The 277,296-nt window shown below is 47.9% G+C and overlaps 17 protein-coding genes, 1 non-coding gene and 5 pseudogenes across 30 annotated transcripts; 13 read left to right on the top strand and 10 right to left on the bottom strand.

The window, feature by feature from the left end:
• The first annotated feature begins 3,913 nt into the window (after window positions 1-3,913).
• SLC25A43 (solute carrier family 25 member 43) lies at window positions 3,914-18,712 on the top strand. The gene is made up of 5 exons (XM_065729716.1): window positions 3,914-4,185; window positions 4,691-4,932; window positions 5,877-6,049; window positions 16,730-16,864; window positions 17,905-18,712. The coding sequence occupies exons 1-5, from the start codon at window positions 3,914-3,916 to the stop codon at window positions 18,106-18,108; spliced, it is 1,026 nt and encodes a 341-aa protein (XP_065585788.1). The 3' UTR covers window positions 18,109-18,712.
• A 1,418-nt stretch (window positions 18,713-20,130) lies between these two features.
• On the top strand, window positions 20,131-22,038 carry LOC136044402 (ADP/ATP translocase 2-like; annotated as a pseudogene).
• Window positions 22,039-27,388: 5,350 nt separating this feature from the next.
• Window positions 27,389-29,908, bottom strand: STEEP1 (STING1 ER exit protein 1). Its single transcript, XM_065729722.1, has 7 exons — window positions 29,785-29,908; window positions 29,578-29,695; window positions 29,449-29,490; window positions 29,051-29,189; window positions 28,475-28,564; window positions 28,267-28,359; window positions 27,389-27,531 (listed from the first exon to the last, which is right to left on the bottom strand). Exons 1-7 carry the CDS (start codon window positions 29,906-29,908, stop codon window positions 27,469-27,471), a joined length of 669 nt encoding a protein of 222 aa, XP_065585794.1. The 3' UTR covers window positions 27,389-27,468.
• A 6,301-nt stretch (window positions 29,909-36,209) lies between these two features.
• On the top strand, window positions 36,210-37,958 carry LOC136044403 (ADP/ATP translocase 2-like; annotated as a pseudogene).
• A 12,749-nt stretch (window positions 37,959-50,707) lies between these two features.
• Window positions 50,708-52,420, top strand: LOC136044467 (ADP/ATP translocase 2-like; annotated as a pseudogene).
• Window positions 52,421-64,306: 11,886 nt separating this feature from the next.
• LOC136044384 (ADP/ATP translocase 2-like) lies at window positions 64,307-66,067 on the top strand (annotated as a pseudogene).
• Window positions 66,068-67,916: 1,849 nt separating this feature from the next.
• Window positions 67,917-69,863, top strand: LOC136044383 (ADP/ATP translocase 2-like; annotated as a pseudogene).
• Window positions 69,864-70,923: 1,060 nt separating this feature from the next.
• Window positions 70,924-77,643, top strand: UBE2A (ubiquitin conjugating enzyme E2 A). Its single transcript, XM_065729723.1, has 6 exons — window positions 70,924-71,177; window positions 71,429-71,509; window positions 71,593-71,618; window positions 75,977-76,066; window positions 77,026-77,114; window positions 77,476-77,643. Exons 1-6 carry the CDS (start codon window positions 71,134-71,136, stop codon window positions 77,602-77,604), a joined length of 459 nt encoding a protein of 152 aa, XP_065585795.1. The 5' UTR covers window positions 70,924-71,133; the 3' UTR covers window positions 77,605-77,643.
• Window positions 77,644-80,939: 3,296 nt separating this feature from the next.
• On the bottom strand, window positions 80,940-89,257 carry NKRF (NFKB repressing factor). Its single transcript, XM_065729682.1, has 3 exons — window positions 89,019-89,257; window positions 86,006-86,127; window positions 80,940-83,849 (listed from the first exon to the last, which is right to left on the bottom strand). The coding sequence occupies exons 1-3, from the start codon at window positions 89,210-89,212 to the stop codon at window positions 81,859-81,861; spliced, it is 2,307 nt and encodes a 768-aa protein (XP_065585754.1). The 5' UTR covers window positions 89,213-89,257; the 3' UTR covers window positions 80,940-81,858.
• A 498-nt stretch (window positions 89,258-89,755) lies between these two features.
• Window positions 89,756-114,305, bottom strand: SEPTIN6 (septin 6). 5 transcript variants are annotated; one of them, XM_065729714.1, is made up of 11 exons: window positions 114,244-114,305; window positions 111,005-111,119; window positions 104,508-104,703; window positions 103,323-103,509; window positions 102,938-103,099; window positions 98,750-98,846; window positions 98,304-98,472; window positions 97,716-97,848; window positions 96,895-97,085; window positions 95,065-95,108; window positions 92,005-92,739 (listed from the first exon to the last, which is right to left on the bottom strand). In XM_065729714.1, the coding sequence occupies exons 1-10, from the start codon at window positions 114,268-114,270 to the stop codon at window positions 95,105-95,107; spliced, it is 1,281 nt and encodes a 426-aa protein (XP_065585786.1). In that variant the 5' UTR covers window positions 114,271-114,305; the 3' UTR covers window positions 92,005-92,739; window positions 95,065-95,104. The 5 variants fall into 5 exon arrangements, with proteins under 5 accessions (XP_065585784.1, XP_065585781.1, XP_065585782.1 ...); XM_065729712.1 differs by lacking the exons at window positions 92,005-92,739; window positions 95,065-95,108 and adding an exon at window positions 89,756-90,256; XM_065729709.1 differs by lacking the exon at window positions 95,065-95,108 and having other exon boundaries at window positions 91,500-92,097.
• Window positions 114,306-117,337: 3,032 nt separating this feature from the next.
• SOWAHD (sosondowah ankyrin repeat domain family member D) lies at window positions 117,338-118,144 on the top strand. The gene has a single exon (XM_065729829.1). It carries the CDS (start codon window positions 117,338-117,340, stop codon window positions 118,142-118,144), a length of 807 nt encoding a protein of 268 aa, XP_065585901.1.
• A 1,144-nt stretch (window positions 118,145-119,288) lies between these two features.
• LOC136044397 (large ribosomal subunit protein eL39) lies at window positions 119,289-173,062 on the bottom strand. 4 transcript variants are annotated; one of them, XM_065729705.1, is made up of 10 exons: window positions 129,046-129,222; window positions 128,628-128,734; window positions 128,453-128,559; window positions 126,984-127,082; window positions 126,577-126,687; window positions 125,922-125,965; window positions 125,075-125,263; window positions 124,443-124,594; window positions 123,448-123,760; window positions 122,196-122,638 (listed from the first exon to the last, which is right to left on the bottom strand). In XM_065729705.1, the coding sequence occupies exons 1-10, from the start codon at window positions 129,211-129,213 to the stop codon at window positions 122,492-122,494; spliced, it is 1,437 nt and encodes a 478-aa protein (XP_065585777.1). In that variant the 5' UTR covers window positions 129,214-129,222; the 3' UTR covers window positions 122,196-122,491. The 4 variants fall into 4 exon arrangements, with proteins under 4 accessions (XP_065585778.1, XP_065585780.1, XP_065585779.1 ...); XM_065729706.1 differs by lacking the exons at window positions 122,196-122,638; window positions 123,448-123,760; window positions 124,443-124,594 and adding exons at window positions 119,289-119,615; window positions 121,187-121,290; XM_065729708.1 differs by lacking the exons at window positions 122,196-122,638; window positions 123,448-123,760; window positions 124,443-124,594; ... (5 more) ...; window positions 128,628-128,734; window positions 129,046-129,222 and adding exons at window positions 119,289-119,615; window positions 121,187-121,290; window positions 121,475-121,494; window positions 173,059-173,062.
• Window positions 120,066-120,195, bottom strand: LOC136044513 (small nucleolar RNA SNORA69). Its single transcript, XR_010621826.1, has one exon. It is a non-coding gene; the product is annotated as a small nucleolar RNA SNORA69 (small nucleolar RNA).
• NDUFA1 (NADH:ubiquinone oxidoreductase subunit A1) lies at window positions 129,422-130,088 on the top strand. Its single transcript, XM_065729794.1, has 3 exons — window positions 129,422-129,544; window positions 129,651-129,740; window positions 129,993-130,088. The coding sequence occupies exons 1-3, from the start codon at window positions 129,443-129,445 to the stop codon at window positions 130,011-130,013; spliced, it is 213 nt and encodes a 70-aa protein (XP_065585866.1). The 5' UTR covers window positions 129,422-129,442; the 3' UTR covers window positions 130,014-130,088.
• On the top strand, window positions 131,985-133,817 carry AKAP14 (A-kinase anchoring protein 14). Its single transcript, XM_065729828.1, has 5 exons — window positions 131,985-132,096; window positions 132,180-132,271; window positions 132,423-132,602; window positions 133,357-133,409; window positions 133,694-133,817. Exons 1-5 carry the CDS (start codon window positions 131,985-131,987, stop codon window positions 133,779-133,781), a joined length of 525 nt encoding a protein of 174 aa, XP_065585900.1. The 3' UTR covers window positions 133,782-133,817.
• NKAP (NFKB activating protein) lies at window positions 135,913-139,705 on the bottom strand. The gene is made up of 9 exons (XM_065729681.1): window positions 139,443-139,705; window positions 139,071-139,151; window positions 138,618-138,691; window positions 138,309-138,428; window positions 138,148-138,193; window positions 137,806-137,921; window positions 137,588-137,663; window positions 136,957-137,106; window positions 135,913-136,299 (listed from the first exon to the last, which is right to left on the bottom strand). The coding sequence occupies exons 1-9, from the start codon at window positions 139,682-139,684 to the stop codon at window positions 136,125-136,127; spliced, it is 1,080 nt and encodes a 359-aa protein (XP_065585753.1). The 5' UTR covers window positions 139,685-139,705; the 3' UTR covers window positions 135,913-136,124.
• ZBTB33 (zinc finger and BTB domain containing 33) lies at window positions 139,866-146,035 on the top strand. Of its 2 annotated transcripts, none has more exons than XM_065729679.1 (2): window positions 139,866-139,903; window positions 143,917-146,035. In XM_065729679.1, the coding sequence occupies exons 1-2, from the start codon at window positions 139,876-139,878 to the stop codon at window positions 145,953-145,955; spliced, it is 2,067 nt and encodes a 688-aa protein (XP_065585751.1). In that variant the 5' UTR covers window positions 139,866-139,875; the 3' UTR covers window positions 145,956-146,035. The 2 variants fall into 2 exon arrangements, with proteins under 2 accessions (XP_065585751.1, XP_065585752.1); XM_065729680.1 differs by lacking the exon at window positions 139,866-139,903 and adding an exon at window positions 143,038-143,092.
• On the bottom strand, window positions 152,576-173,048 carry TMEM255A (transmembrane protein 255A). Of its 3 annotated transcripts, none has more exons than XM_065729717.1 (9): window positions 172,969-173,048; window positions 170,438-170,580; window positions 165,748-165,810; window positions 161,954-162,043; window positions 160,088-160,150; window positions 159,048-159,136; window positions 156,736-156,898; window positions 155,996-156,139; window positions 152,576-152,865 (listed from the first exon to the last, which is right to left on the bottom strand). In XM_065729717.1, the coding sequence occupies exons 1-9, from the start codon at window positions 173,024-173,026 to the stop codon at window positions 152,707-152,709; spliced, it is 972 nt and encodes a 323-aa protein (XP_065585789.1). In that variant the 5' UTR covers window positions 173,027-173,048; the 3' UTR covers window positions 152,576-152,706. The 3 variants fall into 3 exon arrangements, with proteins under 3 accessions (XP_065585789.1, XP_065585790.1, XP_065585791.1); XM_065729718.1 differs by having other exon boundaries at window positions 156,736-156,895; XM_065729719.1 differs by lacking the exon at window positions 161,954-162,043.
• Window positions 173,063-174,341: 1,279 nt separating the features above from the next.
• Window positions 174,342-180,338, top strand: ATP1B4 (ATPase Na+/K+ transporting family member beta 4). Of its 2 annotated transcripts, none has more exons than XM_065729677.1 (9): window positions 174,342-174,465; window positions 174,593-174,645; window positions 176,016-176,178; window positions 177,312-177,440; window positions 177,816-177,920; window positions 178,229-178,425; window positions 179,008-179,064; window positions 179,458-179,553; window positions 180,082-180,338. In XM_065729677.1, the coding sequence occupies exons 1-9, from the start codon at window positions 174,462-174,464 to the stop codon at window positions 180,241-180,243; spliced, it is 966 nt and encodes a 321-aa protein (XP_065585749.1). In that variant the 5' UTR covers window positions 174,342-174,461; the 3' UTR covers window positions 180,244-180,338. The 2 variants fall into 2 exon arrangements, with proteins under 2 accessions (XP_065585749.1, XP_065585750.1); XM_065729678.1 differs by having other exon boundaries at window positions 174,422-174,482.
• Window positions 180,339-186,588: 6,250 nt separating this feature from the next.
• Window positions 186,589-199,017, bottom strand: LAMP2 (lysosomal associated membrane protein 2). The gene is made up of 9 exons (XM_065729674.1): window positions 198,897-199,017; window positions 195,355-195,473; window positions 194,645-194,858; window positions 193,937-194,098; window positions 192,972-193,186; window positions 191,572-191,691; window positions 191,239-191,308; window positions 190,270-190,437; window positions 186,589-189,008 (listed from the first exon to the last, which is right to left on the bottom strand). The coding sequence occupies exons 1-9, from the start codon at window positions 199,015-199,017 to the stop codon at window positions 188,869-188,871; spliced, it is 1,329 nt and encodes a 442-aa protein (XP_065585746.1). The 3' UTR covers window positions 186,589-188,868.
• Window positions 199,018-204,652: 5,635 nt separating this feature from the next.
• On the bottom strand, window positions 204,653-226,811 carry CUL4B (cullin 4B). Of its 2 annotated transcripts, XM_065729675.1 has the most exons (21): window positions 226,739-226,811; window positions 225,529-226,038; window positions 222,811-222,926; window positions 219,195-219,298; window positions 217,727-217,796; window positions 217,185-217,258; window positions 216,043-216,205; window positions 215,858-215,947; window positions 215,491-215,573; window positions 214,388-214,455; window positions 213,585-213,703; window positions 212,864-213,056; window positions 211,751-211,855; window positions 211,388-211,498; window positions 210,562-210,647; window positions 209,695-209,802; window positions 209,425-209,538; window positions 208,682-208,787; window positions 208,435-208,607; window positions 207,727-207,879; window positions 204,653-206,854 (listed from the first exon to the last, which is right to left on the bottom strand). In XM_065729675.1, the coding sequence occupies exons 1-21, from the start codon at window positions 226,749-226,751 to the stop codon at window positions 206,759-206,761; spliced, it is 2,655 nt and encodes an 884-aa protein (XP_065585747.1). In that variant the 5' UTR covers window positions 226,752-226,811; the 3' UTR covers window positions 204,653-206,758. The 2 variants fall into 2 exon arrangements, with proteins under 2 accessions (XP_065585747.1, XP_065585748.1); XM_065729676.1 differs by lacking the exons at window positions 204,653-206,854; window positions 207,727-207,879; window positions 208,682-208,787; window positions 226,739-226,811 and having other exon boundaries at window positions 208,498-208,607; window positions 225,529-226,240.
• A 1,001-nt stretch (window positions 226,812-227,812) lies between these two features.
• On the top strand, window positions 227,813-233,603 carry MCTS1 (MCTS1 re-initiation and release factor). The gene is made up of 6 exons (XM_065729673.1): window positions 227,813-227,973; window positions 228,537-228,689; window positions 229,323-229,420; window positions 230,507-230,640; window positions 231,575-231,642; window positions 233,379-233,603. Exons 1-6 carry the CDS (start codon window positions 227,963-227,965, stop codon window positions 233,458-233,460), a joined length of 546 nt encoding a protein of 181 aa, XP_065585745.1. The 5' UTR covers window positions 227,813-227,962; the 3' UTR covers window positions 233,461-233,603.
• A 2,237-nt stretch (window positions 233,604-235,840) lies between these two features.
• C1GALT1C1 (C1GALT1 specific chaperone 1) lies at window positions 235,841-237,235 on the bottom strand. Its single transcript, XM_065729671.1, has one exon. It carries the CDS (start codon window positions 237,220-237,222, stop codon window positions 236,266-236,268), a length of 957 nt encoding a protein of 318 aa, XP_065585743.1. The 5' UTR covers window positions 237,223-237,235; the 3' UTR covers window positions 235,841-236,265.
• Between the last annotated feature and the right edge of the window lie 40,061 nt (window positions 237,236-277,296).

Here is a 277,296-nt window from a genome sequence, read left to right as displayed (position 1 = left end):
CAAGGCACACCCAGCCCGGCCTTGGGCACCTCCAGCAGTGGGCACACACGGCTCTGGGCAGAGCTGCCAGGGCCTCACTGCGCTCCGAGTAAAGAATTTCCTCCTTACCTCTAACCTAAAATGCCCGTCTTTTAGTTTAAACTCATTCCCCGTTGTCCTACCACTATCAGACCACGTAGACAGCTACCCAGAACTGAGCAGCACCTTCTGTGGCACAGAAGCTTACGGAGATGCAGCTGAAGTACCCCCACGACACCAAGAAGTTGGATGTGTGGAGCCTGGGGGTCGTCCTTTTTGCCATGGTGACCAGCGACTTGCCCTCCCACTACTGCCTCTGCAACGTGGTCCAGCAGCAGAAGATGGGGGTCCTGCACCTGAGGGGTGTCCCTGCTGCCCGAGCCCTGCCAGGCCCTCATCGCCCAGCTGCTGCAGTTCTTACCGTCCTCCCGGCCCAGCATGGAGCTGGTGGCCGGCAGCAGTTGGCTGAAGGGGGATATCTGAGGGGGAGTCCTCCCCAGAGACTGTGGAGGGACTGTCACATTTTGGTGCAATAAATGCTGTTGAAAAGCTCTCAAGCAGTTTGAGGAGCAGGATGTGGATGGGATTAAACTTCAAGTCCTGGTGAGACTTGGTCAAGAACTTGGTCAAACCCCTTTGCAAAGGAGATGAACAAAGCACAGGTTAGGCTTCAGGCTCTGGTAACCATTTTGAGTGAGGGGTTAGAGCACACCACAGGGCTGCTTGCAGCAGAGCTGGCTGTCTGAACACACAGGGGGACCAGGTCCAAGTTCTCCCACTGATCCAGCCTTGGTTGGCACCAGCCAGTGCTGAGCTTCACGTCACACAGGAATAGTAACCAAAAAAAAAAAAAACCACCAAAGAAAACCTCAGCAGCATCTTTACAGGCAACCCAACAGCACTGCCAGGCCAAAAGTTTTGGTGCAGCTTCAGATCCATGCTGATGCCAAGAAACCCAACAAAGTAACGTGACACACCAATGCAGTATGTCAAGCAGGTATTCCCTTTAGTACAGCGCTGGGTGCATGGGGGATCTATCCACCAAACATGCACACGAAAAATGAATACAAATTTAAAGGTATAGCACATGTATATTCATCACATTCCAAACTCTGGTTATCGAGGGGATTAAACCTAAGGGTCAGTTTTGCTGTACATTTTCAAACCTTGGAGGGGGAGAGCTCCTCACCATTCCTGTGGGTGTTTTGTTTAAGAGAGACATCTGTTTGGTTATCTTGTTGGGTAAACAGGATGTCCATCCTGCTTTCTTATCCACAAGCTTATTAGTTTGATTTATGCCCACCCAACACATCTGGCCCAACAGATAAATTAAGAGGGAGTAGCACCTTTGTATCTGGATGATTTGCAGTTGCCTTTACTGTAGAGAAGCTGTTCTCATGATTCACCCCATTGTCCTACCACTATCAGACCACGTAGGCATTACATTCTCTCTTCTGCTCATAAGCTTCCTTCATGTATTGGAAGACTGCACATACATCTCCCCAGAGCCCTCTCTTCTCCAGGCAGAACACGCCCAGCTCCCTCAGCCTGCCTTCATAGCAGAGGTGCTGCAGCCCTCTGAGCATCTTCATGGCCTCCTCTGGGCATGTTCCAACAGCCCCACATCCTTCTTGTGCTGTACTCCAGATGAGACCTCACAAGGGGGGCAATCCCCTCCCTGCTCACTGCCAGCCCTCTGCTGATGCAGCCCAGGACACTGTTGGCCTTCCGGGCTGTGAGCACACACTGCAGGCTCATGCCCAGCTTTACAGCCACCAGGACCCCCAGGTCCTTGTCTGCAGGGCTGCTCTCAAGGAGTTCTCTCCTCCCACTGTGTACACATATCTGGGATTTCACCGAAACAAGTTCAGCACCTCGCACTGATCTTTGTTGAACGCAGTTAGTTTTGGGACCTCATTTCAAGCCTGCCCAGGTCCCCCTGGATGGCCTCCATCTGTTCCCTGTGCTGCGTCACCGGCGACCGATAGCGGCGTAGCACAGCACTGCTCCCGACGCGGGCCCACACTGACACGGCCGCGCTGTACTTCCGGCACGGAACCGGAAAGGAATCCGAAAGGAAACCGGAAGAGGAGGTGGAAAAGGAACTGAAAGGAGAAACCGGAAAAGGATATGGACAGGGCCGGGCGTGCCCGGCAGCGCTGGGCGCCCTGACTCAAACCGCAGGGAGATGGGTGGGAAAGCAGCAGGAGGGGCTGCAGGCACACAGCCTCCTTGCACCAGAGCTGCTGGCACGGGGCTGTCAGGGCTCTTCCTGACCGGTGCTGCAACACTCCACGGACAGATGTCGCCTCAAAAGAAGACTCTGAAGAAGCTGATCCATCGGCAAGAAGCGTCCCTACCTAGCAAACACTGGCATTTGTGAGATGGCTGGGATAAATGGTAAAGGAGCATGGGGGAGCAGGGAAACACTGACCCCACGAGCTGCCATGGGGGCAGCCATGTCATGGGGTGTGGGAGCCCTCTTGTCTGTTAAATGTAGTTTGGTAGTTTGGATCCTTTATTCAGAGCTGGGAGAGAGCCTTCTGCTTTTCTATTGTCTTACGCATTCTTATGCCCAGTTCTTATGAATGCCTGAGAGAAAACGAGACGGATTTGGAAGGACATGGAGTGGGAATTCAAATGCCTTTCGGGCCATCAAATGTTGTTGAATTTATTACCAAGCCAGAGCCACAGTCTGATCGAAGGTCAGAAAGCACCAGTCTCAGCATGCCTGGGTAATATCAGACAGTGGCATGGGCAGCCCCCGTGCTTTAGCAGCTGCCCACATTGTCTTTTGTCTGACATGCCACAGCTCCCCATGTAACCTGAGGGCAATGTTCTCAGACGGTGAATCCCCAGTCCATCGGACTCGAGACAGGGTGTCAGCTGCATCGTTTCCTGGTGACTGAAGAGGTTGGTGGCCAAAAACATGGTACACACCTATGGTCCCGTGTTTCACCACTTCCCATATGTCTAACCATGCATCTCTGCCCCAGACCGGTCAGGTGTGAATAGTTCATTTACTGAAGTTTGAGAAGATAAAGAGGATAGAGAGGGGTATTTTGACGTCTGCCAGTTGCATCCCAACCTAATCACAGAGTGAGACGATTCAGCCTTGTGTGGAGGCCTGGCTTCATTATTTGTGTTTCTTTTGCTGAAGGTCTTTTGTCAAAACAGAATATCCTTACGACACGCTTTCTAGGCTATGGAGCTACATCTGTAATCACATAATACAACAACTGTATTTCTAAAAATATGCTACTAAAATAGATGGCATATCTACTTTTTCAAATCTATTTCTACAAACACATTGCAAAATGTATTGCAGCCTACTTCTTCAAGCCAGTTCCCCACTTTTCAGTAAGCTTGCGAATTCTTTTGCGAAATCTCACATTGCTATAATGTGAGATTGGTATAATGCTATAATGTGAGATTGGTATAATGACTTCTGGTGACGCCCGAACCGTCCGGATTGATCTCTTCATACCAATAGAAACAGTTTGCAATTGTTAACATGGGAATTATCGCCAGTAAAGCTAATACCGGATGGATTAATATGCCCAATACTTTTGATACCGTCAGAGAACACCTACAAAGACGTCCCACCAGCGACGTGCCGTCTCTGCCTCAATTTGCACTGACATTTTGTTCGAGTACTGTTTCCTCCAGAGATTCGTGAACGGTTTTCTTACGCGTTCCGATGTATTCTTTAAACGATCCCGTCTGACTCAAACTCTGAACCCACTGCCACCATCTACACACACCCGTACCCCCCCATTGGCTCAGCCGCGCCCGGTCAGCTCCGCCCGGCCAAGCCGGACCGGGGCGGGCACATCCCGCGGCTCCGCCCCCACGGAGGCCGCGCCGCTCCGGTCCGCAGAGCCCCGCGGGGGCCATGGCCACCTGGCGGCGGGACGGGCGGCTGAGCGGCCCGCAGCGGCTGTGCTGTGCGGGGCTGGCGGGCGCGCTGAGCCTCAGCCTGACGGCGCCGCTGGAGCTGCTGACGGTGCTGGCGCAGGTGGGCACCTGGCACTGCGGGCGGGGGCCGCTCGGCGCCGGGCGCAGCCTGTGCCGCACCGAGGGCGTGCGGGCCCTATGGAAGGGGAACCTGACCGCCTGCCTGCGGCTCTGCCCCTACAGCGCGCTGCAGCTCGCCGCCTCCCGCCGGTAAGAGGGGAGGAGGGAGCGGGGCCGGGCGCCGCTGCTGGAGCCGTGCGGGTTCCGGCCGCACGCGAAGCGGCGTCAGCTGAGCAAGCCGCGGCTTGTATGTTGTTGTCAGTTGTTCTGCTCCGGGCGGACGAAAACTCCTTCTGTTTAGTCTGCTGTGTGGTTCAGTGCAGGAAAAGAACAGTAGGTTTCTGTACTTCCAGCCAGGGTTCTCCTCTCAGCTCCTCTTGCTGCCTCCGTGGTGCTTCCCCCCGGGTTCAGGCGCTCGGTGTGCCCCGCGGTAGAGTCAGCTGAAATTTTCCGTCCCTGTGCTCTGATCAGCTTACATGGTGTTAGAGAATGCAGGCAGGTCTTGGATGAGGTGCATATCGGAGTTTCGACCCCTGCTACCGGAGGAGCTTGTGAGCAGAGCTCAGGATTGTGATCAATGATTTTAATTATATCAAGAACGATCTACTTTCTTACGGTGATTTTCCTTTCTGTCTCTTTTATGCACTTACTCTAGTCTCGTTATACTTTTCACGGATGAGCTGGGCCATATTTCCCACTGGAGAGCCATCATAGCAGGAAGTCTGGCTGGCATGGTTGCAACCGTTGTGACTTACCCTACTGACGTAATTAAAACCCGGCTTATAGTGCAGAACCGACTGGAGCCGTCTTATGAAGGGATTCTTCATGCTTTTTACAAAATTTATCATCAAGAGGGACTACTTGCACTTTACCGTGGAGTTTCACCGGCTATATTAGGTAAAATAATCGTGGGGGAAAACGTCCCAGTTGCACCTTGTCTACTGTAGCCATATCGCTCGATGCTCATTTGATTTCAAAACCAATGGCAGTGGTGTTCAGTAGAAGGTATGGGGGATTGCATACACAGGCATACATAGCACAACAGTACTGGTCACCGCTGCTGCTTTATTGCTCCAAATTATGACCCAAAGCATTGCACTTATGTATGATTAAGCATTCATCAAAATACTTTCCTTTTGTAGGTGACGTAGTTGTGCTCGGGTGCAGAATTTCCCTTGTTTAACTCCCTAAAAAAATGTATGAGTGATCCGTCTGTGATCCGTGCCAGGGTGTGTCTCCCTGGCTGCTCAGTGAGACCAGTATGAGCAGTAGCGTGTAATGGTTGTGAAGATTAGCAATAGTCTCACTATACATGGAACAGCTATTTAGTTATTTCCTCTCAGTAGCTTTTTAAAATGCCATTGTACTTTGTCTACATTTTCACAGTGTAATGCTTATAAAAAAATAAATTGTAGTAATGTGATAATAAAGTGTGTAATAATGTGGAATTGCACTATGAAATTTAGGAGAGCACAGAGCAAGCAGGAGAGGACAGAAGCGTTCCCCATCTGCTCGATGGAGGAGGCAGCTCTGTGTACCTGTACAGGTGCTAGGGTTGGGTTGGGCTGCAGAAGGAGCTTGTTGCAACAGAGCTGACCCATTGTGAGACTTACCAATTTGAATATGCAAGTGTGTGCATCTGTCACCGTGCCCACGTGCTAAACTGCGAGGGTTTGATGGCAAACCAGTGGCTAAAGTTAAAAGTTTCTCTGAATACTGATGTAATGTGAGCGATGTGAGAGGTAACAACACTTCGTGCTGTCTGCCTAGGGTACATAATGAGAGCTGTTCTCCTAACGCACAGTGTGCTGGTATAAACCTCCGTGTGGTTTGCTTTCTAGGTGCCATCCCATTTTCTGCAGGCTCATTCTTTGTTTACATCAATCTGGACAAAATCTGGAGAGAACCCATGGTTCGTTTTACTCCTCTTCAGAACTTCATAAATGGCTGTGTAGCAGCTGGAGTAGCGCAGACGCTTTCTTTCCCCTTTGAGACTGTCAAGAGGAAGATGCAGGTACAAAGCGCTGGTGTTGCTGTACTTTGTTACAGGAGCCTGTTTGGGGAGCTTGGGACAAGGGGAGCCATCACTGCCTGGTTTCTGTTGTCACGTAGGCTACAGATGCTCTGGTTTAGATGGGTTGTGGTTTTGTCTTGTTTTTTTAAAGATCTGAAAATTCATTGTTTTAAGACCGTTGTTACACTTTGAACGTAGGTTCAAATATGCCATGAGATTTATGTGTCCTCTCAGGATCTGTCATTAGCTTTATTACTTCTTCATAGAATTGTCAAATTCTCACCTTTCAGAACTGGCAAATCTTCAGACAAATACAGACATTCCAATTTGTTTGGTGTTAGCTAGCATGAATGAGGCCCATGTTGTTTCTGGTGTTGGCGTGTCCACTGTTTATGCCTGACATACATACTGGTGATCACAGGAAGCTTGCTCAGCACGTATTAAATCTGAAGGCTTGGAACCATCCTTGCTTTTCTTTCTGAGTCCTGTAGTTAATGGATGACTTCACAGTTGCTCCCATTATCTTGCTGCTTCTTTTTCCTGAAAGTTTGGTCATAATGGTTGAAAACCAAAGCAAAGAGAAAACCTCATGCCCCACAGCTTCTGTCTCATTGCCATAGTTTATTTCATGTTCTCATCTTGGTCATCTTTTCCTTAGAGTTTCACCAGTAGAGTGACAGTGAGTAGCTGTCATTGGTGACTCTTTGGCTATGGCATACAAATTTCTTCTTTCAGCGCAGTAGGTGGGTGGACTGTAAACTTACAGGAAGCTTTTGTGATCTTATCCAAAACAATGACACTTTGTGTGGCAGCATGATAGAGTCTTCCTTCCCCCGTCCCCTGGTGGGTAAGTCACAAGCTAGCAAAAGGTCAGGGAGGCTGTGAATTCCCCTTTTCTGCTCTGGGGTTCCCTTTTTCAGACAGGGCTCAGATCCAGTGTCACAGAAACATTCAGTCCCCTCTCCACACTGTGTAAAAAAAGACTTGAGCAGAAGAGTCTTTTTTAAGATCAGCTCGTGTAGCTGATGTGTGCAGAAGGTACACTTTAAGCTGAACCTTTTCATCAGGTGTCTCTTAAAACATCTCAGGTAAGAAGGAGGTTCTGGGCATGAAAACTGGTATCCTCAGACTCACAGCAATATCGTTGTCCGAAGAATGAAGAAAACATGGAATATGCTGTTTTCCTTTTAATCTTTTTCTATTGATGTATCAGTTACTTAAACGTTCAGTCATTCAGTTTTCATAATCAATTCAAAAGTAACTTCCAGGAGTGGACAGCGTGATGTTGTGTCCAGCTTTGTCTCAACGGGCAAGGGGCACATCTTGTTGCCACTAGGCTGTGCTCTTTTGCCAATGGGATGCCTGACATTTCCACAGTAAGGAATTGGATTAACTTCCTAAATACGTGTGAAAGAGATATTTTTAAAATGTGTCTGAAGAAAAGAATTGCTCAGTGACAGAGAGGTTTTTTTTTCCTCATAGATATGTTGCAACAACTGAATATGATTTCCCAACACCTGTCCCTCTACTTATTCTGACAGCATGGGAGAAGGCAGAGGTGTTTTCAGAAGCAGCTGTCTAGGTGTGACACCCCATAACTCATCGTGTACTGGAAGTGACATAAGTCACACAGGCCTGTCTGGAAATGGGATCTTTCGAAAATCACTCCCAAGCTGCTACTAAGCACAGTGTGGAACTTGTGTAAGGTGATCCAAGAAGTGTTTTTCATGGTTAGCATCAGAGTGTTGCTCAACCTTGCAAGAGTCAGCTCTTCAGTGTGCATGCTTGCTGAAGGGTGATGGGCAGAAGACAGGAAAGATCAGGACAGCACCAGAATGGATATCATGCAAAAGGGCGTAGGAGAGGAGAGAACACAACAGGAAAAAACAGAGCTTTGAGGCATCTCGGAACACATACCTCTTGAGTTCTTGTTCAGCCATTTTATTCTGCTCAGCTCCCATTCAGTGACCACGTTTTCAAGCTGATAAAAAGAGGGGTGTCCCAGAGCCTTTAGCCACCTTTGGACCTCATCTGAGTGTCCTGCTTGGTTCTGAAGCCACAAAAACTAGTTTTGTGCTTGGAGAGGAGCTCTGCATGTTGTAGAGGTCAGTATCAGATGAAGGCAGTATATAGCCAAAGCAAGTAGCTGAGTATATAGCCAAAGACAACTTCCAGTGAACCCACTGGTGATGGAGTGGCAGTCTCAGGAGCTTCAGAAACTAGGCTGTCTTCTCTGATACTGGCGCTGAGCACCATCCTGAGCCCAGAACCTGCAGTTCAGGTCTTTATCTGACATGGTAGGCGGTCTTGGAAGAGTCATCTCCATCTCTCTCCCAATCTCGAAAAGCGTGAATTGTTTGCACAGACTACAAAATAAATTCTGCTACGGGAGGAAGCATAAGTACTGTTTCTCATCTCAGCTGTAATCTTTTTGTTTCATCCTTTCTCATTTTGCTCATCTGACTCCTACAGACTTGACATCAGCAGCTTCTGTCGTTGGTGTCTGTGGAACAGGATCTGCCTGTCAGTGAGCAGTTCTTCCTCTTCGCTTTGCTGATGATTTATGATGTCAGATTTTCTCTGTAACCATGGTTTCTTCCTTCTGTGCTGCTGGAATTATCTTTATCATGTTTATTATTATTTTTTTCAAAGATGCTGTGTTTGCTAACTTGAATGACTTTTTAAAATGAGACATTATATAATGTGATCTGACTGAACGTGAGTGCTCTTTGTTGTGACTGTCCTAATTTTATTCCTTTGTCTTCCTTCTTCTGCTTTGCTCCTGGTTGGCATGGTAGAGAATTAAGAGGTACTGTACGCATGTTTCAGCATGGACATACAGCTTTTGTTGTGCATCTGTAGAAGGGGAGTATGGAAGGAGAGGGTTGTTCAGAGGGACGTTCTGCATTAAATGCTTTCCTGACTCACTTATGCTTTCTCAGCTTCTCATGATCTATATATCCTTCTGACTGTTTGCTATTCTTGCCTTTCCTTTCTCATCTCACAGTGTCTAAGTGCTATTCAGTTTTACTTAAGTGCATACAAGAAAACTTCTAAGACAGGAAATAGCTGCCTATATAGGAGCCTGCATCTGAGGGAAGAATTGGCAATATTCTTCTACTTCCTCACATCATCTTTTTGTCTGTGATGACCTTCTGGAGTGCATAGTACACTGAGCTCTGGTATTTCAGCCAAGAAGGTTGGATTTAGAGCTCTTTACATGCCATGCAGAATATTATTAATAGACTGGCACCAGCCCTAGGCTATGTGCAGAGCTGATATCTATAAACATGCTAGAGGGCAGTGCAAACCTAATACTCAAGTTTGGCATTTCCTTTTCTGCATGGCCTCAGTTTTAGGCTCAGCTGCCCCTGGCTGCCACTTCTCAGTTTTCACTCCACTTTGACATATGACTTGGGAGGTATGGGGAGACAAAATGCACAAGGATGACCCTAAAGCCTCACAGATCATCAGCTGAACTAGTACCTCTCACCTGCTTACGTGTACAAACTTAGCACACATCACAGAAGTTCTGTCCAGTGCTCATATTTTGCTGGTATCGTTAGTGTTAATCTCTTTAACTAGAAGCTGCCTGAACTCTGTTTTGCCAGTAGATGTTACTCAGGGACAGCCATCAAACTCTTGTAAAATACAATAAACTTATTTATACTTTACCACAGGATTCAGCACATTTTTGGTGTTGACTGCATAGCATCCTTAAGTTTTGAGAGCATCTCTCAGGGTAAGGCATTGTTCAGTATGTCTGATCCTCGTGTTTTGAAATCCAGGCTATGAATTCCCTCTGCTGCTGTAAACAAACAGGCTGGTTGTTCTTGGTTAGCATAGAGTGCTGCCATGCATCACCCTTGAATTGGCCTCTGTTCAGTGACAGAAGTGAATCAGTCAGACCTCAGCTGCCTATAAATCTGCAGTGTGGGAAGAGGGGTTGTCAATGACTTGGGGTTTTTTTGGTCCTTTGGAACACAGGATGCTCTGCAAGTGTAAAATTTGTTGTAAATGATGTAAATGCTTTGAGTTCCTCATAACCTAAAGAATCAGTGCTGGCATGGCAGCTTCAGGAAGCTCTCAAGCTACAGTGTCCCCACTGTGTGCGAGATCTGCGGTGCTTTCAGCTGGGAATGTGTTCTTGGAGCTATGACCCAGTTTAAAAATAAAAAGTGCCTTTTGGGTCATGTGGTTCACATGACATCTCAGAAGCACATGTGCTCTGAGACTTTGTGCAGGGTGACCCTGTAGCACTGAACTGCACAGGAACCTGAGTATTGAAAATTGTTCAGTGATAAATCCATTTGACCATCAAGTGGAGCAAATTCCATAGCTTGTGAGGCAGCAAGGAGCAGTGTTACCACTTTTAGTTATGATTTCCTGTTGAAGTAAGGCTTACATGGTTCCTAGCTGTCTGTCCAGTGACTTTTGATCCTGCTGTCTGTTTCCAACTCAACAGAGGTTTCAGTGATATTAATTTCCTTCAAATTGTGTGAAAGCGAGTGCACAGATAGAAAGGAAATTACAAAGTTATTCTCCGAGGGGGAAGTGGCGATGTGAGTTCCTGCCTTTCTTACTTCTCCCCATGATCTCATGCTCCCCTTTCCCTTGCTGCCAGGGTTCAGGACCAAGTATTCTTGGTGTTAATTCAATGTAGGACCTGCCTGGTTCCTCTATTAACCAATGGTAAACAGAAATCAGATTCTGGTTTTGCTAAAATCCCTTCCTTTGTCCCCTTCTCCCCCCCGTGCCTAATTGCTTTCAGCTTCCAGCATTTTTGTTATTTTGGTGTTGCAACAGAGGTATTCCCTAGTGCAGTCTCTGAGGGTATTGCAGGGTCAGTGCCCGGCTGCTTTGGGAAGTGCTGGTTGGAATACGCAGCGAGAGTGCCTGAGAGCAGCTGTGTGAGAGCAGTGTGGGCCTTGCATTCTGTGACAGCTTCAGGTTGCTTTTGTACATCTGAACAAACCTCCAACGCGTTTCTCCTCAATCCCCAGGCTTCCCTAGTAGAGAAACAAAGGGCCTGGCTGCCTGTGAAGCTGAAACGCCGAGCAGTGCCAGTGGAAAAACAGGATAAGGGAGGGGAAATGGTAAATAAGGTTCAGAAGTAGAACTGTGCTGATGTAACATCCAGGTCTGCCTTGGGCCAGCCTGTGCTACTGCTGCAGGTCTTTAACCCTGTTCATCTGGGGAGCTGTGCTGTGCTGTGCTGTGCTAAGTATGTAGTACTTACTCCAAGCTGGATTACAGCAGCAGCTTAGCAGTGCAGCACAGCGATCTTTCAGAAAGAAGCAAGGAAAGCACTCTGTACCCAACTGCTTGTGGCAGGAAGGCTATGGCTACTATGGCCCTATCACTTTCAGCAGGGAGATGGCCATGTCTCCAGAGCAATAGTCACCACTGTTATCCCCTCACGAGTGCCATGTATTGGTTTTCAGCATGTCTGTGCTTGGAATGATGCAGGAACTATAACTTTGTGGATATTCCTCTTTTATATCTGATTTGTTCTGATGCAGTGTTGTTCTGTACCTCATCCATGTAATGGCCAGTGAGAACATGTCCACAGTAAAGCCCCAGTCCTTTAGAAGTATTATTTTCTCCTGCATTCCTGCAGAGGCAGTGGGAGAACTTGAGTTGCTTTTCACTGTATGCTGTATAGGAGCAAACTAGCCTGTCTGCAGGTTTATGCCATTTATAAAATCACTGCTCATATACATGAAAATTTTGCTCCTATTTGTAAGGCTTGAGCTGAATCATCACCACGCATATGAAGTGACCCCAAAGCCTTCATGCAATGAGTTTGCACTACCACCTTGAGGAAAAAGAGCTCTGTATTCCTTATCTAATATTTCTTTGTAGTGTAGGTGTTAAAAGCAGGGGAAGCTCACATCCAGTAGCAAGGAAGGGATTCTGCAACAGAGCACAGAGCCTCAGGATACAGCGGGCTTGGCAGTGGTGTGTTAAAGCTGGGGGAAACTCTTTTGAGCAAACAGTAAACTGTTTTGCAGCCTCAGTGCCAATAATTTCAGCAAGGCAAAGAGATTTGGCCCCGGTTCAGGTTGCAGAGGAAAGGGTAACGTGTTCCTAGAGTGCAGGAAGCAGTCGGTCACCTGCCTTGCTGTGATGTGCTGGGAATGATTCCCTCCTCCTAGCTGCTCATTGTTAACCTTACTGCATACCTGTGGACCTTCACTGGGCTTTATGCTCCCATGCAGGGGTAAATCAGCATTACTAGACCAACAGCACAGAAAAGACTGTCACTCCCAGGTAAGGCTATCTTTCAGGAAGGCAGATCGGTTTGCCTGGGACTTTACATTTTTTCCCCAGTATTAATACTTGTTCACATCTCAGTTCTCTCTTATTTGTTTCTGATTAGCATTCGGTCTTCACTTGAGTGAAGTTTATTTTGACTGTAGTAGCATTAGCCTGAATGAAAACAGCAATATTTGTCCTTCGGTTTCCTTTGATCTGCAATTACACTTTCCTCTTGCAGCTGTCCTCATTAACCAAGGCTGCAAACACAAAGACTTCATACTTCAGCTTCCAGGTTAAGAGCGTGAACTTGTCTGCTGTGTTGTAAAATGCTCTCCTGTTTTTTTGTTCTTTTTTGGCAATGGATCAAAACTGTAGGGCTCCAGATCTGTTGAAAGTGTATAAATAACCAACATTTTTACTGTATGCCATCAGAATAGCATACCTCCTGTGGTAGCTGTAGGATGCAATAGTACTGCTATAGCATGCTATTAGTACTGCACAGTCAAAAGGGGGAAAAAAGACAGAGCTTTGTACCAATTAAGTCTTTAGAAACAGAAAGGAGAGGGGGAAAAGTATGTTAAATAAAAGAGAAGTTAAAAGTGATTATTTGGAAATACTTGTAAATTCAGATAGTGGCAAACCAAATAGTGCTGAACCATGCATGGGGATGCTATATCTGCAAAGGGAGGGGGGGACCGTGGGGTTCTGCTTTGTCCCTCTCTTGCTGCTGTGAGCCTTGGAAAGGTGTAAATGGATGCAGTTTGGGTGGCACAGGTCTCAGTGTAGCTGTGGCAGACTACATCTGCACTTCAGTGCCAAGAGGAATAGGAAGCAGGGGGCCGAGGGGGCTCGTGGAGGTAGGAATCTTGAGAAGAGTGTGAGGTTAGTTCCTAGTGTGGGTGTTGCTTTGGCACCGAGCTCGTGCTGCTGACAGTGGGAGAGATGAGGTCTGAGAAGCCTGTAGGTAATCATTAACTTTAACCAGTTTTGTCACAGGGCTTCCCCCTTATTTCAATGGTTGGTTTATATGAAACATGTCACCCCGAGCGTGGGTCAGAGGGTCTCTTTGTGCACACCTCCAGCTCGTGGGCTGTCAGAGCAGAGCAGACTGCTATCTTTGGCATGGATTGCAGTGACTCCTTAGACTTGGAGGCCTCTGGATACTGAGAGACCATGTTTTTGGGAGTAGATGGACCCAGTCGTGCATTTGATGTGCTTTGGTCACTGGTACAAGCCAGCACAGGGAGCTGTACGGTGTCACCCTCCTTCTGCAGTGCAGGACAGCCATAGCTGGAATGGAATGAACTCCTTAAAAGCGTTGGTAGCAAACAGCTCTCTGTTCAGCTGCCCACAGTGCCAAGTGGTATTGGAGGAGGGGAAGGAAGCTGCTTTGAGGTGCGTGCTTTGCAATGCCTTTGTCCCAGCACTGTTCTTTTTGGAATGGGATTTGTTTGATGTGTATGTGACAGTAGGTTTCTGAGAAAAGGTGGAGAAACTCGCCTGATCTGTTTGGTTACTTCCATTTTCCAGCCCTGGTGCCGTAGGGCAGTTGTGAGGATTGTGCTGTTGCAGACACACTGAGGTGCTGCAAACCACACAAAACCCACAGCCATCTTTTTTCATGAAAAACAGTGGCAAATAAAACATCTTCCTTTTTTTTTTTTTTTTTTGTCTTTTATTAATGTTTTCTGAGTTTATTTAGCTGTATTCCAGAATACCAAATCCTTAGCTACGCACTAATGTAACTTTTAGGTTTTTTGCAGTACATGACTGCAATTCTGTCCACAATTGCTGCTTACATACTGTGCCAAAGGTCTTAGAAGCACAGCTCCCATAGAGCAGGGAGCTGTAAAGCAAAGCACTTCCTCCCACAGGCTGAAAGCTTGAAAGTGGCTGTAACCAGAGCGAATGTTACTCTGAGCAGTGTTTAGTAAATCTCTTAAGAGGTCACTGTCCGTGGGCAAATGGGAAATCTGAGCTTTGATTTACCTGTTCCCTTTGAACTGCATTCTGGCTGTTTGCTGCAGCCCCTTACTGAACGCCTGCACTGGTGTTGTAGGCAGGACTGTTCTCAAAATCAGTAGGTATGTGCCTTTGTGATGTATATAGTAACTAAGGGGATTAAGTAAAACTCCTGCTGTTAATTCTGGCAGGTCATGCCCTGCCTACCACGGAGGGACATAAAAAGGAAGGAAGGTCCATGTTAGCAGCATTCCTGCTTTCCTGAAGCATTTCAGAAAGTTGTTTCCCTTCACTGCGTTGCTGCCTGTACCTTCCTTTACCATCAAAGCTTGTGGAAACTGGCCAATGGTGTGGAAAAAAGCAGGGTTTTGATTCCAGCTCTCCTATGACCACTGTCACATTATTAAGGATATCTCCATCATTGGGGCACTCCTCTGAGCATCCCTGGTGCTAGTGTTACCATTCTTAGTGGAACTGGTCTCTGAAATCTCAGTTGCAGCATTCAGCCTCTTCTACAGTACAGTCATGAGAGTCTTCATAGAGCAGTTTCTCAGTTCCTGTCTTTGTCTCTTTTAGCTCTTGCTTTTTAAACCCTTATTACCCCTTGAGTGAAAAAGCCGAGCAGACAGCTTCCTTATGGCAAGGGAGCAGAACTGGACACGTGCATGACCCATGGCTACCAGAGTAGCTCTGTTACCTTGATCTTTCTGTAAAGACAGGTAATACTGTAAAGTCCTGTCAGTTAAATCCCATCACATCTGCCTCTCTGAGCCATGAACCAGGAGGCTGTGGGAATTATTGGAACAACTGTAGCTCCGTGGAGTGGGAAAGGCCAGTGTAGGCACAAAGGGGATGAGTGATGAGAGCAGTCCAACTGCTCTTTCCCCCAGAAGTGTGCTCCCTCTCTTGCTAATCAGGTGTACGCTGCTGAAAGAAGTTCAGGGAGAAGCAGGTACTTCTGCCTCCTCCTGCTTCAAGTGTAAAAGACCACAGATTAATTCTCAGCCCTATGCATGTCTGGGATAAAAGAGTCAGGATAAAAGAACAAGGAGATCCAGAATCCAGCAGGTAAGGATGTAGTGAAAGCGTGTGGCCTGCTCTCTTAGTGCAGACAGCTGCTTTCCTAAAATCACCTGCCAGAGTCCTGCCAGAACTAACAGTATATCTTCACCTGTAACCTGCTGTCAGGAGCATTTTGCACGCATTTCAATCATGCATGGAAATATCAGGGGGGAGGGGAGGGGGAAGAAAATTCTAAAGAAGGCACATGCAGTTTGGGGGGAAGCTGGTTTTTTCTTGTTTGGATTTTTTAGTTTGTTTTGTTGTTGGGTTGGAGTGGGTTGTTTTGCTTCTGAAGTTTAGCTGCAGACTTGCCAGTAATGCAATGGGATACAACGACATTTAAATTTGATTAGTGCTTCTCTGGTATATCTGGAGCACGAGCCTTGATCTGTTTTCACTTTTACCATCTTAGTTGCCAAGTATTTGAAATGCTATAGCTCAGGCATGTAGAAAATGTCATCAGCACTTGTTGGTTAACGAGAGGCTTGTCATCACAGGCTTAGCAACTGTGAGAAGCTGTGGGTTAGTCTGACCAAGGAAGGAAGAAATGCTATCCACGTTTCAAATAAAAGAGAAGGTGTTTCAAATAAAAGAGAAGGTGATAATATTCACCAATTGATTAATGGTACTTGTCCTGTTCTTATCAAACTTCTGTCTGTGATGATTGGCTGTACGTATCAATCGTCAGGTTGTATCCTGGGGTCCCCTTGCACTGCTGACTGAGAGTTGTTACTTGACGCGGGTATGAGTGGGACCCTGAAGTGCCAGTGCTGAACAAACCCATGTCTTGCTGCATGTGCACAGATGGGTGAGGATGGGATTATTCGAGGTCAGGTTGTACTGTGTTAACGCACTGGGAGATTGATGAAGGATCTTGCTGTTAAAAAAGACACACTACACTTCCTCTGTGTGAACGAAGACGGTCTGTGCTGCAGTTGGAAGCGTAGCATCAGTCCAGCAGGATGTTCCCAAGCTGGCACTAACTGGTTTGGGCACGTAGCAAAGATAGCAGAGCACAGACACCAATTGCTCACCAGCGGGCTTGTACAGCCTGTGCTGAGATGTGGTGTTCTACCTCTGCTGTTGCTCCCCAGTGCGTAGTGCAGTTTGCTCTTCTCACTGCAGTGTAGACACGGCCTGAGCAGAGTCAAGGCAGTGTGGGTTCTGAAATGCCTCTCCCAGATGTGAGCAGTGACATGGTGTGAAGTCCTGGTGGTGATCACTGCTCGCTTTCATGCCTGTCAGGGAGTAAAATCCCTCTGTTCCATTTGTGAAGGCAAAATAGTTGATGCTTCCTGAAGAATACACATCAGTCTTTACTGGAGTGGATGTTTTTTTTCACGACACTGATTTTCCTGTGCTTGCTGTGAACCCCTGTGGACGTCCGTTGCCCAGGCACAGAGTGCGTGGCTCCCTCACTGCGGCGCAGTGGACGTGCATTTCACGGGCATGGCCGACTGTTTCCGGCAAACTGTGAAGAACAAAGGTGTGCTCGGGCTTTGGAGTGGCCTCACGCCCAGCCTGCTCAAGGTGAGCTTTTGTTTTCATCACTCAGCTAAGGCACGCTCTTGTACGACTGAAGTTATAAAGTGTGTGGCATCCCTCCATACTTATTAGCAGCTTACAGATGACAAAGGCAATCACAGCACAGGTATAACCTCAGGCAGGTTATGAGCCAGCTTTGGATCACGGGTTTGGTTGTATTTCTTTAGGTGTGAGTTCAGCTTCTGTATGTGACTTCTTTCAAGTTATTTGCATGCCTTTAGGAAAGGGAGAGTTGTTAACACACAAGCCTGAGTGTGGATGGGGGACGGTGAGTGATGCGCTTAAGGCAGCTAACCAAGCTCTGCTTTTCGTCTAAGCTCCAGTAATTTGACACAGTGTACCTAGCTATAACAAAAACAGCTCCACTGCCACAGAAATCAAAAGCTGTATTTTGCAATGAGCTAGTGTGTGCATGAATATCAGTTACTGCAGCCCTTAACAGAGTTGGAAGCATGAAACAAAACATGGTAGCTTAAATGTACGGTTAATGATTTAGTTGAGATAAATGTGTTTTACAGTGCTGCACTGAGGATTACCTAGCCAGAGTGCTGTGAGCAGCTGCTGAGTGGTGACTGAGCCACAGCATGACTGATGGTGGTGGCCTGGCTACGGCTGCCCTGTCTTGGCTGGTATAAAGGCATGCAGCACCAGGGCTGCTCGTTTTGCACAGGGAAAAAGAAAGTTTTTCAATCATTCTGCTTTATGCAGAATAAAGTCCATGTTTCCTATTAGGATTTGTTGAGGTTCCTTAGGATTTGCTTAAATATTTTACAAGTTATGATAACTTAGAGTCTAGCACACACCTTGTTCCTCAAGATGTTGCTAGAATTGCCTATGTACTAGTAACAAACTCCTCAGCGTGATGCAGGTGCCAGCCTAGTGTGAGGAGACTGATTTCACATCAATGAGCACAGTTCTGTTAGCAGATCACATCAAACCTGAAATTCTAGAAGTTTCCCTTTATAAAAACATCTAACAGTACTATCCCTGAGTATAACACACTTTGTTATTGTTTTTTTAATCAGATTGTCCCATACTTTGGTGTTATGTTTAGCACCTTTGAATTCTGCAAGCGGGTCTGTCTGTACAGAAATGGTTATATCGAATCTCCTCTGAGTTACAAGCTGACTCCTGGAGTGGATCAGAGTTTACTGCCACAAGAGCTGAGAGAATTAAAGCGCCTCCGAAGGGACAACTTTGAGACAAGGAAATCAGCTCTTGAAAACTGACATCAGAGTGTCCATTGGAGAAACCTTTTCTTCAGAAACTCGGCAAGAAAGGCATGCAGAACCACAGGTACCAGCATCTCAGCAGGTTGCATGGCTCTAGAACTGAGACTACAGGATGCAGGGGACGAATAGACCTGTTATCTCATCTGCTGAATGGACGATGCAAGCATTTCTACTGGAATGTCTTCTCTGGTAGTCACGTGTGGACGTGGCATTGTGCAGATGCAGAATTAGCCCCAGTTCGTTCATTCTCCAGAATCTACTCTTCAATTTTTGAGGCTTAAGAATAATAATTCTGTACAGGTCTTTGGCACTGCAATGAAAATATGCTGCTGCAATTGTGGTTTTGCTAACGGACTGTAATACACTGGAATGACCATCTTGTAAACTTCGGTGCTTACTGGGAATCTTTATCCCTTTCTCCTGTGTACGTGAGTTATTTCATGCTTAGAAAAAAAAATTTCCCGAAATTCTCTAACTGAAATATCTCCTGAAAAATGCAGTCCTTAAGTGTGTTAGCCCTTTCAGAGCCACGAGCCTTATGACGTTTTTCAGTGTTCTTAAAGCTCTATTTTTATACTAAACTCCTTCTCAGTCCCTGTGCACAGACCCCTGCGCTGCTTGGAGCAGAAGAGCACTGTGTGTACATCCTCTCACTTTCCCACTTGAACTTCTGCAGTCCGGCTCCCACTGCACTTCCTTAGGTTGGAAACTCAGCACCACCGCCAGTTCTTGCTGGTGCCACTGCAGTTGATAGGCCTCTCACCAGGACAGGGCCCTTTCAGGCAATATCACATCATTATTTGAGATAATTGTAAGACCTGATATGCATGTAACTCTTAACACTGATGTCCCCTACAGCGGAAGTCTTGTGGTACCTCCAGTACCTGCTTTCTCTGGCTGGTTTTCTTCTCAGAGAGAAGCACGGATGTCAAAGCAAAACTCAAGGTGGTAGGGAGCAGAACTTGAGGCCCATGCGACACGTGGAGGCTGTAGGTACTTGTGGCTCTCACTGATCTGCCTCCACAACGTGTTTCTCTGTGCCTCCCTATCTCTGCACGGTGTCACTAACAATACTGATGTTTATGTGATGTGTGTGGATAAGGAACCATGGCTTGTGAACGAGCTGGGGAAGAACTGATTTCTGAACAATGCTCTTACCTGTTCAAAGCATACTTATGTGTTTTTGTGTGTGTCTGTTTGTTTGTTGTTTTTTTTTTTAACTGATGTATTTCTAAATAGATGTTAAAGATTGAGTGATAGGTGCATATAAATGTTTGCTCACCTCTTCAAAACTCATGAATGTCAAGCGGGTCAAGAAGGTACCCCAAACTTGTTTATGGTATGCCACTGACACCTTTGTGTTACAGTTTACTCCTGAGGCCTACAAAGTGTTCATAGCCTTGTACCAGCCAAGCCTCTCCGTTGTGTAACTGCTTACGAGGAAGAGCCGGGGCACTGCAGGCTGGAGAGCCTGGGAAGATCGTGGGGCTGCGGGTGCGCATCCCCGGGTGGGGTGGGGCTCGGGCAGCCAATGGTTGGGGCTGTGGGGACTGAGTGTCGTGCAGCGGTTCTCTGGGAAATCCGTCCCGCAAATAACGAGACTATCTCACAGAGCACTCGGCCAACCTGCTTCCGCGCGGCACGGTAACGTGGATGTGGGAACCGGGACCGCGGTCACGGAGCAGCCCTGGGCTGAGCTGCGGGGCCGTGTCTGCCCGAGGCCCCGCGACACGCGGGGCAGAGCCCTCAGCCCGAGGACGGTACAGGCGGTCCCGCGGTCTCCGGGCCCGACTCCCTTCCCCCCTCCGCCGCTCAGTGGCCCTCGCGGAAGCCCCGCCCCCCGCGGCGGCCCCGCCCCCTCCCGCAGACAATGGGCGGGCGGAACGCGGCGACGCGTTGCCGTGGTGCTTCCCCGCCCGCGTTTCCGCCTCCGCCTCTATATAAGGCGGCCATTTCTGCCCTGCTGCCACAGGGCTTCCCTTCGTGTGGAGTCTGGGTTCTCGTTCGCCTCCTCCCGCCATGGGCGATGCTGCCGTGTCCTTCCTCAAGGATTTCCTCGCCGGGGGAGTGGCGGCCGCCATCTCCAAGACGGCCGTCGCCCCCATCGAGAGGGTGAAGCTGCTGCTGCAGGTGAGCGGCGGGACGGGGCCGGCGGGCGCCCCAAGGTCGCCGCAAGGAGAGGGGGGCGGCGGGGGCCGGGGGTGAGCGGAGCGGCGCTGAAGGCGCTGTGGGCCCCGCAGGTGCAGCACGCCAGCAAGCAGATCGCCGCCGACAAGCAGTACAAGGGCATCATCGACTGCGTGGTGCGCATCCCGCGCGAGCAGGGCGTCCTCTCCTTCTGGCGCGGCAACCTGGCCAACGTGATCCGCTACTTCCCCACCCAAGCGCTCAACTTCGCCTTCAAGGACAAGTACAAGCAGATCTTCCTGGGCGGCGTGGACAAGCGCACCCAGTTCTGGCGGTACTTCGCCGGGAACCTGGCGTCCGGCGGCGCGGCCGGCGCCACCTCGCTCTGCTTCGTGTACCCCCTCGACTTTGCCCGGACCCGCCTGGCAGCCGACGTGGGCAAAGCCGGGGCCGACCGCGAGTTCAGCGGCCTCGGTGACTGCCTGGTGAAAATCTTCCGCTCGGACGGCCTCAGGGGCCTGTACCAGGGCTTCAACGTGTCTGTGCAGGGCATCATCATCTACAGAGCCGCCTACTTCGGCATCTACGACACGGCGAAGGGTAGGTGGGCTGGCATGGCGCTTGCGGCCCGCAGACCGGCACCGTGTGTGCCGGCGGCTTGCACGCTGCTCTCACGCAGAACTTCTCTCCCGCAGGAATGCTCCCTGACCCGAAGAACACGCACATCGTGGTCAGCTGGATGATCGCTCAGACGGTCACCGCGGTCGCCGGTCTGGCCTCGTATCCCTTCGATACGGTTCGGCGCCGCATGATGATGCAGTCTGGCCGTAAAGGAAGTAAGTTGCTCTGCTCCCTCCGTCCCCGTGCTCGGAGCTGGTGGGTGTCCCTTGAGTCAGTGGCAGTGGGTCTGAGCTGCGGGCGGGAGCGTTCCAGCTTTCACCGAGGCCTTCAGATGCCTTCTGTGAACTGCAGGACACGAGGGGACTGCAGAAGCAGGTGTCAGGTGGGGGGCAAACAGATCAGCCTCCGTGGCGTCCCTGTAAGGGGAGTGTGCGAGTTGGGTTTGTTCAGTAGGTGGGAATGGCAGAGCTTGGCCAAGGATGTTGCAAACTCGTGTCTCTGGGCCAAGAAGGGATGTTCCTCGGTGCAGGCACAGCCTGGCTGACTGTGCAATAGCTTTTGGGTCTGGAAGCGGTGGTGTCTGGCAAATAGTAGCTGCTTTCTGCTCAGACTGGAACTTCCAGCGTCTCCTGGGGGTAATGCAGGCCTGGGCGATCTCATCCTCTAAGAATGGGGGAAAGTACATCAAGAAACGGATACTTGAGGTTGTAAAACTGCCGGACACGTTAGGTTGTTCCTGACCTGGGTTTTGAGAGTTGTGGGTGCTGGGATCCTAACTCTGTGTTCCCACAGCTGACATAATGTACAGCGGCACTATCGACTGCTGGCGGAAGATTGCCCGGGACGAGGGCTCCAAGGCCTTTTTCAAAGGTGCATGGTCGAATGTACTCCGAGGAATGGGTGGTGCTTTCGTCTTAGTTCTGTATGATGAAATTAAGAAGTACACATAAATTATTCTTGCTCTGAACTGGCATGTTGTAATGTGTTATCTGTGACCGTTCATGGACTTGTATGAAAGCTGTCTAGTTACTAACAGTAACGGATGATATTTATACAGGTTGGCATGGGGCAGGGACAACCTCCTGCCCCATCTTTATCAAATCATTCCCACTCTTGGGACTCAAACGTGGTTTCTATTTCAGTCACTCCTGTTTAAAGAGTACAAAGAAATAAAAATCTGACACCAACTTTCCTCGTCTCGTGGTTGTTCTCACAGTGTGAGGGGCCAGGGACCTCGGTACAATGGAAGACAAAGCCCTGCATGCCTCACTGACTGTGGGCTCCAGCACGTGAATGCAACGCAGCCTGCCAAGAAAGCTGGGTTAGTGTTCCCTCCCTGGTGGAGGTCAGCAGTGAGTGCTGGTAGTAACTGAGGCCCTGTGCCACCAGTCCTGCCACGGGGGCATTGTGCTCCTTGGGGCTGATGAGGGCTCTTTTTGAAAATATCAAGTGCTAGTATGTTTTCCTGCAAAGCACCAAGTGGACGAAATATGTGGGAGACCGGAGGAATGTCTAAGGAGTATCCACAGCAGCCTGGAAGAGCAGAGTTGAGATCACGTGCTCTGGCTTTGAAACTGAACTCCCTACTTGGGCAAGTTAAAACTCAGCCAGAGAAAATATGTGTGGGTAGTTGCTGCTCTTTCTGCAAAGCCCCTGGCTAGACTTGCACTTGTGCAGAGGTGTTGCTGCTGGGTTGAAGTGTAAGATGATGCCTGTGTACCTGCTGGGCCTGCCCAGCTGGGAGCCGGCTCTGCAGGCCCATCACCTGCTAAGCTTCTCCCAGTCTCAAATTGGGGAAATTCCTTCATGCTGATGGGGCAGTTTGAGGAAATCACAGGCAGACTCATGGATGTGAGTGGGTTGGACTTTGCCTAGCCTTCCTGGGGGACTGCAAGCTGCTGTTGGCTCTGTGTGGAGGCTGCACCAGGCTGACCACACTGCCTCTGCTCTTTGTTCCTTGGACCTGCTCAGAGCGGTTGATCCCAACCACCAAAACTGATGTCAGCTGCTGTCCGAAGCAGGTAAACATGCTTGCATGGCAAAGGGAGGTAGTTTTTGTTGGTGAAATAGAACTGGGGCTTCTGGGGACGAGTGCATCGCTCGCTAGCTGCTCCATTGGGTCAGTGTGAATGGGTTTGTGGTGCTTGAAGAGTGTGAGGATGGCAGCACTGGTTGGTGCAGGGCTCTGTGTGTGCTGCTTGAGCTGCAGGTCTGCAGCAGCCTCACCTGCTGCTTTCCAGCTGTCCTTGAGCTCCTGAAGTGGAAACAAAATGGGCTGGAGCTTCCCTGTGAACCGTGCCACCCTCAGCAGGCACTGCTGGGCCTCCCAAAATGGCCACTGGGCAGCCAGGCTGGGGAGCCTCTTGCTAATTATCCAAGGGTTTGCTGAGGTTATTGCTCCTTGCTGCTGAGCTCCCGTGCGTCTCCTGCAGCGCTTTCTTTCCTGGCAGCAGCACAGGCCCGGCCTCAGCCAGCAGTCCTGTGGGCAGGCAGGCGGGGAGCCAGGGCCTGCTTCTGCGGCCTATGGCGGCACACCACAGAAGGGCTCAGGGCTTCGTTCCGCCAGGGATTCTCTTTTTTAAACAACGTTTTCCTGTGAGAAGTATTGTTCTGCTCCCCCTTTGCTGGCGGCTGAACTCTTCTTGCAGGGCTGTTTGCCCTTCTGCTGGCAGCTCAGCAGCTGTAAATCCCAGCTTACGAGCTGTTGACGCAGGCAGGCTGCCCGCGGGTGGTGGTAAATATTTGCCCGCAGCTGGGGCAGGTGCAGAGGGCTGGCAGCAGCTCGGGGAATGGCCCGGCCTGGGCAGGGGGACGGGCACAGGAGCAGGGGAAGAAGTGGCTTTGGGCCACGCAGAGGACACCGATACCGTGACATCCACCCAAAGCCAGCGTGCTGTGGGCAGAAATGATGAGCAAGTCGGGCTTTGGCGTGCACAGCAACAGCCGGGCAATGGGTGAGAGTGGCAGGGCTGGCCTGGGCTATGGGATGGCTGCCAGTGCAGCCCAATGAGTCTCTTTCAGGTAACAGCAGCAGAAACCGAGGCTAGTTGGGCTTAGGCTGCTCTGCCAGGCTTTGTCATCCCCAGAAGAGTTAGTGTGCATTTATTAATATCCTTTGCAGCACTCCAGGGAGTCACAGCAAGCTGTGTACTGGCAGCTGTACAGCCCAAGGCTAACTTTTAAAGATGACCGGAGCCGTTGGCCTCCTTCAGGCTCTGAGTCCGAGCTCTGTGTGGTGCCCACCCCCATGGCTGCTGCAGCTTGCTCAGCTCGCCAGGGTGACTCTGCTACCTGCTGTGGGGCACACTGAAGGGCTCTGCCCATGGTTGGCATGTGCCTGGCATGCACTGCCCCAGCACGCCCACACTGGGCACCGCTGCTGCTCAAACCCAGCAGTGCGGGCACACACACACACACACACACACACACACACACACACCTTTATCCCAGCTGCTTGAACACTGCCCAGCACCGTGGTGTGTGGGGTGGTAGCAGGGGGACCCCACATCGCTCCCAGGTACAGCTGCAATTAACACCAGCAATTCTGCTTAGTGCTTACGAACTGTTTCACATGTTACGAGGAACAAGGCAGCATTACTTTGCACAGAATTATTGCAACATGGCAACTCAGACCACATTGCTCCTAAGGCTCTTGAAACTTGGACTGGACAAACCCATGAAGCATATTAATGTTAAGACTGGCCATGTGTGACATGACTTTTGGAACAGATTTCCTCCTCCACTTTGAATTCTCATGCTGTCTTGCTTTGTAATACCTCCACATCCAGACAAGTTCATAAAGGATAAACAACCACCACCGCGAAAACAACACTGTTACCCGCCTGTATTTACAGATATAAAACCTAAGGCTGGCTTTTATGTGAGCAGTGTCTGCCCTTGGTCTGATCCCAGCACTGTCACTTAACCAGTTATATCCAAGTCTAAGAAACTCAACATAGACTAACTAAAACTAGCTGTTCTGTGTTTTATTGTTTTCAGCTGAGGGCTTGAACTAGGAGCCCCTGCTTCCTGTTGCTGTTGTCAGATAACATCTTTTAGCTCATTTAGCTCTAGAAATGAAACTCCAACTTGATTTAAATCATTGACCTAGATCTAGTTAGACTCATTAAGAAATGCATGCTTAATAATGCACTGTGTCAGAGCCTCTGTTCTGTAGATGTTCCAGCCACGCGTTGCATAACTGCTATATTAAAAATATCTAAGTGATGGTGAGCTTGGCAGAATGCATATTCCTCTTTTCTGAGTCTGTAAGAGAGGCCTGAGATGCAGGAGGCATTGCTCTCAGCAAAGAAAGGCAACAAACAGACAGATGTACAAAGCTTGGCATTTTAAAAGCGAGACAGGAGGAGTGCTTTAGTTGTGCTGCTGACACTGCCTCAAGGCTCTAGATCTGCAGCTGGAACAGTCGATGACAGTTAATAGCTACTTCAGACAACCTGTGCTGAGCTGTGTGCTCACCAGCTTTTACTTATGCCTCATCAAATTGCACTTTCCCAGCCCTGCTGGCAGTTCCTGCACAGCTGCACTTTGGCTCAGGTCCTACACTGTCACTCCTAACTCTAAATCTAAACTTTACCAAACTGTTGGCTGACTCAAAACCCAAGACTTGGTTTTAAGTACAAACCATTGTACTTAACAGGTTCTCAAGAGAGGTTGGCTTCTTTTTTGCTGTTTTTTCCCTCCTGCTTACTGGGCTTTGGCAGTCCCACTCCCACTGGCCGTTCTCCACTCCCAAGCCTGCCTGAGTCACATCCCAGCCACGGGTCCAGGGAGAACCCAGGGTGTATGTGGCAGAGTTGGTACCCAAGCCAACAAACTCGAGCAGCCAGCTCCTGTGCTTCCAGAGGAAGGTGCACAAGTCACACTGGCTTTGAGCGGGTTTTTGTTCTCGGTGTCTCTTGAAGCAGGGCCACATCTTTTATGACAACTGCAGACGAGGAAGTCTGCATCCCCGAAGACTTCACACTATTCAAAACTGATTTTTAAATTTCAAAGCTAGATTCCATCTTTGGCTCCCACTTGGAAAAAAAAAAAAATCAGATTTATGAAGAGATTCAAATACAGGCGTTAGCCATAAAGTGAACCTAGTCCAAAGGAACAGGCAAGTGAATTCAGCAGCACTTCATATATGAATGAAGTCTTTTCTTCTGCCCTTTTTCTAGGTCCTGGGAAAAACATTTCCTTGCCTGAGGGAGACTAGGTTGAGGCTCTTTAGGGCTTGGGCAGCTCTAGGGTTCTGGGTAAAGCTGTACCCTCTCATCCCCTTCCCCAACTATTACACACCCTCTGCCTTATGATTGCTCTAGAAATAGGCTTCAGATTAGCTGGAGATCAGCAGTGAATAAGGTCAACACTGCTCAAACTAACTTGAATATGTGCTTACCCAGCCTGGCATTAAATCAGCACACAGGCCTCTGCCTTCCAGAGCTGACAAAGACATCCCCTACCCATGCTGCCTGCTCTGGGGGAGTTCTTTCCCACCCAAGAAAACAGGTAGGCATCCTTAATCTAAGCAGACCTAAGTTTTCCCATTTAAAGTTACCAAGTCAGATGGAAAACCTATAGTGATTATAAAGGATCTTTCCTAAGAACTGTGTGAAATGAAGCATTTTGTATATTGCATACATGTAATGTTGTCATACGCAGCAGAGTAAGAACAACCTAGGAAAAGTATTTTAGTTCAGATCCATTAAATGGCATTTAATCCCAAGTAACAGCAACATGGGCTAGGGAGTACTGTTATAACATCATGTAAGATCAAAAATATTATTTCCCAAACAAGTTATTTTATGCACCAATTCTTAACGTTGTCTTCATCCAAGTCTCTAAGTGTCAGTGTATACAAGAGTATTCCTCATGTTCTACAGCTCCAGCAACAGATGAGTTCAGAGATGCAAGGGAACTCTTCTTTAAATGACCAGCAGTCACATCAGTAGAACACATTTATACTCTGTAGAGGTGTAACACTGGCAGATTTTGTTTTCAGCAGTATAAAAGAGGGCTGGATTTCACATTCCTGTAGCTGGCAGTGTCATTCCATACAGCTGCAGTTCTCCAACGTTCAACAGTCGCTACAAATCAGAGCCATGGCCAAGCACACATTGGCTACCTGCAGCATCCTGCCTGCTGTTCACACCCCCACACCTACTGAGCTATTCCAGCCTGCATTGAAATGGTGCACCTCTAAGGAGGTCCAAATGAACAAAGCTTACTTTCACAATCACTTTACTATACAGCTGACCTGTCTCATACATTTATGGGTTTCTTAAACATTTCAAAACCATCAAAATGAAAAGATGGGCATCTAAAAGTATACTGAACTCACAAAGGCACCCAGAAAAGACTTTCTGAAAAGTAAATGCTGTGGCTGCTACAGCTTGCTGTTGTGGAGATATTCAGTTTCCACAAAGTTTCCAGTGCAATTTCAATTATTAAAATTCTTAGCAGAGCACCAACTACACAGAGCAGCAGTCATCCTCCAAGCTGGGTGCAGCACACTGCTCCTGAACATTGCCTCTGCTGACAGACCTGCAGTAGATTCTGGTAGTTTCCACTTGTCTCCAAAGGCACAGCAGATGTGGAGTGCTTTCATTTGAACTGGTTATCAATCAGCGTTCCTTTCATCTTGGCTTTCTTGGCTTCCAACTCAGCCTAAGAAAAACATGACGTAACGAAATGATATTGGAGAACATTTCCTTTCAGTGCCCTAGTGTGTTCTTCTCCAAACATCACAAGCTTCTCACACCTGAAGCAAGAGTAACTCAGTTCTTTACTGACTCCCTCCCCCTTGTACTGCCTTTAAAGTCATAAATAGCCCAAGGCTAACAGCACAGGTGACTATTTCACATTTTCTATCTTGAAGTGGAAGCTGTTCATTTTTCTCCTTCCATCTACTACTCTCCTGTCACAGCAGGTATTATCAGCAGAGATGCTCCTGCTGCTAATTCTTCAAGACACCTTTGTGCTGGCAGCTGAGCAGGTAGATCCTTCACTGCAGCGTTATCCTGCCCTGACACCTCATGTCCAGGACCTGCTATGTCAAGCAGGCTTGGCAGACCAGAATTAGAGATGCTCTGGCAGAGCCTCAGCGTGGTACCCCCCCTCGTGTTTTCTGTGCTCCTGTCCAACAGGCTGTGCAAGTCTCCCTGCAAGAGCTCTGCTGTCTGCTCTCCAGTTAGTTCTGCAGATGATTGTACAATTTTATTTTCAAGAGATCTAGAACATCTTTATTCAACCTGTGAAAAAAAAAGTCTTCCCAAAGCTACTCGTTACCCACGACCTTCCCAGGAACCCTCTACACCCACAGCTGGACCTGCAAATAGCTGCTGTGTGCAAAGTTCACAGTTCTCATGGATTTGTGATCATCACTGAAGACCAAACACTCACCAACTCCTGGAGCCTTCTTTTGCTCATTCCCTTGCGCTCTAGCTGCTTCTCAATCACTTTTGCATTCTGCGCATAGGAGTCTGCGATCTCCCTCTGAAACACACACCACATCAATTTGCAATAGCAAACCCTGAAGCATCAGCACCTCATCCAAACGGTGAGGTAACCAGCTCAGCCACGACTGCCACTAAGGGCAGACAAAACTCACTGCTTCGATCTCCTCTTCCTCTTCATCTATTGTGGAAACAGTAACAGAACTGAACTTGCCCATGTCTTTGGTCCGCTTGGTCATCATCACCTAGATAAGAAGCAAAACATTTTGTTCCACCTTGGGAAAAGTCCTGCCACTAGGGAATATTTTCCCCTCCAAGGCTTTTAAGGCTTCTCATGCAAGTTGTTAAGACTACTTGAAGTCAGCTAGCAGCAAAGAAATATCCCCAACAATTTCTGGGCTTAGAGACGTGATTATCAGAATTAAACTCACTGACATTTGTAGCCAGATTTTGAGAACTACCTTGCTTAGTGATATCTACTCTATTTACAAATGGAGGCTTTCGGGTGACTGAGCCTCAAAGTAAGTCAGAGTCCACATTACAAATTTCTTTTGCTTTCCTTGTGTTTGGAATCCCAGATGCAGCAACCTCCATAGGCAAAGAGATAGAAGACCCAGAATTGAGTTATTGTTTACAAGCCCATTTCTTTTTTTTCCTGCTTTAATATGTGATTTTACTCACACTGTGCTGAAAAGCAGAGACAGCCCTTTCACTTCTCCAGAGCAGATTACCTTTTTGGGAGGTTCTTGCTTCTGAGTGTATATGTTGGTTTTCCCAAAGCCCTGCCCAAACTTGACCACAGCACCATCGACAATGAACGTCACCGGAGCGTTCTTCTGTTGGTGCTGGTAGAAAAGCAGCAGTCCACACCTGCAAATAAAAGCACATCCTGCCGTGAGCAACCCCAGGCTCGGGGCTCCAGCAGTCAGCAGACTGAACTAACAATTACGAGTAGAAATCACTACCACTTCCTGTGCTTGCAAAAGGACAGAACAATGAGGGACGTTCTGTAATTAACAAAGGAAAGCAGACTCGTTCTGAGGGGGCAGAGCAAACCGAGGGGAGCGTTAAGAAAGGAAGCGAGCCGTGTGAGCCCCCTGGTCCCGCACGGCAGGCAGCGCGCACTCACTTGCCACACTTCTTCCGGAACTGCCGTTCTATGCCCTCGGGCCTGCGGAGAGAGACGGGAGCGATGGGGCACATCGGGGCCGCGCTGGGCTATCCCGGTCACCCCCAACCCCGGCCGCTCCGCGCCGACCTGCGCAGGAAGACGGTCTCCTCCTCCTCGGCGTTGCAGAACTTGTGCGCGTGTTTGGCGGCGTCGATCACCCGGGCGCGGTCCCGCGGCCGCATGGGCAGCTTCTCCAGCTGGCAGTCTGCGGGCACCAGGGGTCAGGCGGCCGGCACCCGTACCGGCACCCGTACCGGCACCGCCCCGCCCGCTGCCCCCAGCCGCCCCGCTCACCCAGCACCAGCACCATCTGCCCGCACAGGCAGTAGTAGACGTGCAGCGGTTTCTCGCCGTCATCGTACTCCTCGCGGTCGCGGGTGTCGGAGCACACTACGGAACGGGACACCACCTTCGGCATGGCGGCGGCGCGGGGCGGGCCGCGCTGACACCAGTGCGCAGGCGCGGTCCACGCGGGGCCGCAACGACTTCCGGCAGTTCGAGGCGGGGCGGGGCCGGCCTCCCCGCTGAGCCTGTCCGCAGCGCCTCCTGTTAAACGTGAGGGTAAAGCCGGGGGAAGCGCGGCTCACGCCGCACATCCGCCGGCACAGAGAGGAGCTGCTCGCGCTTGAGCGCTATTACAAACGCAGCGGGGGCCGTTCCCGTGTACAGACAGCACCGCCTCCCGCCCCTCCTCGCAGCCCGGTCCGCCGGCGCCACCGGAGGAGGAGAGCGCTCCGTCCTCCTTATGACGTCACGGGCCCCGCCCCCTCCCCCCCCCCGGGCCGCGGCTGTTGGTACGTGCCGGGATCGCCCGGCTGCAAGCGCAGGGATCGGTGCGGCCCGAGCCTTCACCCCGCCCCCGCCTCAGTGGTAGAGGCCGCGATCGCTCCCGTTCGCCGGCGCTGCCGCCTCGGTCGGAGTTCGCCGCCGTTCCCGGGCGTTCCGTCCTCCCTCCGGCGGTGTATGAGTGATTCGTAACCCCGACCCGCCATGTCCACTCCGGCCCGTAGGCGCCTCATGCGAGACTTCAAGAGGTACCGAGGCCGCCGGCGGAGGGCGGCGGGGGGTGGGGAGGGCGCGGGGCTCGGCCCCGCCGGGCGCGGAGGGGGCCGCGCAACATGGCGGCGGGGCAGGGCGCGCTCCGCCGATTGCGTAGCGCCGGGCCGCGCTGCCCGCCGCGGGTTACGCCGTTTGCGCAGCGGCGCCCGGGCTACGCCGAATGCGCAGAGGCGGGATGGGAGGGGGGGGAGAGATTGTGCTAGATAACGAAGTGCTGGATGGAGCCTGGAGATATGGTGCTGCTGGTGCCTGCTCTGTGCTCTCCCTTCAGTGAGAAGACTGGTGGTGGCACAGTTCAGAGGCAGTTGAGCTTAATGTAGTTAAAATTAAGAAGCCTTTTATTTATAGTACAGAGCTGTTATTTGGAGTTGTTTTACTCAGGCCCTCGTGGATCCAAGGTATGCTGGAGTTCTGTGACCCTTCTTTATCAGGGCAGTGTACTTCTGAATTCTTGTTTTTAAGTCTCTGTCCCCCCCTGGCAGTACTGTAAGACTTCAGGTTGTGAAAGTAGGCTGTGAAAAATGTCAGCTGTTGTAGCTGTAATAGTTTTAACACTGTGGGAATTGCTGTTCTTCATCCTTGTTCTGGTGAGTCCTTTCTCCAGTCTCAGCTTCTGAGGTTTCATAGCTTTGCCTGAACTGAAAGCACTAAGCTCAAACACATGTTTACTTGCTGTGCAGCATGCTGCTAACAATCCAGTGTTTCAGTGCTAAGAACCCAGGTCTCAGTGTAGCTGTGGCAGACTACATCTGCACTTCAGTGCCAAGAGGAATAGGAAGCAGGGGGCCGAGGGGGCTCGTGGAGGTAGGAATCTTGAGAAGAGTGTGAGGTTAGTTCCTAGTGTGGGTGTTGCTTTGGCACCGAGCTCGTGCTGCTGACAGCGGGAGAGATGAGGTCTGAGAAGCCTGTAGGTAATCATTAACTTTAACCAGTTTTGTCACAGGGCTTCCCCCTTATTTCAATGGTTGGTTTATATGAAACATGTCACCCCGAGCGTGGGTCAGAGGGTCTCTTTGTGCACACCTCCAGCTCGTGGGCTGTCAGAGCAGAGCAGACTGCTATCTTTGGCATGGATTGCAGTGACTCCTTAGACTTGGAGGCCTCTGGATACTGAGAGACCATGTTTTTGGGAGTAGATGGACCCAGTCGTGCATTTGATGTGCTTTGGTCACTGGTACAAGCCAGCACAGGGAGCTGTACGGTGTCACCCTCCTTCTGCAGTGCAGGACAGCCATAGCTGGAATGGAATGAACTCCTTAAAAGCGTTGGTAGCAAACAGCTCTCTGTTCAGCTGCCCACAGTGCCAAGTGGTATTGGAGGAGGGGAAGGAAGCTGCTTTGAGGTGCGTGCTTTGCAATGCCTTTGTCCCAGCACTGTTCTTTTTGGAATGGGATTTGTTTGATGTGTATGTGACAGTAGGTTTCTGAGAAAAGGTGGAGAAACTCGCCTGATCTGTTTGGTTACTTCCATTTTCCAGCCCTGGTGCCGTAGGGCAGTTGTGAGGATTGTGCTGTTGCAGACACACTGAGGTGCTGCAAACCACACAAAACCCACAGCCATCTTTTTTCATGAAAAACAGCGGCAAATAAAACATCTTCCTTTTTTTTTTTTTTTGTCTTTTATTAATGTTTTCTGAGTTTATTTAGCTGTATTCCAGAATACCAAATCCTTAGCTATGCACTGATATAATTTTTAGGTTTTCTTTTGCAGTACATGACTGCAATTCTGTCCAAAATTGCTGCTGAAAGAAGTTCAGGGAGAAGCAGATACTTCTGCCTCCTCCTGCTTCAAGTGTAAAAGACCACAGATTAATTCTCAGCCCTATGCATGTCTGGGATAAAAGAGTCAGGATAAAAGACCAAGGAGATCCAGAATCCAGCGGGTAAGGATGTAGTGAAAGCATGTGGCCTGCTCTCTTAGTGCAGACAGCTGCTTTCCTAAAATCACCTGCCAGAGTCCTGCCAGAACTAACAGTATATCTTCACCTGTAACCTGCTGTCAGGAGCATTTTGCACGCATTTCAATCATGCATGGAAATATCAGGAGGGAGGGGAGGGGGAAGAAAATTCTAAAGAAGGCACATGCAGTTTGGGGGGAAGCTGGTTTTTTCTTGTTTGGATTTTTTAGTTTGTTTTGTTGTTGGGTTGGAGTGGGTTGTTTTGCTTCTGAAGTTTAGCTGCAGACTTGCCAGTAATGCAATGGGATACAACGACATTTAAATTTGATTAGTGCTTCTCTGGTATATCTGGAGCACGAGCCTTGATCTGTTTTCACTTTTACCATCTTAGTTGCCAAGTATTTGAAATGCTATAGCTCAGGCATGTAGAAAATGTCATCAGCACTTGTTGGTTAACGAGAGGCTTGTCATCACAGGCTTAGCAACTGTGAGAAGCTGTGGGTTAGTCTGACCAAGGAAGGAAGAAATGCTATCCACGTTTCAAATAAAAGAGAAGGTGTTTCAAATAAAAGAGAAGGTGATAATATTCACCAATTGATTAATGGTACTTGTCCTGTTCTTATCAAACTTCTGTCTGTGATGATTGGCTGTACGTATCAATCGTCAGGTTGTATCCTGGGGTCCCCTTGCACTGCTGACTGAGAGTTGTTACTTGACGCGGGTATGAGTGGGACCCTGAAGTGCCAGTGCTGAACAAACCCATGTCTTGCTGCATGTGCACAGATGGGTGAGGATGGGATTATTCGAGGTCAGGTTGTACTGTGTTAACGCACTGGGAGATTGATGAAGGATCTTGCTGTTAAAAAAGACACACTACACTTCCTCTGTGTGAACGAAGACAGTCTGTGCTGCAGTTGGAAGCGTAGCATCAGTCCAGCAGGATGTTCCCAAGCTGGCACTAACTGGTTTGGGCACGTAGCAAAGATAGCAGAGCACAGACACCAATTGCTCACCAGCGGGCTTGTACAGCCTGTGCTGAGATGTGGTGTTCTACCTCTGCTGTTGCTCCCCAGTGCGTAGTGCAGTTTGCTCTTCTCACTGCAGTGTAGACACGGCCTGAGCAGAGTCAAGGCAGTGTGGGTTCTGAAATGCCTCTCCCAGATGTGAGCAGTGACATGGTGTGAAGTCCTGGTGGTGATCACTGCTCGCTTTCATGCCTGTCAGGGAGTAAAATCCCTCTGTTCCATTTGTGAAGGCAAAATAGTTGATGCTTCCTGAAGAATACACATCAGTCTTTACTGGAGTGGATGTTTTTTTTCACGACACTGATTTTCCTGTGCTTGCTGTGAACCCCTGTGGACGTCCGTTGCCCAGGCACAGAGTGCGTGGCTCCCTCACTGCGGCGCAGTGGACGTGCATTTCACGGGCATGGCCGACTGTTTCCGGCAAACTGTGAAGAACAAAGGTGTGCTCGGGCTTTGGAGCGGCCTCACACCCAGCCTGCTCAAGGTGAGCTTTGTTTTCATCACTCAGCTAAGGCACGCTCTTGTACGACTGAAGTCATAAAGTGTGTGGCATCCCTCCATACTTATTAGCAGCTTACAGATGACAGAGGCAATCACAGCACAGGTATAACCTCAGGCAGGTTATGAGCCAGCTTTGGATCACGGGTTTGGTTGTATTTCTTTAGGTGTGAGTTCAGCTTCTGTATGTGACTTCTTTCAAGTTATTTGCATGCCTTTAAGAAAGGGAGAGTTGTTAATACACAAGCCTGAGTGTGGATGGGGGACGGTGAGTGATGCGCCTATTAGGATTTGTTGAGGTTCCTTAGGACTTGCTTAAACATTTTACAAGTTATGATAACTTAGAGTCTAGCACACACCTTGTTCCTCAAGATGTTGCTAGAATTGCCTATGTACTAGTAACAAACTCCTCAGCGTGATGCAGGTGCCAGCCTAGTGTGAGGAGACTGATTTCACATCAATGAGCACAGTTCTGTTAGCAGATCACATCAAACCTGAAATTCTAGAAGTTTCCCTTTATAAAAACATCTAACAGTACTATCCCTGAGTATAACACACTTTGTTATTGTTTTTTTAATCAGATTGTCCCATACTTTGGTGTTATGTTTAGCACCTTTGAATTCTGCAAGCGGGTCTGTCTGTACAGAAATGGTTATATCGAATCTCCTCTGAGTTACAAGCTGACTCCTGGAGTGGATCAGAGTTTACTGCCACAAGAGCTGAGAGAATTAAAGCGCCTCCGAAGGGACAACTTTGAGACAAGGAAATCAGCTCTTGAAAACTGACATCAGAGTGTCCATTGGAGAAACCTTTTCTTCAGAAACTCGGCAAGAAAGGCATGCAGAACCACAGGTACCAGCATCTCAGCAGGTTGCATGGCTCTAGAACTGAGACTACAGGATGCAGGGGACGAATAGACCTGTTATCTCATCTGCTGAATGGACAATGCAAGCATTTCTACTGGAATGTCTTCTCTGGTAGTCACGTGTGGACGTGGCATTCTGCAGATGCAGAATTAGCCCCAGTTCGTTCATTCTCCAGAATCCACTCTTCAATTTTTGAGGCTTAAGAATAATAATTCTGTACAGGTCTTTGGCACTGCAATGAAAATATGCTGCTGCAATTGTGGTTTTGCTAACGGACTGTAATACACTGGAATGACCATCTTGTAAACTTCGGTGCTTACTGGGAATCTTTATCCCTTTCTCCTGTGTACGTGAGTTATTTCATGCTTAGAAAAAAAAATTTCCCGAAATTCTCTAACTGAAATATCTCCTGAAAAATGCAGTCCTTAAGTGTGTTAGCCCTTTCAGAGCCACGAGCCTTATGATGTTTTCAGTGTTCTTAAAGCTCTATTTTTATACTAAACTCCTTCTCAGTCCCTGTGCACAGACCCCTGCGCTGCTTGGAGCAGAAGAGCACTGTGTGTACATCAATGTTACACTGTGTGTACATCAACAAATAGATGTTAAAGATTGAGTGATAGGTGCATATAAATGTTTGCTCACCTCTTCAAAACTCATGAATGTCAAGCGGGTCAAGAAGGTACCCCAAACTTGTTTATGGTATGCCACTGACACCTTTGTGTTACAGTTTACTCCTGAGGCCTACAAAGTGTTCATAGCCTTGTACCAGCCAAGCCTCTCCGTTGTGTAACTGCTTACGAGGAAGAGCCGGGGCACTACAGGCTGGAGAGCCTGGGAAGATCGTGGGGCTGCGGGTGCGCATCCCCGGGTGGGGTGGGGCTCGGGCAGCCAATGGTTGGGGCTGCGGGGACTGAGTGTCGTGCAGTGGTTCTCTGGGAAATCCGTCCCGCAAATAACGAGACTATCTCACAGAGCACTCGGCCAACCTGCTTCCGCGCGGCACGGTAACGTGGATGTGGGAACCGGGACCGCAGTCACGGAGCAGCCCTGGGCTGAGCTGCGGGGCCGTGTCTGCCCGAGGCCCCGCGACACGCGGGGCAGAGCCCTCAGCCCGAGGACGGTACAGGCGGTCCCGCGGTCTCCCGGGCCCGACTCCCTTCCCCCTCCGCCGCTCAGTGGCCCTCGCGGAAGCCCCGCCCCCCGCGGCGGCCCCGCCCCCTCCCGCAGACAATGGGCAGGCGGAACGCAGCGATGCCGTGGTGCTTCCACGCCCGCGTTTCCGCCTCCGCCTCTATATAAGGCGGCCATTTCTGCCCTGCTGCCACAGGGCTTCCCTTCGTGTGGAGTCTGGGTTCTCGTTCGCCTCCTCCCGCCATGTGCGATGCGGCCGTGTCCTTCCTCAAGGATTTCCTCGCCGGGGGAGTGGTGGCCGCCATCTCCAAGACGGCCGTCGCCCCCATCGAGAGGGTGAAGCTGCTGCTGCAGGTGAGCGGCGGGACGGGGCCGGCGGGCGCCCCAAGGTCGCCGCAAGGAGAGGGGGGCGGCGGGGGCCGGGGGTGAGCGGAGCGGTGCTGAAGGCGCTGTGGGCCCCGCAGGTGCAGCACGCCAGCAAGCAGATCGCCGCCGACAAGCAGTACAAGGGCATCATCGACTGCGTGGTGCGCATCCCGCGCGAGCAGGGCGTCCTCTCCTTCTGGCGCGGCAACCTGGCCAACGTGATCCGCTACTTCCCCACCCAAGCGCTCAACTTCGCCTTCAAGGACAAGTACAAGCAGATCTTCCTGGGCGGCGTGGACAAGCGCACCCAGTTCTGGCGGTACTTCGCCGGGAACCTGGCGTCTGGCGGCGCGGCCGGCGCCACCTCGCTCTGCTTCGTGTACCCCCTCGACTTTGCCCGGACCCGCCTGGCAGCCGACGTGGGCAAAGCCGGGGCCGACCGCGAGTACAGCAGCCTTGGTGACTGCCTGGTGAAAATCTTCCGCTCGGACGGCCTCACGGGCCTGTACCAGGGCTTCAATGTGTCTGTGCAGGGCATCATCATCTACAGAGCCGCCTACTTAGGCATCTATGACATGGCGAAGGGTAGGTGGGCTGGCACGGCGCTTGCGGCCCGCAGACCGGCACCGTGTGTGCCGGCGGCTGGCACGCTGCTCTCACGCAGAACTTCTCTCCCGCAGGAATGCTCCCTGACCCGAAGAACACGCACATCGTGGTCAGCTGGATGATCGCTCAGACGGTCACCGCGGTCGCCGGTCTGGCCTCGTATCCCTTCAATACGGTTCGGCGCCGCATGATGATGCAGTCCGGCCGTAAAGGAAGTAAGTTGCTCTGCTCCCTCCGTCCCCGTGCTCGGAGCTGGTGGGTGTCCCTGAGTCAGTGGCAGTGGGTCTGAGCTGCGGGCGGGAGCGTTCCAGCTTTCACCGAGGCCTTCAGATGCCTTCAGTGAACTGCAGGACACGAGGGGACTGCAGAAGCAGGTGTCAGGTGGGGGGCAAACAGATCAGCCTCCGTGGCGTCCCTGTAAGGGGAGTGTGCGAGTTGGGTTTGTTCAGTAGGTGGGAATGGCAGAGCTTGGCCAAGGATGTTGCAAACTCGTGTCTCTGGGCCAAGAAGGGATGTTCCTCGGTGCAGGCACAGCCTGGCTGACTGTGCAATAGCTTTTGGGTCTGGAAGCGGTGGTGTCTGGCAAATAGTAGCTGCTTTCTGCTCAGACTGGAACTTCCAGCGTCTCCTGGGGGTAATGCAGGCCTGGGCGATCTCATCCTCTAAGAATGGGGGAAAGTACATCAAGAAACGGATACTTGAGGTTGTAAAACTGCCGGACACGTTAGGTTGTTCCTGACCTGGGTTTTGAGAGTTGTGGGTGCCGGGATCCTAACTCTGTGTTCCCACAGCTGACATAATGTACAGCGGCACTATCGACTGCTGGCGGAAGATTGCCCGGGACGAGGGCTCCAAGGCCTTTTTCAAAGGTGCATGGTCGAATGTACTCCGAGGAATGGGTGGTGCTTTCGTCTTAGTTCTGTATGATGAAATTAAGAAGTACACATAAATTATTCTTGCTCTGAACTGGCATGTTGTAATGTGTTATCTGTGACCGTTCATGGACTTGTATGAAAGCTGTCTAGTTCATAGGTTCATAGGTTCATAAGGTTGGAAAGGACCTACAAGATCATCTAGTCCAACCATCCTCCTATCACTATCCCTACCCAACTACTAAATCAAATCCCTTAGCACCTCATCTAAACGCTTCTTGAACAGTTACTTACAGTAACGGATGATATTTATACAGGTTGGCATGGGTGTCAACGGTTTGCGGGACAGTTCGACCCGGTACTGTGACAATTGAGGCAGGGGACCCATGGGCCCACACCCCGGGGAAGGGGAAGGGGGAAAAGGGAAAAAGGAGAAGGGAGATGGGCCCAGGAACAAAACAGCGGCAACGATCTGAGGAGGAAAGCTAATTTACTAAATAAGATATCAGAAAGGAAAATAACACAATATAATATAATTGGAATTGAGGCAAATGAATCAAATAAAATGAGCAAGAGAGAGAGTGTCCGATAAACTGAAGGCCTTACGCTAACGCTGAAGGCGGACGGCTGCAACAAACACCCACTGCTGAGCTCGGTCCTGAAGGGAAGAGAGAGTCCCGTGACTGCAGACAGTTTTTATCTTTCCCTCTGAGCGTAAACACGTAAGAATGCAAAGCATCGCAAAGTCCTCTGGGGAATGGAGTTCTTCTTCTCTTCTGAGACAGGCATACCTGGAACTATCGATGGTCCACGGAACTGGAACATTAACTCTTTAACTCTAAATGCACTACATGATATTATGATGTGGAATACCAGTACCAAAAATCATAAAACCATGACAATGGGGCAGGGACAACCTCCTGCCCCATCTTTATCAAATCATTCCCACTCTTGGGACTCAAACGTGGTTTCTATTTCAGTCACTCCTGTTTAAAGAGTACGAAGAAATAAAAATCTGACACCAACTTTCCTCGTCTCGTGGTTGTTCTCACAGTGTGAGGGGCCAGGGACCTCGGTACAATGGAAGACAAAGCCCTGCATGCCTCACTGACTGTGGGCTCCAGCACGTGAATGCAATGCAGCCTGCCAAGAAAGCTGGGTTAGTGTTCCCTCCCTGGTGGAGGTCAGCAGTGAGTGCTGGTAGTAACTGAGGCCCTGTGCCACCGGTCCTGCCACGGGGGCATTGTGCTCCTTGGGGCTGATGAGGGCTCTTTTTGAAAATATCGAGTGCTAGTATGTTTTCCTGCAAAGCACCAAGTGGACAAAATATGTGGGAGACCGGAGGAATGTCTAAGGAGTATCCACAGCAGCCTGGAAGAGCAGAGTTGAGATCACGTGCTCTGGCTGTCACGGTGTTATCCGTGACAGTGACCCAAGGGAAGCCGAGAAGGGAGAGAGGAGAGGAAAAGAAACTGCGTCAGTGGCCGCGAGGCCGCCCGAGCAGAGCCGCGCTCCGGGAGGGGGAGGGGGAAACAGCGGGAAGAGATGGGTCTACAAGAAAACAACGGCACGATCTGAGAAGGAACAGTAACTTTACTAAATCTAATAAAATTGAACAATTGAGAGAGAGATAAAAATTTCCAAACCAAAAGCTGTGAGCTTACGTTAAGGAGGAGCTGCAGGGGAAGCACACGTGCTGAACCTCCAGGGCTGCCCAGAGGAACGCGTGCCCAGGCAGAGCGCTGCCTGCATCCGGTGCGGAGCTCCGCCCCTCTGCTGCTCCCACAGCATTAACTCCTTCACTGCTGCGTGATGCTCAGATGTGGAATACCGGCATGAAAACCACAAAACCACAACACTGGCTTAGAAACTGAACTCCCTACTTGGGCAAGTTAAAACTCAGCCAGAGAAAATAAGTGTGGATAGTTGCTGACACCTTTGTGTTACAGTTTACTCCTGAGGCCTATAAAGTGTTCATAGCCTTGTACCAGCCAAGCCTCTCCGTTGTGTAACTGCTTACAAGGAAGAGCCGGGGCACTGCAGGCTGGAGAGCCTGGGAAGATCGTGGGGCTGCGGGTGCGCATCCCCGGGTGGGGTGGGGCTCGGGCAGCCAATGGTTGGGGCTGCGGGGACTGAGGGTCGTGCAGCGGTTCTCTGGGAAATCCGTCCCGCAAATAACGAGACTATCTCACAGAGCACTCGGCCAACCTGCTTCCGCGCGGCACGGTAACGTGGATGTGGGAACTGGGACCGCGGTCACGGAGCAGCTGTTGTCGTTTTGTGGTTTTGATGCCAGTATTCCACATCAGAGCATCACGCAGCAGTTAAGGAGTTAATGCTGTGGGAGCAGCAGAGGGGAGGGGCGGAGCTCTGCACCGGATGTGAGGTGGAGCGATGTCTGGGCGCATTCCTCTGGGCTGTTGTGGAGGTTCAGCAGGTGTGCTTCCCCTGCAGTTTCCTCCTTAACGTAAGCTCACAGCTTTTGGTTTGGAAATTTTTATCTCTCTCTCACTTGTTCAATTTTATTAGATTTAGTAAAGTTACCGTTCCTTCTCAGATCTTGCCGTTTTTTTCTTGTAGACCCATCTCTTCCCGCTGTTTCCGCCTCCCCCTCCCGGAGCGCGGCTCTGCTCGGGTGGCCGCGCGGCCACTGACGCAGTTTCTTTTTTCTCTCCCCTCTCCCTTCTCGGTTTCCCAGTTATTGGTTGAGAATGCGGGCAATGCAGTATTGGTACTCCATTGTAAATCTGGTGCTATGTGGACTAAGGTTTTTCATGTACCTTATAGCATGCTGGCGTTTTTTTAAGCTCCTCATGTTCAGCACCGGAGTAATGTATATATACAGCTACTTTAGTGTGCTGAGGGGGTTACATACCTCCTGCCTAAACACCCTGGCTAATGTAACAGATTATGCAGCATTTGGATTGGTTTCCAGTTACTCTTTTCAGGTCTTTACCTATATTCAGGATGTCAGCCTGGCAGTTGTGGCAGCTGTGTTATCTGTTTTTCTGAATGCACTCTTGGCAATAGTAATTTACATCATGTGGAGGAAGCTTTCCTCAAAACCAGAGAGTATTGAATGGCAGAGAAGGTGGAAAAAATTAGGAAAGAAATTAGAAGCGTGGGGACCCCCGGTGTTATGCAATTTTGATCTTGAGCACCTGTGGGATCCTGAGAAATTCAGTGAGTGTTTAGGTAAGGAGTCATGTGACTCAGGACGATCTGAGAAGGAATGTATTGTTTGGGGTCTGGCTTGTGCTTATCGAGCTATAATTGATATTCTGGAGAGAAATGGTTTCCAAATCAAGGTCCAAAGCAAAAATGAAAACCTCGAAGTTAGACCTGGCCAATCACAGGGAGCACCGGTATCAGTGTCGGTTGCCCCTGTGGAAGGCCAGAAATGGACACGGCCGTCTTCGTGCCTAGAACGGAAAGAAGAAGAAGCAGAGGAAAAAAAGGAAGATCCAGGCGAGGGGCCCTCCTCAGCACCACCACCACCACCACCTAGAAAGGCCACTAAGAAAAGTGAGAGACATGGAGAAGACAGTGATGATGATGGAGTCACTGTTACCACTACTCGTCGGCCCCTAAAGGTGACTGAAATACAAGGTTCAAGAAAGGAGTTTGTATGGCGCTCAGGTGAATCTATTGTCACCTGGTTGCTGCGGTGTTGGGACAGCGGTGCCAGCAGCGTGTCCCTAGATGGCAGCGAAGCCCGCCAACTGGCAAGCATTGCCCGAGACCCAGCTATCGACAGAGGAATTGGCAGATGTCTGAATGGAGTCGCTACCCTCTGGGAACGAGTACTAGTGGCTGTAAAGGATAGATACCCTTACAAAGATGATCTGGAGCCTAAGGTGGAAAGATGGAACACCGTGGAGAAAGGCATCCAATTTTTGAGAGAAACAGCCGTAGTAGAGATGCTGTATGATCCCAATTTCGTCCCTAACAATCCACACCAGGACCGTGATCCTGATAGAGTAAGGTGCACACCTGATGTATATCGCAAGCTCTCAAAAACAGCACCAGAGAGGTACGCAAGTACACTGGTAGCAATGTTCCATAGATTCGAGGGTCAAGACAGAAGACTCCCAGTTTATGAATTTACTATTACACTCCAAAACTTTGAACAACAGTTTCCACCATCACGTGCTTCCATTGCAGCTATAGTAGCAGAAGAAGTAGGTGAGATTAAGGAGACACAGAAAACTATACTGGAGGAACTGTCATTACTGATGAATAGGGATGAACCTGTGTCAGTATTGGAAACACCTGATGAAGACGAGCATGACCCAAAGAATCTGATGAAGCAATTTATCAAATTGTTGAAAGTCTTGGCCACCAAAGGCAACCGCCCCTCTGCACGAGCAAATGACAGCAGTAACATCATGTCACGTGTGGCCATGTGGAGCTTCTTACGAGAAAACGGAGAGGACATGAGGAAGTGGCATAAAAAACCCACTTCTGCACTGCGAGCACGGGTGAGAGAACTACAGCAGAGATCAGCCACCAATGAAATTGCTCCTGTCACTGCAGGTAACCAATAGAGGGGCCCTGCCCTCAGCCAGGGGAGGGAAAGGGATAATAGGGTGTATTGGACTGTGTGGATTAGATGGCCTGGCACATTAGAGCCACAAAGATATAAGGCACTGGTGGACACTGGTGCACAGTGCACTCTGATGCCCTCGAGTTATAAAGGGACAGAATTGATTCATATTTCTGGAGTGACTGGGGGTTCTCAGGAACTGTCTGTGTTGGAGGCAGAAATAAGCCTCACCGGTAAAACCTGGCAGAAGCATCCCATAGTGACTGGACAGGGGGCTCCATGCATACTCGGTATTGACTATCTCAGAAGGGGACATTTCAAGGATCCCAAGGGGTACCGATGGGCTTTTGGAATAGCTGCTGTAGATGCAGACAACATTCAGCAGCTGTCTGTTTTACCTGGCCTGTCAGAAGATCAGTCTGTTGTGGGGGTACTGAAAGTGAAAGAGCAGCAGGTACCTATCGCTACAAAAACGGTGCACAGACGGCAGTACCGCACCAACAGGGATTCCTTGCTCCCCATTCATAACTTGATCCGTCAGCTAGAGAGCCAGGGAGTGATCAGCAAGACTCACTCACCTTTTAACAGCCCCATATGGCCGGTGCGTAAAGCCAGTGGAGAATGGAGGCTGACAGTAGATTACCGTGGCCTGAATGAAGTCACACCCCCACTGAGTGCTGCTGTACCAGATATGTTGGAGCTGCAGTATGAACTGGAGTCAAAAGCAGCCAAGTGGTATGCCACTATTGACATTGCCAATGCATTCTTTTCTATTCCTTTGGCCACAGAGTGCAGACCACAGTTTGCTTTCACCTGGGGGGGCGTTCAGTACACCTGGAACCGTTTGCCCCAGGGGTGGAAACACAGCCCAACCATTTGCCATTGGCTGATTCAAACCACACTGGAACAGGGTGGGGCACCTGAGCACCTCCAGTACATTGATGACATTGTTGTGTGGGGTGATACAGCAGAGGAAGTTTTTAAAAAAGGAGAGCGAATAATCCAAATTCTTCTGGGTGCTGGTTTTGCTATTAAACGGAACAAAGTGAAGGGACCTGCCCAAGAAATTCAATTCCTGGGAGTAAAATGGCAAGATGGACGTCGTCACATTCCAGGAGATGTGATTGACAAAATCACCAGTATGTCACCACCCACTAGCAAGAAAGAGACACAGTCTTTTCTGGGTGTAGTAGGTTTTTGGAGGATGCACATCCCAAACTACAGCCTCATAGTAAGCCCCCTCTATCAAGTGACTCGGAAAAAGAATAATTTTGCATGGGGTCCTGAACAGCAGCAGGCCTTTGAGCAAATTAAGCAGGAGATAGCCCGTGCTGTGGCCCTGGGGCCAGTACGGTTGGGACAGGATGTGAAAAACATCCTCTACACTGCTGCTGGAGAGAAAGGTCCCACTTGGAGTCTGTGGCAAAGAGCCTCTGGGGAGACCCGAGGCCGACCCCTTGGATTTTGGAGCAGAGCGTACAGGGGTTCAGAGGAGTGCTACACTCCAACTGAGAAGGAGATTTTGGCAGCATACGAGGGGGTTCGGGCTGCCTCTGAAGTAATTGGTACTGAGACACAGCTCCTCCTGGCACCTTGACTGCCAGTGCTGAATTGGATGTTCAAAGGAAAGGTTCCCCCCACCCATCATGCTACCGATGCCACCTGGAGTAAGTGGATTGCACTGATTACACAGCGAGCTCGGATGGGGAACCTCAACCGTCCAGGAATCCTGGAGGTGATCATGGACTGGCCTGAAGGCAAGAAATTTGGAACATCCCCATCAGAGGAGATACCTCGTGCTAAAGAGGCCCCACCATATAACGAACTACCAGAGAATGAGAAGACGTACGCCCTCTTCACTGATGGATCGTGTCGTATCGTTGGGAAGCATCACAGATGGAAGGCTGCTGTGTGGAGCCCCACACGACGAGTTGCAGAGGCCACCGAAGGAGAAGGAGAGTCAAGCCAATTTGCGGAGGTAAAGGCTGTCCAGCTGGCCTTAGATGTGGCTGAACGGGAGAGGTGGCCCATGCTATATCTTTATACTGACTCTTGGATGGTGGCAAACGCTTTATGGGGGTGGTTGCAGCAGTGGGAACAGGACAACTGGCAACGGAAGGGTAAACCTTGGACTTCCGGAGGGCAGACTTTGACCTGTTCAGGACACTTGTTGCAAGGGTCTCTTGGGACTTGCTCCTGAGGGGTAAAGGGGTCCAGGAAGCCTGGATGCTCCTCAAGATGGAAATCTTAAAGGCACAGGAGCAGGCAGTCCCGGAGTCCCGTAAGTCGAGCCGGAGGAGAAAAAGACCAGTGTGGATGAACCGGGATCTTTTGTTGAGACTCCGAGAGAAAAAGAGAGTCTATGTCCTCTGGAAGATGGGTCAGGCTACTTGGGGTGACTACAGAGAACTGGCCAAGATCTGCAGGCAGAAAATTAGAAATGCTAAAGCCCAGCTTGAAATTAGGCTGGCTACTGCTGTAAAGGAGAACAGGAAACCCTTTTACAAATATATTAACAGCAGGAGAAAAACTAAGGAAAATTTCCCTCCTTTACTCAACAAGGCAGGCAATATAACCACAGATGATAAGGAAAAGGCTGAGGTTCTCAATGCCTTCTTCACATCTGTCTTCAATAGACAGAACAGTTGTCCACACGGTACTTGCCCTGACCTGGAAGTCCGGGACGGGGTGCATAATGCACCCCCTGTGATCCAAGCAGAGATGGTCAGAGATCTACTCCTCCATCTGAACTGCCACAAGTCCATGGGGCCAGATGGGATCCACCCAAGGGTGCTGAGGGAGCTAGCAGAGGTGATTGCCGAGCTACTTTCTGCCATCTATCAGCATTCCTGGTTATCTGGAGAGGTCCCACAAGATTGGAGGCTTGCCAATGTGACTCCCATCTACAAGGAAGGCCGTAAGGAAGACCCGGGGAACTACAGGCCTGTCAGCCTGACCTCGGTATCAGGGAAAGTTATGGAACAGATGATCTTGAGGGAGATCACACGACACGTGCATGGCAATAAAGGGATCAGACCCAGCCAGCACGGGTTCACCAGGGGCAGGTCGTGCTTGTCCAACCTCATCTCCTTCTATGACTGGGTGACCAGACAGGTAGATGAGGGAAAGGCTGTTGATGTAGTCTACCTGGACTTCAGCAAGGCCTTCGACACGGTCTCCCACAGTATTCTCCTAAGGAAACTGGCAGCCCGTGGTGTGGACAGGTTCACTCTTCTCTGGGTGGAGAACTGGCTGGAGGGCCGTGCCCAGAGGGTAGTGGTTAATGGAGTTAAGTCCAGCTGGCGTCCTGTTACGAGTGGTGTCCCCCAAGGGTCAGTTTTGGGGCCCATCTTGTTTAATATCTTTATTGATGACCTAGACGAGGGAATTGAGTGTACCCTCAGTAAGTTTGCAGATGACACAAAGTTGGGAGGATGTGTCAAACTGCCTGAGGGTAGGGAGGCCCTTCAGAGGGATTTGGATAGGCTGAACAGCTGGGCTGAGCTCAATGGGATGAGGTTCAATAAGACCAAGTGCCGGGTCCTGCACTTTGGCCACAATAACCCCATGCAATGCTATAGGCTTGGGGCAGAATGGCTTGAAGAATGTAGAGAGGAAAAGGACCTGGGGGTGTTGGTTGATGCTCGGCTCAACATGAGCCGGCAGTGTGCCCAGGTGGCCAAGAAGGCCAACGGCATCCTGGCCTGTATTAGAAATAGTGTAGCCAGCAGGAGCAGGGAGGTGATCATCCCCCTGTACTCAGCTCTGGTACGGCCGCACCTCGAGTACTGTGTTCAGTTTTGGGCCCCTCACTACAAGAAGGACATTGAGGCCCTGGAGCGTGTTCAGAGAAGGGCAACAAAACTGGTGAGGGGTCTGGAGTACAAGTCTTATGAGGAGCGGCTGAGGGAGCTGGCATTGTTTAGTCTGGAGAAGAGGAGGCTCAGAGGAGACCTTATGGCACTCTACCACTTCCTGAAGGGGGGTTGTGGTGAGGAGGGGGTGGGCCTCTTCTCCCTGATAAATAACGACAGGACGAGAGGGAATGGCCACAAGTTGCGCCGGGGAAGGTTTAGATTAGACCTGAGGAAGCATTTCTTTTCTGAAAGAGTGGTCAGGCACTGGGATGGCCTGCCTAGGGAGGTGGTTGAGGCACCATCCCTAGCGCTGTTCAAGAAGCGTTTAGATGAGGTGCTAAAGGATTTAATTTAGTAGTTGGGTAGAGATAGTGATAGGAGGATGGTTGGACTAGATGATCTTATAGGTCTTTTCCAACCTTATGAACTTATGAACTTATGAAACCTATTTTGGCTGCTGAACTGTGGAAAGACATTGCTGCCCGAACAAAAAGGTTGGGTGTAAAGGTGCGCCATGTAGATGCTCATGTGCCCAAGAATCGAGCTACTGAAGAGCAGAAAAATAACCATCAGGTAGATCGAGCTGCCAAAATTGAGGTGTCTCAGATCGATTTGGACTGGCAGAACAAAGGAGAGCTATTTTTAGCTCGGTGGGCCCATGAGACCTCAGGCCATCAAGGAAGGGATGCGACCTATAAGTGGGCTAGAGACCGAGGGGTGGACTTAACTATGGATGCCATTGCACAGGTTATCCATGACTGTGACACATGTGCCATAATTAAACAGGCCAAGAGGATGAAAACCCTCTGGCAGGAAGGGCGATGGGAAAAGTATAAATATGGGGAGGCGTGGCAGGTTGATTATATCACGTTGCCACGAACTCGCGATGGTAAGCGTTACGTGCTCACCATGGTGGAGGCGACCACTGGGTGGCTTGAGACATACGCAGTACCCCATGCTACCGCCCGAAACACCATCTTAGGGCTCGAGAAACAAGTCCTATGGCGACATGGCACTCCGGAGAGAATTGAGTCCGATAATGGGACTCATTTCAAAAATTCTCTTGTGGATATCAGGGCCAAAGAACACGGCATTGAATGGATCTACCATATCCCCTACCATGCACCAGCTGCTGGTAAGATCGAGCGCTACAACGGGTTGTTAAAAACCACGTTGAGAGCAATGGGTGGTGGGACATTCAAGCACTGGGAGAAGCATCTGGCAGAAGCCACCTGGCTGGTCAACACTAGGGGATCAGTCAACCGAGAAGGTCCTACACAGTCCAGCTCCTTACAGACCATAGAGGGAGATAAGGTCCCTGTGGTACATGTGAGGAGCATGTTGGGAAAAGCGGTGTGGGTCCTTCCAGCCTCTGGAAAGGGCAAACCCCTCCGTGGAACCGTTTTTGCGCAGGGACCTGGGTGCACCTGGTGGGTAATGGATAAAAATGGGGACGTCCAGTGTGTCCCACAAGGGAATTTGATATTGGGGGAATGCAGTCTGTAATTACATGTGGATGTATGTATATATATATATATATATGTTTCTATGGAACTTATGTTACTACTGTTTTGGTCATGCATAGATGTGTGTTAAGCATGATGTGATGATGTGGAATAAGGGGTGGAATATTGTGGTTTTGTGGTTTTGATGCCGGTATTCCACATCAAAGCATCACGCAGCAGTTAAGGAGTTAATGCTGTGGGAGCAGCAGAGGGGCGGAGCTCCGCACCTGATGCCAGGCGGTGCTCTGCCTGGGCACGCGTTCCTCTGGGCTGCCGTGGAGGTTCAGCACGTGTGCTTCCCCTGCAGTTTCCTCCTTAACGTAAGCTCACAGCTTTTGGTTTGGAAATTTTCTCTCTCTCTCTCTCAATTGTTCAATTTTATTAGATTTAGTAAAGTTACCGATCCTTCTCAGATCGTGCCGTTGTTTTCTTGTAGACCCATCTCTTCCCGCCGTTTCCCCTCCCCCTCCCGGAGCGCGGCTCTGCTCGGGCGGCCGCGCGGCCACTGACGCAGTTTCTTTTTCTCTCCCCTCTCCCTTCTCGGTTTCCCTTGGGTCACTGTCACGGATAACACCGTGACAGGGGCAAACAGATGGCGTCCCTGTAAGGGGAGTGTGCAAGTGGGAATGGCAGAGCTTGGCCAAGGATGTTGCAAACTCGTGTCTCTGGGCCAAGAAGGGATGTTCCTCGGTGCAGGCACAGCCTGGCTGACTGTGCAATAGCTTTTGGGTCTGGAAGCGGTGGTGTCTGGCAAATAGTAGCTGCTTTCTGCTCAGACTGGTCCTTCCAGTGTCTCCTGGGGGTAATGCAGGCCTGGGCGATCTCATCCTCTAAGAATGGGGGAAAGTACATCAAGAAACGGATACTTGAGGTTGTAAAACTGCCGGACACGTTAGGTTGTTCCTGACCTGGGTTTTGAGAGTTGTGGGTGCCGGGATCCTAACTCTGTGTTCCCACAGCTGACATAATGTACAGCGGCACTATCGACTGCTGGCGGAAGATTGCCCGGGACGAGGGCTCCAAGGCCTTTTTCAAAGGTGCATGGTCGAATGTACTCCGAGGAATGGGTGGTGCTTTCGTCTTAGTTCTGTATGATGAAATTAAGAAGTACACATAAATTATTCTTGCTCTGAACTGGCGTGTTGTAATGTGTTATCTGTGACCGTTCATGGACTTGTATGAAAGCTGTCTAGTTCATAGGTTCATAGGTTCATAAGGTTGGAAAGGACCTACAAGATCATCTAGTCCAACCATCCTCCTATCACTATCCCTACCCAACTACTAAATCAAATCCCTTAGCACCTCATCTAAACGCTTCTTGAACAGTTACTAACAGTAACGGATGATATTTATACAGGTTGGCATGGGGCAGGGACAACCTCCTGCCCCATCTTTATCAAATCATTCCCACTCTTGGGACTCAAACGTGGTTTCTATTTCAGTCACTCCTGTTTAAAGAGTACGAAGAAATAAAAATCTGACACCAACTTTCCTCGTCTCGTGGTTGTTCTCACAGTGTGAGGGGCCAGGGACCTCGGTACAATGGAAGACAAAGCCCTGCATGCCTCACTGACTGTGGGCTCCAGCACGTGAATGCAACGCAGCCTGCCAAGAAAGCTGGGTTAGTGTTCCCTCCCTGGTGGAGGTCAGCAGTGAGTGCTGGTAGTAACTGAGGCCCTGTGCCACCGGTCCTGCCACGGGGGCATTGTGCTCCTTGGGGCTGATGAGGGCTCTTTTTGAAAATATCGAGTGCTAGTATGTTTTCCTGCAAAGCACCAAGTGGACAAAATATGTGGGAGACCGGAGGAATGTCTAAGGAGTATCCACAGCAGCCTGGAAGAGCAGAGTTGAGATCACGTGCTCTGGCTGTCACGGTGTTATCCGTGACAGTGACCCAAGGGAAGCCGAGAAGGGAGAGAGGAGAGGAAAAGAAACTGCATCAGTGGCCGCGCGGCCGCCCGAGCAGAGCCGCTCTCCGGAAGTGGGAGGGGGAAACAGCGGGAAGAGATGGGTCTACAAGAAAACAACGGCACGATCTGAGAAGGAACAGTAACTTTACTAAATCTAATAAAATTGAACAATTGAGAGAGAGAAAAATTTCCAAACCAAAAGCTGTGAGCTTACGTTAAGGAGGAACTGCAGGGGAAGCACACGTGCTGAACCTCCATGGCAGCCCAGAGGAACGCGTGCCCAGGCAGAGCGCCGCCTGCATCCGGTGCGGAGCTCCGCCCCTCTGCTGCTCCCACACTGCTGCGTGATGCTCTGATGTGGAATACCGGCATGAAAACCACAAAACCACAACACTGGCTTAGAAACTGAACTCCCTACTTGGGCAAGTTAAAACTCAGCCAGAGAAAATAAGTGTGGTATGCCACTGACACCTTTGTGTTACAGTTTACTCCTGAGGCCTACAAAGTGTTCATAGCCTTGTACCAGCCAAGCCTCTCCGTTGTGTAACTGCTTACGAGGAAGAGCCGGGGCACTGCAGGCTGGAGAGCCTGGGAAGATCGTGGGGCTGCGGGTGCACATCCCCGGGTGGGGTGGGGCTCGGGCAGCCAATGGTTGGGGCTGCGGGGACTGAGGGTCGTGCAGCGGTTCTCTGGGAAATCCGTCCCGCAAATAACGAGACTATCTCACAGAGCACTCGGCCAACCTGCTTCCGTGCGGCACGGTAACGTGGATGTGGGAACCGGGACCGCGGTCACGGAGCAGCCCTGGGCTGAGCTGCGGGGCCGTGTCTGCCCGAGGCCCCGCGACACGCGGGGCAGAGCCCTCAGCCCGAGGACGGTACAGGCGGTCCCGCGGTCTCCGGGCCCGACTCCCTTCCCCGCGGCGGCCCCGCCCCCTCCCGCAGACAATGGGTGGGCGGAACACAGCGACGCGTTGCCGTGGTGCTTCCCCGCCCGTGTTTCCACCTCCGCCTCTATATTACGAGATCATTTCTGCCCTGCTGCCACAGGGCTTCCCTTCTTGTGGAGCCTGTCTTCTCATTCGCCTCCTCCCGCCATGGGCGATGCTGCCGTGTCCTTCCTCAAGGATTTCCTCGCCGGGGGAGTGGCGGCCGCCATCTCCAAGACGGCCGTCGCCCCCATCGAGAGGGTGAAGCTGCTGCTGCAGGTGAGCGGCGGGACGGGGCCGGCGGGCGCCCCAAGGTCGCCGCAAGGAGAGGGGGGCGGCGGGGGCCGGGGATGAGCGGAGCGGCGCTGAAGGCACTCTGGGCCCCGCAGGTGCAGCACGCCAGCAAGCAGATCGCCGCCGACAAGCAGTACAAGGGCATCATCGACTGCGTGGTGCGCATCCCGCGCGAGCAGGGCATCCTCTCCTTCTGGCGCGGCAACCTGGCCAACGTGATCCGCTACTTCCCCACCCAAGCGCTCAACTTCGCCTTCAAGGACAAGTACAAGCAGATCTTCCTGGGCGGCGTGGACAAGCGCACCCAGTTCTGGCGGTACTTCGCCGGGAACCTGGCGTCCGGCAGCGCGGCCGGCGCCACCTCGCTCTGCTTCGTGTACCCCCTCGACTTTGCCCGGACCCGCCTGGCAGCCGACGTGGGCAAAGCCGGGGCCAACCGCGAGTACAGCGGCCTTGGTGACTGCCTGGTGAAAATCTTCCGCTCGGACGGCCTCAGGGGCCTGTACCAGGGCTTCAACGTGTCTGTGCAGGGCATCATCATCTACAAAGCCGCCTACTTAGGCATCTATGACATGGCGAAGGGTAGGTGGGCTGGCACGGCGCTTGCGGCCCGCAGACCGGCACCGTGTGTGCCGGCGGCTTGCACGCTGCTCTCACGCAGAACTTCTCTCCCGCAGGAATGCTCCCTGACCCAAAGAACACGCACATCGTGGTCAGCTGGATGATCGCTCAGACGGTCACCGCGGTCGCCGGTCTGGCCTCGTATCCCTTCAATACGGTTCGGCGCCGCATGATGATGCAGTCTGGCCGTAAAGGAAGTAAGTTGCTCTGCTCCCTCCATCCCCGTGCTCGGAGCTGGTGGGTGTCCCTTGAGTCAGTGGCAGTGGGTCTGAGCTGTGGGCGGGAGCGTTCCAGCTTTCACCGAGGCCTTCAGATGCCTTCTGTGAACTGCAGGACACGAGGGGACTGCAGAAGCAGTTGTCAGGTGGGGGGCAAACAGATCAGCCTCCGTGGCGTCCCTGTAAGGGGAGTGTGCGAGTTGGGTTTGTTCAGTAGGTGGGAATGGCAGAGCTTGGCCAAGGATGTTGCAAACTCGTGTCTCTGGGCCAAGAAGGGATGTTCCTCGGTGCAGGCACAGCCTGGCTGACTGTGCAATAGCTTTTGGGTCTGGAAGCGGTGGTGTCTGGCAAATAGTAGCTGCTTTCTGCTCAGACTGGAACTTCCAGCGTCTCCTGGGGGTAATGCAGGCCTGGGCGATCTCATCCTCTAAGAATGGGGGAAAGTACATCAAGAAACGGATACTTGAGGTTGTAAAACTGCCGGACACGTTAGGTTGTTCCTGACCTGGGTTTTGAGAGTTGTGGGTGCTGGGATCCTAACTCTGTGTTCCCACAGCTGACATAATGTACAGCGGCACTATCGACTGCTGGCGGAAGATTGCCCGGGACGAGGGCTCCAAGGCCTTTTTCAAAGGTGCATGGTCGAATGTACTCCGAGGAATGGGTGGTGCTTTCGTCTTAGTTCTGTATGATGAAATTAAGAAGTACACATAAATTATTCTTGCTCTGAACTGGCGTGTTGTAATGTGTTATCTGTGACCGTTCATGGACTTGTATGAAAGCTGTCTAGTTCATAGGTTCATAGGTTCATAAGGTTGGAAAGGACCTACAAGATCATCTAGTCCAACCATCCTCCTATCACTATCCCTACCCAACTACTAAATCAAATCCCTTAGCACCTCATCTAAACGCTTCTTGAACAGTTACTTACAGTAACGGATGATATTTATACAGGTTGGCATGGGTGTCAACGGTTTGCGGGACAGTTCGACCCGGTACTGTGACAATTGAGGCAGGGGACCCATGGGCCCACACCCCGGGGAAGGGGAAGGGGGAAAAGGGAAAAAGGAGAAGGGAGATGGGCCCAGGAACAAAACAGCGGCAACGATCTGAGGAGGAAAGCTAATTTACTAAATAAGATATCAGAAAGGAAAATAACACAATATAATATAATTGGAATTGAGGCAAATGAATCAAATAAAATGAGCAAGAGAGAGAGTGTCCGATAAACTGAAGGCCTTACGCTAACGCTGAAGGCGGACGGCTGCAACAAACACCCACTGCTGAGCTCGGTCCTGAAGGGAAGAGAGAGTCCCGTGACTGCAGACAGTTTTTATCTTTCCCTCTGAGCGTAAACACGTAAGAACGCAAAGCATCGCAAAGTCCTCTGGGGAATGGAGTTCTTCTTCTCTTCTGAGACAGGCATACCTGGAACTATCGATGGTCCACGGAACTGGAACATTAACTCTTTAACTCTAAATGCACTACATGATATTATGATGTGGAATACCAGTACCAAAAATCATAAAACCATGACAATGGGGCAGGGACAACCTCCTGCCCCATCTTTATCAAATCATTCCCACTCTTGGGACTCAAACGTGGTTTCTATTTCAGTCACTCCTGTTTAAAGAGTACGAAGAAATAAAAATCTGACACCAACTTTCCTCGTCTCGTGGTTGTTCTCACAGTGTGAGGGGCCAGGGACCTCGGTACAATGGAAGACAAAGCCCTGCATGCCTCACTGACTGTGGGCTCCAGCACGTGAATGCAACGCAGCCTGCCAAGAAAGCTGGGTTAGTGTTCCCTCCCTGGTGGAGGTCAGCAGTGAGTGCTGGTAGTAACTGAGGCCCTGTGCCACCGGTCCTGCCACGGGGGCATTGTGCTCCTTGGGGCTGATGAGGGCTCTTTTTGAAAATATCGAGTGCTAGTATGTTTTCCTGCAAAGCACCAAGTGGACAAAATATGTGGGAGACCGGAGGAATGTCTCAGGAGTATCCACAGCAGCCTGGAAGAGCAGAGTTGAGATCACGTGCTCTGGCTGTCACGGTGTTATCCGTGACAGTGACCCAAGGGAAGCCGAGAAGGGAGAGAGGAGAGGAAAAGAAACTGCATCAGTGGCCGCGAGGCCGCCCGAGCAGAGCCGCGCTCCGGGAGGGGGAGGGGGAAACAGCGGGAAGAGATGGGTCTACAAGAAAACAACGGCACGATCTGAGAAGGAACGGTAACTTTACTAAATCTAATAAAATTGAACAATTGAGAGAGAGATAAAAATTTCCAAACCAAAAGCTGTGAGCTTACGTTAAGGAGGAGCTGCAGGGGAAGCACACGTGCTGAACCTCCACGGCTGCCCAGAGGAACGCGTGCCCAGGCAGAGCGCCGCCTGCATCCGGTGCAGAGCTCTGCCCCTCTGCTGCTCCCACAGCATTAACTCCTTCACTGCTGCGTGATGCTCTGATGTGGAATACCGGCATGAAAACCACAAAACCACAACACTGGCTTAGAAACTGAACTCCCTACTTGGGCAAGTTAAAACTCAGCCAGAGAAAATAAGTGTGGATAGTTGCTGACACCTTTGTGTTACAGTTTACTCCTGAGGCCTATAAAGTGTTCATAACCTTGTACCAGCCAAGCCTCTCCATTGTGTGACTGCTTACAAGGAAGAGCCGGGGCACTGCAGGCTGGAGAGCCTGGGAAGATCGTGGGGCTGCGGGTGCGCATCCCCGGGTGGGGTGGGGCTCGGGCAGCCAATGGTTGGGGCTGCGGGGACTGAGGGTCGTGCAGCGGTTCTCTGGGAAATCCGTCCAGCAAATAACGAGACTATCTCACAGAGCACTCGGCCAACCTGCTTTCGCGCGGCACGGTAACGTGGATGTGGGAACCGGGACCGTGGTCACGGAGCAGCTGTTGTCGTTTTGTGGTTTTGATGCCAGTATTCCACATCAGAGCATCATGCAGCAGTTAAGGAGTTAATGCTGTGGGAGCAGCAGAGGGGAGGGGCGGAGCTCTGCACCGGATGTGAGGTGGAGCGATGTCTGGGCGCATTCCTCTGGGCTGTTGTGGAGGTTCAGCACGTGTGCTTCCCCTGCAGTTTCCTCCTTAACGTAAGCTCACAGCTTTTGGTTTGGAAATTTTTATCTCTCTCTCAATTGTTCAATTTTATTAGATTTAGTAAAGTTACCGTTCCTTCTCAGATCTTGCCGTTTTTTTCTTGTAGACCCATCTCTTCCCGCTGTTTCTGCCTCCCCCTCCCGGAGCGCGGCTCTGCTCGGGTGGCCGCGCGGCCACTGACGCAGTTTCTTTTTTCTCTCCCCTCTCCCTTCTCGGTTTCCCAATTATTGGTGGAGAATGCGGGCAATGCAGTATTGGTACTCCATTGTAAATCTGGTGCTATGTGGACTAAGGTTTTTCATGTACCTTATAGCATGCTGGCGTTTTTTTAAGCTCCTCATGTTCAGCACCGGAGTAATGTATATATACAGCTACTTTAGTGTGCTGAGGGGGTTACATGCCTCCTGCCTAAACACCCTGGCTAATGTAACAGATTATGCAGCATTTGGATTGGTTTCCAGTTACTCTTTTCAGGTCTTTACCTATATTCAGGATGTCAGCCTGGCAGTTGTGGCAGCTGTGTTATCTGTTTTTCTGAATGCACTCTTGGCAATAGTAATTTACATCATGTGGAGGAAGCTTTCCTCAAAACCAGAGAGTATTGAATGGCAGAGAAGGTGGAAAAAATTAGGAAAGAAATTAGAAGCGTGGGGACCCCCGGTGTTATGCAATTTTGATCTTGAGCACCTGTGGGATCCTGAGAAATTCAGTGAGTGTTTAGGTAAGGAGTCATGTGACTCAGGACGATCTGAGAAGGAATGTATTGTTTGGGGTCTGGCTTGTGCTTATCGAGCTATAATTGATATTCTGGAGAGAAATGGTTTCCAAATCAAGGTCCAAAGCAAAAATGAAAACCTCGAAGTTAGACCTGGCCAATCACAGGGAGCACCGGTATCAGTGTCGGTTGCCCCTGTGGAAGGCCAGAAATGGACACGGCCGTCTTCGTGCCTAGAACGGAAAGAAGAAGAAGCAGAGGAAAAAAAGGAAGATCCAGGCGAGGGGCCCTCCTCAGCACCACCACCACCACCACCTAGAAAGGCCACTAAGAAAAGTGAGAGACATGGAGAAGACAGCGATGATGATGGAGTCACTGTTACCACTACTCGTCGGCCCCTAAAGGTGACTGAAATACAAGGTTCAAGAAAGGAGTTTGTATGGCGCTCAGGTGAATCTATTGTCACCTGGTTGCTGCGGTGTTGGGACAGCGGTGCCAGCAGCGTGTCCCTAGATGGCAGCGAAGCCCGCCAACTGGCAAGCATTGCCCGAGACCCAGCTATCGACAGAGGAATTGGCAGATGTCTGAATGGAGTCGCTACCCTCTGGGAACGAGTACTAGTGGCTGTAAAGGATAGATACCCTTACAAAGATGATCTGGAGCCTAAGGTGGAAAGATGGAACACCATGGAGAAAGGCATCCAATTTTTGAGAGAAACAGCCGTAGTAGAGATGCTGTATGATCCCAGTTTCGTCCCTAACAATCCACACCAGGACCGTGATCCTGATAGAGTAAGGTGCACACCTGATGTATATCGCAAGCTCTCAAAAACAGCACCAGAGAGGTACGCAAGTACACTGGTAGCAATGTTCCATAGATTCGAGGGTCAAGACAGAAGACTCCCAGTTTATGAATTTACTATTACACTCCAAAACTTTGAACAACAGTTTCCACCATCACGTGCTTCCATTGCAGCTATAGTAGCAGAAGAAGTAGGTGAGATTAAGGAGACACAGAAAACTATACTGGAGGAACTGTCATTACTGATGAATAGGGATGAACCTGTGTCAGTATTGGAAACACCTGATGAAGACGAGCATGACCCAAAGAATCTGATGAAGCAATTTATCAAATTGTTGAAAGTCTCGGCCACCAAAGGCAACCGCCCCTCTGCACGAGCAAATGACAGCAGTAACATCATGTCACGTGTGGCCATGTGGAGCTTCTTACGAGAAAACGGAGAGGACATGAGGAAGTGGCATAAAAAACCCACTTCTGCACTGCGAGCACGGGTGAGAGAACTACAGCAGAGATCAGCCACCAATGAAATTGCTCCTGTCACTGCAGGTAACCAATAGAGGGGCCCTGCCCTCAGCCAGGGGAGGGAAAGGGATAATAGGGTGTATTGGACTGTGTGGATTAGATGGCCTGGCACATTAGAGCCACAAAGATATAAGGCACTGGTGGACACTGGTGCACAGTGCACTCTGATGCCCTCGAGTTATAAAGGGACAGAATTGATTCATATTTCTGGAGTGACTGGGGGTTCTCAGGAACTGTCTGTGTTGGAGGCAGAAATAAGCCTCACCGGTAAAACCTGGCAGAAGCATCCCATAGTGACTGGACAGGGGGCTCCATGCATACTCGGTATTGACTATCTCAGAAGGGGACATTTCAAGGATCCCAAGGGGTACCGATGGGCTTTTGGAATAGCTGCTGTAGATGCAGACAACATTCAGCAGCTGTCTGTTTTACCTGGCCTGTCAGAAGATCAGTCTGTTGTGGGGGTACTGAAAGTGAAAGAGCAGCAGGTACCTATCGCTACAAAAACGGTGCACAGACGGCAGTACCGCACCAACAGGGATTCCTTGCTCCCCATTCATAACTTGATCCGTCAGCTAGAGAGCCAGGGAGTGATCAGCAAGACTCACTCACCTTTTAACAGCCCCATATGGCCGGTGCGTAAAGCCAGTGGAGAATGGAGGCTGACAGTAGATTACCGTGGCCTGAATGAAGTCACACCCCCACTGAGTGCTGCTGTGCCAGATATGTTGGAGCTGCAGTATGAACTGGAGTCAAAAGCAGCCAAGTGGTATGCCACTATTGACATTGCCAATGCATTCTTTTCTATTCCTTTGGCCACAGAGTGCAGACCACAGTTTGCTTTCACCTGGAGGGGCGTTCAGTACACCTGGAACCGTTTGCCCCAGGGGTGGAAACACAGCCCAACCATCTGCCATGGGCTGATTCAAACCACACTGGAACAGGGTGGGGCACCTGAGCACCTCCAGTACATTGATGACATCGTTGTGTGGGGTGATACAGCAGAGGAAGTTTTTAAAAAAGGAGAGCGAATAATCCAAATTCTTCTGGGTGCTGGTTTTGCTATTAAACGGAACAAAGTGAAGGGACCTGCCCAAGAAATTCAATTCCTGGGAGTAAAATGGCAAGATGGACGTCGTCACATTCCAGGAGATGTGATTGACAAAATCACCAGTATGTCACCACCCACTAGCAAGAAAGAGACACAGTCTTTTCTGGGTGTAGTAGGTTTTTGGAGGATGCACATCCCAAACTACAGCCTCATAGTAAGCCCCCTCTATCAAGTGACTCGGAAAAAGAATAATTTTGCATGGGGTCCTGAACAGCAGCAGGCCTTTGAGCAAATCAAGCAGGAGATAGCCCGTGCTGTGGCCCTGGGGCCAGTACGGTTGGGACAGAATGTGAAAAACATCCTCTACACTGCTGCTGGAGAGAAAGGTCCCACTTGGAGTCTGTGGCAAAGAGCCTCTGGGGAGACCCGAGGCCGACCCCTTGGATTTTGGAGCAGAGCGTACAGGGGTTCAGAGGAGTGCTACACTCCAACTGAGAAGGAGATTTTGGCAGCATACGAGGGGGTTCGGGCTGCCTCTGAAGTAATTGGTACTGAGACACAGCTCCTCCTGGCACCTCGACTGCCAGTGCTGAATTGGATGTTCAAAGGAAAGGTTCCCCCCACCCATCATGCTACCGATGCCACCTGGAGTAAGTGGATTGCACTGATTACACAGCGAGCTCGGATGGGGAACCTCAACCGTCCAGGAATCCTGGAGGTGATCATGGACTGGCCTGAAGGCAAGAAATTTGGAACATCCCCATCAGAGGAGATACCTCGTGCTAAAGAGGCCCCACCATATAACGAACTACCAGAGAATGAGAAGACGTACGCCCTCTTCACTGATGGATCGTGTCGTATCGTTGGGAAGCATCACAGATGGAAGGCTGCTGTGTGGAGCCCCACACGACGAGTTGCAGAGGCCACCGAAGGAGAAGGAGAGTCAAGCCAATTTGCGGAGGTAAAGGCTGTCCAGCTGGCCTTAGATGTGGCTGAACGGGAGAGGTGGCCCATGCTATATCTTTATACTGACTCTTGGATGGTGGCAAACGCTTTATGGGGGTGGTTGCAGCAGTGGGAACAGGACAACTGGCAACGGAAGGGTAAACCTTGGACTTCCGGAGGGCAGACTTTGACCTGTTCAGGACACTTGTTGCAAGGGTCTCTTGGGACTTGCTCCTGAGGGGTAAAGGGGTCCAGGAAGCCTGGATGCTCCTCAAGATGGAAATCTTAAAGGCACAGGAGCAGGCAGTCCCGGAGTCCCGTAAGTCGAGCCGGAGGAGAAAAAGACCAGTGTGGATGAACCGGGATCTTTTGTTGAGACTCCGAGAGAAAAAGAGAGTCTATGTCCTCTGGAAGATGGGTCAGGCTACTTGGGGTGACTACAGAGAACTGGCCAAGATCTGCAGGCAGAAAATTAGAAATGCTAAAGCCCAGCTTGAAATTAGGCTGGCTACTGCTGTAAAGGAGAACAGGAAACCCTTTTACAAATATATTAACAGCAGGAGAAAAACTAAGGAAAATTTCCCTCCTTTACTCAACAAGGCAGGCAATATAACCACAGATGATAAGGAAAAGGCTGAGGTTCTCAATGCCTTCTTCACATCTGTCTTCAATAGACAGAACAGTTGTCCACACGGTACTTGCCCTGACCTGGAAGTCCGGGACGGGGTGCATAATGCACCCCCTGTGATCCAAGCAGAGATGGTCAGAGATCTACTCCTCCATCTGAACTGCCACAAGTCCATGGGGCCAGATGGGATCCACCCAAGGGTGCTGAGGGAGCTAGCAGAGGTGATTGCCGAGCTACTTTCTGCCATCTATCAGCATTCCTGGTTATCTGGAGAGGTCCCACAAGATTGGAGGCTTGCCAATGTGACTCCCATCTACAAGGAAGGCCGTAAGGAAGACCCGGGGAACTACAGGCCTGTCAGCCTGACCTCGGTATCAGGGAAAGTTATGGAACAGATGATCTTGAGGGAGATCACACGACACGTGCATGGCAATAAAGGGATCAGACCCAGCCAGCACGGGTTCACCAGGGGCAGGTCGTGCTTGTCCAACCTCATCTCCTTCTATGACTGGGTGACCAGACAGGTAGATGAGGGAAAGGCTGTTGATGTAGTCTACCTGGACTTCAGCAAGGCCTTCGACACGGTCTCCCACAGTATTCTCCTAAGGAAACTGGCAGCCCGTGGTGTGGACAGGTTCACTCTTCTCTGGGTGGAGAACTGGCTGGAGGGCCGTGCCCAGAGGGTAGTGGTTAATGGAGTTAAGTCCAGCTGGCGTCCTGTTACGAGTGGTGTCCCCCAAGGGTCAGTTTTGGGGCCCATCTTGTTTAATATCTTTATTGATGACCTAGACGAGGGAATTGAGTGTACCCTCAGTAAGTTTGCAGATGACACAAAGTTGGGAGGATGTGTCAAACTGCCTGAGGGTAGGGAGGCCCTTCAGAGGGATTTGGATAGGCTGAACAGCTGGGCTGAGCTCAATGGGATGAGGTTCAATAAGACCAAGTGCCGGGTCCTGCACTTTGGCCACAATAACCCCATGCAATGCTATAGGCTTGGGGCAGAATGGCTTGAAGAATGTAGAGAGGAAAAGGACCTGGGGGTGTTGGTTGATGCTCGGCTCAACATGAGCCGGCAGTGTGCCCAGGTGGCCAAGAAGGCCAACGGCATCCTGGCCTGTATTAGAAATAGTGTAGCCAGCAGGAGCAGGGAGGTGATCATCCCCCTGTACTCAGCTCTGGTACGGCCGCACCTCGAGTACTGTGTTCAGTTTTGGGCCCCTCACTACAAGAAGGACATTGAGGCCCTGGAGCGTGTTCAGAGAAGGGCAACAAAACTGGTGAGGGGTCTGGAGTACAAGTCTTATGAGGAGCGGCTGAGGGAGCTGGCATTGTTTAGTCTGGAGAAGAGGAGGCTCAGAGGAGACCTTATGGCACTCTACCACTTCCTGAAGGGGGGTTGTGGTGAGGAGGGGGTGGGCCTCTTCTCCCTGATAAATAACGACAGGACGAGAGGGAATGGCCACAAGTTGCGCCGGGGAAGATTTAGATTAGACCTGAGGAAGCATTTCTTTTCTGAAAGAGTGGTCAGGCACTGGGATGGCCTGCCTAGGGAGGTGGTTGAGGCACCATCCCTAGCGCTGTTCAAGAAGCGTTTAGATGAGGTGCTAAAGGATTTAATTTAGTAGTTGGGTAGAGATAGTGATAGGAGGATGGTTGGACTAGATGATCTTATAGGTCTTTTCCAACCTTATGAACTTATGAACTTATGAAACCTATTTTGGCTGCTGAACTGTGGAAAGACATTGCTGCCCGAACAAAAAGGTTGGGTGTAAAGGTGCGCCATGTAGATGCTCATGTGCCCAAGAATCGAGCTACTGAAGAGCAGAAAAATAACCATCAGGTAGATCGAGCTGCCAAAATTGAGGTGTCTCAGATCGATTTGGACTGGCAGAACAAAGGAGAGCTATTTTTAGCTCGGTGGGCCCATGAGACCTCAGGCCATCAAGGAAGGGATGCGACCTATAAGTGGGCTAGAGACCGAGGGGTGGACTTAACTATGGATGCCATTGCACAGGTTATCCATGACTGTGACACATGTGCCATAATTAAACAGGCCAAGAGGATGAAAACCCTCTGGCAGGAAGGGCGATGGGAAAAGTATAAATATGGGGAGGCGTGGCAGGTTGATTATATCACGTTGCCACGAACTCGCGATGGTAAGCGTTACGTGCTCACCATGGTGGAGGCGACCACTGGGTGGCTTGAGACATACGCAGTACCCCATGCTACCGCCCGAAACACTATCTTAGGGCTCGAGAAACAAGTCCTATGGCGACATGGCACTCCGGAGAGAATTGAGTCCGATAATGGGACTCATTTCAAAAATTCTCTTGTGGATATCAGGGCCAAAGAACACGGCATTGAATGGATCTACCATATCCCCTACCATGCACCAGCTGCTGGTAAGATCGAGCGCTACAACGGGTTGTTAAAAACCACGTTGAGAGCAATGGGTGGTGGGACATTCAAGCACTGGGAGAAGCATCTGTCAGAAGCCACCTGGCTGGTCAACACTAGGGGATCAGTCAACCGAGAGGGTCCTACACAGTCCAGCTCCCTACAGACCATAGAGGGAGATAAGGTCCCTGTGGTACATGTGAGGAGCATGTTGGGAAAAGCGGTGTGGGTCCTTCCAGCCTCTGGAAAGGGCAAACCCCTCCGTGGAACCGTTTTTGCGCAGGGACCTGGGTGCACCTGGTGGGTAATGGATAAAAATGGGGACGTCCAGTGTGTCCCACAAGGGAATTTGATATTGGGGGAATGCAGTCTGTAATTACATGTGGATGTATGTATATATATATATATATATATGTTTCTATGGAACTTATGTTACTACTGTTTTGGTCATGCATAGATGTGTGTTAAGCATGATGTGATGATGTGGAATAATGGGGTGGAATATTGTGGTTTTGTGGTTTTGATGCCGGTATTCCACATCAAAGCATCACGCAGCAGTTAAGGAGTTAATGCTGTGGGAGCAGCAGAGGGGCGGAGCTCCGCACCGGATGCAGGCGGCGCTCTGCCTGGGCGCGTTGCTCTGGGCTGCCGTGGAGGTTCAGCACGTGTGCTTCCCCTGCAGTTTCCTCCTTAACGTAAGCTCACAGCTTTTGGTTTGGAAATTTTCTCTCTCTCTCTCTCAATTGTTCAATTTTATTAGATTTAGTAAAGTTACCGATCCTTCTCAGATCGTGCCGTTGTTTTCTTGTAGACCCATCTCTTCCCGCCGTTTCCCCTCCCCCTCCCGGAGGGCGGCTCTGCTCGGGCTGCCGCGCGGCCACTGACGCAGTTTCTTTTTCTCTCCCCTCTCCCTTCTCGGTTTCCCTTGGGTCACTGTCACGGATAACACCGTGACAGGGGCAAACAGATGGCGTCCCTGTAAGGGGAGTGTGCGAGTGGGAATGGCAGAGCTTGGCCAAGGATGTTGCAAACTCGTGTCTCTGGGCCAAGAAGGGATGTTCCTCGGTGCAGGCACAGCCTGGCTGACTGTGCAATAGCTTTTGGGTCTGGAAGCGGTGGTGTCTGGCAAATAGTAGCAGCTTTCTGCTCAGACTGGTCCTTCCAGTGTCTCCTGGGGGTAATGCAGGCCTGGGCGATCTCATCCTCTAAGAATGGGGGAAAGTACATCAAGAAACGGATACTTGAGGTTGTAAAACTGCCGGACACGTTAGGTTGTTCCTGACCTGGTTTTTGAGAGTTGTGGGTGCCGGGATCCTAACTCTGTGTTCCCACAGCTGACATAATGTACAGCGGCACTATCGACTGCTGGCGGAAGATTGCCCGGGACGAGGGCTCCAAGGCCTTTTTCAAAGGTGCATGGTCGAATGTACTCCGAGGAATGGGTGGTGCTTTCGTTTTAGTTCTGTATGATGAAATTAAGAAGTACACATAAATTATTCTAGCTCTGAACTGGCGTGTTGTAATGTGTTATCTGTGACCATTCATGGACTTGTATGAAAGCTCACACGTGCTGAACCTCCATGGCAGCCCAGAGCAACGCCTGGCATCCGGTGCAAAGCTCCGCCCCTCTTCTGCTCCCACAGCATTAACTCCTTCACTGCTGCGTGATGCTCTGATGTGGAATACCGGCATGAAGACCACAAAACCACAACACTGGCTTAGAAACTGAACTCCCTACTTGGGCAAGTTAAAACTCAGCCAGAGAAAATAAGTGTGGTATGCCACTGACACCTTTGTGTTACAGTTTACTCCTGAGGCCTACAAAGTGTTCATAGCCTTGTACCAGCCAAGCCTCTCCGTTGTGTAACTGCTTACGAGGAAGAGCCGGGGCACTGCAGGCTGGAGAGCCTGGGAAGATCGTGGGGCTGCGGGTGCGCATCCCCGGGTGGGGTGGGGCTCGGGCAGCCAATGGTTGGGGCTGCGGGGACTGAGTGTCGTGCAGTGCTTCTCTGGGAAATCCGTCCCGCAAATAACGAGACTATCTCACAGAGCACTCGGCCAACCTGCTTCCGCGCGGCACGGTAACGTGGATGTGGGAACCGGGACCGCGGTCACGGAGCAGCCCTGGGCTGAGCTGCGGGGCCGTGTCTGCCCGAGGCCCCGCGACACGCGGGGCAGAGCCCTCAGCCCGAGGACGGTACAGGCGGTCCCGCGGTCTCCGGGCCCGACTCCCTTCCCCCCTCCGCCGCTCAGTGGCCCTCGCGGAAGCCCCGCCCCCCGCGGCGGCCCCGCCCCCTCCCGCAGACAATGGGCGGGCGGAATGCGGCACCAACGGACGCGTTGCCGTGGTGCTTCCCCGCCCGCGTTTCCGCCTCCGCCTCTATATAACGAGGTCATTTCTGCCCTGCTGCCACAGGGCTTCACTTCGTGTCGAGCCTGGGTTCTCATTCGCCTCCTCCCGCCATGGGCGATGCGGCCGTGTCCTTCCTCAAGGATTTCCTCGCCGGGGGAGTGGCGGCCGCCATCTCCAAGACGGCCGTCGCCCCCATCGAGAGGGTGAAGCTGCTGCTGCAGGTGAGCGGCGGGACGGGGCCGGCGGGCGCCCCAAGGTCGCTGCAAGGAGAGGGGGGCGGCGGGGGCCGGGGGTGAGCGGAGCGGCGCTGAAGGCGCTCTGGGCCCCGCAGGTGCAGCACGCCAGCAAGCAGATCGCCGCCGACAAGCAGTACAAGGGCATCATCGACTGCGTGGTGCGCATCCCGCGCGAGCAGGGCGTCCTCTCCTTCTGGCGCGGCAACCTGGCCAACGTGATCCGCTACTTCCCCACCCAAGCGCTCAACTTCGCCTTCAAGGACAAGTACAAGCAGATCTTCCTGGGCGGCGTGGACAAGCGCACCCAGTTCTGGCGGTACTTCGCCGGGAACCTGGCGTCCGGCGGCGCGGCCGGCGCCACCTCGCTCTGCTTCGTGTACCCCCTCGACTTTGCCCGGACCCGCCTGGCAGCCGACGTGGGCAAAGCCGGGGCCGACCGCGAGTTCAGCGGCCTCGGTGACTGCCTGGTGAAAATCTTCCGCTCGGACGGCCTCAGGGGCCTGTACCAGGGCTTCAACGTGTCTGTGCAGGGCATCATCATCTACAGAGCCGCCTACTTCGGCATCTACGACACGGCGAAGGGTAGGTGGGCTGGCACGGCGCTTGCGGCCCGCAGACCGGCACCGTGTGTGCCGGCGGCTCGCGCGCTGCTCTCACGCAGAACTTCTCTCCCGCAGGAATGCTCCCTGACCCGAAGAACACGCACATCGTGGTCAGCTGGATGATCGCTCAGACGGTCACCGCGGTCGCCGGTCTGGCCTCGTATCCCTTCGATACGGTTCGGCGCCGCATGATGATGCAGTCCGGCCGTAAAGGAAGTAAGTTGCTCTGCTCCCTCCGTCCCCGTGCTCGGAGCTGGTGGGTGTCCCTGAGTCAGTGGCAGTGGGTCTGAGCTGCGGGCGGGAGCGTTCCAGCTTTCACCGAGGCCTTCAGATCCCTTCTGTGATCTGCAGGACACGAGGGGACTGCAGAAGCAGGTGTCAGGTGGGGGGCAAACAGATCAGCCTCCGTGGCGTCCCTGTAAGGGGAGTGTGCGAGTTGGGTTTGTTCAGTAGGTGGGAATGGCAGAGCTTGGCCAAGGATGTTGCAAACTCGTGTCTCTGGGCCAAGAAGGGATGTTCCTCGGTGCAGGCACAGCCTGGCTGACTGTGCAATAGCTTTTGGGTCTGGAAGCGGTGGTGTCTGGCAAATAGTAGCTGCTTTCTGCTCAGACTGGTCCTTCCAGTGTCTCCTGGGGGTAATGCAGGCCTGGGCGATCTCATCCTCTAAGAATGGGGGAAAGTACATCAAGAAACGGATACTTGAGGTTGTAAAACTGCCGGACACGTTAGGTTGTTCCTGACCTGGGTTTTGAGAGTTGTGGGTGCTGGGATCCTAACTCTGTGTTCCCACAGCTGACATAATGTACAGCGGCACTATCGACTGCTGGCGGAAGATTGCCCGGGACGAGGGCTCCAAGGCCTTTTTCAAAGGTGCATGGTCGAATGTACTCCGAGGAATGGGTGGTGCTTTCGTCTTAGTTCTGTATGATGAAATTAAGAAGTACACATAAATTATTCTTGCTCTGAACTGGCGTGTTGTAATGTGTTATCTGTGACCGTTCATGGACTTGTATGAAAGCTGTCTAGTTCATAGGTTCATAGGTTCATAAGGTTGGAAAGGACCTACAAGATCATCTAGTCCAACCATCCTCCTATCACTACCCCTACCCAACTACTAAATCAAATCCCTTAGCACCTCATCTAAACGCTTCTTGAACAGTTACTAACAGTAACGGATGATATTTATACAGGTTGGCATGGGGCAGGGACAACCTCCTGCCCCATCTTTATCAAATCATTCCCACTCTTGGGACTCAAACGTGGTTTCTATTTCAGTCACTCCTGTTTAAAGAGTACGAAGAAATAAAAATCTGACACCAACTTTCCTCGTCTCGTGGTTGTTCTCACAGTGTGAGGGGCCAGGGACCTCGGTACAATGGAAGACAAAGCCCTGCATGCCTCACTGACTGTGGGCTCCAGCACGTGAATGCAACGCAGCCTGCCAAGAAAGCTGGGTTAGTGTTCCCTCCCTGGTGGAGGTCAGCAGTGAGTGCTGGTAGTAACTGAGGCCCTGTGCCACCGGTCCTGCCATGGGGGCATTGTGCTCCTTGGGGCTGATGAGGGCTCTTTTTGAAAATATCGAGTGCTAGTATGTTTTCCTGCAAAGCACCAAGTGGACAAAATATGTGGGAGACCGGAGGAATGTCTCAGGAGTATCCACAGCAGCCTGGAAGAGCAGAGTTGAGATCACGTGCTCTGGCTGTCACGGTGTTATCCGTGACAGTGACCCAAGGGAAGCCGAGAAGGGAGAGAGGAGAGAAAAAGAAACTGCGTCAGTGGCCGCGCAGCCGCCCGAGCAGAGCCGCTCTCCGGAAGTGGGAGGGGGAAACAGCGGGAAGAGATGGGTCTACAAGAAAACAACGGCACGATCTGAGAAGGAACGGTAACTTTACTAAATCTAATAAAATTGAACAATTGAGAGAGAGAAAAATTTCCAAACCAAAAGCTGTGAGCTTACGTTAAGGAGGAGCTGCAGGGGAAGCACACGTGCTGAACCTCCACGGCAGCCCAGAGCAACGCCTGGCATCCGGTGCAAAGCTCCGCCCCTCTGCTGCTCCCACAGCATTAACTCCTTCACTGCTGCGTGATGCTCTGATGTGGAATACCGGCATGAAAACCACAAAACCACAACACTGGCTTAGAAACTGAACTCCCTACTTGGGCAAGTTAAAACTCAGCCAGAGAAAATAAGTGTGGTATGCCACTGACACCTTTGTGTTACAGTTTACTCCTGAGGCCTACAAAGTGTTCATAGCCTTGTACCAGCCAAGCCTCTCCGTTGTGTAACTGCTTACGAGGAAGAGCCGGGGCACTGCAGGCTGGAGAGCCTGGGAAGATCGTGGGGCTGCAGGTGCGCATCCCCGGGTGGGGTGGGGCTCGGGCAGCCCAGGGTTGGGGCTGTGGGGACTGAGTGTCGTGCAGTGGTTCTCTGGGAAATCCGTCCCGCAAATAACGAGACTATCTCACAGAGCACTCGGCCAACCTGCTTCCGCGCGGCACGGTAACGTGGATGTGGGAACCGGGACTGCGGTCACGGAGCAGCCCTGGGCTGAGCTGCGGGGCCGTGTCTGCCCAAGGCCCCGCGACACGCGGGGCAGAGCCCTCAGCCCGAGGACGGTACAGGCGGTCCCGCGGTCTCCGGGCCCGACTCCCTTCCCCCCTCCGCCGCTCAGTGGCCCTCGCAGAAGCCCCGCCCCGTGCGGCGGCCCCGCCCCCTCCCGCAGACAATGGGCGGGCGGAATGCGGCACCAACGGACGCGTTGCCGTGGTGCTTCCCCGCCCGCGTTTCCGCCTCCGCCTCTATATAACGAGGTCATTTCTGCCCTGCTGCCACAGGGCTTCACTTCGTGTCGAGCCTGGGTTCTCATTCGCCTCCTCCCGCCATGGGCGATGCGGCCGTGTCCTTCCTCAAGGATTTCCTCGCCGGGGGAGTGGCGGCCGCCATCTCCAAGACGGCCGTCGCCCCCATCGAGAGGGTGAAGCTGCTGCTGCAGGTGAGCGGCGGGACGGGGCCGGCGGGCGCCCCAAGGTCGCCGCAAGGAGAGGGGGGCGGCGGGGGCCGGGGGTGAGCGGAGCGGCGCTGAAGGCGCTCTGGGCCCCGCAGGTGCAGCACGCCAGCAAGCAGATCGCCGCCGACAAGCAGTACAAGGGCATCATCGACTGCGTGGTGCGCATCCCGCGCGAGCAGGGCGTCCTCTCCTTCTGGCGCGGCAACCTGGCCAACGTGATCCGCTACTTCCCCACCCAAGCGCTCAACTTCGCCTTCAAGGACAAGTACAAGCAGATCTTCCTGGGCGGCGTGGACAAGCGCACCCAGTTCTGGCGGTACTTCGCCGGGAACCTGGCGTCCGGCGGCGCGGCCGGCGCCACCTCGCTCTGCTTCGTGTACCCCCTCGACTTTGCCCGGACCCGCCTGGCAGCCGACGTGGGCAAAGCCGGGGCCGACCGCGAGTTCAGCGGCCTCGGTGACTGCCTGGTGAAAATCTTCCGCTCGGACGGCCTCAGGGGCCTGTACCAGGGCTTCAACGTGTCTGTGCAGGGCATCATCATCTACAGAGCCGCCTACTTCGGCATCTACGACACGGCGAAGGGTAGGTGGGCTGGCACGGCGCTTGCGGCCCGCAGACCGGCACCGTGTGTGCCGGCGGCTCGCGCGCTGCTCTCACGCAGAACTTCTCTCCCGCAGGAATGCTCCCTGACCCGAAGAACACGCACATCGTGGTCAGCTGGATGATCGCTCAGACGGTCACCGCGGTCGCCGGTCTGGCCTCGTATCCCTTCGATACGGTTCGGCGCCGCATGATGATGCAGTCTGGCCGTAAAGGAAGTAAGTTGCTCTGCTCCCTCCGTCCCCGTGCTCGGAGCTGGTGGGTGTCCCTGAGTCAGTGGCAGTGGGTCTGAGCTGCGGGCGGGAGCGTTCCAGCTTTCACCGAGGCCTTCAGATCCCTTCTGTGAACTGCAGGACACGAGGGGACTGCAGAAGCAGGTGTCAGGTGGGGGGCAAACAGATCAGCCTCCGTGGCGTCCCTGTAAGGGGAGTGTGCGAGTTGGGTTTGTTCAGTAGGTGGGAATGGCAGAGCTTGGCCAAGGATGTTGCAAACTCGTGTCTCTGGGCCAAGAAGGGATGTTCCTCGGTGCAGGCACAGCCTGGCTGACTGTGCAATAGCTTTTGGGTCTGGAAGCGGTGGTGTCTGGCAAATAGTAGCTGCTTTCTGCTCACACTGGAACTTGCAGTGTCTCCTGGGGGTAATGCAGGCCTGGGCGATCTCATCCTCTTAGAATGGGTGTATCTCATCCTCTAAGAATGGGGGAAAGTACATCAAGAAACGGATACTTGAGGTTGTAAAACTGCCGGACACGTTAGGTTGTTCCTGACCTGGGTTTTGAGAGTTGTGGGTGCTGGGATCCTAACTCTGTGTTCCCACAGCTGACATAATGTACAGCGGCACTATCGACTGCTGGCGGAAGATTGCCCGGGACGAGGGCTCCAAGGCCTTTTTCAAAGGTGCATGGTCGAATGTACTCCGAGGAATGGGTGGTGCTTTCGTCTTAGTTCTGTATGATGAAATTAAGAAGTACACATAAATTATTCTTGCTCTGAACTGGCATGTTGTAATGTGTTATCTGTGACCGTTCATGGACTTGTATGAAAGCTGTCTAGTTACTAACAGTAACGGATGATATTTATACAGGTTGGCATGGGGCAGGGACAACCTCCTGCCCCATCTTTATCAAATCATTCCCACTCTTGGGACTCAAACGTGGTTTCTATTTCAGTCACTCCTGTTTAAAGAGTACGAAGAAATAAAAATCTGACACCAACTTTCCTCGTCTCGTGGTTGTTCTCACAGTGTGAGGGGCCAGGGACCTCGGTACAATGGAAGACAAAGCCCTGCATGCCTCACTAACTGTGGGCTCCAGCACGTGAATGCAACGCAGCCTGCCAAGAAAGCTGGGTTAGTGTTCCCTCCATGGTGGAGGTCAGCAGTGAGTGCTGGTAGTAACTGAGGCCCTGTGCCACCGGTCCTGCCACGGGGGCATTGTGCTCCTTGGGGCTGATGACGGCTCTTTTTGAAAATATCAAGTGCTAGTATGTTTTCCTGCAAAGCACCAAGTGGACGAAATATGTGGGAGACCGGAGGAATGTCTCAGGAGTATCCACAGCAGCCTGGAAGAGCAGAGTTGAGATCACGTGCTCTGGCTTAGAAACTGAACTCCCTACTTAGGCGGCGTCGATCACCCGGGCGCGGTCCCGCGGCCGCATGGGCAGCTTCTCCAGCTGGCAGTCTGCGGGCACCAGGGGTCAGGCGGCCGGCACCCGTACCGGCACCCGTACCGGCACCCGTACCGGCACCGCCCCGCCCGCCGCCCCCAGCCGCCCCGCTCACCCAGCACCAGCACCATCTGCCCGCACAGGCAGTAGTAGACGTGCAGCGGTTTCTCGCCGTCATCGTACTCCTCGCGGTCGCGGGTGTCGGAGCACACTACGGAACGGGACACCACCTTCGGCATGGCGGCGGCGCGGGGCGGGCCGCGCTGACACCAGTGCGCAGGCGCGGTCCACGCGGGGCCGCAACGACTTCCGGCAGTTCGAGGCGGGGCGGGGCCGGCCTCCCCGCTGAGCCTGTCCGCAGCGCCTCCTGTTAAACGTGAGGGTAAAGCCGGGGGAAGCGCGGCTCACGCCGCACATCCGCCGGCACAGAGAGGAGCTGCTCGCGCTTGAGCGCTATTACAAACGCAGCGGGGGCCGTTCCCGTGTACAGACAGCACCGCCTCCCGCCCCTCCCCGCAGCCCGGTCCGCCGGCGCCACCGGGGGAGGAGAGCGCTCCGTCCTCCTGATGTCGTCACGGGCCCCTCCTCTCTCCCCCCCCCGGGCCGCGGCTGTTGGTACGTGCCGGGATCGCCCGGCTGCAAGCGCAGGGATCGGTGCGGCCCGAGCCTTCACCCCGCCCCCGCCTCAGTGGTAGAGGCCGCGATCGCTCCCGTTCGCCGGCGCTGCCGCCTCGGTCGGAGTTCGCCGCCGTTCCCGGGCGTTCCGTCCTCCCTCCGGCGGTGTATGAGTGATTCGTAACCCCGACCCGCCATGTCCACTCCGGCCCGTAGGCGCCTCATGCGAGACTTCAAGAGGTACCGAGGCCGCCGGCGGAGGGCGGCGGGGGGTGGGGAGGGCGCGGGGCTCGGCCCCGCCGGGCGCGGAGGGGGCCGCGCAACATGGCGGCGGGGCAGGGCGCGCTCCGCCGATTGCGTAGCGCCGGGCCGCGCTGCCCGCCGCGGGTTACGCCGTTTGCGCAGCGGCGCCCGGGCTACGCCGAATGCGCAGAGGCGGGATGGGAGGGGGGGGAGGTCGCCGCGCTCAGCCCGCACCGCTGTGCCCGCAGGCTGCAGGAGGACCCCCCGGCCGGGGTGAGCGGGGCCCCGTCCGAGAACAACATCATGGTGTGGAACGCCGTCATCTTCGGGTGAGTGCCGCGGGCCGGGAGGCGGGCGCGGGGCCGGCCGGGATGCCGCTGTAACGCTGTGCTTCTGCTTCTTCCCCACGCAGGCCCGAGGGGACCCCCTTCGAGGACGGTGAGTGTGGCTGCGGGGTGGGGGCTGGGCAGCGGGAGCGGGGGGTGACACGTGGGGGTCCCGGGTTTGAGGCGGAGCGCTCGGCTCGTGTTGTGGGGATGCTGCCGCACTGCATTGTTCCTTCCGACGTCTCAGTGCTTGGCGTCTCAGCTGCCAGCAGTGGTACCCGGGGTTAAAGGTTAAAAGCAGCTTTCAGCTGCTGCAGCTGCCTCCGCGGTCCCTGTCCCAGGCCTCCAGGCAGCTTCGGTTTGGCCTTGATGCCTCTACAGCCTTAGTGATGTTGTGAATGCTTCAGCATCACTGTGAGAACTCGTTAGACGTGAAATGCTGTCCAAATGAAATCAGGGATGCATTTTTTGAAGATATTTTGGGTGCAGGCTGTAATTAATCCTAGATCTCTGTGACTCATGCCAAAAGTATAAGCAGAGCTTCTCAACTCTCACATCGTTCTTGGCTAGCTGTTTGTTTATCCTTGGGTGAGCACCTGAAGTTCCAGATGTTTTCTATGAGGATTTAACATATTTTAAATATTTCAGGCCAAAGATCTCCTCAATCTACAGTTACTTCTTTTAATCTGTTAAGAATCCTGCTGGAGGAGCTGTTCCAGATCACGTTTGGTACTTCAGTATTCAGTAACACCCTACATAGAGTTGGTGGACCAAAGGCGTTCTGTTTTCTTTCTCATAGAATCATTTGAGTTGGGAGACCTTTAAAGGTCATCTAGACCAACTTCCCTGCAACAGACAGGAAAGCTTAGGGTTAAGAGCTCCCTTAAACTTCCCTGAGGGTTGCTGCTGCTCCCAACAATGTGCTGTCTGGGGGCAGAGGCCTCTCCTTGCAGCGTGGAAAAGCACACGTTGCTGTGTTCAGTCTCTTCCACTGCACTGTGATTTTAACAGATATACAGTGGCTGTTTTTCCATGTATTTCCACCTAGTTGCAGAAGGTTGGAGGCTGCTTTAGAGATCCATGCTGGTTTGATTCTGTCTGTGCTTGGCTAGCACCGTGCCTTTATCTTAAAAACTTGGGGCACCTTCCACTCGCAGCAGCCCGAAGTCCAGACAGACACCTGAGTCTGCTGCTGCTGTCCTGTTGCTCTGGCTGATCTTATAACCTTGGTGCATGAAGGACTGCTCTCTTCTTAGCAGAGTGTGTGGTTTTTCACGGGGCACATTCAGGAAAGCACATCGTGTTTATCTTTGTTTGTCCGGGTCATACCTTAGGTTGTGCTAGATAACGAAGTGCTGGATGGAGCCTGGAGATATGGTGCTGCTGGTGCCTGCTCTGTGCTCTCCCTTCAGTGAGAAGACTGGTGGTGGCACAGTTCAGAGGCAGTTGAGCTTAATGTAGTTAAAATTAAGAAGCCTTTTATTTATAGTACAGAGCTGTTATTTGGAGTTGTTTTACTCAGGCCCTCGTGGATCCAAGGTATGCTGGAGTTCTGTGACCCTTCTTTATCAGGGCAGTGTACTTCTGAATTCTTGTTTTTAAGTCTCTGTCCCCCCTGGCAGTACTGTAAGACTTCAGGTTGTGAAAGTAGGCTGTGAAAAATATCAGCTGTTGTAGCTGTAATAGTTTTAACACTGTGGGAATTGCTGTTCTTCATCCTTGTTCTGGTGAGTCCTTTCTCCAGTCTCAGCTTCTGAGGTTTCATAGCTTTGCCTGAACTGAAAGCCCTAAGCTCAAACACATGTTTACTTGCTGTGCAGCATGCTGCTAACAACCCTCCCTTCCTTCCACCCCCAGACACTTGAGGTGTCTTCACAACTGAAGGATGACTTGGCCTGGGAGCAACTGCTAATTTAGATCAGCAGCAAAACTTCCGTCTCCTGCTTTGAAAACACGGAGCTGCAGATGTCTGCAGTAGGATCTCAGGGATGTTATCCTGCCTTCACTGTGTTTCTTAGAATCCACGTGCTTCTGGCATGTGAACTGGTAATGTTGCTTCTGTGATGGAAACCCAGGCTCCCCCAAGCCCTACAGACCTGTTTGTCTGAAGCAGGATCTTGATACTGTGGTTAGCACAGGATCCCTGGCTCGAGGAGAGTTAAGTAACAGCTACTGCTGTATCCTGTCTTCCTGTTGTCATGCAGGCAGCTTGGACAGAGCAAGCAGTGCATTTGCCCTCAGCATGGTTTGTTCCTTGCCAAAGGAATATGGGTCTAGTGTTCTCAGGTGGGAGAGGCAGGGACTGTCCCTGTGTTATGGCTGCTGACATGGAGGGGTTGTGTGGGGCCGTGGCACTGCAGGGCCAGGCACAGGGCCTGGAGGAGCCTCTGAGCTGAGGCAGGAGGAGCAGATGGACAAGGTAAGTGCAGAACAGACGTGGGAGCATTCTGGGATCAGGATGATCCCAGCGTTCGTAGGATGATGGTGAATGCAAAAATCTCTTATTCTAAAATAGGCTGTGTAGAAAAAGTTGGAAGGATCACTGGCTGAAAGCTGTTAACGTTAGTGACACTGGACACTGAAGGACTCATCCCAGCAGTGTGTTGTCATACCCATTCCACTTGGGTGCGTGACCCCGGACTGTGGTTTGCTGAGTCTCTGGCACTGTCTGCTAACAGAGCTCAGCAGTGAGCTGTGGCATGCTGCACGAGTTCTTTCACAGAGCTGTTGCTGCTTGGGATCTTGACTTGTTTGGGTAGGGAGATACTCCAGCTGGGAACTGTCCAGCCACTCACTCGGGTTGGCATTAAAAGCAGTGCTGTCCTATCCCTAGTGGGATGGATGGCTTCCCTGCTTTGAGTTGTTGTAAACACATTCTAAGACCTCACTGCCCTTGATCTGTTCTTCGGCCATCCTCCTGATCTCCTCTGCTCCTGCTTCAATTGGTGCTTTGAAATAACATTCATTTTCTTGAGTAAGCTTGCTGAACTCTGTTATTTGATGGTTTGAGCTTGATTTTTACCCTACTGCTTGCTTAGTCACTCTGCTAGTACTTCCTGAAGAGGGTACTGCAAACTGGAGCTGGGACACAGCACTGGGGAAGCCCCCCTTGTGTTTGGCTCCAAAGTACTCCCATTGCCAGGGCTGTGCTGTGTGGGGAAGGGAGGTGTGAGGGGAGCCTGCAGCTGGCAGGTTGTTACAGACTTTCTAGCCTTTCAGGATGGTCTCAGAGCTCTCTGTGCTTCTGCCTCAGAAGAGTAAAACTCGAAAGCCTCACAGCAGGCTTCCACTTAATTGAGTGACCTTAATGCACAGACTTCTGTTTGGAGAACTGTAATGTTCTTATTGTTCTTTTTGCTTTCCAGTAGGATGGCGTGCTGTTGGCTCTGTGCTCTTCTGTTGTTAGGCTGATAATAAAAAAAAGCAAACATGCAAAAACTTATTTTTAGGCAGCTGAGACTTCCCACTGCACAACTGTTCCACTTGGAGCTGTGCAGAAAGCTCTGAGGCATCTGTCCTGACCTCATATGCAAACTGGAGCATTAGAGCAATGACCTGTGTTATGGTTTACAGCCCTACAAAGGAGGCATCCTTGGGAAATCCTGCAGATCCTTACTGGTCTGCAAGAAGGGGAAGGGGCTAGGATCTGTTGTTTGGATGCTGGCACGCTTGCCAGCTGTGTGAGGGAATAACTGTGGTTAGTGCTGGAAAAGTCCCTCGCAGCTGGAAACAAGGATGAACTTTGTAACTGAGCCCCTGAATTCTGATTTGGGCACTGAGTGTTTGGGAGGCAGGGAAACGGTCCCTGATGGTGTCAGACCACTTCTTCAAAGCCCTGTGGTGCGTCTGCTGGGCAGCTTGCTGTGGCTGTTCCTGTAGGGTCTGGTGTGCTCCTCTTCCAGGAGAGCTGTGTGTTTGTACCAGGGTGCTTTGGGTATTCCTGGCTGTGTGTAGGCACTCTGTATCCTGCTGTGTGCAGTGTGATGGCACAGTGAGGAGGTCTCATGTTCCTTAGTTACTGATGCGGGTCAGTGGCAGTGCCTAGTGCTTCAGACCCATGCTTGTGCAGCTTTTTTGGGCTAAAATATTATTTAGAAGGGCTAAAATCAGTCAGCTTAGTGCAGGTTGCTGGGATCGATTGGTCTGGGACTTAATCAGCCATTCCCAGAGGAACGAAGCTACCCTGAAGTAAACGACCAGATTGTTCTTCAGAATGTCCAGTAAGAGTGCTGCTTGCAATACTGCTTTCTCAAACTGTGATCTCATTTAAAAAACAATCCTTCAAATCTAGGCATTTTTTAGCAGTGAGTGATAGGAGGAACTCCCCTGGCAGAGAGAAGTGTTGCTGTAGGACTCAGCAGTGGATGTACGAGCACAGCTGTACAGTGTATGCTTATGGAGGAATGCTACTTGGTCATCTCATGTAAATTAGTTCCAAATAGAGCTAACGTATTTCTCTTTCAACTCCAGGAACTTTCAAACTCACAATAGAATTCACAGAGGAGTATCCGAATAAGCCTCCTACTGTTAGATTTGTGTCTAAAATGTTTCATCCAAATGGTAAGTATTTACTCAGTACATTTGATTGTAGCTTTCTGTAAGTGCCATAGAAATAACTATCTATTGTAAAAGCTTCCACTGTCTAATAAGCACAATTCCTGTGTGCTTCTGTGTAGTTCTCATGAAGGTGTGACTGTCCGAGCCGTGCTGTCTCAGCCCTTTGAGATGAGGAGATGTGTGTTAGCCTGCAGGGGTGCAGCACTGTACTGCCAAGGCTCCTCTCTCAGCTCTGTGCTGTTAAACTGGACAGAAGGGAGAGCCTGACAAGCAGATAGTCCAGCTTTTCTCTATACGTAACGACAGTTCTGAATGCAGTCATCTTCTATCATTTTTTCCTTAGAGCTGCCTGCCTGTATGAATGCTGTATCTTGAAACGTAGTACTAGTTTCCATCTGTAGCCAGTAACAGTAAGATCCCTGAACCACTTCCTTCCCTGGCTTTTGTTAAGGGTTGACTCCTCGTCTCCAGGAAATAGCAGCTTCATGTATACCTGAAACTTTCCCATGTAGCAAGTAAGCCTGTGTGAGCTAAGTGCACTGAGGGAAGGCTCTTGTAGAGCTGTCATGAGACATGGCATTGAGTGCTGTAGATGTATTCTGGGGAAACCTTATATGTAAACAGCTTTTTTTAGTGTTCCTTATTTGGATCACGTGTGGAAAGCTTAAAATTTTTGCCTTCGATCTCTGGGTGGTTTCATCTTTCCATGGCGGTGGCTGCAGTGTCAGAGAAGCCTGGCACTGAGGAATAAGCAGGGTTGGAGCTTGAATACTGGAGGCAGCTGCCACTGACAAGCTTCATCTCCTCCTTCGTGCAGGCCTGTCTGTTGGATTGCAGTGTGTCACGCAGTGCTGACCTCTGTCCTGTTTGTCAGTGTGTAGGTTTTCAGGATCAGACAATACTAGGAAAAGCAGTAGCTGTACGATTTCTGTTTCAAGCCATTCTTATTGAACCTTTTCCAGTCTATGCAGATGGTAGTATATGTCTGGATATTCTTCAGAATCGCTGGAGTCCCACTTACGATGTCTCTTCCATCTTAACATCCATACAGGTAAAAAAGACTTCTGCATGAAAAGCCAGAATGAAATTAGCATGCTTGAGAAAAAAACTACTCGGGAAAAGCATTGTTGGCTCCTCAGAGCCAGTGAAGGAGTTAAATGTTGGTTGTTTGGGGTTTTTTTTGTAAACTAAGCATCCTTAGAGACACAGAGGTGGCTGAAGGTTTCCAGCTCCAGGCTGTGCTGCTGAGAACAAGACTGAAAGCTTGCAGTAGCTTACAGCTGGAGCCATGCGTTGTGCCTCAGCTGCACCTCAGTGAACCTCTGCCCTCTTTCTAGCACCGACAGTTCAGAGAATATATTGCAGAAGCTGCGTGTACTTGCACCTGTCTGAGAGTGTTCTTCTTTTTGCAGTCTCTGTTGGATGAGCCAAATCCCAACAGCCCAGCAAACAGCCAGGCAGCTCAGCTATACCAGGAGAACAAGCGGGAATATGAAAAACGGGTTTCTGCCATAGTAGAACAGAGTTGGCGTGATTGTTGACCCAGGATGATGCAAATGAACACTCTGGTGATGAGGAAAGTCTATGAAGTGTCTGAGTCATCTTCTTCCTCCGAGCATCACTGCATTTACTTTGCAAGCAGAATAGCTGTTGTGCCGTTGCCACCCTCCCTTGCTGAAGCTTCTTCTCCTTGGACATAATAATGCACCCACTTTGAAGTCAAATGTACTGTACTTGGGTTACTTGCAAAAGAATTACTGATGCTGAATTCATTTTCTGTGGTCCCTCTCCAGTCTTAGGGCAGTACTGTGCATTTCTGTAGTGTACACTAAGCTTTTAATTGTAATAAATTGTGTTATACACAGTGATGCTTATGTGTAGCTTGACAAAAGGGATGTTTATATACATACACATTTTTTAACAGATATTACTAAAGTGCTGATCTGTCCAGGCTGGTCATTTACTTGGTTTAGACCCCACTGCATTTGTAAGTACTGAGTGAAGAAGTAATGTTATTTTCCTCATTTGTATTGGTTTACCAACTCTGCTGACTGTCCTTCAACTAGTTTGTAAGAACGCTGGCCACCTCTACGCTTCACGGGCAAGATTTATGTACAGAAATACATAAACCACTTCAGTTGTGGTACTTTGATCTTTGTTTGGGGTGAGAAATAAAACCTCTTGTGTTTTTTTTTTAAGTAGTATGTTAAGGGATGTGCTGATGGAGACTGCTCACCGAGGCGTCAGTGGGCAAAAGCACACAGAGCTGCAGTACTCTGAGTTAAAGCCCTTCCAAATTAAGGAAGTGGTAAAACCTGAGGTGTTCCAGAGGTGGAATTCTCCTTTTAGCGCCTTCTTCCCTCCCCTTATCTTCATCTGAGAAAGATAAGTTATTTGGTATCCAACTTTGCCTCGTGGAAAGCTTGACTAAAGTACGGGGTAGGCACTTCGGTCTCTGCGGTTCCTGATGTTTGTAGTTTCCTGTGGTTTACGTGAGCTACTGCTGCATGCTTGAGTTTCTCTTCAATTTTATCAGAGTATTTTTTCAACTCTTGAGAAAACAATTGTTAAGTCCAGACTCACTTTTTTGTACGGCTAAGTTTGTACATTTGGATACAGTTCCTTAAGCAGCAGTGTGGGATGAAACCTACAGTTGTGTTGTCCAATGTTCCGGTGTCCTTTGTGTGCACATTGGTCTGTTAGTTAAGTATAACTTTGCACAAGTAACCCATGTAAGAAACTGTACATTTTTCAAAACTTGTAAATAAAGTGTAACCTTAATGCTTATTGTATAAATAGGCAAGAGGTGAGTGACTGTGGTTATTTGGGGGCAGCAGGAGGGACCTGGGGCTGCGTGCAGCCTTCTGGCAGCAGGGCTGGGGAAGGAGCTGTGCTTGTGCTGTTCACCGTGAGCCCTTCCAGGTGGAGGAAGAACCAGACACCTGCAGAAAGCTCCGCACAACGTCCCTCCAGGAGTAAGCTGCTGCAAAAAAGCCTGCAGATAAGTTAGTAACAGTAGCTTACAAGGCTCAGCAATTAACTGGTGTGAGAATCATACTCTTGACTGTACCCCATCTTATGGAGGGGAGAACAAGATGAAAGTGACTGGCATTGAATGAAAGCTGAAAACAGCCTGACAGGTTCTTCAAAACAAAGATAAATCAGGCAACGCTCCACCTCTGTGATAACCCTTCACACCCTGAGCAGCCCCTCTGCCTTACATAGGGCAGCCTTCCACCACTGAAGTTGTGCTCAGTTACGCTTGCTAGCTTACCTGAAGGACTGTCTAAATTGGGACCCTTGTAACTGCTACTAAGCAACGTCAAAAAGCCAACTACAAGAGGTAGAGAAGAGGGGTCATCAAATTTCATGCATGGGGCTACAGCTGGTGGGCCCTTAGGAGTGTGTACAGCAGAGTATAGCTGCCTCAAGTACTCTTGATTCTCAAGCATTTGTTGTGCAAAACTTGCCCAAATCAAGAACCAGACAAGCAACGAGCATCTACTTACACACACAGCTCAGCACTAGCATCAAATACCCCCAACACCTGCATGAAAAGGCAAAACTGAAACCAATCGAAGGGCGTATGAGGGATCTTACCCATTTCCCTGTACTCTTATTTTTTTTGTTGCCAAAGGATGGCATCAGCCCAAAGGAAGCCAGAAATGAGCAGCACAGAGGTGCAAAAACCTCACCTATACCCCCTACCTATGCAGGTCCTTCTTCCACTACACTTCAAACCATACAGTGCTGGTTCCAAGAAGCTTACAGAAACAGGAGACAAAGCAGAGAGGAATTCTTTCATGCTAACGGTCACCAAAATGACTCCCACTTCTTCAACTGGAAGGCAACAGAGATCCAGCACAGATACCCCACTTGGCAAAGATCTATGGCCGTGAGCCAGGGATGCTACCCAGCACAGAAAGCAATACTTCCCTGTACAGACTGCTATCGCCCATCCTGCACCCCCACACACGCTGTTCAGCAGGGAGATTTTTCAGTCCCAACACTGCCCTGGTGCTCTTGGTACCTTTCCTGGTGACACCAAGCTCGAAGGACCCGCTGCAGAGCCAAGCTAGGGAGGGGGAGCTGCACTCCTGCCTGCAGGAATATCTGCCTCCCAAGTAGCAGGGCTCCTTCCACACTCCTACACTGCCATCTGCTATAACCCAGCATCCGTCCCTGGGAGCAGAATTCAGAAGCAGAGAGAAGCCACAACGCACAAATAAAAGAAAAGCCTTTCAGAATTTTGTCAGATCGCTGTCCTTCAGAGGCAGCAGCACATTTTTCTTTCAGGTACCCGAGCGAGCTGTGCTGAAGCCACACAGTTAAAGACAAGAAGAGATGCTCTCTGTCCTGAGAGAGTCTTGCTGGTAACTGAATTCTTCCATGACCTCCTCTTCAGTGTTTGGCTGAAAATCTCTCTAAATGCACATCTCCAGGATCCTGTCCTCCATCCCACCCAGAGCCAGGTACTAAAACAGGAACAGCGTAAGAAGTGAAAAAGCAGCGTAAAGAAATGAAGAGGCCAATATGGGAAGCAGATGAACAAAAGCAATAGCTGAAACACAAGCCAACAGAATGGGCAAAGAATTACCACCTCAGGATTGGTTTTACCAGCTGTCCTTGCACGAAGAACCTGCAGGCCCCACTGGCGACAGAGCAGCATCTCTGGACAGATCTCACACTTGGCTCCTCCAAGGTCCCTGCCTGCCCACCACCTTCCAGGCACGGCGTGGGTGCTCCCATGAGGCTCACACAGCTCTGCTGCACCAACAAGATGCCGATGCTGCACCGCACCTCCGAGCAATGCGACCACTTACTTCTAAATTGCTCCTGACATAACACAAGCAGAGGTCCATGAAGAGAGCACAGAAACAATTAGGCACAGATTTAATTTTGCTCGGGTCAAAGAGCTTATATTCCAAGTAAAAAAATAAGTTATGTAACATTCCCCACAAGCTACACTAGCATCTCTGATGCGTGGGCTCCGCATTTACCTCCAGTTCTTCTATTTCACACTTCATTGTGGTATTTACATATGTCAAGCAGTGCTTCCAGGTAAAAATCCACTGGAATTACCTCAGTCCAATACACCGATGGGTAAGGTGCACTCAGTGACCTCCAGTACGGGAGGCTCAAGGTAAAAGCCAATGAATAAAGCTGCACCGTCACAGTGGGTGAGGACATTTCTCCACACACGTACACAGCACAGACAAGACCTTGCTCTATATACATTTCTTAAGCATAAATTGAGTTTCCACACATTTCTTCTTACACAAAAGGTGACAAACTTTTGTTTTGTGTTTTGTTTTTTGTTTGGTTTTTTTTTTTTCCAGAAATAAAGCTGTATTTTTATTGTCATCGATACCAACTTTACATACAGGTTTATTCCTCCAAACTGCATTTCCTTTGCTCTTTAACCTTTTTGTTTTTAAAACAAGGCATTATTCCTTCCTTGGTCATAAAGGTCATGAAAAATAAGGGAACCAGAATTTCAAATGGCATCAAATTCCTTTTGGCTGGACATGTGTTTTTGCTATTACAAAACTATCAACATGTGAAGGAACAAGTAATATCAAAGACGTACAGTGACAGCACTACTGGTGTTGGGCTGTGCCAGTCCTAACGGCCCAGCAACATTTTAGAGATCACCGTGAGATTTAGAACGATGAGCAAAGTAAAACATTTTAATGTCAACACATGACACAACAAGAAATGCAGCATCTCCTTCTTCAATCAGCTACCTAGAAATGCCAGTTATAACTTCCACCAGTAAAATCGGACACTGGACCTCAATTTGCTTGAGGCATGATGAGCTCGTAATGCCCAACATGGCCTTCTTGCTTCAGCTGGTCCAACAGGTCCTCCTTGCGCCGCTTCCTGCTTACCACCAAGTACCTATCGTGGCCCTGGCCATGAGATTTACTTTTAAGACCATATTTTTGGGCAATCTGATGTATCTGCTTCCGTTCGTCATTGGTCAGTTCTGTAGAGAACGTCAAGTCAACGTGGCTGTCTGAGTGGGCGTAGTTTCGAATGATCTGCTCAATATCTCTTTTAGCAATTTTATTTACCCTTTCCACGTCAAGCCCAAGTCCTTCCCTTTTAAACTGCTCCTTCACTGAAATAGGCTCTCTAATTCCTTCACCATCCTTCCCTAGGCCACCACCTGTCCAGCCCATCTTTCTCAAAATTTGATTCCCGATGTTGTCTTCTTTGATCTTCTGCTTGAACGCGTCTTCTGCCGATCGCCCCCGAATCTCATTTCTGGAGATGACGTCTTCGACAGTGCCTTTCTTCAGATTATTAACAACAGTTGGCTGAGTCTTTTTGAGGATTTTCACAGCTTCCTCTGCTGCCTCATGCTTGACAGATTTCTTCACTCCAACTGCTTCTGCGATGAACTCGTTTTCAAGCAGCACCTTGCATTTCCATCGCATGCCAGTCATCCTTTCGAAGACATACTCGACCGCCATCTTGTTGAACTGAGCCGTGTCGTTCAGCGTGCACACTGGGTTGTCGGAGTTCTCGTAAACCACGAGGTCCTTCAGGTCCTTCTTCCTCCCAGAGGCCTGTGATGAGCGGCCCACTTTCTGAACCTGGGTCATTTTGATGGTTGTTAGGTTTGACTGCGTCTTCTGCAAGATTTTCAGTGCTTCATCAGCTGCAGCATGCTTGCTGGTCTTCTTAGTGCCGTATCCCTCAGCTAAGCAGTGATCCTGTAGATACACTCGACAACGCCACATGCGGTTGGGCATGTAGTCGTATTTATATTCAACAGACATTTTGTTGTATGAGGCGGAATTGTTCAGTATTCCTATGGCATCGCTGGCATTCTCGGTGAGGATAAAACTAGTCCAGTGCTTGCTGGTGTTAGTGGAACCTTTCATGGACTCAGCGCTTAGCTGTGCTGGGATGCAGTCCCTGTTGGCCGCCACAAACTCTTCGTGAGGTTTGAGAGCAGGAGGAAAGTCCGGGCTACTCACACCTGCCTGGCACACCACCAGGTCTTCGTGATAGGTGTGCCTGAACTTCCGCTGCACAACCCGAACTTCTACTGACTTCTGCAGCAGCTTGACTGCCAGCTCTGTGGCTCGATCCCTGGATCCATTCTTGCTGCCTGCGTAACCAGTGGTCAGGTAGATATTCTGACATCGTACTTCACAAGCAAAGCCATCTGTTAGGAGCTTCTTACTCTTCGGGAGGTCAGCAGGGGCAATCTCTTTCAGAGGAGCATAAATATATTCAGGATTTGTCTTGCATGCCTGAATTGAACGTGTCAAGAGATAAGTGTAGTTAATTTTATCAGTCCCAATGTTTGCTTCTGGGTTAGCAAGGTTTTTCCAGACAGCTGCCGACAGCTTCTCAATAAAACCCTGCTTCAGTGCTACAGCTGATGGAGGGAAAGTCTCTGATACAGTCTGGACAGCCAAGGGAGGAACAGAAACCTGCAACACACCACTTGTGGCAACATCTGTGCTACTCACAGCCTTATTGGGAGTCACTGCCTGGCTTACAAAGCCAAACCCAGCTGAGCTGGAGACCCGGGGATCCACCCCCTGGGCATTCTCAAAATGAGAATCTGTACAGTTTTCAGCTGGCTGTGTTACACTGTTTATATTTGCCTCTTGGTTCGTTTCCTGTGTTTGGTTGTCCAGAGAATCTTCCTTCTTGTCATCCTTCTCAGCACTGGTTACAAAGTGGATGGGTTCAAAACGTGGCCGCACACGGTACCTGGGGATCACTTTTTTTGGAGGCTGAGGAACCTCCTCCCGCTCCGGACCTGAGAGGTGGAAGAGAATTACAAGATCAGCAATAAATATGTGCAATGACAGAGAGAAATGCTTTCACAGAGACATCTCCAGAAGGAGCATGCAGAATTCGTGCACAGAATTACCTCTGAGATGCAAACCAAAATGCTTTCTTCTTAAGATGTTTGCAATCGATCAAAACAGAACGCTCACCCTTTGCAGGTCACTTCAGTGGTACCTCCAGCTCCTCAGCTGGCATATAAAAATCACTACACCTTCATTACAAGGATTTCAGGGCTGAATCATTCACTCTACCCCACAGCACTGCCCACGGAACCCATCCACTCATTTCTGAAGTGAGTCCACATTACTGGTAAACCCCAACCAGAAGAAATGTAAACAAGGTACAATATCCTGATATACAGAGCTCCTGCAGAAAGTGACAAAGAGCTGATAAGTAAAGGTGCTACATCTAAAAGATGACTACACAGGATTTCTACTGTGAACACTCCTGCCACTTCAGGAACCTGAATGTCCACGTCTATGGGTTCTGATGAGATGCATCCCAGAGTCCTGAGGGAATTGGCTGACACAGTCTCTAAGTCACTCTCAATGACATTTGAAAAGCCGTCATCAGGTGAGGTCCATGGTGACTGGAGAAAAGGCAGTGTAACATCCACTTTTAAGGAAGGTAGATTATCCAGGGAGCTATTGACTTGTCAGCCTCACCTCAGCGTTAAGGAGGATCCTGGAACTCCTGGTAACTAGGTTAAGGCATGTGGAAGAGAGGAAGGTGACCACAGGAGGGCCACAAAAATGGTCCGAGGGATAGACAGCTCCGTGTGAGGACAGGATGAGAGCTGGGGCTGTGCAGCACGGGGGAGGGAAGGCTGCTGGGAGAGCTGGGAGCGGCCTGGCAGTATCTAGGGGGGCTGTGAGAAAGAAGAGGACAGGCTCTGAGCAGGGTCTGTTGTGATAGTGCAAGGGGAAATGGTTTCCAAATAAAACGGGAGATTTAGATTTGGATGTAGGAAGAAGCAGAGGAGCAAAGGGCCACCTCAGCACCTTGGAATGAACCTGCTGTCCCAGTGCCAACGCGTGCAGCTGTAATACAGGTCAGGTAACATCTGTCTAGTCATCACATTATCATAGCATATTTACTGTAAACTAGTTCACTGCAGTTGAAAAGAGCACTTCACACAGACACTCACCTCAGGTGGCAAAGCTGTTACACATATTAAACTCTTCAGCCATCACTGTTCTGATGAATTATGGCAAGGTTTACATTTCTTGCTCAGCTTGGTATTTTGATGATTGCACTCCAGCAACATCTAAAGGCCCTCCCCAGCACAAGAGCTCTTTACTGTGTGTAGCACACAACAGGGAACCCTTTCCACAGAGCTGCTGCCCAAAAAAATATACAGCACGAGATAAAGCAGTATTTTTCTCAGTTTTGCAGATGGGGCAGAGAAGCTCAGAATGATGACTGGATTATGAAAGTAAGAGAAGAAACTCTGGCAGAGCTAGGGATCACACCCAGTCCTAGAAAGGAGTCCTGTGCTGTCTGAGCATCTGTTATTTTCAAAAGCCATACTATTAACCAACAGTGCCCCACAGAGCAGAGACCTGCTGCTCACACCCACAACCCACACCCCCAGGCACAAGTGGCTCCCCCAGCTCTCCCTCCTGAGAAGGGCAGGGAGCTCTGATGCCTGGACAGCCAGCCCACTCTGCCCATTGCATTTCCCTTCCTAGAACAGCTACAGCTGGAACATCTACCCTGAGAGTAAAGGCTGTGTAGAAAATGAAATGAAAACACCCAACATCCACGCTCCAGGCAGGTTTTATTTCAAAATCAGTACAGTAACTACTTCTCAGGTCAGAATATCACTTCAGTACATCAGAGAAGGTCTAAGAGTGGTATTTAATGATGCAGGTCCAATTCCCTAACACTCTAATTAGCAAAAATCTATTACATAGCAATTTCAAATAAAAATTATAGTTCACTTAAGAAAAAGCTAGCAAACAAACAAACAAACAAAAAACTTTGCCTCAATTACATATGCCTGATGGCATGGTAGAGGAGTCTGGCAGAGCTCACCATGGCTGCTGCTCCCAGGCTCCCTGCAGCCCATCCCCTCCCCAGCAGCAGAGCCAGGCCCCCATGAAACACAACCAGTGCACTCACTGTCAAGCGGGGACCGCTGTCTCTTCAGTGTCTTGCTAGGGACCAGCTCGAACGTCCGCATATCCCCAGTGTCGATGCCTTCAGCCATCTTGAGAACCTTCTCCATGACCTGAGAGCCATACCTGTGTGGATCCAATAACAAATCATGTCAGGAGTGCTCCCACAAGGGGCACCTGGCCCCACCACCAACTCCCCCTGCACACATTCCAAGCTGAAATCCCTTCTGCAGTCTCTGTGTCAGCTAGGATTCCAGTACCTCAGCACGTGACCCAGGCAGACAGCTCAGCCTCACACACACCACAGAATAAAACCAGGTCATTCACATTTGAGATGCAGAACACAGTCCAGCAGAACAACAGGCCCTCACCCTGCAGCTGCTGAGATGCTGGCATGAGACCTGACCAAAGTCAGCCCTCCTGCCACACCCTGCAAGGTTGGGACTGGACACTTCTCCCAAGTTACTGGGCTCCAGGTTAATCTATCTTTGAATAATAAACAATTCAGCCACCAAACACAGAGATTAAAGCTTTAATATGTACATGTTATCTGCTAAAATGCTACATTTGGCAAGGCTGCTAGGAACACAGGGATGTGGAGGAAGCATCTCAGGAGGCACCACAGCTCCAGGACTAAACACAGGAGTGACCTGCTGGCGCTGAGCTTCTTGCCTGGGTCAGCAGCCACAGCCACACATCACCAATACTGAAGGAGGCACTGACATCAGATGACAAGGACACTCTTCGGCCTTTATTGACTGCTCTCTAAAAAGATCATGCTCCTTTTTAGCTTGGTTGGAAGTTTTAAATACCCGAGCCATGGAGGAGACAAGGTGGCTGCAACCATGCAGGATGTACATGCAAAACCCCATCTGACTTGCCCTTACAGCTCTGATCTAAGCTTTCCATTGCTCCTAGGGCCTGATACATTATAACATCATTTACAAGTCCAAAACTGAACAAGAAATAAAAAAAGACAACTTTACTAAGCAAGGAAAACATAGAAACACAGCACAGAACTATATTCTGACAGCTCTGCACTGTGATGAGAGAACAGGCAATCTTGCACCTGCAAGTTGAAGTGTTCATCTTCAAAGGACAGCAGCCAGTGAAACAGTAACCTAAACTGGCTTTTAAACACTCCTGCTCCAAGGGCTCAGTCAATCTACTCACTCTTCACTCAGGAAATGCCTGTCCTGAGAACCAGGCAGAAATAAGACCTATGTAAAACCCTGAGAGAGCTGCACACACACACACACCAACACAGTGCTTGCTTCACCCACTGACACCCAGCTCTGTGCCACTCCCCTGAGGAAAAGCATGGTGCCTTGGATAGGGACACCAAATGTGCTGCCCTTTACCTAGCAGGCTTCTGAACAGCATTAGATTTGGTCTGGGAGTGTTATTCTTCTTCACAATGGATGGTCGTGTTGGTTTCTGCCTAGAGGAAGACCAGCCTGTCCCAGCATGAGCTTCTGAACCTTTGCACCTGGCCTTTGAAACCTCGCCTCGTGGAGGCTCCTTGTGAAGGCAGAGGACTCCACGTCTCCACTGGTTAACTGGAGTTCCCCCAGTGTGATTTGTTACCTCTTCTTGCCCCGATTCCAGCAGCTGTGGAGCATGCTGTACTACTTCCTCCTCATTTTACACTGCCTTTAGCATATCCAAGAACACACATCTTCCCTCAGCAACCTCTGAACTAATTACACCCTGTTATTTAACTCCTCACCCACAGGTCACATTCCCTCCTCTGGACATTCTCCAAACCAACACTCAGTTGGGTTTCATCAAAGGGACTTTTAGGGCTATAAAGATGGTGAAGGACATAGAGGGGAAGTTGAGGAGCAGCTGAGCTGTGTGTCCCCTGCTCTTCCCAGGCAGCTCCCTATGGTGTGCTCGTGCTGGAACACAACACAAGCTTTGGGGAAGCAGCCTCACTGATATCAGCCCTGCACATCGTGCCTCTATCTGCTGCTGTGTCTTCCTTCAGAGGCACTGCTGAAGACGTTCATCAAGGAAACTGCATGCACTTACAGGCTTAACTTGCACCATTTCGGGGATTTGAGATCTTGCGACAGGGCACTTCCCTTCTGCAATCATCTTATATCCACATTACAACATTGTGATTCCCAAAAGCACCATCACAAAAGCCCTCTGTTGAGATGGCATAAAAGCTTATACACAGACCAAAGAAACTACACAGCCTTAATTTTAACACACTAATCATGCTTTAGAATTTGAAATTACTCTGAAATGAAGCTCAATTTTGATACTCGCAGAGCAGAAAAGTTCAGTACTTTGATCAGAAAGAGGAAAACATGCAGGCCTACACCTAAGTAAGGAAGCTGATGTGAATCTATACAGATAATGCAGGATAGTCCTTTAATGAGACTTTGGGACAACAGTGGTAACAGAATAAAGCCACAATCCCTTCTGGTCATGGCACAGATTACTGAAGTTAGTTATCTGGCAGCCGCTCCTGCCTTTAGTGCCTTGTGTCCGTTTGAAAAACGATGCCAGCACCAGGCAGATCAGTCGGGGTGCACCTGAGGCTCCTCCCAGCCCTACGAGTCCCAGTGCTGGCAGCAGCGATCCGACCTCTTCCATTCATTGGGTCGTTCTCTCACAGAACACAACTCCCAAGTTTCAAAGGGAGTGCAGAGGCTGGTTTACACTTAAAGGGACCCTTCCTTCAGGATTAATTTACAGAACACAATACCACGTGCTTAAAAAGCTCTCAGGAGAAGAACATCAAGAACAGCTCCCGAAACACACATACACTTGGTAGCACCTCGCTCCCCTCTCCTGCTACTCACATCTGCCTTGCAGCGGGGACCCTCCAGTGCCTGTTCCACTTCACCATCCTCACGTCACTCCCCACGCAGAGGGAGCCCTGAGGGAAAGGGGGCTAAGTCCTCAGGGTCCCCCACTCCAGCACCTCAATTCAGGGTACCCACTTCACCTCAGCTCCCCTCCCCTTCCCCTCAGACCCCCCCCCCGCCCGCGGCCCTACTCACCTGCAGCCCATGAAGACGTGGTTGCTCCAGAGGACGGACAGCGCCAGCAGCTGGTCAATGGCAGCGCCGGGATAGCTGTGGAGGTGGCGGAGGATAAAGCGGCGGCGCGCGGCCCAGTGCCGCTCGCTCTCGCTGTACTGCCGCCACTGCTCCAGCACCGCTTCAGGCACCGCCTCAGGCGGCGGTGGGGCCATCGCTCAGCGGGCAGAGGAGGCCGGCCCCGCCCCGCCGAGGTGGGCGCACAACCTCCGAGCGTGGGCACGGCCGGCGGCGGCCCAAGCCCCAGAAGTGAGCAGGCCGCACGTGCGGCCCAGGCCGCGCCTCGCCGCGGGACACCGGGGAGCGCCGCCCGGCCCGGCCCGCTCCGGCCCGGCCCCGCCGGCCCCACGGCCCGGCCCGGCCCGGCGGGGGTGCCCGGCCCCGTGCCCGTGCCCTCCTTTCTCCACACCGGGTCTCGGTCCCGCTCTCGCAGAACGCACCGGCGGCCGCACCGTCACGTGTCCGCAGAAAACACCGCGAGACGACGCGAGATCGCAGAGCTCTCCCCGCGGCGGAAGCGCGCCGCCCGGCGGCAGGAAGTGCGCCGCGCGCCTACGCAGAGTACGCAGCGCGTACGGACTGTGCGCAGCGCCTACACGCGGCGCGTAGGGAACAGCCGCCCCCTGGGACCCCCCCGCACCGCGCACGGGTCACCTCGGCCCCGGGCACAGCTGGGTCAGAAAGGGCACAGACACCAGTGAAAACACACAGCTCGGACTTTATTTCTCTGTTAAAATTAAATACTTTGTGGCTGCCGACATCGCACGTTGCACCGTGTTTCTAATTCCTTTAGCTCTGCACAGTTCCCCACACCAACCCAACTACAGCGTATTGAAAATTCCCCCAGCTCCAAACCCCGTGGAAGCCCGCGACATTTACATTATTAAAGACATAATTAAGGAAAGAAAAAAAAAAAAGCTCCTAACAATATTCGAAAATGTATTAGCTATGTCATTAGTCCAAACATCACATTTGTGTTCTCCAAACCCACAGGTAACCCACCAGCCCCCCACTATCCTGTCACACAGATCACAGGACACCTCGTTTGATACCATGCAAGCCAGTACACAGCTTCTTTCCCAGACACTAACACTGAAAATTGTCCCCCCCGCCCCAGCCAGAGGACCCCTAACCTCTTCTAGAAGTGGCAATCTTCTCCCTCAGACCCCGTGCAGCTGGCGAAGACAGATTAAAAAAAGCTACAGAGAGAGAAAGGGGAGAAAAGAGAAAAAAAAACAACAGAAGATTAGCAAAAAAGAGAAAGACATTCAAAAAGCAGAGAAAAGAAATGCAACTTGAAAACAGCTGACAGGAGAGATGGAACCTCCTTCTGTGAGGTTATGTATCTCGTGGCACTAGTACATCACGGAAATCACACGAGTAAAACACTTTTTTTCTTTCAAAATACTTTTAATTACATTCTAATAAGGCACATGGTCAGGAAGAACAACCAGTGACCTGCAGTGTGGGTTAAAATAACCAAAAACTGCATTAAATGCTTCTTTTAACAGATAATCTTGAAACCACTGACTGGTTTGGGGAGCGGGCTCTCAATAGAAAAGGATGAAGCAAACACATTATTTTACTTTGCTTTAAAAGGAAAACAAAACAAAACAAGAATTGTACAGGAAATAAAACTGTATTCATAGCAAAAATGAGACAACACATCGCAGTCAAGAGTTCTAGCTGCCATGATTGCCCAAAAGGGAAAGGCCAGGCTGCAGCTGGTTAGTGAGGGCAGCCAGCCTGCTAATGCCAACAGAAGCCTGTAAGGCTTTTTAGCACCTTGCCAAAAAACACCTCCCTAGAAAAATCCTCAGCAGTGGCTTGGCATTACCTATCCTGGCTAGCTCTGACATGTGCTTATCTTCCAAAAGTTTTGGGTTTGAAGAGCTTTTGTTTGCCAGCATGCACACCTGATGTTTCAGGACACGTAGATTCACCCTGCCTGCACACAGTGCAACTGGAGGGTCAGGGTCACAACTAGCGAGTCTGAAATGGAAATGCGTATTAAGTGCCAGCCTTAAGTGCAAACATAGCATGACCCAAAAATGAAAAAAAAATAGAAGAGATATAATATATCATGAGAATGACCCCAAGTATGAAGAAAACTTTTTAATCTCTTGACTGTTTGGTAATCCAACTAAGGTGGTGTTGTCGTCTTAATGTCACCAATAAATACACTTGAACCACACTGTTATTTTGCCAGCAAAAATAACTCTCACAGAACTTATTTTTATGTTTTCTGGACGGGAGAAGGACTGAGAGAAAGGGGGAACTATTAACTGTATGGGGAAAAAAAAAGAGAGAGAAATTAAAGCTGCAGTGTCCCAAACAAGTTAGGACTCATTTTACATTATTTAATAAAAACAATAACCACCAGTACATAGTAAGACAGGTTCACAACAAGAGTATAGCAGAGAGCAAGAGTAACACCATGGAAAGGTCACAGCTGAAATGCTGTCACGTTTTATTAGGCCCTGCGATTTAACAAGTAAATGAAGGTCCATTCCAGCCCATTGTATTCAGGGATAATTACTCAGTACAGAGCCATGGGTTACTGTAAAAGAAGGGCAAAAAAAACAAAAAACAAAAGAAGTACATGTTAACCAGAATTCACTGTCTGATGATGGCTTTATTTAAAAAAACAAACAAACTCATCCAGAAATACACAGAAAAGACACCTGCAGGCAAACTTGGCCACTGGGTGAACTCCTGGCCTCAACAAGCAAACCTCCTCTTTTAGTGCAAATCTTGTATTAAAACAAGGCTTTTGCTGAATAGAAAATATAAGAAGGAACTTGCCAACATCTGTACTCTTCTAAACAGATGCCATAAAAAAATTAAAGGTGATACTTTTTGCATTAAACCCAGAAATTGTTGGAATCACTGAGAAGAAAGGCAAAGAAACATCGTCATCTTTCTTCACAGGCACTGGTATGTACAGCAAGGTGACCAGCTTTCCCTGAGATTGGATCCAGGATGTGCATCCAGCCCAGCACACTGAGAGGGAGACAAGGCAAGAGATCCTTCGTGACCCCTGCAGCATTCAGAGAACACTTAGTTGCAAACCATGGATCCAAGTTCAAAAAATCCTCCAGGCCTGGGGTCTGAGGTTTGGATTCAGGCCCTCAAGCTGGTGAGGACATTAAGTTTGGCAAAAAGTCCTTTAAAATGATTTGAGTTGCATGTGACAGCAGAGCAAGGTAAAGAGGGGTTAGCTACTGCAAACTAAAAAGGTGAGAGGGCAGCCAGTCTCTCCAGAGCACCACACTGGGTTGCATTCACAGTCGACCCCTGGTAGGCACGAAAAGCACACCACTGAGCAGCTGCTGTCATCATGCAGCCTCGCACAGAACGGAGGTGAGAGACAAAAAGCTGCACAACTGGGAAGTGGGGATGCTACAAGCACTTGGCAGCCTGCTATTGACCAGAATGGGGAGTTATCAGCCACAAGCATCTCTCGCCAGTTCCACAGAGGCTGTTGCTGAGTTCTTCACAGAAACAACTGTAACCCAGAACAGCCAAGGGTGCGGACTGTCGCTGAGAACAGCCTGGTGAGCACAGTAGGGGAGCAATGAGTAAAGGTGAGCAAATGGGCACAATGGCATGGCTGCGTGTTAACCGAATGTGGGGGCATTTGCTTCTGGTGCGAAGGGAAAGGTTCTACAGGAAACCCGAACTGAAAATGAAAGAAAAAGGCAGATTAATGGCTTTATGGATTAATGACCAAAAAAAAAAAAGAACATAAATATGCTTCCTGACACACACACAGACAGGAAATGTTGCTACGTGTTAATAAAGTTTAATTTGACTACAAAACATGCTTTATGCAGACACACACACGCACTCAGCAGTGGGATGAACCACATTTCTCTTCTACAACAATCCTTTCACAGCTTTGCAAGCTGCAGAACTCCTCAACTGTGACTTATTTATATCCTTGCAAAACAGTGGGGCCCTGCAATACTTTATGGATCAATATTGAGAGTATTATTCTGAATTCTGAAAAAGTACCATGTCTACATATTTAATTTAGCAAGGACAAATGCCCATTGAAAAAGGCAATGTCTGCGTTTGTATAGAGGAAACAAAGAACATTTCTTGATTCAAAGCCTAGCACACAGAAGTGTACAGTTACACGGACTGCCAAAAGCAATCCAATCCCAGCAAAAATCAGTAAAGTTCACTCTCAACTGCAGTTTAGCCATGCCTTCATACTCAGTGCCAGAATGAACACTGTTATTCTTTGAGCTATTTATCTGCATTCAGGCCCTGAAAAGCACAGAATTGTTTTTTCATTGTGTTACAGTTACTGCTGGCAGCAGAGGCATTCATTCTACCAGACTGCTCAAGACGACTGCAAGCTCCAGTTCGAGTCAGTGCAAGACCCTTCTGAAGCTCTTCTGTTAAGTGCAATGTCCCATTGAAATTAAATTCAAACGCCTCTCGCTGACAGCATAACATGTACTTGCCCTTCCACTTCTCTTGTGGAGATAAGAGGTAAGGAATTGGAGAATCAGCTTTTCCCTACTTAAGGGCAGCCCATAAGGTAGTTAGGATTCTATCTGATAGAAAATGTAAAGGTGGCCTAGAGGCCGAGTTGTTAGGATGTTTTATAGTTAAATGCTGCTGTTCCAACATGTCCCTCCTCAGAGAAAGGTGTGCTCAGGCTGGGGGGGCTGATGTCTTCATCTTAGATAACAGATACTGTTGCTCTGTCAAGAAGCAAGACATTCCCTTAAAAGCTTTCCTTTTCTTCTCACCAGAGAATCATTAGCAAATTAAAAAGGCTCATTTAGAAACACACTGCACAGCTGTAAGTAACCCACTGTCATTAGCAGTTTAGCTAATAACCCTGATGATACCCTCCTGCCAGGCAGGTGCATTTCTTAGACATCTTTGTTTAAATTACCCTTCACTTTACAACAGTTGATGACATTTCCCACTGCGGATGCTTATGGCAAGGTTTGCAAACCCTTCCAGACACCCTTCTCTGTTCTACAAGCCTGTCCATGACTATCTAGCTATTTCATATCCCTGCTAATGTGAAGACAAAGACACTCTGGACAGACTCACAGTGGGACACTGACAGAGTTCTGCACCTGTGGGAACTCCCTGTGCCCTGGCAAAACCCACCAGACTCCAGTGCTGGCCTTAATTAGAGGCAAAGTGCTCTGGCAGGCTTTATGGTCACAACCTGAGCACAGCCCTCTCCTTCCACCATAACTGTGCATGTTTGGCATAGCTCCCAGACACTGTCTGCTACAAGTGAACATCCACCCATGGGGCAGCCCACTGGACTATTAAAAATGTCATAAAGTGTCTTAGTCTATATTCAGAGCTTTCGGTTATCTGCTGAACACTCCGCATCTCTCGTATTTTGGAAAATGAACTATAGCCAATTGACAATACACTCACTTTCTCTGGTGCTTTAGGATAAATGAAAACTCTAGTTTGGGCAGACTTTACCATCTGTTGGGAGTAGAGGAAATAGAAACTAGTTTTGTATCCTGCACTGTAACCAAGTTAACCCTGTGACTTGAAGGGGTGGGAGTGAAGGAAAGAGAAGAAAGGAAAGAGATTTTCAGGCTAGCTGGGCTCCATCATCACATCTCCATAGCAATTGTTGCCATAGTATCGACATGGCCTACGTGATTAAAGAATCTCATTTCTTTCTAAAGGAGACAGAAAAAAAGACAGAGCCAGCAAACTGCTGGAAACATTTAAAAGGAAGAGGACCTAATCCTTGTAAAAACATACTGAATGTCCAAATGCTTACTCCCCCTGCATTTCACTTTGCAAAACTTTTGAAGACACTCTTCATGGCATCCTTTCTCTACAACTGCATATACAGACAGCGTGGTAAAGCCCGTACAGTAAGGGTTGAAAGCAGAAGAAGACAGAGATGATAACACTCAGAGGCTTCTGGACTTGCACAGGGCCTGCTTTTTCAGGAACTGTAACTGATCCCACTGTGAGGTCTACATATGTTAATGACGCTTACCAGGACAATGTGCCTCATGCACCATGCAGCCAAACAGCAGTTAACTGTAAAACAGCATACATGTAAGAACTAATGATGATGACGATGATGTAAAAATAATAAAAAGAAACCAAGTCATGATTAGTGCAAACTACTGAGCTTGGGTTTAAAAGAGTAATCTGTGAAAGAAAAAGACTAGTGTACTGCCAGCCGCTATTAAACAAGACACAGTTGAGCTACTGGCTTGTGAAGTTCATGGATTGTTATAGAGATTTATGATCTAAACACCAAAATTAATCATTAAGGACAACTGTAGAGGTTAGAGTAAAGAAAGCACTGCCATTTTTAACACTGTTGTTTTCCTGGAGGAGGGAGAGGTGACCTAATTTCTTCCCAAGCCTGAATAACCACTTGTAAAAAGTTCACACTGCCCCAGAATTAACCACCAAGAATGGTATCAATGCATCTTCATAGGAGTATGTTTCATGTTAGGAGTGCTTCTGAGATCAGAACTGCTTCTAGGAACAAGTATGCGACTTGGGCCACAGCTACTAAGGGCTCATAGTACAGGGCATGTCAGCTCCCTTCTTGGCATCCCTGACCTGGACTCATCTCAGGGCAGAAGTCTGCAGTCCTCAGCACGCAGACATCTGAAAGCTGTAACCATGAAAGAAACTCAGTTGTGTATTCCTCACAGAAGCTGGGGAGAGAAGCCTGGCCCCACTCAGTCTCAGGCTCCTCAGTATGAAAACACATTAAAACCCCCTGAAGGTAATTCAAAAGGGCAAATCAAAGTACGCAGTGGAAAAAGGAATGGACAAGCGAGAAAAGGGCAGGAGCACTAATTGCTCACTGCAAAGGAATGTTGACATTGTAGCAGTTCCAGCTCAAAACTAAAATGACTAAAACAGGATCTGATTCTGGTTATTGGGTTTTTCCTCTCCTGTCTCGCTTGATTCCAAATTTAACAGTTAAGGGTTATTTTTCCTGACAAGCAGTCCTCTCAGCTATCTGGGCATGTGCCATATTCTTTATATTAACAGCAGTTCTCCATGCACTTAGAAATGCCTCATACAGGCAGGATTTACTATGGATTTGCTTCATGGATGTGCAGAGAGTGGCTTATACAAAAGTGGTATAATAAACACTGTCTGTCTGCACACTGCTCTTTGCACACACACTAAGGTGGGACAGCCCTCCATTTTGGGTAACGTACTGCTTCTTGTTGCTAGGTGGAAAACTATTTCAGCTGCACAGCTGGGTTGTTCTTGAGGAACTACAGAACATTAAGGCACTGCTGACATCTCAGAGCACAGGACTCTGCCAAGGGTCACACCGTTCCCTTGCATGGGGAACCTTTGTAAACCTGTGCATTATCTCTCACTGTTTCTGTGGAGGTCAGATTTTGGTATAAGGCCGTTAAGACCACTAACACTTTCAGAGACTTACATTTTGCAGATTCAAGACTATTATGCTCCCTGAATAATTTCCAAAGCTTTTCCTACATCTAATCAAGGCCCTGAAATAGGACTCACTCCTCTCTGGGACAGCAGGAACTCCTGCTGACCTTATACTTTATTACAGGCAAGGGGAGAGCAGGGAATCACAGCAAATGGAACCAAGTTCATCCTCTTCCATGCTGTCAGTGACCAATAAGGGAGGCTAGTACTGTGCTCACTGCTTCTGAAGATGACAGGCAGAGGTAAAATGCATCCAGCTACCACTCAGCCTTACTAGTAACTGTATCTGTCTGCAAAGCTTCCTCTGATAAGGACTGGATAGGTTGGGAAAGAGATATCCATACCCAGAAAACATTCAAAGAGAAGCAAATACTGTCAGGTTAAAACTTACTTTTTCCTTTCCTTATCTCTTTTAAGAGTTTGTGATCCTCCAGCCTGCTGAGCCTGAGATTGGAGCAATTCGGCTGCTGTCTTCCTCTGTTTAAATGCATTAACTTCATCTTCCAAAGATTTCTTCTTATCCTCCAGCTTCTTTTTTTCATCCTGATGCAACTTCTTCAGACGATCAAACTTTTCATGGAGCTAGGGAGAAAAGAGAGGGGAAGGCTACCAGATACTCTGTTCAGGCAGAGGGACCCCATGAGATCACAGCCCACAAATCTCTGCTGGACTCTGCATCATTTCCTGCACTGACCTGACAATGCAAAGGCAAAGGGCAGAAAACAGTCTTCTGCCTACAACCCATGCATTGCTCTAATGAGGAACCAATGCACAGACTAACAACAGAGGTCTGGGAGAGTGTAATTGCATACAGACAGATAAATAATTAATCCACTTTATTTTATTACCAGTTATTGGCTTTCCTTCCTTTTAAAATGCATTAGTGTGTTTTCATGCCCCTCCCCAACACTAGGAAAGTTGCATGGGTATAATTTTTATATAAGAATCTTACATCAGGGGTTCTATTTCTCTCCTGGAATTTTGTCATGTCAAAGTTGCTGGTCAGAATCAAAGTATATGGCACTTTAATGGTGCAATAACCTGTATATGCAATCACTATCGGACAAGTACCTTCATGTGCTAAGTTAAAATTTAGATTTTTATTTTTTTATAAAGTCCTAAACCACACTGCAGAAAGTGTGTGTGGCAGCAGCTGCCTACTTGGAAGTATACCACTCATAACCATGTAGAGACAAGTACTGTAGTCCTCACCTCTTTTTCAGCCTCCTTCAGCTCAGCTTCTTTTTCCTTGACCCTCTGGACAAACATTTGCCTCATTGCCTCTTCCTTTTTTTGCAGTTCCCCCAGAAACTCATTTCTTTTAGCCTCATAAGTTTCTTGTAAGCTAAAGAGAAAGAAAACAGTGATCCAACTGAAGACAAGCTCTACTTCCCCCAAGTCTCTCAAATCAGGCCCTCATCACGAATACTGCTTTCGTAACACCCAGGTGTGTATTACATATGTATATGAGGTCTATGAGCTATTGCACTTCTCCTGTACGTTGAATGTCATGCAATTCAGAGACACCAGTTGGCAACAAACACTAGTTTTCTGTACCTCTGCTGCACTGACATTTTTACATCTGCCATTTCACAGTCAGTCCTGCGCATGCTCTCTGTGCTTTCACCTTCTCTCACTCAGCCAACACGTTTGCTAAAGTCTAGATTTATCTGACCTGGCAGGTTTTCTTACCACACTAGTTTCTTGTATGCTCTCTCAAGGACACACACATACACACAAATGCTCGGTGCATCCAACGATGCTTCCCTCAAGCTCTCCTGCCTGCTCCAGGGATCCCACCTGAAGGGCTTGCTGTCCGGATCGGTGTCCTTGAAACCCATCTCTTCCAGTTTACACCGTCGGTACAGCTCGTAGTGACGTGTGTGGGTCTGCTCACGGAGGTCTTCCATGTTCACACGGATCAGCATCTCCCTCAGCTTCACAAAATCACAGTGAGCTTCATTCTCCACTGTAAGAAGACATTAAGGAGTAAGAGAAGGATGGAAACAAAGGTGTCTTCCAATATTCCCCACTGGGCTACTCCTCCAATAGTTTTAACACTTCTGAACAGAGGAAACTGCTACTATAGGCCTGACACAAGGATTTATTATTACAAGGACACAAAGGATAACCCCCAAGAGAAACTGGAGTCCAGCAGGTCCTTGCTCCTGTTGCAAGAGTAAGTCCACTGCCTTCTGGTGGAAACGTCACCATTCATGCCATGTGCATTTCAGCTCTTGACTCACCCTGCACCGTGCCCCAAGGGTACTGACGAGCTTTCATCATTTTGTTTCCTATTTTCAACTCTTCCGTGCTCCCAATCACTGCAAATGGCAAGTGGGCCTGGAACACATTTAATGCAACCTTTGTTAGTCCCTCTCAGCTCTGACTGACTTGATAGCACACAGAGATTAGCACAGCCACTGTGCAAGACACTCATTACACACACACTAATCTCAGGGAGTCTAATCACCAGCCACGAGCCCAAGACAAAGGGGAGAAGGGAGGATCCTCTTTGGAAACCTTGTTATCACTACCACTCTATATCCTCTACCTGGCTGATCCGCCCAGCCACAGGGTCTCAGGTGAGATGAGCCAGTACAAGACTAGCATCAGTGACAGCTCGAACATGCTGCGTGGCTCTGCCTGAGGTGCTGTCCCAGGGGCTTGCCGTGGCTTAGGAGAACATCTGCACAAGCACAGAAGCAATAAACAAGCCTTCTTGGAGCCTTCTTGTTTTTATCCCCCCTCCCACTCTCTCAGCTCACATCACAAGATAACTTGCTCTATCAGATCAGGAGACTGAAGTCTCTTCTACGCAGATTAACAGCTTTCCTCCCTGCTTGCTTCGCCGTGCTGAGGAGGGACTGAAAACATTCCAGCATCTCACCAGCTTCTGCATCCACTGTGCATGCCCCTAGGTCTGCTGCTGGCTGAGCTGGGAAGGACTCTGCATTCACTAGGCTGCAGTGAACCTACCCCATACTGATACTGCCTCGTGTTGCCCATGGCTCACCCTGGGTCTCACCCTCATTCCTACGTAATCAGAACTGCATCAAGCCAGGACATGCACTCCACAAGAGACAGTCCTTACCAGTACCTGACACTTAGCTAAAAACAGGAGGAATTTGCTTGCTGTGACCCAGAGACACAGAATAGTCACTTCTGCATACAGAAGGTTCTTGCATTCTGTAGAGAGGTTAAGAGAGTCGCCCAGTGCAAATTCAGCTGGGTTCGACCAAAACCACTCCCAGCAGAACTATCCCTCATTCCCCAAACTCAGACAAGCAAGCAAACCCCAACTCTGCTATCTTTGCTGCATCTATCTGTTGTGCAGTTAAGTGAGATCTCTCCCCGCTCGCTCCTGGGAAATACACAGCCTTCTGACAAGCTGAAGAGAAGCTGAGTGCAAGGTCTCAACACTCAAAAATAAAGCTGCCAGCCCCACACGCTCACCCCTTCTGCTGAGTTCTGTGCAGATATTTGCTAGCTAGAGCCTTTAAACTGTGCTTGGTTCTGGGAATTAGAAGGTCCTCAAGGTGCTAGTGATATAGAAAATCAGTAACCCTAGATTGTTTACAGAAATAGGTAGAGTAGTTTTAATTCCACAGATTATCTGAAAACATAGACAAGTGAATAACAGCTGGGACAAGTAAAAGATTTCAGTGATGGTGTTTCCTACTTTGAGAGTGTGGCTCATACAGGCAAACAGCAAAGCTGCCTGCAAACACTCACCAAGACAGACTCTTCAGCTTTTATTCCCTGGCCTCACAACTCATTCATGAGGGATACAGCAGTACCAGTGAGGCTCAGTGGTCAGTCTGGGGGGACCGTTCTGGGCCACGAGGAGGCTCTGAGCACCACAGCGTCGTGAGGCACCCTTCACACAGTTACTTCTACAATTGTGCTGACATGTCAGCACGTGGAAGGATACACATCAGCACAGAGCTAGGCCCATTCTGCTAGGGGGTCACTCATCAGTATCAACCGTTGGTTCGGCTGCTGTTTTTGCTAGGGAGAAAGTGCTGGTGATTTCCTTTTTCCACAAGTAAGTTCCAGCTCCCACCATGTGGGACAGGCAGCTCACACAGGCTTCATTTAACTGCCAGGTGTAGTGAGAGTATATTCTGCAGTGATTAAATTAATTCATTCAAAATAGAAAAGCCAACTGGGAGATGAAAGAATAGCAGAGATCGCTTTTTGCATTATGATTTAAGAATAAAACCTGGGTAGGAGGAAATCCAAAGAATTTTGGAGAGTGCTTTCAAGTGCTCTCTACATCTCTGAACTTGTAAACATACACACAGTGGGATTCTCAAAAAGGCCAAATTGATTTCAAACAAAATTGGGCATCTTGTTTTTATCCAATTGGTATCTAAATACTTCACTTGATGCCTTTGTTCATGGCTAAATACTTCTGATCATGATGGCAGAGATTTTATATCTTCAGTTCATTGATTTCTGTCACACCAGGCAGTATTCTCTTTGTTTAGACTGAATACAAAATACTCTGAAAAAAATTCCTCATGCATCAAGTTAATATAATAATCTAAAATGCACATTAACTAATGAGTTTGCCTATTTTAAAACCTAATTTTACTTGTCATCAAGTGATCAAGAGATCAGTCTCAATTTTCTCTGTATTTAAAAAAAATAAAAAAAGAGGTAACTGATCTAGAATGTTTGCTGGTCAGCAAGAAGCACAACTTGAGCAGGAAGACTGCATTTTGAACCTTTTAAAGGTGCTGATCTGTAACAAAGACAATGAAGCTTTCTGTGGAGAAGCACAAACACACAGGTGAAGGCAATTGATAGAAGTTTCCTGTTCCACAATTTCAAGTGTGATTAAAACTGGCAATTTAAGTGATAGACCTCACGCATTTCATCCTGATTCTTGCACTGTTCAGTCCCTCCACAGACTCATCTCCTGACCCGAAGCACGTGTAGATGTTTTCCCTAAAATCAATATTTGGATACAAGTTTTCCAGGTCTGCAGAAGAGCCTTGACTTGATTCAGATTCTAGCCTGCCCAGTCCTCATAAACCCAGTAATCATGATTTCTATCAGTTTAATGGAGGATTTAAAGAGCTAATCTCTCTGTGCATCAGTTGATACAACCCAGAATGCCTACGACCTGAGACAGCAATTCCCTATGAGGAGAAGTGCCTGGAAGGAAAAATAAGCAGAGGTCAACCTCCACCCACAGAATAGCCAAAGAGAGACAACTTCTACTTTTATCATCTTATGGAGAGACCTGAAACACTGCACAACTGCTCATACTGGATCAAGAGAGAACACAAAACACTCCAGCTGGACCTGCACTTCAATAGTAAAACAGCAAGTTCCCATACTTGTTTTACTGTAAAAAACCTTCTGGAAAATGGGAACATGGGCAGAATGCACTTGCAGAAGGGCTATGGGACAGCTTGCTGTCTTTAGGGAGTCACAAGCAGACAACCACAATGCTGGGAACACCAGATGCTTCAAAACATGTTTAACTTAAGTTGTTGAGTTCTTCTGAACAGGTGGTTCAGCTGTGTGACTCCTTGCCACAGGATCCTGGAAGTTCACTGATGGGAGAGCATCATGTGGGACAGAAATCCTTGATCTGAATGCGGTCAGGGACTGAGGAAATCTCTGAAGGAAGATTCATTTACATTCTCTCTTCCTACCCTGAGAGTGATCAAAAGCAGAGAGGCCACTGAGCGACCCTGGCCCAAACTGTGACTTTAATGACTGGATTACATATCTCTCACATCAGCAGTTAGTTGTACCTCAAAGGAAGGTGTTGCTCTAACCAGCCACCTCTCCCTGGCCGATCTTTATATCTTTCACCAGAGCAGCAAGGCAAAGCCAGATCAAGGACCCAGCTAAGTAACAGCAGATCAATAACAGAAAAGCAATTCTGTGCACAAGAGTAGCAGAGCTGGTAAAGTGAAGGGGCTCTGCTGCTAGGACAGCCACTGGCAGGAGGAGACAACTCCAGCAGCAAGACTTCACAGGAAACATCCATCCAGGAGAGCAAAGCCCTTCCCTGTGAGAAATGGCAGTGTGTGGAACAGAGACTGCAGGCAGTCTGCCCCTCACAGCAGACAGATAATACTCACCTGATTAATTCACAGCACAGGACTGTCCGTGCCCTGCACAGCCAGACATCACCATCTGCCTGATTTCCTGCACGTACCTCAATGCTCATGCATTAAGACAAGGAAGGGGTTAAACTCCATCTGCTTTCTGACTACAAAAGCCTGCTAGGGAAGCAGTAGCTTTCCACAAGTCTCTGCTAGCCTAGGATGTCACTACAAAAATGGGATCCTCTGTTCTTAAGACACAAAATAAAAGGGAAAGTGGATTTAAGAAACACTCCAATATAGGCCACCACCCCTACAGTGATAGTACTGTTCTGAGAGAGCAGGAAGTGCTGAGTCACTTACATTCATTGTCCCATTTATCTCTGCCACTGATTCATCATCTGTTGGGAACTGGTAGATCTGAACTCCGTTACTGACCAACTCACTTGTGATTTTGATTTTAAACTTGGTCAGCTCACTTTTGGAAATGGCATCAGATTTGGCAATTATAGGAATGATGTTGACCTATAGAGGAACAGAGAGGTAAATCCTGAGGTTTGCTCCAGGTAGTTTTTCCAAGTCTGCAGTACAATTTATAAAAACTTAAAATTACTCAATATATCTAAAGAATGCATCTGCCACAGCATAAGGGCTACGCATGCGGGGAGACATGCCCTGGAAGAGGAAAAGCAGCAGCACTTCCATCATGAGCAAGGTGACCTGCACAGCAACAGTTAAAACTGCCTACCTTGCTGTCAAGCTTCTTCATTGTTACCAAGTCCAAGGATTTCAGCGAGTGGCCTGTCGGAGCAATGAAGTACAAGCAAGCGTGGATCCGGGTGTCATGGTAATTGTGCAAGACCCTCTTTATCTTCAGTTCTTCTTGCAAGTAGGCTTCAAACTGAGCATCGATGAACTCGACAATGGGCTTGTAGCTTTGACAAAAGGAAAAAGATGTATACATCTCACAGAGGTAAACTGATTATACACCTTTGCTAGCTTTTTAAAAGTGAGCTGCTTGTTAGCTATTCACTTCCCAGGACCAATTCTCTGAATCTCCCTTCCTCCTCACCCATAAGAAATATAAACATTGCACCACTGACAAGAAGATGTGGTCTTATATCAGACTCCAGCAGCCTGTTTGACAAAAACAGTACTGACAACTCAGCAGAGAGGAGAAACACCACTAACAGGGGCTCCAGAGGCTACAAATTACTACAGAGTAATCTCCTCCAGAAAAAGTGGCCTCTCATACTTCAAAATGTAAGAAAGATGCTTTTAAGAGGAATTGTAATGCAGATTCATTGGTAGCAGTGTGTAACTCTCGCTTGCACCCAGGACCAAATGGCTTGCTGCTCTCACAGTTCCAGTTCCTGCAGGGGAAAGACATCTCCATTCAGTACCACCTTTGCCTGGTGCTCTTAAGGCAGAAAAACCCTGCAACTCTCTTCCAAGTCCATCTGAAATACAGAGCCTGTCAGACTCACAATGTAAAGGACATCAGCACATCTTAAACAAAACTAAAAAGAAAATCCAACGGACCCACAACAGAGCAACTCCATCCCAATGCCTCTGTGAAGATGTGCACTGCAGAGGACCTGGAGGAATTACATGCTCCTCCACCACCATGCTCTGGCCCTGCTGGGATGTGAGCTGCCAGAGATACTCCCCACCAGATGAATTTGGGCAGAGGGCTACCAGTGGGCCAGAAATTATTCTGACAGCATAAGAAAAGCTGCTCCGATAGCTGCAGCAGTGTTGACACACCACGGCCTCCCTCCTCTTTTCTCCCTGTCCCATCCCAGAAAGATGACAAGAGAAACTTGTAAGAAGGAAAGAGGAGAGCAGAGTCTGGTCCAACTGAGGCATAAAAGGAAACCTTGCATGAGTGAATCAGGTCATGATGATACAGCCTCTCTGCCTCTTCACTTACCTGTCCTCTTTGTTGATTTGATCCCCAAAGCCCACTGTGCTTACAATAGTCAGTTTGAGGTTGACGTTGCTCTCCTGCAGGTCATAGGTACTGGATTTCAGCTGGACCCCAGGCTGTGAGTGAGATGCTGGGTCACCTTCAAATTTGGTGTTGAAAAGCGTGTCCATGAGAGTGGACTTACCAAGGCCAGTTTCCCCTATTGGAGAAAAAGAGTCAAAATGTTTTGTTGAATATCAACACGGCTTGCCCTTTCAGCAAACCCTGTTAATTCAAACACTAACAGGGGTGAAACTGTAGCAGATGAAAGCAGATCTCATGCTCCAAAGGGATCGTCTGACAAGCAGAAAGGAATGTACAATGGGAGGTCTGTATTCTGGGCAAATTACATTTCACAGTCTAATGGCCATTAATCTTGTTAGAAAAGAGAGATGAAAAGAAAATGGCAAAGGGGAAAGCATCGTTCGAATCCTGCAGATACCCATAATACACTACAGAAGATGCTGCTTTCATCAGTAGGCAAGGAGAAGGGGGGGAGAAATGGGGCCCACTGCCATTTCTTAAAATAGATGCTCCAGGTTAGTATTTCTGTAATGAGCAGCCACTAAAATAGCTTGCTTCAGTACAGAAACACCAAGTCAGTTTCAATCCTACAGCAAGCTGTGCAGTTGGTTTCTTGCACCCACAATATACTGAGCTGGGGGACAGCCTTCTAGCCTGGGGAGGACTATTTTCTCTTATACCTCATTTCCATACAACTAGAGGCTGTGCATCTTACACGGTACTCAAAAATCTGCTTCCAAAAGCTCTGCATCACCTAACTGTTATTTGGACTCCATCTATCAGCAGAGAGCTGTTTCCTTATCTGGCACGAACAGACAAATCTGAGAGACCAGTCTTAAATTTGTTTTAGATACATCCCAGGGAGAACAAAACAAACCTCTGTGTGCTCATTCCACAGGGTGGCTTCCCTTGCCACGCTGACACCGGAGCCAGCTCTTCAAGCCCACAGGATCTGTCTTTGCACTGCACCTATCAGCAGGCTGTCCTGCTGCCCTGGAAGGACTGCTGTGTCTTGGAGAAATTATGATTTCTGAGCTGCCCTTCTGGCTTTTGCTGTAACTTCAGCAGGCAGCTGAACCCCACCCACCATGTAGAGGCTGCTCCAGGACCACCAGGAGACTGTCTTGCTGAAGCAGCCTTCCCTTCTTCGCTTTCTCCCGCTTAGACCCCAACCAAGCCACCAATATTTTCCTACTTTGCCCAGAAGAAAAGTGCTCATTTTCATAGACTTCAAGCTCTGCAAACAGATCCAAAGTTACATGAAATGCCCAATTCAATAAGGGGAAGCTCCTCCCCTTCCTTCCCCATCCAAATCTCTGTACTTCACCCCCGCAAGCAGGCAGATTCCTCCCTGTTGGCCCCAGAGGCAACTTCTCCAGCTCCAGACTGAAGCACGGGGGCAGGGCGAAGCTCCACCGCCCTGGGAAATGCACGCTGTCTGACTGCCTGGATCTGTTGGGGTCATAAATCAAATATCTTCCCAGAACACAGCAAGAAAGTCAGTGGACACCTTGAGCTGCAAAGGTGCCTGGGGAGCCAGCCAGCAGCTGGTGCCTCACCATGTTGGGTGCACGAGTCTGTGGCTCCTCACACCAACCTGGCTGCAGCCCCAGGGGGAGAAGAGTCATCACCAGCAGTGTGTTGCTACAATCCCACCCCATTTGGGATGTTACAGTACCAACTGCCCTCAGTGCATAAAACATAAAGAAGCATTGCTGCCGTTTGGATACGGATTTCAAGAGCTAACAGCAGAAAGCCTGCATGACCTCGCCAGGCCTTTCTCAGGGATTCCAGGAAAACAGCAGTGTTAAAAGAGAGAGAGAGAGAGAGAGAGAGAAAAGACAGACATCTAAACAGCTTGAGAAGGCGGCAGCGTTTCCAGAGCTCCTGCCAAGGGTTCCTGCCTGGGCGGGCGGGACGGAGCAGGGAGCCAGCTGCATGGATCCCCAGCGGGCTCCTGGGGACAAGGGAGCTGCTCCTGCCCCTGCTCTGTCCCATGGAGCAGTCCCACACCCAGCCCTGTGGCTGCAGACGAGTGACAGAGGAGCAGCAGCACAGAGCGGGGCTGGGAGCCTCAGTAAGTGAGGTCTCTGCGAAAGACACTGAAAGCTGCCCCTTATTCGTGCCTCCCTCTCCCTTTAAGGTGCAAAGCAGCCACCTGAGGACAAGACCATTGTTCAGATGCATCTCCAACCTCCTAGCTATTGCCCACTTAAAGCCAATTTCACATCTGTTTTTCAGCAGGAGCAGTGGTGCAGAAGAGATGGAGGCAAATGCTGAAGACAGAGCATGCTTTATACTCCTGCATGCTACACAGGGCCAGCAAAGACAACTTTGAATTCACGCTGAAGTTTTCCTTTTGAAAGGGGAAGATCTAAACTGCTAAGACACGATTCCAGAGGCAACAGTTTCCCATCCAAACACCTACAACTCTTTGTATAGAAAGCAAAACACCCAGCCATCACCACAGCAGGTCAGCATGTGCATGCCAGCAGCACAAAACAAGCTCTGCACTGTGTGTCCCGCTGCCCAAGAACGACTCAGCCACGGGAACCACGTGAAACGCAACCGAGCAGTGCTATTCTGAAGGGCAAACTGATGGAACAGAGCATTTCTGAGTCTCCCAGGAGTTTCTGCCTGACACAGAGGCAGCTCCCTGCTGGCTGGGAGATGTAACCACTGCCAAGTGCTGCTTGGAAGGGTGGGAGTCCAGATGGAACAGATGGGCTGATGAAAAGGACAAGGCGGCTGCACTCGCTCCAGCCAGCAGCGCCGGAATCTTCTCCAAAATCCAGAAATGATGAATGGGGATTAAGGGAGGCAGAATTACTGTGGAAAAAGCAGCAGTGTACGCAAATGGAGCAAGAGGTGTCCTTGGCGGGGAGATTATTGCCTGATGCCAGGCTTCGATCTGATCTCCGAAACTGTACTTAAAGCATTATGCAACCTTCCAGCGGTCTGCTCTCCTGAAGCAGGGCTGGCAAAGTGCTGAGGACAGACAAGGTAGGAATGGTGACCTTTATTGTTAACCCTGCACCAGAAAGCTCTGACAGCCATTGAAACACAGTAGCACTGTGCCTTTCAGCACAGGGCAGATTTTAGGGCAGCCAGGCTCTGGACATGGGGAGCTAACACTGCCAAAGCACCCTGCAAGCTAAACACAACTGCAAAAGCCAGACCTCTTAGTCTTCTGTGAGTCTGGTGATTCCATCTACTTTCCCTCAGCATGGGTAAGGTAAAGCCACAAACAGCTGCCTGCTGCCCCTCCACCTCGCTCTGGGCTTCAGAGCTCTTGTACCACCCTCAGCCCACTCTCCGGGAGCACAGAAGAGCCCTCAGAGCACTCAGCCGTTCAAAAGCAGGAGCGTTTGAACCCCTGCAGAGTCCTTTCAAGAGAGAGCAGCACTTGCCCTTCCCCAGACTGACAACCACGGCTCCAGATAGCAAATAATGCCATCTTAAAGAAAGCGTCTATGTGTGCACAGCCCTTTCATGTGAAGAAACGGGAGCTAATCCAATGTAGCAGGTTTGTCAGGACAAGCCCTGAGGCAGCACAGCCTGATAAGACCATCTCCCATGGAGAGCAAAAAATGGTTCTTCTCATCTGACAGGCGGAATGGTGAGGCAAAGCCAAGCTGCCAGGGGCAGGAGGGGTGGGAAACATGGGTTCACAAATGATGCTGAAGAGCCACAGAAGACCCTGCAGCCACCCAGCCGTGCTGCTGCTGCCTGCCCCACAGACCTGTGGCTCCTCAGCTCGAGAAACCCTGTACTCAGCTGGTTGCACCAGTGACCACAAAACCAATCACTTGGCAGCCTCCAAGTGCTCCATCTCATTGCTCCACAGCGAGCTGCTGCTGGAGAGCAGATGGCAGTTCTGCACAAGGAAACCCGTGCACAGCCCTCCTTCCCCCAGCCAACGAGCACTATCACTTCTCCAGGCTCCTTCAGAGACCCAGCACAGGGCTGAACTCACTGCACAGTGAAACAGTCCGGCTGGGGTGGTAATTCCAGCACAAACTGAATGCTGGGAAGTAACAAGCCAGAAACCATTGGGTCCAGTTTGGGAACTACTGAATACGCAAAGGAAAGAAGGAGAAAAACAGGAATCACGCTTTGTGAGAGTCCTCAGAGTTGCAGCACACCCCTGGGAAATGAGAAGGTATTTCTCCAGCAACATAGCGGTTTCTCATTGTGCTGAGTAGGCTGCTTAGGACAAATCCCTTGCAAATCCTGGGAGGGAGGGAGGGGGGAAACTCCTACTTTCAATGGGATGCTAGTCTAATACAGCTATAATCTACTCCAGCCAAAACTGAGAAAGTTTACCAAATGAAAACCTAAGCCTGTTGTTTTCTCTTTCGGCCATCTCACCGGGCAGCACAGCCAGCACAGAATGTCTCAGCCATCAAAGACTTCCCCAGCCTGTGTGCTGAACTAACACAACGAACACGGCAACATAGAAGCTCTAGGAAGAAAATGGCAGCGCTGAAAATCCATCAGAAAAACCATCCACAGCCCCTAACTCCTGCGGGCTTTGCTTGGTTGCTCTATCTTTGGCTCTCGTCTGACAGAGGAGACAGCTTTCAGCAGGAGAACAGCTAAAAACTGCCCTAATCTGGACACACTGCTGAGAGCCATTTCTGCAGCTTTCCTTGGCTCCTCCACCAGGAGCAGGAGGAATCAGTGGCTCAGCTCCAGCATGGCGCAGAGTAAAACTGTCACTGGATTCTTCCCAATGAACACCACACACTGCTGAGAAACACACTGAAGTGCCTTTCTGCCTTGTTCAGTGGCCTTTGTCATCAGCTCACCTATCTGCTGTTTTGTTGACCTTGAGCCACATTTGCTTTCTGTTCTTTCAATTCAACCCCAAGCTCCTGCTGCACAAGTGAGACCCAGCAATCTGAATGGCAGATGGACTCTGGGACTGGTTGCTTTCTTTCTGAGAGTTTCACATTGTTTCCACAAGTTCAAAAAGGCTCTGCTACGCCATGTCAAAGCTCGAGTTTCCCAACTAAACATATGCAGATCTTTTTCTAAGGGAGTTGATTACACTCTTCTATAAAGCTTCTTTAATTCAGGCTTGACCATGTCTGTGTTGCTACTATTCACAAAAGACTGACGTTAATAACTAGTGCATATTGATCTTGGTGGGTCCTTGTTATTCAGAGGGACAAGCAATTACTGCATTCCAGTGACGTTCTGTGAAGAGGAAAGCAGAGGTGTTCAACTGCTTTGCACACATCAAGGGGAACCTTTAACCACAGGAACCGTCTGCTGCTGCATCTGTAACTTGTAGAAAAACAGCAGTTCTGTGTGTGTGCAAAGGGAAATACCATCAAACTTCAGGCTCTGGGACACGAGAGTTTCACGAGGTCACACCTCCTTCCTGCACAGCACAAACCACCTACTGACTCAGCCTGACAGTGACCTCTACTTGTCAGCAAAATTTATCATCTCACCGGAATGCCCTTGTCAGGGAAAGTTTTCCTCTCAGTTCCATTTAGCAGGGCTCTCTCTGCACTCCATTCCTCTCATCTCAGACTTAACCCTGCCCTGGGCACACGGGTCCCTGTCCCAGGTTGGCACCCTGCACCGGATCTCCCACAGAGCAGGACAGGCAGCCTCGGTGTGGGTGTGGGGCTGACCCCAGCTGAGATCCCTGCTCCTCCCATCATGCCAGGCACTGCTGGGAGCACGGCACACAAGCACAGGGCTTACTGCAAACAGCTACACAACAAATTCCTGCTCCCAAAAACACCAACACAGTCAAATGCTCCTCAATCCCTTACCCACCTTACCGAATCACAGTATGAAAACCATACAGGATTACACCTAGATCAGCAGGAGTGTCTCTAAGGAGGGGACGTTTGGGATCCTCTCCTGGGGAAGACCCACAAACACTGCAAAGCCAGGCCCCAGCTGAGGCACGTGACACATGGCAGCACAGACAATCCCATCAGCAGCCACAGCTTGGCCAGGCATATTTTAAATTCTAGTATGTGCTGAAGGGAGGGGGAAGGAAAAAAAAAAAAAGCAGCTTTTAGTGCTTTAAGAACACGACTGGTATTCTGCTAAAATAATCATAATAATAACTCAACATGTAACCACTCAAGACCTCAGAACAAAGTTCTCTGGCATGAGTACCTATTTGCTTTTAGAAAGATGAAATTGAATTATGCTAGGCAAATAAAGATCATAATAAAAGCGTGGGATTTTAGGCATTTTATTCCTATGGTTCACTGCTTGGTGGAAAGCCATACTCCATAACCTCAGCAGGGATTTCCCAGGGCACCAGTAAATCAGGTTACTTAGACAGAACAGAGGGATGGAAGTTGAAATCAAAGCTACTTTGTTAACCCTGTTACCTGTAAGCTACACCCAGCTGCAGAGAAACCCTTTTCAGCAACAGAACTTCCCCAGATGGAAATACTCACCCACACACAGGATGTTGAAACAAAACCCATGATTAACTGACTTATTAACCAGCTGGTCAGGCAAACTGTCAAATCCTACGTGTCCAGAAAGGGGCACAGTACGACAGCCTTCACCCTGGAATGCAAGGAAAAATACACAGTTGGTGTCATTTTCATGCAAAATACATTTCTCTCTCCACACCCTGAAGACCTCCCAAGTACAGCCAGCTATACAGATCTGTACAGACACTGTAAATCTTGCCAGCACGTGCTGCCCTTCTCCAAAGCAAACCCAGACAGCACACATACAACACCCCATCTGCTTTATATGAGATGGTAGCCTTGTCAGAAAAAATATTGAACTGTGCAGAACGCTCAATACTCAAACACGATGGCCAAAAGAGAGGTGGAGTAACATCTGTTTCCTGAGAAATCACTGAGAGACTCAAGTCTCACGCTGAAAGCAAAAAGAAGGAAGGTATTAATGATGCCTCCTCACATCAGCCTGCTACAATTCACATTACAGCTTTGATTACAGAAACGAGCTAGCAACAAAGAGGAAATCTGTACCTCCATCTGGTAACTGAACAGCCCAAACACAGCCTCTGCACAGCTCGCTGCTGCAGCGCACAGCAGCAGAGAATGCAGCCTCCGAGCTGCCAAACACAGCAGTGCCCTGCCCTCAGGCTGCAAGCCCAAGCCTGCTCACATTCATACAACAACCATGAGCACCAGGAGATCTGGGCACTGTCGAGGGAAGCACACGGGGCATGTATGCAACGTCTGCACGGCCAGGCAGTGCCACAACCCCACGGATCTGCAGGGCTCCCCTCCTGCAGCCCCCTGAAAGATGTTTCTCTCTCTAGATCAAAAGCTTCTTTCTTAACACCCTACTTCAGAGCCAAATGCAGAAAATTCCCCGCTGTCTGTTTGGGCACATCTCACGAGAGATACTACAGCTCTTTAGGTAACCCTTCAGAAGGGTATAACTCTCAGTTTATTCCGTCAAAGCCCTGCTTTAACATAAATAAGCCTGTTTGGAGGGACAAGTGTGCTGTTTTCCTTCCTTTGCTAACTACACCAGTGTTTCAGGCTAGGAAAACGTTCCCAGGGACTGCGTTACTCCAGCAGGCTGTCAGAGCACGACTCCTCACACTGTTACTGGTTTGCTGGTGCAGCTCTCTTCCCCCAAATGTGAAGATCCAAATAGATATCAGCCATTAACCATATTTACAGTCCTGCGACGTGTAAATGTTTCCCCACAGCCATATTTTGTGTATCAGCCTGGTTCTTCCTGCCAAAATGTTTACCCAGCGCCAGCACCATGTCTGCAGACCTTCCTGAGCAGCTTTCACCCAAACAAAGACATGTGTGGGGCTGTTCCCTCTCTGGGAAGGGAGCACACTGTTTCAGTGGAGGAGAGATGGGAGGACAGGGCCCGCAGACAGCATCCTTCCTGCGGATGGAGAGCCAGCACGGGTATCTGTAACACAGCCCTCAACCTGCATGCTGGAAGATGGTCTGAATGCTGCTCTCTCTCCAGGAAGCATGGGTGGGTGTGTGGGCTCTCATTAAGAACAAATCTTCTCCTCAGCTCTAAATATAAGTGCGATCCAGATGGAAAAGAAAAATAAACAGTCGAAGTTAAACTACTCTGGCTCAGAGGAGGCATTTACCCTGCAAGTCATTTCCTGCATGCTCCTTTTCACATCACCTGTGGTTTTATCACGCAGTTATAGCACGCTTCACATTTGTCTCAGGCCAGGAAACGAGTGCTGCAAAAAGCGATTTTCAGTCACAGCAGCTGAAGCCTCCAGGTTAAACACAGAGCCACGAGGCACATGCAGATGTAGGCCCCCAGCCCAAAGCCTGCAAGGCTGGGGCATCGCAACAGCCTGTGTACTAGAAGCGGATTTGGAGGGGCCACTGCTGCCCATAACCCACTGAGCTCTGGTGGTTAGGGCCTTTGCACCTCCTTTGCTGGCACGGCCGTGCAGTGAAGGCAAAGGTGAGGGGTGGGGATGTGATGGGAAGGCAGTGTGAGCACTGGCATGGCCCCAGGATGACCGACACTGTTTCTCCCACACATGCAGAATGACCCCCAAGGAGAATGGGCTGTTGTTGCTGAGGAAGAAGCAAAGCGTGTTTTCCACAAACGAGATTAAATGAACAAAAAGAGCAACACGTGCTCTCGCTGCACTGCCAGGCGGGGCTATCTCGGACCAAAAGCAAATGTCGGCCTTGTAAAGGAGTTGTCTCGTCATCTCTCCATCTCTGGGGGATTTTCACACTTTTTATGAGGGCTCCTCCACCACACAGACACCGCTGCTCTGACTCTTGCAGACAAATACCAGAACGATATAGAAAAATAAAGAGGTGCTACAACAATTCACTCCAGCACTGCACATGAAACAGTTTACACAAAAGGGCATAAGGCTCAGAGTGCAGCAACCTCCACAAGGCCCTCAGGATGAACCCTGCTGCACCAGAGGGTCACACATTGCTGCTTCTCAGCGGGATGCAGAGCTGTGCCTGAGGACACATGCAGAGCCGTCCATGGAGCACCATCACCTCCACACAGCACAGCACCGCTGCTGCCGAGAGCCAGGCCGGGAAATCCTGCACTGCAGTGGGGCAAATGACAGACCCCAAAGCCAGGCAGACCCCAAAGCCAGGCAGACCCCAAAGCCAGGCAGACCCCAAAGCCAGGCAGACCCCAAAGCCAGGCAGACCCCAAAGCCAGGCAGACCCCAAAGCCAGGCAGCCCACACCGCAGCTTTTCAGACCGCATTAAACGAGAACGGCATCGGATCCCTTCCCCTGACGTCGCCGTTGTGGCATCCTCTTCCCCAAACTGCATCTGGCTGCGGTTCAACAGCAGACGAGAGCCAGGCTCGCACCAATCCGTTCTCGCTCGTTCAAGGCTGGAAATGTCCTCTGCAATCATCCAGCCGCTCCGTGCAACAAAAGCAACGCACGAACGCCAAGCGCGTGTAAAGACCTCGCGGGCCGTCCCGCTCGGCGGAGCAGCAGCGCGAACACAAAGGAAAACCCGCACACAGCGGGAGCGACGGCTCTCAAGCATCCAGCAGACGGCCGAGCGGCGCCCGCCCTCGGACGTACCGCATCGCGGTTCCCAACGCCGCCGTTCCCCGCGCCCTCAGGAGGGCCCTCCGCTGCCGCCTCCTTCACGGCAGCCCCGCACCCCCCCGAGGCCGCTCCGCCGCTCCCGGCCCTGCCCGGCCCGGCCCCGCTCTCACCTGCCGCGCCACCTCGGCCGCCGCCATCGCTGCGCGCCCGCCACAGCGCCCGCCCCGCCCGGCCGGGCGGCTCCGGACGCGCCCACCGCGCCGCCGCACGGGGGGGGAGGAGCCGGCTCGGCGCTCCGGGCAGCGGAGCTCGCTCGCGCCGCTCCGCCGCGCCGTTCCGCCGCCGCTGTCCCGCCCGATGTCGCCGGTCCCGGCGCCGCCATGGCGCTGCGGGATGAGCGGGGCTACGGTCCTCACCCCCGCGGCCGATGGCGGTGGTGCGGACCGGGCTGAGGCGCCGCGATTGGACGCCGTGAGCAGCGCCTTTAGCGCGGGGGTGGAGGTGGATGTCAGCGCGCTCCGCGTGGTGGAAGGGCGGCTGTCCGCAGCGGGCTCGGCCCCGCGCGGGAGGATGAGGAGCGGAGCGGATCCTACGGCGCGGGAGGAAAACTGCTCCGCCGGGGCTGCCACGCGTCCCGGGCATGGCAGAGCTGACTTTCCACCGTCCTGGCCAGTCAGGCCTGCCCTCGGTGCCACGCAAGGTCACCGAGCAAATAGAACGCAATCACACGGTGTGAATGCTAGAATCGTAGAATGGCCTAGCTTGACAAAGGACCTCAAAGATCACCAGTTTCAACCCTCCTGCTGTGGGCAGGGTCACCGAGCACTAGAGCACTTTCAGCCTTTTGAGTGCCTCCAGGGATGGGGCCAGCCACCAGGGAGAGGTCTCATGCGCAGGGCAGCCGGGAAACCAGGCCCCGAAAGGCAGGCCCTGCCTTAGCACCATGACTTATGAGCGAGTGAGCCGCCTGCTGGATGGGGGAAAGGCTGGTGATGTAGTCTGCCTAGACTTCAGCAAAGCCTTTGGCACTGCGTCCCACAGCATCCTCCTGGAGAAGCAGCAGCCTGTGGTCTGGACAGGTGCGCTTTCTGTTGGGTGAGGAAGTGGCTGAGGGCTGGACCCAGAGAGTGGTGCTGAATGCATTTAAGTCCAACTGGTGACCGGTCACCAGTGCTGCTCCCTGCAGCCTGTCCTGTTCAACCTGAGTTGAAACCTCAGTCAGTTTGCAGATGACACCAAATTGCCTGGAAGTGTCAATCCACCTGGCGGTACGAAGGCCCTACAAAGGGATCCAGACAGGTGGATGGTTGGGCTGAGGCCAGCGGGAGGAGTTTCAGTGAGACCACCTGCTGAGTCCTGCACTTTGGTCACAGCAACCCCAGGCAGTGCTACAAGCTTGCAGCAGGCTGCACAGAGGGAAAGGATCTGGGGGTGTGAGGTGAGGCTTGGGGCCTTGTTGTGTGGAGACTTGGGGGAGAATTTGTCTCAGCTGGGCACTCCCAATTCCAACAGTTCTGCAGGAGAGGACTGCATGGATGTTGTGGCCCCTCCCAGGCCTGGACTGAGGCTTTCTGTTGTCTTCTGGGGCTGTGCCAGTTCACTGCAAATGGGGGCCATGCTCAGCCATTGGGCACACCCACAAAAAACTTGGCACCTCCAGCAAGGATTTCACCTCCCAACCTCCTTAGGGGTGTGCAGGAGCACCCTTGCTGTGCTGGGCTGATCAAGGAGAAGCAATGGAGGTTTCAGGAACAACACATCTCCCTTTTTCTTTTACACACTTCTTTGCTGGAAGGGAGGGCAGATACAAAAACTCAGGCAGCATCACCAAGCAAAAACACGTTAGCTACCCCTGACATCCCAAAATCTCTGACACCTTTTCTTTGGGTTGCTGTCAGTTTATAAAATAAGGAGATATTCTCAGGAAGTAAAAGCTAGAGATCCCAGTTTATCTCCCATGCAGGATCCTGTTGAAATCAGTGCTGCCCTGGTTACACAAGCATGGCAAGTTCTGGAGAATGAGAGTATGTGAGAGAAGTAAGGAGTGGTAGGATTGTCAGGTGAAGATTCAGGAACAGTGTCCTGTTGGGATCATTGGTGGTGGACTTGGGAGGTGTTTGTTTTAGCAGCTGTGACAGCAGCAAGCCACTGGGACATCCCCACATTACAGGGACTGAGAAGACATAGCCCCATCTGTCTGCAAAGAGCTGACGAGGTTTCCCACAGTAGGTAAGAAGATGTCTGCAGTAACACCGCTGTAACCTGAATACCCCAAAAGAATAGCACCCACACAAAATAATGAAGGTGGACAGTATATTTTTGTACAGCTTATCCAGATGCTATGAAGACAATCAGGAAATGAGGAAGGGCTCCACTGTCACAAGTGATTAGGGCTCACCTGAAACTCCACAGGGGAGAGATCTCCAACAAGAGATCCTTCCCCAGTGCTGGTCAGCCCTAATATGGGGTCTGGGAGAGGTGGAGCCAGACTCCACCCCTTCTGGTCACACAGTGCATTGCCTTCACCTGTGCTCCTGTGGCTGACTCAGTGCTCGCCTCAGGTGACCCATCTGTGGTTCAGGCCGTGATTCAGCAGTTCCCACACAGCTTGCGTGGGCTGGTGCTGCAGGTGGGCAGGCAGTTGAGACACAGCAACCCAAGGAGAGGTATGCGGAGTGGCTGCGGAGGCCCGGGAAGCTTCGGCCCTTCGTGCTCCATCCAGTACTGGTGGAGGGCAGTTTTTCAGGGTTTGTTTTCATGGGATGGATGCAAAGGCAAACAGTAGGGACTGTCTTTAGACCAACCGTAACTTGTATGTTTGGGTTAAGCTCTGCTCTCAGCCTTGGATACGGCTGCCATAAATGTGTTGATGGCAGTGAGCTAGAGCTCTACCAAGGAAAAAAAAAAAAGTGACGGAGCCCGCACTTTTGCTTCAGTATGGATGCCCTGGTGCTGAAAGTCAAGCGTCTCCTTCTGCTTTGCGGATAACGGGCTTGCTTCACGTGTGCAGCGTCCACGTGTGGGCTCCCCCTGGAGAGCGCGCAGGGGATGGCAGCAGGCCTCGCGGGCTGTGGCCCTGCACGTTGGAGTGCCCCAACCCCCAGAGCCGGGGAGCGGCCGCGCGCACTGCGGCGGGAGCACCGCGAGGCGGTGGGGTTGCACCGTTACTAGGCCGCGCTGTGTCGGTTGGTGCAGTGCAGAGCAGCTAGTCCTCCGAGCAGCACAGAGGCAGAGACGGTGAGGAGCTCCTCCGGTGGCGGTGCCATGGCCCAGCCAGAGCAGGCAGAGAGCTCAGTGCAGCATGGAGCAGCAGGTGATGCCCAGGGACCGGTCACCCATCCCGGCAGGGCTGCAGGCAGGCTCTGCAATGGCCCCGGCAGCGCCCGCAGGAAGGAGCTGAGGGAAATGCTCGTGCAGAGCAGCAGCCTCAGCTGTGCCATGCTGGCTGCTGCCGTGCAGATGACAGCCAGTGGCCCCGGCCTGCTAGTAGGGCCACAGGAGCAGAAGGTCCCCGTGGAGTCGTCCCTCAGCCTGCGCTGTGAGTGGCGGCTGGCACTGGCTGGGGGTGACACCGAACACATCCTGAGGCTGCTGGAGCAGGACCCCAGCCTGCTGAGAGTGGCAGACGCCATAACAGGATTCACCGCCCTCCACTGGCTGGCCAAGCATGGCCAGCAGAAGACCTTCACCGAGGTCATCTCCCGTGCTCGCAAGAAGGGCTGTGCCATCAGCGTGGACACCCGCACGACCAAGGGTGGACTCACTCCTCTGATCTTGGCTGCACAGCAGGGCCACTTGTCACTCGTGGAACTGCTTGTGAAGGAATACAAGGCAGACACCAGCCTCAGGGATCACAGCGGGCACAAGGCCTGGCAGTACCTGCGGGCAGACACCTCCAGGGAGCTGATGGAGCTGGCAGGAGCCTATGGAAACAACTCAGCCCAGCCTGGCACTCATGGCACCAGCTGTGAAGGAGGAGCCCTGCACCGCCAGAGACAGCAGACTGTGCCCAAGGTCATCAGAAGAGTGTCTGCCTTCTTCCGTAGACACCGAAGTGCCTCCTTTACCTGAATTCCCTTTTCCTTTGGACTGTTGTTTGTTTCTTAGTTAATGATAGTTTCTTAGTAGAATAAAAGTTATAGTTCCCTGTTTGTCAGTGCCCAGAGCTGTCTTTCTAAGCACTCCCAATCCCTCTGGTAATCTCCCAGTCCTCTTCCTACCCAGTCCCTGAGTACCCCTGCCCACGGGGAGGAAAGGAAGGGGACGCCCCATAGGGCAGCATGTGGTGGCTCCTGCTGGGACCGGGATCCAGGAGCAGCTCCCGAAAGAGGACACATTGCTGAAATCCATTGAAAACACACGAAGCCTGTGAGATTACCTGTGCCGCTGCTTGATAAACAGCCCTACAGCAGCACGACTCAGCGTGCTGCTAACAGCCACGCACCGCACTGCCCTGTGCATTTAGGTGAGCGCAGAGGTGGGGCTGCCCACAGGCCTGCCCACAAGGGGACAGCACAGCCCTGATAGGCTCAATGCTGTCACATTTCCGTCTGCAGTTGCCTGCAGTAGGTTGGTGGCCATCACGTATCCAAGTGGAGAACGCAGGATTTGGGGAGCAGGCACAGCTGTCTTCATTGGATGACTTGTGGCAAGAGGCGAGGGGCCCCCAAGTGTCCCACGTCACAAGAACCACCTGCAGCTCATATGGGCAAACAGCCAGGGCAGGCTTTGCAGGCACACAGCTCAGGCCCAGGGCAGGCAGTCACAACGTGCAAATCTCACTGACCAGTCTCAGCTTCACATTCACACTGCCCGGACAAACGTTTTCATAGTACCTGCGGGCATGTGCCATTTCAGCACCTGACCCCTACTGACTGCAAAGCACTTCTGATGATTCACGCTATTTCATCCACAAAAAAAATAAAACCAGAGGAGCAGCCAACCTGAATGGGCAGCAGGATCCAGGTTACTCTGTGCTTACCTGTGGCCGTTCTGAAGGGTTACTTGAGAGGTAACAAGTTGGGAAGCAGCAGCTGTGACAGCAGCCAGCCACTGGGGACATCCCCACATTACAGGGACTGAGAAGACATAGCCCCATCTGTCTGCAAAGAGCTGACGAGGTTTCCCACACTAGGTAAGATGTCCGTAGTAACACTCCCAATCCTTTCATTCCGTGCTCCTACCCCACCACACACAGACAAAGTGAGCCAAAGCATTCAGGACCATATTTATTAACAAGCCTGTACACTGTTAATAATTATGATGCCTGAAAGAAAGAACACTAACAGAACACAGTCTTCATGTTTCAGATGTCAAATGCTTCAAGATTATTCCTGTTAATATCATGAGCCTGGACTGGCTCAGTACAAGAACTGAGCACTGCAGCCAACGCTACAGAGGGAATGAGTTGAGGGTGGTTGAACAGCGTTTGGGGATGCACCCATCTGATGTAGAAAGACCAGTGTTATTAGAGCTCCCAGGAGACAGTCTCTCTTACAAGCCCAGCTTGGTCCTTCTCCAGTGTCTCCTTTTGGAGTTGTACCTAAGACAGAAGCAGGGTCAGTTAGCAACACACATGCAGTCATCCATCAGATGGTCTGAAACCACCTTTAATTAGCTCAGCACTGAAGGATTTCTGTCATGCTACAGTGGTAAGCTGACAACAGAAAAAAACAACTTTATACTTTTAAAATCCCATTTACTTCCTTCATCTGCTAACCAATTAGCACAATACTGCAAAAGAATCTGAAGCCTTGAGAAGGAAATGTGTCTTAGAAAAAGATGCACTAGCATGTGAAATGTTCCTCCTCCCCTTGAGACCAAAAGCCCATGAACAGACTGCCCAGCAATCAATGAAAGCAGTCTCCTGGGTGCAACTCAAAGCCTATGGCAAAAACAACTGTGCTTTATGATAAGCAGTGTAGGGAAGCACACTCTTCTGGGAAGCTGTATTAATTTACTCACTATGTATATACTCATCTGTGACCACAGGTGGTGTACATGTTAAGGACAAACAGTTTCACCAACACACAGGTAAAACCAGGCAGCATTAACAGAATTACTCTCAGCAGGAAAATGGCAGTACTCCCACAGAATGAAGCACTGCAATTGCAGCCTGCTATAGCACATAGTTTGGAGGGTAACTGATGACTGAGGTATGTAAGAGCCAGAAGACAAAATTTAGAGATTTTGCTGCACAGTATTTCGAAGTATTGTAACACAGTGAAAACAGAAGCTCTTTTTATGCTGGCATCTGGAAGACAAGGGGCACTCAACACTCATCGTTCCTAGAAAGAAAGCAGTTAACAGAAGCAATAGGAACACAGCTCTGTTCTGTGCTGCCTCGCTGCCAGGGCCAGCTGCTGTCACTGACACTCTCCTCACTACATAGGACAAAGAAAAAGATGTGGGAGAAAGAACCCTGCTCACCTAAAAGGTCTGTGCAGCAGAGTACATGGGCACTGCAATGACTGTGCAGTGACTGGACTGGCTGGAGGTTTTAAACCAAAGAGCTCACAGTGGCACCACCCTTTGCTCACCTCACACTTATCTGGTAGGCTGCAGTACTCTCTCAGTGTGCTTTCATGAATGTAATGCCTGAAATCAAGTGCTATAGGCAAATTAATTTCAGTCACAAGTCAAGCACCTTTTACCATCAGTTCCATCTGCCTTATACCTCTGTGCCTCAGAACACCTTTGTGGTGTAAGGCACTGCTCCTCGAGAAGGTAGCAAAAGAGGGACAGCCCCTGGAGAGAGGTGCTGGAGGAGGAACCACAGGAGCAGAGCAGGGGCTGAAGTACCGCTCTGGAGTGTTTCACGTGTATGGTTCGTGCTTTCAGTTCCAGTGCTTGATCGTTAATTAAAGCTGGCCCACCTTAGCAACTCATTTTCGCCTGCAGATACTCACAGAACACTGAAACGAACTCGGAAAAGAAAAGATGGCAGCCCCACACTCAGGAAAACACAAGGGGCCGACAGCACCCGGGATGTGCACCACGCATACCCGTGCGAAAGGCGCACCCGTATACAACCGCACTTTTGATTACTAAACAAAGCAGGCCGTGCAGCCCTTAGGCCGCCCTGCACACGAATACGACGGCCGACCCCATTACCTGATCTTATTGCCCGTCTTCATGCGGATCCATTGCGGGATGGGGCGGTTTTGCTTCTGCTTCTTCGCGAGGAAGCGCTTGATCTTGAAGGTCTTGTGAGACGACTGCAAGAGAAAGGGGCAGTGAGCGCGGCCGGGCCTGGGCACGGCCCGACCCGGGAGCGCCGCAGCGGGCGGGAGAGCGGCGCCGCGCCCCGCGCCGACCCGGGCGAGCGAGGGGCAGGGCCCTCCCGCCCCGCCGGCAGCCCCAGGCCGCGGCACGGCGCCGGATGGCGGCCGATGGTCTCACCATGGCGCGGCGCGGCGCGGGGTCCCGGCGATGGCGGCGGCGGAAGAGGCGGAAGGGGCGGGGCGGGGCGGGGGCGGCGCCGCGGGTACAGCGCCCCCTGGCGGCGCGGAGGGACGCACTGCGGCACTGAGAGTTTGCGGGCGTTTATTGCGCTCAGTACAAAACGCTCGGGCTAAAAGGCGCCAGCTTAAAGGAGCCGCGGCCGGCGAAGGCTCTCCCCGGGCTGTAAAACAACACTTCAAAACAGAGGGAAAAATGAAGCAGAGACCGAGGGCAGCAGTCGGGAAACGTTTCAGACTCGGACAGAAGGGGATGCTCAGTACAACTACATTTGACCAAAAATAAGCATTTCAGTGTAGGTAGACTTCACAAAAGAACTTTTCAAGCAGTACCCCATGTTAAGCCAGCTTATTCATACACTCCAACTTAATTGCTTTCTCGAGGAAGGGCTCTCCCCTCCTGTGGTCACTGTGCAATTCCAGATGTTCTACTATTTAGGACCAGAGCGCTCTGCTCCACCTCTAACTCACTCACCAGCAGACCTGGCTCAGTGCTACTGCTATAAAGGAGCCATCATTGCTTTGGAAGGAGCACCACACATCATAGCAACACCTGTGCTAACAGCACGGCACTGCAAGCTTGCTCTGCTTGAGTGCATCCCACAGTGGCTCCCATCGCTCTACAGTAAAGCTCTGTGTTAGCTCCAGGTGTCATCTCCTCCTGACTGCACAACTCATTTATTATCATACTTAAGGCAACAAAGTCTTTCTACTTTGCAAAGGTTCTCTTCTCTGTTGTAGTTAGATGCTAGGAAAATAAATTCAAATAACTGAAAATACAATGAGAACATTTCAAATTCCAAATCTACAACTGAGGTTCTTTAGCCAGAAACATCCAACAGCACAATGCCCCCTCTTCCTCCTTTGTTCCTTCTTCGCTTCGAAGGCACTTCTGGATTGCGTAGTACATGCTCTTTGGCTGCACAGACAGTCAGAACACATAAGGCCTGCATGCTGGTCACTCCTCTTCCTTTATGTTACTGCTCTCACTCTCTTGTTTCTTCTCCACTCCCTGATCTGTGGGCTTTGCAGCACTGTCTTCATACTGACACAATCTGCTTCGGCTTCGGGCTCCGGGCTGGTACAGCTGCATTGCTGGACGGTCCTGAAATAAATCAAAACCATTTAGACCCCTTCAGAGCCCCAGCACTCTCACGGTTATAATGGTATTAGCAATATCACAATTTCAAATTTTACAAACTGTTCCAAACTATAAGGTGGCAATGTAACTTCAGCTGGTTTGAATCAAGCTTGTCCCTGTTAAAGCCACAAAGAACACTGCACGTGGTCAAAGTTATCTGTAATCTACTTCCACCTTTGACAGACTAGTTCAGCTATTCCTCTCTCAGAATGCAGACCATCTCCAAAGTTCCTCCAAAACCTCTTTTATCTGTATCCAATAACGTCTTAGGTGACACAGGAGACTAAAGTACTGATACCTTTCGTATTGGTGCTGCAGAAGCAGACCTGCAGAGCAGGTAAAACTGAACTCAAAACATCTTGTCATGAATTTATTCTTAAGCTCTCCTATCATATTTGGCACGTAGCAGGCTTGTGCTTGGCTTGGAGGAACCTGTTCAGTCACTCTCCCACTCCAAGATATATTTTCAGGCACATACATTAAAAGACACAGGTTGGTGATGCTGTATCAACATCTGCCAATGGGCTGGATCTTTATCAATTAAATTGGAATCGAGGTATTTACAGTTCAGCCCACTACCTTGGCTTAATTCCTGTACAGTGACAAGGATATACATACATCATACATCAATATATCGGTCTTCCTAGCAGTCTGTTACATTAACAGGGAGAACTATCACAGAAACAATATGGTTCTTTCCTCAAAGTGCTTTTAACCCAGGAACACAAACTGGTCCCTCTGAATTAACACATGAAATGGAAGAAACACAGCACCTTGTTTCTGATACGATCCCTCTTAATTGTATCCTCTTTTTTATCATCTTTGGTTACTTTCTCAGATTTGTCCACGCCGCAGGTAAAGTCTGTAAGATCACTTTTCTTTCCCTTATCTCTGAGCAAGTCTCTCTCCTTTTTCACCTCTTCCTCTTTTCTTCTAAAAACCTTTTCTTTCTCAAAGCGCTCTTTCTGCCTCCGACGCTCTTCTTCTTGGCGTCTCAGTTTCTCCCTCTGAGCTCTCTCATATTCTCTGTCTCTTTCAAAATCTCTATCTCGATCCCTGTAGTCCTTTACACACTCATCTTCCGATCTGTATGAAAACAAAACTGAAGATGAAGCTCAAAAGATTCACTGAACAGAGCTGGGAGATCAATGTAATACTGCTGTAAATTTGCAATATGCAGACGACAGATTGGTAGGTTCTAATTTTGGGAAGCTGTCCTAACTCAAGTCATGCACAATGACCAGAGATGGCACCAAGTGCTGGCATTTCTTAGCCTTCTGGTCACATAGCTGGCCAAGCTTCCTCTGGCTTTGAAAGCATCTAAATTTCTCTGCCTCGCGTGGCAGAACTGAACCCTGAACAGATCATGAAGCTGCTGAGTATTAGATTTTCCACTTTGACATTCTACAAGATTCAAAGGGACTAGAAACTGCAGTATGCCTCTCCTCTTGCCACAGTTTCGTTGCAAGGATTGTGCTCTCAGCCCGCTGTAGGTCCCCTACACCTGGGCTTCTCTCGTGGAGTTCCTAGAGAGAGTTGCAAAAACTCTTAAAGTCTGTCCACTAGTGAAGAAATGCCGTAATTCACACATCTTCTTACAATCATGGGGATGTCGCACTGCCACAGAAAACACATCCCACACCTTGTGCCAGAAAAATCATTTGAGAGGAATTTCAAAACATGGTCATGGCAGAGAAGCCTGACCCTCGGTATGACCAGGAAACACGTTATATATAAATAGAGATATTTATAGCAAGTACTAGAATACTTTTTTGCCTTCTCTTCTTTTGTCTCCCCATCAGATCGTTTGGCAGATGCACTACTCGCATTTTTTTCCTCCCTCAGAGTCTCTTTTTCCAGTTTCTTGGATTTTTCCTTTTTCTCCAAGTCTTTTTCATCTTTCTCAGGCTTCTTAAGTAGCTACAAAGAAAACACAAGTCTCAACTAAAAAGCTCACTCTGATACATATTGCCTGGCACAACACTGAAATTGCATCAAGGGAACCACAGCCCCGTAAGAAATACACATTAATTTTACTGCAAACTGCAGTACTTCAAAAGCTGGAGTGTATGAGTAAGCATAATCCACACAACAGATTGGATTCTTTTTTTCCTAAAACACACGTTAGAAAGCTTAAAAATAAGTCTCTATTTCATAGTAAATTCATAGTTTTGTTCACCACAGCATGTACAAGTCACGTGACAAAAGCTTTAAGTATTACTATGAAGCATTACAGCACATTAACTTTTACAATGCCTAATATTGAATATTACAAAAAAGTGGTCATTTACGAACACCAAACTCATGTGATTCTTCACACAGAGCACATTTTGAAAGACTTATATACAAATAATAGGGGAAAAGGAATGTAACAGTTTATAATAAAGAACTGTTTTAGACCTTAATCTTTGGTTCTTCTTTTGATCTGTCTCTTTCTTTTTCTGGACATCTGTCTACTTTCTTCAGTTTTTCTGCTTCTTTTCTCTTTCTTCTCTCCTCCTCCTTCCATTTTCTTCTTTCTTCTTCTCTTTGTCTTTTTCTCTCCAATTCTCTCCTCCTCCTCTCCTCTCTCTTTTCCTCTCTGAGCCTCTACGTGTGCCAAAAACAAAGAAATAGTGCATCTCCAAACTAGAAAACAACCTTTTAAGCCTAATAGAGTATTTTGCTACAAAGTGATAGAGTATTCCATTAGAAAATAACTCATCTCAAAACTCTCCCTATTACAAAAATATTCTGTTTTCTCTATAGTACTGTTGTGAACCTGAACATATTACAGCAGCAATTTTTAAGCATAGTACAAGTCAAAATTATCACAGGAAAAAACACTGGACTCAGCCTTTATCATTCTAATTATAATTAAATCTGTTCCATAAGTGATTTTCTCGATTGTTAGAACTTAAAATGAGATTATGTGCTCGTAGATTATCTAACAAGGTCCTCAGACACAACTGCATTAAAATATAAGCATTTAAATAGGGTCTGGTTTGGCAGTGCCACAGAGATGTCCAGCATGGTGCTGGCTGTGACCAGAACACACATAAAACACCACTGTTACTACGAAGCCCAGTGTTGTAATAGTTTAACATACAGGAACTACCTAGGAAAAGGAAATTGGATTAAAAGCTGCTTGTTCAAAAAGAAGAGCAAAAATATATTACTGGGTGCTTACTGATATATGCACTCGTGCTCTAAACGAGCAAATTATTCTATCTGCAAGCAACAAAAAGGTTCCAGGCAGAAGTCTTACCTGCTTATTTTTCAAGAAGTTCAGTAAGGGAGTAGTCTTTTTAGCTAGAAAATATATGAAAGCTAGTGTAAACAATGTTTTATCCACTACTGCAATACCTGTAACAAAACTCTATATGATATGAAGAAGCCTTATGGACTACGCAGTCTACCTCCTCTTCCATTCAGCAGTGAAACAAGTATTCCAATCCTACTCCAAAACAATAATTACAATTCCATAAATTTGTTTAGGACACTAATAAGTTATCCAGCATATTTACCTGCAAAGTGACATTTACTCTGCATTGTGTTTCTCAGCTTTCCTCACCTGTAACACGCTTATAAGAAAGGTTGCTCAAGTCCATTTCACTCAAGCATAACAGAACTTCACTGCACCTCACTGAAACGCAGCCACTCCACAGCCCTGTCCAGCTAATAAACATCTGATTAGCAGTTCAAAACCCAGAGGAACACCACCGTATAAAACTCACGGAGAAAAATTTAGATCATGGCAGCAAAAGAAAGCACATCCAGTAGTATCAGCCTAAAGGTTTAGCAACACCAGGTAAATATAAAATACAGACTCCTCAAGGCTGAGGAATCACAGCTTAAAGACACGTCATGTACTTTGCTTGGTGCTTCAGGAAAAGGTAACCGTAGCATGCAGATTTCCATACCTATCAGCTCTTTGTTTCTTGCCTCTATTTCCTCCAACAAAGTTTCAGGAGTGGAAGTTAACTTCTCGTCATCTGCACTGTAACTTTCTAAAAACTTCTTGTACTCTGGATCTGCATGAGAGGTGAGAGAAGAAATGTACTGGAGCATGAAAAGGATCCACTTGGTCACTGCTGAAAGTCTGGAATAGACTAGTGCAAGTTATTTACGTGCTGCCCTTTCATGAACTGTCCACCCTCAAAGAAACTGCTGTAAATATGACAGCTATATTTAACAGATCTGCAGCCAATACAACAGCACAATAGGGTTGGTATACAATTAAACATTCTATCAGTATACAAAATACTGCATGCAAACTATTTTCTTTGAAGTCACTAGGCATGCAAAACAAGCTAGCCAGCTTTTATACCATCTTCAATTGTCCCCGTTTTGGCATCCTTTTTCTTGCTCTTCTTTTTTGCAGCTTTCTGGAAAGGTGCAAACTCGACTATGGCAGCATATTCCTGACCTTTTAAGAGAAGAGGGGAAAAACTGCATTAAGACAGCAACAAAACAGGCATTAAATAGAGCACATCGTGCATGTCTAGAACAGCAAGATGAGCTGCATCAGACACGGGCAATGCTAGGAGGGATGACTGGAACAGCATAAAAACAGTGTATTTTAAAAGCTATCTAATTAGAAATGCTTCACAGAGAACAAAATGCATGAAACAAATCATCTTGCAGTGTTAACAGAATACCAGATTTGCAGACCCTGAACAAGAGGGAAGTGCCAGATGTACAGCTGCCCACAGCCACCTCCGTAACACTGCACTGCCCTCATCCTGAAGACCACATCTGTATTGTACAAGCAGCAGGGCACACTTCACCTTAAGGTGATAAAGACAAATCTCACTTTTTGACAAAATGCAATAGAAAGTAACATCCACACATTCCAAAAAGGCTTTGGAGTTTTATCTTCCAACAGGAATGCTGCATCTGTGGCAGCACTCATCTAGCACTGTTGTTTGGCATGGTAAATACGGCGAGTGAGCCGTTACTGCTCCTATCCAGGAGTTATTAGAACCCAATTATGCACCTCCTAAATCAAAGGAGGTTTTCACAGGCAGAGCTGCGTGCCACATAAAATGCCCAGATAGATTTAAAAAATCCATATAGACTTAAAACAAAGCTGAAGGTCTCAGTCTACCCAAGCCCAGAGGACTACTCCTGTCACAGCTTCCACCTAACATGGCATTTTAAGGTCTGACAGTGACAGACTAATGGTGTTACCCAATGTAAGCAGCTTTTTTAATGCTAAAGTAAAGGATGTGAGATGTACCAAATATTTAAGGTTCTGTTAGAACAGAGATTGGTAGTGGCTCAATATCCTGGAGAAGTACCCCAAGAACAATGCTTGCTTCCAACAAGATCAGTGTCTCTGGAGAGCAGACACCCCTACAACTTGGGCTGCAAGGAAAAAACTGCAAGGCAGCTCGCTCCATTTAAGTGGGACAAGCAGTACTTGGAACTACAGAATGAACAAAAGTGTGTCATGTTGGAGGAGAGCGAGGCAGAACGAGGTGACACCACCAACCTCAGCCTCCCCCCAGCAGGAAGGACAACACCCAGCACTCTGCTCAGCCCTCACACAACGGGGGTGCAGGGTGAGCATCAGCCAAGCTGACGCCATCCCTGCTTCTACACCAGCTCCAGCACCATCTGAGCTGCGCTCACGCACTTTGACATCTGATATCTAAAATTAACCCAGCTTACTTCCTACTGAGCATAAAGTGCTATTTTTGTTTGGACATCTTTTACCACGCTCACAGTGCTGCCAACAGGGAAACAGCCCACATCTCGCTCTCCAGCCCCCAGCCCAGCCCCAGGGCCACCTGCCTTTGTGATCCACGAAGACGTAACCGTCGAAGCGGTCTCGGAACAGCACGATGTCCTCCTGGTTCCTGAAGTTGATGTAGGCCCGGGAGAAGACGTGCGGGTAGAGGCTGCGGGGAGAGGCAGTGAGCGGCGGGTAGGCGGGGCGCGAGGCGGGGAGCGGCGGGCACGGCCCTACCTGGAGTCGTTGGCGAAGAACTCGAAGTAGTCGTGCTCGGGCAGCGGCTGCAGGTGCTCCTCCAACTGCTCTCGGGTGAGGCTGGGCGGCAGCCGCCGGATCACCACCTGCGGCACAGCACGGCGTCACAACAAGCGCCGAGAGAGCCGCCGCCGCCCCCTTCCTCCTCCTCATCCTCCTCCTCATCCTCCTCCTCATCCTCCTCCTCATCCTCCTCCTCATCCTCCTCCTCATCCTCCTCCTCATCCTCCTCCTCATCCTCCTCCTCATCCTCCTCCTCATCCTCCTCCTCATCCTCCTCCTCATCCTCCTCCTCATCCTCCTCCTCATCCTCCTCCTCATCCTCCTCCTCATCCTCCTCCTCATCCTCCTTCCCCTCCCCCGCCTCCAACCAGGCCCCGCTCGGGCCGGGCCGCACCTTGCTCAGCGTCTCCTTCTTGTCCTTGGGCCGCTCCAGCCGCTCGAGCTCAGCGCCGCCGCCGCCGGCCCTCCCTTCCGAGCCCCCCACCGCCCCCGAGCCGGCCCCCGGCCCAGCGGGGACCCCGCGCCGCTCCTTGGGCCTGGCGTTCTCCTTGTCCTCCTTCATCCCGGGCCGCGGGGCAGCGCCGCGCACCGCAAGGCGCCCATTGGCCGCGCGGCTTTCGCGGCTGCGCCTTAGCGGGACAACAGCCGCGCCCGACGCCGCCCCGCCCCCACGAGGCCTGGAGGACCCCAACTTCCGGCGCAGTTCTTTGCGCTTGGAGGACTTCCGGTGCGGGGCGTGCTGGGAGTGCCCTCAGGTTGCTGAGCGCGGCGGTTGTGGCGCTGCGGACGCGATGTGGTACGAGATCCTGCCCGGCATGGCCATCATGGGGGTCTGCCTCAGCATCCCTGGACTCTCCACCCTGTATATGCACCGCTGGTGCAACGGCGGCAAGGTCAGCGCTCCCGGGCTGCCTCGACCCTCCGTGGCACCCAGCTCCCCTTCCCCCCGCCCCGCTTTCCCTGTGCCCCTCCGTGACGCGCAGCCCCGCGTGCCCGCAGGAGAAGAGGGTTGCCCGCTATCCGTACCAATGGACGCTGATGGAGAGGGACCGGAGGCTGTCGGGGGTCAACAAGTACTACGTGTCCAAGGCAGGTGCTGGAGCCGCGGCGCCGGGAAGGGCCGTGTACCCTGCACGGGCACGGGTCGCTGCGGGAAGTTGCTCTGAGTGCTGCTGCACGGCCTGCGGGGATGTGGGTTTTGTTATAAGTTACGGTTTGGGTGCGTGAGGAGTGTGGATTGGGAAGTGGCACGTTGAGCTGTACGCTGCTGCCCAGCAGGCACGGTTAGCTGGCAGCAATTATGCATGTACCACTGTTACTCGTTCACTCTTTCTTTTTCAGGGTCTGGAGAACATAGACTAAAGCAGCACACTGCAAAGAAGCCACAGATGTGTGTACAACGATCTAAGTCTCTAATAAAGATACACATGTATTTAATCATGTTACCTGTGTGCTGTAAGCTTCAGATGGAATTAGCGTCCTCTGGAAAGGAGAAATTGCCAGGTGAAAGATGTCAGGTGTGGGCGTGAAGTGCTGCTCTTGTGTCACTTGTTGCAGATGAAAACAAATGACATTATACTGCACTCAGAAAATCTAGAACATATTTATTTATATAGTGTAGATTATAAGGTAGTGATTAAAGCAACTGAACAAGATTTGAGATGACGGGATACACTTGGTTATTTACTGCATAGAGGATAGGATAAACGCATAGGAGCCCCTCCTATGGGTCATGAGGTTTGGAGCAGACCTCCTTGCTTGAGCCATGAAGGTAAAGAGCCTAAGCACAGCTGGGTCCACTCCTACTCCTAGATTTAGTGAACAGTTTATGTTTGAAGGATTGTATGTGCACAATCAAAGAAAGAGTCTTAGTGAAGCAAGTAGAGTTTACAACCAATCTAAGATGTGATCTTAGCAATGCTAACTGAGCCTAAAATGAACTGCTAGTCACTTACCAAGGATCTGGATTGGCATGGTGTTGAAGTATGGGGTCTCTGCACAGGTGTAACCTCAATAGGTTTTCCTGCTCATGGGGAGGTCTTGCTGCCGTGCAGGAGAGCTCAAGGTAAGCTCTAGGCTGACTCCTGGGGTAAGATGATTAGCTCATAGCCATAAATTTGCTTTTTAGGCACGTGCTCAATTAGTCTTCAGCTGTTGAACAAGGTGTTTCTATCAGCTCTTTCAGCCCCCCAAGTCTGAGGCAGATTTGTGGTCGTTAATCTGCTTTAGTGAGAGCATTATCAGTACTATTGCTCGTTGCCCACCTGTGCAAGGCCTTGTCTGTAAGGGCAGGTCTAAGGAAAGGAAGGCAGTGGCAGAGAGCATACTGTCACATCACCACAGCGAACACTGAATCAAGTGTTTCACTGTAAGGCATGGAACTACCAGAAACAACCAGATAGTGGGCAAGGCACTGTCATGTAAATGAGAAATTTCTGAAACCTTTGAGGCTGGAAAATTAAGTCTTAGCTGCACAAAGGCTACAGAAATGGCACCAGCAAACAACCCTTGTACTGAGCATGCCCAGCACTAGAAGTCACTGTGTGTTGTTTATGGCTAAGCCTGTTTCTGTTCCACAGGAGTGCCTCAGTGATTCATTTTCCTTTATTGTCTTGTAGCCATGTTGAAAAAGTAACAAATATTGCGGGAATAGAAAATACACGGATGTAAATAGAGCTCTTGTGTATTTACACCAGCATAACTGACAGCAAGCGACACAAATTTGCGTCTGCTTTCCTGTGAAGGGTGGCTGGGATGTGACTGAGAGTTTCTCAGTCCTCCTGAGCCATACATCCATCATGACTTGTGTCCCCAAGCAGGGCCAGCAGTGCCCGACACTTCTCTGGGAGTACTCTGTGCTCAGGCTCTTTGAGAAGGTGGTTAAATCAGGTCTCTCAGCTGCTCAGGCTTCCTATGTACAGTCAGCCTTGTGTTTGCACCATGACAGGCTTGTCAAGGTTGCCAGTTTGTTCCTGTGGTAACATCCCCTTGTCACGGAGGAGCAGCTGCTGGGGATTTCACACCCTGCGTTTTGCTAAAATGTCTGAACTCCTTTCCATCAGCAGCCTTCAGGCTCTGAGGTCTCGATGCCAAGGTGCCTCTGTGCAGCAGGCAGTCCTGGCTGCGTTTGCAGAGCACAGAACTGCAGGCGGGTTCTGCTCCCAAAGCGTGTGGCCTGTTGGCTCACGGGTTGCCGTGCAACAGAACACAAACAGTGCTGGAGGAGCTCCTTCAGACACTGCCAGCCACCACCAAACCACACTCCCCAGGACATTCCCCTGCCTAGGAAGGGCATTTCCAAAGCTACAGCTTCTCTTTCCAAAGGTGAAAGCAATGGACGAGGAAAAGGAAAACGCTTCCATTGAGGAGGTAGCGCACGCGGTCGTGGAAAAGGCGATATGTGCAGCACAAGAATATTATCTAAACAACGTGAGGAAAGAAGCAGGTAGGGTGCTTGCTCTATTTACCATTTCTTGCCATGTGTCACAGCTTTCCCAGAAGGATTCCACAGCATTTTGTCCTTTTCAGATGCTGAATATGCTGTCAGAAATATTGAGTGGACAACATGTGAAAACTTCACAGTGGAGAGGGGACAGCAGCAAATTGAAGAATACATTTCTGTGAGTGACGATTCCAACCACCCAGTTAGACCGTGCCCTCTTACTGTGCGAACAGCGTGAAAAAAAAGAGCACCTCAGTTCCTTTTAGCACTTCTCATTGGTTATCTCTGCCAGATGGAAGTCATCTTAGCACCCTGTGTTTGTTCAGCAGATGTGGGAGCTACATGAGAGCTGGCTTCACTGCTCAAAGTTTCTCTGGGAAGAAGATCTTCAGTACAGCAAGAGGTACCATTACAGAGTTCTCTGGAGCATCCCAACACGCAGGAAACCCATCCCACTAGCAACAGCAAGCACCTATTTTGTGATAGAGATCTCCAAAATCAAACCCATCGTAAGTATTCAGAAGCAGTGCACAGCAATCCTTTAAGGCACAGTCACACACCAGCTTTGCTTACCTTGAATGAGACAAAATAGTAATATAAACAGTTCTAGCCTCTAACAACAGATCTTTGGAGTTTAAGTTTGTAGCTGTGCTCCAAAGGGACCAATTTTATCATCAAGACCACATTTCCTATTTTTACCTTGGTATCACAGTACTGAGCATACAATGTCATATTCTGGGAAAGGCTTGAGAATACTAATTCATAAGGCATAAATGTATTTCCTCCTTTTTACCTTTAAGTTTCCACTGCACTTGTTACTGAAATTCTTTAATTAATCACGTTATGTACACTTCCACAGCACAGTATTCACCTGTACAGTGGTATTTTGTGACTCAAGACCAAACCAGACCTACACAGTGTAGGCTTCTATGTCCCCGCTCAGAACTCACGCTTTGTCGTACTGTACCTTAGCCTTTCTAGCTGGTGGCTATGGACTCCCAGGCAACCCAGAGATCGCACCCAGTGGTCACAAGGCTTATCCAGGCACAAATTTAACAGTGGGGTTTCTGAGCCATTCCCTTCAGAAGAGAAAATTCAGAGGCTGTAAACCAAAATTTAAAATGGTGCTAATCTCTATCAGAAATGTTGCACAAGAACAGAGTTGTTTTTAAAAAGGTCGATGCTAGTTCTCCTCAGACCAAAACATTTGCTTTTTTTGGTCCTGTAGCTCACTGTGTGAACTTCCCCCTGTCTCTCTTGCAGACCCTGCCTGTGGAGGTATTTTTCTTTCTGGAGTCCAGCAGGCTGATGCACAGGTACACACCGTTACTTTTCCATTACTGCCATGACTGGGGAGGTTCTAGCAAGCTTCCCCTTGCCAAAACAGGCAGGAAGCTTGTTGTACGTGAAATGCTCACACTAATATTAGAGAGGCAGAGGAGGACATCAAAAACTTTGTTAAGCAAAACCGAATGACCCTGCCTTCATTCCACCACAAGCGTGAGCAGCCACATCTGCATTCTACGTGATGAGTTTGTAATAGCTATATGCAGTTCTAGCCAATAGCTCTGCTATTTATCCTTCTTACTCTCTCCTCCAGACCAGGGCACTGTCGATTTAGAGAAAAGTGGTTGAAGGACATCATTGAAACTAAAATCATACTCAGGGAAAGGTTTAAATTACCATGAACAGCTCCAGCTCACCACCACTCCGTTGGTATTTTGTGGAGAGTCAGTGCAATGAAGGAAAAACCAATTATTTCTTCTTAACTTGTGGATTACCTCAGAGGTGTGGAAACAACATTAAATCTGTATTAAATCAACTATGGGCTGAGCTGGCTGCTGGTTTTACATGACAGTCCCTTGTAGATACGGGTGAGTGCAACAGGTCAGACAGAACCAGGTTCCAGAATGTAGACAGGAAGAGGCAGCTGGGCTGGGTGTGCCATTTGTGAACACCAGACCTGCAGAACTCTAGGGCAAGAATAAGTTATTGGACTTATTAGGGCAAGGAAGCAGTTGGATGGTCACAGACAGAAGGTCGCGATCAATGTCTCTGTGTCCAGTGTCCCTCAGGGGTCCATCTTGGGATTCAACATCTCTATGAATGACGTGGATGATGAGATCAAGTGCACCCTCAGCAAGTTTGATGATGACGCTGAGTGGTGCAGCTGACACAACAGAAGGAAAGGATGCTATCCAGAGGGACCTGGACAGGCTTGGGAAGTGGGCCCATGAGCAGCTAATGAAGTTCAACAAGGCCAAGAACAAGGTGTTGCAATTGAGCCGGGGCAATCCCAGATACATATATAGATCAGGAGAAGATTGAGAGGAGCTCTGTGGAAAAGGCCTTGGGGATTCTGGTGGACAAAAAATCCGGACATGAGCCAGTGGCATGGTCTTGCAGCCCAGAAGGTCAAAAGTTGCATCAACAAAGGGGTGGCAGCAGGGCAATGAAGGGGACTGTCTCCTTCTGCTCTGCCCTCGTGTGGCTCCATCTCGAGTACTGAATGCAGGTCTGGGGCCCCCAGCACAAGGATGTAGGGCTGTTAAGACTGGATCCAGAAGATGCTCAAAGGGCTGGAGCACCTCCCCTCTAAAGAAAAGCTGAGGGAACTGGGCTTGTTCTTCCTGGAGAAGAGAGGGCTCCGGGGAGAACTCACTGTGGCCTTTCAGTACCTGAAGGGGCCTATAGGAAGTGTGGTGAGGAACTCTTCATCAAGGAATCTTCCCAAGGGTCATGGCTTTAAATTAAAAGGAGAGAGATTAGGTTAGATATTTGGAGGAAATTCTTCACTCATAGGGCTGTGAGGCCCTGGCACTGCTGCCCAGAGCTGCAGGTGCCCATCCCTAGAAGTGCCCAAAGCTGGATGGGCCCTGGGCCCTGAGCTGGGGGGAGCAGCCAGACCACTGCAGGGAGTTTGGACTGGATGATCTTCAATGCCCCTTCCAGCCCAAGCCATGCTGTGATTCTATCAATGTTTGTGTAACAAAAATAAAGTAATTTCTGCTGCCAAAACTACAACATAGAGATGAGAAGAAGAAAAAAAAATACCCTCAAGAACACACTCCATTTTTAAACATGTTTCAGAAAAAATAACTCCCTTATTTTTGGAAATACACAGTTGAATCAGAGGTAGCCACCACAGAAATAGCCTTCCAAGAACAGTTATAAGAGAACCATGCTGTACTATTGAAACAGACCAAATAAAAATAACAGAGGTTAAAATAAGACTTTAATCTTGAACATTTCCACAGATAAAATAAAATAAATTGAAAGATATTTCCTTGTTACCACCTGTCTACAACCAGGTTCCAATCACTGCACCCCACTGCTCCAATACCTATGTATAACATAGCAGAAATAGAAGCAAGCAACTTATTTGTTTACCACAGGTTTTGGTAGAATCAAGATCAGATCCTGCTACTACTGTTACTGTCATACCCCAGTTGCAGTGTGCTTCCTTTAAAATAACTGAAGGTAATCTGTATTAAATTACAAACTTATTTCTATTTACAAGTGTACTTGGAATCACAAAACAAACTCAACTTTGTTTTGAGGCAAAAAATAAAATAAAATCTAAGACTTATGAAAAATACATAAACAGGAATTTAGAAATTCCTTAACTTTCCCAACCATCCGTAGCAGCTTGCTTGTGATGGCCAATCTACTCTCATTAGTGAGAAAAAAAAAAAGCAAAACAGCACTTATCAGCATGAGCAGCATGTCCCAAAGTCTTCCTGTGGAATCCACCTGCTTGTCCAATTCAATGTGAGTGCAGAGCACTATTACCTCCAACCTTCCCTGCCTGTTCCTTCCCTATACCTTCCAATTTACAGGGATTCCTTGCAGATGGTGAACAAATCATCCAAGAAAATCTGATAGAAGTAATCCTGTTTTCTTGATACACATCATCAGTTCCTGGGGCTTGGTCCTGTTGGGTGAAAGGCACTGCAGCACTTTTCAACTCATGGCTGGAACAGTTCAGCTGCTGCTCGACAGCACCGATGGTGCACAGATCAAATGGGGAATCATTTTTCTTCTTTGCCCTTTGTCTTTCTGTAGACCATCTCTCGAAAGCTTGCAAGGATCTTATTCTCTCTTTTTCTCCTCTCCTCCTGGTTGAATGATGCCAGAGCTCTCTTTTCATCTGCGCTGTAGATTTGGTTCTCTTTACGCAGACGCACAGCTTCCATTCGACGATGTCTGTGGAGCAAAACATACGTATATACATAAGCATTATATACATAAGCATGGGCAGAAGGATGTAATGCCACACCACAGCTTTCATCCATTAACCAACCTGAAAGTTTAGAGGGGCTAATAAACAAAGACACCTAAACTGGGAAACCCAACCCACACAGAAACCTCCAAGGAATGAACACGGCTCAGTTGACTTCTGAGGGTGTCTGCTCTCAGGCAGGGAGCAGGAAGTCCCTCATGCTCCCAGGGTGTCAGGGTGCTAGCTCGTCAAAGTAAAAGTGGAACTCCTCTTGCACTGGTAGAAAAAGAAGGTATGGCCAACCTTCCACGCTGATTTGTCTCATACCGAAGAGACAGTGCACAACCTCTGCTGTCCAAACATACCACCCAAATGCCATCAGAGACAAGCACCTGATTTGAAACGAGGAGAATCAGAAGCATACTAGCTGGAAATAATTTTTGTTCCTCGGGAGAAAGTGCCCTTAAGAAACCGTGCATCCATATAGAGAGCAGCAGAGTTCAGCAAACATCCGTGGAAGTGGACGGAGCACCTGCTCTTCCGAGCTTTCAACTAGAGCTTGGAAACAGCTTTTCAGCAGGCCAGCCAAGGAGGCAGCTTTGGAAAATGTTACTGAAACATTACCATCATCAAAAACATACCTGCTGCCACTCATCACATAACCAGAGCTCTCAAACGATGCGATTTCTTCACTGGTCAAACCAATCTCACCTCTCCGAGGTATGCGTTTTCCTGCTTTTACATACTCTGCCATTGCTGCACCTTCACCTGGCAACAGGGCATGCCCATAGCTAAATAAACAGAGACAAACAGCAGGGATTTTAATCAGTCTCGAGTACAGTGAGTCTGAGCTAACCATCCAGCTTCCCTAATCACTGCTAGCTACAGCTGCATTTAAGGACTTTCCTACTCTTTCCCATTTTGTTCTTATGGCTAATCTTGACAAGAGCACTTTACATAACCAGTATAATAAATGCTGGTTAAACAGTAATGAAGGCTGTATAAAGTCACAACAGTGCAGAGCATTAGAGTAAAGGCACTTCACTGAAGTTAAAGATCAATTAATTTTCTACAAATCCAGGCTAAAAATCATGAAACAGACTTTCCTACTTGAACTCACGTCAGAGAAAAGACCAGCACCACTACAACTTCTGTCTTCACTTCTGGTCCAGCATCCCTCTCTGACACAAGTCACATTACAGTAACAGCCTTCTTGAGCAGAACCACGCTACATTTACTTGATTTCATCAAGGTATAATTTAGAGTACTCACTTCAAAGGTCTATCATCTTGAGACGCATGTGTTTTGGGAGCTTCTGGTCCAATCAAGCTATCAGCTTCCATATTTTCTGCAACCATCAAACAGCGAAGCAGATTAATACTATGCCTGTTATTCTTTATTATCAGAACAGTCAACAGGCCAGCAAACTCTTAAAAAAAAAGCATGAGAAGAACAGCAAGAAGTTTCAAGCCAAGTTTAAGGGAACCTACTTGATCTCTCAATCCAGAGATCTTCCCCTTGAAGTGTTTCATCATCAGAATCTTCACTGCTCGAGTCACTGGATTCCTTCCGGCTCTTTTTATTTTTCTTTTTCTTATACTTCTTCCTGCAATAAAGTCAATGTAAGCCACAAAATCTAAGACGAAAGAACATGCTAGGAGTCATATTCAAGTTACAAATTTCTCAAGGTTCTGTACATTGGAAGCCAGTCAAATTATGATTGCTCAACAGCATTTATAGCCCTAATTACAAGAGTGCTCAGCCTCCCCCAGTTCCTCCTCAGACAGTGCTTAAAGGCAGATGCAATTCCACGTAACAGCCTGGAAACTTACTTCTTGTGCTTTCTTTTCTTCTTTTTGCTTCTCTTTTTATCTTCATCTGGAAAAAAAATGAAAATTAAGCATCATCAAAAAGAGTATACTGTGAATAAAAAACCACCTCCACCTGTATGCCTTAGTACACATCTTCTTGGATGTCATTTCTTCTTTCTTACCACTGGAGCTCTGGTCGGACTCTGACTCACTGTCACTGTCCTCAGAATGTTTTCTGTGTTTTCGCTTGGATGCCTTCCTCTTTTTCTTTCTTCTTTTCCTCTTCTTCTTCCTTTTTTCCTCTGGAATGTTTTCAAAAGATAATGTTAAGAGAAAGACGAAGACCTACTTCTATGTGCACATCTGGACCTTCTCAAAGCAACAGGGCCTATCACACTCACTTCAACAAAGTGAACTTCTTGACAGCAGCAACAGTAGGTTCTAGTTAGCTACTGGTTATCAAAATGAGTTGTATAAATAAAGCCAAATACCTTCTGAGCTGGAATCTGAAGAGCTACTCTTGGATTTTGCCTCTTCATCTTCTACTGGTGTATGTTCATCAGAACTGAAGAAAAATAAGTTTGCTCTTTAAAATCTGTTTTTATCTATTTAGTAGCTGAAGATCAAAAGCACACATACACCTGAACACACACTTGCAGATTTTGAGCCAGTACCTGCAGCAGAGCACACTGTGCAACGGCCAACGTGCAAGAGAACAACTGCTTTCAGAACCAAAGCACGATGGGCAACTGAGCTACATATAATAAATCACACCTTGTGTAAATGACACACTGGGATTGCTTTAATAAGTTCAGTTTGCTTATATTGGTTCAGAAGCTTCTGACATAATGAACTGCGGTGATTAGGGCAGTGCAGGGCTAATGCATTTTTGTAAACTCTAGAGCGAGTATAGTAACAAATAGAGAAACAAGAATGTGCCTTACTCGGGGTCAGGAACCTTTGGGGAAAGCCCCCAGACTTCAGGTGCGCCCAGCTCTCCAATTCTCTCTCTCTCATTCAGTCTCCTGGAACGAAGAACACTGTTACTGGACGCTGACTAATGCACCCAGCAAGACATGTCAGATGTCACACTTAAGAGCACGTCCTACCTTCTATAGCAGCTAGAGAAAGGGGCTTAAAAACCAACCCCAACCCAACCCACGTCTCCAGGCCCTGCGGGCAGAGGCCGCCCCGGCACACAGGAGCTCGGGCACTGACAGCGGTTTCCAGCCGGCACCGCTACGTGCCGCTCGGTGACCGCAGGCAGGGAGAGGTTGCAGCCCCGCCTGGCCCCCGGTTCCACGGGCGGTACTCGCCTCTGCCGCAGGATCTCCTCCTTCTCCTTCTCGTAGTACTCGGGCCAGGCCTTGCCGTGGTGGTGCCCATGGTACGCGGAGGAGCGAGGTCCGCCGGGGCTGCGCTCCCGGGAGCGCGACCAGCTGCGGCTCCGCCGGTGGCAGCCGCGCCGAGAGCCGTTGCGGGAGCGGGACCGGGAGCGGCGGCCGCGGCGCTCGGGGCTGGCGGCGGACGGGCTGCGGGAGCGCGACACCGGCGCCATGATGGCGCGGCGGCGCTTCCGGACGGCGCGGCGGCACTTCCGGCGCGCTGCGCTGCCGGGGGCGGGCGGGCGGCGGGGCGGAAGCGGGGCAGCCCCGCCCGCGGGGCGCAGCGCCCCAGCCGCCCGTGCGGCAACACGGCGCCGCGGCGGCGGCGTTCCCGGAAGCGGCGGCTCCGTCAGCTCCCGGCGGAATGGAGGCGCGGGCAGAGCCGCGGACAGGTAAGGCGCGCCGGGCGGCTGCTGCCGAGGGTCCGGGCTGCCGGGCAGCGCTGCGCCGGCCTGGAGCCGGGGGAGACGGGGGGGGGAAACGGTGCGGATCCCCGTGAGGAGGGAGAGAGCGGAGGTCCTGGCCGGGGAGCGATCCCCAGTTCCCGGCGCGCTGCTCTCCCGGCTGTCAGAACAGCTGTGTTAGCGCGGGTGTGTGTGACTCGGGGCCAGGCCGGATGGTGCCGGAGGTTTGCGCGGGACGGCTGTGATTTACGCGGCTTTTGCCCGCGGCAGGGTCATGTGAATGAGACGGGTGGAAGCCTGCAGTGGCTGTCATTCTGCCAGCTGCGTGAATCCGCGCTCCGTGTCTGTGCTTCCCGGCTCGGGAGGAACCCGGAACGCAGCCCCGTCCCCCTCCGCCTGTGCCATCTCCCGGGAAGGAGCCCGGGCCCTGCACCCGTAGCATGACACGCAAGGTTACGTCACCAACGGGCAGAGCTGGATGCTGCCAAGCCACATTTCCGGCGCCGGGACCTGTCCCCATGGTACCCGGAGGTGCAGCTGGCCTCCAGCCAGGGCTTTGGCATCGTGGCTGCAGTCCCAGCTCAGCGTGGTGCCCTGCACTGAGGCAGCTCCTGGAGTGAGGCAGTGGGCACCTCCATCCCAGTGCCTGCCCTGGCAAAGCAAAGACTGGGATATCTGGAGTACTGTAAAGTGAAGCATTTTCACACGCACAGGTTATACAATGCATACACAAGCATGCAACAGCATCTGCAATTACTGCTGCAGCCAGTGAGAAGTGCCACTGGGCTCTAAATGCAGTTGTGTGAGGCTTTATGTAATGGACTTGTCAGGAAAAACACTTTCTGAAAATCCCTCAAAGGATGAATGATGGAAATGGGCATTTTATACTCTTGCAAAAGCATTTGAAATTCCACAGTGAAATAATATTTCTGTTCCTGAAAGCAGACTTAGCTAGTTTGTTTGGCTTGTATTGAAATGCCCAAGCAGAAGTACATTGGCCTATTCATCCGGTGTGATTTGTTGTAATGCAAAATGCATTTTTCATGACAGAGAACATTTCTTTCTCTCTTTAAAACAAGTCTTTAAAACAAATCTTTGTTCCCACAAACTTCCATTATACAAAAGAGTGCTCTTGAAATTGCTCATCTGAGAAGTTGGCGCTGAACTGCAGATCCTTTTGTTCTCCCCTCACAGAGGCACCCACATCACTTCTCGACATTTGTACTTCTTATTTATTTAGACCCCGTTCCAGACCTTTGGGATCATTTCCATGCATCAAAATAAGATTTTGCTTTGTAATTCTTACCTGCTATACCTGAACACCACCTTAGGTTGTATGCTGAAGTGTCCTTGTCAACATCTTAGAAAAAAATCTTTCATTTAATTTCTCACTGTATATATATATATATATATATATATATATACACATGTATATTATGTGAGTGAAATCACCAAACACTTTCTAGGCTCATCTGAAGGTGACTTGCTGAATCAAAGTCTATAACCACACAGTAGTTATAAAGCAGGTATTTTATGCAGTGCTGTGCACACACTGGGTGCAAGAGGGGTAGCCCCACCTAACTTGCACACCAAAGAGAGAAGCAGCTATACATTTAAAAGCATAAATCATGCATATTCACTACATTTCTGGAAATCGGGATGGGTTATTACAGTTAACTCCAAGAAGTCATTTCCATGAGACCTGCCTTGAATTCCTTGGGATGGGCACGTGCTGTGCCTCCTGGTGGTCGTGGGTCCTGAAGGGGAAGGCCATAGTTCCTCCTCGCTGTGCACTTTTCGCTGCAGTTGGAGTTGCTGATCCAGTTTCATCTGGTTGTTGGCCTTTTGCAGCTCTGCAGTTTCAGCTTGCTCCATTGTGATAGTCTTCTCAGTGCATCCCATCCTCTTGCTCAGTTCTTGTTTTTTTTAACCCGTTCCTGTCTCAAGCAGTTCAGAGCTCACTTTTGAGAACTCCAGAGCATCGCTCCTTCCAAATCAGTGCTCGTCTCATCTTTATCTGTACATTCTCCTGCTCGTTTTTAGAAAGGGGACTGGCAGTGATCAGAAGAAACCCGTTAAATCTGATGGATGAGAGGATAAAGAATGGTTTAATTTTAATCATCAGACATTTCTGGAGGAGAAAAAAACACGATGTTATTTTCATTGGATATAACTTCCTGTATAAAAATGACCGAGTACCTGCATCAAAGGAGACAAATCAAAGGGAGAGTTCCACGAGGAAGGAGAGCCTGCCTTTCCAAACCCTGGTTATTCTTTCCTGTTATTCTTTTTCCTCGCTCAGCTCTCAGGAAAGGCCTAGAAAGAAACAGAAACTGGTTTTGTAACATTTCAATTGGAGACCTCTCTTCAAAGAGGCAGTACTGCTGCAGGCTGTGCAAAGGCAGGGAGCGGGCACGTTGCAGAGGATTTTCTCCCTAGAAGGGCTCTGAAGGCCGGGCAGGACCAGTTTGTTACTGAAGTGTGCAGTGGGACTGCTGACATTGGTGGCAGGCACTGCGGTGTGCTGGCTGTTTCAGCTGAAGCTGACAGAAGGGTGTTTGGTCTTGGTAGATGTGAGTCTTCAGAAACATCCAGAACACCACGGTTCGAACGCAAGGAGCCTGTAGGAACAAAACCAAGGAACAGGTCAGGAACTGCAGATAAAACGTGGCACGATCTCAGTTCTCCTTGAGCATTCACCAGCACTGTTGCCAGCAGACTGCATGGCAATGGTGTGCGATGTGCCCGAGAGACACGCTGCATCCCGGGACTCGTGTGTGCGGCTCCTCCACGGCACCAGGCACGCAGCACAGCAGGCCGGGCTGCAGCACGACCCTCCGGCTCCTGCCGAAAGCTCGAGGGTCCTCGCAGCGCTCGGTCCTCCACAGCTCCGGGCAGTGGGAGCGCGGAGGCCGCCGGCCGCCCAAGGCCTCGATGGAGGCGGCTGCTCCCGTCCTGCGGCCTGCACTCCCCTCGGCCCGAAGGCCGCCGAAGGCGCTCGGGTCAGGGAGCCGAAGGCTGCCGAGCGCGCTCGGGCGGAGCGCCGGGACCGCAGGGCAGCGCGGCGCAGCGCCCCCTGCCGGCCGCGCTCAGGGGGCGGCGCCCGAGCCCGAGGAGCGGCGGCGGCGGCGGCGGGGCCCGGTGCCCGTGAGCGCGGGGCAGGGCGCCGGGTGCCAGGTAACGCGGGCCGCAGCCCCGCTGTCCGCGCCGCCGGCCGCCCTTCTCCCCCGCTGCCGCCGCCGCTGGGGGCCGCTCCGCCCGCCTCGCCTCGAGCAGGAAGCGGCGGCGGCGGGCACGGCCTGGCCGCGCGGCGGGGCCCCCTGCGCGCCGGGCAGGCCGCGGCTCGCAGCCGCCCGGCCCCGAGCTCGTGGGGAACTTGGCGGGGCCGCGGGGGGTCGGGGAGGGCCGGGCTCGGGCGCCGGGACAGCCGTCGGCCCGCGACCGCCCGCTCGTGCCCGCCCGCGGGCCGCGGGGCGCCGAGGTCAGGCGGTGCCCGGGCCGGGTCCCGCTCCCAGCGGGAACGAGCCCGAGCTGCGTGCGGAGGGGAGAGATGAACGCTTGTGAGGGGCAGGAAGGTGAAGGGCCGACGGCGCTGTCTGCACCGCGGGCGGCTGCCTGCCCTGCTTGGCATTGTACAGCCGGTAGAGACCTGGGTGCTCCCGAGCTGCTTGCATCTGTGTATGGAATATATTCACCATGAAACGTCTATCGGTGTTCAGCCTTTTGGGGAAGCCCAGTCTCTCGTATTCTTGCTTCTCAAATTTACCTCATTTGGCGTTGAATCAGGTTTTCCACCTGGTGCAAACAGAGGGCTGCACGTGCCTTGTGTGGACAAACACTGCATCTACATAGAGCTGTGGTATAAGAGCTTATGAATAATACCTCATGCTGAGATTTGTTTTCTCAAAGGACGGAGTCAACTGTAAACGCGGGAATATTGTCAGACCATTAAAGCTCTAAGTCTGCGGTTTTGCTTGATCCCTGTTACTTTCTTTTTACAGGAATGGAGGGGGAAAAACTGATTTCTGCAACGGACACGCAGTATTCGAGTTCGCTCCTTCAGTCTTTGAATGAACAACGTGGCCATGGGCTTTTCTGTGATGTTACTGTTATCGTGGAGGACCGGAAGTTCCGAGCTCACAGAAACATTCTTTCTGCCTCAAGCACATATTTCCATCAGCTTTTGTCGGTGGCTGGGCAAGTGGTTGAGTTGAGCTTTGTGAGAGCTGAGGTTTTTGCAGAAATACTTAATTATATGTATAGTTCCAAAATAATCTCTGTTCGAGCCGACTTAATTGAGGAATTGATTAAATCAGGGCAACAGCTGGGTGTTAAATTCCTGGCTGATCTGTCCATAGCTTCATCCAATGGAGGAAGCATGCCAGGCGAGGTCAAAGACCGTGCTTCAGAAACTTCAGCTTCTGGCCCCACTCAGAAGGATGCTGAAACACAAGTACCTGCCTTCAGGCAGGAGGGTAGAGACGTGGCGGGCTGGATGCCAGTTATAACCGAATCCTTCTCCCTGCATGGCATAGCCTATGAGAGTCCAAAAATAACAGTGACTGATTCAGATGATGATGATGATGTCATCTTTTGCTCTGAGATTGTTCCCCCAAAAGAATGTACTAAAGACACAAGTGCTGCAGTCCAGAGCCAGCCTTGCCCAAACGCACCTGGAGTTTCTGACCAAAAATCGTGTGGCAGTGGTGGCCCCCCGCTGTTCACTAGCACCACGTCAACTCAAAAACTTACTTCCTCTGCTCATCAGCTGAATCCAAACCAAACACTGTCAAGTGCTGAATCACTTGTCCCCATGACACCGCAGCATTCGACAACTGAGCTTATTTTGCTGAATCGGCCCCCAGTTAACCCCCCACCCAGCAGCAGCTCCTCGCATCAAACGCACGTGCCCCCTACAATTAATTTGGTTGAGGAGAACCAGAAGCCATCTGATAAAGGTCCCTCAGCTGAAATGGAAACAGCCACTGTCGATGATGTAGAAGAGGTGGCTGAGGATGGCGATGTCGTTAGCTCCTCTAGCCCTAGTTCAGTTGGCAATAGCTCTTCAGTTCCGCAGCCGTCTGTACCCAAAGCGGCGCCCTCTGAGGGATCGGGAGTACAGAAGAAACAGGTAGTTACATTTCCACAAGAGCAATCTTCTAAACCTGGAGAATTTAAGATAAAAATCTCAGATGTCCTTACTGGAAACAAGAAGGAATTTGGTCCAGGTATAGCATCGAAACATGCGGCAGAAGGGCAGAAAATCATAACGCTAGATACAGCGACCGAAATAGAAGGCTTATCCACGGGCTGTAAAGTTTATGCAAATATTGGTGAGGACACTTATGACATAGTCATTCCAATTAAGGACGATCCTGAGGAAGGAGAAGCCAAGCCTGATGAAACCCCCAGAACATCTGATGGTGATTCCTCAAGCAGGAAGCGCATGAAAGTCAAGCACGATGACCATTACGAGCTGATAGTAGATGGAAGGGTCTACTACATTTGTATTGTATGTAAGAGATCGTACGTGTGTCTGACGAGTTTACGGAGACATTTTAATGTGCATTCCTGGGAGAAGAAGTATCCGTGTCGATACTGTGACAAAGTTTTCCCTCTTGCAGAGTACCGTACGAAGCATGAAATTCACCACACTGGTGAGCGGAGGTACCAGTGCTTGACATGTGGCAAGTCTTTCATCAACTACCAGATCATGGCCTCGCACATCAGATCGGTTCATAGCCAAGACCCTTCGGGAGACACCAAGCTTTATCGCCTGCATCCCTGCAGGTCTTTGCAGATCAGACAGTACGCCTACATTTCTGATCGCCCCAGCAGCTTACCGGTAATAAACGAGAACAGAATCGTCTATCGCGTTGACGCGGGAAAGGATGGCACTGAAGGAACAACGTCTAGTTCTCCAGCCAAACAGATGAGCTGGGATGATATTTTCGTTCCACAGGGAAATGATGCAATTTTTAAGCAAAATCAATCAGAGGGGAGTACTGAATTTGAGTTTGTAATACCAGAATCTTACTGAAATGCATTATGTGCTGGGAAAAGGCTTCAGTGAGTACATACCGCAGCTTTGCTAAACCAACTGTTAAACTAATTGTAAAACAAGTTGTTCAGAGTGAAAACATGTTGGAGGAAGTCATCAAATGGTAGTACTTGGATGGATCGTTAGTAGCTGCAAGGAATTTGTGCAAGTGATTTATCAGAAGGTTTACTTGAATACAGATCAAGACATTTCCAAGGGGCTGGCATTGTTTGATTAGAACGTGGGGATTTGTGGCTGGAAAAAGGCACAGTTTTCTCCTAAAAAGCTAGAAATCTAATTTCTAAAGAAGTTCAAGGTATTTCCTATACCCATCCTTAGATGAACCCCTTCCTCTGTGTTAGCACTTTAATGCTGAATTGTGCTTCATCATTCATGAAGAAAACGATAAGATTTTTCATGGTGGTGTTTTAAGTATCAAACCATTGACAAGAATCCCAGGCCTTGTCTTACTTTTCTGAGTGATGCGTTACCGCAAGGGTCCAAAATGAGTGATGCAGTAATTTGGAGCAGTGCATTTTTCAACTAGCATCTTAGTTGTGCTTTTATAAGCAATACAAACCATCTGTCTTCACGGAGGAGTTCTTGCTGACAAGAGATAATCAGTTTGGGCTAACTTGAACACTTTTATTTGTGCTAGCCAGTATGTAAGTGGGATAGCCAGTGTCTGGACCATTCTGTTTCATGTTTTCTATCAGGGAAGAAGTCAGTTGCTCAGTGGTGGAGAAACCTAGAACACTTACAGACTTTTGTTTCCTTTAAGAAGGGTTTCAGTGTGGTATAAAAAAAAGTGTAATCCCCACGATACCCCAAGCCTTCAAAATTTGCTTCTTACAATGGAGAAATCCTCAGAGCTGCATCAGTGCTGAGTCTGCTGAGGATCTCCAGGTCTCTTTGGCTACAACTTGAAGTGGAATTGTTGATTTTCCTGTTTCTGGGGGGTGTAATCTTGTGGTAATGATGTAATCAGTGTTCATAAGGTCCCCACCATCCCATATACTCCACTGTATCACGTATCATCTCTACAGTTGCCTGCTTGTCATCTTCTTTCACTTTTAGGCTGCTTCTTTTGCTCCTTTTCTTTTTCTCCTTATATTCTTGGACAGATAATTAGGAGAAATCCAACAGGAGCAAGAAACAGGAGACGTGGGGAGCAGCAGCTCTTTTCCAGAGTCATAGCACTTCAGATTTGGTGGCTTACTCAGTTTTTCTAAACAGTAAGATGAAAACTGCTCAGAAATTCTAGTGATTACTGAGAAAGATTATTATGCATAGTACTAGTTATCATAACTTCTCATTGCTTAAACCTTTTTGTTCTCATGTTTCATGTAAGCATCTCGATCCTCTGACCTTTGATGTGAAGATTTTAGTACGCAATATCCTTGACAGAAATCTATCTATATGGTTAAATGGTTCCATACAGCTTATAGGTCCATAGATTCATAAGGTTGGAAAGGACCTACAAGATCATCTAGTCCAACCATCCTCCTATCACTATCCCTACCCAACTACTAAATCAAATCCCTTAGCACCTCATCTAAATGCTTCTTGAACAGCGCTAGGGATGGTGCCTCAACCACCTCCCTAGGCAGGCCATTCCAGTGCCTGACCACTCTTTCAGAGAAAAAATGTTTCCTCGGGTCTAATCTAAATCTTCCCTGGCACAACTTGTGGCCATTCCCTCTCGTCCTGTCATTATTTATCAGGGAGAAGAGGCCCACCCCCTCCTCACCACAACCTCCCTTCAGGAAGTGGTAGAAGCTTGAGCCATTAGGAAGGGTGCTGGAAAGGTGGGAGGAGAATCTCTTTTTACATGTGTTACTCAGCACTTCTGTTTCATTGGCTAAAAATGTTACACGTGTTGTTGTTTCCCAGCCTGTGTTGGAACCCCCTTAGAATGTACATGTATTTGCATGTAGTCTGAGATGGCATTTGGGCAGCCTCGTGGGAGCTGCTTAGCGGCGGCCCAGCACAGCAGGCCGTGTGCTGCGTCGGAACGTCGTGAGCACAGCGGATCTGTTGTGGATGTGGCACGTGCAGCATGAAGCACACACTGCAGGGTGTGCGTTCAGTTGGACTGAAAAATGGTGGCTATCAAGATTTGCTGCTGATGTACTAAAAAGTTAAGATTGTGCCTACTGAAGGTCTCTTTTGGGAGGAAAACTGGAAAATGAGGGCTTGCAATGGCATTTTTTGCTGGAAGACTCATGTGCGCACGTGTCTCAGGGTCTTCAGTTCTCCTTGGGAGTGATTTTTGATATCCAGGAGTCCAGAGGTCACACAGAGTTGTTTTTTAAATTCACTTTCACTATTTATTGATTTGGAAACATGTCAGATCCCTTCTTTTTAACCTTTTTATGGGGCCATGAGCATTTGTATGCCTGGTTGTTGGACTTCTGTTTGTTTTTAACGTTAAGCTTCCACTTTAACTTAATGATAGCGTTACGTGACTCCTAAGCAGTCGGCCTTGGGGTACAGACAGGGAAAGATTGAATCTGAAAAAGCACTTGCATAAAAGTCGACCATTTCAGCAGAGCACTCACAAACCTCGTGGCCTTTCCCACGCAGCTGACAGCCTGAACGGATCCACCGCAGAACGCACGAACGGGGACTGCGTCGGCACTGTATGGTTTCTGTGGAGATTCATACGTAGCATTCCAGTATATGAATGAAATAAAAACGGAGATGAAAAAAACTGGCTGCTTATTTATTTCGTACCGTTAAAACATGCAGCTTAGGAAAAGGTGCAGAAGCTGACAGCTACACGCGAGCACTGAGTGTGACAGCTCTTACCTGTGGATTGTTCCGCGTGAAACACTGCAAACTTTTGCCACACCTGTAATGTATATACTTGTACAGTCTTTCTTGAACGTACTTTTTAAAGTTGCACTCTACTTTTCATTAATTGACACTTGATATTAGTTCTTAGAGCTTTCTATGGGAAAAATAAAAAGTTTAATTCTAGAGATGTGCAGCATGCTTCTTTTTAGTGACAGATCTGCATTAAGAGTGTGGCCAGCAGGTCAAGGGAGGTGATCCTCCCCCTCTACTCTGCCCTGGTGAGGCCTTACCTGAATTCTGTGTCCAGTTCTGGGCTCCCCAGTATAAAAAAGACAGGGATCTCCTGGAAAGATTCCAGAGGAGGGCTACAAAGATAATAAAGGGCGTGGAACACCTCCCTCGTGAGGAAAGGCTGAGAGACCTGGGGCTGTTCAGCCTTGAGAAAAGAAGACCCAGAGGGGATCTGATCCACGTCTATACATATCTGAGGAGCGGGAGGCAAAGAGACGAGGCTGGACTCTTCTCAGCAGTGTGTGGTGATAGGACGAGGGGAAACGGCCACAAACTGAAGCATAGGAAGTTCTGCACCAGTGTGTGTGGGAACTTCTTCCCAGTGCAGTGACGGAGCACTGGCACAGACTGCACAGAGAGGTGGTGGGGTCTCCTTCTCTGGTGATGTTCAGGACCCTCCTGGACGCCTACCTGTGCAACCTGGGCTGGGAGCTGCTTTGCAGGTGGGTGGGACTCCATGCTCTCTGAAGGTCCCTTCCAACCCATACAGTTCTGCTTTGCTTTTCCCTGTGGGATGAAGCTGGGGGAGCACCTGGGCCTTAATGGAATTAAAGACACCAACACTGTTCTACAACCACCAGCCTCCCAGTACAGCAAACACTGTTGGTAAAGGGACACAGTATACTGACTTCCACAATGAATGCTTATGGTGCTCACAAAGCACAGAACTTGCTAGAAGATCAAATGCAGCTTATAAACACTTAGAAAAGTCACAGCGTTTTATTTGACCCTGGTAAAGTAATAAAAGGATACAGATGGTTCACACATCAACATTTCCATAAGAAATGATGAGCACAGTGCAGAACGTTGCATTCACATGAGACACTTTTACTCAAGCAGAAGGAAACACGGAATTCAACAGAAAAACAGGTCGTTTTTTTATTGTGACAATGGCCTCATCGCGTTGCGGTGAATCTAAAGCGGCGATGTAATTTCTGCTTAAGTATTCCTTAGAAAACAAGAACTCTGATGGATCATTTCCTAAGTTCGGTGCTTTGGTCAATTCAAACCTGGTGACACAATTGTTCCCTTTTTGTTTCTCTGCCACTCAGTGCTGTTCCCCTCCAGAACTGCCCGTCCTGCCCTGCGGTGCCCCGTTCCCCTGAGCACACAGGCACAAATGGCATCGCGTGTTTGGTGGTGGTGGGGCAGGGCTGGGACCTCCTGCTTCAAAGATGCAGCAACACCAAACGTTCTGATTTGAATGAACGTGGCCTTCACATTCCAGGTTACCTGGAGTACTGTGTCCAGTTCTGGGCTCCCCAGTATAAAAAAGACAGGGATCTCCCGGAAAGATTCCAGAGGAGGGCTACAAAGATAATAAAGGGCGTGGAACATCTCCCTCGTGAGGAAAGGCTGAGAGACCTGGGGCTGTTCAGCCTTGAGAAAAGAAGACTCAGAAGGGATGTGATCCACATCTATAAATATCTGAGGAGCGGGAGGCAAAGAGACGAGGCTGGACTCTTCTCAGCAGTGTGTGGTGATAGGATGAGGGGAAATGGCCACAAACTGAAGCATAGGAAGTTCTGCACCAGTGTGTGTGGGAACTTTTTCACAGTGCAGTGATGGAGCACTGGCACAGACTGCACAGAGAGGTGGTGGGGCCTCCTTCTCTGGAGACACTGAAGACCTGCCTGGATGCCTACCTGTGCAACCTGGGCTGGGAGCTGCTTTGCAGGGGGGTTGGACTCCATGCTCTCTGAAGGTCCCTTCCAACCCCTACAGTTCTGTGATTCTGTTTGTGGGTAGTTTTGAAATGGCATACAATCTCTTTATATTATATTTTACCGAATGAGATCTTGTTAAAGTGCACAAGGCTCTAATATGTTATTTTCAGTATGCAGATTTCCAAGAGCTGCACTCCAGCTATGCGCAGTAAAACAGAACACCACCAGGACGTGTTCTGCACGCACTGCTGCTTTAAATCTATCCCACAATGGTGCTCCTTCCCCAGCAACTCCTTCTCACTTGTTGCTGGACAAAAGCTACATTTGCTTCGGGAGTAACAGTGCCATCCTTGAGCAGGTTACCATCCCGACTAGCAGCAGACAGCAGAATGAGAAGGTGAGCACACAGCCTAGCCTGAAGGCTTTGCAAATGCATAGTATTGAGAACAGCATTAAAGTGTGATGTACTTGGAAAAGTGAGCTCAGGGACTTAAGAGTTCATTTTCCATTTTGACAACACTCCATATTTTTTTTTTAGATTAGAAGTAGAGAAGGGGCCACAGCTTAATATGTAGCTGTTGATTTTTTCCCTGCACATGGACCTATTTTATATTCTGCACACCAGACTGAGCTGTTGGGTACCTTCTTGTCTGCACCAGAGCTGAATGTAAATGCAGGCAGTGTGGGATTAGGGCCAGCAATCTGATGCAAAGGAAAGCCCATTTTGGGGAAATAAGGAATGAAATGTCAATACCTCACTTTTTCTCTCTGAAGCAAGCAGATGGGAACGCTCAGGCTGAGCAGCTCAGGCCTAAAAGCCATCATCTGAGGTCACCTCCTGGAGTAGAACCACACTTTACAGGACACTGTGTCACATAACAAAGCTGACCTTCTTTTGTTATGCAGGACGCATGCAAAGTCTATTGGAATCTAGATCAATTGGCACAGTCATCAGCTGAAGATTAAATGAAAGTCACAACGATAATTGCAAACTCCTATCAGCTTCATCCTATATTACACGGTGTTGAATTTTATCCATGTGAGACCTACATCTTGGAGAACCTGTAGTGGAAATTCCATATGTGCAGACCATAACACAGCTTATAAGACACTGCTTATTCAGGGTGACTGATTCAACCCGTTAAAAAAGTTGTAAGTACAAGCGTCAAACAAAACCCCGACCAAGCACAAGGACAAAAGGAAGTGTTTCCACTGCATTGTTTCAGTGACTTGTGGGCAGTTTCTGAAGATTCAGGCAGTGCAGCCACCCAGACTGCTTGACTTCAGCATCACGGCATAGAATTCGGAAGACACATGACTGCGTTTCACCTTCTAAGAAACATCCCCAAAAATCAATCAGCTAATAGAGCTTATTCAAGCTTTCCTCCGAATAAATAAATAAATAAATAAATAAAGATTCCAGACACATAAGAAAACACCCTATGAAATTACCTCTGTTTATCCTCCTGACTCCTCGCTAGGGTTTCCATCCCGTGGACTGTAACCAACAAGTGATGTGAGCCAAACTCTGCAGCCCTGCAAAATCTCCAAAACCGGTGGCCAAAAGCCAAACAAAACGAGCGTCAGGTTGAGCTATCTGCAAGCACCCTCACCTCGAGCAGAATGCTGCTCCTGGGCAACTGTGGATCCTGGCAACCCTTACTTCAGCTTGGCTCAAGATGAAGTAAGGCAGACCAGAATCTATCGCGTGTCGTATCGCCTCATTACAAAACAAGGACTCCTTGACCCTCGCTATAAAACGAGGAGGTTGGAATTTAGGCCCCCTGCAAAACATCAGCAGTATGTCCCCTTCCTCACACCCCAGTGCTGAACCTCTGAAATAAGTCTCGCAAGAACGAACAATCCAATCAAATATTCGTGTTTGCAATTATCTTCTGTATCTATCCCCCCACTTCTTCCCACAGTAAAATATAAATACAAAATGTTCACAATCATTTCAATGGCAAGTATTTCTTTCTTCTTTCTCCTGTATTTTATGGTGTATAAGGTGGTGGCTTTTCAAAAGGTGGAAAATAGGGTGGCGAGTACCGAGGAGGAGCGTTGGAGGACCACATGTAGCTGGGAGATGGTGACACTGACTGCGGGTCGTCCGAGAGGCCGGAGGGAGTGGAGGCTGGGAACACACTGGAATGCTGCAGGGAAGAAGCAAGAACACTGTGACATCTCTAAACATGAAGGGCGGTGGTAAAACAGGATTACATTACGGAGCAGAGGAAGATTAATATTCAAGACTCAGTTCTGCAAAGCGTACAAGTGAGTGTATGAATCACTTGTAGTGCTCAGGGGAAGCGCAGTAACAGCGCTGTGGAATGGAGCTCCTGAGAGCTGAAACAGAAGGAGCATTCCCATCCTCTCCCATCACCTCTGCTGTGCACCTGCTTGCATCTCACATAGCCTGGACAACCAAAAACTGATGAGTCTCTTTAACATCTTGGCTTTCATACATCAGCCACATCAGCAACAAACAGGCTGCACCGAGTTTCTTTCTGTCCCAGTTCTTATCATCAGTTTAAAAATAATAATAATAGCAGTGGCAGCAAACCATTTACTCCATCAGGAAGTAAGATGCTTCAAAAGGTTTTACACAGGAAATGCGTACATGCCTGAAAATTGGCTTCTGCTCTCCTTTTATCTCCTTATTCTACCTTTGTTCTCCATAATACCTCAGGTCTGAAGCCTTGAGTGCCACGATGCTGGCACTGCCACAGAGCCACCAACATGTCACGTTCTGCCCAGAAATAGCCAGACAAATTAATTCTGAATAGGTAATGAAACACTGACACACTTGCTCCCCTGGCCATAACACACTGTAAACTCACCCCTGACAAGCACGTTCCCAGGCTGAGCCTTGTGTTCCTGACTGCCACTTGGCCCACACTATGGCACTGCTCACAGAGCAGCCTGGGCAAGGCACTGGGCCCTGCTCCCAGCACTCTGCACTCCCAAGGAGGAGCACGTTCCTGCTCAGCGCTGGGCACTGAGCTCCCTCATGCCACCCCAGGCCTGGCTCATCCCTTGGGAGTGGGCATGCACTGCCAACCTTGAGAGGGAGGCTGTGGCAGGAAGGATGCAGTGAGGAGGAGCCCTCGGCGGAGCAGGGCTCTCACATCCTGCCAGGCTGAGCTGCAAACTGTGTTCAAGTTCGGATTTTATCTCAGCGGTGCTTTTCTGAAATGCTGCATTACTTCCCTAAAACTGATTACTTCCCTAAAGCTGACCCGTGACAGCTTATTCTGTGGCTACATAACCCAAAAAATCCAGTTTGGTCACCTAGAAGCCCACAGCACGTCACACAGATCACTCCTGTCTGAAATAGCACAGCAGCTTTTCCAACGCACGCTCACTCCACTGGTGCTGCCCCACCTGCAGAGCCATTTGTTTGGAAGGACACAGACACAGCAGCACAGCAGACACCAGCCAGCAAAGCCAGCCCCGGCCTTCAAACACCACCAAGCATCTGAGTGCTGCTGCTTGGCAACAGCCCGGGGCTGGGAGGAGAGCTGCCTTTGTTGCTGCTGCAGAGCCAGCCTAGCTCCAGCTTCAGGCTGCTGCCCGGCCCTGCTAACGCATCCAGCCACTGGGGAGACAGTGCTCATTTCCCTCTGTCAGTGGGAGATCTGGGGCAGAACATGCTGCTGCTGCTGGGGTGAAATGAACCTTCTTCAGAGAGCTACCTCTGCTGTCTTATTGCTGCAAGGGCACAAATTCCCTCAGAAATTTAGGACTTCTTTTCTTCCTTGGAAAAGATGGGTGAATGACTGGGAAGCACTGAATGAGGCACTTCTTGCACCAGAGGAAATGCAGCCTCTGGGAGGGATTGGAGAAGCAAGGAAGCATGGCTGTGCCTGCACCATGTACACAGGGGCAGCAGGGTGGCAAAGACACTGCTCACATCAGACAAGAAAAAGCATCTACCACGAGGCCTCAGCTGACATTCCCATGCGGGCTCCCAAATTTCCTGGAGAACAAGCAAGGCTCAGACTTAGAACAGCATGTGAAAGTGATGGCTATTTTAAATTTAGATCACCTTAATTGATGACCAGCTTTTGTGTCAGCTCCTAAGCCAACAAATGTGTTATCACAGCAGTGACACACAGGGGCTTTCATCTGGTGGCTGAGATGCGAGCGCTAGAAGAGCCCTAGCAGTGCTCTTGGTTGAAAAGCAAGGCAAATCCACCCATGCTGAGCTCTGTGCTGGTAGGGCTGCAGCACAGACAGGCACAGAATTAAACAGTGCTTATTATCAGCTGAAAGTCTGGCAAATGTACCTTGCAGAGAAGCGTGCTTAGGTAATATGCTAAAGTTGGAATCTCTAGAGCAGGAAAAAGTTACACAGCACTGCTGTGACTGTAACTTAGGTTGCATCAATCTCAAAAATGAGTCAAAAAACTGTATAGGGAAGTCCCCAGAATTCTGATATTCAAATATTTCTGGGATGTTCTGACTACAGCACTAGCAGTAAAACCAGATCTGTTTAGATGCAAGATACCTTTAACGCACAGCTCTGATGACTGAGATCGTGGCTATTGCAGACCACATCTCACAGTGATATCCAAGAACTTAAGCTCTCATCAATTAAAAAGAAGTCTCTAGCTACGATAGTTGCAAAGAAAATCTAAGACACATGAAGTTAACATCAGCACTCCGGTAGCATCCAGCTGAAAGAAGAACTGAGGTGGAACATTCTCATCTGTTTCAACAAGTGAAGTGACACTGACAGCAAGACTCAAATGAAATCACCGTTTCTAGCAGCACAACTGTGACTCAGAACAGACAGGGATTACAGCAGCAGTGGTGTCTGCAGGGATCAGCTAAAGCGTGTGGGAAAAACAGAATAGCTTTTCAGTCAATATGTGTCTTTGGGAGCTCAAAGAGCTCATTTCCTAAAGCTCATCCATTTCTCTCAGGCACAGCAGTTAGCCTAACAAAAACCAGCACCTGAACATCCTGCATGGTCTCTATCCTCAATGCACAGCAGGTGCCTGAGGCAGTGCCTGCTTTTAATGTGGCCTCTACTGGTGAACAGCAGGGGAAGCAGGCAGCATGCTCTGTTGCCTTCTCTTCAAGAAGAGCTTTCAGGAAATTCTTGTCTTAGTAAGAGGTGCTGCCAAGCACTATTGCCTAGAAGGAAAGATTTGGTATTTGCATGAACAGGAAAATTAAACTGTGTAAATGATTGAGAGACAGGCCCCCAGCGTCCTGCAGACTGGGCTGCATTTAACCTTCCAGCTAAAGAAGAAAACATCCCGTAACGTTCTGTACCTGAAAGTCATATGCAGAGTAGGGAGGCAGGTGAGGAGTGCTGTGGTAGTAGGTGTTGTAAGACGTCACCTGTGGCCTTGAATAATAGGACACTGTAGGATGTGCATTTTCAACCGTGCAGTTCAGCGTAGGGAGGGAAGGAGTCTGTTAAAACAAAGAGAGAATCTCAGCCAGTAACTCAGACAAATTCAGTCACCAAAACCAGACAGCTGAATGAACATAGTAATGTTTACAGGAGCTGAGTGTGTCCTTTAGATAGAGCTCATCTCTGCCCCAAAACATGCCTGGCAACAGCCCGGTGCATGCTACTACTGAAGCAAAACAGTTCAGACTGCATCTTCACAACAAGGAGGAAGAACCCTACTAGTGCTGTAAAATCAAGAGCTCGTGAACAGCCAGCACACATTTCCTTGTAGAAGGTCAATGCTATGAAAAGGAAGATCAGTTTTAAACAAAAAGTTCATTTTCATTCACCCTGGTATTGCAAGACCTCTGAGAAGGTTTCTTTTGAAAACAAAGTCAGTGTTTCTGTTCACCTTTTCTGATTGCATTCAGGTGGTGACACCAGATCCGAGAACTGGCTTGTTTTCACCTTTTCCTTCCATGCCCTTTTTCCTGGCCAGATTGCAATGATGCAAAGAACATTTGCACAGAAATATCAACAGTTGTTTTCATGATTATTTTAAAAAGGCAATTTGATTTATTTCCTTTATTGCACAGAGAAATTGATATCATCTTACCATGTCTTTAAAGCCTCCAAGTATCGCTGCTGTAATGATCCCCAGGAACAGCCCCACTATGTTCAAAATTGTTGCTGACCAAAGCAAGTGGTAAAGGTGGATGATGTCCTGGCAGCTGCTGACATCAATGTATTCATAGTATCCTCCAGAAATCTCCACTCTGCTGGATAAGGGAAAAAACGAAAAGATTAAAACATGCACCACACAATAAATGTGTACAGTAAAATGGACAGCAAAATGCTGTCTGCAATTCAATGATAGCCTGGACCTGACCACTGAGATGGGAGCAGGGGTAAAACCTGCTAGGTCCCACTCTTATGGCATCTAAGATTTCCCTGCACGATAACAGCAGAAGAGATGGCATGAAATGTTGTGAAACAAAGAAGTCCTGTCAGCCCTACTAATTTCAAAATGCCCTTGAGTCTGGATCTGCCTCTTATTTCCATCATCAGAGCCAGCCCTTCATTCTGGAGGCTTCCCAAGGACAGATCTCTCCTGGAATCACATAGGGAAACCAGCCCATGTCCCAAGGAAGGGTCACACTGGAGACTTCTCATGGCCATATGAGCAGCTGGATGGGAGGAATGCAGGACAGCATGGCTGGCCTCCAGCCACCATGCACATCTGTCTCAGCCTCCCCTACTCCTTCCCATCTCTACTGCAACATGGGCTGGCAGGATTCTTTCACAAGAGGCATTCTGCTTCCCTCATTACTCACTGTCAGCTTCTCCTTTCCCCTTTTCCCACCCCTTGCTGTAGTGACTCACTGCAGAAGAGACTGCAATGGGGGGAGACAACAATTTTGAGCAGAATCAAGGCAGAGATTAACCACATGGCTCAGCTGTGAAGCCCTGCGTGGGAGCCCCAACAACCTAAACTCGGTAATGTGGGCACAGACTGGGATAGCCTTAAACACCACAGCTGTATGTACAGCCTGGATGAGCCAGTACTTAGGAGATGTGTAAGAGCATACTGTTCTCAGTGAACCCTGCTGCATCATCAAAGACATTCAGCTCCAAAGATAAAAGGTTTTGAAGAATGCTATAACGATGAAGAACCCTGTGTGTGGTTCAACACGAAGGGACTTGCCCAAGGTTGCTGCAGCTGGGGCTCCCAGCATCAGGAGGCATGTAAGGCTGCTGTCACTTCTGTAATTTCCATCCTTTACACAATAAAGCAGCTAACCAGCCTTGAGTGAGCCCTGAGATCCCAAAAGAACCAGCACCTCCTCAGTGCAAAGCACTTGTGTGGCACCAAGTAAGATTAAGTCCGAAATAATTGCTCTAAAATAGGAGAAAATAGGTCAGAGGCAGGACCCTGAGCCTGACTGACTGGAAAAGCCCCACCCAGTAATACAGAACAGTCAGATTTTTCTGTTCCAATCACTTCTATGTCATTCCCCTCATTCAGTAAAAAGAATTCTGTTCTGCAAATTCTCATATAGAAACAACATACTACAGAAACTAGAGATTACCCTTCCCAGCACCCAAAACCACCCTCTCCTAATGGAATCTTTTGATCTTCCACCACCACAGTGATTTAAGCAAGGGCCAGCCCATGAGAAATGTTAACCCTGAAACAGCCCTAGGCAAAAGCCATCATTAAGAAAATCAATTTATTCTCTATGCTGACACACACCAGGCACTCTAAATGATATAAGCAGCATGTGAGCTGAGGTTAGTTTAAGCATGGCAGTCAGATCTAACAACAGAAAGATCACTGTGCAGGGGTGCTCTGTTGGTAATCACTCTTCCAACTCATCCTTGCACAGTGCTGTTACACCTTACAGCCTCTTGTGACCACCGACACTAATTTATAAGCACGCAGGTGGCACTAGCTTGTGAACACTCCCTCTCTATTACTAGAATGGGAACAAAACAGCGAGGAAAATGAGGAGGAACAGTGTCCCAGTTTTCTTATCTATCTTCTAAAATTAAATAAAATCTAATGATTGGCAGTGCCAACAGATAAGGAAGGTTAGGACAGAGTATGTAAGGGAAAAAAAGGGAGAAAGACCAAGAATGGAAATATTAGGAACTCTGACCCATCCTGCCAGCTGCGCTGGCCAGGAGTATGCTTACATGTAGTCGGCATGGCTTTAGCATACTTCATGCTCCCCTTTACTCTCACCTGACCCCTTTCTGACTAGCAGTCCCTTTGGCAAACAGCTATTGCCTTGGTTCCCCTCCCACAACAGCTGTCATTAATCAATACTTTGCTCCGGCCTTATCCTGGCCCTTCAGAAACCTGCAAACCAGCGTGACCACTGCTTGCTCTCCCCATGCCAGGAATGGTATTTCTAGCTTACTCACTTTCCACAGTTGTACAGGTCACAGCAGAAGCAGGTGTTGGTTTTTATTTTTGGTGTGCACGGTGCACGGCGTTGTGGGTGACAGACTGCCTGCGTGAGTTCAGAAGAAACACAGAGTACGTAAGGACACAGCCACCAAACAATTCCTGCTGCCATCTGGCCTGCTCTACACGTAATTCTGCACTGATCCTAAGATCAACCCCAGGGAGATCTTTCTTTCCTTTTCTTGCAGCACAGCTCTTACAAAGCAGGCAGACCAGAACAAAGATCCATGGGACCAGAGCAGATCAGCCCTTCCTTCCACCATGGGGAAGTTGCAGATAAGCACGTGCTTGCGTAGGAAGGGGTTTGTGCAACTCCTGCAAACAGATAAAGCATTGCTGAAGTAAGGCTTCCCCAGATGGCAAATCAGGGCAGGGAATCATCAAGAGGCTGATACTCACCGAGGGAAAGATTCCCATATCAGAAAATAACTGAGTCAAGAGACTGACTGACCGCCTGTGGGTACTACACCCAAGCTAACCCTGACGGTCTTTGGGCCAAGAAGAGAACAGACCCCACCAATGCCATGGCATAACATTTTATTTGAACCTCAGGTATTTCAAGGTGAAACAGTGGTTATCCACAACTCCTCAGAAACGTGGGAATAAATCTGGAGGGACTCAGCACAGAGCACAGGCAACCAACCGTGTCCATAGGCACCAACATGGTGCAGCACAAACACCCACCCTCACAGGGCTTCTCTGTGCAGAAGACACAAGCAGAAATTACTGCTGTCTGGATTCTGAACCCACATTCTGTTACAGTAATTCACGTGCAGCTGAAGGTGGCAGAAGTTGGTGTGTTTTCCCCCACGCCCCCTCCTTTCTGCCTGCTCCCTCCTGAGCACAGTGCCACCAGTGGAGGAGGAAAGCAGCCCCAGCTCTCAGCTGCTGCTGACGGCAGAGCTCTGGAGATGGCGGCAGCATCCTGGTGGGAGGCTTCTGCACCTGCAAGGTGAAGCCAGCCCTACGAGGAGGCAGCACAGCCCAACCCGCTCACCTCAGGTGGTGTGGTGCTCTTGGAGTAGTACTGGCATCGTCCTGCGTACAGCGGCCGCAGGTCCTGCCGAAAGAAGAGCACCAGGTTTAGTGCCACAGCAGAAACCAAACCCACTGGCCCCTGGGCTGCGGGAGCAGGCCAGGCTTTGGAGAGGCCCCGCTCCTCCTCAGCACCCAGCTATGGCCACCAGCACCCCAGCCCCCAGCAGCTCCTGGCTGCAGTGATGCGAGCTGCGTATCTGTGGCAGCTACATTGGAGCAGCAGCTATTAATGCCAGCCTCACCCAGGCAGGGCTGCTGCACCATGAGGAATTAGTTATTCATTTCTCATTTCCCCAGAGGTGTCTCAGGGAGTGTTTCAAAGGGCTCTTCGTGCTGAATCATTACAATTTATCATTGAATTGTCGGGAAATCTGTCCTTCTGGGCTCCTGAGTGAATGGTGGGAAACCTCTGCAGGGTTAGGGACGGTTCAGCCTGCAAACAAACACGCATTACCCTCTCGCTCTCAGGCAGCGTGCTCCCCAGAAAGCAATGCCAAAACCCCAATTAAGCGAGGGCAGGCGGTGGCAGCTCCCTCATTTGTGCCTGCAAGCCATCCCACAGGCAGACAGGCCTGCTCTGCGGGCACCACCCAGCACACACTGCCCCAGAGGGAACGCTATGTGCTTGGGTGCTGGGAGCACATCTCTGGCCAGACAGTGACATTCTTGGGTGGTTAGGAGGTGAAACAAGGCCAAAAGTACACCCGTTAATCGAGAGGCAGAAACCAGAGCCCTTGTCATCCCGCCACAGTAGCACAAGCATGCCGGCTGCGGGTGGTACCGAGTGCCCGCTCACATCATCACCTGGCCCACCAGGCCAGCGTCCAGAATCAGTGCCAACCTGCGGGGCTCCTTCCCACGTGTCCAGGACCAGCCTGGAGTTGGACAAGCCTCACTGTTTTATCAGTGCCCATGCTTCACCAGCTGCTGAAAGGGGTCAGAGGTGGTCACGGCTTGCTTGTCACCAGTGGGGACCTATCACACACCTGCAGAGCTCCATCTGCTCTGCCAGCAAACCTGGCCATCCCACCATCTTCATACTGTTTGAACAGAGGCAGGAAAGAGGAGTGTGCTTTACAACAGAGAGCCAGCTGACACGTGGGGTTCCCATCGATGGTAACTGTGACATCCTGACCTTCCTATTCTGATTACAAATAAACCCAAAATGAGTCTTTTTAATCCCATTTTGCAAAAATAAATTAGCTTGTAAGAAAACTCACCAAACATCAACACTGCAGGAAAAAAAAATCTGCAGTTATAAGTTGCAACTTCAAACAGGGTCATGGGTTTTTTTTTTTTCATTGCTATACTAATAGCTGAAGTTTTTGCTTGTCCTGCTGTACACTAATGACTGGGCATGACCATAGTAGCTTATGTCATTTTATCAGTCACCAAATGGAAGCGTAGAGCTCACCAAAAATGCTTCTTGTTTGTAGTGAAGCCCCTCAAAAAGCTTTGTACTTAATGGCTTCCCTCTATTACAATACCCAGAGGTTCAACCAGCACTAAGGGGCTTCTGCTAACACAACATGCAAAGTCAGACATGCATATGCTCCTACCTTGTGCCACCTGGCACCAGCTAGTTCAGGAGACACATGAAGCATACGCAGAAGAACTAAAGCAATGTTTTAACATCTTAATGCTTACTGCTTGTTTCAGGATACTTTTGTAAAGCTGATATTTTTCTACATTTTACCACTTAAATCAGCACTCAGCACATGTGTATTTACAGAGTTGGATGTGGTCCGACGCAGGACATGAACACATCACTTGTTTTCCTAGAGTAAAAGTACTGCAGGACTCTGGTTTTCCTGGAAGCACTTACTATGTGTCTGGCAGCAAAGACACCATCTACTATGGCACAGCAGAATGCAGCAATGACACCAAAGCTGATGAAGACGATCGATGCAACCAGCTAAGGAAGGAAAACAAAGCAAAGCGTCATGTGCTTCTCCACGACAAACATTTTGTGCCCTTTCCACACGGATATAGAAACCACAGTCAATAAACCCTCAAGCAATCAATGACCCAAATGCTTGCCCAGGCACACAGACTGGTCTCATTGAAGTCAATGGGATGCTTGTCTCAGAGGACTCTGTTCCCCCACGGAGGTAGAGGGAAGGCAGGAGGAGCAGCACAGGAGTGCCAGAAAACTTGGTATTGTAAGTTAAGTTCTTCCACGGCTCCAAAGTGCTAAACTTAGGCTGAGCATACACCTCCTCTTCTGGCTGCTGCTTGTCCTTAACTCTTCCCTGCAGAGAAAAGAAGGATTTCTTCTCCCTGCAACCCAGAGAGCTGCAAGCGAGCTGCTCCCATTAATGCATCTCAGCCCACCAGCCAACAGTGCCCTCTGCTTCTGGTACTGCCACTTAGTCACAACAGCCACACTGCTTTTCTGCCATAAGTGGTGAAACCACCAAACGGGGGGAGGCACAGCTTCTTACAGTCCCAGAGGAAGGAATGCTTTTCTGCAGCTTCGGTGATTCTGTAGCAAGTCTCTCTCCCTCTGTACTTTCCTGCACTTTGTGCATATGTGAAAGGATATCCTCCCTTAAAAGCATAACCCTTGGAGATGGGAAGTGAGCCAAACACTTTGTGCGTACAATTAGGTTATTTGTCCTCTCCACTGGCAGACAGGAGCTGCTAACATGGTTATTTAAAATGATACGAAGTTAATTATAATACTTTTGAAACAGCCCCATTAGGATCCAAGGATCTGGAGTCAGAAATGGGTTTGCTGTCCTCACATACACCAGTTTCCTCTCCCTTAGCTGGAGAGAGAAGTCAGTGACACTGAGTAGAATCTGGACAAGCCAAAGTGGGATTGGGTAACGAAGGAACCCTAAATTTAGGAGCGTTCCACTCTGAAGCCGCCGTTGGGCAATGTTTCAGCGACACAAGGTTTGTGAAGCTGGTGGTGACGACTTTCCTATGGCATGAGCGGCTGTCACACAGCATCGGAAAGCACTGACTTCTGGCTGGCAAAGTGCTGACCATGCAGCTCCCCAGAAGGCAGTGCTGCCCGCAGTGCCAGCACCGCCATGCTCTCCCTTGCTCTGCTGAGTGCAGGGTGCAGACATGCAGCACGAAAGCCAATCTGCTGGGGTGGGAGAAAGGGGAGCCGGCTATTTCTGTCCGCAGACTGAGGAGAATTCAGGTTCCAGCCAGTTCTCCCTTTGGCCAAGTTGGCACTCTCAGATCCTCGTGCTCCCCAGCCAGCTTCAGGGCAGACACAGGCACAGGAACGTGGCTGTAAAAGTTGCTTTTAGCTCATCCTGACATCACCACAAGAGACTGAGTAACGAGCAGCGCACTCTGCCTTAGGGTAGAAAAGGGCTGCAGGGAAGTCCACAAAAAAAATAAAGCATCCTGCACTGCCTGTAGTATCATGGAAACATGTAATGGGCAAAACTGCCACTGTAAAAGTAAGCACCCCTGGGTGAGGCAAGACATGAATAAAGTACGGAAATGATGAGCAACAGCTACTGAGTGTCCTCTGCGGTCAGGGCGGACTCACACCAGCCTGCAAACACGCAGCAGTGACGCAATCCTTGCAAAGCTGGGTCACACATGCTTTTTAGGACACTGGGAGAGAGATGAGAAGAACAGACACTGGCAACCCAGGGCTCCTGGGAATAAACCAACAAGCCAGGTCAGAGCCACGCCGCCATTTACGGGCAGGTCTGTGTGAAATGCAGGATTGGGATAAGGTAACGGTTGCTCAACCAGGCTCTGGCCTGCTGCTATTACATAATGAGCAAGAGGCTTGGAAACCCTACAAGGACAGATGGAACAGGACATTCTCTTCTTGCACAGTCAGGGTACAAACAGCAAAAAATAGCCACTAGGAAGCCCACCTACCCTGCACGCTGTCTGGCTCCGGGAAGGAAAGATTTCCTTTCCTGCAGGGTCTGTCCCACCCTCTCCCTGCTGCCAGCACTGTGGGGAATATCACCATGGGGCTCATCAAGCTTTGTGACGAATGATAACATTGGCCTTGTGACAATGAAGCCATGGAAGAAATAAATAAGTAGAGAGGAAACAAAAGAGGTGGTTAAAGATCATGGGACACTTTGCAGTCACGCACTGTCTGTTCTGCACATCCTGATAAGGAAGTTACAAAATCCTTAGCAGAAGCAGTTGACCAATGAAATGCCAGTAGAATAATACTGTTTTGTAGGCACGAGGGTACAAGAAGAGATCCTGTTCTCAATAAAGAGAGATTGCTCCTTAATTGTACCTCGGTGTCCACGTGGTTAATCTGCCACAAGCACCATGCTCTGGGGGGATTACATTTCTTGCAAGGCAAAGGGCAGCCCAGTACATGCAGGAATTTCTCCAGGCTCCCTTTGCCAAGCTTGCTTTGGCTCTGGTCAGCAGCACACGCTGTTAAGCAAATCTGTGAGCCCCCTGGTGCAGCAGCTCCATTGCTGCAAAAGCAGGTAGCACTGGTGGGCGAGCAGGACAGGCTGCAGGGACAGACACCTGCAGCACTGCCCCCTGTGCCACCTCACACAGGGAAGCTTGCAGGGACCTTGCTGCTAAGGCCTGGGGTGAAGTTTGGACGGAGGCTGCAGCTCTAAGCATGACAGCTGCTGCCTTCAGCACAGGAGGGAGAAGGAAGGGTTGTGAAACAGCACCTACAAGACACAGCTATGTGTCTGATATCCCCTGAAGAACCCCACACAAGCCTCCTGAGCTTATCAAAGAAGGCAATCCAGGCTGCTCTGTCCCCACTTCACAAAGATTCTCAGCATAAGAAACTCTCCTTGCAGGGTGAGGAGAGAACCAGAGAGTTGTGGTTTGCACACCTGGTGTGAGCAGCACCTTCCATGCTTCTCACACTCCAAGTGCAGCTCTACTGAGCAAAAAAAGTTCTCTTGGTTTTAATTCCTACTTCAAGAAGTGTTTGAAAACAAGGAATAGCAACACCCACATCAATTAGCAACACTGGAGATGTTGGCTGCTTTGCAGTTATATCAGTATTGATTCTTTTCATCATGTCAGCATCACAAGTGATTTGTTCTCCAAGAGCTGAATTTGCTATTCCAAGCAGAGAGCTCTGAGCACTCAGCCTCAGACCCATCTCTGTAAAGCAGGGCCCTCTGCAGGTTTTCCCACACAGTCTCTGGGTTAGCTGTTTGATCTTCTCCATCCTTCGTTTGGAATAGAAAGTGGCCAAAAGCACTTTTCACAGACTTTCAAGCCTCTAGGAATTCATTTTAAAAGATTTACAATAAATGTATTATACCTAGACTATTTCCATTATGTGTCACATAATGTGACAGCTTGACATAAAAAGTGCCAGGCATAAGTCTGTGAAGTGCCAAGTACCTTGCAATCTCCAAACACTCTACTTCAAGCCCTTGAAAGATCCCACTGAGTTCAATGAGACTGTCTATAGTCACTTTGTGCTTCCTTGAGCATTTTTCAAACTTAGAAAAGTATCTGGGTTAACAGTCTTGTTCTCCTAGGCTGCCAGAAACCATCAAGAGGCACACAGTGCTAGCCTGGAAAGGTTAGGAAAACCGATAACATTCTTTACACATAAAATATGAATTAGTCTTTAAAAAAAAAAAAAAGCAACAACAACAACAAAAACCTACGTAATGAACTTACCATCTGCCTTTTGTTTTCTATCAAGTTTGATCCAATTATTCCAAGAAATGACCCAAAACCAAGCTGAAAGACAACACATTGTTAGCATTTAGATCAGGAAGACACACAGTGTATTTCGCATACAGACAGAACATAAATTCAGAAGCAGAAAAAGAGCACACTGAATTCATGAGCACTCCTCCCTCAGCAAGGAAGCGAGTCTCCCACCAGCTCGGATTGTCAAGCGTACCCCTCACGTAACACCAAAAGCATGTGTGAAAACCAAAAGGATGAATTCTATCTCCAGCATCCTCCCTGGCGATGCTCAGAAATGGGTGGATGAGGACATGGGCTGCTGCCTTGGAACTATCCTGCCAACATTCAGGAGCCTTCATGTGCAAACCTAGCAGGACGCTGCTAGCAATCACAGGACCAGACTCTGGTAACCTCACAGAGGGTGTGAGCAAACACTAAAGTTTTCAGCTCACAGTTTCTTGATACAAAATATGAAATAAGGGAGAACTCAGACTCAGGAAACAGTTTTCTGACACCTTCTACTCCTCCGTCAGTTGCAGGGGTGACATTTCACCAGTCTGGCTCTTTACCAGAAGCTCGCACCAGCCCAGCCAGCAGAAGGAGCTACTCCAGCAAAAACATCCCTTTCCTCTTCCTGACAACTCTGCTTTCATTTCAGCTCAGGGAAGTCTGTTAGGAGCAACTTCCCGCCCCATTTCTTTATGGCTATAAGCCATTTAGCTGAGCTGGAAAAGTTTTTAGGACACAGTACACCTCAACCAAGCTAAAAAACAGGGAACTGCGCACTATGGAGGAAGATCCAGAAGTGCTTCTGTAAGGGTCGCGCCTAGAAAGGTCATCGATCAGTGCGTAGCATAAGAGCTCTGGGTTGACAAAGAGAAATGTTGGGAAAGTCCTCCAATTGCCATCGCTCCCATTCAGCAGGCTACAAAGGCATTTGATAGACGAGGGTGGTAAAGATCTGGGTGAGAACACTAAGTAACTGGACAGCACCAGAGGAAGCAGAGTTAAGGCACAAAATAAGCCACAGTGACTCTAGAACAGGTCGAGTAACCTGGACTGGATGTTGAAGATGTCAGAATGGAAAGCAAAGCTTTAACAAATCCACTACTAACAAGGAGAGGCGTGAGCAGAGCTTAGCAGGTACAAACGTGATGAAGAGTTGGTGTCAAATCTTACCCTGCTCTGCTTAATCCCCGTAACATTTGGTGCCGATGCCAAAGGCAGCAAAGGCTGCCATCTCCAGCAGCAGGGGATTAAAGTCAAACAGCCAACCTAGCTTCTGTTTCCCTGCCTACTCTGTCTGCACTGCACTCTGAGCTCTCACACTGCTGTCCCCATATGAGGGACCAGCCACCATGGTGTGAATCACAGCAATGATGCCTGGCACTGCTCAGTATCCTGGGTGCAGGAAAGTGGGGCAGAGAGCTGGGGTGCTGCTGAACTGCCCCAAACTGATCTGCTGATGCTTCTGGGTTGGTTCCTTGTTATTTTATTCAGCATGAGCAAGCAATCACCTTCATCTTTCCCAAGTAAGGGGCGACTTAAAGTTGAATTTCAAATTCAAAAGCTCGGCAATCCAGGCATTACAGCGAGATGGATCCTGGCAATATTTTCAGTCTGGTGATATCTAGCAGCAGGGAAGTTGTCTGGCAATGCAGTCCTAATGCAAACATTTAAGAAAACCATTCTTTGCTATTTAAACTTGATCCAACACATTGAAGAGAAACATGCACATGGCATTTCAGAGCAGCCACAAACCAAAAGGTGGAAGACTTGAGAGAATTATCTAAGATAATTCAAAAAGAAGAAATTAGAGTGACCAACTACATCCAATGAGTGAAGATTAATCAGTGGATTCTCATTCTGGATTAATGGGGGAAAAAAACACCGTAACAGTTCTTCATCAGAGACCTTAGTAATGTGGACCAATTACATCATAGTTATCCGGTGGTGGAGGATCCCCTGGGGTCGCCTGTCTGAAAGGAGAACAGGATACAAATGAATGTGCTTTTCCAGAAGAAAGACCAACTTCCTTGACAAGGAACCACTAGAGAAGAGGTTCTGCCAGTTAAAGCTAAGAAAGGTCAATCATTTACACCAATGCTTGAAGCTGTTCTAACCTGGGGAGAGTGTTTGTATCACACAGATGGCCTTTAACAAGGCAAAGCAAAGGAGACATCTCGTGAGCCCTGTTCTGTCCATGCCCTTCACAGAGGCACCATCCCCTTCCTGAATGTGGCTGCCTTGCACAGAGCTGTGCCAGATGTGGCTGCTGCTGGACACTTGCTCTCTGTGCCTGCCTCCTGGTTATTCCTGCCTGCTGAGCATCTCTGCTGCAACCTGGGCTTCCCAAGCCCACATCAGTCATCCACAGTTGATGCTATTTCCCACAGAGGCACAGATGAGGTGTTCACAGAAATAGCTGCAAAGCGGTCGGTGTTGATGGGGTTGGGGTGAAGGCTGCCTGGCTACGTACAAGCCATCGTGCCCTGAGCTCCAGCTCTTCCAGATGCACCAGTGAGGAACTGCACTGTTTATGGGGAAAAAAAAAACAAAATCCCACTGAAGGATGGAAGGTCTCCAGTGCCTATTTTGGCCATCCCTCAGGACCAGAGGATCATATCTCCCTATAGACAGACATTTCTTCTCTTGGCCAAGACATAAGATCAAAGCAGGGCAGGACAGAGCATTAGGCCTACTGGCTAGGAGCGCCCTGGAGGCCAGATAGCACAGTGTACACCTGCTCCAAGTGGAGCCTGTGCCAGCCAGGTGACAGTGTGTAATATGGGGCTGTCACATCCAGGGCAGCCGCTCATCACCCAGACCAGCACGGGGCTGCTGTGCACTCAGACGGAGCCTCCCACACTGTGTGGCCCTGGGTCAAGGAACACAAAGCTAGACTACATCACAGCACTGCTGTTCTTTGGCTCCTTCTCCTCACCAACGCAGTGCAGCACCAGTGGTGGCACACAGAGCCCATGGGGCAGGCGTGTGTGGTCCCCACATTGGGGCAGAGCTGCTGTGCACTGCATGAGCCACTGCTCAGGGACACCTCCCCAGCAGCCTGAACCATAGCGTGCCCATCAGCACAGCAAAGGGAGAGGGCCCAGCCTGTTACAAAGCATCAGCTGCTTTCAGTGCCTGCTGAAGCAACCAGCAGCAAACAGGAACGTTTTCCTGTTTGGGAAGCCAGGCGAGGCTGTCACGCATTTCCACACAGCAGATTAATGGACTGAGGGAGGAACTGGTGAAGGGCCTACATGCACAGGCAGGCTGCCTCTGTGTAAAGCAGGCATCCCACCGCCCTGCCAAGAGCAGGAATTCACCAAACCATCGAGCAGACCTAGTCTTGGGAAAGACGTAAGCGATGCTGACGTTGTCAGAGCATAAATAGCAAGGGAGATGTCACGGGGCTGCATGCAGCAGCCCGCCATCTGCAGCGCTCCCAGGGCTGCTCCGAGCATGAGGTCCATGCACTGACAGCACGGGGGCTGTGCGGGGAGCCAGGAGCCAGCCTGCCACCCTGCTCTGCAGCTTTCCTCACTGTTTCTCTTTCTAAAAGATCAGGTCTAAATGTGGAGTTACTGGGCCAAGCCAGAAAAAACAACCCTCAACCAAAGAGGCTAAATGCTGCCGGGAGTAGCATTCCACGCAAAGGGCTGCAGAGGGGCTTTCTCCTGTTGTAAAACGGCTCATCCACAGAGAAGTAAAAGCTTCCCAGTGATCAGCTGCACACAGTGAGTAAAACAGAGAGCAAGAAGGCAAGAACAGCTCTCTGCATATCTGAGCTGGCTTTAAGCCTCCAGCTTTGAGGCTCCAAACCCAACTGTGCAGCACCCATGGCTGTCATGCCAGAAACCTCCAGCTGGAGGAAACAAAGGTCAGTGCAGCTCGGTCCTTTCTGTACTCCCTTATGAGGTCCCTCATAAACACACAGCAACAGACCAGGATATGCTTTCCAGCTCATGCCAGACCTCTGCTCAGGCAGCAATGTAAGTGCAGTGCTGGGCTGGGTCGTGCACAAGGTGCTCTCCCCATCTACTTCTGCAGAGGGCTGTACTCTGCTGGCAGGAAGGCTGGGCACCAGCAGGCTTCTCTGGCTTAAGCTAATTGAAGCTACAATAGCCCATTTTCATTTGTTGATTTAAAGAAAAATAAAAATCAATGCACCGCCTGCTTTGATGTGGATGCTCCCGCAGCACATCACCACACAGACTCCTAGTCACTGAACACTTCTGCAAGGGAACTTACTGTAAAGTTCAGGTGAGCAGTATCTCACCTGGCAATCTCTGGGGGTCCATTCCAACAAAATTCTTCGCCCGTAAGACCTAGTGCTGTTCCTGGCACCTCTGGTCCTGTCTGTTTTGGGGTTAACGTGATGCATGCAAACAAACTGCTCAGGTTGCTTTGACTGATGTAAGACCTATTTATCTGCTAGATCAAAAGCATGTAATTACCTAAGCTCTGGGGAAACTGCCACTTGGCTGGATGGGATTTTTGCATGGGAATGAGCAGCAGGTGCAAAATAATAATAAAACAAATCAAATGGCAATGAAGTAGCTGAGCATACATTAATATGCAGAACAAGATCACCCTTTAGAACATTTGCAGCATCACAAGGGACTTTGAAGGCAATACGTTTTCTAGACCTACCTAGGAGTTCTATACTTACAATAACCCCTGGGTAATAACCTCCAACAGTCACATTTTGGGTTCTTGTTGTAGCAGCTAGGCCCACCGTTAGAATTAATACTGACACAATGAGGAGAGTCACAGTTACGTAGAGGGAATTTCTTTTTCTTCTATTGAACGACCCTAAAAACACACATACACAACAGAATTTGCTAATTCCATCTGGGGACAGTCACGGTATCACAATTTTTTTTTTCTCCCAACCACAAACCACGTCATAGTGAATTTCCTTTCTTGGTTTTAGCCTCCTCTTTCCACCTTCGTTAACATGCTTTATCAACCTCTACCAGGACATCTGAATGTGCATATACATATCATTGCTCAGATGCAGATGGAGAGATCCTTAAGAACCATAACTTTGCAAAGCTCCTTTGGACACAGCAGAGCCTCCCTGGGACAACCGAGCTGAAGGGAAACACTACCACAAGGTGCTCACCTCTTTTCTGGTCTGTCTGCCTACGCTAAGCCAAACAGCCACATTCGTTTTGAGGGGGGAAATCTTGGCTGTAAACGTGTCACAAGGTGTCCATGGTTCTCCAAATAAAAACACAGCCTCTCCTCCTGAGGCACCAACCTCTACTTTCAGCAAGGGCCAGGTATTTTTAGGTGTTTGAATAATGAATTGTGGATTAGGGAAACTCATATACAGCTGCCTAGTTCTGGTTTCTTTCTTCCTTTTTTTTTTTTTTTTCCATTAAGTGTATTTTTAGATCTCCCAAATGAGCATAAATATAAAAGAGTGAACCCATCACCCACGAGGAAAGCTGGCTGCCATCTTACGCTCAGCAACATCTGCAGGGGTGCTTGTTCAGTGCGTATTCTGCGATCTTTAAATCACATTTTGGAACAATCCTTATGATTCTATGTCATGCATTATGTAAACACAACCCAGCAGAAGCGAGCAGCTGGCATGACAACGGGCTGCAATGGTTCCCTGCCACCCAGGGCTGCTCCTGCTGCTGGGGCCGCTCCAAATCACAGCCCACAGCACAGGGCTCCCCAGTGCACCCAGCGAGCAGGCAAACACATTTCCCAGCTCCAGAGGCTCCCAAGCAGTGAGCACATCTCCAGCTGCACCTCACAGGGTACTCTGAAGTAGGGCAGGGATGTGCCCCAAGAGAGCACTGGGCTGCCTTTACTCCTGGCCAAGCGTATTCCCTCAAGAAATTTGCCCATGGGACGCCCCACCTGAGGCATGAAAGCTCCTTGGCAGCTGCAGAGATGAATCCATAACTCACATGGGCAGAGAGCACTCGGCCAAACCCAACACAACTGCCCTGCACAATTTGCCAAAGACAGGATCCCCTCAGGCCCCAAAGGCAGCTTGCTATCTTGAAGATGCACATCCCAGGTACCTACAAGGCCCTTCCTCAGGGTGTGAATATATCTGCAGCCAAGCTAGCCATGCCGTTTGCCTTCACCCCAGCAGCCATACTGCCACACTTGGGCACAAACCAGTTCCCCCTCCACGGGGACAGCTCTCCCCCTGCACAGTGCAGGCACAACACCCACTGCAGCGTGCCCTTGCTGAGCCACTCCATGGGCTGCATGGTGTTGTCCTGCACACATGGCAGTGCACCAGGAGGTGCAGGGCAGGACGGGTGTGCAGGGAAAGGCACATCCTGCCGACCCATCAGCGTCTCCGGGATGAAATACCCCTATAAATCTCCTGCTCGTGCCTTTAAGCACAGCTGTAACTGAGGCACGGGGACAAAAGCAAGGAGCTCTTAGCTGCAATTAACAGCTAGGCAGCTAAACAAGCAACCACCGGAGCAGCCCAGGCCGCATATTTTATCATCATTTTGTTCTCCCCAGTTTGAAAATAAGCCAGCAATGTAAAAATGTAGCAACGCAGACTTCTCGGTGCTACAACCCTCGAAGACATCCCACCGTTCCGCTGCTCCCGGAGCTCCCGCAGTGCTCCAGGACACCTGAGCACCGCGGTCACCGACCTGCGACCGCTGCACCGCGAGCTGCAGAGGTAAACGCTGCTGGCCGGGTCCTTACGGCCGCGTGACAGCAAACAACTAGCGTGAAGCATCCCCTGTGCACTCGGAGCTCGTTTCTCACCAGCCCTGCTTCGCACGCTGACATCTTGACGTTATTTCCCAGCTCACAACCGCGACACAGCAGCGTGCAACGAGGTGAAGCAAACGCTCTCCCATCGAAGCGCTCCAGCCGCCTCCTGCATATTCCTCACCACGAAAACCAACACGAGCGCTTTCACTCCGGACGCCGACCACCGCACTCCGGCTCCGTCCCGGTGCTGTCGTTCCCTCCACCCCCCCCCCCGGGGCCGCACGTCCGCCGATGCAGCGCTCCGGCGGCTCCGGAATAACGGCGGCTTCGAAGCTCTCGTTCCCGTGCCAGACCTCCGCACGGCGGCCGCGGACGCTCCGAGCCCGTGCTGCCGCCGGAGCCCCCGAAGCTCGGGACGGCGCGCTCCGCCGTGCCGCCCCCGGGCTCTGCCCCGCCCGCCCCGCTCCGCCGCACGGCGCGACCCCCACTCACCCACGGAGTCGGGCAGGGCGATGCCGCCCGGCCGCTGCTGAGTCAGGGACTGCCGCATGCTGCCCGCCGGGCCACGGCCGCGGCCACAGCCCGAGCGGCGGCGGAGCGGCGCCTGCGCGGCGGCGGAGGCGGGCGGGGGGCCGGGGCCGGGCTGGAGGCGGGCGGGGGGAGGGGGGGGGGCTGTCAGCGGTTCATTGGCGGCACTGCGAAGCGGGGCTGAAATCGCCTTCCCATCGTGGCATTATCTCGAGCCGGGGCATATTTCATCAAGTTAAAAGGAGCGAATCGTCTCTCTGCTTCACCCCGCCCATTCCATCGGGTGCCAGCCTAATTAGCAGCTTCCCCCGGGAGCTGCGGTAGAGCAATTAGCGGAGGGGGCAGCGGCCGCTCACCTCGGGCGAACCGGCACGGTTCGGGGGTACCGCGCGGCCCCGGCTCCGAAGGCTGCACGGATCCCCCGGCTCCCGTGGCTGCGTGCGGGACCGGCTCAGCCCTGGCAGCCCGGCACGGCCCGGGGCCGCTGCCAGAACCCTTTCGTTCCCGCTGCGCCCGTTTGCTCGCACCGCCGGGAGCGGCTCTGGGCCACGTGCGGGTGTGAGATGGCGTGCAGCCTGCTGGACCCCGCTGCACCCACGGGCCTTGGCGCAGAGCTGTGGCAAGGCGACGTTTCCCCGCTGCTAAATGCAGCCTGGCGCGAGCGAGGCGGTTGGCGGTGCTGGTGGTGTGCAGGGGGGGCGAGCTGTGCCGGTGTCTGGTGCCTCGCTCCTGCTGGGCCCAGTGGTACAAAGCAAGCTCCGCTGTTCCTCGAAAGCTGTGCAGGGTGCTGCTGGGGTGGTGGCTCCCATGGCCAACTCTGGGCCCTCTGGCAGAGCTGTTCGGGTCTGGCCCTATGGAGGGGCTGTACAGGCCCAGCACTGCACCTCTTGTCCCTAGTTCCCCCCGCTGCTGCTCCCAGCGTGCTGATTCTGCACAGCAATGGGGTCACAGTGCTGTACCCCAGAGCGGCCATTTGTGCCCATAATTCACAGACAAGGCAAATTTTGCCCACCCCCACCCAGCCTGGTGCTGGGAGGTGATGCTGTTCTCCCTGATGCAATGGGATAAATATCACCCTGCCCTTCTGCTGCCCCTCTCTGCAAGGGGTTTCCAGGCATGGGGCAGGATCCCACAGTGACTGACAGGCACATATGTGCAGACACAGAGCCCTGGTGGTGCGCTGGTTTTTGGGAACAGACACCCCTCTCCCCGCAGTGCTCGCATTCCCATGTCGGATGCTTGCTGCTGCTGGGGGCCCTCCAGTACAGTACGGCTTCAAAGGGCACCAGGTGGCAGGACCCTGCACTCAGGATGGGATCCTGTTGCATTGAGCTCACCCCTCTTATGAAAGCGAGTTATTTTTTGATCTGCTGCTGAGCACCGAAGTCTTCTGGGTGAGCGAGCAAGCCAAAGCAGTGCGGTTTGCCGGCCGCAGCAAGCAGGGGTCTCCTGGCCTCATGGGTCAGCTGGAGCTGGCGGTGGGGCTGGGGGCTGCGGAGGGGAGCGGGAGCCCCGTGGTGGGCATGAAGCTGCTGAGCTCGGCCCTGTGCTCCTGCGGTGCTAACGCTTGCGTTTGTCTGCGTTTCAGAGCCGGGGATGGAGATGAGCGCTGCCTCCAAGGGAGGCACCCACCAGGGGCTGGTAAGTGTCGGGGGCTGCAGCTGCAGTTCGGGTCACGGTGGGGAAAGCAGCAGCTCTGCTTTTGGAAATTCTGCACGGTGCAGAATGCCAGCACCGTGCCCTGGGCAGGAGGGAGAGGCCGCGGGGCTGGTGGGGCTGCAGCACAGAGCTTCACCCATAAGGGCTCTGCGCAGCTCCTTGTGGCTGCCCGTCAGTCCCTGCATGCTGCTCATGCTGCTCACCCCCAGCAGCCTGCAGCAGGGACAGCCTGGCAGGCTGCCCAGGCCCCCTCTGCTCCCCGCTGTGCCAGCAGGAAGGGTCCTTCACCAGGTGCTGGATCTGCAGCACTGAGCCCTGTGTTCCCTGTGCTATGACTCTTTCATGTAGCGAGGAGGAGAGCGGGAGGGGGGAGAACTCCTTTCTGCTTGTCCTCTTCCCCTTCATCACTTGTCCCTACAGATGTCCTGGCAGCGTCCTGCACAGCACACCTGTGTCTCTCCCCGTTTCTCACTGCTTTGCACTGTCTCTCTATCTGAGCAGAGTCCAGTCCCCTCCATTCGGAGGCATTTCTGAGCCAGAGTTTCTGCTGAGCCGTTGGCCACGTCCCAGGGGAACCTGCAGGGTATAAATACATCGCTGGGCCAACAGGTGCCCACGGCCAGCAGGTTTCCATGGCCCTGGGCACAAACATAGTGTCAGTGCCAGTGCAGCTGCTGCAGGGTCACACTCACAGCACACTTGGGGAGATGGACACGGCCAGAGCCAACCGGCAGCGCTGAGCCCTGCACTACTGCACAGGGAGACAGCAGGCTGCATCTGGGGTCTGCTTTGTGTGCCTTCCGTCTGGCATCCTAACCAAGCATCCGACCTTGAAACAAAGGCTGCTCACCCAAGGCTGGGCAGCTTTGGGGAGAAATGCATCCCACTGCCCAAACCCTGCCTTGGGGCCACACCGAGCCCTGAGCTGCAAGCAGTGCCCGCACCCTGCCAAGAGAAATAAAGTGGACGGTCTCTTGAACAATGCCACCTGGTGTCATCTGCAGTAACACAGAAAACGTGGGCTTGCAGTGAGAGATGGAGTAAATGCGTGGGAACATCCCCTGCTCTCAGGCTGTCCTGTGGCCGTGTCAGAAAAGACAAAGCTCTGTACATGCAGGGACAGAGGGTGGCAACTGGGGTGGCTGCAGTGATGTTGTGCCATGGGAAAACGAATGCTGGGATCTTAGTGAGTCTCAGTCACAGCAGCCCAAAACTACCTCTCCTTAACTCAAGAGTGATGATGGGAAAATGGAAATTTGAAACATTTCCAGCTATTAAGTGCTTTTGAATTTATTCTTGGCCAATGAGATGCTCAGGCTGCCTGTGGGGGCCGTGTCCTGTAACTCTTCCAGGAAAATAAGCATGAAGAGAAAGTGCAGGATCCCGACAGAAGGGAGGCAGAAACCAAGGCAGAGATGGGGAACAAAACATGGGCAGACCTGGCCGGGGAGATGAAGATTTTCCTGTGGAACCCAGAGGAGAGAACCTGCATGGGGAGAACAGCCAAGAGTTGGGGTAGGTCCTCGTTTGAGCCCCATTTTCAGCAGTCGTTGCATTTTCTGCTTCACAGTGGATGCACTTGCCTGGGAACGTCCTTGCTAGCCCTGACCACTGCTCCGTTCCAGCTGCTAGGGCTGCACATTTGATGGGAGCAATGAAGCCAGTGAGTGGGGGTGTGAGGATGAGTAGAAAATCACCCTTGGTCTGGATGCCAATATTCATCCAGAATGCATAAACAAAGATCTCAGGCTGCCCAGAGCCTGTCTCGGGAAGGTGTGAAGAGTAACCCCTCACCCAGCAGTGTGCCTGGGGAGGGTCCATCCCCATTCCTGTCCCCATCCCCTTCCCCTCCCTGCTCCTCAGGTGCTGCACGGTGCCCACAGCAGAGCATTGTGGTGGGGCTGGATGTGGCCCCAGGAGCAGTGCTGCATTTACAGGCATGGGGAGGGCACAGTGAGCTGCTGGTATATCACCCCATGCCCCACGGGTGGGCTCACACAACTCCGGAGGTCCTGGGGGTTCTCTGAGGGCATTAGATTGAACAGTGAACAGAGCTGTAATTCACACTCTGGTGTCACAAGTGATGAGGAGCATTGTGACCAGCCCGGGGTGCCACATCCCGGCCATCAGCGTCCCGGTGGCAGCCCCATCCAGCCGGGGCAGCCTGCAGCAGGACGCACGCCCGCCGCGGTTCCCAGCCCCGTGTCTGCGCACAGCTGCGTTCCCAGGGCTCCCCCCATGTTGCTGTCACGTTTCTCCTGGGAAATGTTTGGGTTAGGCTTTGCAGTGCTCGGAACTGAGGGCTGTTATTCATAGGCCGCAGCCTCTTGAGACATCCTCGGCCGTCAGCCTGGCCCTGAGGAAAACAAACCCTGGATCCCATACGTCAGGGCTGAGACAGCCCGGGTTGGGGTGGGAGCACCCCTATGTCTGGCCCAGCTCCACAAGGGCTGTGCCACGAAGTGGATGGCAGTTGCCCCATCCTCAGGGTCTGGGTAGCACCGTGTCCATCCAGCAGCCCACAGTCCTGGGGTCAGAGTACGGGGGCTGACAGCTCCCTGACATGCTCTTGGTGCCCCAGAGCAGCCATGCATCCCTGCAGGCAGTGCTCTGGTTGCACTGACAGCCACGCGCCCTCTGCTCCGCAGGTCTCATCTTACTGTTCTACTTCATCTTCTACACATGTCTGGCGGGGATGTTCGCCTTCTGCATGTATGTGATGCTGCTCACCCTGAGCCCCTACACACCCACCTACCGGGACCGCGTGTCTCCGCCAGGTACAGCCCCAGCACCCCGCTGCCATGCGGGGCAGGTGTGATGGGAGGGCTTGGGAGGCAGGAATAAATATTCTATCATTTGCTGTTTATTTATACCTCAGACCTTCCAAGTGCCAATCAAGAGTAGCTCTGTGTAAAATTACTGGGAGGAGTGCAGATGAGATAATGTTCCAAACCTGTGGCAGAAGCATGATTTTCTCTGGGTTCTCATGTTGGTGGGATACACACTAGGCATGGCCTTGCTCTGGCTGGGATCATAGAGGGCCCTCGGCTGTGAGTGGTGGTGGAGGAGAAGGACTGCCTGGGAGCTGGGGCCTGGCCTACATGCATTATGCCCAGCCTTTCCCACTCTAACAGCACCTGTCTTGCCTCCAGGAGTAATGATCAGACCATACCTGAATGGCTTCACTATCGCCTTCAATGTTTCCAAACCCAGCACGTGGCAGCCATATGTGGACAGCATGCACCAGTTCCTAGCAGGTGGGCACGGGGCTGCAGTGCGGGCGAGCTTTGTGCAATGCAGGGCTGTGTGGTGCTGCAGATGGGATGCAGTGTGGGGATGGTGTGGTGATGAGCCCAGCTCTGGGGCTGGGCAGGGTAATGGCAGGCCCAGACCCTGTGCAGAGGGGTGTCCTCACAGGGAGATCAGCTCTGGGTGTCTCACAGCTCCTGCCTGGAAGCCTTGGGAGCCTCAGCAGCGTGTGAGCCTTGGCATCTGGATGCACTCAGAACATGGATTCTGAGCAGCGCTGGAGGAACATTAACGAGTCTCTTGCTCCCCCCACCAGCTTACGATGACAAAATTCAAGAGGAGAAGAATATTGAGTGCATCTCAGGTCAGTACTTCATCCAAGGGGGCAATGACAGCGAGGAGAAGAAGGCCTGCCAGTTCAAGCGCTCACTGCTGCAGAACTGCTCAGGGATCGAGGATCCAACGTTTGGCTTCTCTAAGGGCCAGCCCTGCATCCTGCTGAAGATGAACCGGGTATGGAAAAGTCTGGTTGTCCTCATTCCTCCCTTCTGTGTACCCCAGTGGACAGGCTAAAGAGTGCATGGCCCGAAGCTATGCCAGTTCCCAGATTCAGGGAAAAGGGAACAAGAAATCCAAACCTTCTGACCTGTACCTGCCAGAAAGTATTACAAAGAAGCGCTACAAAACTGGCTGGTTTGATCTGATGAAGGGCTGGGAGCTCTCAGGACGTGTGCCACTTTCCTCTCGGGGAAGAACCGAGCTTTAAGGCTGCACCCCCAGCTGGCTCTTTAAAACGGGTATTTTTATAGAACCAAACCCATTCACAGTTTTCTAATGCCCGGACAGCTCAGTGTACACTGCTGGCAAAGACAAAGGAGAACAAGCAGGGGTGGCTGTGTCCCAGCAGGGATGCTCCCAGCACTCTGCCTCTCCTGCCAGGTGCCCCAGGCACAGCCAGGTGGCACAGCACAGGGCAGCGAGACGCACTGTTCTCCTCCTGAGCAGCGAGGCCAACAAGAGCAAGAACCCTGGGAAGGGTGGCAGCACACGCGTGGCACTGCTACATACAGCTGTGGATGTCTTTTGTTCCTGCAGATCATAGGCTACCGCCCTGGTGCTGGGGTCCCCGTGAGTGTGGACTGCAAAGTGCAGGTACTGCTGTGCCTATGCCCTCGGTTCAGCCATGTGCACCCCTCACACCCCCTCCCGTTATCCCGCAGTCAGGAATTGGCAATAGCTGCATCCCCCACTGCCCCCACCCCAAGAGCACTCCACAAGCAGCACCGGGGGAAGGAGCAGCCCCCACACAGTGCAGCTGGGCCGTACCCTTGTTGTGATAGTGAAACAGCCGTGCACAGAGAGCTGCAGGCTGCACAGCACGCGCTGCAACCTTCACCTGGCTTTCACATGGTTTCCCTGGCTCGCTGCAGCAGGGATGGAGAGCTGCAGGAGATACGGGGCTAAAGCTCCTTTTCCTCCCTGCGAGAGGAGTGCATTTTGTGCCCCACGCACAGTGCACCTACCTTCGTTTTGTTTCAATCCCAGAAAGGCAATGAGAGCGATCTGAGGTCAGTGGACTTCTACCCTGGGAATGGCACATTTGACCTCATGTATTACCCCTACTACGGCAAGCTCACGCACGTAAGTAAGGACACAGATGCCCCAGCAGCTGTGTCACCTCTCCTGGGGAAGGAGTGGGTGCAGAGGTGTTTCTGGCTATTTTGGGCAGGTGCAGGAGGGAGGCTGCGGGAGCTGGGATTACAGCACTCTATTTCTGTCTCTGACAAACCACAGGAAACCCTCGGGGCACCACTTCCCCCTTCCAGCAGCAGGGATGGTCACTTTCAACTCCTGCAGCTCAGAACCGGCTTTGTTAGGACCCCAGAGCTCCCAGCAGCAGGGTGCTGGGAGGCATGGAGGGAAAGCCCCCCCAGAACCTTCAGTGGCAGATGTGCCAGAGCCCCTGCAAAGTGGGCAGCTGGCACAGGGCACTCTGCGCTGCCAGGGGTTTTGCTTTGGTGCTTGGAGTGATGAGTGGCATAGGAAAAAGCACTGAGGTGACCCAGAACAGTGAAGCAGTTACTCAATGTGTTTGCTGAAAGCGACAGAGCCTTGCTTGCTTTTCTGCTCCCTGAAAAACTGCACTGAATGCATCTTCCTCTTTTTCAGGTCAACTACACGTCTCCCCTGGTGGCCATGCACTTCACCGACGTGAAGAGGAATAGTTTGGTCCCCATTCAGTGCAAGCTGAACGGGAAAGGGATCATCAATGACGTTAATAGTGACCGCTTCCTTGGCCGGATCATCTTCACACTCAGCATCGGAAAGTAGCCAGCAAACACAGGGCGTGAGGTTAAGTCGGTCAGAGGCTATTCCTTTTTAAAGAATAAAGACAGCTTTCTTTTCTTTTCTTTTCTTTTCTTTTCTTTTCTTTTCTTTTCTTTTCTTTTCTTTTCTTTTCTTTTCTTTTCTTTTCTTTTCTTTTCTTTTCTTTTCTTTTCTTTTCTTTTCTTTTCTTTTCTTTTCTTTTCTTTTCTTTTCTTTTCTTTTCTTTTCTTTTCTTTTTTTATTTCTCTCTCTCTTTCTTTCTCTCTCTCTTTCTTTCTCTCTTTCTTTCTTTTCCCTCCTCTGCTAGGAAAATAGACACATGGAAAATTTTGTTAACTTATTTTTTCTTTTTATAGTTAGGAAACAAATGAAATGCAACAGCACAGAGCCACATCTTTCAGCATCTGATGTAAATCCTGATTAGTAAATATTAAAAGTTATACCCTGGGCAGAGGACCTGGAAATGCATTTCAGTTTTTATTAGCAGAACCCCGGTACCTGAACACATTTCCATAAGCTCTTTTACACGTGACCTCTGTGGAATGCATTTTTCCCGATGTTAAACTTCAGTCATTACAGCAGTTTTACGTGCACTTCTCAGGCTGATGGGATGGTGGTTTATCAGTACTATTCCTGTTCAAATACCAAGCAGCAAACGTTCTGCACGATGCTTGTGATGACAGTTAACAAGTGATAATGGCAAACCTCAAAATGCTGCTGGGACTGCCAGCAGCAGCACCCTGCCCTCAGAGGCCTCACAAGACTTCCTCCATGTTATCATTAATTGCTATGGTTGTTCCCTAGGACAGCAAGGCACAGTGGTGATTTCAGCACCTAGGCAAACACTTACTTCCTACGGGCACTTGGACTCACTTTAGTTTTGATCATTTGGAAAATGAGATCTTTTATTATACACGCCTTCATATTAACATACAGAGAGTGTATTTCACCTCAGCTACGATCAGGACAGGACACCTTAGGACCATGCACTTAGCAAAGCATACTTACTAAAACTACTGACTGAACGAGAGCATTGTGGTATGTTTGCCCTACATCCTTGTCCAGACAATCTGCCATCACTGCTGATCTCTGTAAGTCTCTGAGAAGCCCTTTTTGTATTTATTAAAAATAAAGAGACTATGATCAAATTGACTTTGTGGTATCATTCTTAAAAACCCGAGTGGGATTTGTGACTTCAGCCCCTTTGCTGCCCGTGTGGGATCGACCTTCACAGCTGTGGGTACCATGAGCACTGAACCTCAGCCACAGACCACGAGCTTTGGTTTAAGTACAGTTCTGGTATAGAACTGGGAAAGAACAGGAAAGCAGCTTTGGACATGTCAGGTGCTCTTTTCCTTTCTTTACTATGGAGTTTCTGCTTCATGCTCACCATTTCTCCTCGTGCTCTTACCCCATTCAAAATTTTGTTTGAGTGACAATTAGGAAGTTGAAGCCAGATTAAATCCTACACATAAGTTCCTAGATCAGAGATTTCAGTGATCCCCTTTTTGCCTGTGGAACTGCAGGCATCTCACAGCGTGCTCTTGGTCCTGAGGACACCCAAGCCTCACGCTGGGGACCAGTGCTACCTGCTCAAGTCCCTCCTAGCACAGAGCCAGAGCCAAGGGAAACTGCTGCCAGGGAGGTTCCACCCTCCCGTCCTCGTTCCGCAATTGAGCTCAGAACAGACAGGAGAACACAGCCAAAGAAAGCAAGATGAACCGTGAGCTGCAGCAGACCGTCAGCTTTCCTGAGCAGTGAGAATTCTCCAGGACTGAGCCTCATTTTAGCTCATGCAGGAGTTTCAGGCACGCTAGTGCAAAGCCGTGGCACGCACATCACCAGTCAGCTTCTCCATACTCATCTTAAAGACATGAATTTACTAGAAGAGCAGATGTTCTCCTCATAGGAGGTCCATTTATTAGTGAGGTACCGTCTTTACATTCAGAAGGAGGAAATTCAGACCAGTTCACAGGAACAAGCTGCTAAACGATGAAAGAAGACAACAGCCACAAGCCAAGTTCCAGACAGAAGCACCACGAGCTTTGTTTTCGTTTTCCCACAGCACGTACAATCCTTCTCAGTGCAGCATTTATACCTTTATCATGTGGTTTTAACTTTATCAGTATCTGACAGCTGTACACAACCAGAAATTTTCTCATAGAAACGAGCTGAACAGAAGGAAGGTCTCCCAGTGTCATCAGCAGTCAATCACATCTCTCACATGGACACACATAGCCCCACTCAGTTCTATGGTCCTCAGAACACCTCCTCCAAAAAACACACTTCAAGCAGCTTCAAGTACATTTCCAATTCATCTCATGCTGTATTATTTTGTTGGGACGTGTTTCTTAATTTTTAATAATAATAAAAAAAAATGATCTTTTTTTTTTAAAGGGACAGCTCAGGAGAAGAGCAGAGGGGCAGCAGCAGAGAATTAAGAGATTATACAGACTGATAGCCAGTACGACTTTTTCTTCTTCCAATGACATAAGATATAAAGACAAGAATGATAAGGAAGCCAAGTGCCATGCCGACTGCGATTGGGATAAGAAAGTTGAGGTCAGAATCAGCAAAGCATTCTTCCGCTGCAGAAAGAACAAAAGACAAAAACAGAAAACAAAAAGGGAAGTGAGAACAAATTAGTAAAGGAAACCGAGCATCAGAAACCAAGATAAGCAAGGAGCAAAGACACGTAACGCTCCTGAGAGCACCGTACTATGTACATAATGCATTTGCAATAAAATCAGTATTGAGCAGAGAACTGCTCTAAGGGTTCTTTAAACACACACTACACGCATCATTTGCATTGGTAGAACTCTTCTTGCAATCTCTACGTTACCTTTGATGTCGCTTTGCAGAGCTCACAGACGCACCAGGGCTGTAGAGATGAGGCAGGGGCTGAGCACACATCGCCCACTCACAGCTCCGTTAACAGCAATGAAGTGACATAAAACATCAAGAGATGCCCCAGCCCCCCCAGCCTCCAGCATTTCTTGATGCTCTGGACATGCAGACAGGTAACGGGCAGCAAACCAACTGCTGAGGATTCCGAAGGACAGCCCAAGGACGTGTGCTGAAAGCACCAGATGGAAAACACCGAGGGACGATCTTTTTGAGTGGGTAACTTTATTTATTTTCAATGCAAATACAAAGAAAGTGTTACTGGTGTCAGCTGAACGATGCAGGTCTGACTGAAAACAGCAGAACAAAGAGACAGCTGTAACACTACAGTGGTTTTCAGTACACCAGGTGAAAGGATGCAGTGAACTCCCAAGTGACACATGCACTCAGGGCAAGCAATAGCAACCAACACTGGGAACTCATTCCAAACTCCACGGCACACCGTGGGCACGCACAGAAGCAGGGCTTAGTGCTCTGCACCCATTTTCAGAGCTCTGTGTGTGCAGTGCCAGGAGGAACTGCTCTGTAAGGTGAGATGCCATGTCAGCACGCTGCTCCTGCACTGCAAGGGTGCTCAGCTTTGTGCTTTTACAGCAGTGCTTTTCTTCTTTTATATATATTAGAACAGAGTAAGCAACATGCTTCGTCACATTACCAGCTATTAAGTGAGTATTTAAGCTATCTGAGCATTTCAATCAGCCTCGGCGATGGGAAGCTTACAGACCACAACAGTGACTTTGCAAGAAGGACTGCGTAAGGCCTTTTGTTTGGAGGTAGGAAAGCAAGAGCATGTGGAAACTCAGCACCTGAGCACACTGAGCTCCAGGAAGCTGAAGGCACCTACTGCCAAGCTGAGCATCGCCCCTAAGTGGGGAAGAAGGAACAGAATGCGTGACTTACACCGTGAGCATTCTGACTGCTGAAAAAAGTATTTAAGCACCTCAAAAGAGAGGCTTCAATTGTGCTGTGTTCAGGCACGCTGGGTCACTGGAGATCCACATACACAATTTAATTACTAGATGCTGGATAATGGGTTACTACTACAGAAGAACTTGCTAAGGATGAAAGGTGGCCAGCAGACAGCAAAAGAAATTCCCTTTTTCTCTTCTTTAAAGGAAGGCAATTGCTGTAACGTGTATTACAACACAGCACTGTTGTAAGACGCTAACGGACAGTACAAAAAGGGTTTACATTTAACACCAGGAACATCCCATCTTTCACCTCTCGTTTGCCACCGCTGCTGGCTCACACCTGTCCCCATGTTGTCACTGCACAGCTGTTAGAAGCTTCAGAGAAGTGCCTCCAGAGACACAGCTGGACAACTGCACATCACAGTGAGCAGAGCCCACATTCAGGCTGTACAAACGGGGCCAAGTGTTTCAGCCATGAATGTCTGTGTTCAAAATAACCAGAAATTCTGGCTACCAAGATTTTTGGGCCTGATATGAAAAGCCATCTTCCCTTTTACTTCCAATCATGAGAGGCACCTAATAGCCCGTTTTTTTTTTTTTCCATTGATTTAAGGTATTCCACAGAGAAAACTATGATAATATTTCATTTTTTAAAAGGAGGCATTCATTCAGCTGAAAATAATCCACGAGGACTACCACCAGGGTGTCTTTAAGCTAGAAGACCAGAAATCTTGGTATCTTAGAGCACAGAAATAATATTTAGTAAACTGTATATAAGGCACAGTCAATAATAATTAAAACAAATGGCAGTGTAAGATAGATTATATACATTAATACTGCACATCCACAAGCACACGTCAAATGCCACTTCCACAGAGCAGAACAGAACCATGTTTATTCATACAATGCCACCACACATCTTCACAATTCTGAAATTTGACGTGCAGTGTTTCAGAGAAAAAGCAATCAGTTCGACAGTTGCTGATGAACCAGGATATACTCTGTGCTATTTGTAAAGATAAAACTATAAACCACAATGATCAATTCCACATCAGTTCTCAGCCAGTCTGACTGGGCAGAGCTGCTCTGAGTCTTTTGAGTTGAGATTTGGTAATTTACATCAAGTTAAAACTTTCCCATTTTAAAACTGCTCATATCCAGCATTGTGGTGCTTCTTGTGACCCAAAAAGTAAGCCACAATTACTAGGACAACTAATCCTCCCAAAGCTGCTCCTACTGCTATGGGTACAATGAAGTAGTCCACCTCTGGGCTGCAGTCTTCAGCTAAATAGAAAAAGGGCAAGTTTGAAAAAGAAATGCATTTTAATACACATTATACCATAACCATGCTCTACTTATTTAGAACAGTTACCCTCTCCCCAGCAGGACATTAAGACAGACATCTTCTCCTCCTCCCCCTCCCCAGAGTACAGCAGCAATAGTTCCCCTTCCCAATCATCACACTAACAGACTCCTATTTCCATTACCTCCTGTTATTTGTATATTACTGCACATTTCTTGCTACTGTCTATCTCTTGCACACCATTATGTGCAGGCTCCCCTTGAGTAGGTACCTACTGCAAGCCTCCAGGATGGAGAGCAATGCTAGAGACATAATTAATCAAAATAGTAATGCTTAAACTAAAAAAAAAAGAGAAAAAGTTACAAGGTCATTATGCTTATTGCAGGACTGCAGTAATTTCTGCTGCTTTTATCATAGGCTCATCCAGACTGACATGTACCAACAAGCTGACGATGGCAGCTCAATACCTGCAGTCCCACTGTAGTCTAAATTCACTTGGATTTACAGCCTTAGGAATGCAAGCTCTTCTCTCTTCATTGAAATACCTGTTATTCTTCACATTAAAAAGCTCCGGCTGACCTCAGCTTACATTTCAGAAAGATAATTTTGTCTTTATGTAGCAGACAAGAAGGTAGGAACAACTTAATGACAGTACAGGATCAGATGGCACCTGCTCCTCATGCCACATCACCCCCAAGTTCACAATAAAGGCCAGCAAGGAGTAATGGTACAGGGAACACTAATGTCTCCCACTGCAGAAAAATGAAGTGCTGAGTAGTACTATTACCAGAAGAACTAGCAGCACAGCCAGGATTACACCCCTTCTCCCTTGGAGGATGAAGCTGCTAACCAGCTCCCAGAAGGCCTTCCCTAATATTTTCCCACTCTCCCTAAAAGCAGGACTTGTTTTGTACCCCAGGATGGCTGCAAAAAGAAAAATCAAACTTTTCACAGCTGTACATCACAGCTTAAAATGGCTAGCAAAAATCACTTCAGAAAGGCATCTGGTCTGGATGGAGCTGCGACTGCCAAAACAGTTTACAAGCAAATTTTAACAATGAACCAGACTTGTGGTGCTTCAATTAGTTCTCAATTTGTTTTCAGTTAGATGATTGCACCCAAGCACTCTTCTGAATGTGCTAAAAAGCAAAACGTTAAGACACAGGCAACCGAGGACTCTCTGAGGAGTGCCATCACAAGTTACACAACAGAGGCTCAGATATAGACTGATTGAAGTTGGCCTTACTCATTTATTTTCTTTAAAAAAAAGATAATACAAGATGTCTGCTTTCCAATCGGTTAAAAAATATGAACAAGTTTCCTTAAGAAACAAAACAATCTTTATTATTTAGAGCACAGGTTGAGCAGGTTGACAATTCCCTATGGAGCAACACAGACAGGAAAACTGGAGGTCTTATAACAGCAGGCAGTCAGGTGAAACTGAGATGTTTTGGAACCAGGTATCTGCATTCGGTCTGGGAGCACGTTAACCTCGGCGCCAATACGCTCGCGGATGAAGATCAGCTTCCAGGTTTTTGCAAGAAGGCATTTAGTTTTGTTGTATTTTTAGTGCAAAGCACTCCCAATCTTCTATTTCATCACTTAACCACCATACACAGCTCACGAATTCACACCATCAGATGGGGACAGTGCAGCGACTGCTCCTTGCCACAAGTGTACATTTATCTGGTGACGCTGAACATCAGTCAGTAAAATGCTAAAAATCTATATGAACTTCTGCATTTAAGGATATATTCATATGAAAGTCATTAGAGCCACTAGTTGATATATTTTTTTAATTAAAAAGTCTTGAAGTCTGTTTTGAGATTAAGCTTACAGTTGTTTCCCACTTTCATTAAAATGATTTTCAGTAACTGATGCAAAATTGAAGCTGCAGACTACAAGCTATAGCAAGCTTTATCCACCCATTCTTGCTTCCCTAGCTAGTGGTAAGATGAAACTTCACCCAAAAACGTTACTGAAAGAAGTGATTTGTACACAAGCATGCCACAGACATCTCTACAACCCTAGAAAACACTAATAAAACACAAAACCAGCTTTGTTGCAGGCTAAACTCATTCTAAAGGAGACAACTATGTTAAATGACTAGTATAAGCAGCTTGGGTTATGACGTAAGTAAAAAGCTGTATGTGGTTCAGAAAAGGCTTCTTCCATGCAATAAAAATTATTACAGCACAAAGAGGAAAGAAAAAGGTTGTGCAGCAGTGGTTAGCCTCAACAGAGCTGCAGCTTAAGGACAGTCCACCTGCACTGTGTATTGAGGCTAGTCAGCCTCTCCATGCTGCAGGAAAAGTAGGTGCAGTGGGTCCATCTCAGACTCGTTTGGCTTTTGCATTCTTATCATTACTAAAAGCTTCACAGCACACAGTCAAACAAAGTACATGAAACACTGAGAATGCCAATGGCAGACAGTAATAATGTGGATTCTGATTAGCAGAGAACCATTCAAGGTGAAGATTTAAAGACAGCTCAAGTTGCAGTGACAGATACTGGCTCATTAAACGAAAGCATCTTTTAAGTTACAGTGGTCATTCAAAGCAACAAGATAGACCAGTTCTGTGCAAAGTATAAAGTTAAGTGCACTTCAAAGTTCTGGACTACTTAGAACAGTTATTCCCTTTTAAATTGATGCCAGCAAAAAAAAACAAACAAAAAACCCTGCATGAATTTAGCAGAATTCTGCCTCAGTTGAATATTTCAGGGGATCGCCACAACGAAGAATTCATGCCTAACAGTTCAATTAGAGAAAAAAAAAAAGAAAGAAAAAAGAAAAACCCACTTTTCTTTGATGAAAAGCATTTGGAAACTGCAGCGAACTCTTCTAATACATCCTCCACCTAACAGGGGCAGGTTACCTGCTTTGTTTGTACAGCCATGGTACGGGGATGGCTCCCGAAACCACTGAGGCAGGAGTAAACTACTCAAACTCCAGTAAAACTAAGTTACTGCTGCCACTTCAAAAGATCGCTCTGTCACCAGCCTGAAGTTCAACTCTATGAAAAACAAAGCTGTTACTGGGCATCACACAATCCTCACAAGTACGACATGAGTCAACGTGGTGACCAACGCTGCCAACTTAACCCACAAATATGACAACAACTAAGGAATGCAGAGGAGAGAAGCAAGTACAAATCCTACGCAATTCTGGGACTTGCCCAGTGCACATCAGTTTAGGATGGGCTCTGTTTCAGGATACAATTTGTAAAAAGTAAAAATAAATCCTACACATTTCAGGGTTTTATTCAAAATAAAATCCTTCACAGGGTCATTTATGCAATAGCAGTGTCTGATATTTTCAGAACAGCTCCAAGACTCACCTCATCTTCTTGGAGCTGGAAAACTAAAAATGGAGTTCTGCTTTCCCCCTTTGCTTCCCAATTCCAATTAGCTGTGGCCAGGATTTAGTCCTAAGTTTTGGGGCTTTTTTGGACTTCGGAACTTGCACTTGCTTCATTAAGGGTGAAATCAGAACAGTGATTACATTTTGATTCACAAAGTTTGATATCCAGCATAGCTTTTTCTTCTGCCAATTATGTACGCAATCACTATAATGACAATCAAGCCAGCAAGTGCAGCACCAACTACAATTGGGATTAGAATGGTGTCATCATCCAGCGAACACTCCTGGGCTGTAGATAAGAAAAAGGTTGCATCAAGGATTAAATAAAGACAGAAATCTTGCCAAGCGTGGTATAAAACTCTATCTTCCTTAACGTGAAGATGCTCAAAATTAAGTATTTTTACAGGTTTATACTAAGGAAGAATTAACTGCAGAGTTATCATGGGTATTTCTAGCACATGTTAAGCATTATAATCATTCTGTACACTGATAAACTAAACAGCTAAAGGAACTGCCCTAATGTTTGAGTTTTCATGTGCACAAAAATCTGCACAAGACAAGGGAGCAGCCATTTGTCTATTGTTATTTGTCTATTTCTAAGACAGAAGAAGCTTATCTGTTTCATGCTAAAGACAAGTCTGGTGCATGTACTGACTAAGAATAAAGTAGCCTGGATTCAGCGCCGAGAACTTATCAAGAACTGAGACATGTCACAGTAAGATGAAACCATAACTGCAATGAGGAAGCTAGCTCCAACTAGAAATACAGGGTAAAATGGTACCCTAACTCTTCAGAGCATATTATGATAAATACTGGTCACTCTGCATGCAATCCAGGGACTTAAAGTACCTCTCCCTAAGAAAAGGGCTCAAAAATCCAGACCCAGACTATCTGTCTACAGATTAATCTGCAAGTATTGTTGTGAAACACAAGGACCAAGATATGCTAAAGATTATTAATAAAGTTCATTCAAATTTTTCCAGTTCTCCCCAAACACAGCTAGGACAATGAAGCAAACAACACCTTACAATGTTTCTTTGGTCCTGGACATACACAACTGTGTCCAGAAGAAGCTGTCAGTTCATTTTCCACAACACTGCTATTCCTTAGGGATGTTCAGATGTTTTTTAGACCAACATCTGAACAATTACCTGGAGCTGAAGTTCACTTTTGCTTAAGTTTAGTCCCATTTTCTTTTACATTCAAGCTACAAAAAGCTGTATGTTAAGATGTTAGAAGTTTTCTAACCCATTAAGCAAGGTGATGCTAAGACCCTTTCAGCATCTCTAGCGCCCTCAAGAGGAGAACCAGCGCACTTAGTAGGCTTGGTTTTTTGTGTTGGTTTTTTTTTCTTTTAACATATTAAGAATAAAGCTGACAGCCTTCCTCGACTTCAATGCCAGTCTCAGAAGTTTAATTTCACATATATGTAAAATACACTGGGGCAAAAGCTTCAAAAAAAGAGTACTTCCAGCCAGCTCTGGCACTTTTTAGCAAGTAAAGAGTTTTATAAGCATTTCAAGAACTAGCACAAAAATAAAATAACTTACCTATTGAGAATTTATTTTCTTTCACGAGGAATGGTTGAACCCACAGGTTAAAAGTATGTACTTGAAGATCTTCATTAATCTCAAGAGTTTGCTCTTTACGGCACATGTAAGAATTACCAAGGGAAGCATCCCATTTGCTGAAGTTGTTGTTATCTGCACTTAAAATGACTAAACAAAGGGAAAGAAGGAAGAAAGAAAAAAAAAAAGAATTTTCCATGCCTACTTTAAATACAAGGAACATGCTAATACATTCATGAGACTGAGGAGCTGAATCTAGAGGGACCAGCTTTTCAGGTTTGGCTGCTCTATAACACAAAGCAGTTTGAAGTCTGATTGATCTGCTTACCTTCACCACCTGGCTTCTTCTGAGTATCATAATACTTAGCAGCAGCCTATCCTCCATCAAGATACAACATTAGGCTTTTCTTCTACCTTCACTCATCCCAACACAGAAGAAGTGCAAGCACTTCAGTGTCCTTTTAATTGGAATAGGAGTGACAAATTTAAATATAGATGTATTTCTGATTTGGAAGAAAAACAAAAGAATGCTTGAGTTCTTGAAGGAGTGGACCCTTCTCCGGTGTTGAGCAGAAGTGACAGGAAGATACTATACCATCTTCAAGCAAAGACAACAGCTGGCTTAGGAAAAACAAGATGCTTCACAGTCGACAAAACTTATTCTCTACCTCAAAATATTACATTACTGAGAACTGTAATGTAAGAGCAGCCGTTTCAAGTCGTGTTTATCAAAAGGTCTCCATTAGCAGAAGTCTCAGCACAATCCTACGCTGTTGTTTCAAGTAACTCTTGTGGTCACTTGTGCTCATTACTTTTTGTTCCTATCAGCTGAAAGACCCAGAAGCAGGAAGTAACCGTAAGCACGAACAGTGTTTCAGTCAGAAGTATCTGATCAAATGTAGAAATTGAATTCAAGTTTACACTCACTTTAAAGGCAGGGGTATTACTTACCAGAACCATTCTGATGGTTGACTAGTGTAACGTTCACCTCTTTCAGATAAAATTTTTGTACACTTGCATTCTGTTTAACAAGCAAGAACCAACAGTCAGTGTGTCATTCTGCATTTTCAGTTTTAGTAACGTGTTTGACAGTTTAGTACATTTACCACAGTCCTACATTTCCCCACGACTCCATCCCAGTTACCCATTTTCCCCAAGGCAATCAGCTAGCCAGTCTCACTTCCTTTATGGGAACAGCCCATCAGCAGTGAGTTGCACGATTTTACCATGAATGCTCATCACACAACGCTGTTAAAACAGAAACTTAAGGTAGGAGTTACTTACAACAACGAACATGAAATCAATTAGTGTGCTATTTCCATCATTCAGTTTCAGAGTAGCTGATGTGTTACCACATGTTCCATCTGTATGAGTTGTTTTCGGATCGACGTTGATCAGAAGAGGCTGAAATACACACGTATCATGTCAGAGGAGCTCAGCTAACATGAGGAATCTGTCATGAATCTGTTATTTCAGTTAGCAGCAGTCCTGTGCTAGAAAAGCATATAATGAAGAAGATAGCACAAAGACCACATCTAGCTACTACCTAACCAAAGCTGCTTGAGTTGCTTTACGTGCTGGTAAAACTGAGACGATCAAATAGCCCTGTGAAGTTTCACTTCCACTTAAAAAAGATAAATAAAATAAAAAGAAAAGGTCAAGGCATTTTTCTTTTGCACATCTAGAACAGCTTAGCTGCTTAACTTTGGCTCCCTCTGTGGGAAACAGCAGCAGCTGCAGTCCCAAGAGCCCAAGAAAGTTCCAGGCTTTCCATGATCTTACAGGTGCTCCCAGTAAGCAGTTACATTTGATTGCAGTAAGGTTTGCAGCTAACTAGGTATTAGGCCTCAGAATTATCCCACGGTCAGAGAGGTGTCTTGTACACTGGGAAGCAGTTCTGTACCACCACTCTGCACTCACATGTCACATGAAAAGATCACAGCAACCTTTCTGCTCTTTTGCGTGGCCAAGTGTGAGGTGCTGCACCTAGGCCAGGGCAATCTAAAACACCAGTACAGACTGAGGACAGCTTCTCTGAAGAAGGACATGAGGATACTTATGAATTAAAAACTTTAAATGAGCCAGCAATGGACATCCACAGCCCAGAAAGCCAAGTGTACCCTGGGTAGCATCAAAAGGGCAGCCAGCAGGGCAAGGGCTGTGATACCCTCCCTCTGAAGTACTCTTGCAAGACTCTATCTGGAGTTCTGCACTGCACCTTGAGTCCAGGGGGACATGAAAAGGATCAGAGGACTGGAGATTAAAAGACAGGCTGAGGTATCTGGGGCTGTGGAGCCTAAAGAAGGCTCAGGAGACCTTACTGCAGCCTTCCAATACTTAAAGGAAGTCCATAAGAAAGATGGGGAAAGACTTCTGACCACACTGTGTAGCAATAAGACAAAGAGTAACTGTTTTAAACTTGAACAGAGTAAGCTCGTTCAGATTAGGTGGCAAAGATGAAATCCTTTACTATGAAGGTGGTGATGTACTGGCACAGGTTGCCCAGAGAAACCGAACTGTCCATCCACAGAGGCATTCAAGGCCAGCCTGGGTGGGGCTTGATCTGGTGGAGCTGTCCCTGTGCATGGCACGGGAGAGTGGGAACTAGATGAGCTTCAAGGCACTTTTCAACCCAAATCATTCTGCGATTCAATTCTGCAAGTTGAAAACAATAAGAGAGGCACCTTGTCTCGGGAAATATTCAGCTGCAGCCCCACGGTAGCCAGAAGACAAGTTTTATTTCCAGTTTTAACAGAATAGTTTCCTGTGACTGGGTTCCCAGCAGGTTTGGGAGTGGTGGTTGGAGCAGGTGAAACCGTGGTAGATGCAGTAGTTACATTGGCAACGGTAGGCAGAACAGTAGGTGCAGAAGTAGGTGTATCAGCACGACACCTAGACTCTGAAAAGAAGGTTTAATCACCATTTCAGTGATGAATTCATTGAGGCTTATGACTGAGAGGTCAGTTTGATACAGATTTCTATGCTGAAATCTAAGCTCAGTGGGTACCTGCTCATCAACAAGTGAAGAGTTTCCAGCTCAGCACAGTACTCCAGGCAATTAACAGCTGCAGATTATTCTAAGAAATTCTATGTTCCTCACAGCTTTAAATCCACATACAACAAGCAATACTATTTCCCTAATACTCTGAAGCAAAACACATCCACAGAGGTGTTAGTGCTTATAAAACTGTGATACACATTGCAACCCAAGTAAATGATCTCATGTGCAGCAGGATGATATGCTCGTCTCCTCTGACGAGCAGAGCTGTGAGACAACAAGCTACCACACCGGCTTTGGATTATTTAAATGAAAAATCAGAGAAATTTCCACTGGAAACAGAAGGCAATCAGTTAAAAAAACCTTCAAGCTCAAACGATCTAGTCTGCAGCAACACTTCTGGAGTGCTTAATACCCTCAAATATACTCTTCATTAAAACGCTGCTCTGGCATGGGAACAGTACTACACATGTCTACATGTGCTCTACTGATAATTTTTTTTTCCAGGAACAAGACATACTTTAAGCTATATATATATATTTGTATACAGCATTCAACATGGCAGATCTCAGAACTGCTGGATTACTGGATTTCACTCCCTGCACTAAGAAACAGTACAAAAAAAGCCCATTCACAATTTGAAACACTCACCTTTTTTACCAATTGTGCCATTCTGAACAAAAGGCTGCATAGTAACATTCCAGAAAATCTGTGTTACATTTTCTGCTTCAAAAGAGGTAGTATGATGACACACAAAGACATTATTCAGTTGAATTGGATGCATAGCATCCTTTACAGCAATTGTGACTGGCCCTACAAACAAAAACAAATCCTTTAATGCCTTGTTTACCACAAGAACATTTACAGGTAGTGTTACATTTTCTATAATTCATAAGACAAAGAAATAATAGGAATTAAGTCTAACAGTCCTAACCTCTCTTGAATGTTTTAACCCACGTGTCCTGACCTGATGTGACACAGAGAAGTCTTTAGAAAGGAGAACTTTATCTTCAAGAAAAGAACCCCACTGGTAGGATTAAGTACACACAGAAAGCCTAACACTTTTGTTTTGCTAGGTGGAAGGTGAACACAGAAATCAGTCTTACATTTGCCTGTTATGTGCTAGCATAACACCCCTCATTGAGGCTGTTCAAATGGTTAATCTTTCCCTTCCATTTCACTTCAAGGCACTAGTTAAGCTAACCTAAGGTGCTAGTTAAGCTAATTTATCTGCACTCTAATCCAGTACATAGGTACTATGAGTGACAAAAGCATACGGCACTGAAGTCATTAGATGCACTCTTAGTACTTCGAACTCTGGAAAAGCAAAGCAAGATCAGGGACACGAGAGAATGCTACCTTGTCTTTTAGCATCGGGAAAGACAGCAGTATCATTGGTGTTGTAGGTAAATGTGATAAACTCAGCCCGGTAAGTTTCGTTGTTTTTTGTGAAGTTAACACTCCAAGAGTGACCATCACCAAACTGTACTGCCAGAAGTGCAGCCTGTGTGTCACTGCCACAGATGCTCCCGTTGTGTGTCACAGAGGATGTCAAATCCAAGCTTGCATTTTTCTAAGAGAAAAGAAAACGTGCACTATTTTCAGATGACCATTCTTCCCCACAACAGCCTTCTAAGCCTGCTGGAGTTAAACGGAGCCTTGCATAAGATCACTAAGATTATTTTAGGCTGTTCCACATTGCTCTGTAGAATAGCCCACCTGACTCCTGGCTCAGAAAGGAGCCACATCAGATCTGAGTACAAAACCACGACTTTAACTTGGCTGATAAAATCCACTATGCCAAAGCACAATTAACATTCACTGTTTAGTCTGAGAATAGTGCAAACTGATAAATAAAACCCACCAAGTTTGACCAGTATGCCTTCTAAGGGCAGCAGGGCCCTTAGAAGTAATATTAACTGAGGACTTTCTTTTAAAATGGATGTTTAGGAATACTCTTAATAACTGCCCTTATCAAGAAAATCAGTAACCTAAATTAAAGAATGTATCAAACTGCTTTATCCCAGACTAAATGTGGGCGTCAACGAAAGTTAGCTCCAAATACTTACATAATCACTACTGTTTGTTTCATATTTTATCAAGAATCTCATCATCCATTGTGCATACAAGCATGTAATGTTAGAGGCATCCTTTACATCTACTTCCACTGCATAGGACTGGAAAAAACCTGAAAGATATGATTATTAGCTATTAAGAAATAGATTTTACATTCATTACAAGGTTGTAAATTATTTCAGACTGGATTCTATCTGTCAGGCGCTGAACTGATAGCTAGATATCTAACAGGTGCTACAACCAGGAAGTTATCAATGCTAAATACAAACTGAGATGATAATTTACAGCCTAATTGCCCAACCAAAGCCAACAATTCAAATGAGCATTAGCTTTCTGCTGACCAAAACTGAGTAAACTGAACTGCACGAAGGCAGCATTTGGAACAATGCAGTGCTTGTCAACCAGAGTCCCCACGTTGTCTCATCAATGGGATGACTCCAGCTGACCCCTATACAAGATCAGTGTGCATTCATTGCATTTCTACAATTTCTGGCTCACAGGACAGGGATGTTAAATTTCACTCAAGGTTTTAGAGAACTTGTTATAGTTGGATTTTTGACCCAGTCCAACTCCGAACACAGATTTCCCCACAGACAGTTCTCCTTTGGTTTTGCTCAGCATTCCCAGTCTGTCACAGTTCCCTAAAACAGACGGGTCTGAAATACCAGAAGTATAATTCCTGACTAACATAAGGCTGATGTTTATCAGGCTCATTTCCTTCAAGTGATGGTAACTGTGACCGCACAGTTCTCTTGAGTGGCCACACAAGTCTTTCACCCCTCAACGCACAGAATCCAAGGTACTTCTCACTCTGCATAACACTTTAACTTGACATTAAGGGCTTCCTCTCTGCCCCACACCAGTTCTTTGGCCAATACAAAGCTCAGCACACAAGACAGTTGGCTGTAACAGCATTCAAGTGCAGCCTGGTTACGCTGCTTGGAGTACCTTCTTAAGAAGCACCCAAGGTAGAGCCAGGAGAAACTTGACTGTGTTGACTCTGAAGCAAATTGTGCTCAATACCACACCGTTAATTAATGAGTGCTAGAACCCTAACGTAACTATAAGGTTGTGAGAGCAGCTCAGACAAAGTATAGGGCAGTAAATGGGGGGTTTCATGTGGTTTATTCTAAAATTGAAGCAGTAAGCCTCAAGGAATTCTAGCTTCAACTGGGGCAGCAAATACATCACCCCACCTGACCAAGCATAATGGCTGATAACGTCACCCAAGTGACGTTCAGTAACCCAGGCCACACCACTTGCTCACAGCAGGCATGCACAATGTGCACCCTGTCCCCAACAACTCACTGAACAGCTTACTAAATAAGCTCTAAGAGCCCTCACTGTAACAGCCATACTTCGTTTTAGTGGGTTTTTTTTTTCCTGACCTCCTAATACAGACTCCAACCTCAGGAACAGAAGCAGCCTTGGTACTCCACCCTCTCCTCAGTTGTTCGCAGGAAGCTAAGCTCTGTTTTGGTGCTGTCACAGAGACAACGTCCCTGAGAGGCTTAAGGAACTTCAGCTGCAGCACTGAGTCCACCCTGGCTCACCTGCAGCCTGTCTGAGAAAGCCATCCTGGCGCCAGCTTCAGCACAGTGCAAACTCAGACTGTGTCAGAAGGACAAAGCATTTTGGCATCAGAAAGGAAGCAGAAGATGTATCACAGATGATTTCTGAGTCTATCTATTTTAATCTATTATTCCTTCAGACCTCCAAGTGGAATAAAAACGATTCTGACAGAACTGGAACTATCTGCTCTCTCGGGAACAGATATTTTCTGGAGTTTTCTACTTAAAAATCTTGAAGATAAACAACACCTAAACATTCAAAGAACACCCAGTTCCTCCCCCTGTAGGCATGGCTGCCAAACAACCCAACAAAAGCATCCTAAAAAACAGCCCTGTGTATGTGGAACGTAGGAGATGGTGCCTGAAAGCAAGCTGCTTTCTGCACAGACTTCCAGACGCTGCTGCTCAGGCACCACTGAGAAACTCAGCCTGAATTTCACATGAGAACCGTGACCAGGGTGAAACCTTGCTCCCTCTCAGACTGACACAGAAGAGCTGAAAAAGCCAGCGACAGGAACTACTGGATGCCAAGGGAATCATGAGGTTCTTAACTGCAGGAAACAAAACACACAGGACAACTCTTGAAGAATACCAGCACATCTGAAGTGCTCTATTTCTACACAGCAGAGGATTCTGTCAGGTTCTGTGCATCCTGCTCAGGACAGCCACGGCTACTGGGGAGACCCCAGAAAGCAGGTAACAGACACAGACAGTGCATCTCAAGCCCAGGCAAGGCACTGAGCAGTAAAGATTACCTGCATGTTGTTAAAGGAATGGTGCAGCACGGCTTTGAGAAGGGTTACTGTTTGTACAGAGTGCTATGGTGCAAGCAAGAGATAACAGCTTTGCAACGTGTCACCACACAGCCCCAGAACTCACTGCCAACAGTCAGCTTGGACTGCCAGCAACACTGACGCTGTCTCCCTTCTCCCTCAAGGAGGGATGTGATACGTACCCACCTACCAGCCCTTCTCATTTCAGACAGAACGTGGCCAAATCTGAAGTTCTGGGCAACTGCTGCGACACAGCCACAGTGCTGGAAAGCACACGCACCTGCAGGTCGCTGCCCAGCACGCTGAGCCATACAGAACACACACAATGCACAAAGAGCATAAACCAAAGAGGATTTTGGTGTTAATGCCTCAGCAATTTGCTTTGTAACGCTGCGATTTTTATTTATTTATTTGATTGAACTTCTCAGTGCTGTTTTACATTGGCGAGTGTCTTCCACCTTGACAAAAATAAGGAGGGGTGAAATCCTGTTTTCGCTGGGAGTTAGCAGGTGACAACAGAAGGGAGATAACGGACCGAAAAGATGCTCAGAATGATGCAGTAACAGAAATAATGGGTTAAATGGCACTCAGGACGCCCTCTGTAAAAAGAAAATAGCTTGAAATCTCTTCTCCAGGGGGGATATTTCAGCACAGGTGGTATCAGACACAACAGCAAAGAGAAATGCCACACCACGCAAGTTCATAGGGCACAGCAGGCACATCCTGACCTACTTAGTTACACTGACAGCCAGCAAGCCAGCAACCCTAAAAGCAGGCATCCAGGCTTTCCTCCCCCAGCAGGACCTCCTTCCAGACAACACAAGGAAGCACGCAATCCCCACGCGTTGCAGCTCTAAATAACACAGCAGGGCAGAGCTGACAAAGGCAAGAAGCTCGGGCCCAGCAGCTGCCTCTATAGCCCGGCCCGGCCCGGCCCGGCCCGGCCCGGCCCAGCGCTGCTTGCGTAACATCGCCGGAGCCGCACAGCCCACGGCCGTGCGGGACAGCGGCTGTGCGCCGGGCGGATGGAGAACCGCACCGCACCGCACCGCACCGCGCCGCGCCGCGCCGCGCCGCACCCCCCGCGGTTCCCCCGTGGGCGACGCCCCTCCGCGCTTCACGCAGCCCCGGAGCTCCGCTCCTCGCCCCGGCCCCGCACCGCCCCGGCCCCGCACCGCCCGCCCCGCTCACCGCAGGCGCCGAGCAGCAGCAGCAGCAGCACGGTGGGGCCGGCGGGGCGGCGCGGCGCGGCCATGCTGCCGGCCGAGGGGCTCCTCCGAGGGGCAGGCGGGCGCGGCAAGAGCGTCGCCATCGGTCATGTGAGGGGAGGGGCGGCGCCGCCGATGGACGCGGCGGAGCTTGATCCCACGGTTGGCGGATCGGGCGTCCCTCGCGGCGCGCCGCGGGCGGGAGGGTTTTTTCCTCGGCGGGCAGGGCTGATGTGTCGTGTTTCCCAGCCGGGGGAGGAGGGGGTTTCTGATCTGAGCCCCTACCCTGAGTGAGGTTGAGGGGATATTCGGTGTGTGCCGAGGGCAGGCGCACCCACCGAGATGCTCTGTGTGAAAAAAAAAAAAAACCACAAAAACAACAGAGAGTGAAACCGCTTTGTTTATTGTATCCACTTTTGCTAAACTCTGTTTCATGAAGAATGGAAAATATCAGACATTCAAAGCCACACAAATCTACTAATACATTACAATAAGCTTCAAGAGTCCTTCAAAGCAGGATTTCTCCTAGCGCTCATCTGTCTTGCTTGCTTAGGTGCCTGCTTCCTCATCTTTGCACCATTTTCTCCCTGGAAAATCAATTAGGAGCAAGAAGCTCAACTTCACATTTTAGTGCTTTGAGAGTCAGCATTGGAAGAGTTTTAGTTGTCCGACAACAAACCATCAGCTAGTTTCTTCAATGAAACTGCACTGCTAGATAGGGTGTCCTCAGACTCTGAGTCCTCAAGTGCGTTAAAAAAACCCAACACAATTCACAATAAATAAATTTGCTACGAGGATTTGAGTATTAGGACAGAGACATCAAAGTGGGCTTTAATTAATGGAAGGAGAAGAAAATGTTCAGTACGTTCTAGGCTACAGTTTGCATTTACTGGCACATTTACTCCTGGACATGTAGCCTTATTTCTAATCACTGGTATATTAAAATACCCCTTGTTCTGAGTGCAGAATCCCAGCTGTTTTGGTCTCTGGCTTACACGTAGGAAATGGGCTGTGAAATGATGAGACCTTCTGCAGGAGGAAGCGGCAGCCCAGCTGCCTTGTCTGCATTATGCAGACTTAGTGGAGTGTGAAATGAAACCAAACAGCAGATATCATAACAAGCAAATCAGGTTCTGTTCAGTAGCACGGAACAAAGTTAGCATCTGGTGTAGGATTAAAAGAATAGGACAGCTTACAGTTTAGTACAAGGAAAAATGTATTACATCTCACCAGAAATCTCTTCATTAATATCAGAGCACGGATTACTGTCTTGTTTGTTTGTGCCTGATTGCTTTGCCCTCACTGTATGCCACATAACTGCTCTCCATGTTCACTCTGTGTTCCTTAAAATTATTTTCTGCCCATAGCTCTGGGTGGAGCAAAAGGGAACTGCACTCTGCTCTCTCTTGCTAAGAAAACCTCCAACTTTCCTTGGAAAAAAATGGTGCTGGCCGGGGTTGGTTGTTGTTTGGTTCCTAGTAAGTTCAGTGGAAAGCCAGGATGTTCAAACACCCGTTGAATCCTATTTATCATGAGTAACTTATCTGTGCAGTGTTGGAGCTTAAAGGTAGCAGCATTTCTGTGATAGGACTTCAGTAGTGTAAGATCCAACTCCTGTGGTCAGCTGTTTAACAATAGAGGCCCAAGGGATTGTGACTGTAATGCAGAAAAATGCCTTCCCTTTTGCTTAGAGTAAGAAATGATTTTGCATTTAGCATGGTCTCGGGATCCCCTGACGGCTGTCAAGATGATCCTGTTTTCCCAAGACACTCCTTCCATTTTCTGCTGGATTTGAACATGAGGATTGGGATGTTTCTGTACAACAGCGCGTTTTTACTGCATGTTTGACATCACTAATTTGAACAGGGTACTGCTGTGCACAGAACACAGATCTGCAGCATGTTCTGATTTTACGGTCAGGAACAGGTTCATAAATTCAAGGCTAACTTCAGATAGGCTGTGCTGTGGCCTTCGCTCACAACACATGCCTGATGCCCAGCACGTGTGACTCCTTCACCTGGTTGGATGTGACCTCTGTAATCAGACTTCTTTTAATCCAAAGACCTGCAAAAGGCGACGGATGTCGGAAGCAAAGTGCTCGGTGCTTAATGAAGCACTGAGAATCCCAATGCTTCTCATCTGCGGGGCGGAGTACGACTTACAAAGGTAACACAGAGAACACCAAGGACACGCAGGACGTTGCTGCTTTATTCCTATTGTTTGTAGGGGTACTGATGCTCACGGGAGTTCTCGTGCAGCCACACTTTTTGTGCTGTGCAGAGGAGACCTGGGCACCTGCATGGAGCACGGCGTTGCCTGGCAGAGCCTGGCAGCGGAGGGCTTGGTTGGATAGGGCTGTTAGTGGGGAAGCGTGAACACAGCTCCGCACAACCGCTTTCTATTTGAACGGCGTGAAAGCTGCGCTTCCCTCCCGCTCCGGGCAGATGGCGGTGTTTCTGAGCTGCCGCTTTTCTGGAGGAGGAGGAGGTGGGAAACCAAACCATTAAATGCTGCTGGGCCAGCAAACTGCTGAGTCAAGACTGGGGCAATCACGTGTAATGCCAAAAAAAGAAACCTTTGTGCTGAGGTGAAGGGATCAGAGAGCAGGCTGCAGGGCTTCCTGCGGGAGCCCGTTGGGGGCTCATGCTGTGCCACAGCTGGAAAAACACATACCCAGCAGAGGCAGAGGACTGGAGGCGGCACTGGGCCACAGGCGTATTACACAAGCATGCTCAAGTCATTTTAACCGTGTGCTGGCTGGGGTATTCTCCCTGTAAGCAGACTTCTGGAAGCAAGGAGCGTGGTCAGCAGGTCCTGATCAGCAGGTCCAGATCAGCAGGTCCTGATCAGCAGGTCCTCGGCTGTCCCGCTGCATGCAGGCCCATAAGATGTGACACCAGGTTTGCAGTACCTGGTGATGCCCAGGAGCAGCCCAGCTGCTGCAGGTTGTGACATGCATCACAGTGATGGGCGGTTGGGCAGCTGGGCTAATGAGCAGATGAGGCTTGTGCACTTTGTGAGCGATGCCAAGTTGCCAGAGTTAGATCTGTGCCATGTGGTAAAAAAGACATCTGTTTTTCAGTAGGTAGGCTTGTAGCAGCTAGGCAGAAAAATATCAGTACCCAGAAATTTGTATTTTTAGCTACATATAGGCTGAGCTTCTGGGGATACACATCAGCTTTGGAGCAGAAACTGCTTTGTGAAGATGCTCTGCTTCACACCAGGTGCCTCCCATTTCCGCTGTTACAAAAGTGTGTTGACAGTAACTTGTTTGGAGAGGCTTTATACACGCGAGCAGAGAGGTGGAAATTGCATGACTTAGCTGTTATGTTTTGGGATGTTTTACTGCAGGGCTACAGCACTCCCCAGTGACCCAGCACACCAACATGGCCTCTCTGCAGCCAGCTCTTGGTCACACTTCACATCCAGCCCTGAGCCAATGCCTTCCTGTGCCTCGTCCCGAGCAGAACTCGTGTAGGCAGCAGCAGCTATCCCACTTGGGTCTGCCATGCTCTTTTTGAGCTGGGACCTTGGGAATAAAAAGCAAGAGACGAGGTGATGCAGAGTGGCAGCAGCACAGCCCTCTGCTCACAGAATGGGCTGCCTGCAGCCTACACACCCAGCCCAGCTCCACGTGGGCTGTGCTCATCAGGTGGAGCAGAACTTCAAGGCTCACCTTGCTTTGAAAGGACAGCTTTTCACAGTACCTGCACGGTATCCCTGTTTTTCTCCAACTCTAAAATAGAGGGGCTTCAAGCTGACAAACGGCCGCGTGATTCAAGGAGTTAAGCTGAAGAACACTCATCGCTAAAAGCATAATGTCTGCTACTTTCCCTAAGCATAACCAGGCTTTAGTTATGGCATTGCCACATGCTGCTTGATTGTGGATAGCTTTGGAAGTTTCTTCTTCAGCTGGTCACAAAATCCTGTGGGGTTGTGGAGAAGGTAGGAGATTGGAAACGTCCTCTTGAGGTAGAAGCTGTCAGTGGAAAGCCACGCCACGCATCTGTCTGCACACCGTAACTGACCAGGACACCTGAGAGCAGCAGCAGCACTCCCTGCTGTGTGTGCTGTGCAGCACTGCCCGGCCCAGGAACACCTTAGGATTGCCCTGCAGCAGTGCTGGGAGGAATCACCGCTTCCTCTCCTGCACTTCAAACCTTTTCTGCAGAAGCAGTGAACGGCAATAATTCAGGAATGGAAGCTGCTTGGAAAACTCATGGGATCTTAACCATCGAATGCAAAGGGAACTCCTGGGATTCGGGTAGCAAACAAGTACTGTGCTAGCAGAGCACAAGCTGAGCATTTGGAAGGAGCCACAAACCTGAGAAGCCCAACGTGCTGCAGTTCAAGGAAGAAGGCATTTTACACGAGAGTTTATCAACACAAAACTGTTTAATATTTATTAAATGACACAAAATACCTAGATAACAGACTCACTCTCTGAAAGGACATGTATTTACATTATTTACCAACTTTAAGAAAGACTCTCTGTACCCATATCAGACTTGTTATGAAACATTAAAAAGGTTTTGCTGCTTTTTGCACCAACGGATGCAGCGGTGACACATGCCCTGCTCGCAAGTCTGCAGCAACTCTGAACTTTTTGATGCAGTGAAAAAGCACAATTTTGTATTCTGGCAGCCAAGTGAAGAGGCTTCTGAGAAGTAAGAGGGTGAGCTGTTTTCTTCTTCCCACTCCAGACATACTCTGAAGAATTGTCATACAAAAAGTATATTACATTTTCGAATGCTGCTGTACTCTTACAATTTTAGTGTAACTTTCCAAAGAAAATATTCTCCCTACTGTATGAAACCACTAAAAACCAACCCAGCAAAGTGGTATTTGGACATGGCTGTAGGTGCACTGCTTCTTTTCCAAAGAAAGAAAGCATCAGGGCAGATGATATGCTTAGGAAAAATCACCCAGCTGACTGATAAGAAAAGAGACCGAAATATGAAGCACGGCTAAAGCAACTTCATTTGCTAGGGATTTTTTTTTTTGTTTTTGTTTTCCTTTTTATTAACTATTTACTTTGGCACCTTTGTGTAAACTATAGAACAAAACAATGTTTACGACACATCTGCAATTACAGCATTTAAACAAAATGGTCACTTTTTAAACCAGCCAAGACAAAAAAATATTCCATTTACGGGTATAAAGATTAAAAAACTTAAAATATATATTTCTAAGAATAAACTGCAATTTCTTATGAACAAGGTGCTATAAACTGCATGCAAGAGTCAAGATTAAAAATGTGTGGCCAAACAGGCGAGCTGTGTTATAGCCAAATGAGCAGTGGTCCGAGCCCACGTGTTGTTTTCATACAGAGATAGATATGGCTCAATAGGCAGGCACGTGATCCCAGCAAGAGGTTGCAGAGTTGTACGGCCAGACAAGGAATCTTGGCTGCAGCTTTGTCATTAATGAGGAATGAGTGAGACCTCAGAGATGAACAAGTTCTCAGGGAAAAGCCATGAAGCATGAGAAGCCTCCTCCCCTCCCCCTCGCTCCTCTACTCAGCCCAGTCAGCGTTCTCACTGCCTGCTCTTTGGGTTGCTTTAACTGGATTGCCACCTGGGGCTGCCTCGGATCGCCCAAGCTTATGAGAGAGAGCTGAGCACATCTTTTATGCTGAAGTGGATGGGATAAAAATGAAACGGACCCCTGGACCTGCTGGTTAGCCTGACTGATTGCAACAAGCTTGTCTAATGAGGGAGGATTTCACCAGAATAGGGATTCTTTTTAATGTGTGATGGTGTTTGATTTGCTACAACCAAGTGAACGGACCCAGTTCAACAGCAGTTTTCATGATCTCCTGTTTCCCAAAGAGTTAAGTTTTATGCTCCTTCTCCATAATACCTTTTTAAAAGGAATCTTTTATTGGCTAAAAATACAAAACATGTACAAGAAAAAGGAACATTGAATGGAAAACACAGAAGGAATTTTTTTTTTAGGGGGCATTCTTTACTCCCCAGTGAACTTCCATTTTAAATAATACTTGAAGACTTGCCTCTGTCTGCAGGAGCAATCTTCAAGTTTCTTGCCAAATAATTCCATTAACGTTTTTCTTAGAGGCAGTGGTGGTCCTGGATGCCTACCAATAGTTATGCTGCAACAGTGTCGGAGGTTAAGGCAGATTTTCTGCAGATCATGTAAAGAACTGTATTGTAGTTACCAGAGGGTGACAGTAAATAGTTCAGTAGGAAAAAAAAATAACCACCTGCTTCATCTTTCAACTGAGGATTGCGTACAAAAAAAGCCTGAGAAAACACACAGCTGAAGAAATTACAGAATTAAACAGTGGACCAAAGAAGCAGCAAGGATGGGACGTGTCAGATACCAAACAAACACACACACGCACCCTGTCTCACATGTAGGCCCCTGAAAATGGGATCACAGTGATAAAAGTTACGGATCATAGAGCTCTAAGTTATACTGCCACTAAAAAGAAAGTAACATCTTGCTGTCAGGAAATATCTGCTATTCCCCAGGACTGTTAGTGCCTGAACAAAGATGAGGTTTTTCATTGTGCTCTGCAACACAGCTGACTGTAGGTCTAAAGTTTGGCTGTAAGGAAGAACTGTTACATAGAGGAGTTGCCTTTTCTGCTGACATTTTTTTTACCCCATGTGTTCCTGGCATACTGCTATAGCAATAAAAAACACAACCTGTTGAAAAAAACTCTACATTCAAGTGACTTATTCTCCCATGTCTTATCGAGATGTAAAGAATGCTCTCTGGTCACCTAAGAAGTTTTAGATGCCTTACAGCAACACTTAACTATCTTTCTGTATGAGAGGTAGGCTTCTGGGTTCTCGGAGGCCTGCCACATCTAGGGCTGAGTTCTTAAAGCTTTAAGTTAAAGCAATCCAAAGCAGGGCAGACTTGTCAGTGCCCTGTCTAAACCTTGAGGTTTGTTCAAGTTCAGAATGTTGCAAAGCAAAACAAGTATTAAAATTAATTTGTAGTTTTTGTTCTTATAGCTTTACCACAAGAACAGTGTGGCTTTTCATATATACCTTTAAATAAAGTCTCTTTTGTAGAGTATTGCTGCCAAGAGGTGAAGGCCTCCTACCCATGTCCAGTAAAAACTGTCACTTTTGTTTCCTTTATGGCTGTTTTATGCTTAAAATTCCCAAAGGTGAACACTAAATCTTACAGGCAAGCCATATAAATACAAATCTCAACTTGTTTTGTTGTAGCAGTTATTTAAGACTGATATTTGTGTACATATGCCCACACTACAAACTTTTATAAATCATTTTATATTGGTACCATTTTGTCTTAACTGCAACCAAGAACATATTCCACTAGATCAGCAATAAGCATAGCTTGGCTTATTCCCCATTCCCCCTCCCCTCGAGAAAAATCCTCGTGTGGGTATCATCCAAACCAATAGTATGTTGCTAACTGAAATGCATTCTGTACAGTAAATTAAAAGTTTGCATGCAGTTTAAGCATTTTAAAGGCTTATTTTCTTATATTAACCTTTTGTTTCCATTGAAAGGTGTGAAAGACATCTGTCATATCAAGGGACTCTTCTCTTCAGACCCAGAGACAAATGGAATTACGAAGACCAGTTACTTTCTTGCAGCTTCCTGCACATCTTACTAAATAACATGCAAAGAGTTCAACAGCATTCTTCTTAAAATGTAAATAGTACTCTTTAAATGGGCATGTTAACCACTGAAAGAAGTCCACTCTGCTATACTCCTCCATTACACTGCTTTCATTCAGTCATCGGTAGTATAAAAAGTCAATTAACGGGATTAACAGGCTAGTTTATCCACTGGCAATTGCGTATGACACCAAGTGTGCAGTAAAACAAAGGCCAACATATGTTTATGCAATATAGTTGTATTGATTTGGGTTTTCTTTATCTCTTTCCATGTAGTCTCTGTCAATTAAGGATTCTATTCTCTTCTTAAGGTCAGCAGGCTGTAAATTAAAGCGGATGTCAGCATTATTATTTTGTAGTCAGTGCTTCTCCATTCTACCCAAGGCAAATATCCATGCTGTTTGAGATGACCAAACAAATTATAACTTACATTTCTCAACACATCAAAGCTTCTTAAACCTTGCAGTGTGCAATTAAAGAGTAACAAAATCAGACAGAATGCACTGTACATCTGAGCTCGGATGTTATATCACTGTTGTTTGGAAAGCAGTCTGCATTCGTGCACAGGGAGCTATTCTCCCTCATACTGCACCCGTGGGTCACTTTAACCTCGAGACACTCACCAGCATGTACCTTTCATTCCATATACTTTTCTTTTGTACATTAATGTCATCCGTTTGCAGGCCAGTTTGACATGGTACTGTGACAACTGAGGCAGGGGACCCAGGGGCCCACACCCCGGGGAAGAGGAAGGGGAAAAGGGAAAAACACTGTGCTCACTGGTTACTGATATATTAATGAGCATCAACTAAATTAAGTCAAGGATCAAGATTACTCTTGCATATCTGAACCATTTTTCCCCTTTGTCTCATGACTGCATTGCCACGACACTTAACAAATTGAAGAACAACATGCAAACAAAGGACGGTTTAACTTGACCATTACTATAGCAAACGCCCAGTTCTGAAAACCTTTACTACATTGTGCTGACCATCTAAATGCCAGAAGTAATATCCAGATGAATTAATGAAGCTGGCACTTTAAAAATCCTGAAATTATGTATTTTTTGTCCCTCCTATCAGGAAAGAGGATGCACTTTTCAAGTAGAAGCACTATTTAACTAAGGACAGGTCAAGAAATGCGATGTGAGGTAACACATTCTTAAAACAAACAAAAGAATTCAGCACTATACCTTCACTGGGAATTTAAGCTGGTTGTAGACCTCTGACACCAGCAGGTTATGACTCAGTGTTTTTCGCATCTTCATGATCCTTACAATAGCGGCGTCAATCTGGTACTGCCGGTCCTGGAACACTCTCTCTGTAGTGCTTGCCTGCTCCTCGACCTGATGGATGCATTCAAAAGGATTTGCAAAGAGAACACCAGAACTGTTGAATCCATTCTTCTTCATATCTAAGACAAGTCTTACTATTTAGTGAGACACTAGAAGACCTACTGTACATAATCTCTGGATATAAATCCCACAAAATATCAAAGTCCACTGTCTGAGGACTTTGATATCTTTGACATTTGACTCCACTGTCTGGGAGTAAAACCTCTGCACAAATGTGACACTGGCTGGCAAATTCACAGTGAATGTTTCTATGTTCCTAAGTCAGTAAAGCTGTAGGGAATGATTAAAGGTGAACAGAGCATTCACTACTCTGAACCTCTGCTAATCAACCTTACTGATGTCAAGGATGTTTGATATCTAAGTTAGCACAGAAGCTCCTGTTTAAATCTCCACTATTAAGTCTGTGCTATCATCCAAAATATCTGTGTAATATACCATTACATGTGTTACAGCTGAGAGGAACAAAGTTTGTAAAAGGGCAAGCAACAAGAAACTTAACCTGAGAATCAAAGACTTAGAGTACTAGAAAAAACAACAGAAATGTACCGTTTCTTTCATCTGAATTTGGTTGATTTTTATCCTGAACAGCTTATGTCTGAAATCATCATTGCATGTGAATTTATCACCATCTTCCACATCTTTTCCTTTGGGGCTCTTAGTCAGTACTCTAGCTTTGCCACAAGCCAGAGACTGAAGTGTCCTTCTCAGCTCTCCATCCTCTAAAGCAGAAACAAGTTGTTTAGTATTTTCACTCAAGAACACACTTGAAGCAGTCAGTGTTTTTAGTACCAACCTATCCCGGTGGCTTGCTTTATCTCCTCTAGACTGAACTCCTCTCCTTCATTAAACATGAGCAGCACTAATGTCTGGAACAAGGAGACCTGAAGTTCTTTTTTGCCCTGTCACAGAGGAAAGAACAGACATCATTAGGCTGTTTTGGTTTTTTTTTTGGGATCACTTCACTCCTTTGTGCCAATTATTTTACTGACAGGATGCATTGCTCCTTATTCGCTTCAGAATAAGGAAGAATAAAAGTTATTGATCTCCTCATGTTTACTATGAAATGCAAAATGAGACAGGTCAGATTAGACTACTATAGCCACTGGCAAAATCTGCTAATGTATGTATCAACTTAAGACAAATTCAAATCCAAATTGTGCTTAAAATTACAATTTGAAAGATCTTTAATCAGAAGTGTAACGCAATGCAAGTTTAAAAACATAGTTGGTATTACTATCTCTGTAATAACTAAGTTGGATAATACATGTTTTATCATTAACATTATGAACAATAAAACTAGTGAACGTTCCCAGCTTAAGGGAAATTTTCCCGAGCTATATTCATGACCATGGAGAAACGATAAAGGAGAATACTTGGAAGCTCTCTAAAAACTGCTGTGTTCTCCCAAAACTTGCTTTTAATGGAAATGTTTCTATGTTTGCCATCAGAGAACAAAAAGCATCTCCATATATTCCTAAGGCACACTCATATTTGGATCTGGCAAAGCCATAGGAATAAGAGAAACAAGATGCTCACCTCTTTGAATTCTGCTTTTAGCACACAGTGTCCTAGAGTTGACTGCCACTGAAGTTTCCTACCACTGTGTTTTCCTAAGTAAAAGGTTTTGAAAATCTCCTGCAGTTTTACCATCTAAAAAATAGAAGAAAAAAACCATACCATGAAACAAAGACACAATTTCTACTTTAAAAGCACACTGCTCTGCAGTCAAGTAAGACAAGTTGCAGATGATGTCAAGGTGCACTTCTGTTAGATTGCTATTTGGTATAGTGTGTGTATATTCATTACCTCTGGGGGCAGGTGGACCTCCATAGGCACGTAGGTTGGCCAGTAACCCATAGTCAAGATATTCACTGTTAGTTCAATATTGCCAGGTACATTCTGATTTTGCATATACTGCAGAAAGAAACACATGGGAGATAAAACAACGTTTGTTACATGTGTTTTCAGCAGAACTGAAAAGCCAGCTAGAACAGGTAATAACCCTGGGATGCCTTTGCTACATAAATCACAGGTTATGCAGAAGAAAATCAGAGTAAGAAAAAGTGCTTTTCTGGTGTTCTAAATGTGCTTTACAGGAAGCTAATAACAAGAGTGCTTTAGCATGCTGATGCTAAGATGCACATAGTTATATGTGAATTGAGGAAAATAAGTTGAACTTCGCTTCAAAGTATAGAACTGCCATGAGTACTGCCTAGAGGCATCACTACCTGCTTAAATGAGTAAACTTAGGAGACAGCCCCACCACATCAGTGTTATTAACTGGCATTAAGTTCAAAATTCTTCTTTCATTACATTTCTTTTCACTTTTTTTCCCCCTTTTTAAAACAACTTCTTCCATTTTTTTTCCTGCTTGATTAATCAAGAAAAGCACTAATAAACTCAGCAACATTTTCAAAAAGCACAGAAACAAAGAAATTAACTCCCTCTGATTTTCCATAGGGACTGCTTTCCCTGACAGATTTTTGTGCACTCCCTTTGAAAGCAATCGCTTCCATTACAGACAACTGGAATAATCCAAAAGGAGCTTAACTCAAATTACAATAGAAATGTTCACAACTAAAGACATTCTGCCCTCTCTTACTAGATTTTTTGAGAACACCTCACTCAAAAAACAAGTAAATGAAGGAGCCATGGCAGGCTTTCCAGCAATACCTGTTTAAATTGTATCATTATGTCTTTTGAAAGCTCCATGTCTTTAAACATTCCTTCAAGTTTGCTGGTGAAGGCAGCTCCACATTCTATTAAAAAAAGAAATAAAAAATTATTCAATTCTTAAAAGTAATTTTTCAAATACTATGGAGTAGTTATTCTACAACAGAATGCATATTGAAGCAGGATGACCTATTTCATCAAGTGTTGTTATATAAAGACCTGGATTTAATTAAGATAATCAGGATACAAACAACAGGGGTGTGGGAATGTTTTAGAGTGGCTGTTACTTCGCAACCCGATTTCTTTTCCGACTTGGAATACAGACCATTCTTCCTCCACCAGCAATTTGTCACTCAGACTTTTATTTCAGTCCTAATGAAATAAGGACTATTATTAGCTTCCTGCCAAACTATCTCAATGGTGGAACAAGTCACTGAGTTGTAAAAATTCCTGCTTCTACCACCCAGAGACTCTGTTCTAAAGCAACGAAGACTAGACTACAAAACTGCCAGTCCACAGCCTCACGCTTCTGACCTCAGATGTAGTACATCATAAGAGAAGCCATCATCAAGTTCTCTGAACATATCCCTGATAAACTCTACATGGAATGTCAACTTCCCACAGGCCAAAATACAGAACCAACTTCAAACTGTTGGGTTTTGGCTATTATTGATACAATTACTAAAACTGAAGCAAATGATTCTCCTCAAAAATCAACAAAAGATTTTTGCTCTCATATAGAGAAGGAAATAGAAACAGTACTTCTGAGCACTCCCATCAGAATGGCTACTTACAAAAGAAAGCTGGAAGAACTGTAGATATTTACCATGTTTGAGTTTGGAAAGCATAGATTTTTCAGCATCTACTGAAGCACTCTTCCCAACTAATAGTCTCTTTGCTAGATCTTTTTTATAGAAGGCCTCGAACACATCTTTTCCTGTAAGAGATGAGATTTGACAGTGATCACAAAACACTGGCAGCTTTTATACAAACATTTTTGCTATTTAGGGGCCTAATTCAAAGCTCATTAAAGCCAAAAAGGACCTCGACATTCATATTTCAACATAGGAAGCTTAACACATACTCATTAAACAGCACTACACTTAAAAATACAGACTGCAAAAGTGAATTCAGAGTATCTTTATGTTGCTGATTAAACAACTGTATCCACACAAAAAAGAACACTTACCATATATGAATCTAAATATGATCATAATTTTATCCAGCATTTTTTCAAGTTCTTCATCAGTAGCTTCCTTGTTGCCTGCCCGAAGCTTTGAATCTACGTATTTAGCTAAAAGAAAGTTAAAAAATAAGTTTAGCACACATTCAGTGTCACAATGAAACAGTATCTTAAATTTTTTATCTATCTAATATCATTAAATCTTTTGGAAATTAAAGGATTTTGAAGTTGCTTTACTCACAGCTAGCTGCAGATATCACAAAGTTATAAAGCATTCAAGTCTAATCTATTGTCAGATAAGCAATTACTGCATCTTTAGTAGTGTTAAATAAGAATTTTATGCACGTGTGAAATTCTGGTTTGTATTACAGTCTCGGTGTAAAAAGCTAATATTGCTATACATTAACATGGCTGTAATATTAAAGGTCATGAGGAAAAAAAAGAAATACATAAACTAGTATTTAAATGTGTTGGCTATGCCACCCAATTTCTGTAACAGATTACAGTCTAACTTGCAATCATTTGGTAACAATGTGAAAAAGAAGGGCAGAAAGCATCAGGCCACAAGCCTGAGAGCACAGCAGGCAGCAAAGCAAGTAGTAGGCACCATCCAGGAAAACCATTAAGGTATTTCCAATTGCAGAGAGCTAGACACATACCACACAAAGATGTAAGCAACCTTTTTGGTAAGCTACAGAGGCTCTGTCTCCAAGGAGACGATGAACACAATGCATTGCCATCTCTCTCCACTTTCATACGTAAAAACAAATACCTATGTGCAGCCCCTAACTGCTCTCTGGATGTGATGATTAGAGTTACATAAGCTTCTGAGAAAGTCAAAATTACTAGCAGTATTCTCAAAGCTGGAAGCCAGTCAATTTCTGGAATGCCTTCACTTTTCTATAACCTTGCCAATTAAGTGAGTAAAGCTTAGTGGCATCCTGTGAAAGAATTCACCAGCATAACAAAGTATGAGAAATCCCACAGTCTGAGGATGCACTGTGTGTTGTGCCTTAACACACAATTCCATCACACCACACCTCCTTAAAAGCTGCAGTGGCAACTTCCTCATGCCCCTCCCACCAAATTCTCCCATTGGAAGAGATAGAAGCAAAATACCTATGAGTTCAGCTGGCTTATTTGGTCTTTTGTTAATGAATGTTTCAAAGGCTTCTTTCATGGCATTTACAAACTTCTCATTCTTGAGAAAGCAAACATCAATAATATGGTCAACCTTATCTTTAAAATCAAGCAGTTCTTGGACCATGGTTTTGTCTTTTTCTGGGTTAATTACTATGGTGCTACCAAATGCCTGCAAAATAAAACATACCTTTCAACCAGCCTGAACAATGAACACAAATGACAACATTTCTGAAGCTTAAGTTATCTTTGTAACATTTTGGTTTTGATATTCACATTAAGTTGCACTAATACAACAGAAGAAACAGCATTATAAATGAATTACTACATAATCACTCTCAGACCTTGTATGTAGATTCAAAACCAAATTAACAAATTCAGAACTTTTTTTTTGACAGTAAATTTTAGAAGGGTAATGAGAGAAATGTTCTGTCCGTATCAAAAAACACACTGGCAAAATATAGCTACCTCCCACAACTACTTATAAACAAAACAAAAACTTCTAGTTTGTTTACAGTTTGGCAATTCATCAGTTGATACTTTCATCCATACGAGCTGAACAATTACCATACTTTACCCAGTAGAGTTTGAAGGTCATACATTAAATGTTTCCCAGCAAGTATTCTTTTATACTTACAGAGATGCAATAGTTTCACTCAACTATCTAATTCCATCAACAGCAGAGTTCTAGAAACAGTACCTTTATGTACTCAATCCAGTGCTGCAAGAGAACTTGCACTCCACCTCTCACACGACTGAATAACTGATACAGAAGGGACAGGTCTTGAATTCGGTTTTCATCCAGAAGGTGGTTTAAACCTGCAAACAAGAGAATTGTACAAGGGAAAAACCTACAGTCATTCAAAGAGAGCACAGTTTATAGCTACAGTAAGGGAACTCTTCAGCAATAATATTTCTTATCGCTTAGTGCGTGGGCTGGTTCATTTATTTATTTATTTTTACTATTTCTCTCCTTGGTTTGAAAAACTATCCAGCTAACAGAAATCCAGTGAAATGCAGAATGGCTACATGAACTGATTCTTAGGCCAGTTCACCTAACACACCACCTTTGCTTGCTTCTGTTTTACTATTCCCTTAAAATCTGAGTTTATGCTCTACTGATCAGTAGGAAAGGTTTCTTGGCAATCACAGCTGAAAAAAATTTAGAGATGTTTGAAGGCAAGCAGCTTCAAGAAATAGCTTCATCTTTCACTTCTAAGTTTTTGGCAAAAGGCCTGACATCCAACAGAAAGGCTCTAAGTAGCTGGGCAGATACTAAACACTTGATATTCCTCTGAACAAAGAATCTGTCCCAGATGTTCTAGAAGATGCTCACACATTTCTTTCATCCAGAATCTAGCCAGCAAAGGGCATTACAAAATGCTGTAGCTTGTGTCCTCCCCCAGCACCTGAATCTGTAGTTGTTTTTTTTTCCCTCCCAGTACAGGAACTGAAAGCCCCAAGCAATAATTAGAAACATTTCCATAAAGAAGAAAAGATTACCTTTCTGGAGAATAGCTGTTAAATGTTCACCTAGAAGTTGCTTTTCCACAGTAGCAATTAGTGGCTTCCTATAGAAGAAAATGTTTAGAATTACTTCTCTTTTTTCCCTAGAACTGACAATTTTAAATCCGCTTTTTGACACGATGTTAACTAGTTATTAGGTATGCTCTTACTATCTGCAGCCAACGACCTAAAATGAGTATATACATATTTATCCTTTCCCCTTCTCAGTAAAAGTCTTTTTTTCCCTGTCTGTTGACTGAGGAATTCTCACATTAAGCATACAGTGACTTCTAGGCAGCTAGACAATGATTCCACCAGTGAAGAAGTTGAGCAAGAAGTCTATCAAAGAATGCAACTTTTTCTGCTTTGTGGGAGATTTGCCTTGGGAGTAGGAAATAAAGACATCTCATGAGGTATTCAAAGAAAATAAGAAGCTGGCCGCTGATAATGGTGTGGAAGAAGGAAGCCACTAAATGAGTGGAAGTTTTAACAGCTTAAGGAAGTAAGAAACCAAAATTTAAGTTGGTAGCAGTAAAGCACCCTCCTCACTGAAATCCTCTGTACCTGCTGTTTGAGAAATTGCTAATACTTGCTCATAGCTTTGTTACAATGGTGACCACAGCAGCCACAGCTTTATGTTAGAAGGACACTTCTGCCCTACAGCAACAAGTTCCACTTGGTTTATAGTTAGGGGCAGGATTTCCTCAAAACGATTGAGGAGTGACATCAGTCAGTATCTCACACTCCATAACAAACATGCAAATATTCCTGGGCAAACATCAAAAGGTTTTTACTTGACAATTCTCAAGTAAAATTGGCCCTATCTTTTTCAAGTAAGATAACAGCTGATTATTTGCATCTCAGGAAGAAGTTTAGAGTGGGAGCTGCAGCCTCTACTTCTCCACGCAGATACCAACAATGTTTATATTAAAATTAACACTGACTTTAAAAAAAAAAAGGGTATCAGATGTGTCAACCAAGACAGTACTTTATCATAACCAAGAAATTTTGGTCAACAAGAAGCATTTGATAGTCAATAACTGAAATAAGCTGATGGCTCTCAACGGAAGAGCCAAACCAAGCAGAGATACTGCACTTACTGTGTGCTCTGATCCAAGTAGGTGATTATCCTGTCTGCTTCTTCTTCCAAGCGCTTGTTGACATGGTGAAGATATTCTGGAACCTGAAAACGCCAGCATAGTTTTGTATATTTTAAAAATCAAGAGAGGAAAAAAATTGGAAATGTTGGAATATTGGTTGACAGCAACAACAGATCCAGTTCTAAGGAGCAATCATCAGCACTCTGTCTGGAGGCAACTCCAAGTGAATTTGATTTTTCAGATGATGATAAAACATACAAGGCACTTTATGGCCAATTACATTACATGTAAAGCAGCAGAAAGTTCCTCTCCCTGAAAAATGCTCCATTATTAGGTATAACAAAATATCATTAAGCATTCAAAATACCTCTCGTTCCTGCATAAGCCTCTGTCCTTCTGCTGCATACAGACGGTTTGTCTCTTCCAAGAATCTATGCTCAAAAGAATCTTGATAGATCTAGGGAAACAATACGACAATCCATGGTAAAGCTTACTAAACACTGAATTAAAACAATAAATGTCTTATTCTTAAGTTAACTCAAGTTTACTCACCTGCAAGTCAGAAAGCATGCTTAGGAGGCTCCGCAGTAAGCTCCTATCAATAGCCTCACCATTTCTTTCCCTCTCAATTAACAGAAGAATGCCATCAATAGTTTTGTTCTGAACCTTCTGATCACTGATTATATGAGTCCTGAACAATTCTAGCCCCATATCCCTAAAAAGGAAATAAAAACTATTCAATAAATTGCGTAAGAATCAGCTCTAAATAGTCCATTAATAAAACATGATCTAGATCTAAGAGAGCCCAACAAGTTACTCCAAATTCCTCATTCCTTTGCCCCCAAATCACTTAAGATGAACAAACACATACATACTGAAATAAATTATGATAAAGCACTAGCGGTAACCTATAGATTTTGAAGACTAACACATACATTTTTCCCAAATAACCACCAAACTTTTGCAGCATTTTTATTTTTTACTTGGGAGATGAGAGGAAACTGAGTGAGCAGCAGCCTTCACTAAGAAAGAAGACTATCATCCTGGGCCTCACTGCCACACTTAAGCTGCTGGACAATATTCCTTTTTGTCCATCACTTCCTAACCTCTAATTCTCTTTGTCAGATCTGAGAAGAACTCGGTGATTTGAAAGACAAGAAAGGATCACAGCTTTAGGCATCCCAGTTCAAATGTTTCATGAATTTGGAAATGCATTCTGGACTCTTCTAGAAAATTCAGGCCCTCCATCCACCATTCCTCTATTCCATGGTGAAGTAATTTGGGTCATTTAGCTCCCAGTTAAGAGCCAAATGCAGTATGGTAATGGCACTGCAGGGTATTTGCTTTATTAGAAAACAAAAGGGAAAATAATTCGCTTTCCTTTTAGGTAACTTTTCCCCTTCAAAACATGTTCAAAGAATTAATTACTACATGTGTTAAAAGCAATAACCAGACAAGCCAAGCCCTGGCACTTCTATTGTTGAACATGTCCTTTCCTTTTTACAGTGCAAACTGGATGCTGATATCTAATTAGCTGCAATTTCCTATCACAGTTATTCTAAAAGAATCCGCATGTTATGGAGATTAAAAACACAAGGAGAAAGTATATATCCACCACCTAATTTACAGGTAAGTACTTCACCAGATACAGGATAATTTAAAATAACCCTCATCATTATTCTTTGTGCCCTTACCAAATAGATGGCAGCATTGAATTCTGAAGTACGTAAGTTCGGTCCAAGAACAAAAAAATACTTCTAATCATAATCTGGTATGAGAAGAAATTAAAAAAAAGCCACAATTATTTCACTCTTGAAACTGAAGAGCAAAACAAATCATGCTCAGTGACAACAACAACAAAGAAATCCCCACGTGAGGTTTCAGGCAGTTTGTTCAGAGTGTGCTGCCAATCCCAGAGAGACATTCAATGTGACACTCAGCATTCTTCTCTAGAAAAGAATAGCTTCTTTCATAATAGGTAGAAATAGAAAAAGGTTTGCATGGAAATAACTGCTCCGAGTCGTGCTGCCCCCCCCGCTCCAATGTCACACCATATCAAGAAATACACTACTGCATTTCCAAGACTTCATTTCTAATGTGCAAGATATTTCACAAAGAAGCCTTATCAGAATGTAAGGCAATGTCCCAGAGGCACAGTGTGTTTGCAAAGGAACAGAATTAAGTAAAGCATCAGTTGGACTAGTAAACTGCTTTTCCTCATGAAGAAAAAACTTACCATTTGTCTGCAGTGATCCTGCCAACATTTGTCTATTTTCTTTAGAAAAAGAACACTATCCAATGAATCCATGAAGAAATCATTAAGAAAATTATGATTAATAGGTTGCATTAGCATTGAATTTAACTTCTTTTTTTTAATAAACAACAGCACAACAAACTCTCCTATTCCCAAATAAAACCACCTCATTCCTTTCAAGTTGTTTATTTTTAATGAAGCCTGTAGTGTAAACACATTTTCAATGACAAAACAAAACCTGAACACTTGTGAACATTTTGTCCAACGCTCCATCCTGGTGGGGACATGTGCAGAGAACACTAAAAACTCACACACTTGAAACCCCAATAATCCACAGCATGTGTAAGTTGCTCCAAAAGTAATGCCTCCTATTTACTTCCATGGAAACAAGAAGAAAGAGCACACTTACACTAGCTGATAGAGCAAAGCCTCAACTACAAGACACTGTTTGTTAACAGCCACCACACCACTAGCTCTGCATTTTCACCAGCCATGAAGAACAGGCTGCATGCCATGCTCATAACCACCTGCACCAGCAGAGGGGACCCGTCACCACTCCTGCAATGCCCCACACAGACCTCACTGTGCTCGCAGACACTGTTTGGTCTCCATCAACGTTCAGCAAGCATCAATGAATGTCAATCGGTGCCATTTTTTCTACATGGAGGAATTCAGTTCCACCTCTTTGATCCATATGCACTTCCACAATAGATACCATTCTGTCACAGTGCCCCTCTGCTGCCATCTGTCACATGGCCACACAACATAACGAGACATGGGTGGGAAGGTTCAGCTTCTATTCTCATCCCATCACCTTCATAAAATAGGAAGCATTACTTTTAGAGCATCCTTCCTATGTAAGAGCCCACCACTGCATGCAGGTACTGTAACTTCAGCTCACATTAATACATAACATTAGCAGATAGAATTTGTCCCCAAAATTCTACTTGTCTGCAGCTTGCAGCATAATTCTGGTACCAAACAAAACCCACTTAACACTATCTCATCTGATGCAACTCCAGACTCCAGCAGATAAAGCATTCTGATCTTCAGAACCAGCACCACCACATCTCCCCATACGAGTCAGATAACAGGAGACAGGAACTAGCTGCTCCAACTTCCCTATCTGCCTGAAGAAGGCAATCTGAGCGCATGATACATTGAACAGCCTTTGAAGTCTTACTCTGAAGTCTGATTTGAACTGCTATAAAAGGTCAAAATGTTTCCTAAGTACCAAAGAAACTTCCTCAACAAGTTTGCAGATGGTTACAGATATAAAGGAACTAGAAGTGCTCTTTGTGAGGTCCTACAAAAACCCAGCAGACCCAACTATGCAAAAACCAGGAATTCAGCTCACCATAGCTCAGTGTCATGAACTACTTAGAGAAATCCATCGCTACATACTGTCAGGTAAAAACATTTTGGCTTTCAACAGTTAAAAAAAGGATATTCTCTGAACTGGTGAATTTGTGCTTTAATGTGGTCTTCACAGATTTGTCTCAATTGTTTGTACAAGTTTGCCGAAATCTTGTAGGAGCAGAGATTTTCAACAGCCTGAAATAAAGAGAAAGAAGGAAAGAAAATAAAGAGTAAGAAGTCTGTCTTTACTTTCACGTGTGGCTTTACAAGGAAAAAAAGACACAGGATTCCTCTGCTTCTCACCATCTTCTGGCTGTAATGCTTAACAGTTGCATGCCAAACACCAGAGATATGTTGCACTGTAATGGTAGTAAGAGACAAAGGAGAGCCCTGCCCTGAGCAGCTTAGAACATAAGGGCTTATTAATTTCAGAGTACAGAGCATACTGATTCCATTACACTGAAGTCCCTACAAATACTTGCTTACAGCTCACACAAACTGTAAGCAGCTAACAGGAACCATTGCAAGCACAGCAACAACAAAAGCAGTTAAATCTGTAATCATTCCTGGGGTACACAGCACTTCTTGCTGCATGCTCTGTAAATATGGGCTCTGTGACACAGCAAAGATGAAACAAAACAAACCACAGCCACCACTGCCAACAGGAAAACCAAACCTGTGTAAGCTCATCAGAAAGAAATGGGTACAGCAAGAATAAGCACAACAATTAAAGCTAAGCCTGCACCTTTCTGAGCACCACAGAAATATGAGCCAGGTATGTGACATCTGAATTAGGATTACTAGAAAAGCCAGAAATTGTTGAAATGCACAGATCTTAGTACTGGTAAACAGCAATAAATTCAACTCATCTTAACACTTGAGGAATCCCAAACAAATACTAAAACAGGAGAACACCTTTTAGATTACAGTTCAGAGACTGTGAAGGATAATAATCTCAACTGTGCTGCAGGAGCCATGGGGGCAGGCTCAACATTAATTCCCAAGTTTTGCTGCTGCTTACAAATGCTATTTCAGAAGGATGATTGAAAGCAGCAAGTTTAATGAGACTGATTAAAATTTCACTGAGTGCAATGAGCAGGCTACTTCTCTTGCTTGTTTTGGAGAAGTGAACAGAGAGCAGAAAGACGGACGTTTTCAACTTGCTAGTTGCTTGCACAGCCCCACCAGCCTCACTTCTAACCAGCACTCCAACGTCAACAGCTGTGCTGCTGTACTCCACCAGCACATGAAAGCTCCTGTTCAGCTCAGCTACTGCAGCTGAGCATTCTCCTAACCACTGTCTATCAACCCAAGGGCTATTTAACCACACTGCCACAAATCCTCAGACGACTTGGCCTTTGCACTGCAGACAGAACACATGTATTAACATACATAAGTATACCTTTATTTTTATGTAGTGCTCATATGAAGCTGTGCTTTCCCATTTCTGCATCAGCGTGCACTGGAATACTGAGTACAAAGCTTCTGCATTGGCAACATCCATAAAAATATTTTCATTTGTGACTTCTGCCCAACTTAATGGCATTATGATGATGATTTTATAAGGACAAACTTTAAGAGGACAAGTTTTACAGCGCTGCAACGCTACCACTGATTTTACTGCTGGTGTTACAAAACAAAATTGTGATGTATAAGGAATTCCTGATAACTTCAGTAGCTGTCATTAGAATTACAGAATCATCCAGGTTGGAAAAGACCTTAAAGAGTCCAACCATGACTTAACCACACTACTCTAACAACTCTCCACTAAATCATGTCCCTGAGTACCACATCCAAACGGATTTAAAACACATCCAGGGTGGTGACTCCACCACCTCCCTGGGGAAATTCACCAAACAGTTGTTCTGAATTAGCAGAATCAAACTTTTGATCAAGACATCTGTGTCAAAACATCTGAATCTGTGCTCAAGATGAATTCTGTGTTTTTAATTAGAGGATCCACACCAGGGTTTGTGTTAGGGAAAGCAGGAACAGAAACACTGTCTGATGAGGGAATCTCATACCTTCCCAGAAGTACCATGGTTTATCCAGGAAAAAAAAAGAAACTACAGATATGGTACCAAAGATCTAGATCTTTACTTTCTGGCATTAACAGAAAAGCAACTGTTACCATAAAGCAGAATTCAATTCCATCAAACTTCAGCTACTCTCAACTGTGTGTTCTCTCTCCTGCTCAAGGGGGAACAAAATAAAAGGAAAATTAATAACCCACAAACAAAACCTCAGTGTTTGCTTGGTGACATTTTCTAACACAGACAGGATTTAAGCTGAACAACTCCATTAAAAAAAAAAGCATCTTATTTTGAGGTGTGCAGCAACAACTTCTGCAATTTCCTCCATGCTTGGATAATGCTGTCTGCCAAGGCATATTTGGAATCATATCCATTTACCAAACAGCTCTCCAGAAATGACATTAGTAAGCATTAAAAACACTAGTGACTTCTAATAATTTTAAATTGGGACGTTTTTAGATTTATAAAAACAACAGGAAAAAATCATACTTGATTGCACGCTATTTTCTTGAAAAGTATCTACATTATTACAATGCTAAAATTGAGTCAAAAGAAAAAAAACTTATTGTTTTTGCAAGTACAAGCATCATTAAAAACTAAGACTGTGGCAGAAACCAGGAATCCAAGTGGCAACTTGTAGCAGACAAATGTTGTATTATAAACCTTGCATCTTAAAGCCATTTTGAAAACCCTGAAGTACTTGATTAGCAGTTATTTGCTCTGTTGTTTAGTCTAGAGCAAGTTATTTTAAATACGAGCCAATTCAGTGTTCTGTACTTTGTTATTAGTTTCACTACTGAGTGTTATAACAAAGAAAATAATCTTAAAGGTGCACCGGCCCAAAGAACACAGCCTGGGAGGTTCCAGGCTGCACGAGGAATGCAACTTCTTTTTCTCTCCATGTGTTCCCAAACCTTGTGCAAACAGCACTTCTGTCCTCAGCTTTTCACAAAAAGCAGGCAACTCAAATACAATGTCTATCGAAAAGGGGAGGGAACGGGGAAGAATGGATGCTAAAATGATGAACAGAAGGATATGCATACACACACAGCAGCCAACAAGGCAATAAAAGCTTTAGAAATGAGTGCTTCCCTGTATCTAGCTAAAACAGTAATGCCACTAAAACCATACATTCAGAGTAGGAGAGGAGGAAGAGAAATCTTTTTCAGCTGAACGTGGTAGGGAGAAGTTGAGTTTATAAATAAAATGTGAGATGCAGTTTAGGGCTGATCACTTCCTAGAAGGTTCAGGGTAAAACAGTCAGAGCTGCTGCTGGAAACAAACAAATGTTAATTCTCAGCTGTCAGACACAGTGTTATTACATACAAGCAATCACAGAAAAAACAAACCAAGACAGTACTATATTTACTTATAAAAAGGCAAAGCTAGAAAAATGGTTTTTAAATAAATTACTTATGAGTCTCAATCAGAACTATAAATAATCTTTTTCTTACCTAAACACCACCATTTCAGGATTTTCCTGTTTCTCCTTTAGCAACTACGCACCATAAACCCCAAACCAGTAAATGGAATACAGCTACTTGCCTTATTTACCAAAAAAAGATCGTGTTCCTACAGTACAGTACGTTCAAACAGCAACAGAAAAAGACACCAAAAACCCCCTAAACTATCAAGACAACCTCTCACCTCAACAGTTCTACTTAAAGCACTTACCTGATAGAGCTCCTCTAAGTTGTACTTAATGGAAGTACTGTTCTGGATTGCTTCTACAGCTTCTTTCAGTTTTTGCCAAGTTTCATCTGTGTAGTTTTCAGGCAATTTGGGTTTATCTTGAAAATAAATTATTTTACAGAGTTTGAGAAAGCATTTAATAAGAGCAAAACATTTTACCTTTCACTCGAAGGACAAATTAACTCAGAGAGGAGAAAGCATAGGCTGTACTAGGCTGTACTTCATATATACATGCAAAGAAAGCAATAGGACAAAAACAGTTCCTTCCATTTGAAATGATAACACACTCAAAATCCAGCACAACTCTTCACATATACATCAGCAGCCCTAACAGTCTGCGACCACATTGAAAAATACAAATAAAGCAATTCCAATCAGGTGTCTGTGCAGCATAGAGGAGCACTGACACCCAGGAAGACTGATCTATGTTTGTTACACTCCCTTCTAGGAATGGAACAGTCCAGCTAGAAGAATGAAAAAAAAAAAAGCTGAAAATGATGGATTAAGAGAGATGAAGTTGTGTAGTGTGTATTTTTAATTAAAAATATGAACTCAACACCATATTAATATTTGGAATGAAACTCCCAAGAAATGTGCATAGAAATACTTGTGTGACGTAGGTTTTGTGGTCACAGGGAAAATCTCTGGATTTTGAACTAATCTATTTATATCTTTCTTGGGTTTGGCCAGAGGATATTTGTGAGAGTTAAGGCCCCTTTTAGAGCTCATATAGCTCAAATGTTTGCAGATTTTCCACAGAGGGCCCTGCCACACAGCGCCCACAACAAGACCAAAGAAATTACCAAAGGATGAAAAAGATTACCCGTGGCACATTCTCAGAAAACCATGACTATTTTAAAATTATGTGTTCTCAAGCGAGCTCAACTGACCCCTTTTGTTGTGTCATGGAAGTTCCCAAAAGGAGATGGAAAAAGGAGAAAAATTAGGAAGTCAGATGCACATCCATGTTACCAACAAGTGAAGCTGGCTGTATTCAAAAGGACTTTAGCAAACTTAATGGTAAAAAAAAAAAAAAAAACACAACAAAACACCTCAAAGCTTTATGATTTCTCTTAGGGATACAAAAATCCTATCTCTGTTTTTTTTCCCCCCACTTACATTTCCCTACAGTACTAGCAATATCCCAACACTGACTGTACCATAAGAATCTACAGAGACAACTCACTACAACTGGGTCTTGCTCATTTTCACTCGCCTGTAATGAGTAAGACATTCAGGAGTAAACACCAAGATTCTGAATCTTAGAAAAGTAGTAAAGGATGTGTATTGCTATCACAGACAAAAGCACACTACGATTATTAGTCATCTTGGCATGAAAGTGTACATAAAAACCAGAGATGCAGATTCTCAAGACATCCTTTTTGACAGCAAGACCAACTCACAAGCAATGACGATTGCAGCATCATGCCACCCATGACATGCAGTTAATGTTCAAAATGTGAAAAGCTGCCTTTGAGCAGTGGCATTCATTTCTTGACATCATGCATCCTAAGTATGACGTTTTAAAACGACCAGATCAAAAGATGGTGACATGTCAGTGTAGGAAATGGACTGGAAACATTGGGTGGTCCTTAAAGCTGCACTGGAATGTTACAGTGGCTCAGGTAATCCTAACCCTCACCTTTTGTGCTTTCTCTATAGCACAACTGTATCAACTGCATCTTCAGAAATATGTTTTAAGCTCTTTAAGATCTTTAAAGCCCTCTCTTCCCCTCCCAAACATGTGAAGAAAAATAAAAACAACTCAGGAAAGTGTGTTGCTGGATAACTATAAAAGGGAAGAGCAGGCTAACAAGAAAATCTCACAACATTCAGGTGTTTTTAGGATAAAAACTACAGAATTTCATCTGGGCTCTGTGCCTACACCCACTTCAATTTTGTTCATTAGAATATCATGCAGCATTCACACCAGAAAGCTTCAATTCCCTACTTCAGTTGGTTTCAAATAACAACACTGGAGAAGCTCCATCACATAGGTTGAGAAATTACAAAATAATGTGAATTTGAAAAGAGAAAAGGAAGAGCATATTAGAGTACAAAAGATGTTAAAAAAATAAACAGTAAGTATGGCAGTGATACTGCAAGGAAAGCAAGCTGCAATAGTCTGAGGTACCTACTTGGAAGACAAGTAGGGGAAGCAGAAAGGAAATCTGCCTTAAGAGCTGGATAATCACCTTGGTTTCAACATTTAAAACTAAGCATAAGCAGATTAACCTACAAACAATCAAAATACACGTGAGCAAGATACGTAGATTCAAGTCTATTTTTTTTAAAAAGTGTATTTTGCAGATTTATCACAAACAAGGCTAAAACACATAGGATACCCTGAGTTGGGAATACTGGAAAAGTGTTATCAAACCTTAAAAGTTTGATCAAAGGTGATTTACACACTAATGCATCTCCTTCAACATACAAGACAGGGCCTTCTCCCAAACAGAGTGAAAGCAGTCAGAACAGCGAGCCCAGGAAGGGAAGTCTGGTTCAGGATGTGCACGTGATCAGGCAAAGATGCATCATCAACATAACCCCCCTTTACATAAGTCTAGGAATGTTTACCACAGAAAAGCATTTCCTGTAAAACCTGGAGCTATTTGAAAGCCAACCAGTTTTCATGTTGAAAACAAAACACAAAGCTGAGCATCAGCTCCACAGAGGTTGTGAGGAATTACAGACTGTTACCTTTAAAGTTCTTGATCACTAATTTCTTAGCGGAGCCAGGTTTACTGTTGGCGAAACTGGACACAGTAGAGGAGGCAGCTTTGGTCAGGCCGTTGGCATGGTGCCCTACGGCCACTGAAGAAATTAAAAGGCTTTTATTTTTGAGCTGCTGTTGGTGCTGCTGTTGAGAAGAGGCAGCAGGAGAGGAGGAGGAAGAAGACTCTTCAGCCATCTTCACATCGAGTCCGATAAAATCCAAGGAGTCCTCAAAGCGCAGCTTCTTCTGGAGGTGATGGTTGGAGGAGGCAACTCCTGAGGTGGAGCACGAAGAGGTGGTGATGACCAAGGAAGATGAGGAGGAGTTGTTTTTGGAAGGAGATGAGGAGCAGGAGGAGATGGAGTCGAATTCCTCTCTTTCGGAGTTGCTGTTATTCAACTTTCTCTTCTTGCAGGAGGAGCTGCTGCCGCTACTACCATCAGTGGCAGGCCTGACCTCCTGAGCTGCAGTGGGGGGGTTGGGGGAAGAGAAACCTGTGGGAAACATGAACACACAGAAATGAGCCGGCTGAGGGGCATCAAATCCTGGCGGAATGACAAAGAGAGGGTTTGTGTGTCAGCCTCGGTGTCTCTCAGCAGAGTCCTCCAACTCCTCTCTCCTTATCAGCAAAGCCCCTCGGTATTCCCCCTTCTTCGCTCTCTTATTCCTCGAAGGAATCACCGGATCGCCTCTCTTCACTTTCTCGTTACGACTTTGAATCTTCTCGCGGTTAGCCTCCGTCTCCCGCCGTCACTCCTCCCTCAGTGCAGCGCCTCTCGCCACCCGCGGGCTCTTCTCAGCGCCGCTCCCCGCCACCTCTCCTCTGCCGAGCGGCAGCGGGAAGGCTGAGCGCGGCCCTAGAGCCCCGGCCTCAGAGCCCTCAGCGCAGCCCCCGCCGCCCGCTGCCCACTCCCCGCCCGCCCCTCTCCGGTGCCGGTGCGCTGCCGGGGCGGCCGGGCCCGGGGCTTGTTATTGTCAGTGCAGGCGGGGAGGGAGACTAAAGATGGCGGCGCATCCGCTCGCTGTGCATGCCGGGGCGCGGCTGCCCGACGGGTCCCGCTTCAGCCCCGCGGCCCCTGCGGCGTGACGCTGCCCGGGCGGCTTTCCCTCTCGCCCGCCCCTCCCGCCGCTCCCGCGCGCGGCCCCGCAGCCGCTGTCTCTCTCCGGCCACCGTCCCGCTGCCCTCTGACCTACCGGAAGTGATCATGGTTGCCGGCCGCTCTAACGGCCGCCCGCCGGACAGCCTCACGCGCCGGCGCAGGGCGTGGCGTACGCGGAAGGAGTGGCTTACTTCCCTCGCGGCGCGACCGCTGATGACGTCAACACCATGCGCGGGACTGTGCGCATGCGCGGGGAGCTCCTACGGTGTGAGGTGGGGGGACGGGTCCTGCCGGGCGGGAGCGGGTCGGGCTGTGTGGGGACTGCTGCGATGGCTTTGGCTTTTTCCCGGTGAAACATGGGGCATGGAGACTAAATGTTAATCACGTGCCTGGGTATTGTATCGTGTTATAATCCTTTCCTGTTTTCTTTTAAGGCTGTATACGTTCCTGACTGTGTTTTACTGCTTGAATAAATTACGCCACGTACGCAAGGCTGATTTTACTTTGTATGGCTGCAAAGACTTTGTATAGTGTAGGTATTGCACTTTAAATAGTTGTTAAAGTATTGCAGTTGATTCATTGCTTTGGTATGGAAGAGGAACTCGGGTGGTGATCTGATCTTTCGTGTCCTCTCCTCTACACCGGCAGTAACGTTTCCATTTGGATGTCAGTCTGTCCGGCTGTACAGCGCATGGCTGCATAGAGAACAAATCCATTGCTGGCTGCTTTTCAAAGAGATAAGGAGCAGTACGAACAAGCTCCTTTATTCGTTCTTATCTGTGCTAGGGACAGAATTACCGCGGTCATCACCACACCAACGCTTTGATTGCAATGGACGCTGCGTGCTGTGTTTGCCTTCTCATGGGTCCACGTGCCTGAGTCACGGGTGACTAGACTGAGGGAACTCCTGAGGTGCCTTCCATCTATGGTGCCGTGACTCTGAATCATCTGGCAGAAGAGCGCCGCATATGCGCACGTAACCAGCACGCTGCCCTGCCTGTGACCGGGATCCCTCCGCGGTATTACCGCGAGATACACAGCAGTGGTCCGCTTTGCAGCCAGTGCGCATGCGCAGAGGCGCCGCGCGGCCCGCTGGGAGCTGTAGTCCCGCCCGGCGTCGTGACGCTGCGCGCGTTCCGTTGTCATGGAGCGGCGCGACAGGCCGTAAAGCGCGGCGCTTCCGGCTGGCGCGGAGGGGGAGGGCCGGGACCTCGTGTGAGGGAGCGCGGAGGCCCGGCAGCCCGCCCCGCGCCCGCCCCGCGCCCGCCGGTCCACGCCCGGCACAGGCTCTCTCTCGCCCGGCGCCCATCGCCCCAGGATGTTCAAGAAGTGAGTGGGGCTTGGGGGGGCCGGTTGTAGGAGGTCGGTATGGGCCTGGTGGGCGCGCTCGGCCGGGCCCGGGACTCCGTCCGCCGCAGCGGTGCGGCCGGGGCGCTGTGGGAGGGCCCCGCCCCACTCTCCCCAGCTCCTGCGGCCGCCTTGGGTGCGTCCTCGGCCTCGGCCCGGGCTCTGTCTTCCGCCTCGTTGATGTCAGAGGAAAGGAAAAAAGGGAATTTGGGGCGTTCCATTGTCGAAACTTTGGGGGGGACTGTGTAAGTGTGCTTGACCGGGGCTGTAAGCGGTGCTGCTGTCAGCAAAACGTGCCCGGTGAGCTGATGAATGGGCCGTGGGGTACTGGGAGCCTCGTGTGTGCGCTCAGGGCTCGGGCCGGCAACGGGTACCCCTGCTCACCCCGTCCGGGGGCGGTGTTACGGCTCGTGGAAACGCGTACCTCAAAGTTGGAGGCGTGCAACGCTTTTAACTTCTTCTAATGAGCTTATTTGAGAATGCTGCGTAAATGCAGCGTCGTTGAGCAGCGAGTTCTGTGTTTCTGAAATGCTTTTGTTTGGCAGATTTGATGAAAAGGAGAACGTATCGAACTGTATCCAGCTGAAGACTTCAGTAATTAAAGGTATTAAGAACCAACTGATAGACCAATTTCCTGTTATTGAACCATGGCTAAACCAAATTATGCCAAAGAAAGACCCTGTCAAAATAGTAAGATGGTAAGTTTTATTTTTGGTTAATCTCCATTTACAGAGTGCTTGGGTTGCTTCATTTATATGTTTGCTTTCTACTGGACAGGGGCCTGGGGGCTTTAAAAGGCATATAACCATTCTCAACAGTGCATGTTATGAGCGAACCAGAAAGTTTGTGTGCGGTCACTGTGCTGTTGAGAGCAGATAGGGTTCTTAAGGAAAACAAAAACCATGCTTGGTAGTGAACATCCAATGTGTACAGCAACTCTGGGGATTAGCTTGTTGTTGAAGGGAAGTGTTCAGCTTTGTGGCTTCAGAATATCAAACTTGTTTAGATAGCTTCCAGTTGTTTCTTAATTATTTAATTTGGACTTCTATATATAGTTTGGTTGACTTTCTTTTTGTTTTTTAATAGAGGATAGGATATTTTTGCTGGCTTTTGTGAACAGCTGCCTGTCTGTCTGCAGAACTTTTAAGGAGAGGGAATAGTGAATGAGGCCAATATTGAAGAGGAAAGCATTGGTATTTTTAGTTTTAAATTTTCCTGTTAATTGACTGCCTTGATTATCCTCAGTTGCCAAGATTGTCTGGAATATGTGAAGCATTTAATTTACAGAAGAGCTAAGTGGTTATTAAAGATACATTTCTTTTATCTTACAGTCATGAACATATAGAAATCCTCACTGTGAATGGGGAATTGCTGTTCTTCAGACAAAGAGAAGGGATTTTTTACCCAACTCTAAGGTTACTTCACAAATGTAAGTCTCCTGAGAATGGTGGTGGGAGTAGAGGGGTGAGTGTGTGAATCAAGGAGACTTGTGTACAACTGAGTTTAAAAACTCTTAGTATTCATTCAGTGCACACATGCATTACAGATCTTAAAGATGTATTACACGCTTCCAGCTGTACTTGTATTTCTGTTTCAGGTGCCTATGTGGCTTCTTTTGACCAAAATGAATGTAATTCTGTATGTTAAATAATCTGATCTTTGAGTGTTAGGTATTACATAGCAGAATTCTTGTGGGGCTTTGAGCAGAGTGATTTGTCTAGCGGAGTCTGAATTTCTTGTTGTTAATCCTGGTACCCTTTGTTGTTTCAAGTCCTTTTTTAGACCCTTCTTGCTGTCTTTAAATGCTTGTCAGTTCTTACTGCAAAAATAGTCTTTAACCATGAATTTAATGATGCAATAAATGCTTGCCTCCTTCTAGAACTTATGCTTCATGGTTTTTGCTTTTTAAAATGTAATTTCTTGGATTAACTTTTTATCTGCTCTTGCTGTTCTGCTCTGTTCTGTTACTGCTCTGAATGGCTTTGGATGTCCATAAAATGTTGATCTGTATTTGAAAGCCACATCTCAAATACTTGATGTTGCACAAACTTTGAGAATGCCTTTGAGAGCTAACAGTCTTCATGAATTTTGTCTGCCTTTGCCTATTTTGTCCTGTTACCAGTGAAGTGTTTGTTTTTAATGGAAGAAGTTATGTGGGTATTTTGTTATTTTTTAAGGGATTTAAGATCCCTTAGGATGTAGGCACTTCAATAATTGTTTTCTTTGGGGAAGCTTGTTGAAACTGTTAATCAGTTTAAGGACTGTGTGCACATGATGGAGGGATAGGCTGTATTTGATTCTGAGATTTCCATCCTTTGGTTTTCAGAACAAAGATCTAATCAGGGAAAACAGTACCTCTGTTTTTTCAGTGCTGCCCAGGCGGAGCTCTGCTAATTGTTTCTGAACTTTTCTGCCCATGCAACACATTATACATCTAATTGTCCTATTCTGATAATGAATTATTCATATTGTTATCCTAATGTATTAATTGTAATGCTGTATCTTCCCCCCCCAGATCCATTTATTCTACCACATCAGCAAGTTGATAAAGGAGCCATTAAATTTGTACTAAGTGGAGCTAACATAATGTGTCCTGGCCTGACGTCTCCTGGAGCAAAACTTTACCCTGCTGCAGTTGATACTGTTGTTGTATCCTTCTTTAATTATGAATTACTTCTTTCTGAGTTAAATTTCTATGTCTATGTTCTCAGCTGGTTGCAAACTGAATTACTTTGGTGTGGAATATTATTTCATGGAATAGCTAGTAATCTGAAAAGATTTGCAAAGCTTTGGATGTTATTTGGAACAATTCAAATTGTTCATTCTTTTTACCTGATGTGATGTTTCAAAGCCCCTCAAAATTAACTATTCCTGTTGTGCTTGGTTAGATGATAAGCTCTTCCATTAATGTAATGGGTAATAGGAGCTCCTCTGTGATGTTAGGCAGAATTGCAAAAAGAGATGAGGGTATGACTTATTCCCCTGTCTCCTTAATGAATTATCTCCTTCAGTTATAGAATAATACAGTTCATTTGTTAGGGAGTGCATTATTGAGAAAGGGACTGAGCAAATTCAGCATCAGTGCCGACCTCTGCAGCTGTTAATGCTCTTCAGATGTGGTTGGAGATGTGTACTTAGTATTATGTGTTGCCAAGCTTTGAGAAGGATGTCTGATTCTGTTACCTTCTAGGTTTCTTTAGATACGTCTTAATTCTTCTGTACTGTGTGATCTAAAATGACCCCGTGTGTAGCTGCAGCTGTCTTCCAAAATGAGAGAGTCTGTTGCATGTGTTAGGTGTAAAGAAGATATGGAGCGTGGTGTTGGGAGCTCACTGTGTAGTTGCTATTTGAAGTTCATGAATCCGTGCTTCACACTCTGCACTGATTCAGCTGTTAAATGCAGCACATTGTTTTGCTACCTTCAAGAGCTCTATGATTACTGAAGGGACAGAAGTTCAACTGGGGAGTTGGATGCTTTTTTGGAAAGTGATTTCCTCATGTTACTTGTTACTGCTTTTATTTTTCAGTAATAACTTAAAAAAAAACAAACATAAAACCTGTTTTCCTTAGTGGTAATTTTCAGGCAATAATGGCAGAGGGAAAACAACATGCATTATGCGTGGGAGTCATGAAGATGTCAGCAGATGACATGTAAGTGTTGTAAAAAATGAAATATGACTTGTCCCATATCATAATTTCTTATTTAGTCTGTAATTTCAGCTCTGCTGTCAAGGTTACTGAATCACTGTTGCAGTGTGTTTCTTTTATGTGTAGCATTTATTTAAGCTTTCATTTTTTTTTGGTTAACATTAAGCTGGGAGAAGGAGGCAAGGAGTGTCTTCCCTAGCTATTTATTCACCAGAGTCAGAATACTTGATGTGAATACAGACTGGCAGACAACTTCAGCAGTGTCTCTGAATGTCAGTATTTCTTACGCTCTGATAATACTTTCTCAAAGGTTTTGCTGAACGAAGGAATACCTGTGAGTGTTTACTGCCTCTTCTGGTTAAGAGATGTAATTTGGATCTGAGCATGCTGAAATGCTTCAAGTGATTGGTTTATTTTTTCTGTAAGGGCAGCAGAGGCTGAAGTCCTGCTGGTACTTGGTGAGCAGCTGGTCTTTTTTGTTTTTCTTTTTCTTTGGACCTGCAGGCAGCATTCCTGCCTAAAATGCTTGCTAGCTAAGCTGCTTGTGAGATGTAGAGATCTGCTTGGGGGTAAACATCAAGTGAAATGAAGAGAAGGGAGAAAACTGAGAAGAATGTTGGTTATTCTTTGCATTCTGATAATCCAAAATTGGGAGATAAGGCATTTTTTTGTCAATGTATCTTGCAGCCTTCTTATGAAGCAGCCTCAGTAGGTCTGGGCTGCTTTGCTTCCAGCCCCATCTGGCCGTAGTGTGGGTGACAAAGCAGGTTCTGATGAGAACAAACCGCTCTTTCTTGTGGGGATAATTGTAGACTGGATTGTTTTCTGTACTGTGTTACTGTGTGGTCATGAGCAGCAATGGGAGCACAGGGGCAGGTGGGGATGTGTTCCAGGGGACAGGGATAGAATGGCACTGCAGCAGCCTGGCTGTGGACCTGCTGTCGTTGGTGGATCTTTATTCCTGTGAACGACTTGCAGTGCCTTTGATAGACTCAGTGAAAAGATTGAGAGGAGGAACATGTAGCTACACCCTACATGTGCAGAGATCTGCTGTGATGATTGCAAGCCTGGGTATTCTGAATCCTGACTGCAAGTGCACTTGAATATCATATTCCAGTGGGAAGCAACATAAACTGGAGAGGAAGTGGGAATGGTGCTGCTCTGTGCAGCTGTGTGCTGTTTCCTGTGATACAATCTAAAACAGAAAATCGAGAAACAGCAAGATTTAGATCTTTTTACATTATGATATGTGATGCATTAGTAGAATTAACGCAGAGGTGTTTTCCTTCTTGATTTCCTGGGGATTTAAAGTTTTCTGCCCTAGAATAATCAGTTCTGTGATGAAACTAGATCTTTTCTCCATGGAATTCATCAACTGGAAACAAAGCCAACGCAGATGTACAAAACCATTGTTTTTAAGAGCTTACTTGATTCATGTTATACAGGAAAATCTGTGCATAAAAAGCTGCAAGTCCTTGTCGTGCTATTTTAGCATGTGTAGCCCTTTATTAATAGGTGGGCATCTTGCAAGTAGAAGCGAAGCAGCTCACATGCATTGGATTCTGTGGCACAGTGGGAACCATGAGGTCAAATTCTGTATCCCTGACACACTTACCCCGTGCTTTTGTACCACCACCTGTGCTCCAATTGGATGAATCAGTTAAAGTGCAGTTTGTACTTTGAATGTGGTGTTCTGTGTTGCTCTAACCTTATACTTCTGTGCTTTCATTCTTCAACAGTGAGAAGGTTAACAAAGGGATCGGTATTGAAAATATCCACTATTTAAACGATGGTCTTTGGCATATGAAGACATACAAGTGAAATGAAAGGAACTGTGTTACTCCAAGGGAATGCACTTAGGTTAAATGTGGACTGCTTTGTAATTCCTTGTTTTTAATGTGACTGAATGTACAAATTATTTTGTTCTGTGGCAATGCTAAATAAAACAAGTGAATGCAAAAGTACTGATAGGCTGCTATAGTTTTCTAGATTTCTTTTTATTGCGATTTTTAATTGGTTTGTTTTCAACCCAAGTCTTCAGTCACTTGAGATGTCTGATGGGAAAGATCCTGCGTGGACTTTGGAACGAAGAGGAGGAAAAAGCTGAGGATTGTTTACGTTTGTGCTCCTCTAAAAAGAGTAATGTAAAATGTGTGTGAAGTATAATCAGTGCCGTTTCTAAAACCTCCAAAACACTTGAGAATTTCTTGCTTCTGATTTAGCATCTCACTGCCCTGTTTATTGAATGTGGAAAAATGTTAATGCTGTTATTAAATTAAACTTCAGTATTTTACTTCAAGAATACTTCTTATTAAGAAGCATTTATCTGTAGGATTTAAGAACGTAAAGTCATACGTGGACTATAAAGTCTTCTATCTTAGATCATAACTTAAGGATATATAGAAGCTCAGATTTCTACCTACCAACACTGGTATTGCTCTCTGTGCAGTGGCACTTCCAGCAGTGGTGGCCGTGCTCCCAACGGAGCGTGTGCCCGTTGGTGCCTGGTGCACTGCTGCCCGTTTGCACCTTGTTTTAAGAGCAGAAACAGAATCACTGTTCAACAAAGGCACGATAGCAAAATGTAGCTCCAGAGCCACAGGGAGCTTCAGGAGGGATGTCAGCTTGTGGGCACTGCTGCACAGGTGTCCCCACCCAGCACTGAGTTGGAGTGATGCGCCGCTGCGTTCAGTGACTGCGTACCCAAAGTTGTGTCTATGGAAAACAGACTGTGCCATGGGATTATTTAATAAACTAAGGAAACATTAAGGCCTACTGTTCATAACTCTGCCTCTGGAAGTATTTCTTAGTATTTGAAGTGTCTTTTTTCCACTTGTATTTTGCTGACTGTGTGCAGTGCTGTGTCTCAGTGCTGCTCTGCGTGCTCCATTCCTGGGAGCTTTACATGGTGGCAGAGGTGTTCTCAGTCTAATTCCGAAGTCAAATTACGACACGAAGATTGAAGTGCTAACATGTGCTAGTCTTAAATTACTTCTGTAACAGTATTTACAAGACTGCTTTTGAAAATAAGGTATGTCTGAAACTATTCATGTAATTACCACCATAACTTTTGTATTCCTACACCGCTGTGTTGCAGGGAGAAGTTGGGTCAAACCTCAGACCTTCCCTTCAGAATAAGAGTGGATATTGTTATTAAAGCCTTAAAGACTGCCATGACTTTATTAATTTGTTAGTGCTGTGGGGAATCAGTTTGTGCCTTACAATTTATTTTGCGTATAAGGTGAGCTGGTCTGAGTTCTGTGGCTTGCTTTTTTCTCTTCCATCTTGTCCCTGAGACTCCTGACACAGCTGTGGTGTCACTGCCTTGTTGCCACTCTTAGCAAAAATACATTGCACAGAACAAGAGACCACTGCTGCTCATCAGCTCTGGATCAGCTGTTCCGCAGCTTTTCCTCCCCCACTGCAGCTGAAGCCAGGATGAAATATTACAGATGCACAACATTCTTCACCAGACTCACCTCATGTCTTCTGCAGGTAACATAGTACCAGTGAAGCCCAAGGCAGTGCCACCTCATGTGGTGTTATGTCCAGGCCAGGTAAGTGGATTCTAACTGGAGCAAACACACCCAAGTGCCATTTATTACCACTTAACTGAAACTGGTGGAGGAACAGTGTGACAGATTGACATGTAAAGTCTGAGATTCAAGTGCACTTAAAAAAAAGGTTTTGGAGAGTTCTGAAGGTTTTTTTGTGTGCTTAATGTGTTTGGTTGGCACTGTGAACAAAGGCAGAGTGTGGAAGCACTCTGATCTGCACCTTAGTGTTCAGAAATGCCTGTAAATAGAGCTGTACTTCATACTTGTTTACAACTAACCGACTTCTTCCGTGTAAATACTATTAGTGCTTCTAACACCGAAAGCAAATGGAAACTTTATTCTAATATTCATATTTAAGAATTAAGAATGAGCAATGTGCTAACAGGCTACGTGACTGTGCTAATATTTATGTAATGCGAATATTCAGATGTCGTTATCTCTTGTGCAATTAAGAAAGGCAGTCTAAAGGTCACCTAATATTCTGCATTAACTTCTTACTAGATTTCTTTTGTCAGTTGCTTCCTGCTAGCTTGCTTCTGCATTAGGAGATTGTACATAAAGCAACAGGTGCACCCTACGGACTGCCTAACCAGTAATGTTCAAGCTGCTGTATGCTTCAGTGTAAAGGAAATCACATGGAAGTTGGTCTTTCAGACTGAATCTGTAGTCAGTTTTATTGGTCCATCTTAGAAAGATAGAAAGACATTCTGGAAGTGTCTGGAAGAATTGAGAGAATCAAAATGTTGCAAAAATATATTTATAGCAGACTAAAGTTCTTTTGCCTCTTCATTAATAAATACTTAGATATACAATCCCTTCCCCCCATAAACTTAATTTCCTTTAATCCCAAACAACTTCTTTATCATCCATTCTAGCACTGTCAAAAAGCCAGAATCGTTCCTGTATAAAAGACTTAGAAAGTTCTCCTGCCGCTTTTAAAATTAAGAGCTTTAACAAATCTTTGTGCAAAAAATGTACATGAGTACCATCAGATAAGAAAACCGAATGTCTGTACAAACGTGTCGTGAGAACAGCTGCCTCTCTGGTCCCAGCTCCTCCCTGAGCGGCGTCAGTCGTTGTCTGAAGCCGCAGGGGGCAGGAAGACGAGCGCATCGCTGTACGTGTGGCCGTACGGCCGCAGCCTGTACACGCCGTACATCATCACGTGCATGTGGTTGGGAGACAGCCCGTTGAAAGTGATGGCCATGTCTGAGCAGCAGCCATCCACCACCTGCTCGGGCTGACTAGCCATCGCCTCTTTGATGAGAGCGTTGACTGACTTGGTGTTGAAAACATCCTTTCCTTCAGAGTCCTCTGCGTTTTCAGCAATCACTCCGGTATACTTCAGGCATACCGCTAGTTGTTTATCCTCAGACAGCTTCCAAATCATACCGCCTTGCTCTGGACATTTGTCGGAGTCTTCAAAAACACGGGAGAGTCGTCTTAGTGATTCAATGCTTAAGACAATTCCTCCCTCACCATCTACGTACTCCAGGTCACCGGATTTCATAGTGTGGCCTATATAAAAAGGCTGCGCAGGGTCTTTCTTCAGTAAGAAATACTTGAGATTTTCAATAATAGCAAATGTCGTTGGATAGGCAAGGAAGAACCAGCTGAATTCGTCTTTATAACTCTCGTAGGTTATCTTGTAAGCTTTTCTCATCATCGTCCACATATCATTTGTGTTGAGGACTACAGCATCGAACACTTTAACGTTCTCGGAGCTGTAGAACTCTGCCTTGTCGCAGTGCTTGCTCCATGTCTCTTTCGCTGCAGCCCAGTGACCGATGTCTTTGGGCTTCACGAGGATGATGCAGTAAACACGGATGCTCTGACTGAGCTGCAGTCGTTCATCTTCCGAAAGATTTAACACTTCTTCTTTGTTGGGAGCCTGGATGTGATGGTGCTCGTGGTGATGCGCTCTGGTCCCGTGCCCGATCTTAACGTGCCCAAGAAGCGTGACGACTACGCAGAAGATTCCTCCCAGCAGCACGCCCTTCATGAAGGAGCTGCTTTCGGAAAGCATCGTTCCTGCAATGGAGACGCGCTTTAGGACAGAGCCGCACAGCGATAAGGGGCACCGCGCGGGCCCTCCACAATCAGCGTGCCCGCCGCGCCTCGCGCTCTCACCCGCGGCGGATGCGCGGCCCCCCCGGGCTGCCGGCCCGGCCCGACCCCGCCGCCCTCAGCCGCCGCTCACCAGCGCCACCGCCGCCCGCGCCAGGACACCGGCATCCGCTGCATCCCGCCCCTTCCGGTTCTTCCGCTTCCCTTTCCGGTTCCCCGCTGGAAGTGCCGCGCGGCCCTTCCGCTCCCGGCTCCGGTCGCGGGGCAGCGCCGCCATCTCGTGGTGGGAGCGGGGCGTGAAGCGGCTCAGGCCGCGTTGTGGCGGCAGCGCTGCAGCACGCATCATTCGGGTGGGCCGCATTACAATGAAGGCGAAGCTCTGCCGAGAGATCTCTGCTGAGAAAGAAATGCCACTGGCCGCAGAGACAGTCAGCCTGGCAGTCACGGTCACCCCCTGGCTCTGTGTTTTCGGGTGCTGCTGTTGTGAAGAGGGCAGCTGTGTCATGGGGTGTGGGAGCCCGTGTCACAGAATCACAGAACTGTAGGGTTGGAAGGGACCTCCAGAGACCGTTGAGTCCAACCCCCTGCCAGAGCAGCTCCCAGCCCAGGTTGCACAGGTAGGCGTCCAGGAGGGTCTTGAATGTCTCCAGAGAAGAGACCCCACCACCTCTGTGTGCAGCTCCAGTGCTCCGTCACTGCACTGTGAAAAAGTTCCCACGCACATTTGTACAGAACTTCCTATGCTTCAGTCTGTGGCCATTTCCTCTCATCCTATCACCACACACTGCTGAGTCCAGCCTCGTCTCCTTGCCTCCCGCTCCTTAGATGTTTATAGACATGGATCAGATTCCCTCTGAGTCTTTTTTCCCAAGGCTGAACAGCCCCAGGTCTCACAGCCTTTCCTCATAAGGGAGATGTTCCTCACCCTTTATCATCTTTGTGGCCCTCTGCTGGACTCTTTCCAGCAGATCTGTCTGTTTTGTGCTGGGGAGCCCAGAACTGGACACAGTACCGCATGTGAGGCCTCACTAGGGCAGAGTGGAGGGGGAGGATCACCTCCCTCGACCTGATGGCCACACTCTTCTTAATGCACCCCATGATCCCATTGGCCTTACTTGGCCACGAGGGCACACTGCTCATGGCCAACCTGTCGTCCACCAGGACACCCAGGTCCCTCTCCTCAGAGCTCCTCTCCAGCAGCTCATCCCCCAGCCTGCACTGGTGCATGCCGTTATTCCTCCCTAGGTGCAAGACTCTATGCCTGCTCTTGTTAAACCTCATCTGGTTCCTTTCTGCCCAACTCTGCAGCCTGTCCAGGTCTTGCTGAATGGCAGTACAGCCTTCTAGCCTTCTAGAAAATATTTCTTAGCTGAAAAGGGAGATTTAATGTCAATATATGATATGATTTTATCCACTCCTTTTGTTTATGTGAAATATAGTGTTTCAGGCAGGTGCTGCTAAATTTAAATCACAGAGCAAGCTCCCCTAAATGCCTAGAGGGTGTATTTGAATTGATTAATGCCATTCTCAGATTAATGGGGTAAAATGGCTTTGAGAAACCTGAGAGTCACTCGCAGGGGTTCCAACACACATGTTCCACAGCCTGAAGAGAGAGTATGGGGGAGGCATGGTGGCTGCACGATCCTTCTGCAGCTCCTTTCAGCCTCTCGTGGTCTGAACTCTGCTGCTTTCCCAGGGCAATCAGGCACTTCCTTTCAAAGCATCAGTCCTTCTCCCACTCTGTGTCCTCAACAGATGTAGTTGTTTAGGAAAACACGGTGGTGGAGAGAGATTTAATAGGGCCTGGGACTTACAACAACTCATTCTATATTAGCTTTGTCTTTGGTGAAGAAAAATTAGAAGAAGGCAGGCTTGAATAGTAGTCCCATGAAAATCTAATGATGTTCAAAAAAATCAAGTGCAAAGTGTTGCACTTGAGTCAGGGTAATCCCAGGTATGTGTACAGATGGGGAGAAGAACTCCTTGAGAGCAGCCCTGTGGAGAAGGCCTTGGGGGTCCTGGTGGCTGTAAAGCTGGACATGAGCCTGCAGTGTGTGCTCACAGCCCGGAAGGCCAACAGTGTCCTGGGCTGCATCAGCAGAGGGCTGGCAGTGAGCAGGGAAGGGATTGCCCCCTTGTGAGGTCTCATCTGGAGTACAGCACAAGAGGGATGTGCTGATGTGGAACATGCCCAGAGGAGGCCATGGAGATGCTCAGAGGGCTGCAGCACCTCTGCTAAGAAGGCAGGCTGAGGGAGCTGGGCGTGTTCTGCCTGGAGAAGAGAGGGCTCTGGGGAGACCTCACTGTGGCCTTCCAGTACTTGAGCTTATTGGTGGGAAGGGGGCTGACTTTTTACATGGTCAGACAGTGACAGGACAAAGGAGAATGGTTTTAAATTAAAAGAGGGGAAATTTAGATTAGATGTTGGAAAGAACTTTAGTCAGAGAGTGGTGAGGCCCTGGCACTGCTGCCCAGGGAAGTTGTGGATGCTCCAATCCTGGAGGTGTTCAAGGTCATGTTGGATGGGGCCCTTGTCAACCTGATCGGGTGTCTGATTTGGTTGGTGACCCTGCCTGCAGGGGTTGGAATCTGATGATCTTTATAACCCTTCCAACCTACTCCATTCTATGATTCTACGAAAAACATGACCACTGTTAATGCAGATGGGCTAAAAGCCAAAACAAAGTTTAGTTTTATACCATATGCCATGACACTGTAAAATGTGTGGAACAATACTGATACTTACATGGAGCCCTGGAACATTGTTTAAATACCTGTGTTTTCATACAAGCAGAGATATTTTGCCCAGAGGCTGTAACATTCAAGTCCAGTAAAATAATCAGTAGGTGTCACACTTTGTGTGGCCAGTCTATAGCAAGACTGAATGAGGGAATGGAAAAAGAGTTGCACAAGAAGTAAAATAGTTGGTATTTTTGCTTGACTACCTTGTTCTAGATAATGCAAGGGGTAACTAAAACTTTTCTTAGCTTTTTCTTAGTGAAGCTACAAATGTCTTGCCAGGAACGGGCAAAGAGAGATCTTTCAACATCAGCTTCCCCTGTTTTAATCTCTGATTAAAAAAAAAAAACACTTTTTTTTTTGAGAATGCAGTCTGCTTTTTTCCTTCCACCTTAATGCTGTGGAAAATGTTTTCAGGTTCTTAAGGCTGGTGCAAGTTTTGCAGGCAAGCATTCCTTTGTAGTACCTAGGAGCTGTAATACACTCTTTAGGTACCAGCACCAGGGGAAACAAGCAGAAGTGATGCTGTCTTGTAACAGGTACATGTGTTCACTGAATAGTCTGTAGCCAGTAAAGAACCTTACATGATTGGCAAATGCTCTAATTTTGCTAGTGATATAATTTGCCCCTCACTTGCCAAGCTTTGTTCAGTGAGATGTTTAAAGGTAATTGATCTCTGTCCTGCGTGATGTCTGAGCTGCTGGAAAAATGAAGCAGATCCCATGAAGAGTATTCCAGACACAAGCTGTGCTGGAAGCCGAAGTACTGTTGCTGCCCTTGATTTTATTCTGCAAAATACAAAAGGTTATTTGGTATTAAACAGACGTGGAAAGTCAAAGGAACAGAAGCAAAAGCAGCTGAGTACAAAGCCTCACCTCTGAGAGTTCTATGAAAGCTGTGTGTCTGCACGTATAACTGTGGCCTGGGTTTGGCCTTTGTCTCACTGCTCCTCATTGGCAGCAACAGCAGCACTGGCAGTTGAAGAGAACAAAGTTACAGGTAGCAAGTTGAACTTGGTAATGTGCTGTATTTTGTTTTTCTTTCTTTCCTCCAGTGTTTCAGGTGTTTGCTTAAAGTACTGCTTTTTGTTTTTTTGGTTTTTTTTCTCCTTGGTGGATAGGGGATATAATGTTTAGCAGTGGATGCTATTGCTGCAGCTGTTTGCCCTCAGACCTTGCCTATATCCTTGTATTCAAAGGGAATACATTTGTGAAGATGGTTGAAGGACTAACAAGGTAACCAAAAAGTTCAGCAGGCAGAGATGAATAGCAAACAGAAAACCATGTGGGCATTAATTTGGATAACTAAGGTTGTTCAGACACCAAAGAGAAACCTGAACCTGGCACTTCTTGTGTGCCAAAAACATCTCTTCCTTCAAATGAGAGTTTAATCTGTGTGGGGGATATAAATCATGAGGCAAGCAGTCAGAGGGAACTGATAAATGGCAAGGGGCTGCACCACTACCCTGAATACCTCAGTAGGTGTCAGAGGATGTGAAGGATGGGAAGGGATGATGGGCTGGTCTGCAAGCAAGTTCTTGCAGTTGGCATTGCTAGGCTTCAGCTGCCAAAAGTCTCAAGTCTGAAGGCAATCAATGAGATTGGAGTGGGGAAAAAGAGGCTGAGCTAGTGGTTGCTTAGGAGGTGGGAGGGGTTTTCTGATTGGTCTGCGTAAAATCCTTTTTGGAAGGGGGGAGAAGACTGAGATTTTATGCCTTCATTCTTGTGATAAATTGAATGTAATGAGAGCTAGGGGAAAGCCAGCTGTATTGTAGAGGGAAGGTTTTCCTCTGTAGTACTGTGTAAGTCTGGCTGCAGGTCACTCCCTAGGTCTCCTGGGGGATTTATTTTGTCCCTGATGCACTGCTCTGCTTTGTGTGCTGCTTCAAGTGTGCATCTCATAGTGTGTTTCACTATGAGAATGATGCATTACAGTGGGTAGAAGGGTTAAGCAAATGTCCCTATTGAATGAACTAATAGAGAGCTTCAGTAGGTCCAGATGTAATTGGAGCCACATGGGATGTGAGACTTCAGGAGCCCAAGCTGAACAGAGCAGGTACTTCTTGGGTTGGTGGAAATGGAGTTGTAGCTATGTAGTGATGAGATGAAAAGAAAACTTGTGAAATTAGAAGTTTTCTTACCACGTCAAGTTATGACTGTGTTAAATCCAAACACAGTTAAGCTAGAAAAGCAGGAAAGTGTTTTGTGGTTTGACTGTCCCAAGCGAATGCCACCTCTCTGCACTGCCTTCCTTGCCTGTCTATGCAGGACTTCATCACAGAGCATTAGGTATTCAGAAAGAGATTCACTTTTCTGATGTGTACTGACCTTTAAGGGCCAGCTAGTTCAAGCCCCTGCAATGAAAAGGGACACCAACAGCTTGATCAGAGCCCTGTCCAGCATGACCTAAAAATCCTATGCCAGAGTCTCACCACCTTACTGTAAAATGCATTTTGTTAATATCCAGTCTAAATCTCTCCTCTTTTAGCTTGAAACCATTTTCCCTTCTCCTGTAACAGCAGACCCTGCTTAAGAGTCTTTCCCCTTCTTTCTTACAGCTCTCCCAGCAGCCTTCCCTCCCCCGTACTGCACAGCCCCAGCTCTCATCCTGTCCATCCCTCGGACCATTTCTGTGGCCCTCCTCTGGACGTGCTCACACAGCTCCGTGTGTCTCCTGTGCTGAGCCCTCCCCATCTGGATGCAGTGCTCCAGGTGAGGTCTCACAGTGCAGAGCAGAGGGGCATTACATCTTCATTTGTATCTTCTGCAGGTGTGCAAAGCTAGGTGTGAGTCACCATGTCCTTGTCGTGTGGGTGGGCTCTGGGCAAAGGATGAAAGCTTTAAAGTAAACAGGAGATTTGTGTCTTACTTTTAATGCTAATTTCACATCCTGGGTATTTACCTCTGAAAAAGTGTTCTCTCATATTCTGCTCAGAACACCAGAATTACTGGATGACATCTTATGGCCGCTTTATATAGGAGATAATGCATAATGAGATCTTTTAGCCTTGAAATCTTTTAATTTGATTAACTGTGTTAAGCAATGGTTTTAAATCACTTTCCTCTTTTCTCCATGAGCACTGTCAGGAAAGGTCTTGACATTGAAATAGCCATTATTTAAATGATGCCCTCAAGCAAGGGAAGACGTGAAAGCAGCAAAGGACTTGAAAGGAACTTAGTAATTTTGAACTGCCATATAGTTTCTTGTTTTTAAAATGTGTAGTTGAATGGGAAAAAACATCTTATTCTCTGTCTATGCTAAGTCAATCAAGTGGATGCTCACATCCTGCTAAGTGCAGCAGTTCTGCTGAAATTAAACTAACATGCCACATCTTTATGGAGCTTGCTTTTGCCAATCTGAGCCCCCAGTATTTGAAAACTGCAGGCTCAGCAGCAGCTTTCAGACCGTGTAGGTAAGAGGCATCCTCATGAGCAGCAGTGACAGACAGCCCCGTGGCACACAGACAAGCTCCGGTGTGAAGCTGGCTAGTTGAGCACTGCCTTGATGTGACTTACAAACAGGGCTTGTGTCTTGGCTCCCAGGAGCTGTGGTCCCTGCAAACATCTGAGGCCTTGCCTCTCTTTGGTTACCTGCAGCCTGGGGCTGCACAAATGCTTCTGGTGTAGCATTTATTGGCAAATAGTAAATAGTTATTTTTACCAGATGGAACGATCTGGGAGGTTCTGTTGATGTTATCATATTAAGGGAGGAGGAGGAAGAGAAAGGGTAGAGATAGCAGATTCTGAGAGGTCTGAATGACAATAGCTTCCACGAGATGCTTTCTTGAGCTAAACATTGACATCCTTTCCTTTTGACAGGGACAATCAAGTTCTGAACTAGCCAAACCTCCAAGCGGATGTTTGCTTTGCTGTGCTGATATCGAAGCAGGAGATTCTGGAGCTGTGTGTGCAGAGGCCAAATGAATGTGTCACAAGGTACTCTTGTTTGCAGCAAACTGGAGTTATTCATGTGGTTTAATGGAGAGATGTGCTGGGAATGCTATGCTCTTGCTCCTGGGACCAGCTGCTAGCTGGGACCTGTGCAGGGCAGCCTGAGGGTACTGCTGCCCTGGCACCACAATCAGATGCAGAAGCTTTGTGCCTTCTGGTGAAGCAGGGATGAGAGCAGGGAGTGACGTGCACTGCAGGCAAAAGGGTAGAGTACAGAGGGGCTGAGGCTGCTACACTGAGATCAGTCAGATTTCAGCCTCTTTCCCTTTCCAACAGATGATGACACTGTTGCATTGCTACGCGGGTGCTCCGTTTGGCCAGCCCTAGCATGCTGTCTGGCTCCGTTCCCTTTGTACATACCATCCTGCTGCTGGCCTGCTGGCTCACACAGTCTCATGCTGCTGCAGCTGTTGTGCTGCAGCCCTCAGCAGAGCCACTGCTGTCAGCACCCAAACCACAGTGCTGCTGAGCTCTGCCTCTTGCTGGTTTGATGAGCACCTGTCTCATATACAAGTGCAAAGATACCGCTCTGCTTCTCAGTGCTGAAGAACTCTGGTGTATTACTATATGGGAGGAGATGGGTGGAAATGCACCTGTGGGATCCCAACCCCAGTGCTGCTCCTGTCCCCTGCGGTGCTGATAGATGTGGTGGTGACAGAGTGAGGGGCTGTGCCCCCCAAAACCCCAAGAAGGGGCAGGGCTGGCTGGGACTGGGACAGCAGGGATGGGTGGGATGTCACACTTCTGAATTCCCGGAGCAAAGATGGGTGGAGCTCAGTGATGAGTGGTGTCCTCCAGGGGTCAGTGCTGTGGGCCAATACTCTTCAACACCTTCATCAGTGACACTGACAGTGAGGTCGAGTGCATCCTCAGCAAGTTTGCTAATGACACCAAGCTGTGGGGTGCGGTCACCACACCCAAGGTATGGGATGTCAGCCAGAGAGACCCAGACAGGCTGAGCAGTGGGCTCAGGAGAACCTCGTGAGGTCAAAGAGCACAAATAAAAGGCTTGGCACCAGTGCCGTGGCAACTGCCACTATCAGGACAAGCTGGGGATGAAGGGATTGAGAGCAGCTCTGACAAAGAAATAGACCTGGGGATGGCAGCTGTACATAAGCCAGCAAAGCAGCAAGGCAAGGGAGGGGATCTGCCCCTCTGCTCTGCACTGTGAGACCTCACCTGGAGCACTGCATCCAGATGGGGAGTGCTCAGCACAGGAGACACACAGAGCTGTTGGAGCACGTCCAGAGGAGGGCCACAGAAATGGTCCGAGGGATGGACAGGATGAGAGCTGGGGCTGTGCAGCACGGGGGAGGGAAGGCTGCTGGGAGAGCTGGGAGTGGTCTTTCAATGTCTAAAGAGAAGTTACAGGAAAGAAGGGGACAGACTCTTTAGCAGGGTCTGTGGTGATAGAGCAAGGGGAAATGGCTTCAAGCTTAAAGATTTAGGTTAGATATAAGGAAAAATTCATTTACAGTGAGGATGATGAGGCACTGGAACAGGTTGCCCAGAGATATGATGCATGCTCCATCCCTGGAGACTTTCAAGGTGAGGCTGGATCAGGTCGTGGGCAGTCTGGTTTGGTTGTGGTGTCCCTGTTCATTGCAGGGGAATTGGGCTAGATGGCCTTCAGTGGTCCCTTCCAACTCTAAGGATTGTGTTCTAAGGAGAGGCAGGCAGTGAGTGCAGCGGGCAAGGGGCATTGCTGCATCCTGCATGGTGTCACTTGTTGATTTACTTGACTATGGATGACAATGCTCTCATTTCCCACTCATCTCTAAACATCTGTCTTAAGGTAAGAATAACACAGTTGCTGTTTGTTACACCTTCTTTCATTTAGGCTTCATTTTGTTATCCTGTTATTCTGAACAAATCTTTGTGAGAACAGAAGATGGATGCTTGGGCCAGTTATTGGTACAAGCAGCTGTGAAGGAACAGAAAAATGTGTTTAGGAGTGTGAGTTGTCAATGATGTACAGTATCTATTCGCACTCAAAAAGAGTGAATTCAAAGTGATAATTATGTGCTGTTTTTGCTGTTTAAGTGCTTTAATGCCATTAAGACTTTGCTACTTAATGGAAAAGCTTCGAATCAGACTAGCATGGGAATACTCAAAAATTTAATGGATTTCTGTTTAAGTCATTCTTCCTATTAGGAAACACATCTACCAAAATGTATAACTAGATCTTTGGATTCTATTATTAATCCCCTCCTAATTCAAAGAGCAAAATTATCATTTAACAGCATTTCTCTGAAATAGAATTTTAATAGTACAGTCATCTCGTAGCTGAACACGATTTTTCCCGATCGGAACAAAGTTAGAGCATTCTTAGTGCTGAATCATTTTCAGTTATTAACCCTAAGCAGTTAAAATATACCATCAACAGCATGTCTTGAACATCTGCCAAACAGAAACATTATCACTGCATTCTCATGTGTCATCTGGCTTCACTGCTCCTTCACTTAGTAGCACGGCAGCTGCCTTGGGATTGTAGAAACAGTGTGCAGGAAAGGAAGGGTGCCAAATACCTGGATGGATTTTTGGTGGTCAGGTCCTGATATTCTGTAGCTCTAAAATCTGATGGGCTTCATCATGATGGGATCCTGTCCAGCTGAAGAAATGTGTTGTAGTTTAGGTGAAGTGCTTGTTTTGACTGTGGGATGAGAAAAAGGAGCTGATAGGAGACTGATCTGCCAATGCTGAAGCAAATGGATTGGAGTGTAGCTCAGGCTCCTTGAGAGGGGTTGGTGACAGTCATGTTGTACAGCAAGGAGCTATTGATTCTAGACATTACTATGAGTTCAAAACCAGGGATAGCCCTTATAGAATCTCTGCAACATTTTTATAGGAGGAATCCAGGCCGAAGTGGAGAGATCTGATTCAATTCACTTTTCATGATCAGTCACATACTTCAAGATGTACCTTTATCTTATTGTTCCCTGGGACTTCATACATCTCCTCTGAAGACCACATAAACTTGACAGATCCAGGCAGATCTTTGCTCAGTGGCACTAACTACCGCAGCTGCTTTGTTCCTGGTGTCTAACAGCAGCTGTTTGTGCTTTAGGATTCCTATCCTGGAACACTAAAGTTAGCAATAAAACCACATGATGCCGTGCTATTGGGACATCAGTAATTTGCCAGCAGCAGTTTCCTGACACATCTAAAATTCAAGCCACCTCTTCTGGCTAACAAGATGTCTGTCCTTCATACTGCAAGTATTTTAGGATTTCATGCAACATGACTCAAGTTGATACTGAAATAAGGGCTTGTTTGGCCTCTTAGTCATATTAAACTTCTGGGTGTTCATGACAGAATACTTGCTGTTACAGATCGCCAGTCTCACATATTTCCACATATTTCTTCTACTGTGATCTCATATTGCGTTGGTAGTAGCTAGGCTAATTGTTTTCTGTCTGGAGGTCCATCAGGAATACCACCACACCAATATTAGCACAGGTTTCACTAACATTCCCCCTCCTCAGTTTGAAGCCAACGGGAAGTTGGAGTACAGGATCAAGCCTCTGATTTGTTACTTACATTTGATTTGAAGTTTAGTGGCCAAGGTCAAGCTCAGAGGTTAGCGGAATAACTCCCGCCTGAGAGCAACTCATCATGTTAGACAGAAAGCAATTTGGTCCAAGGCACAGTGTGTTGGAAGACTGCCACTTCCTTTCTCTTTTAGTACTCTTCTGCGTCCTCACTGCTGTAAACAGCCTCCTCCTTTCTCTCCGGGTGGAGCTGGGCTTCCTTCCTGAAGCCTTCCCAAATTCAAACTGCATTTGGCAATAATTTTATATTTGTGTTTGATACAAAAGTTTTCAAAGGAACTCCACAGACACTAATCAGGGTAAAAGCGCACATCTAAAATCAGTCTTATTCTAATGTTTCCTTTGGAAACCATTTAATTTCTTACAAGCGCACTTTGGCAGATGATGTGGCCCTTATGGTAATAAATCACAGGAGCATGAGGCACTCCACTGCAGCTGCAGCATGGCTAGTTAGGATCCTATTCAAGAAAAAGGCTTAGGCAGTGTATTTTCTTTCCTGTACTCGGCTGTACCATTTCTCCTCCTTATAGATCAAGTGAAAAGACTCTCAGAATGCTCTTATAATTGTCTCCTTGGAGTTACAATCTGCAAATGCTTTTTCAAGAAGATAAAAATACCCAAATTTTAATGGAGCCTTTTAAAATGGCACATCATTAACTCTCTAACCTCCTTCACGGTTTTGTAAATCTCTTTAATAAGGGTGAGAAGAAGCTTAGAGAGGTCTCTTTGATTAAAGGTTTGACCTGGAATTACTTTGAATTTGTATTATGGAGTCAGCAGGTTTACTGTGGCGATCTGAACAGAGAATCTTTTGAATTACTTCATGGGTAGAGCTGTAAAGAGAACAAGTGTTATATAAAACATCCTAAAACCACAGCAGAACCAATTAACCATCAGAGCAACATACTGAAAAGCTGTATCCACGAAGCACGGGGAGCAAACTGCCTTGACAGCACACAGCCTGAGTGTGCCATGTTTGAGCTCCTGTGGCAGAGCCTCCAGGAGAGGAGGTTCAGTGCTCCTGAGGCCCTTCCAGCCCTGGGGCACCTGCAGGCTTCTTGCTCTTCTGGGGGATGGCCCAGTTCAGCAAGAAATAGGGTCAAGCCAGTGAGTTCTGTGGACCAGACTGTGCTCTATACCACCACGCATAACTAGGCTCTGAGGAAGTGATCAAGGATCAGGTTGGATGGGGCCCTGGGCAACCTGCTCTGGTACCAGATGTGGAGGTTGGTGGCCCAGCCTGTGGCAGGGGGGCTGGAACTTGATGATCCCTGGGGTCCCTTCCCACCCCAGCCATTCCCTGATTCTATGCAACACAAGCCTTTTAGCCCCACTGATAGTGCATCTTATGGGTACAAGTATTTTAGAAGGTGATATTACTCTCAACAGTACCTTTCTGCAAATACAGATTTGCTGTCTTTGTGAGCGATGGCCCTATCATTTCACTTAATGGAAATATTTCTCTGTAGGATGGAGGGGCTTGTTTCTCTCTTCTCTAACTTTTTGTAGGATCTCTTAAGCTCAGGCAAAGCTATCAGTATGGGGCAGTAACCTTGCACTGGATTTATTACACAACTTGAGTGGCTCCCTTTGGGAGCGCTTAGCAGCAGAACCATCCAGCAGGTACAGAGCTCATGATAAGCTGGAGACCTAAAGTCAGAAAAGTAAGATTTTCCTCGTCAATATCTTTTTTCTTTGATTGATTTTTGGCTTTTGTGGCATGAATACACTTACAACATCCCTGCAACCATCAGCTAAGAGCAGAGACTCACAACACATGTAAATCAGCTCCGCTGAGCAAGTTGCCTTTGCTCCGGGGAGTATAGATCCATTTGCTTTGTAGACCCATGTGTCATGTGTATGGGAACTGTTGAATCACGGCCTGAACCACAGATGGGTCACCTGAGGCGAGCACTGAGTCAGCCACAGGAGCACAGGTGAAGGCAATGCACCTGTGTGACCAGAAGGGGTGGAGTCTGGCTCCACCTCTCCCAGACCCCATATTAGGGCTGACCAGCACTGGGGAAGGATCTCTTGTTGGAGATCTCTCCCCTGTGGAGTTTTGGGCAAGCCTTGACCATCTGTGATGGGTGAGTCTTTCTTTATTTACTGGCTGTCTGTATGCAGCCCAGATAAGCCTTACAAATTATACCATCCATCTCCATTATTTCCTGTGGATACTATTCTTTTGGGTTATTCACCCTACAGCATGATGGAGCATGCCTCGTATATAGTTGAATTTGGAAGACTTGGGAGCAGAAACACAGAATTAAGAATACCATTGTGAAGTCAGCTGAGGAGTCAGTTTTAATTTCCTCCATTTGCCTGTTTTTCTTGGGTTTTGGGCTCTGCAGAATTGCAAGCAGCATGTGTAGAGCAACAATTGTGTGCAGACCTGAGCTACCCATGGTGGTTGGTGATGTCAGCTGAGCCTGCCAGAAAAACAAGCCATCTTCTGAGCAGGGACAGCATTGCCCAGCCTTTCCAAAAGCCCAGATGTCAGCACATTCCTTCAGCTGCCCACAGTTCCTGCTGCTCTGCCTTTGCCAAGGTGCCAGGGTGCGTTCTTTGAGGCTTCCCTTGTGCTGGAGGTGTGTGCAGCCCTGCAGGGGGCAGCTGGTTCTCCTCTCTCCCCTGCCCTTGGTACAGGATGTGCCACCTACTTGGAGCAGCTCTTCCCAGGCTGGCTGGGCAGCTCCAGCACTGCTGGTGAGGAAGGCAAAGAGAACTGGTTCTTCCTCTTCCAGCTGCTGGCCTAGAAAGGCTGCTCAGAGAGGGCCCATGTCTGGAGTAGGGAAGCAGGGAGGGTCCCTAGAAGAAGAGGGCAGAGTAGGGATGGTGGAAGTGGTATGGCAGAAAGCTTTTTGGCTTTAAAGTGAAAGGTCTTCATGGCTCCTGAAGGGAAGCCTGTTCAGTGGTGTGGTAGTTATTTCCGTCAATTTGGAGGGAATATTTTAAAATGAAATATTTCTAGTGGTATGTTCTGATAAAATGTTCTTTCCTCCTTGCAGTGATAGCATTAAAGATGTTGCAAGTGAATTTGTTGGACTCCTGTGTGCAATGTATACAACCTACCTCACAACCTGATGGCTGAATGTGGTCAGGTATTTCTGCAAGACTCAGTGGTTGTAATCCTTCCTGAAGTTGGGGACAGAGAAGGCTTTGGCTCTTATCAGGAGCCATTAGTGCTCCCTGAGAGTAAGCCCCATTTTTACAGGCTCTGGGGGAACCCAGTGCTGATCTGCTCCATCTGATTAGGTTGCAGCCTGGCTGCAACCTAATTGAGGGAGGCATTTTTGCAGAGGTGTTTGCACAAGAAAATTACTGAAGGTGATCCCAAAGTAGCTGGCATTAAAAGTGCAGCCCAAGAGAGGACAGGGCAGAGGATATGGTAGAGCACTTCAGTTCAGCTGTGCCAGATGCACTGGAGGCTCCTGAGAGCCCTGAAGTTTTTTTGTTGCTGTTCCTTTTGAGGAAAGATAGTACATCTATATTCCTTAAACAGCAGCAGCTGGGTACCTGCCTCTGTCTGCGGTCAATGGCAAGCTGAACAAGGTGAAGCACTGAGCTGATTTTGCTGGAGAGTGGATTGCAGCTCTCTTGTGACTCCCCAGAAAGCTGCATGCCCCCTCCTGGAGAGAGATTTTTCCTGGTTATTCCTGCCTGTGACAGCCTGGCCTTTTTGGAAAAGCAGCGGCAGCATTAAAATCTGCTCACAAGGCAGATGATGGAGCTGGGGCAGAACCTCAGTCTGTGCAGTGTGCTGTACTAGTGGGATGGTGGGACAATAACAAGGTGGATGCTGCAGGCCCCTGGGGCTCTTTGTCTCAGTGAGGTGTGTTGGCCATCACCCTGGCTTTGGTCCCCCTGCTATTAGCATGGTGCATGTGGAGCTGTGGATGGGGCAGGCTGGGGCTCCGTGACTGCAATTCTGTGCTGCGTGTGGGGCAGGGCTGTGCCAGGCTGCAGCTCGTGTTTGGTGCTGAAGCTCAAAGCTATGGTGAAGTTCCCAAAGAGGCAGTGCTGAGACAATCTAGCTGCTGTGCAGGTGAGGGGTTAATGCACCCTTTCCCTCTGTTACACGTGGAAACTTTTGGCCCACTGCATCACCACCCATGTTGGGATTATCCCCCTTCTTCACCCTCAATTTTCCATGGAATGGAATTAGAGCTGCTCTCTTTGGATGCTGCTTTGAATACCCAAGCAGGCTGCATGTACCCCTGCATGCACATTAAGCAGGAGGAGGAAAAATAAAACGATCACCTATTCCTCGGAGCTCTGACATCTGTCTCATATTCTTGATTTTCTTACTATACCATTTCCTCATCTGTTTGGCTGGGTGCATAGGAGCCTTTATTGATTCCAGTATTTGAACAGAGTGAGAGCTATTGGTTAAATGAATAGCTTTTGAAAGTGTTTTCTTGCTGGGGATTGTTAATATACCATATGGATTTGACTCATGTAGCTGAGCTAATATTGCAACCAGAATTGCTAAACCTTTTGAGCCCATAACACCTTGCTGAATGGGAGGAGGGGTTATTTAAGTAGCTGAGGTTTCAAACAGGCCTGTACTGCAGACATTCAAGATGTCACATGTGCATCATGTTGTCAACAAGTCTCATGTGGAGCTGAGAACAGAGCTGCCCCCGACTGCCCAGGATGCTGGGCACCTCCTCACCTCCATGTGCCAGAAGTCCAGAAAGTGGTGGGGCTCAGGACCAGGCCCACACAGTGCTCTGCTCAGTGGGTGCTGGGGGAGGTGGGAAAGGCTGAAAGGAAAATGGGAAGTGGGGTGAGGGCAAGAGACTGCCCTGGCTGATAGAGATTTCAGCACAAGCAGCTTTGAGTGGCTGTCAACACTCTCTCAGCCTCCTGCAAATGCAGATTTAAACATGTTGGTTTTAATCACCTTCCTTGTGCCTTTCAGATGTTTACCATCTGTATGCCAGGAAATAGTTATTCTGGCTCAGCTGATGAATGGTAGTTCATTAGGATATGGTAATTTGATTGCTTATGGTTGTCTTTCATTGCTCTTAGTATCCAAGAGTGTTCTAAGTCATAAGGGAAAAAGTCCTGATTTATGCCACAAAAAAAAATCCCAAAGATGAATTCCAAGAAACAGAAGTGTCTGTTATGGTTAAGTGGTTGCTGGCTGCAGTGAGCATTAAACTTAAACACATTCTCCCTCTCCATGTGGCACCACAGCGTTTAGTGCTGAGGCCTGAGAGCTGCGTTAAGCTGAAGAGGAACAGTGGTGCCTTATAGCTCAGCCAGGCACTGAAATGGTGCTGCTTACAGAAAGCCTGGTGGATGAGACAGGCCTTGGGACAACAGGTGGAGCTGTGTTGAAGTTCAGGAACCAACTCAGTACCCATTTCTCCTATGGTTTAGTAATAGTGCTTCTGTTGATTTACTTGCCTTACCTTGTCTCTGTAATGGTGATGGAGAGCTCCCTTCTGCACCTGTGTGGATTCACCCAACAAGGGGATTAAAATTGGATTTTAACCTAGCAGCTCTCGACCTGTTGAGCATCAGGATGATCTTGATAACAAGAGTTCTGCTCTTCCCAAGGTTGTGGTGAGCACCACCGTGTTCTCTGAGCCCCATGGGCTGTGGGAGCATGCTGCTGGAAGCCTTCACAACATGCAAACAAACCCGACCCCAGAGGAGCTGAGTGTGCTTCAGGAGAGAAAATGGTCTGAAAGCCTCTCCTTTGTGCAGGTATGGGTGATTCTACTGCCTGTTGTATTTTAACTCCACTTGCCCCTCAAGCACATATCTATATTTGTGCCTGTAAGGGACCCTGTAGGCTGTTTCAACTGGACTGCCTGAAGGTCTTGTGATAAAATTCCACACATTAAACTGGGAAACTAGCAGCATGATGCAGAATAAACTGCAACGTTGTGTGTGAATGGCTCTTGTGTGGAGAGTGTTCCCACAAAGTAAATAAAACAAATGCACAAAGCACTCATTCTCCAGTGACATCCCTCCTCCGCCAGCTCCGCAGTGCCTTCTAGAAGACCTGGTTCACTGTGGATGTGCTAGGGGTGGAGAAAACCATCTCCACTCATGGGGCGCAATAGAACCCAGTATCCTATTTTAAGAACAAAAGTCAGCTGTAGGTTCAGCTAATGGACCATGTGCCTGAAGTAGAGCCCACATGGGTCACTCAGTGATGCTGAAGGAACATCAGCAGCCTTATTCCTGAGTAGCTGCATTGGAAATGGAGTGTACTGAATGCTTTTGTCTTTGAGCTATGGAGAGTGCTGGGCTCCACACCATGCTCTCCCAGCCCACCAGTATGGGGGCACAGTATGGGATGGGGGTGAGGAGGGCAAAGAATGGGTAGGGAACCTCTCAGCCCTCAGTCTTTTCTCCCTGCCAGATCTGACCAATGGCCCTGATGTGTGGGAATGCTGCAGAGAGAATAGCAGGCATGGCTGGGTTGAGACAGTTATCCCAGTGGGATCAGGGACTGCCTTGTGTGACTCGTTTCCTTTTTCTCTTATAGGTGGCTTGTTTCATCTTGAGTCGAGTTTTACTCATGTCTGTTACTGAACAGAGCTTTATAGTTGGGAGCTGGCTTTTTTTTAATATATTTTTTATTTTTGTAAGAAGATGAGTTATGAAGTGCCTAATTAGGAGCGTAGAGAGCATCTTGAAATGAGACCTCCCTAGTGTGATGGCATTGTGCTTCAGCTGCGGAGGCTGTATTGATTAATTTGTGCAGCCTTGAAGTGCTATTGTGCTGCTTACCTTCAGTCTAGCAAACGGTGTTTTTATAATGAAGTGGAAAGTGTTTGAAATAGTGAGACACAAAAAGAACCTTTGTGGTGGAGCAATGGAAAACTTCATCTTCCTAAAAATTGGACAGAGTACCTTTTCCTGGGTGATTGGTTGGCCCCAGGATGGGGCAGCACATCACGGTGAGTGCTCTGCTTTGTTCCATCTGAGATGATGGAGAGAAGGCAATCTCTGAAATGAAGATGAGAACACAGTGAGGGTGCTTAAACTGACTCCAGGCTCTCCAGGATTGATGTGATGAGTGAACTTAGACAATGAACAGTGCATCACAAAAGCACACAGATTATGCTCTACCTGTACAGGGATGAGGAGGGAGCTCTTGCTTACACTCCAAGAAAACCCACACCAAAACCAAACCCAAAAAGCTGTTGTGCTGTTTTTCATCCTGAAGGCAGGCAATGTACCAGGCATCTAGGTCTGTTTTTTGAGAGAGAGGTGGAATAGTCCCATGGGCAACTCTATCTTATGGTGCATTAATTATAGAAAGAAAGGTGGAAGAGGAACAGGAGGGAGACATTTTTCCTTGGCCATATTCTGATTGCCTGTATAAATGAAGTCCTTGTGACTGACAATGTGTATTTGAACTGAATGTGAGACAAACTGATCAGTGCTATTGTAGCACAGCCTGTGGCGCTTCTACAAGCTCTGAGCCAATTCAGTTTGCAGAACACCAAGACGTGCTTAATGATGTTTGCTCCTGACAAATGAGACAGTCTCAGGCCCAGCTCCTTTTGAACTGCAGTCCTCAGTGCAGTACACTGCTGGGTGAAGGCAGGGAGGGGTGGCTGGGGAGGAGTTCTGCAGGAAGCCACAACCATAGGGAGGCAGTGCTGCTGAGTACAGCAGTGGGGCTGCTGACCTCTGCCTGCACTTATGTTTTCCAGAAAGCCTGAAATGACTTGCCAGGAATAGAATCCAGGTCTGGGTGGTCGTACCGATCTTTCTGCTCTCTGCATGTATCTTTGAGGTGAAAACATGTTCAAACTAACCCAGTAGCCATAAAAATCAGGAAAAAGTACCCTGCTTGTAATAAAAATGTCAGACCCGCTTGTTCTTATTTAAGAGAAAAGAGTCATTGTATGCATTGGAGATGGGGCCTGTGGGAAAGGTTTTAGGAGATTCTCTATATTCTGTCTCAGTGCAGCACTGATGGCTACTTTGGAGCAGAGCTACTTAAAATAATAGTTTGATGGCTTCATTAAACTCTATGTTTCCCCAGTGCGGAGTATAGTCCAGAGAGAGGTTTTTTTTAGTACACTCTTAAAAAGTCAACAGCCCATCCCTCCCTGATGTATACCCTTCACCATGAAAACAAATGGTGCTGTAACTACTCTGAGTCCCATCCCTGTTCAAAGCAATACTCTAATTAAAATAAATAAATAAAAATGGCTTTATTTGTCTAAACTTTTGTGCGTAATCTGAATTAGAGAACTGTGGATTTGGGTCCTAGCGTAATATGAATGCAATTGCAAAAATCAATGCACAAAACAGGGCCTAGAAGAGAATTATGTTTAACGGGAGACAGAAAATCAAAGCAGATTCCAAACAAATTAGAAATGAAGACTGCAACAGCTTGAGCTGAGTTTGCCTTATGGGAAAGCTTATTAATGTCACTAAGGTGATATTTTTTCTGGCCAGAACTCCCTGCCAGTAGTATTGGCCCATGTCATGTGTCATTCTGTGACATGATACAGCGATGGGTCACAGATCAGCAGCAAGAAAATGACAGAAAAAAATCATGAAAGCTTTACTTTACAATGTGTTAGAACTTAAGATATTGGAAGGTGCTGATACAAAGGCTGAGCAACTGAGCTGTAGTAATATCACAGACAACTGAAGCAGTATAGTATTTAGTCTAGCGAAATATCCTGTATTTCCCGTATTTCCCTGATCTAATAAAGTTTGTTGGATCCATAATTTATTCTAGAAAAGGATCCGAGTGCTTTGGATTCGTTTAACCTAATGCAATCCTAACCTTGCTAAAATGAAAGGGCTCTGTCTTGTGTGTCATAGAGAAGCATCTCTCAAATATAAAGCTTTGGAAGAGAATGGTCACTTGTGGTTACAATATTGGAGCTGTGGACTCTACAGTCTTCTCCAAAATGAGAATTCCACACTCTTTCATACAGGTTCATTTAATTTAAGTAGCACTAGAAGTTATAACTCTTCACTGTCTAAGCTATGAGCAAAAAGATGAGGTTTGATGAGATATCACTGCCGTCTGCAACTGCCTGGTTGGAGGACATGGAGGAGGCTGAGCTGAGCCGTGCTTGGTGGGGCATGACAATGGGGCAGCAGGCAGTGGGTGCAAGCCACTTGCCTTCCTGATCCTGAACCATTTCTGGGCACTAGGAACAGTTACTGTGGGGCATGTGCTATGATGTCTTTTCTGACTGAGATTTCTTCTTCTCCATGAGCCCCACTCATGAATTTCTGAAGGCTTGCCTGTGTTCTTTCCAAGAGGATATGTTAATGGCAGTGTTATCTCTTGATCATGTCAGTGTTAATGCACATAAGAGCTGCTTCTGCCTCGTTCTCACATAATTACAAGCCTGTGTTGGGAAATGACAATATGTTTGCCTTCTTGATTAAGAAGGTTCTAAGACATTTTTGCATGCATTGTAGGAAATAACGTATGAAAAGAGCTAGGAGAGGAGCCCAGCAGCAGAGATTCTTGGCATTTCCATAATACTTCCCTCTGCTGAGCAGAAAGCAGTTTGTGAATGCTAATGAAATCAGCTTTGCATTACTCCAGTGAAGTAGCTGTGCATTATTCCCATGAAGAGATGGAGTGACGAGATGGGATTCAGTATGTCTGCTGGGACTCAGCATTTGCTCTGGTGTTGGCTTGCAGTACCGGACCCAGGGGCCAAACTGGGGTACAGTACAGTGGCTTGGTAAAATGTTTTGGGTTTTTTTTTCCTAGAAACTGCTATCATGTATCATGATCACCAAAGTCATGTTTAAACTGAAACAGCTCTACCTTTCATGGTTGAGAAGTCTATTCAAAATGTGAACTGCACGTAATCAATAACTTATTCCCACACCCTGCCTGAAATAACAAATACTGGAGAGAAATGGACTGCAGCCATTTCTACCATGATAAGCTTATTCACAAGTTTGTCACAAAGACTGATGCCAATGAACTGATTCACCTCCAGTCAAATGGCACAAGAAAGGAGCAGGGTAGGCACATTAATGCTCCAGAAAAGGTTGAACACGTCATGTCTTCTCTCATCAGAGAGAATGCATGTGTTTCCTCATTTCTTTCTGCTGATCCCTGCTGGGACCACAAAGGAAGGATCTGTCCCTCTGAAGTGGTCAGTGATGTTCCATAGCTTGAATTCTGCTGGTGGAAGCCATCATTTTAATGACTTTCTTTTTATTATGAGCCTTCTGTTGCATAGTCAGGATCATGTGTTTGAAAGTAACTCCTATGACTGTAGCGTTTAAACAGATCTGTATTATTCTGTTCCACCCTGTTGCTTACTCCTGGTTATTTTCTACCCAAGTTGTTTGAGTATCTTCTTATAGTTTTACTGTTATAATAATACTGTAACAACATTTGTCTGTTTGAGCTTTCTAAAGCTTTTCTGGAGGAACCTGGAAAGCTGAAACAAGTTGGCTGTGGAGGGCCCGAGCTGTTTCATTGTGTGTTATGTGCAGCCCAATATTGAAACTGTCAGTGGATCTGCTTGAGCAGCTTCACTGACGTGAGGATGGGGATACATTCAGGGGTTTGTCAGCTGTGTGTGTATTCAGTTCAGGAAAGCTGTTGAGGTCCTCCACTGGGTGAAATGCAGCAGCTCTCCTGGATGGAGCAGTACTGCAGCTGCTTTAACAGTGCTGCATCCCAGCCAGCATCAGGGCTGGTACTCTTACATGCTACCCTGCAGAGAATGGCATGGATTAGAGCTCGTGCAAGGATGCCAACAAACATCTTCATTTAGTGGCTGGGAAGTGCTGCTGATCCCCAGGATCCATGCAGGAGGCAATTCTCTAAACGCGTGTCAGGGAGATGATCGCTAGCCTCATGTTGTTGGCAGCATTGCCACGTGCAGTAACATGGGGCTGGAGCAGCAGGGAGGCTCTTGTACCTCAGGTGTGTTTTGAGAGAGGCAAGTAGTGAAATGACAGGCTGGACTGTAATGCAGAGTGGTTTGCAGCGTGAGCAGTGAATGTGTGCTTCTAAGAACCAGCATGCCAGAAAACAGCAACAGGAGCGTGCCTCCCCTGTTCCTCAGTCTGCTGGTGTTCACATGGTAGGTTAGATTCTGAAGCCCCGACTCACGCAGACATGAGCACACAAAAGCATTTGACAGAAATGGGTCTTGTCAGGTCTCACTATTGTAACAAATTACCTTGGTAGTATTAGTGAAAATTGCTTTTTAAAAAAGAAATTATTTTATTTGTGGCAGAAGGAAGGCAAAGGGCAGCTGGCTGCCTTAACAGCCTCACCCCACAGATTCAGCTAAGATGGAAAGTTACTGCAGCATGAAGATCAGAGCAAAGACCCTGATGGAGTGCAGCTGGCTCAAACCAGCCTTGATTAATTCCTCATCTCTGACTGAAAATTGGTGCTGTGGAGTTGTCAGGGTCACTGCACACGGGACAAGGCTGATGCTGGGCCTTTCTTGAGGGGCTGGGCTTTCACCTCTGTTTGCACCAAACCCTGAATGAGTAGTACTTAACGAACAAAGGGAGCAGTGGTGTCTAACAAAGACTTATTTCCGTCCTTTCTGTACTTGAGCTTAGATCCTCAAGAGGACAGATACACTGGGACCTACAAGTCCAAATTCAACACCCTGGAAAGCTTGTTAACCCCCTGTGGACAGGTGTATTCGTTTTCTGTTACTGAAGTGCCTTAAGTTCTGCAGTTTGGGCCTAGAGATAGATAAATTACACCTGTGCTGGCTGTGCTCATTTCCAGCTGGGGCTGCAGCCTGGCTGGCCTTGCATAGGTCACTCTGCTTCCTTGGAGTTTCTTTTTCTGTTCTTTGCTTGAGGAAACTTTGGCAGTCTTTTTGGTGCTATTCTGCTTGCTGTCTGCCTCTGTGAGCAGCTGGCTGTTCAGGTAGGAAAGGGTGAGTGCAATGTTCTGATGCTGGAGTTTGAACACAGTGAGAAAGGGAGGAACTGAGAACCCTCATGTAAAGCATTGTGTTATTGGAGGATGGAGGGGTGGGAATGGGCATGGGCTGCACTGCAGGCATTCTTTGTTAGTATACCTATGTGTTGCAGGTAGCAGAGGCAGCTGGAGGAAAAATACTGTTTAACATGGAGTAAGTGAAAAAGTCCCTATAAAATAGGGGCATTTCTTCAAAGAATCTTTTTTTCTTTTTGGTTTAGGAAGTCTAGGAGTCTTTTCAAGGCATGTGGAAAGGTCTCTATCTTTGAAGCTGAGAGAAAAAGCGCTTTAGAGAAACCTGTGTTCTGTGTGTTTAACCAGCCTTAGGAGGCTCCTTTTGTGTTCTTGGGCATTCCTAATAATTGCTACTGGAATAAGGTAACAGCAGGTAGTCCTGAACATTGCAGATAACTAATAAGCCACAGGGGTAGGAGAGCATGGGAGGGAGAGTTAGTGTTATTTTACTGCTGGGCTCCATACTGGGCAGTGGCAACTGGTCCTAATGTGCCTTGCTACAACTGGATTATGCTCCAGTGGGAGCCTTCTGTGGGGCTCCTGGTTTGGTGAATGGACCTTTGTGGCTCACTGGCTGCGATGTCTGTATGGCACAAAGGAACCCTGGGAGTGTGATTTAGATGCCATGCACTCCTCTGTGGAGCTAAGCAACTAAAACATAGGGAGTTGCAGAACTCTGCTGAGGTGTGAAGTGAAAGCTGCAGTGACAAAACAATATTGAGGTGTTCTGAATGAAAGAGTGTGAACTGGTATTAGATAGCCTTTTTTTTTTCCCCTTGTAACAACCTAAACCTTAATGTTCTGAAAACCCTGGTGTCTCCCTATCAAAAGGGAAGCGTATAGTACTTCTTTTTATTAAACTGCATCCCTTAAGGAGTAGTCCATCATACTGAATAAGTTACCTAATGTTATTCTAGTACTTGCTTGCTTTAATAGAACCATTAGTAGTACCACAATGACTTATAAAGCAAAATGCCAACTCACCAGAAAATGCGTTGCAGTTCTCCTAATGATATTTTCCTGGGCTCTTCATATATATAATGTTGGTACATACTTCATAAGCCAAGATCCTTGTGTATTTATTTTGAAAGTAGGTATTGTATTAAAAGCTGAAAGCCTCCTTAAAGCAAGGCTTTAAGACAGCTGGATCCTGCTGAACCTGTAATAGCTGATTGCTGTCAGGATCAACAACTTTCTGTTCTCAGCAGAGTACTGGATGGCTGCAAAGCTGCAATCCAAACTTAGCTGCAGATATATAATTCTCTGCTTCTGCTCCATCTGCACATCATAAACAGCTAGAGGAGGAAAATGCCTACTGCTGAACTAGAAGATTCCTGGATGTAAACCATCAATAATTTAACCAATTATAATTTATTTATTCCTTCCTTACTTGTTGTACTATGGCTAAAATTAATGCTTTTTGTATTTTTTTTTGGCTCTTTTCTGACAGTTCTACCGTAAGGAAAGATACTTAATTCCTAAATTCCTGTGGATTCAGTGCATCTACAGACAACGATTTTTCCAGTGGAATGAACCAGTATAGGCAAAGGCTGAAAGGCTGAGAATGTCTGCTTGCAAAATCTGTGGCCAGACAATCTCTAGATCATTCAGGACAGCATAAACAAAGGGGGAAAATGCACTTTTAGATGAGTAATCACTAGCTCTGGACATCAATAGTTTTATTACATTTTATTTTTAAGTTACAAAACAGCTGACCTAAAACTTGTACATATTTCTGAGGAGAACTTGGTTTGCAGAGGTCTTGAAAGTGGCTACTGAGCTTGGCAGGTGTCATCGTAACAAGTACGTGCCAAGGAGAGCCAGTGTGGCTAAGTTTCTCTCAGGTGCTCAGTTTTAAGCTTCTCTTATGCTTGCACGTGCTCCAGATTTCCAGTTATTCTGACAACCTCCTGCTTGAATGAATCTAGCACACCAGTGTCTCGTACTCAGAAGGTGAAAGCTAGAAATTCTGCTCTCATGAGTGGCAGAGAGGTGAATTTGCTCCTGGTCACTTGTGCTGATCTGTCCCAGTGTGTGTTTGTCCTCCTTTGCTCCAAGGGCAAACCTGTCTGTTAGGACCCCAGATCTGTGCAGTCTGTGTTTCTGTCTGGGGTTATTTCGTTCCAGATGCAGGATTTGGTGTTTCCTGAACGTTGTGATGTTCCTGTTGGTTCACGTCCTCGTCCTGCTGATATGCACTGATGTGTTCCTCAGCAGGCACAGCAGTGCTGCTTACTGGAGTATCAGGCATTCCCTCAATTTGCTGTTGTTTGCCAAGCTGCTGAGAGCGCCATTCCAGTCATTAAAAGACATTAAGCAGCACTGGCTCCATTATTGATCTGTGAGGGATATTACTAATGGCATGTTGAACTTGGTGGAGCTGATGACAACGTTTGGGGTTTTTACTTAAAGCAGTCATGCTGTCCTTATAGGATTAGGGTAGTAGAAGCTGATGCCACACATGTTTTACCATGTTGCAGAGTGTGCTTGGATGCATTTCCTCTCTTTTTGGCAAACTTTTTCCATTCCCTCTCCATTTCAAAAAGGAATGTGTGCCACTTATGTTAGCTATGATCTGTGGCTTGTGCTTCAAAGAGCAACCTCCGGAGCTCACCCGTGCTGGGCTGAAGGGCTGTTTCTGCTGCTAACAGTGTGCTGTTCTCTGTATTGTGTGGCTTGTATTTCAGGAGCAGTACTTGCCATGTTTTGGGTGAAGCATTGCTAAGCTGTTGCTTTGCTGTGTGTTCCACATCAGGGTATGCTGGACAGCTATGAGGCAGGCAGTGTGCCCAGAATATTAAAGGAACATCCACTATACCACTCATTGTTTTGACTCATTGCTTTGATTGTCTCCTGCCTGAGTTCATCTGCTAATGATGGCCCCAGGGGCAGTGTTGGCTATATAACACTGGCTTTGGGGTTTGCTTGTATTAGCAATAATGGACTTTAATTACAAGTGAGGGGAGTTTGCTTAGCTCCTGTTAGTGTGAACTGCGACTCTGAATACCAGATGCCCTACTCCTGATAATGGAAAACAAGTTAGATGTTGGGGAGGAGCAAGGGCAGACTGCTCTGCAAGAGAAGGTGAGCTGGGAGGGTTTGACCACTCAGACTACAAACACCTTCTGAAATAAGGAGAGGGGCCATGGTTAAGAGCTCATTGTTCCTGTGGCTTTTCCCAATAGCTGAATCCCAACTTAATGCTGTGTTAGGTCAGAGCTGGCTTTGAACAGCTGAACGCTGCCAGTGAGAGGTTACAGAGCACCTTGGTGTGCTTGGACCCTTATGTTACAGCAGGAGATGTGAATCTCTTTAACTTGTACGTCCTATAACCTGGAAGATTAACTATAAGGTTTTGGTTTTTTTCAACTTTCCTTCTAATGTGAATTATGCTCTTATAGCTGATGAAGGGAATTAGGACCTGAAGTTTAATGTCTGTTGTCTAGAAATTTAATCAGCTGTGAGATTGACCATGCAAAACAGATAATGTAGTTAATGAAGATTCTTTGGGTAGGCACGAGATGCAGGGTGCATTTAAGAACAGACAGGAAGGAAAGAAAGAATTGTGTACTTTAGCAATAGGCTTGATGGAAGGTGAATTAGGGAGCGGTGAAGTCAGCCTGACGGAGTGTTGTATCTTGCTGTATTATGGAATCTTATTTCCTGATTACTCCAGTGAGAAAGAAGAGAGTGTGTTTACAGATCAAGAGATTCAAATCCATTTTCTTGTCTCCTTGCCTGAAAGCAGGACTGTGTGTCTTGCTTGTGTTTGTATCAGTTTTTATGTCCTTCCATCTTCCTTACTGCTCAGGGAAAATCACTCTAATTAACAAACAAAACCTCCCAGGATGTAGCAACATAGCTAGCTTTCTTTGAACCTTTCTGGCTTTAAGACAGGCCTAGCCTTCAGATAGCCAACACTTAACAAATGATGGTGAGTTACATAAACACCTGTGATGCCCCTGTGATCTTATCTGCTCTGCTCCGGAGAAAACAGGTGGTGAAATGGCAAGGCTGCTCTTCTGGTTTTACTATTTTGCCACTAATTCTCATACTATGAGGCTTCCAAACCCATGCAATTATGGCTTTAACAAGTATGTTGCACTGCAGATGCCTTAGTGGTCATACTTTCATAGAATCACAGCATCCTTAGAGTTGGAAGGGACCTTTAGAGGTCATCTAGTCCCCACTCCTGCAATGAACAGGGACACCACAACTCAACCAGATGCTCAGTACTTGGTCCAGCCTGCCCTGCTGTACTGCATCCTTACATTCAGTCCCAACTGGCTGCTCTTTGTTTTATGCAATTTCTATGCAAAAATTTAATGTACTACTTATTTGCTTTCCCTGGAAAAATTATGTCAAATGGAGTCTAACGTTAATCTCTGTAGAAGCATGCTGAAATGCTTTTCCTGTTTAAAAATACTGCTGCCCAGCATCGTTCTGTTTATGATTTCCAGTTAACTTGCAGGCCTTCCGACCGACAGTGCTCTGTCTGAGCCAATTTGGTTCAAACATCTCATGATTTTTGTGAGGCACTGTGGATGCTTGACAAAAGTCTAGATATCACATTCTGTGTTCCCTTCAGTTACTATTTTTGTAATTTGATTAAATGAAGCAATCAACGTTCCTGGCCCTGTTTATTCGCTATAGTGCCATTGCAAGTGTCAAGCACATGGCTGTTGCCTTTTCCCCGGCAACCTAAGTTACGGTCCGCTCCGGCCTGCGGTGGTTTCACGGCCTACAGGCCCAGAGCCTGACCCTACCGGTCCTGTGCCCCGCCTGGTCCATTTGCCACCATGAAATGCACCGATATGATGAGTGGCAAATGGTGTTTATCCTAAGTAACACACTCTTCTTATAGCTTTCTACATTACAATACTACCAATCACCCATGCTGCAGTTATCTCTACCCAATGGATGTGTGGCATGTCTTGTCTTCTCCATATTTGGCCTTACTTGCCCTCCTCTCTTATCTTCAGGATAGTGTTACCATGGTTTCCCAAGAGTCAAGGGACCCCTGAGGGGGTCCTGTTGCAACTTGGAGACTGCCACATCCTCATTCCATGCTTTCAGTTAACTACACATGGTGGAGTTTTCAGTCTGAATTAAAGTCGGGCTGTTTCAGTGACAGTTACTGGAGCTGCTGTGATTTCTGCCTAGACAGACAGGAATTACCACGTGGGTGGTGAAAATAGGAAAGACACACAGATAACAGACAGCACTGTGCTGTGCCAGGAACAAAGGTGCTGTGATGGTTCTGAGCCCAAGCTGCTATGCAGGTGCTGACGTAGTGGGAATCATCTCTATTGCATTGTGCTTACCCATATAGGCTCTTAGGCTCACTTCTTTAGGTTTAATTTGCCAGGTCTCTGGTCTTTGACTTGATCTTTAAGCGCCACAGCAATATGTGTATGATATACTAAAGCCGTTTTCTAAGGTGAAGGGGTTCTTCAGGGCTCTCTGGGAGGAGCTGTAATTCTCAAGGACTAACAAGATTTGTTCTGGCTGAAAGCTAACAGTATGATGAACTAGTGACTAAAATACAAAGGTCTTTGCATAAACTGGTCAAGGGAGTGTGTTCTCCTTGGTTGAACTATGTTTTGGATTGGTAAGGGTGATGGAGCACTGGCTGCCCAGAGAGTTGGTGGGGTCTCCATCTATAGAGATACTTGAGCCTTGCCTGGATGCCCACCTGTGTGACCTGCTGTGGGGAATTTGCTTTAGTAGACAGGTTGGGCTTGATGATCTCCTGAAGTCCCTTCTAACCCCTGCCATTCTGTGTTCTCCATTTGTGTGCTTCTGCATTAGCACAAGGGAAATTGAGGAGATAGATCTTAATGTTAAATGCTTAGAGCTGGGAAATGTTGTGCTGTGTAGCAGTGCTGCAGGACAGGGAGGAGCTCTGAGTCTCTGCTCCTGGACTGAGAGGATTGTTTGGGGAGAGCTAGGTGGAGCCCGCAGCCTTGCCCTGGTCAATGGGAAGGAGCGGGGTGCTGGTGGAGTCCAGCTGATGCATGTGCCAGGGTTCTCCCTGCTTCTCTGGCAGTGCTGCTGTGCTGACCCTGCTTCCCTGAATGGCTCCTGCTTGTGGGAATCCATCTAACAGTGCTCAGTGTGCAGCTTTTCAGTGCTGGCCAGGCTGGAGTGCTGTGCATGCACCTGAAAAGCTTCCTGCTGGGGCATGCTGCAAACTGCTTCCAGCAGCCTTGCACCCTGGCTTTTGGGGAATCACAGCGCTGCTGTGCTGCTGTGCTATGTCTCATCTTCATCAGTGTCTCCTGAAAGACAAGGACTCCTGTTTGTGCCCTATATGTGCTGCATACAGGCTGTAGCTGGCACTTTGGGCTCGCGCTGCATGCGGAATGTGCGGCTGTGGCTGAGGGAGGTACTGATTCTGGATACTGTGCTGCTGTTGGGTTTTTTGGGGATGAGGTGGGGGAAGATCACAACAGCTGTTTCAGAAGCTCCTGCTGTCTTTTCCCGACTCCTAACCAGCTGAAAAAACCTAATATGCAGAGTTTTCTGGAAAATCAGGAAATAACATCAGGAAAAAGTGTGTGTTCAGAAGCGTGTCATCCAAGGGTAGCACTGCCCTGTGCAAATAGGATTTATAGCCACTTCAATTTGTGGGCGTGGGAGAAAATACAGACAAGTCTAATAAAATAAATATTGGTTGTTTTTTCAAGCAATAGTGATGTAAAATATCGTCCTTGGGACAGAAAAGTTACCTTGATTCTGAAATAATGCGTCCAGCCTCTGGCTGTCAGTGTTAGATCAAAGCCTTGGCAAATTTTTCATTCCCCCAGGCATTATTTTACAGCTATTGTCCTCCATACCAAACTCCATTTGTAATGTGTATTTATAGCTGGAGTGATCTTTGAGATTCTTCATAGTATATAAAAATGAGGAGGCTGCCACAAAATGGCTCTTGGTTTCCTCAGAGGTTTGCAAAATAGATGTTAAAAGCAGATGATTTAAAACAGCAATTTTATTAAAAATGTATTGCCATTTGTAGCTTTCACTGCAATTCACCAGAACTGCACTGGCTTCCAAGGATGTCATGGGAAGCTTTGAATCTGCAGCTGTCTTCTCAGTTTATTTTAAGTTTTTGAGGCAACAAATCTGCTGGGCCAAATTTATGCTAAGTAATTGTGTGCCAGATTTGTGTCGATAGAGGCTCTGGTTCAGTCACTGAAAAAAATATGTATATGTAAAAAGCTTTTGCTTCACCCTAATGGGCTGCTCTGTGGACCACTTCCCAGGTGGGTTCATAAACACATGTGTACATCACTGCCCCAGCTTTGGGAGTGACCTGCTCAGAGCTGCCCAGGCCCCACATGCACTTGGGGAGATCATCCTTGGGCCAATGCTCTTGGTTCAGATGACACAACAGTGCATGAAGCAGGGATTTCAGCCTGGCTTCCTGTGTTCCAGCAGGTGCTGCCTCCGTTGGGAGAGCTGGGATGTGCAGCTCAGCCTTGCTGTCGGTGTCAGCATTTGCCTATTGAGCGAGGTCTCATTCAGCCCTCTTCTGCTTTGAAAGAATCATTGTGTACCAGGCTGTATCACACCGGTCAGACTGTTGAAGCAATACAAGTGATGGCATTTAATGAAGAAAGATTAAATAGGCCAGACTACGTGGTCAGCAGTTGCAACTCAAGGTTCAGTACAGAGATCCCTGGGAAAAGCATCAGTGAGAGGAGATGCTGTGTTAGTAAGGCACAACAAAGTGGTGTGAGAAGACTGATTCTTAACCCCTGGTGAGCAGAGAACATGTTGGTAAAGGACTCCAGATGCATTTCTGAATTCACGTGGTCAAACTTCTTGAGCTGGGGAGCACCAGTGCCCTTGGTGGTGGCAGAAAAAAGACAGAACAGCTGTAAGGGATTGTGTTCTCTCCTAATCACACGTGCTTCCTGCAAAGGCAAGGTGAAAGCACCACTGTCCCGACCCACTCCCTTTTGTACGCCGATGTGAGGGACAGCTGGGAGAGAGCTGTGTTTGCAGGCTGAGGGGAGAAAGTCTTCTGTTGTGCTGGTGTTACGTTCTCTGGGCAGCTTCTTTACTACCATCTTTTCAACTGCTGAAAATGCAAGTGTGGGAAAGGCTTTGGCAGTTCAGTGCAGCCTATTGATTAAGTTGACACTTATGTCAGCAATAGTGGAGGAAGCTCAGCTCGAGCAGCAGGGTAATGGCAATGCTGCAAACCCTGCTTCGTGAGCCTCGTTAGTGATGGAAAATGATTTTTCCTCTCTCAAGAAACAAACAAGATGCTCACTTGCTACATTATGGCATCAAGAAATTACATCATAAATTGCTATTTTTGCTGTTAAACTGCAGGGCATTTTTTTTAAAGCTAAGTGTTCATAAACAAAACAAAGTGGAGGCATTAAAGCAGATGGGTCATACTTCAAGGCAGTGACTCCATCTCTTTTTTTCCCCACCTCCTGTTTTTATTATTCTTTACTTCTGATAATAGCTTCTCTAGAGGAGGCTTTAAAAATGGATCGTCCATGATGTTTTTTCAGTGTCAGATATAAATAAAGAAGTGCTGCATGTTATTTTGATGAAAGCTCCTTGTAGCACTATGTAATCAGGGCAATTATAACTTTGCCTGTAGTTTGTCTTGTGGGTTTGCTGTGCGCACCAATTAAATCAGTCAAGAATTGAATGTAATTGCCTGGCCTCCTTGTACATCTGGAAACTTGCTTAGAGTGTAGTGGTTTCTAAGGCTGCCTCCCCTGGATTCTACATTATTTATGATAGCAGATTTTCTTATCCTTCCAAATATGCCTTGTGAGTTTTCTGCTTTTTTTTTTTCCTTCTTGCTACTTCAGTGTGTGGATCACAGTCATGGGTAAATGATATACACCTGAACAGTGCAGAGCTACTGCCTTCCTGTCAGAGAAAGGCAGTGAGAAGAGGAGAGCAGCTGAGGTAGGCAAGACATGGCAGGATGCTCACCTGAAGGAGCTGCATAGGAAGCATCCACTGCAAATGAAAGCACTGCTGAAGGCATACAAGGCAGACACTGGCCTTGGGGATCACAGCGAGTGCAAGGCCTGGCAGTACCTGCGGGCAGACACCTCCAGGGAGCTGATGGAGCTGGTGAGGGCTTTGAAGGTGCCTGGCAATTACAGCACCGGCACTGAGGGAAGAGCCCCGTGCCACTGGAGACAGCTGTCTGTGCCCAAGTGTGTCAGAAGAGCATTTACCTTCTCAATAGAACTGAAAAGTAATGTTAGAGATGACCAAGACCTGGAGGGAACGGTTCTTAACGGTGAAGGATTCACAACAGGATTCACCGCCCTCCACTGGCTGGCCAAGCATGGCCAGCAGAAGACCTTCACCGAGGTCATCTCCCGTGCTTGCAAGAAGGGCTGTGCCATCAGCGTGGACACCCGCACGACCAAGGGTGGACTCACTCCTCTGATCCTGGCTGCACAGCAGGGCCACTTGTCACTCGTGGAACTGCTTGTGAAGGAATACAAGGCAGACACCAGCCTCAGGGATCACAGCGGGCACAAGGCCTGGCAGTACCTGCGGGCAGACACCTCCAGGGAGCTGATGGAGCTGGCAGGAGCCTATGGAAACAACTCAGCCCAGCCTGGCACTCATGGCACCAGCTGTGAAGGAGGAGCCCTGCGCCGCCGGAGACAGCAGACTGTGCCCAAGGTCATCAGAAGAGTGTCTGCCTTCTTCCGTAGACACCGAAGTGCCTCCTTTACCTGAATTCCCTTTTCCTTTGGACTGTTGTTTGTTTCTTAGTTAATGATAGTTTCTTAGTAGAATAAAAGTTATAGTTCCCTGTTTGTCAGTGCCCAGAGCTGATCCCTCTCCCAATCCCTCTGGTAATCTCCCAGTCCTCTTCCTACCCAGTCCCTGAGTACCCCTGCCCACGGGGAGGAAGGGAAGGGGATGCCCCATAGGGCAGCATGTGGTGGCTCCTGCTGGGACCGGGATCCAGGAGCAGCTCCCGAAAGAGGACACATTGCTGAAAACCATGGAAAATGCGTGAAGCCCATGAGATGAACATGAGGTTCAACAAGGCCGAGTGCTGGGTGCCACTCTTTGGCCACAACAACCCCAGGCAACGCTCCAGTCTTGGGGCAGAGCGGCTGGAAGACTATGTAGAAGAAATGGACCTGGGGATACTGGTCGCTGCTTGGCTGAATGTGAGCCAGCAGTGTGCCCAGGTGACCAAGAAGGCCACTGGCATCCTGGCTTGTATCAGAAATAGTGTGGCCAGCAGGAGCAGGGAAGTAATTGTCCCCCTGTACTGAGCACCCTCGTGGAGTTTGACTTTGCATATAGCAAAAGCAGTGCTGCGTACTTGGTTTATGGTTGGTGTTGGTTATTTTTTCTTCTTAATGGTGAAGCGGAGGGTGAGGATAGCTTTTATGACTTGGGGTTGTTAAGCTTTAGTCTTTCCCAACCATAATGTGTCTATGATTTTATCTCATTGCATAATATGACTTTGGCTCAAAAGCAAATACAGACACAAGCACTTGAATAACTTCTGTAGTATATTATGCTTCTGCAGTTCTTCAGACTTCTTGACAGTGGCCAGCAGGTTTAGTCTTCTCATGCTGAGCCTTGGGTATGATCTAAAGTTAGTAGTAGTAGATGGGATTGAAGAATAGCTAGCAGTCTTCATGTTTCTGTCTGACTTCTAATTTACACACTGGCATTTAGTTTTCACTCAGTCTGGGTTTTTCATGTGGTTGGTCCTCTGTACTGAAGTAGGTATATAGATATGTTCTGAAGAATTTCCTTTTTGTCCTTAGTAAATTAAATGACATGCTTGTATAAAAGGGATGGAGACCTCGTCTTTCAAATGGGTGTTGAAATGTGTGTCTTTATGTCACTACATATTCCAATGAAACGTTTTTAATATGCTGTGTGTTCTGAATAGGGTTTTTGAATAAAATGCCTTTAATTGAGTTAGAGAAATTATTAATGATACATGTGAATGTATTAAAAACAGGCTTTTTGATGGCACTAGGTATTAAAAAACAATTTTTCTCTAGGCTATTCTGACTAATGGCAGCAAAATGATGGTGATGACTGTTGTTTGGTGGGAGGGGTGCAGGAGACCTCCAGCCCTTATGCTGGCTGGGAGCAGGTCTTGGGACTGGTGTTGTGCCTGGCAGCCCAGTCAGCCCCTGGATGGGTGCTGGGACTGCAGGAGGGCCTGGATGTCACGGGACCCTGGCAGTCTGGATTTGTAACAACTGATCACAGAGCAGGAATGTGTATGTTTGACTTTAAAATAATAATATTCTACAGTGCAGGAGAAGCTGGATTTCTTTCCTCATGAATGTTGAGCTCTGTATCTAATAAATGCTATTCGATTAACAGTGGGATGTGAAATAACTTGTCGAGTCTTAAAGGAAGCATTATCCAGCTACTGCAGATCATGAAGGTGTATTAATAGAGAGAGGGTGATGGTTTTTGCTGCATCTGTTACGTGCATCCTGTCCAAAGTTGATGCAAATAACCCATTTGCTGTAAGTGTCCCAGGTATCTTATCCTACATGCTATCTTTTTTTTTTTTGGTGAGAAAATCTTCATCATTAACCAACATGCTGTTTTAATTGCCTCTTTTAGCATTGCTTTGCTTTCTTCCTTCCCTTCTGCTTCCTCTAGTATTGCTCTGTTCAGACAGTAGGGCAGTCTTATCTGTGGTACAGGTACACCTGAATTACTGCAGTGTTGGAGCTGGGCACTACTGCTCCTGGTCCAGCTGAGCAACTGGCTTGTTCTGCATGTGCTGAGAGGCTCAGTGATGCAAGTCTTGCAAATGAAATGGAAACGACTTTCCCAGTAATGTTGTACCTCATTTGCCTGATCTGTGAAAGGAGATGTGCATTTACTGCTCGTTTGAGTTCCTTTAATCAGGAGATTGTATGAGAACTGTTGAATCATGGCCTGAACCTCTGGTTGATCACCTGAGGTGAGCACTGAGTCAGCCACAGGAGCACAGGTGAAGACAATGCACTGTGTGACCAGAAGGGGTGGAGTCTGGCTCCACCTCTCCCAGACCCCATTTAAGGGCTGACCACCACTGGAGGAAGGGTCTCTTGTTGGAGGTCCCTTCCTAGCGGAGTCATTGGTGAGCCTTGACCATCCAAAAGGTGAGCTACTCTTTACTTACCAGTTATCTGTGTACTATCTATATAAGCCTACCAAAAATATACCATTCTCTGCTATTTTTCCTGAGTACCATTCTTGGGGGTTATTTGCCCTACAGGGATGCCCAATGCTGGGCTCTGAAAACTTCCATAGTGAGGAGAATGCCCCCTGGTGTGAAGGGATTGAAAAGAAAAGTTAACGGAGATGGGTGGGGATGGAAATGGAGAGGAAAAACTCAAAATCAGTTAACCCTGCACCCCAGTCCCAATCCTGACCGAACAGCTGAGTGTTGATGGCAGTACCTGCAAGATATGAACAGAGTAGCCTGAGATTTTCTTCTCTTCATACTAAGGCCTTCATTGTATAATAATAATAATTTAATAATAATCTTTCATCTAGCATGATTTTTTAGTTTTTAGAGTTAAGACAATTACAGTTTATGATTCCTTTAGAATCTACCAGGAGCTTTTATTATTTCTTTATTTATTTTGCAATAAAAGCCCAAATGCTTTTTTCCTGTTATTTTTCTGGTCAGTGGGTGAGGGACAGTGTTCACATTTTTTCTGCAGGGTAAAGCACTGCGTCCTATCCTTTTTTTACCTTGTCTCCATCAGTGGCAGCAAGTGTTTTCACAGGAGACTTGATATGTTGGGTGGGAAAAACATGAGAGTGGAGATGTAATAACAGTTGCTACCTATGAGCTGATTTCTTGAGTGATTTCTTGAAACTTTTCCTGTAGAGAAACTTTTCTCTGAAGAGTAATACAGCGTGTATAATTATGACCAGAAGTGTGAATTTATCATTCCCTCCCCCCAGTAAATTATAGTGCTATATAACCAGGTAGATTATATAACCAGGTAAATTATAGTGGTATATAACCAGGTATAACCAACACATTTCTTTTCTCTGAAAGATATGGTAGAGTGACAGAGCTAGTCTGGAGACGTGCAGTTAAGACTTTTCCCCTCTCCCATCATTTGATGGCACTCCTTTCTGCAGGCCTTAACTGACATTCTTTGTTTTCAAGGAGAGACTCTAATACAGTTTGTTAGTAATACAGCTGAAAGGAAAAATAAATGTGCTTGTCAGCTGCTCTTCTAAGCAAGCTGCAGAACTACTTTAATAAACTGAACCCAGCATAAGACTCTGAGGAATGACTGTTCCTAACATTAAAATTTAAATGCATAAACAAAATAGTTGTTTTTCAACCCAAGTACTCAGTAACTGGTAGTTTAAAAGCACTCATCTGGTTTCCTTGCAAGCCAGAAGACTTGCTTAAAAGCTCTTCAGTGCTGCCATAATTGGATTTTACATGGAACAATTTGCATCGTCCTTTACCTTTGCATTTTGTATGTAGAAATAGACCTGCTGCCTTTCCTTTGAGGGTGTGAGAACTGGGAGGCTGAAGGGCTGTGACTTCTCCACCTACAGGTTTGTTTCATGTGGGTGAGGATTCATGTGTCATGCATCAGGTCTGGCAGACAATGAAAGGGTAACTGGATAAATTATAGCAAACCCTGCTTAACCCTGCAAGGTTAAGCACCTGTGAGGAAGTAAAGAGCTTGCACCAGACAGAAGCATCTAGATGTTTTTGGTGCTTGCTTGACTGTGGCTTCCTCCCCTAAGAAGGGTGAAAACTGCCACAAGAGTAGCAGCCATCCTGCATCTTGTCAGTAATGAAGGTGCAGAAAGTATCATTATACAACAGCCTGGGACAACATCATGAAGTGAGGCTGGATGAAGGATTTCCTGGCTGTCTTAGTCAGGGAAATCCAGCCTACCACTACTGAAAGGAAATTAAGGCAATGAACTATCCTCTGATTAGCAGGCAAGAGGAAGACAGTGAAGCTGAGGTTCTGAGAAAAAACATTTTAATAGTCTTCCCTAATGAGGTGAATATTACCTGAGAGTAAAAGAGTGCTCTTCATTCAGCAGAATGTAAAAGCTTAAGCTCCTCCTGGTGAAAGGCCACTGATAACAGCTTAATTCTCTCCATCTACCCATGTGTCTTTCTTCTCCTGGTTTTCATGCTTATCCCATGATCTCTTATGTTGTCTGGGTTCCACATCAGAATTACTGCTTTGCCCTTTTCAGACAGGAAATACTCTATTATAAGGTGTGATATTTATTCCTTCTTTTGTTAGTGACTGTTGTTTGTTGAGTGCATCCTTCTGCCTGTGGCAGGAGTCTCATGCTGCATGTGATTACTTTTGTTTTTTAGAGCAATGTTGCTGAGAGCATAGCAGGGAGCTTGGGTCTCTTGGAGATGGTGCATCTCTGAAGGCTTAAAATTAATCAGGCTGATCCTTTTAGAATGAGTGGATATTTATTAATAAAATCAATCATGAATGAAGAGAAGGCACGACTGTTAGCAAACCAGGGATGAGCAGCAGTATGGCAGCAGTGACTTGAGTTCAGCTGGGGTGGATCTGAGGTGCAGGACCCTTCCAGCAGTGTGCTGGAGGGGCAGGATCCAGTGTGAAGTTTCTGCCTCAACTGCGCCTGAAGAACCTGGCACTGGCTGCTGTGTGTCCCTAGAGCTTTATTTTTCCTGGCAATAATAATACATGTATGTATGTATCCTGGATAGGTATATGTATGTGTATGTACGTACGTGTATATTTGAATTGGTGAGGTTGCTCTGTGGCAGTCAGAACAAAAGATGCTTGCTTAGGAGGGATTTGTGCAGATCTGGGCCTCTAGTCTCACCTATGGGAAATTCAAGTCCAGAATAGTGTTAATCATAATCTAATTTAAATATGCACTCTGGCTGTGAGTGTGATTCCTTTCCTTCTTTATTTCTCTAGTATGAAATCTTATTAAACGTACAGCTGTCATCCAGTTCTGTTTGTTGGCACTCTGTGGCTCAGTTATTGTGTAAGTTATCAAATTAACTTTTTTCCTTTCCATTACAATTACCAGTCTAATTAATAGTACAATAAAACTCTACTTCCCACTGGGGACAGTAGAAACTGCAAGGTGTTTCTTTTTGTAAGACTGCCAGCACAGTGCAAGCTTCAGTTGAAAGTATGGATGCTGAGCTGGCGCTGAAAATAACATCCCTGGCACTGAGTTGTGAATTTTTTTCCTCCCTCCTGATAGCAGCGGTGTTCTGCAGGTCGCATTCTTTCATGGTTAATCATGAGCAGTAATCGTGGTCGGTCTGGCGTCACGGTGTAGAGCTTAACTTGCGCAGTGGGTTTTGCCCGTTGAGCGCGGAGGGGCAGTGCCTCGCAGAGGGTGCTGCTGTGCCGGATCCTGCTCCAGCCTTTTCCCAATATAGGACTGTAGATGTCAGTGTTTAACTGGTGCAGTGTTCCTGACTGTTCTGCTGCATTAATTTGAGTCAACATTTGATTTTGGCTCTTTGCTGCAGTGGGGAAAAATGTGCTTTCAAATCTGGGACTCGGTACCTGAAAAGAGCAGTCTCCTTCAATGAAACGGTGCTTGATTCAGGATTCAAAAGCCTTTTTCCCTCATTCATAACAAAATTCCCACAGCGACCTTCCATCTTGCCACAAAAAAAAAATAAATCTGAATTAGACTTGTAAATTTGTGCTGTTGATTGCATGATGTGTTTTTTTTCCATGTGATAGGACGCCATACACTGTTGCCAAATGTTATTCACGAGAAGCATAAAATAGTTCTGTGTGTTTTTCAGTACCTCCCAGATTTCTGATGAGGGATTTTCATCCCAGACTTGTATTGTTGGAGCCCTGTTTTTAATGGGATAGCTGAAGCCTTGTGGGTCAGCTTCTAGGCTTCTGTTGTGGCAGAAAGTTTGTGATTGCAGAACAAGGCAATTCTTTGTACAATAGATGCAGTTTTTACTGTCTTAACTGCATAATTGGAAGTCCTCATTCTCACACCTGATGGGAAGGGCACTGATCCTTTGTACTACCTGTTTGAAAAAATGAAAGTGGGGGGTATCACCCAAATTTTGAGCACTGACAAACAGTAGAGCTGAGTTTCATGCTGTGTAAAGGCCACAGATAAAAAGCCAGACTTAGCAAGTATATGTTGTTGTAGGTATGTTGAATGTATTGCAACACGACAGATTAATTTATGCTCCTGTGCCTGTTTTCCAGTATAACAGGCACTGCTTATTATAAAGGGCTTCCAGGCAACTGCATCCATCACCACCCATGACATCTTCCTGCTAATACAATGATGTGTAAATGGGACTTGAGTTCGGTGTGCTCTGATTGTCCGGTGCCAGAAGTAAACCTTGCTGAGTACTTTCTGCTATATGCTTTAAGTGTTTTTTCAGCTTTCCAGTTAAAATTTAGACAAACAGCATCAGCTGCAGTTGGAGGAGAGAATGAATTTCAATGAGAAATAGAAGGGAAGAATCTCGGGGGGGACGGACAGGGGAGGGAAGATAGTGGGGAGTGGGGTTCCTGCAAGGGGGCTAGTGAGAAGTGGAGTGAGAGAATGAGTGTGTTTCAGTGAGGGCTGCTCCCAGCTGGGAGCGTGGATGCTGCTTAACAAGGACCTGAATTGATCTCTTCTCAACCAGTGTGTGCGGTTCTGATGACCCGTGTCTGAGGAAAATAAACTGGTGCAAAGCAAGCCTGCTAGTGTGTTAAAGAGAATAGAGAGCTTATTTTAAGAGAGGAGTCTGGAAGAGGTTGGCTGGCTTGCTTAGCGTAGTATAACAAAGGCCAAGAGGGGAAACATTTGCTTATAAATACATCAAGGAGATAAATATGAAGCAAGGAGAAGGCTTCAGCTGGAGGCCAGCTAAAGATTAGATCTTAGCAAGGGCTGTTCCTGGCATGAGGGTAGGGCCATAATACGTCTGTTCTTTTCTTGGCCACAGAAGGGGAGTGCTGGAAGACACATCACTGTGCTGAAGATGATGAGTGAGGGCTGACAAATGAAGAGGTGACTCCTCAGAGCAGGTAATCATAGCATACTTAGAGCTGGAAGGGACCTCTAAAGGCCACCCAGTCCAACTCCCCTGCAACGAATAGGAACACCACGGCTAGATCAGGTTGCCCAGGACCTGGTCCAACCTAGCTTTGAAAGTCTCCAGGGATGGGGCATCAACCACATCCCTGAGCTGCAGCCTGTTCCCAGCCTCACTGCCCTCACTGTGAAAGATCAAAGAGAGTCTCTTGGAGGGAGAGAGCACATTGGTCAGACTGGTTATGATGCACAAGGACCTTCCAGATGGGAATCTTGTGACTTGGTCCTGCACTTGTGTTTCTGTTAATGCTTATGGCTCCCAATGGAGCTTGCCACAGGCAGGAGGGTTTGCCCACACAGATGTCAGACTAAAGCTTTTGCAGAACCTTTTAACAGAAGGATTTCTCATTGTTTGCTTTGTGGCAGCCTGCCACTTCTAATCAAATCTAAACTCAGAGGGTTTTCTGGAGTATGGGAAGCCTCTGGGGGAGAGCTGGAATTAGCAATAACCCAGTTGTCAATCAGAGAAATGCAGAATGGTTGAACCCCCAAAGGCATACTGTAGGTTCAGCTCTTGGCCAACCTGAATTGGGCTTGATCTTCAATTTGGCATCTCACATTTTGGGTGAGATGTTTGGGTGAGCTTAGTTCCAGTGGAGTTCAGCTTTTTCATCTTCTGATCAGAAAAATCTGTGTATATTAAAAAAAGTGCAAACCAGTGTTGGAAATAGACATGTGCTAATGAGATCTCTGAGGAAAGTGTGTTGGAGGCAAAAGCTGAGAACAGTGTGTGCTTT

This window comes from Cyrtonyx montezumae, unplaced genomic scaffold (assembly GCF_038088225.1).
Source record: "Cyrtonyx montezumae isolate F1298 unplaced genomic scaffold, pur_monq_1.0 scaffold_11, whole genome shotgun sequence".
In the NCBI taxonomy this organism is placed as follows: Eukaryota; Metazoa; Chordata; class Aves; order Galliformes; family Odontophoridae; genus Cyrtonyx; species Cyrtonyx montezumae.
Note: the sequence above shows the minus strand (reverse complement) of the source record. Positions and strands in the feature narration are given on the sequence as shown.

What these genes read in the sequence shown, in the direction of transcription:
- LOC136044397 (XM_065729705.1), bottom strand. Translation starts at nt 129,213, where the DNA reads ATGAAGGAGGACAAGGAGAACGCCAGGCCCAAGGAGCGGCGCGGGGTC. An exon ending in AACGGGGACAATTGAAGATG is followed by an intron (nt 126,688 to 126,983) that starts GTATAAAAGCTG and finishes CCTCTCATGCAG; the next exon opens with ATCCAGAGTACAAGAAGTTT. An exon ending in AAGAAGAACCAAAGATTAAG is followed by an intron (nt 124,595 to 125,074) that starts GTCTAAAACAGT and finishes TTTTCTTTGTAG; the next exon opens with CTACTTAAGAAGCCTGAGAA.
- AKAP14 (XM_065729828.1), top strand. Translation starts at nt 131,985, where the DNA reads ATGGACGAGGAAAAGGAAAACGCTTCCATTGAGGAGGTAGCGCACGCG. An exon ending in TCTCCAAAATCAAACCCATC is followed by an intron (nt 132,603 to 133,356) that starts GTAAGTATTCAG and finishes TCTCTCTTGCAG; the next exon opens with ACCCTGCCTGTGGAGGTATT. An exon ending in TCCAGCAGGCTGATGCACAG is followed by an intron (nt 133,410 to 133,693) that starts GTACACACCGTT and finishes TCTCTCCTCCAG; the next exon opens with ACCAGGGCACTGTCGATTTA.
- SEPTIN6 (XM_065729709.1), bottom strand. Translation starts at nt 114,270, where the DNA reads ATGGCGGCGGCCGAGGTGGCGCGGCAG. An exon ending in CCCTTGGGGCACGGTGCAGG is followed by an intron (nt 98,473 to 98,749) that starts GTGAGTCAAGAG and finishes GTCTTCTTACAG; the next exon opens with TGGAGAATGAAGCTCACTGT. An exon ending in TGAAGGAGGCTGAAAAAGAG is followed by an intron (nt 97,086 to 97,715) that starts GTGAGGACTACA and finishes TTTTCTCCCTAG; the next exon opens with CTCCATGAAAAGTTTGATCG.
- UBE2A (XM_065729723.1), top strand. Translation starts at nt 71,134, where the DNA reads ATGTCCACTCCGGCCCGTAGGCGCCTCATGCGAGACTTCAAGAG. An exon ending in TGGAACGCCGTCATCTTCGG is followed by an intron (nt 71,510 to 71,592) that starts GTGAGTGCCGCG and finishes TTCCCCACGCAG; the next exon opens with GCCCGAGGGGACCCCCTTCG. An exon ending in TAAAATGTTTCATCCAAATG is followed by an intron (nt 76,067 to 77,025) that starts GTAAGTATTTAC and finishes AACCTTTTCCAG; the next exon opens with TCTATGCAGATGGTAGTATA.
- SOWAHD (XM_065729829.1), top strand. Translation starts at nt 117,338, where the DNA reads ATGGCCCAGCCAGAGCAGGCAGAGAGCTCAGTGCAGCATGGAGCAGCA.
- ATP1B4 (XM_065729677.1), top strand. An exon ending in TCCTGCTGAAGATGAACCGG is followed by an intron (nt 178,426 to 179,007) that starts GTATGGAAAAGT and finishes TTGTTCCTGCAG; the next exon opens with ATCATAGGCTACCGCCCTGG. An exon ending in ACTACGGCAAGCTCACGCAC is followed by an intron (nt 179,554 to 180,081) that starts GTAAGTAAGGAC and finishes CCTCTTTTTCAG; the next exon opens with GTCAACTACACGTCTCCCCT.
- TMEM255A (XM_065729717.1), bottom strand. Translation starts at nt 173,026, where the DNA reads ATGCGGCAGTCCCTGACTCAGCAGCGGCCGGGCGGCATCGCCCTGCCC. An exon ending in TAGAAAACAAAAGGCAGATG is followed by an intron (nt 162,044 to 165,747) that starts GTAAGTTCATTA and finishes TTCCTTCCTTAG; the next exon opens with CTGGTTGCATCGATCGTCTT. An exon ending in ACTCTGCATATGACTTTCAG is followed by an intron (nt 152,866 to 155,995) that starts GTACAGAACGTT and finishes TCTTCCCTGCAG; the next exon opens with CATTCCAGTGTGTTCCCAGC.
- MCTS1 (XM_065729673.1), top strand. An exon ending in TCTAAGGTTACTTCACAAAT is followed by an intron (nt 229,421 to 230,506) that starts GTAAGTCTCCTG and finishes TTCCCCCCCCAG; the next exon opens with ATCCATTTATTCTACCACAT. An exon ending in AAGATGTCAGCAGATGACAT is followed by an intron (nt 231,643 to 233,378) that starts GTAAGTGTTGTA and finishes ATTCTTCAACAG; the next exon opens with TGAGAAGGTTAACAAAGGGA.
- LAMP2 (XM_065729674.1), bottom strand. Translation starts at nt 199,017, where the DNA reads ATGGCGACGCTCTTGCCGCGCCCGCCTGCCCCTCGGAGGAGCCCCTCG. An exon ending in AAACAAACAGTAGTGATTAT is followed by an intron (nt 194,859 to 195,354) that starts GTAAGTATTTGG and finishes CTTTTCTCTTAG; the next exon opens with AAAAATGCAAGCTTGGATTT. An exon ending in TGAATATTTCCCGAGACAAG is followed by an intron (nt 191,692 to 192,971) that starts GTGCCTCTCTTA and finishes TGTGTATTTCAG; the next exon opens with CCTCTTCTGATCAACGTCGA.
- C1GALT1C1 (XM_065729671.1), bottom strand. Translation starts at nt 237,222, where the DNA reads ATGCTTTCCGAAAGCAGCTCCTTCATGAAGGGCGTGCTGCTGGGAGGA.
- NKRF (XM_065729682.1), bottom strand. Translation starts at nt 89,212, where the DNA reads ATGGCCCCACCGCCGCCTGAGGCGGTGCCTGAAGCGGTGCTGGAGCAG. An exon ending in CACGTCTTCATGGGCTGCAG is followed by an intron (nt 86,128 to 89,018) that starts GTGAGTAGGGCC and finishes GGATCCACACAG; the next exon opens with GTATGGCTCTCAGGTCATGG. An exon ending in ACAGCGGTCCCCGCTTGACA is followed by an intron (nt 83,850 to 86,005) that starts GTGAGTGCACTG and finishes TCCACCTCTCAG; the next exon opens with GTCCGGAGCGGGAGGAGGTT.
- CUL4B (XM_065729675.1), bottom strand. An exon ending in GGCTTATGCAGGAACGAGAG is followed by an intron (nt 215,574 to 215,857) that starts GTATTTTGAATG and finishes TGGCGTTTTCAG; the next exon opens with GTTCCAGAATATCTTCACCA. An exon ending in TACTTGGATCAGAGCACACA is followed by an intron (nt 214,456 to 215,490) that starts GTAAGTGCAGTA and finishes TTTCTTCTATAG; the next exon opens with GAAGCCACTAATTGCTACTG.
- STEEP1 (XM_065729722.1), bottom strand. Translation starts at nt 29,908, where the DNA reads ATGCCGAAGGTGGTGTCCCGTTCCGTAGTGTGCTCCGACACCCGCGAC. An exon ending in TTCCGGAAGAAGTGTGGCAA is followed by an intron (nt 29,190 to 29,448) that starts GTGAGTGCGCGC and finishes TTTTATTTGCAG; the next exon opens with GTGTGGACTGCTGCTTTTCT. An exon ending in AGCAAGAACCTCCCAAAAAG is followed by an intron (nt 28,565 to 29,050) that starts GTAATCTGCTCT and finishes CTTCTTATCTAG; the next exon opens with GTGATGATGACCAAGCGGAC.
- ZBTB33 (XM_065729679.1), top strand. Translation starts at nt 139,876, where the DNA reads ATGGAGGCGCGGGCAGAGCCGCGGACAG. An exon ending in GCGGGCAGAGCCGCGGACAG is followed by an intron (nt 139,904 to 143,916) that starts GTAAGGCGCGCC and finishes TTCTTTTTACAG; the next exon opens with GAATGGAGGGGGAAAAACTG.
- NKAP (XM_065729681.1), bottom strand. Translation starts at nt 139,684, where the DNA reads ATGGCGCCGGTGTCGCGCTCCCGCAGCCCGTCCGCCGCCAGCCCCGAG. An exon ending in AAGAAAAGAAAGCACAAGAA is followed by an intron (nt 137,922 to 138,147) that starts GTAAGTTTCCAG and finishes ACTTTATTGCAG; the next exon opens with GAAGAAGTATAAGAAAAAGA. An exon ending in TCTCTGGATTGAGAGATCAA is followed by an intron (nt 137,664 to 137,805) that starts GTAGGTTCCCTT and finishes TGATGGTTGCAG; the next exon opens with AAAATATGGAAGCTGATAGC.
- NDUFA1 (XM_065729794.1), top strand. Translation starts at nt 129,443, where the DNA reads ATGTGGTACGAGATCCTGCCCGGCATGGCCATCATGGGGGTCTGCCTC. An exon ending in GCTGGTGCAACGGCGGCAAG is followed by an intron (nt 129,545 to 129,650) that starts GTCAGCGCTCCC and finishes GCGTGCCCGCAG; the next exon opens with GAGAAGAGGGTTGCCCGCTA. An exon ending in ACAAGTACTACGTGTCCAAG is followed by an intron (nt 129,741 to 129,992) that starts GCAGGTGCTGGA and finishes TTTCTTTTTCAG; the next exon opens with GGTCTGGAGAACATAGACTA.
- SLC25A43 (XM_065729716.1), top strand. Translation starts at nt 3,914, where the DNA reads ATGGCCACCTGGCGGCGGGACGGGCGGCTGAGCGGCCCGCAGCGGCTG. An exon ending in CTGTCAAGAGGAAGATGCAG is followed by an intron (nt 6,050 to 16,729) that starts GTACAAAGCGCT and finishes TCCGTTGCCCAG; the next exon opens with GCACAGAGTGCGTGGCTCCC. An exon ending in TCACGCCCAGCCTGCTCAAG is followed by an intron (nt 16,865 to 17,904) that starts GTGAGCTTTTGT and finishes TTTTTTAATCAG; the next exon opens with ATTGTCCCATACTTTGGTGT.